General features: G+C 44.1%; 3 protein-coding genes and 1 long non-coding RNA gene across 6 annotated transcripts in view; 2 read left to right on the top strand and 2 right to left on the bottom strand.

Annotated features, from left to right (window-relative positions):
• The window catches only part of LOC137423917 (uncharacterized), a 216,932-nt gene extending 144,245 nt beyond the window's left edge, over positions 1–72,687 (bottom strand). Inside the window, exons 1-2 of the mRNA XM_068111451.2 lie at positions 72,132–72,687; positions 71,388–71,444 (exon numbers count right to left, since the gene is read on the bottom strand). The gene's annotated coding sequence lies outside the window, so the exon portion shown is untranslated. The remainder of the gene's footprint in view (positions 1–71,387; positions 71,445–72,131) is intronic.
• A 19,018-nt stretch (positions 72,688–91,705) lies between these two features.
• LOC137424108 (cell division cycle protein 20 homolog) lies at positions 91,706–92,816 on the top strand. Its single transcript, XM_078773536.1, is given in 6 exon segments — positions 91,706–92,095; positions 92,097–92,178; positions 92,180–92,523; positions 92,525–92,660; positions 92,662–92,696; positions 92,795–92,816. Coding segments are annotated over 6 exon segments (924 nt in total). The 5' UTR covers positions 91,706–91,790.
• A 26,493-nt stretch (positions 92,817–119,309) lies between these two features.
• LOC137423012 (E3 ubiquitin-protein ligase Mdm2) lies at positions 119,310–221,969 on the bottom strand. Of its 3 annotated transcripts, XM_078774775.1 has the most exons (12): positions 221,758–221,963; positions 183,860–183,933; positions 182,412–182,486; positions 181,902–182,035; positions 178,225–178,298; positions 177,704–177,771; positions 176,900–177,017; positions 176,644–176,810; positions 172,230–172,400; positions 155,166–155,243; positions 145,294–145,480; positions 119,310–120,847 (listed from the first exon to the last, which is right to left on the bottom strand). In XM_078774775.1, the coding sequence occupies exons 2-12, from the start codon at positions 183,920–183,922 to the stop codon at positions 120,660–120,662; spliced, it is 1,323 nt and encodes a 440-aa protein (XP_078630901.1). In that variant the 5' UTR covers positions 183,923–183,933; positions 221,758–221,963; the 3' UTR covers positions 119,310–120,659. The 3 variants fall into 3 exon arrangements, with proteins under 3 accessions (XP_078630901.1, XP_078630900.1, XP_078630902.1); XM_078774774.1 differs by lacking the exon at positions 119,310–120,847 and having other exon boundaries at positions 144,022–145,480; positions 221,758–221,969; XM_078774776.1 differs by lacking the exons at positions 119,310–120,847; positions 181,902–182,035 and having other exon boundaries at positions 144,022–145,480; positions 221,758–221,925.
• LOC144891386 (uncharacterized) lies at positions 161,091–171,267 on the top strand. The gene is made up of 3 exons (XR_013622902.1): positions 161,091–161,440; positions 161,687–161,791; positions 171,214–171,267. It is a non-coding gene; the product is annotated as an uncharacterized LOC144891386 (long non-coding RNA).
• Positions 221,970–288,358: the final 66,389 nt, after the last annotated feature.

Below are 288,358 nucleotides of genomic sequence, written 5' to 3'. Positions count from 1 at the left end.
CGGTGCAGCATTTTGCAAATTTATGATATCGTCCTTAGTTGGTGTGGCGGGTGGTCCCGCAGTCGGTATGTCAGCAATCTGTGCGGCTGTCTTCTGTGCTCGTGTCACCATCGGCATGTTGCGTTCTATCTGTTGGTTGGCGGCCTTTCCTGCCGCCTCGTCCGCCCTTGCGTTGCCCCGGGCAACGTCAGTGTCCGCCCTTTGGTGGCCACGACACTTAATTACCGCGATAGCGCGGGGAAGTAAAATGCTTCGGAGGAGCCCTTCTACCAGCGCGCCGTTCTTTATCACTGAACCGGCAGATGTGAGAAAACCTCTCATCTTCCAGATGGCTCCTTTATCGTGGACTACGCCGTGAGCGTAGGCCGAATCTGTGTAAATGTTGACGGCAAGGCCTTCCGCCAAGCTGCACGCTCTGGTCAAGGCGCACAGCTCCGCCTGCTGTGCGGAAAATGTAGGTGGAAGACGCCCGCTCTCTACCGTTTCGCTATCCGAGCACACGGCGTACCCGGACAACAGAGACCCGTCCCATGCGCGCCTAGCTGATCCATCGACATAATATATACAGTCGGGGTATTCTAAGGGATTGTCCTTTAAATCCGATCGCACCGTGGAGACTAGCTGCACAACGTCGGAGCACACATGAGGTTCGCCCTCCTCAGGAGTGGGCATCAGTGAGGCTGGGTTGAGCGTCGTGCAACGTTCGATCGTGATGTTGGCTGCAGTGATCAGTGCGGATTCGTATTGCATTAATCTAGTGTTAGACAAATGCTGTGTGCTTCGCTGTAACAACAGCGAAGTGACGCAATGCGGTACTCGTAGCGTTACTGGGTGTCCCATAACAATGTCCGCTGTTCTTTCTACTGCGTACCTGGCCGCTGCCACGGCTTGCAAGCACACCGGAAACCCTTGTTCGACCGGGTCTAACTTTTTACTAAAGTAGGCTACCGGCCGCTCCTTATCCCCATGGGTCTGTGTCAAAACTGACTGGGCGAAACCTCCCACGGCGTGAGTGTAAAGGGTAAATGGTTTCGCATAATCCGGGAGTCCTAATGACGGTGCCGTAACCAGCGCTTGTTTCAGCCCGTCAAAACATCGCCTCAATTCATCCGTCCATATCAATAGGTCCGGGGCATTTGATTTGGTCGCCTCGTACAGTGGTTTAGCCAGCAGCGCAAAATCAAGTATCCAAGTGCGGCAATATCCCGTCATACCTAGGAAGCGCAGCATTTGTCGTTGCCAGCGAGGGCGAGGCAGCTCCATGATAGCGGTCACCCGTCCAGCATCCAATTCTCGTTTTCCATGCGAAATGGCGTGTCCCAAGTAAGTTACAACCTGCCGCACAAACTGAAGTTTTGGTCTGCCTACTTTGTGGCCTTTGGCCGCCAAGGCCTTTAATAGGGCCAAAGAATCCATTTCGCACGCCTCCTTTGAAGGGGAGCAAATCAACAAATCGTCAACGTATTGCAGCAACACTGACCCTCCCTTCAATTCCACATCCGCCAGGTCGCGGTGCAGCGCCCGGGAAAACAGAGTGGGGCTATCTGAAAACCCCTGAGGTAGTACTGTCCAAGTATACTGGCGCCCCCTATGGGTGAAAGCGAATAAGTATTGTGACTCAGGCGCGATGGGCACAGAGAAAAACGCAGAACAAAGGTCGATGACCGTGAAGTATGTTGCGTCCGGTGGAATTGACATCATGAGGGTTTCTCCGTTTGGAACTAGTGGGTGTATGCCCTGTATCACCTTGTTCACCTCCCTTAAATCCTGTACAAACCTCCATTTGTCCTTTGACGGCTTTTTAACTGGCAAAATTGGTGTATTACATGGGCTGTTAGTTTCCACGATAATCTTCTGTTCCACTAGGGATTGAATCACTGGTGCTATGCCTACGTCGGCCTCAGGTCGTAGCTTATACTGTTTTACATTTGGCAAGCGCATCCCCGGCTGCACTGCTATCACTAGAGGTTCGGCGTCTCGCATCCGTCCAACCTCACCGTCGCTTTTGGGCCATAAATTGTCTGGCACCTCCGCTAGGAGGTAATCTGACTCACCCGGGTCCGTCAGCACTGCCCTCATGGCATAGGTGCCCTTAGGAGGCAACTCTGTTGCTTCGAACGTTCCATCCCTCCGTTGTGTCTTGAAGTCAATTGAGAACCCTTCGCCATTTTGGAGCCGTTTCAAAGTCCAACGGCCCTTCTTACTCCGATAACCTTGTAGGGGAACTTCACGTAACCTCCCTACCATCCAACCTACACTTTCCGGCGGCCACCCCTTGGCAGTAGTGAGGGTAACATGGGCGGCCGCTCCTTCGGGGTATCGGGTCAATGCACGCTGACTCGAGGTTAGGACTGCCTCGATTCCTATTCCCTCGCGGCCGATCCACATCCGTGACAAGTGTAGAGGCGTGCGCTCGCCCAGCTTTTCCTTAACCTTTTCTCGATAATTCTCGTCGTCGCCCGTTGCATCATAGTACGCAGTGCAATGGGGTGGACTATCCTTTAAGGTTTTTATCGAAATTTCGTGCAGTTGTAGCCAATCTCGCAGAACTGCGTTGTCCAAACACACATTATCTATGATATGCGTCCAGGTAGCCAGAGCCCCTTCATCCATGCGCCACCAATACACGGTGGGGCCGGGCCGAGACAATGCCGTCATTACCAAGTCGCGTTTAGATTTCGCGACGTCTACGAAAACTCCCTCCTCGGTACATGAGATCTGACAGCCCAAACGGCACAATAAATCCCGTCCCAGCAAATGCGTCGGGGCGGTAGTGGTCATCAAAAATGCATGTTTAGCCTCCAGCGGGCCGCATGTTACTCGCACTTCCTCCGAAATAGGAAGCGCTTGGGGTAAACCCGAAACACCCAGTATTTGAACGTTCCTGGCCGTAGGGCGCAAAGAGGGCAATTGCCCCTTGTTAATTGTGCTGCGAGTCGCGCCCGTATCTACGAGAAATTCTAATTGTCTTCCCTCCACGTCCAACATCATGGTTGGTTCCTCTGCCGGTGTCATGGTCAAGAGAGGACACTCCTTGGGCGACTCGCCAGCGTCCCGTCAATAGGCCCCTCTATTGTATTGGGGCTGAAACCCCTTACGAGCCTTTGGGCAATCACGTATCCAGTGTCCCATCTGCTTGCAATAATGGCACGGTTCCTGCGGAACCGGTGGTGCGGAGGGCATAGGTCGTCCCTCTACAGCGCCCCTTCCGCCCTGCCGGCGTTCTGGCGGCCCCCAATGTGACTGGTTCACTGGTTGCCACTGCGGCGGACCCCGAGGCGGGGCCCAGTTCCCCCTTGGTCCGTTCTGCATCCCACTATTGGGGGGTGGTCCGGGGTTTTGGAGAAGGGGTCTTGGTGGATACCAATTTTGGGGAGGGGGCCCTTGCACAGTCCAAGTTTGAGGGTTTTGAGGAGGAGGGGGAAGAGGGGGTGGTATTGTCCATTGTTGTTTCACCTCGTTCATATTAATTAGTCCAAAATCTTCCTCAGTACAACCGTCGCAGTTCTCATTTTCGTTGTGGATCCACTCTCCGTTGGGGAATTGGCCCTTATAGAAAAGAGGATAACAACTCCTCCTATGTTCCTCTGGACCTCGAACAGGTCCCCACTTCTGGCACTGTTCGTGTATGTAGTTCTGACTCTGATCCCCCTTTTTATTCTGATTAAATTGAGCCCGTTTCTCTTGGACAAACATTTGCAATATTTCCTCCTTAATATCCTTCTTCTCCTCTAGGGAGGAGCCCGGGCATTGTTCCAGTTTGTCGCATAATTCGTTGGTTGTCATTCCCTTCCAGCCGAAGAGGACGGTCTGTACCTGTTTCTTTAACACCGGCCGAAGCCCCTCGATTAGATATTGATTTACCAATGGTTGGGGTAGCCCTCCCAGCTGCATCGGATCCAGTCCTCCCCAGCGCGCAATGGCCTTTTCCAACCTTTCTCGGTACTCTCCAATTGGTTCTCCTGCCTTTTGTTTTATGGCCCCGATCTTTCCCCAATCCGGACCTCCTGCTGGCAACAGCGCCTGCTCAATAGAATCTAGCAGCAGGACCTTTAGAGCATCCCATTGCGCTTGTGTTAACGGGGGGTTTGCACCAGCCCTTGGGTCTGCCACCGGCCAGTGTGCTCTTTGTCTAGCCCTTTCCCATACCTTGGGTGGGAGCACGGACACTCCCATATGGGTTATGTCTCGATAGTCGCACTCGCCATCCAAAACCCAATTCGACATGGTCGGCACTATCTGCCGTGGATCCTCAATAAGCAAATGTTGAATCCTTGCCCGCATTACAGTTAAAGAGGATTCTTTCCATGGTACTCTTTCCCAAACCCCATGACCTGCTGCGTCAACCCCGATAACTTGTACAGGGCACAATGTTTTCCTTTCCTCTATTTCCTGACATTCCGATGGGGTAGTTTGTGAGGTCCTTTTCCCCTTACAACCTACCAGTGAGGGGTATAACCCATCCGGTCCTATCGGTGGCGGGAACCCTGCGATGTCGGTCCCGTCATCTATTCCGTTAGCCCCGAGTTGTGCAAACGGCCTTCCCTGGCTCGGGTGGTTCTGGGGTATCTGGGGCGCGATGGTAGCGGGGTTATAGGGAGGTGGTAGCGGGGGCGCAGAAAGGATAGGTGGTGCCTGAAACCCCGGGACAGAGCTTAGGACTGGGGCTGGGGAGGGTAGATTGGTCACTGCCTCCCCTCTCGCGGGGTCTGGGTTTTCAACGAGCGGCATCAGTCGCGCGTTGGCCTGCCTCTCTATTTCCTTAAGCGCTTCATCCTGCTCTTTATTCGCCTGTTTCCTCAGACCCTTGAGTTTTGTTACCTCACCGGCCAAGCTGGCCTGTTTCGACTTTGCGTGTCGCTTCATCGCTTCTTCCTTCCACCAGCCAAAGACTTTCCAATAGTCAGGCGGAAAGTGTTTCGTGGCCTGTTCGAACTTTTCTAATGTCTCATACAATACGTCCAATTTTTCCAGCGCAAAAGACCCTCCTTCGGGCCACGGTTCTCCTAAATCCTTCGTCAATGCAACCCATGACTTCCCTGGTCTCACAGCAGCATAGCCATACCTCTTAAACATAAAAAATGCTGGGGTATGTCTAAGCGGTTCACCTGCCTTTACTATCTTATTACCCATACTGTTACCCATCCTAGGAAAATTTAGTTTACCGACGTAGCCTTGTACTCGTGAGGATCGCCCGCCTCGCGTTTACAGCCGTCTACCTAACTCTGAGAGGCTCGCAGTCTTGTACTCGTGAGGTTCGCCCGCCTCGCGTGGTACGGCCGCGCTACCTACTCTCCTGAGAGGCTCGCCCGCCTACACAGCCGTCTATCCTACCCTTACTGCACTTTCCTGGCGTCCTACGCCCGTATAATAGTTCTGATCTTACTTAAAATCCCAACGTCTCCCGGGTAGGCCTCGGATCGGGACGCCGCCCTTATCCTTACCCTTACAACCCAGAGATCTATTACCCCTTAACCTCAGGCGCCCAACGTGGGGCACTTCTCCTTACGTAACGTTACCCTAACGAGTCCATAAACAATCAGTTGCTCCAGGACCCAAGCGGTCCGTAATTAAATTTAGGTTCGTGGAACAGGTATGAGCAGGGAACGGAACGTACGGCGACCGAGCAAGAGAGAGTGGGTTACAATTTGGACTGACCCCCGGGCTAAAAAGGAAAAAACAAAAGAAAACCACAGCTCACCTGACCCGGATCAATTGCCAGCTGGTCTCTCACCACTCCCTTGCCTGGGACCGCGTCCCGGACTGCCCAGACTGATCCCACCGCTGCCACCAGTTGTCGGATTGGGACTTAGGACTTGGGACTCAGAAGAACTCAGAAGAAAGGAGCAACGGATATATTTATTGGAACTCGAGTACTCAAGCTTGAGGACAGCAAAGTTGCATTGAAACTCACAAGGAATGACCAACAGTACAACAAGATGCTCTGAAATAATTCAATTAACATTGCTTTATATAAAGGAAAGTCAGGGGTGGAGTTAGCTCACAAGACACAGAGACAGAATGGGCTCATTGGGTCCCCCACCATAGTCCCATCCTGTTGTTCAGTTAATTAAAGGAAGTTCATCCAAGGCCAGTCATGGGTTAGCTTCTGATAAGGAGATGGTCAGCATTATGTGACAACATGTTTACAACTTTCTGTATAGCAGCTGGCTTGGGAAAGTACAAAGGGGAGTGGACACTCGTAAAACTGTCAACTTGCAAGATAATGGCAAAATCAGGAAAAAGGCAAAGAGAGATAAGAGTTGCCTCCAAGGCCTGGAAAGGGGAACTAGAGATTGTGCCCACGCAGGCCAGAGCACACAGGCAGAGGACTCCTTATTAGGATATTACACATCCTCAATGCAGTAGAAAGAACTCAGTATCATAAAAGAGTACAGTAGCAAGTCAAAACAAAACATATAATTGGTTATACTTGGTAATTGGTAAAGCAGCAAGGATATACAAAGGGGGAGGGGCATTACAGCTCCCTACATATATATATATATATATATATATATATATATATATATATATATATATATATATACATATATATACATACATATATGTATATACATATATATATATACATATATGTATATACATATATATATACACATATATATGTACATATATACATACACATATATATATATATATATACATATATATATACATATATATATATATATATATATACATATATATACATATATATATATACATATATATATACATATATACATATACATAAACACATATATATATACATATATATATACATATATATATATATATACATACATATATATATACATATATATATATACATACATATATATATACATATATATATATACATAAATACATATATATATATATACATATATATATATATATAAATACATATATATATATATACATATATATATATACATATACATATATATATATATATACATATATATATATATATACATATATATATATATATATATATATATATATATATATATATATATATATATATATATATATATATATATATATATATATATATATATACAGTATATATATACATATATATTATATTTATATATATATATAGATAGATAGATATATATATATATATATATATATATATATATAGATAGATATATATATATATATATATATATATACAGTGGTACCTCGGCTTACGAGTGCCCCAACGTACGAGTTTTTCGGGATACGAGCCGTCGCTCGGGCGGTTTGTTGCTTTGGGATACGAGCCGAGATCCGATGTACGAGCTCAAAAAATTTATTTTTTTGAATTTTCCGGTTGTGGCTTCCGGTTCCGGTCACGCGGTTATCTTGCCGTGAAAGCATCTCTGCTTGGATATAAAACACGCAATCGTCGAAATACATGAGCGAGGAATCTCCTTGCTCCAGCCGGTGACGTCATCGGCGGGGATCCCCGCCTCCAGAGTGGCTGGTCACGTGACCGCCAAAGCGTGTCGCGCGTGCGGGTATAATGAGCTACACCTGTGGATCACGTGACCACGGAAGCACGCCTCGCTTGAGAGGCATGTGGCTTTCGGTTTGCGTTTTGCTTTATAAGGCGCGATAAATGGGCTTTTGAGTGTTAGCGGTTCATGGCGTTGACGGTTCATGGCGGTTCATGGCGGTTGACGGTTCATGACGGTTCATGACGGTTCATGGCGTTGACGGTCAAAAACCCATTACATCAATTTTACCAGGCACTGTACAGTAAGTACAGTGGACACCAAATGCACGGTGGAAGGCTAGAAGTAGAAGATCGTCCAAGACAAGTGAGAATAAGCCATACTTTGGAGGAGATGACGTCATTCGCTGGTCCGATAACCAAAGATGTGGTATAAAAAACCAGGTGAGCTAACAATGCAGCAATGAAGGAATTCGGCCAAGGCACCGGCACACAACGACCTACCTACATCGAAAGACTCAATGCCAATGGTGACAGAAGCCAAGACGGCCGGCTTAAACACCGCCGAAAGACCACGGTGTACCAACTTACGATGCAGAACATCTTGCACTTAATATGATGACAACAGGTGCCATCCTCTGACGTACCATTACAGGTACAGGTACAGTACACGTGAGCACAGAGCAAAAGTTCACTGAAACCGAGATTAAGAAAAAAGAAAAAACACCTCGTGGTCCGTGCTCGATATCCGAGTTTCAATCTTTTCAAACACATGATGCTCTCGGTCACGGTATCTCCTGCGAGCTGCTTCTCCTTCAACCACACAAACAACAACTTCTCCATATCTTCATGGATAGAGGTCCGGAGCTTTGAAATAATCGTAACGCCCTTGGCTGGCGTTATAGCCTTTATGGACTCCTTCTGCTTCAAAATCGTACATATCGTAGAAGGAGTACGATCGTACTGCCTCGCCAAGTCGACAACACGCACACCTCACCTGGCATGCTCTTCTCCTCTGCTTAATAAAACCAGTTTATTTCTTTACATTCTCTTGTATTATGTACAGTATATACGAGGTCGTGCTTGTTTATACATTATTTGTTATTTATAAAGTACATTTTTGTTATTTAAAAGCACCTAACAAAAAAAATTGGTGTTTTTTTTTTGAGGCTGGAACGGATTAATAGCATTTCAATGCATTTGAATGGGAAAATTTGCTTTGACTTACGAGCGATTTGGCTTACGAGCTCCGTCACGGAACGGATTAAACTCGTAAGCCGAGGTACCACTGTATATATATATATATATATATATATATATATATATATATATATATATATATATATATATATATATATATATATAGATATATATATAGATATAGATATATATATATATATAGATATATATATATATAGATATATATATATATATATATAGATATATATATATATATATATATATATATGTATATATATATATATATATATATATATATTGTTACGGTCCGCGGATATGGATGTTGTTTGCCGAGCGAAGGCACCGCGGCCGAACAGTTGTTCCCCGACTCACCCGATTCACCCAGACGTTGGCCGTATCGCGCCACCGCTATTCAATCGGGAAAAGACTAAGACGACGAATGCAAAGAGGAAGAAGAAGCAGAAGACGCACAGAAGAGTAACGGGGTTTATTATTATTTACACACACATAAGCAAAAAGAGCAGTCACGGGTATTTACAGCGGACATGAAAAAAGCAGGTAACACAGTGCAAATTACTAGCTTATACTGACTTAGTTTACTACCCAGGACAGCACGAACAGAACAAACTCACGTACGCAAATGGATGGAAGGGTAGGAATCGTTTGGAGGGATGAGCAGGTGGAATCACAGGGCACAGCGAGCAGGTCCACTCCGGGCGGGAAGCGAGGAGCCGGCAGCTCCTTGTATTCGGCTTTACAGCGCACGCCGGCAGCTCCTTGTATTCGGCTTTACAGCGCACGCCAGCAGCTCCTTGCATTCAGCTTTACAGCGCACGCCGGCAGGGTCACTCGCTGGTTGAAACGGGGCTGGTTGAAGCGGCTCTTTGTCAAAGGCTTTTCGTATCTCTCACGCAACTCCGGTGCAACTCTGAACTCTCTCCCGGTGGACTGCCAACCCTCTTACGCACCTGGACTCATCTGCCGTATCCCTCGTGTAGCTTGTCCCAGCGATCGTCGTACCCTTCTGTCCAAACCTTCAGCGCGGGTCTGACACGCCCCCCTCGGTTTCGGTACCGCCCTCCCCCCCGTGCTCTGTTTCGTGACCTTGTATGGTAATCCCACGGGCTTGTCTCCTTATTTGGGCATGGCGCCGACGGCACGCCCCTCGTGGCGAGCCATGGGCTTGTTTCCTTATTTGGGCATGGGGCTGAACAGCCCCGCCCTTCGTGGCGCGCCCTGGGCTTGCCTCTCCCTGGCGACCCCGCCCCTCCTGTTCACACAGAGCACGGAGCACATATTCACTATAGCAGTGAAATGAGAGGGCGTGCACCCCACGCTTGTGAACTGCTTTACCCGCAGATGGAGAGTTTGGCTGGGAAATGGAATTATTGAAGGGGAGCTATTCTTAATTGATTCGGTGCAATGGAGTATTATTTTAATGGAAGACAAGGCCTTACCCTAAAACACATAATAAGATATAAGCTGCTGAACAAGGGTTTTATCGTGTCCTTCAATGTGGTGTTTCATGGAATAACTACCGGGACGCCCTTTTTACCTTTACACAACTCTGGAGGCAGGAGGGGCCATATTCAAACAATGTTCATCACCATTTCCAATATAATACAACACAATCAAAAAAATGCAATCCTCATATCCGCAACACTGCACCCTCCTCCTCTTAGGCACGGCCCGGGCCTACAACTTTTATTTAGTGTGACACGTAGGTGTAGTTCCCTCTACTTTTAACCTGACCCTGAGTGCGACAGTTTTAAAACATAGATAAATATGTCCCGCTGCTCCATTGCACCCTGCCTAACAGACTCACGCCCACAGCTAACCGAATTGCGGAATGGTCTTCAAACTACACACTGACGGTGGGGAGCATTATTTACAATTGACGCTACTTTTATTTACAAAATTAACCCAGGACCTGTAATTGTTCTTTCTGGGGGGGAGACAGTCTGCTCTGCATCAATGCACCATGAAAGCACCCAAAATGCACCAACACACCCTCAAGCACCAATCGGTGCCCAGTCATCATAGTTCATGAAAATAAAAACAACCCCTAACCCTGCAGGTGGTCTCTTGCTCTTCGGCTCCCTCTGCTGGCTATTTACTTTCTTCCAGATGTTGTCTTTTCCTTTGCTGGCGGCCTATTTGTGATAATAAAATGCACCCAACGTGTCCATTTTTATTTATTTTATTTATGGCCCACAGGGCCGACTAGTGTGGTTCACCTGTGGGGCATCGGTGCCCTGTGATCAAGGTCCGCCAGCAAGATTTCGGGCCCTCATGGCCGGTTCCAGCAGAGGGGCCATGCCCCAACCCATGGGGTCCATAAGTGGTGCTCGGCCACAGACATGTGGTCCATAATGTGGTGCATCGATGCAGACAGCTGGTTCTGGGAGTTCCGGGCGCACAATGGTGGACTCACGCACGCTCCCCTCGGCGCCCAATGGCGCACAGGTCATGTGGGAGACAAAAGGGGGGAGACAGATGAACGAGGGGTAAGGTCACAAGGGTACACATCAAACAAGGCAATGCAGAGCGAAATGCGTACGGAGGGCGAAATGAGAAAGCTCGTCCCTACCGTACGTCACCCCCCTGTCACCTACACTACCCTTGCCCTTACCCCATATGTACAAAATCTACACATTACAAATTCGTCGCTACTGTCACGTCTTCCCCATATTTCCCCAATACCAAATTCGTCTCCACAATCCCTCTACTTCAAAATTTGCCATCACCAATTCATCATCAATCCTCATAAGGAGGAAGAGATGGAACAACAAAGCACAATGTCACACCCATGTCATGATGTGTCTCACAATCCAAAACATTTGCACATAAAAAATAATCAAAACAACCTGGCATGGTGTGGAGTACCTGTCACCTCAGGTGAGTGGATGCAGATGGTGCAAGGAGATTTTCATCCTAACTACTTTCTAAATGACATTAACACACTTTACACTACCCGGGGTCTTTCCCTGCCAATCCATTGGCCAACTTACACTATGGGTTCTAAAAACCAATTCCCATTGACCAAACTGTGGTGCTCCTCAAATTTGGGGTCTCACTCCCCCGATTCATCTCCCGGTGCCCTTGCACAATTTCTGGGCTGTGACGTGTAGCTCTCCCAGCAGGTCTACCCACCTGCACACCTCCACCACTGCAGTTGCCACCCAAGCTTACCTAGCTCCTCACCCTAACCTAACTAACTGGGGAAGGCCCCTCCTGGCTCTGTCACCCCTTGGTGCCCTCTGGCACTGGGCTACCCGGGTCCATCCTCCGGATCCTCGGGCCCCATCCACAACAACTCTACCGGCTCCCAGAGCCCACCTGCGGCCTCACCTGGCCGACATCCTTACAGTGGTGGAGTGCCCAAACCAACTACACACACTAACAGGCTACACGCCCAGCCATTTCCACAACACTAATGCACCCATCCAATCACCATTCTTCCACCCGCACCACAGATGCCAATATCCAACCACAATTTACCTGTACCCTCTACCTAACCGTTACACTACCCGCCCCGGGTATTCGTGATGGGGGTCCACTCTTCCCCCATTCACACCTCCGCACCATCCACTCCACTCCATAGTTTCCACCATACTCACTCCACGACCATCCATTCCAATACTCCATTTATTCCACACTCCATGTCTTCCACACAACCATTTATTCCATACACCTGTTGGTGCACACCTGTGCACTCACACCTGGTGCCACCTGCACCCTCCTTCCTTCCTGGACCATTTGGTCAACACAACACACCTCACCATCACCATCACTCAAACATTGCTCCACTCACCTGTTCAGTTGAACACCTGTGCAATCACGCCTGTTCCTTACACACTTTTCAATCCTCAAACACACGGCATCATCTCATCTAACTACTCCCCTCTGAAACTCGCGCTTCGCAGTCGCCCCTTTAAACTATTGCGCTCCCACGTCATTATCATCCACACTAATCTACCTGCGTCCCCACTACAGGTATCTGTCACTACCTAACCTTAACGTTACCTAATGTCAATCTCTAGGGCCCTACACACGATATATCCTAACCCTCCCGGGCTAGTTTTCACTGCCATCAACCCCATAACTCTAGTGCTCCTTTGCCCCCCGCTGTGAGGGATGGTGGATTGGCCATCCCATCACATGGGGCATCTCTTACTATAAATTTTGCTCGTCAAATTTCCACAAATCAAACATTTGCCAATCACTCTACCAATCCTCTGCCAATCATCACTCTGCCAATCCTTTGCCAATCATCAAATTTTGTTTTTCTAATTTCGGGTCCAGACCACTATCCTCATCATTACAGTCTACTTACTAATGCCTCTCGGTGCGCCAATTCACTTCCACAGCACGGCTTCGTAAAGCCGAGCAATGAATGCGGGTTGTTTGGTGCCGGCGGCTGGATGCGTCCGGCACTCGGTGCAGGGAAGGAGGTTTACCCGGGCCGAGATCCCACGCACCACCTCGGCACGGAGCCATCCAATGGCCCGATCTCGACCTGCCGGCACGTCCCAACAAAAAGGGGTCGCCATGACGACCCTTCCTATTGGGCTGCCCGCTCCGCCTCGTGGAGCACGGACGCGGCCGTTCAAAGCGAGGCCCAGCGTGGATCGCGTCCGGCGGTCCTTTCAAACCCGCCGTGGTTCGGATCCCCGCTGGTCCTCGCGGCACGCGAAACCCGGCACGCACCAAGGGCCCGCTTCAGCTATAAGTCGCTCTAACCGCTAACCCGGTTACCGTCGATGCCTCACCTGCATGCCCACATGCATACGCTACCCCTTTCACCCTGACCGAGCTCGGTGCTCCAACGCCGCCCGTACACCCCGCGTACTTCGCTATTGCAGTCGTTCTTTCGCTCATACATCCAGCTGTCCCCATGTTCCTCGTCATTGCATTTGCACCTTCTCTTACACACCCAGGTACACTCATTCCGCTCACCGACTTGGTCACACACCTGACCACCGAACACCTTGGCACACATTCGTCGTTCGCACACCTCACCAACACACCTCTTCGCGCCCCCTTCTCGGTCACCTCCTCTGTGACAACCAAGGTGTGCTCTCACTCGCACACCCAACTACATGCCTCACCACCAACTCCAGCGTGCATTCCCATACGCGTTCTAACATTCCAGGTGTGCATCCCTCCATTCCAGGTGTACATCCTCTCTCACCTGCCACAACCAACTCACGCTCCGTGTCACTCTCACTACTTTCACCACTACTCTTGACAGCGCACTCACCCTTACTCTCGACAGCGCACTCTTTCCTCATGCACCTGTCCGTTACACACCTTTCTCGCGCACACTCTTCCATTACACCCTCTGTAACACTCACCACCGGCGTGCATTCTCCCTTACTGATACTCTTGACAGCGCTCTCTTTCCCCATGCACCCGTCCGTTACACACCTTTCTCACGCACACTCTCCCGTTACATCCTCTGTAACACTCACCACAGGCGTGCACTTTCTTGTTACATCCTCTGTAACACTCCTCACTACGTGCTTCCATGTGCTCCCTCGCACACGCGCAACAACCAACTCACTCTCGACGGCACACTCTCCTCGGTGCGCACTTTTTCCTCACACACCCCAGAGTCGGACATTCTCGCACACCTCCTCTTTCGCACACCAGACCTGTCGCACACTTCACCAACGGCCTCTCACGAACACCCGGATCCAAATCATCCCCCAAGCCGACTGAAGTTTTCCTCACATCATATGCATTTCCGAATATATCGCCACTCACCTTGGCACCTCGTCTCCGCACCTCCTTCACCACCTGCAAAGTCTTTATTTGGTTAGTGAGCACATCATTATGAGTTGAGCACAGACCTTGTACATATTCCATCACCTCCTCCTGTATTTCTCTCTTAGTTTCTGTCCGTCTCTTCTTAATTTCACTCACCTCTTCTTCCACTTCCTCTAATTTTTGCTTCACTTCTTTTATTTCCCGGTGCGTCTCCTCAAGTTCGTCCTCTAAGGCTATCTTGACCGTCTCTATGTGCGTCCTCACCTCTCGGTCCTTCGTCTCCATTACTTCTGTCACCTCTTCCAACCTTATTGTCAGTCCCTCACATACCATCTGACATTGCCTCTGTGTCGCTATCAAGTCATTTTTGATTTCTTTTTGTGTCGCTTTCAACCCTCCTAGTACCGCTGTATTCTTTTCTACTTGATCCACTAGTTCTTTTTGTCCCACCGTCAGCTGTTCCACCTCCTCCGTCAGGTCCTCCATGCCCCCTTGTAACCTTGCCGTCCCATTTCTCACCTCTTTCTCTATACGCTTTTCACCTCGCGTTACCTCCTCGCGTACCCCCGAGACCTCCTCACTTACACCTCGTCGTATCTCCTCTTTCATCTCCTCCATCTCTTTTGTAGATGCCACCCTCATCTGTCCCAATTCATCCCTCTGAGCATCCAATTTACTTTCTACCCCGATTTTCACCTCCTCTATCTGCTCTCCCATTTGTTTAATTTCTCGGGCGGATTGCTCCCCTATCTCCCGCAATTTGTCTTCCATCCTATTTTCTAACCCCATTAACCCGTTTTTCACCCCCTCTAACTGATTCTCCTGGGCAGCCATTCTATTTTCCACCCCCGTTAACCCATTCTTTACCTCTTTTATCCCATTGTCTAACCCCTCAAATTTTTTTTCTAATCCCTCACCGGTACCCCTCGCTTTGTCCCTCATTACCCCCAATTGCTCACTCTGAGCATCCATCCGGTTCCCCATTTGCTCACTCTGAGCATCCATCCGGTTCCCCATTTTGGCTTCCAATTGCTCACTATTCTTGTCCATAAGGGCCTTCATTTGTATCATAAAAAGGTTCAAATCCACCAGCGGTGCTGCTACGGTCGCGGGCGCCGCTAAATTTGGTGCCGCTACACCCACGTGCACGAGGACGCCATTTTGTGCGCCTGATACCCCCTCAACCACATCCTCCATATACATTTCCCCGAGGTCCTGGGTCGATTCCACCCCGTCTATCTCTCCCACCGGCATCCCGTCGCCTTGACCAGCCACGGCGCGATTTCAAAATTCGGGTTTTTCTTTAAAAACAAAACAATTTCCAGCAGCTTGTAATTTTGAGCGCGTTAAGCGCGCTTCGGGTCCGATCCCACACTTCTGACACCAATTGTTACGGTCCGCGGATATGGATGTTGTTTGCCGAGCGAAGGCACCGCGGCCGAACAGTTGTTCCCTGACTCACCCGATTCACCCAGACGTTGGCCGTATCGCGCCACCGCTATTCAATCGGGAAAAGACTAAGACGACGAATGCAAAGAGGAAGAAGAAGAAGAAGACGTACAGAAGAGTAACGGGGTTTATTATTATTTACACACACATAAGCAAAAAGAGCAGTCACGGGTATTTACAGCGGACATGAAAAAAGCAGGTAACACAGTGCAAATTACTAGCTTATACTGACTTAGTTTACTACCCAGGACAGCACGAACAGAACAAACTCACGTACGCAAATGGATGGAAGGGTAGGAATCGTTTGGAGGGATGAGCAGGTCCACTCCGGGCGGGAAGCGAGGAGCCGGCAGCTCCTTGTATTCGGCTTTACAGCGCACGCCGGCAGCTCCTTGTATTCGGCTTTACAGCGCACGCCGGCAGCTCCTTGTATTCGGCTTTACAGCGCGCGCCGGCAGGGTCACTCGCTGGTTGAAACGGGGCTGGTTGAAGCGGCTCTTTGTCAAAGGCTTTTCGTATCTCTCACGCAACTCCGGTGCAACTCTGAACTCTCTCCCGGTGGACTGCCAACCCTCTTACGCACCTGGACTCATCTGCCGTATCCCTCGTGTAGCTTGTCCCAGCGATCGTCGCACCCTTCTGTCCAAACCTTCAGCGCGGGTCTGACACGCCCCCCTCGGTTTCGGTACCGCCCTCCCCCCCGTGCTCTGTTTCGTGACCTTGTATGGTAATCCCACGGGCTTGTCTCCTTATTTGGGCATGGCGCCGACGGCACGCCCCTCGTGGCGAGCCACGGGCTTGTTTCCATATTTGGGCATGGGGCTGAACAGCCCCGCCCTTCATGGCGCGCCCTGGGGTTGCCTCTCCCTGGCGACCACGCCCCTCCTGTTCACACAGAGCACGGAGCACATATTCACTATAGCAGCGAAATGAGAGGGCGTGCACCCCACGCTTGTGAACTGCTTTACCCGCAGATGGAGAGTTTGGCTGGGAAATGGAATTATTGAAGGGGAGCTATTCTTAATTGATTCGGTGCAATGGAGTATTATTTTAATGGAAGACAAGGCCTTACCCTAAAACACATAATAAGATATAAGCTACTCAACAAGGGTTTTATCGTGTCCTTCAATGTGGTGTTTCATGGAATAACTACCGGGACGCCCTTTTTACCTTTACACAACTCTGGAGGCAGGAGGGGCCATATTCAAACAATGTTCATCACCATTTCCAATATAATACAACACAATCAAAAAAATGCAATCCTCATATCCGCAACAATATATATATATATATACTTAGTAACTGTCTTAGTAACAAACTGTGTGTAGTTTTGTGTTGAGTAGAATAATGAGAGTTAGGTCCTTTCAATGCTTATGCCGCCTCAATGCTTTGGTTTTTGGCGCAAACTACCACGAGGCCGGCCTGACAAGTCGAGGCAGAGGAAGGCGGAGGATGAGCCGACGGTAAGCGCGAGCCGCCAATCAGGGCTCGAGGGGAGTGTCCTACGACTGTGGCAAAGGCGTGGTTTGGAACATTCGATGCGGGCTAAGGGCATGGCAATATAACCCTTTGCGCAAAGCCCCCACCTCAGTTTTGAGGGGAGAGGCGCTTGAACAAGTTGAACGCTCGGTTGAGCTTGAGGCAGATCCTCTATTGAGTTACGCGAGTGAAAGCGCGCCGTTGATTAATCGCGCTGTGAGGAACCGCCGAGCCGGGCGAGAGACGCGCATATTCGCCTGCCTGCCTTTGTTCGAGATACGCGCTGCAAGGATCCCTCCCGCCTGCCTGCCTGCCTTCATTGAGGGACGTGCTGTGACCGCGGAGAGCCACGCCATGCGGAGCTGTTCCTGAACAACGGAGCCGGCGCTTTCAGCGCATGAACATTTCTTCTTTCATTCCCCCTGTGAGTGTGAACGGGCCCGTGTCTGGGATTTAAGCTTAGACTGTTTAAGTGCCTGCTCTGTGTCTCTTCGACTTGTATAAGCTGTAAATAAACCTGTGTTCTTCCTTCCATTTGATCGTTCCCGTCATTTCCATCTATTGACTAAGCGCGGTACGAATTATCGCTCTAATCGGGTTCTAATACAAGATAACTGCACGGACCACGTGGTACGCCATCCACTCGGACGTACTCAAATTACGCGTGGTTCGTGCGAGACTTGATCCCCGCTTCTGCGGTGGCGTAAGTATCTAGGTACGTGCGAGAATTGTCCCGAAACCCCGTCATGCGTCTGCCCGGGAGTGGCGACTCAAGGTCTCGCGGTTGCGACGACCCAAAAAGAACAAGGGGCTTAATCTCCCCTTGGTAAGGGCAGGAGGGTCGTGCGGAAACCGTAACATTTGGTGTCTGGGAGTGGGATTGGACCTGGAGTGCACTTCATGCACTCAAAATTACGAGCGGACGAAATATAGTATTAAAATCCAAAATTGTATTCGTACCATGGCTGGCCAAGGCGGTCGAATGCCGGTGGGGGTAGTAGAAAAAGAAAAATTGATGACCCAGGGCCAACAGGGAAAGTTGGTAGTGGAGGAAGCAGAAAAGTGTGCGGCAGCTGGTAAAGACAATGGCGGCGCCTCGCACGTGGCGGCGAGAGCCGAGCCCACGATGCCAGGGTACATGCAATTATTCATGACAATGCCTAGCGTACATGGCCGAGCTAAATGATGGCCTGAATAAAATTAATGAAAGAATGGATACCCAGGGGGACATATTCACCCGGGAATTGAAATAAATGGGGGACAAAACCACCAGGGAAAGGAACAAAGTGGGTGAACAAATGGTCACCATGATAAAAAAACGGGGGAGGACATTAGGCACGGGTTGAGCGAGGAGGTCGCAATGGGGCGCGACGAGGTGAAGCGATGTGGGGAACGCGTGGGGAGCGAGTTGAGGCAGAGCACAGCAAAGTTGACCGGGGATAATGAAATCGCGACGCGGGGTGTAGGAGAGCCGACGGTCGCCGAATTGGACGAAAAAGAAATTTTATGCGCGCCGGCGGTCGTCGAAGAAAAAGAAACAATTGGGGCCGAAGAGACGGTAGAACCAGAAAACAAATCGCGGGAGGTAGAAATTGAGCCCACACAAAGTCTGTATTCACACCGTGATGCCGTGCTTGCTAACCCCAATAAAGGTTTACAGGTGCTGGCGAAGAAGCTGGGGAAGGAGGACCCCGAGGTGAGAAATAATGGCGCGAATGTGTTTGGCGCGAACGGGGTTTTGGCACACTTGGGACAGAGATTAAACCCGGGCAGTCGCGGAAGGTCCATTGTGCGGTGTACGAGGGCGACTGGCATGAAGTACGAGAGAGTGTGTGCACCGGAGCGCGAGTGTGTGTGAGAAAAGTGTGCGCCAGGTTGTGCGATGATTGGGTGTGTAACAGGTGAGTGCACACCCGAAGGTGTTACGGAGGAGTGTGCGCCAGAGTGTGCCGGAGAAGAGTGTGTTACGGAGTGTGTAATGGGAGTGTGTTACAGAGTGTGTGCAGGAGTGCACACCAGAGCATGTTACAGAGTGTGTGCAGGAGAGCACACCCGAGTGTGTTACGGAATGCGTACGAGAAGAGTGCGTGGAGGAAAAGTGTGCACCAGAAGGTACACCGGACTGTGTGCGAGAGAAGTGTGCGCCAGGGTGTGCGATGAAGTGGTGCGTGAAAGGTGCGAGTGCACCAGAGTACGAGTACGGAGTACGGGGGAGAATGCACACCAGACTGTGTGCGGGAAAAGTGTGTGATGAAGTGTGTGAAAGGCATGAGTGCGCCTAGGTGTGCGGGTACGAGTACGGAGTGTGAGGGAGAATGCACACCAGAGGACGTGGAAGGTAAGTTTGCGGTAGAGGAGTGTATGGGAGGCGCGGGGACACCTGGGTGTGCGAGTGCGGAGTGGTGAGAACGCGGCTCAAGCATCGAAACAGACCGGGGTAGCGTTTAGCGGGACGGATAGCGAACGCGAGCCCTCGGTGAGTTGTGTGCAGCTGGGATCGATGCCGCGGCTGTTTCACAAGGACCGACGTGCACGATTCGTGCCGGCCCCCGCACTGTATGGTTGGTGCCGTGCCGTGGCGGCAAAGGCAATCGGCGAGGTTCAAGGGGAGGTAGGAGATTTCGGAGCCGCGCGCCTTGGCGGGTGCGGTGCTCCGACCGTGGGCGGTTGGGGTCACCGTGCGTGGGACCGCGAGGCCCCACGCAGGGATGGGGCCTTGCACCTTGGTCCATCCATAACTCCCCCTTTGGATCGAAAATGCCGGACGGACCCAACATACAGGAGACAAACCACCCGCATGGATCGCTCGGCCCATAGAGGCTGAGGCAGGACAATGTACATCCACTTGGTGAGGCTCGAGTGTAACGGACTGATAAGAGTAGTGGAGGAGGAATGGTAATTTCACCATTCCTCACATGGCCAGGGCCCATGAGCATTAGTTTAGGGGGATGGCAGTGACAGGCACATGGAGGTGCCAGCAATGGTTACCTCCATGGGGCACCGAAGCTAGCCGAGGGAGGGCTAGGATAATGTTAGGGAATTAGAAAACATTAGGGACATGAGATTTAAGTAATGACATCTGAACTATAGTGGGGACGTAGGTAGTTTAGATGGTTGTTAATGATGAAGGGAGTGCATAGTGTAACGGGACGACGGGGAAGCACGAGTTTAGGGGAAAACCAGTTCGATAGATGATGCTGTGTGTGTGAGGAATTGTATGGAAATAAAGGAATTGTGTTTGAGGTGTGTGAGGAAAGAGGTGTGTGAGCACAAAAGGTGTGCACGATATTTGGTGTGTGGAAGTAGTGGTGTGAGAACATAGTGGTGTGTGAGGATATTTGGTATGGAATGCTTGGTGTGGAATAAAAGGTGTGGAATGCATGGTGCGAAGGAGTGAATGGTGGGGGGGGGGGTGGAACCCATTCACGGACGCCAGGGGTGGGTAGTGTAAAGCCAGGTAGAGGGCTTAGGCAAAATTTGTATGGATATTGACACATGTGGTGCGGGTAGTGGAAAGTAGTGTTTTTGTTTGGTGCGTGAGACTGTGGAATGGCTGGGCGTGTGGTTTAATTGGTGCGTATGGTTATTGGGGCACTCCGCCACTGGTAGTTTGTCGGCCAGGTGAGGCCGCAGGTAGGCTCTGGAAGCCAGTTAGGGTAGTTGTGAGTTGTTGAGTGGGGCCCGAGGATCCTGGAGAGGACCAGGGTTGCCCAATGCCAAGGTGGGCATCATGGGTAAAGAGCCAGGAGGGGCCTTCCCCAGTTAGGGTCGTTGTGAGTTGTTGAGTGGGGCCCGAGGATCCTAGGAGAGGACCTGGGTTGCCCAATGCCAAGGTGGGCATCATGGGTAAAGAGCCAGGAGGGGCCTTCCCCTGTTTAGGTAGTCGCAGAAGCAGGTAAGCTCGGGTGGCGACTTCAGTGGCGGAGGTGCGCAGGTAGGTAGACCTGCAAGTGGAGCCACACGACCCAGCCCCGAAATTGTGCAAGGGCACAGAGAGAAAATTTGTGGGAGTGAGACCCAAATTTCAGGGGCACCGCAGAGTGGACAATGGGAATTCGGGTTTTTAGAACCACATAGTTTAAAGAGGCCGATTGGCAGGGTACGACCCCGGGTAGTTTAAATGAGTTAATGTCAGTAGTGTAGTTAGGAGATGAGAAATCCCTTCGCACCATCCACAGCCAGTCACCAAGGAGGACGAAGCTCTACACCAAGACCAAGTGAACTGTTTGAGTGGTAAGACGCATCAGGATGTGATGAGACATTGTGTTTGTTCCATTCCTTCCTAACGGGGAGGGATTGGGAGACGAATTTGGAATAGAGGGGGATATGGGAGACAAGACGTAGAGACGAATTGTAAATACAAGGGGGGCTAGGGTAGTGTAAGCCGATGGTGGGGGGTACGGACGGCTAGGGACGAGCCTGCTCTGCTGGCTCTTCCGCACCCCTCGCATTGCATTACCTTGTTTTTCTGTGTGCCGTTGCGCCCTTTCCGCTTTGCTCATCGTGCTTTGTCTCACCCCCCCCCACCCCAGGACCATTTTGGAGGTGGTATTTTAGTTCAAAACACACCAGTGACCAGGTGTGTTTTGAACTTATATACATAAAAATGTTGGACTGATTCAAATATATATAATCAGCCGAAGATGATACCAATGCCTATTATAAAGTGGTAAATAATGACGTCATTGTGCACACACCTAAGTGGATACCGTTTCGGATAGGTGCCTTGACCACGATTGACTGATAGACGTTACTGAGTGGCTGTGAATCCATACATTTAAAATCCCTTCTCGAATCGATTCATTCATCGAATATTCTGTCATTTTCAAATGAATTATGAGCTACCGTGCGCTCATTCAATATGCTGTGGACCGATATAAAATGGATTGTTTCATACTTGTCTCGTCATGTGAAAAGCAAGTTTTATACAAAGTATGAAAATACCGTCAAGTGCACGGAGTTCCCGGATTACAAAGGCCCTCCGTTCTTAACAATCGTTCATGCAATAAGTAAATTGATCAGCTGTTGACTGTGTTATAAAATGGTGTTATCAGAGCATGAGTGGGGGCTACTTACCCAGTAATTTCACAAGCTGATCAGGAGACAAACCAAAATAACGAAAATGACACGTTTCCAAATTTTTCTAATTAAAATTCACAAAGCTCAGATTCATTTTGAAAAAGATGATTTACTCGGCCTAATCATATCAAAGAGTTTCTTTTGCTATCATATCTCTCTCTGCTCACCTTCACTCCTTCATTCCTCTTTTCTCCCGCCTCTGGAACAAACTCCCTCACTCTCTTCAATCCCACTCCTCCCTCCAGGTCTTTAAAACGGCTGTTCACCACCATCTCTTATCTTCCCCAATCCAAAACCTTGATCTTTTCTACCCCTGCTAATTTCACCCCAAACCCACTTTTTTGAGGTGACTTTTGACTTCTTTCCTGGAAGTCCTTGGTGTCCTTGCGTTTTATACCTATCCTGCCTCCCCCCAGGCCCTCTCCCTCCAAAAACATCTCCCGATGTCCCTGCTCTCAAATGTTGTGTTTGTGTGCTTCCTCCCCTTCTCTCCCCATCTTGTCGACCGCTCCCCTTTTTATATACTTTGTTTGCTTGTTTGTTTGATTTGTTTGTTTGATAAATGTTAGCTCTTTCACGAGCCTCGACTCTGTATACAAAAAAAAAAAAAAAAAATGCTGCAGAGTGCAGAAGCAGCACTGAACAATCTTTTGCCCGGTATGCTGTTGGGAATGGGTGACAAGTCATTCCATGCGAGGCATGCGAGTTTCAGGAATGTTGTATTGTTACATTTCCATCAGTCAAGTGGATCATTTTGGTGATGGATCCTCGTTTCGATGAGGTATATTTGAAGCTCATTGTGATTTCCCGCCTTTGAAATGTGAAAAAAGAAATCCAACTGATGCTTTGATGCACTTGTGTATGCCGAGAACGTATGACGCGTCAAGACATACTTGACCAGGAAGTAAGGTACAGTACGAGTAACACATTTTCCTTTGTACTAGCGGCAGGTTCTAAAGCAATTGGTTCGTTTAGATGAATCGGGTGTGCATTACAAAGGTTATGTTGTTTCTCGTTGTGAGTTTCAAAGCAAAGTTAATTAAATAACACCTGATTTCAGAGCCATTTGCCATTTTGACATGTTTTCCAAATTACCGAGCCAAATTTTTTTCTACCTGTCATAGGATTGCCAGCTGTTTATAAAGAATAATGTTTGTGCACATCAACTTGGAACATCCATAATGCAACGTTGTTTTAAAAAAATTGTTCATTGAAATTCACCGTAAACAAGGGGGAAAGCTACTCAAGGGTTTTGGGTTGTGTACAGTACTGCATCGTAATCGGTAATCGGCACTCACACTGACCCCAATCGGCCGATACCAATTACTGAATAATTGCCGATATCGGCCTGTGCCAATTACCGGTTCTGATATCGGCCCAGCACTAATATATAATACAGTCAGTCCCCGATATTTGTGGGGGATATGTTCCTGGAAAATGTCACGAATGTCGAATCTGTGAATGTGGAGGCATTGTTTCAATGGGAAAAGGGGGGATAGGTTCCCAGCAGTTCGTGATTTGTGGAAAATCCCATGAATGTCGAGCAAAATCCATGAATGTCAAGGAAAATCCTGCAAATATCGAGGTAAATCCACAAATGTTGAGAAAAACCCCACATTTCAAAGGTTTCAAAGGGTAAAAAGTGGATAGCCAATTGCACTAATAGATGCGGTGGAGTGTTTTCATTCTATAGCTCGTAGGGCACAACATGTTACGCAGCAGGTGGTAGATGCGATGAAGCGTTTTCATTTTGTAATAGCTCGGATGGGCCATATGGAGCAGCTGCTAATTGCACAAATAGCTGTGGTAGAGTGTTTTCATTCTGGACAGTAAATCGCAGGGGATGACATGTTACGCAGCCGGTGGGACATGCTGCAAAGCTATATTTACAGTGGAAATGGTGGGACATCCCACAAAGCTATGTTCACAGTGCAAATGGTGGGACATCCCGCAAAGCGATGTTTACATTATGAGCAAAAGTAAAGAACATCCCGCAAAGCTATGTTTACAGTGCAAATGGTGGGACATCCCGCAAAAGCTATGTTTACAGTGTAAATGGTGGAACATCCCGCAAAGCTATGTTTACAGTGTGAATGGTGGGGCATCCTGCAAAGCATGTTTATAGCGCAGCTAAAATATTGTTACGTGGCCACAAAAATATAAAGCCCAGAGCCACGAATGAAGAAGCAGGCCATGCTCGCAGCTTGTGGAAGTCTATATGTTTTTTGTGTATGTCCAGTTACTTTATGTGTGGCTGGTGGAAAATCTATTTTAAAGCTGTTATGCTCACGGCTCATGGGAAAAAAATATTGTACCCATGAGAAACTGCAAATACACAGGACACAGGGCCACAAATGTCGAAGCAGGTTACAATTTATCACCCGCAAATAAGCGGGAACTGTGAATGTCAGGGTCTGACTGTATATATGCATACTAGCATAAAAGCCCTTCAAAAATGATGGGTTGGAACAGTTTATTTGATGTGACAGTCTCGTGAGCATGCCAAAGTCTGAAGCCTCAGCCTCATGTCAGGTGTGCTTATATCTTTTTATTTATTTATTAGATATCCTACGGACGTAAATGAACACTCGTTTTACTCTGCATGACTTCTACGTCATGTGTAGCGAATTTCACCTCCGTGTGCCTTGTATTTATTGTTATTTAAAAAAACGTTTCTGTACACCGCCCTTGACGCTCAGTTTGCAAGCCACCGGCTAGAATGCCAATAGAAGAGACATAATTACTCTTTTATGGAAAATGTTTTTCAAGTTTGTTTTATCCTCAAAATAGACAGTAGTGAACACACATTTGTGTTAAAAGATTGGCCTTTAAAACCTACCCTTATGAAGGGGGGCAGACATGTACAAACACAAAAACTGACTGTGTTATATCTATATTATAATAGCCGTAGATGATTCTGTCTGTCTGTCTGTTGGGCGTCTGTCCGGGGTGTGGCTTACTCGGTTTGCAGAGTAGCTCCACCCATTCTGGGAGAGGCTTCGCTTCATATAAACAAATATCCACCATTTTATTAACTCGCATAGCTTTGAGGCCTGTTTTGTAGGCCCGTGGTGTCTTGCTCTCTCTCCGTTTTATTTCAAATCAAATTCGATATATCATTTCATTTTTCACAGTCGCTAACATAGTTTTAGACTCGGTTGAAAAAAAACGGGAAGAAAATCCGATGAAAGTTGCCGTTTATAGAACGAAATGAATTCTCAAAGGCCTGTAACTTCAAGGCCATTGAGTCTCTCTCACGCCTTTATCTCCAATCTAACTCACCATCTGATTTCATTTTTATTGATGGTTTTGGACTCGGTGTCAGCAACGTGGGAAAATGCAGAGATATATTTTTTAAAATACACCATATCACCGCCCACCGCCCAACCGCCAACAACCGCCCAATATGTATCATACACCGCCCAACATGTATCATACACCGCCCAACATGACAGACGGCAACATGTCGACATTATCGCTTTTTCTTTAAACCGAGTGAACCGAGCCGAACCGAATAAACCGAGTGAATTCACCGTTTACTTTGGATGACAGTCGTCACAAAACGACATATATTTCTTCGTTTTTATTTCATTCAACATTATTAGCCGGAAGTAAAATATGGTTCAGGAAATTACCGAGAGATATTTCTTCGTTTCTTTATTTATTAGTTATTTGTGCATACACTTTAAATAGGTTTATTTGAAATCTTTAATTTTCACAATGTAATATATTTGTCATTTGATGATGACGAGACACTTCCTCTTGACTCGTGACAATTCATGCGTTGCGTGGAAACTTCCATTTCCAAAATGAATGACACAGTCGATGAAGAACGACTCGGTGTCAACGCGGGAAAATGCAGAGATATATTTTTAAAAATACACCATATCACCGCCCAACAGCCAACAAGTATCATACACCGCCCAACATGACACAGACAGCAACATGTCGACATTATCGCTTTTTCTTTAAACCGAGTGAACCGAGCCGAACCGAATACACCGAGTGAATTCACCGAGCGAATTTCATCCAATTCCACCGAGTTTCATGAAACCGAGAGATATTTCTTCGTTTTTATTTTATTAGTTACCAGCAGAAGTACCCAGCGTTGCCGGGCGGGGGAGGGGCGAAGGGCGCATACACTTTAAACATGTATATACATGTGGGATGTGGGATATATACATGTGGGACATGTGTACGTGTGTGTGTACGTACGTGTGTGTGTGTGTGTGTGTGTGTGTGTGTGTGTGTGTGTGTGTGTATATATATGTGTGTGTATGTGTATGTAGGCTAACCCCCGCTCCAGCAGGGAAAATGGCCTTAAAATGCATGTTGTTGTTTTATGTGTATATATATGTCTGTGTGTGTGTGTATATGTGTCTGTACGTGTGTGTGTGTGTGTGTGTGTGTGTGTGTGTGTGTGTGTGTGTGTGTGTGTGTGTGTGTGTGGAGATGTATATATGTGTATAATGTGCATATATGGATACATATGTGTATACATATTTGCATATGTGCATATGTGTATATGTGTCTGTACGTGTGTGTGTGTGTGCATCGATGTACGTGTGTGTGTATGTGTATATGTGTGTGGGTGTATATGAGTGTGTGTGTGTGTGTGTGTGTGTGTGTGTGTGTGTGTGTGTGTGTGTGTGTGTGTGTATGTAAACATGGGCCGGTGTGTGTGTAAAGTGTGAGGAGGTATTGGAGAGGAAAATGCAGAGATATATTTTTTAAAATCGCGCCATGATGATAAATGAAAATACACCGCCTAAAATAACAGTCGACATATATTTAAAATTCGTCACACACATCCATGCCCCTGGGATTCCCACGGGCATGGATATATTTAATATAATAACCACCTTTAGAGGCCATTTTTCCCCGCAAAGCGGGGGTTGGCCTTTTTCAGGAACCGTGGTTGTTGTTGTTTTTTGGTCCCCTTTTTGAAGCAATGTTTTACGGCCGGATGCCCTTCCTGACGCCAACCCTTTTTGCCGCCTTTAACGACAAACAGGGAATTACCAGTGAACTGGTATTCAATTAGCCGACCTCGGAAGGATGACAGGCAGAGTCAACCCCCCTGGCGTTAATTCAGCGATCGACCGGGATTCGAACCCAGGATCCTACGATCCTAAGCTGGCACCCTAGCCGCTAGCCCAACACCAACACCAGGCCCACGGGTGGGAATCCCACGGGCATGGATGTGTGTGACATTTCGACATATTGAGTTAGATGCTGCACCTGCACATTCAGTTATATAAAATGGTTACTGGCAATTGATCACATCCACTAATGATGTAATCCACACAATTTATGTGCTTTACATAACGTTAATAGGAATACATGCCCGTGTAGATGGGAATGACATATAATTCACCGAAAACGTTGAAGCAACCGCATAATATTACGGTGATGTTTAACTCTGAGTGAGAATAGTTCTAAATTTCAAAAACTTTCTTCTGATATTTGTGATTTATTTCAAACAAACTGTATTTCCCATCTACACGGGCATGTATTCCTATTAACGTTATGTAAAGCACATAAATTGTGTGGATTACATCATTTGTGGATGTGATCAATTGCCAGTAACCATTTTATATAACTGAATGTGCAGGTGCAGCATCTAACTCAATATGTCGAAATGTCACACACATCCATGCCGTGGGATTCCCACGGGTGACCCCGCTAGTATAATTATATCAAAAGAATCCAACTTGAGTTCTCCAGCCTTTAATGAGCAAACAATTACTTGACATTTTGATCAGCAACATGAACAACCGTGCATCCATTGACCTTTCTCAAAAGTAAAGAAATAACTCTAAATCCCACTTATATCAATGCGAAAAAGTGGGTGGGCACAGTCGGACCCACCAATCAATGCTCATCTGGAAACAGAGCCGTGCTCACCCCTTTTTACTTCCAACGTTTTTTAAATTTTACATTTGATTTTTCTTTTTTTTTGTATAGTTAGTCGAGGCTTGTGTAAGGGCTAACACAAAGAACATACAATAAAGGGAGTAGGAGACAAGAGGTGGAGAGAAAGGGAAGCACAGCAACAGTAGAGAACAGGGAGGAGTGGGATCGAAGAGTGTGTGGGAGTTTGTTCCAGAGGCAAGAAAAAAGAGGAATGAAAGAGTGGAGGTGAGCAGAGAGTCTTGATTTTGGTCGTTTCACAAGAAGAGGGTTGCTGGCAGATCTTGTGCATCCTGCAGGATTATTGGAGGGACAGAACACAAACAGAGAAGGGGCGGAAGGGCCAGAGAGTAGACGGTAGAAGACAGACTGCCAACCTGCTGCAGTGAGAGAGTGAAAGGCCCTCAGAATCAGCTTCATTGCAATAGATACCATTGAGTGGAAGGAAGGGGGGGTCAGGGGAGGGAAGCCTGGGACAGGGGAAGGGGGTGGATGGGGAGGGAAAGGGGGTTAGGTGAGGGTAAAGGGAGGGAGGGTAAGGGAAGGAAGGGAAAGGGTGAGAAGGGTGGGGAATGAGAGAAGGGAAGGGGCGGGAGAAGGGAAGGGAGGGGGAATGGAGAGAGGCAGAGGGGCGGGGGAAAGACAGAGTGGAAGGGGAGAGACAGAGAGGGGGGGGGGGGTGAGATGGAGGGGAAGGGGAGAGACAGAGGGTCAAGGAGAGACAGAGGGTGGGGGGGGGGGGGGGAGGGGGAAAGAGAGAAAGGAGGGGGGAGATTAGAAAAGACAATTATATTGTCGTATTCATCGGCCGGTTAACACTGTCTATGAACGGATGGACCAAAACAGGATTTACCTCTCTCCGAGGTTCTGTTCAATCATCGGCGATATATGCCCGCGTGGACCTGAGAATCATGAGAACATGAGATCATGAGAATGAGAAAGCTTTTTAAAAAACCAAACTGGTTTATTCCCAAACAAATAACCAGGGAAAATTAATTCAATAGAAACTATATACAGTCACGTGAAAAAGTAAGTACACCCCGTGTAAAGTTTTGACTTTTTCAGCATATTTCAACATACAGCTATTTGATCTTCATTTCAACAATATTGATAGATAAAGGTGATATAATATAACAAATATCATGAAACATTTACAGTTTGTATTCCAATCCTCTGTATCTCTTTGCTGATGACTCCACTCTCTGCCGCTCCATTCCTCTTCCCTCAGATCGGCAGTCTGCAGCCTCCTCACTCTCTGAAGACCTGGACAAAATCACAGACTGGTCAAACATGTGGAACATGTCTTTAAATCCTGACAAATCTCACACTCTTACTATGTCTCTCCGAAAAGATCGACTGGACAACCCTCCCATCTACTTTCTCAACAATCCTCTCCAAGAAGTTCTGTCGCTCAAGCTTTTGGGTCTCACCATCTGCCATGATCTTTCTTGGGAAAACCACATTTCCAAGCTGGCCTCCAAAGCCAGTCGCCGACTGGGCATCCTCCGTCGTGCGAAGTCCTTCCTAGGCACACCTGAGCTCCTCACCACATACAAGGCTTTCATCCGCAGCTCAATGGAATACTGTTCTCCCCTATGGGCTGGTGCTCCTGCCTCACACCTGGCTCGGCTTCAAGCTGTTGAATCCAAAGCTTTCAGAATCATTGGAATCTCCCGCGATGAAGCTATCTCTGAGGGCCTTTCACTCACTCACCGCAGGCAGGTAGGTGGTCTTTCTGTCTTCTACCGACTCCTCTCTGGCCTTGCTCCCCCAGCTCTCTCTGTGCTCTGTCCCCCAAATATTCCTACAGGTCGTACAAGATCTGCCAGCCACCCTCTGATGGTTAAACTGCCGAAATCTCGGCTCTCTGCTCACCTTCACTCTTTCATTCCTCTTTTCTCCCGCCTCTGGAACAAACTCCCACACTCACTTCAATCACACTCCTCCCTCCAGGTCTTCAAAACAGCTGTTCACCACCATCTCTTATCTTCCCCCATCCAAAACCTTGATCTTTTCTACCCCCACTAATTCACCCCAGATCCACCTTGTTTGAAATTCCAACTTCTTTCCTGGAAGTCTTGGCAGTGTCCATATGTTTTATACCTCTCCCACCCCCCCCCCCTCTTTCCATGCCTTCCCCCCAAAGCCCTCTCCCTCCCACAGTTCTCTCGATGTCTCCATGTCTCTCGGTCCCTGCTCTCAAATGTTGTGTTTGTGTCCTTCCCCCTCTCTCCCCATCTTGTCTACCGCTCCCGATGTTATTTGTTTTGTGTGTCTGTTTGTCTTTCTGTGTGATTAATGTTCGCTCTTTCACGAGACTCGATCTTGTATACAAAAAAAAAAAAAAAAAAAAAAAAAAATGTAAAATTTAAATAAACATAAATGCTAATTTTGCATGTGGAAAAAGTAAGTACACCACTACATTTATCACTACTTCAAATACCTAAAATTAGAATCAGGCGCACCAGCTCAGGTGCAAATGATTAGAACATCGTTAGAGAGGATCTTGGAGGAACCTGTCTTATTTAAACCTCAGACATTTAGTTTGGTTTGCTCTTTGTTGTTGAAGTGTGCGGCGTCACCATGCCTAGATCAAAAGAGCTCTCTGAGGCTTTCAGAAAGATGGTTATAGATGCCTACGAGTCTGGGAAGGGATTTAAAAAGATCTCCAAACAATTTAAAATCAATCGTTCGACTGTCCGGAAGATCATGTACAAGTGGAGAAGATTCCAAACAACTGCCAACTTGTTCAGGCCAGGCCGCCCCAGCAAGTTCAGCCCGAGAGCAGATGGCAAGATACTGAAAGAAGTCTCTAAGAACCCCAGAATGTCATCACGGGACCTACAGGTAGCTCTTGCCACTGTTGATGTCAAAGTGCACGAGTCTACCATTAGAAAGAGGCTGCACAAATTTGATCTACATGGGAGGTGTGCCAGGAGGAAACCTTTGCTGTCCAGAAAGAACATCAGGGCAAGACTAAAGTTTGCCAATGAACACCTAGGCAAAGACCAGCACTTCTGGAACAATGTGCTCTGGACAGATGAGTCAAAGGCAGAGCTATTTGGCCACGGTACCAGAAGACGTTTGGCGAAAACCAAAGACTGCATTTGACCACAATTACCTGATACCAACTGCAGAGCATGGTGGTGGAAATGTTATGGTTTGGGGCAGCTTTGCTGCATCAGGGCCTGGGCAGCTCACCATCATAGAATCCACTATAAATTCTTCATTGTACCAGAGGGTGCTTGAGGATAACGTGAGGCCATCTGTCGGAAAGTTGAAGCTCCACCGAAGGTGGACCTTGCAACATGACAATGACCCTAAACATACCAGTAAATCCTCCAAGGAATGGCTGAAAAGAAAGAAATGGAGGGTTCTGGAATGGCCAAGTCAAAGCCCGGATCTAAATCCCATCGAGATGTTGTGGGAGGATTTGAAACGAGCTGTGCATGCAAGAAACCCCTCAAACATCGCACAGCTGAAAGAATTCTGCATGGAGGAGTGGGCAAAAATTTCTCCCAGTCGATGTCAGAGACTGGTAGACAGTTATAAGAAACGCCTACTTGAGGTTGTTTCAGCCAAAGGGGGCAATACCACCTATTAGAGCCAAGGGTGTACTTACTTTTTCCACATGCGAAATTTGCATTTATGTTTATATAAATTATACAATGGACTACAAAATGTAAATGTTTCATGATATTTGTTATATTATATCACCTTTATCTTTCAATATTGTTGAAATGAAGACCAAATAGCTGTATGTTGAAATATGTTGAAAAAGTCAAAACTTTACATGGGGTGTACTTACTTTTTCACGTGACTGTACACTTATGGATGTAAACAATGAGGTAAAATAAATCCTCTCTCCAATCACAAGCACAGATGGGGTGAGGGACAAAACTGGGTGACTTATCTCGGGTGGCAGCGTGGAAGTGGAGGATGGGTGTGGAGCAGGCGAAAAGGTGATGGGCTGGACAATGGGCAGGGTGATGAGGAGACAATCAGGATGACGAAGAGGTGATGAGATGAGCAGGACAACGAACAGGCAGGGGGGGAGACGAGAACAGCACCAGGGCCAAGGCAGCTAGGCAGGATGACCTCCTTAAAGCTCTCTACCTTATTAACCCTTGGATGCAGTGACTGGGCCTCGAAGGCCCATAAGGTTTTTTTTGTTGCAAAAACTATGCTGTACAATCTTTTTTGGGAATGAGCCTCATTTTCACTGACTTTCATGTTGTTACACAAAATTCAGTGACATTAAAAAAAAATTAATTCAGGCTCGTGGGAAAATCTTCATTCTTCACTTATAACACGAAAATCCGACACGAATGCAGGCCTGGGGGCTTCGGGGCCCCGCATAAATGTTGTTGTACCACTATGTTATATCATTATTTTCTTGATATGAGCTTCATTATATGCTACTATAACCTGGTTACAAATAATTCAGTGACAAAAATATGAAAATTAAAAAAACTTTACACGAATACATTGGTGGGGCCTCCGAGACCCAATGGCTGCATAGGTGTAGGATTTTTGACAGTTGTGGACATATACATTCTAAATAAAAGGATTAGTGAATCATATTTTTTGAGCAAATACTCCTCCATGAGCCTCAGCCTTTTAGAGAAAAAAAAGTTGAAAACCAAGAACAAAAAAAAAATTTGCAAAAAAAAAGAAAAAAAAGATTCATTACTTTTTTTTTCTTTTTTTTTGTATACTGAATCGAGGCTCGTGAAAGAGCTAACATTTATTTCACAAACAAATCAACCAGACACACAAAATATACAAAAAGAGGGAGCAGAAGACAAGATGGGGAGAGAAGGGGGGGGGGAGGGGAGGTATAAAACACAAGGGGACCAAAATTAGCGGGGGTAGAAAAGATCAAGGTTTTGGATGGGGGAGGATAAGAGATGGTGGTGAACAGCTGTTTTAAAGACCTGGAGGGTGGAGTGGGATTGAAGAGAGTGAGGGAGTTTGTTCCAGAGGCGGGAGAAAAGAGGAATGAAGGAGTGAAGGTGAGCAGAAAGTCTTGATTTTGGCAGTTTAACCATAAGAGGGTTGCAGGCAGATCTTGTGCGACCTGTAGGAATATTTGGGGGACAGAGCCCAGAGAGGGCTGGGGGGGCAAGGCCAGAGAGGAGTCGGTAGAAGACGGAAAGACCACCAACCTGCCTGCGGTGAGTGAGTGAAAGGCCCTTGGAGTTGTATGGGATTCTTCCAACCAATAGGATAAATGATTCACATTTTCTGAGCAAATACACATCCCTGAGCATCGACTTGGATTGAAAAAGGATATGAAAGAAATAAAATCTATAAAATATAAAAAGAAAAAAAAAAAACATAACACGAATATATCCATTGGGCCTCCGAGGCCCAATGGCTGCGTTTATGTAGGATTTTTGACTCCTGCATCAAAGAGTTAACACACTCCACTCTCCTCAGACCTCCCTCAGCTCTCCTCACAACCCATGAGCTTCTCAGGGCACTGAACCTCAGTGTTCCCCCTTCTGCTCAGGACTCGACCAACACTCGTGCGTCACAAGCTCCACCCATTCTCCTCAGAAATCTGGCAATTCTCTCAGAACTGCAGCTATATTGATTTTAGGTCATCACATCTCGATTCCCAAAGAGATGAACTTATAAAATGGATTGTGAAGTTCGGATGTCTGCCCGCCCGTCTGTCCGTTAACTTTTTGCTATTTTTGCTACTCCTCCCTTATCATCCGGCTGATTGTTCTGAAACTTGACAAAGGAATATAAGTCAGTAGCCTGCACAAACGCTCATGCTTTGATTTTTGAATTTCGGATCATGGGTGCCCCGGAGGAGAGTTGCCAGGGTGAAGGAGGAGCGGGTCCCCCGAAACTTCGGATCACTGCAGTAATTACTGCAGTAAACAGTAATTGTCATACAGGGTGTTCCAAAAAGATCCGGACAATTTTAGTTTTTATGATACAATGATATCTTTTGGTTTACAAGATACAGAAACTCAGTTTTGGGCACACCATCAATACACTTCAATGTGAGCTCCGTTTGTTGCGTGCAGGACATGAAGGAGGTACAAGAGTTCTTGCCATGTTTGGCTCAGCATGTTTGTGTCTGCCAGTGCGCATGCAGCTGTGATCCGAGAACGAAGATCCTGCAGGTTTGCCACCTTGGTATTGTAAACAACATCTTTGACACACTCACAGAAAAAAATCAAGAGGTTGAAAAATCCTGTTGAAAAATGATATTGAGTTGCAGGTCTTCAATCTGTGGAAAGGTGAATCCTTCCAACATGTTCATGTAAATTGTTGAGGTCACTGCATCCTCCACAAAGAAAAACGGACCCACCAAGCGGTCATGGAGAAGGCTACACCACACATTGACCTTTGGACTGTGGTGTATGTGTTCATTGACAACGTGGGGGGTTTCAGAAATACGGATCCTCACATTGTACCGGTTGACCTTCCCCGATACATTAAAGGAAGACTCCAGACCCAATTTTTTAAAAATTATTTAAATCTTTCGAATTAGGTAATGTTTCATTTTTAAAAAGAAAAAAAAAATCGACGCTAAATTAGTCGTAAAATGCGTTTTTAAAAAGGCACGATAAAAAAAAAAGAAGCTAGTTCTGGAATCCTTGTGACGTCACTGTGACATCACACGAGGTATAGATCTCAGCTGATCGCGGTGCACACAGTGCATAAACATGGCAGAAGAAGAAGTTTCTGACTCCGAATCGCTCGATATTTCCTCCGATCTGTCGGTCTTTTCAGCCGATGAATACGTATCAGAGGCTGAGGAAAGTATTGTAGAAGAATTTGATATAGAACGGAGAGAATTTGGTGTTCAACCATATCAGTTTGAGCCGGAATACGCCGACAAAGAACCAGAGGCCAATATGGAGGTCGAAGTGGAAAACGACGAAGATGATGCTGAACGACTCGCAGATTTAGATTACTGGTACGTGTTGGGCGAGCCTAATTGTTGATAGTTTCGGTTAAATATGCGAGGAATATTTATATCAAGCGAGTGTTATTGCAGTAGTGACTTTGTTTGGTGGATAAAATGGTAAAAACCCGATCGCCTTGTGCCTGTATCATGGCGTAGCCACAGACACGCAGGCTGCAGCTACTGAGTGTAGTGTACAAATGCACTCGTCACTGTACGTCGGCGTTTCGTATAATTTTGGCCAATTTATTTATATTTACGGCAGGCATGTTCCGCTCGACCCCGAAATAAGTCGAACTATTATAATCCACAAGGCCTAAGCCTAGGTAGTAATAAAAAGACATTTCTTACCCTCATCAACTCTCGTTTAGTGACACCAGTTCGAGGTCTCTTCAAAGTCGGCGTGGAACATGAAGTCTGGGCCTGGGGCAAGACGGTAGGCATCGCAAATTCAGTGTCGGCGCCAGTGGCCTGAGTGGGCGACATCATCATCATCGACGTAGACGGCGTTATATTCTTCGACGTGGTGGCTGGCGAAGCAAGTGTCCTGCAGGTACCCTCTGGATATTTGGATGGGATTTGCAAAGGCTTCAAATCTAGTCTGGCAGCGTGTCCCATACTCCAAGCCAAAAAGTTGACATAGACTCTGGTTCAAAATGTTCACTGCAAAGCCTCGTCGACTTGGTAGGACCTTTCCATCGTGCTCGAGTTCGTCGGACAAACCTCTTCCAAGTGTTATTACTGGCAACATCCTTCGGGAATTCATGCAGTGTTCGCACAAAAGGCTCCGAGATTTTGCTGCACCCGTACAAAACACAACTATAAACCATTTAGAATCTGATATGCAGGACAATATAACTAGAATAGAAACTTTCCACACTATTGTATTGTATTGTAAACCATTTGTAAAGTATTTCCGGCTTCCCTGATCACCTCGTGTGACGTCATGCTGTGCATGGGCACGTGGTCTAGGATTTGCAGAACGTTTTCGTCGATGGTCTATTATTGGTGCATTTAAGGTCGGATTACAAGGAAACGATTGCACGGCTTGATTTTTTTTTTAGATTATGTTGTTATGAACTGATCAAAGATTATGTAGAAGCATTTAACCAAAAAAAAAATTTGGGGTCTGGAGTCTTCCTTTAAAGTAAGCTTTGTCTGTGAAAATGACATTTTTCAGGTAATCTTCGCCATTCTCTATGCGACCGAGCATATCCAATGCCTTGCGTTTGGGTCCGTCCTTTGGTTTGAGTTCCTGCAGAATCTGCACCTTATACAGTCACGTGAAAAAGTAAGTACACCCCATGTAAAGTTTTGACTTTTTCAACATATTTCAACATACAGCTATTTGATCTTCATTTCAACAATATTGATAGATAAAGGTGATATAATATAACAAATATCATGAAACATTTACATTTTGTAGTCCATTGTATAATTTAAATAAACATAAATGCAAATTTCGCATGTGGAAAAAGTAAGTACACCCCTACATTTATCACTACTTCAAATACCTAAAATTAGAATCAGGTGCACCAGCTCAGGTGCAAATGATTAGAACATCGTTGGAGAGGATCTTGGAGGAACCTGTCTTATTTAAACCTCAGACATTTAGTTTGGTTTGCTCTTTGTTGTTGAAGTGTGCAGCGTCACCATGCCTAGATCAAAAGAGCTCTCTGAGGCCTTCAGAAAGAAGGTTATAGATGCCTACGAGTCTGGGAAGGGATTTAAAAAGATCTCCAAACAATTTGAAATCAATCATTCGACTGTCCGGAAGATCATCTACAAGTGGAGAAGATTCCAAACAACTGCCAACTTGTTCAGGCCAGGCCGCCCCAGCAAGTTCAGCCCGAGAGCAGACCGCAAGATGCTGAAAGAAGTCTCTAACAACCCCAGAATGTCATCACGGGACCTACAGGTAGCTCTTGCCACTGTTGATGTCAAAGTGCACGAGTCTACCATTAGAAAGAGGCTACACAAATTTGATCTACATGGGAGGTGTGCCAGGAGGAAACCTTTGCTGTCCAGCAAGAACATCAGGGCAAGACTAAAGTTTGCCAATGAAAACCTAGGCAAAGACCAGCACTTCTGGAACAATGTGATCTGGACAGTTGAGTCAAAGGTAGAGCTATTTGGCCACAGTACCAGAAGACATGTTTGGCGAAAACCAAGGACAGCATTTGACCACAAGAACCTGTTACCAACTGCATGGTGGTGCATGGTGGTGGAAATATTATGGTTTGGGGCAGCTTTGCTGCATCAGCGCTTGGGCAGCTCACCATCATAGAATCCACTATGAATTCTTCATTGTACCAGAGGGTGCTTGAGGATAATGTGAGGCCATCTGACTGAAAGTTGAAGCTCAACCGAAGGTAGACTTTGCAACATGACAATGACCCTAAACATACCAGTAAATCCACCAAGGAATGGCTGAAAAGAAAGAAATGGAGGGTTCTGGAATGGCCAAGTCAAAGCCTGGATCTAAATCCCATCGAGATGTTGTGGGGGGATTTGAAACGAGCTGTGCATTCAAGAAACCCCTCAAACAACGCACAGCTGAAAGAATTCTGCATGGAGGAGTGGGCAAAAATTTCTCCCAGTCGATGTCAGAGACTGGTAGACAGTTATAAGAAACCCCTACTTGAGGTTGTTTCTGCCAAAGGGGGCAATACCACCTATTAGAGCTAAGGGTGGACTTACTTTTTTCACATGCGAAATTTGCATTTATGTTTATTTAAATTATACAATGGACTACAAAATATAAATGTTTCATGATATTTGTTATATTATATCACTTTATCTATCAATATTGTTGAAATGAAGATCAAATAGCTGTATGTTGAAATATGTTGAAAAAGTCAAAAGTTTACATGGGGTGTACTTACTTTTTCACGTGACTGTAGGTATAAAGCTTCAGTCTTTCATGCAAAATCCTGTGTACAGTGGTGGCTGGTAGTCACAGTTCTCTGGATGCGCATCGGATTGATTTTCTGGGACATTGTTGAAATGATTCACGCACTAGTTCAATGTTGGCTGCAGCTGTTCTTGGTCGTCCAATACTTTTCCGTTTCTGACAACTTCCAGTCTCCTTAAATCCCCTCTACCACTCTCTGATACCAGTCTGCGATGGCGGATTCCTTCCATACCTTGTATGGAAATTACGCTGAACTTGCGTGTCAGATCTCGTCTTGATGAACCATTTGATGCGCTGAGATTTCTCTTGCGGTGTCGCCATTTTCTTTTACATTAAACCACCAGACCTGAAAAAAAAACAGAAAACACTATGAGTTTCTGTATCACAAAAAACAAAGGGTATCATTGTAACATTTGTGGTACTAAATATATTGTTGCGGATATGGGACTTGGCCTCAATATCCGCTTGTAAATACTCCCCTATTTCCCCAATACTCCCCAACTATCCCCAATCCCCCCATTCCCTAGTCCCATTGCCTGTAAATAACACTCTGTAGAACCGACCTTCCCCTTTTTCCCCCATTAAATGTCGTGCCCAGGTTCACCGCATCTCACGTAGACAACTATAGGACATCTTGCTAGTTATTCTTAGTCTATGTCAGTTAAGGACTCGTTTCCATTAATTCTGACTCTTCGTTGCACCAGAATGTGATTGTATGGCACCAGTAGTGAGTTTAGGACCTCCCCTTACCTCCTCCCATCTTCCCCATGAAACAACAACAACAACAACTACAACAACAACAACAACTACAACAACTACAACAACAGAGGAGATTGGGGGCGGCGCGGCGCGGGGAGTGTGCGTCCTCGCTCTGGCTGGTTAGCCGCCATTGGCCATGCGCTCCACGGGGTTACCACGAAGGGGCTGGCTGTCAGCCCCTCGTCAAGGGCGGAGCCGGTAACCCCCCCCCCCCCCCCCGCACCCAATGAGAAGCAACGGGCCGATTCCATCTGGGGCGGAGCTAACGAGCCGAGGGCGTGTCACTCCCCGCCGGATATACGCAGCCACTTACCGGACGTGACGTGAGATGCGCCCCGAGCTTGAAGAGGAAAGAACCAGTCGCGACCTCCGAGCGCTGTGACCTCCCTGCATCTACTGGACCGTACTGTACCCTGTCCTTGAGCCATCGACTGCCCGCTTTCCTTGCCATCAATCCCCGTGTGAGTCAGTTTTGTCCTGTTTATCTGTCGTCTGTCGGGGCTAATATAAGACCGTGTTTAAGTGCCTATCTTCCTATGCTGTCCCTCTCATTCCTGTAATCTAACCTTCCGCCATAATATAACCTCCTCCGGAGGTCTTGAGAACCGTATCCCTGGTGTCGTGTCATTTTAATCCCAGCCGTTGTGTCCTTTTCCTTCATTGATCTAGCGTAGCGCGACTCGGCCAAGGTTCGAGTATAATCGGGTAAACGTGCAGACGCGGTCATACCAAACCGCTCGGTAAACCAACATCCACAACCGCGTCTGTAACAATTGGTGTCAGGAGTGTCGGATTCGGACCTGGGACTAAATTCATTTAGCCCAAATTTTGGAACACCAATTGTACCACTAGGGTAACAATTGGTGTTGGGGAGGTAGAATTCGATCCGGAGCGCGTTTCCCGCGCTCGAAATTATAACGGCGAAATTTGAATTTGTTTTACGGAAATAAAAACCCGAATTTTGAAAGTCGCGCTATGGCGGATCAAGACAGCTGGGGTCCGGTAGGGGAGAGTGAGGCAGGGTCGGTCCAGGACCAAATTGAGGGACGCGAGGAGAGCGAAGCAGCGAGGGTAGCAGACGCACAAAATAGCGTCGTTGCGCCCGACGTTGCGGGGGCGCAAAATGGCGCCTCGCTGGTCACCGCGCCCGCGACCGTGGCAGCGCCCCTGGTGGATTCGAACCTTTTCCTCCTGCAAATGGGGGCCCTTATGGAGAGGCTAGAAGCAAAAATGGGGGTAATGGGAAACCAAATGGGGGTAATGGGGAACCGGATGGAGGCTCAGAATGAGCAAATGAGGGTTGATAGTGAGCCATTAGAGGGCCAAATGGGGGTAATGAGGGACGAAGCGAGGGGTACCGGTGAGGGGTTAGACAATAATTTTAAGGGATTAGACAAGAAATTTGGGAAATTAGACAATAGATTAGGGGAAATACAGGAGGGGTTAATGGGGGTAGAAAACAGAATGGCCGCTCAAGAGAATCAAATGGAAGGGATGCAACATGGGTTAGAGGGGTTAGAAAACAGAATGGAAGGCAAATTGAGGGACATGAGGGACCAAGCGGAAAGGGAAGTTAAACAAATGGGGCAGCAGATAGAGGGGGTCAGAATGGGGGTAGAAACTAAACTGGATGCTCACAGGGAGGAAATGGAGCAGATGAGGGTGGCATCTGGGCAGGAGATGCAAGTGATGGGAGAGGAGATCAGAAGAGGTGTGAGTGAGGAGGTCGGAGGAGTGCGCGAGGAGGTGAGGCACTGTAAGGAGCACAAGGAGAAGGAGGTGAGAAAGGGGACTGTAAAGTTACAAGGGGGCATAGAGGACCTGACGCAGGAGGTGGAACAGCTGACGGAGGGACAAAAAGGACTAACGGAGCAGGTTCAAAGGAACACTGCGGTATTAGGAGGGTTGAAAGCGACACAGAAAGAACTAAAAGACGACTTGATAGCGACGAAGAGGGAATGTCAGATGGTACGTGAGGGACTGACAACGAGGTTGGACGAGGTGGTAGAGGTAATGGAGACGAAGGACCGGCAGGTGAGGACGCACATGGAAACGGTCAAGGTAGCCTTGGAGGACGAGCTTGAGGAGACGTACCGGGGAATAAAAGAGGTGAAGCAGAAATTAGAAGAAGTGGAAGAAGGGGTGAGCGAAATTAAGAAGCTACGGAGAGAGGATAAGAAAGAGGTAAAAGAGGAGATAAAAGAATTGGTCCAAAGTCTGTGTTTGGATCGTGATGATGTGCCCATTAACCGGATGAGGGATTCGCAGGTGATGGAGGAGAAGCGAAGAGGAAGAGGACCCGGTGTAAGTGGTGACCAATATGGTCGTGCGTATGATGCGCCAGGGGATTTAAGAAGCTTGGGGGTCGAGATGGACCCGGGTGTTCGTGAGAGGCCGTTGGTGAAGTGTGCGACAGGTCTGGTGTGCGAAAGAGGAGGTGTGCGAGAAAGTCCGACTCTGGGGTGTGTGAGGAAAAAGTGCGTGCCAAGGAGTGAGGGTGCTGGCGAGAGTGAGTCGGTCGTAGCGTGTGTGCGAGGGAGCACATGGAAGCGCGGTGTGGTAAGTGTTACAGAGGGTGTGACGGGAGAGTGTGCGCGAGAAAGGTGTGTGACGGACAGGTGCATGGGGAAAGAGTGCGCTGTCAAAGGCAAGGAAGAATGCACGCCTGTGGTGAGTGTTACAGAGGGTGTAACGGGAGAGTGTGTGCGAGAAAGGTGTGTAACGGACGGGTGCATGAGGAAAGAGTGCGCTGTCAAGAGTAAGGGTGAGTGCGCTGTCAAGAATGGAGGTGAGAGTAGTGAGAGTGACAAGGAGAGTGAGTTGGTTGTGACAGGTGAGCGAGGATGTACACCTGGGATGGAAGGATGCACACCTGGAATGGTAGAGCGTGTGTGGGAAGGCACATTTGAGTTGGTAGTGAGGCACGTGGTTGGGTGTGCGAATGAGAGCACACCTGTGATTGTCACAGAGGAGGTGACAGAGGAGGGGGCGCGAAGAGGTGTGTTGGTGAGGTGTGCGACCAACGAATGTGTGCCAAAGTGTTCGGTGGTCAGGTGTGTGACCAAGGCTGTGAGTGGAATGGGTGTACCTGGGTGTGTAAGGAACGGTACAAGGAGCATGGAAACGGCTGGATGTGTGAGCAAGGAACGGGCTGCGGGGTGTAAGCGTCCAGGTGAAGCATCGACGTTAGACGGGTTAGAGGTTAGAGCGACTTTTAGCCGAATCGGGCCCTCGGTGCGTGCTGGGCCTCGCTTTGAACGGCCGCGTCCGTGCTCCACTAGGCGGAGCGGGCGGCTGGATAGGAAGGGTCGTCATGGCGACCACTTTTTGTTGAGGCATTCCGGCAGGTCGAGATCGAGCCATGGGATGGCTCCGTGCCGAGATGGTGCGTGGGATCTCGGCCCGGGTAAACCTCCTGCCCTGCACCGAATGCGGGACGTATCCAGCCGCTGGCACCAAACAACCCGCATTCATGGCTTGGCTTTACGAAGCCGGGCTTTGGACAGGAATTGGCGCACCGAGAGGCATTAGTGAGTAGACTGGGTGATGAGGTTAGTGTTTTGGACCCAAAATTAGAGAAAAACAAAATTTGATGATTGGCAAGGGATTGGCAGTAGTGATTGGCAGATGATGGGTAGTGATTGGCAAATTTTTAATTTGTTGAAATTTGATGTGCAAAATTGGTAGTGAGCGATGGGCCCGGTGGGTAAGGGGGGCATCCCTGCCACCCTTCCCATAGTGGGGCAAAGGAGCAATAGCTTATGGGGTGTATGGCAGTGAAAACTAGCCCGGGTGGGTTAGGTTATATTGTAGGGATCTCGCGAAGATGACATTAGGTGACGTTAAGTTTAGTTAGTGACTGATACCTGTAGTGGGGACGCAGGTAGATTAGTATGGATGATAATGACGAGGGAGCGCAATAGGTTAAAGGGACGACTGGGAAGCGCAAGTTTCAGAAGGGAGTAGTTAGCTGAGATGATGCCGTGTGTGTGTGAGGATGGAACAGGTGTGATTGCACAGGTGTGCAACTGGACAGGTGTGATTGCACAGGTGTGCAACTGGACAGGTGTGTGGAACAGTGTGTGAGTAGTGAGTGTTGTGGATCAGCGCGAATGCGCTCGGGGAGAGAAGGGTGCAGGTGGCACCAGGTGTGAGAGCACAGGTGTGCAGGTACAGGTGTGTGGAGAGAGTTGGAGTAAGTGGTACGGAGTGGTGTGCATGGTGCGAAGGTGTGGATGGGGGAAGAGTGGACCCCTTTCACGAGTACCCGGGGCGGGTAGTGTAAGTGTTAGGTAGAGGGTATAGGTAAATTGTGGTTGGATATTGGCATTTGTGGTGCGGTTGCAGAATGGTGTTGTGGATGGGTGCATTAGTGTTGTGGAAATGGCTGGGCGTGTAGCCTGTTAGTGTGTGTAGTTGGTTAGGCACTCCACCACTGTGAGGATGTCGGCCAGGTGAGGCCGCAGGTGGGCTCTGGGAGCCGGTAGAGTTGTGGATGGGGCCCGAGGATCCGGAGGACGGACCCGGGTAGCCCAGTGCCAGAGAGGGCACCGAGTGGGGAGAGCGCCAGAGGGCCTTCCCCAGGTAGTTAGGTTAGGGTAAGGAGCAGGTAAGCTCGGAGGCAACTGCAGTGGTGGAGGTGTGCAGGTGGGTAGACCCGCTGGGAGAGGTACACGCCACAGCCCAGAAATTGTGCGAGGGCACCGGGAGATGAATCGGGGGAGGGAGACCCCAAATTGAAAAGCACCACAGTTGGCCAATGGGAATTGGTTTTTAGAACCCATAGTGTAAGAGGGCCAATGGTTTGGCCGGAGAAAGACCCCGGGTAATGTAAAGTTGTTAAAGTCATTTAGGAAATAGTTAGGATTGATGAACCTGTCGCACCATACGCAGCCACTTACCTGTGGTGATGATGATGACTCCACACCTGTGTTTTCTTTGTTTTGTTGCAGGAAATGAGATTGCTGTGGATTTGTGAGACGCATCACGACGTGGATGAGACATTGGGGTGATTCCATCTCTCCCTCCCTAGGAGGGACTGATGATGAATTGGTGATAGCAAATTATGATGTTCAGTTGGAGATGGCAAATTTTGATGAGAGTTGAAAATGGCAAATTTGATTGGTTAGGAGGGAGAGAAGACGAATTTGGTATATGGGAGGAACGGGGAAGACAGTAGGGATGTTTGTTGATTTGTAAAGTAGATGTTTATGGGTAGTGTTGTGTTTTGTGGATACAGTAAGGGGTAAGGGAGGGGCCATGTAGGTTACCTGGTGGGGGGGGGGAGCGTACGGTAGGAACGTACCTGTCTCACCTGGTTCCCATGTGCCCCCAGTGTGCATTACCTTGCATTGCGTGCACTTTTGCGCCCTTACCACCTTACTCACTTGTCTGCTTCTTTTGTCTCCCACCTCCGAGGATCTGGTTTTGGGGCAGAGAGAGAGGAGAGAGAGGTGCTGGATCCGCAGTTGTGGGCCTGCACTTTCGCTGCTTGCTGCCTGGATCGATACACCATATGGACCGCAATGTTGGTGGCCACCCACAATGGACCGCAGTTCTTTTGCGGCCAAGCACCACCCGTGGATGGACCTATGGGTCAACGTGGCACCTATGCCATACAGGTGAACCACTTTTAGTTGACACCACTGAAGGCCACAATACAGAAATGGACGCGGTTGGCGCCTTTCTTTATTTTTAAAGAAGCCAGAAGGCCAAGTGCACCACATGAAGAGCAAGAGACACCTGCAGGGTTAGGGGTTGTTGAATTTATTTTTTATTCATTGAACAATGGTGACTGCACCGGATGGTGCTGACTGGTGCTTGGGGTGGTGCTTTTGGTGCTTGGATGGGGTGCTCTGCACATTATTAAAGGCCATAAGGCCACAGAGCACTCGTGGGTTGGTGTATCGATGCTGGCATGCGTGCTCTCTCTATGCATAACATCTGCATGTGTTCCTCCAAAAACAGGTCCTGGATCGTAGTGTAAATAGCAGCGTAGTCTTGTAAATAATGCTCCCTACCGGCTGTATGTTTAGTTTGCGAATTCTTTCCGCAATTCGGTTATCCTGTGGGTGTGCTTCTGTGAGGAGAAGGGTGCAACGTCGCAGGGGGACATATTTACTCATTTGTGAATATCTGTAAAACTGTCGCACTCAGGGTAGAGTTAATAGTAGAGGGAACTACATCTGAGTGCCACACTAAAATAGGTAAAAATTTATCGGGTCGGGACGCCCCGAGGGTAGAGAAGGGTGCAATGTTGCGGATATGGGACTTGGCCTCAATATCCGCTTGTAAATACTCCCCTATTTCCCCAATACTCCCCAACTATCCCCAATCCCCCCATTCCCTAGTCCCATTGCCTGTAAATAACACTCTGTAGAACCGACCTTCCCCTTTTTCCCCCATTAAATGTCGTGCCCAGGTTCACCGCATCTCACGTAGACAACTATAGGACATCTTGCTAGTTATTCTTAGTCTATGTCAGTTAAGGACTCGTTTCCATTAATTCTGACTCTTCGTTGCACCAGAATGTGATTGTATGGCACCAGTAGTGAGTTTAGGACCTCCCCTTACCTCCTCCCATCTTCCCCATGAAACAACAACAACTACAACAACAACAACTACAACAACTACAACAACTACAACAACAGAGGAGATTGGGGGCGGCGCGGCGCGGGGAGTGTGCGTCCTCGCTCCGGCTGGTTAGCCGCCATTGGCCATGCGCACCACGGGGTTACCACGAAGGGGCTGGCTGTCAGCCCCTCGTCAAGGGCGGAGCCGGTAACCCCCCCCCCCCCCGCACCCAATGAGAAGCAACGGGCCGATTCCATCTGGGGCGGAGCTAACGAGCCGAGGGCGTGTCACTCCCCGCCGGATATACGCAGCCACTTACCGGACGTGACGTGAGATGCGCCCCGAGCTTGAAGAGGAAAGAACCAGTCGCGACCTCCGAGCGCTGTGACCTCCCTGCATCTACTGGACCGTACTGTACCCTGTCCTTGAGCCAAGAGTGCACCTTGAGCCATCGACTGCCCGCTTTCCTTGCCATCAATCCCCGTGTGAGTCAGTTTTGTCCTGTTTATCTGTCGTCTGTCGGGGCTAATATAAGACCGTGTTTAAGTGCCTATCTTCCTATGCTGTCCCTCACATTCCTGTAATCTAACCTTCCGCCATAATATAACCTCCTCCGGAGGTCTTGAGAACCGTATCCCTGGTGTCGTGTCATTTTAATCCCAGCCGTTGTGTCCTTTTCCTTCATTGATCTAGCGTAGCGCGACTCGGCCAAGGTTCGAGTATAATCGGGTAAACGTGCAGACGCGGTCATACCAAACCGCTCGGTAAACCAACATCCACAACCGCGTCTGTAACAATATTAACAACCAAAGTTGTCCAGGTCTTTTTGGAACAGCCCATTAATGTAGCTGTTCCCACTTTGCACATCCTTAATAACAAAGCCAATTCGAGTTATCAGCATGTTAAGTTTGCTGTAAGATGATTTAATTTAGATTCATAATGATTTAAGTAATAGCCTGCAAGAGATATTGATTATATGGTTCATCTGGGTTCAATTCCCGACCTGTCGATAAACGCAGTACAGTACAATATAACAATTATTTTGCATGCTTTAATGATGAAGGCATGCCTTACGGGGTAGAAGAAAATGCTCCGGTGAAGCCTAAATTTGGTTTAGAAAAAAACCCACCTAAATTCTGTCTCTCTGAGCCGCTTCCCTCGATTGTTCGAAGAGGGTGGGTCCAAGCAAGCTTCGTCCGCCCAGCTGAGTGTCTCCACCCCCCTTTCCTCGGTGGCATTCCGAGCGGTGTATTTCCGCACCAGGCTGATGTAAAAATGCAGGGACTAATCAAATGAATTTCTTTTGATGGTTTACATAATTAATTTTGGCAACCCCATGTCTGTATTTGGACAATTTTCAAAAATAGGGCGGTATGTCATGTGAAGTGTCATCGTCTTCGGTAGCATGACCCTTCATGGGCAAGAGAAAAGCTCCACAGGCAGGCTTTTGTTTTCGGATGGTTTCCTGATTTTTCCTGGTTATAGGCTTCGCGATTCACGGGTATAAAAAATTCCAACTTCATAGAACACCTAGAAAGTGCTAAACATGTATATATATGTTTGTTGACAGAGTGGCCAGGCTGAGGCCTCCGGGTGACTTCGGTCCACAGGAGATCGGGACAGCGCTCGTCACGCTGTTATGTCGTTGATTATATATATATATATATATATATATATATATATATATATATATATATATATATATATATATATATATATATATATATCAGTGTGAGAGTCAGTCAGTGTAAAGGGCCGTATATACTAATTTATAATAATAACTAGCAAGTCCATGGGCCCCAGTCCAACTTTTTGCTGTATTGTTCGTAGCTCTATTTTTCTATTTTGAAATTCTAATAATGGAAAAATTTAACACGAAACCACAGTGCACCTACCCTCACACAGCCATTCAGAAGCATCTCAGAAACTATTGTCAACCCCCGAAGCAAAGTTCACGCTTGCTCTGTCTGGGCATTTGTCAATGCGAATAATGAAAATGTTTTTGACCAAATCAAATTTGTTTTTGATATTGCATTGCCCGGGTCATTGGTGATTAATATAGTACCATTTTCAACTTTGTGCGATGCATGGTTTGGGAGGAGATGCAAAACTTATGGACAAAACTTTGGATTTAGTTTAATGTTGTGACAATGCAGCACATGTTTGGTGGGCCAAATGGCCTCCTCATGCGTCCAAGTTCCGTGTGAATCCATTTAATACATATGACGATGCTTAAACCCCAGAGAGCAAACACTTCAAGACAACCTCGGTGAATTATATCAGCAATCTTGGTGGACGTCTACATATTGCGTACTCATCTATAAATTGGGTGAGTGTGCTCTGTCTGAGCATTTACAGACTTGGCATTTAATATGGAATTTTTTTTTCTTTCTTGACTTGGGTTTACTTTCTGAACTCAGTGTATCAATCTGGTGAGTTTCTTTTATGCTTCGGTGATTTCTTTGTGAAAAGTACCATGTCACTGATTGTCTTTCACAGCAAGAAGTCAATAACAGGATGATATCACAGGTGGCGTGACAAAATGTAAGGACAGGTACATTTGACGATTGGCTACACAATCGGGTATATAAGGGTTGTTGCGTTCTGTATTAGTGGAAAACGACTTCTGCATGTCTACAAAAGTTATTGCTGCTTCCTCTGGAGATGGTCCGTCAACTCGACAATGCTATTTGTCATGGAGTGGTGGCTTTTCGAAATTCCGGCATGAAACAGCGTGCTATTGCTCGGAAGTATGGCATCACTCAAGGTCAGGTGTCAAAGATCCTGAAACGAAATGCTCAGAGGGGTGTCCCCACTCCAATACCGAGGCCAGGACGTCCCCGCAGAACCACAAGGAGAGATGATCGCCAGCTGCACCGGTTAGTCTGCAATGGCCGTACCAAGTCAGATAATCGGCTTAGGGCTGAGTGGCAGCAACTGACAAATGTGCCTGTATCCAGAAGGCTAGTCAACCAACGACTGGTTCAAGCAGGCTGTCGTGCCAGGCGTCCCCTGAGAAAGCCACGCCTGACCAGACAACACAGCCAGCGCCGATTGCAGTGGGCAAGAGAGCACCGTCAATGGCAGCCAGGACACTGGAATCACATGACCTTCAGTGACGAGTCTAGATTTCTGGTCTATCGTCAAGATGGCCACGTCCGAGTGCGCAGACAAGTGCATGAAGCCTACAACGAAGATTGTATAGTGCCAAGAGTCCAAGCTGGAGGTGGTGGGGTGACCGTTTGGGCTGCTTTTCATGCAGGGGGCAAAACTGACCTTGTTGTTCTGAATGGAAACCTGAACCAGTTCAAGTGCAGGGCCACTCTGGAAGAAACATTGCTTCCATTTGCTCGTGCAGCCTTTCGAGGAAACTTCGTCTTCCAAGATGACAATGCACGGCCTCATCATGCTTGCATGATCGAACACTTTCTTGATGACCATGGTGCAGAGCATATGGAGTGGCCTGCCATGTCCCCGGATATGAATCCGATAGAGAACTTGTGGGCAGAATTAACGCGTCAAATCGACAACTTGGACCAGCAGCCGGCCTCTGTGCGTGAATTGCAGCAGGCTATTGTCACTGCATGGCAAGCGATTCCTGTCCAAACCTTGGCAAATCTCGTGAACAGCATGCCTCGACGTGTACGTGCTCTCCTGAATGCTCGTGGGGGTTACACGAAGTACTGAACTGAATTTTACTGTCCGTAATCCCAGTCATAATTTAACTTTTGTTTTTGTTGAAAATTTTTTGGGCTAATGTGCAAAATAAAGAGATAGTCCTGGAAAACGTACAGAAGTTTCACACAGTACTGTCCGTGAATTCAGTTCAATATCAGTAAACATCACTTTCAAGGATCCATTTATTCGCTTTGAAATGTCAAATGTGGTTTTTGTTTCTTTTAAAGGCCACATTAACAAAATCTAGAATAATTTCAACATAATTCCAGTGAACTTTTGGTTCCAAGTCATCTTGAAAAGTAAGTTTACCCCCACAAAAAAAATATTCCATATTAAATGCCAAGTCTGTATATTTGTCAATATCGATGTGAATAATAAAAACATTTTTCTCAATATCAATGTTTTTTACTCTGCACTGTCCAGGTCCTTGGCAATCAATATGGTACCATTAATCTTTGTAAAAGCAGTGGATTTGGGAGGAGAGGTAAAACTCAGACATTGGATGTTATAATCATACAATAATTGAGTTAAAATAATAAATTATCACCATATAAAAATACATTTATAAATAGCATTTTTTTTTTAAACGAATACAAGTATACCTTATGGAACGATCTACTTCTTCGATGTCCCTCTTTATTGACACCATCCGGGTAGAGTCTTTGGCCCAAGTCTTTCACGAACCGGTTGACCAAACATGATGTTTGATTGAAGGTGGTGAGATTATGCAATTAATTCAGGGTGCCAGCAATACCTCGCCTACTGTCCGCAACTTTATGGAAGATAAGGAACTTTCTCATCATTGTACAAAAAAATTTTAAGCTCAGGAATCAATTAAATTTTTTCTTTAAGTTCAGAGTTAATTCCGATAAAATGTCTTTTTTTGTATACATAGTTGAGGCTTGTGGAAAAGCCAGTATGAGAACATTGAACGGATCAGGGAGCAACAGGAGAAAAGGAACAGGAGAGAGAGAGAGGGGAAAACAGCAACAGCAGAGCTGAAAGTTAAGATAGAGGAACCACCTTTCGAGGCCATTTTTCCCCGCAGTGCGGGGGGTTGGCCTTTTTCGGGCACCATGGTCCCCTTTTTGAAGCAATGTTTTATAACCGGATGCCCTTCCTGACACCAACCCTGTTAGTCGCTTCTTGCGACACACAGGGAATTACCAGTGAACTGATACTCAATTTGCCGACCTCGGAAGGATGACAGGCTGAGCCAACCCCCCTGGCGTTAATTCAGCAATCGACCGGGATTCGAACCCAGGGTCCCAAGCTGGCTCCCTAACCGCGAAGCCAACAAAGGTTAAGATAAAGGGAGGTGGACAAACTTGTTTTGGGGACAAATGGTGGGCAGGACAGGATGCAAGGGGTGGACAAGCTGAATACAGAAAGGAACTCTCAGGAGGGAAACTGGAAATTTGGAAGGAGGGATTGGGTGGGGTGGGATTAACGGGGTAGAAAAGATCATGGTTTTTGGATTGGGGATGATCTGAGAGGGTGGTCAACAGCTGTCTTGAAGACATTTCTTCTATTTAGGAAGCTATCACTTAATTGCATCCAACAATTGTTGGAACAAAATTTTTGAGTGTTTCTTAGAAGTATTAATGGTAATTATTGTATCCAACTATTATTGGAACAAAATTTTTTGAGTGTGTTGGAAGTATTTATGGGAATTGTGTCCAACTATAATTGGAACAATAACTTTTAAGTGTTTGTTAGAAGCATTAATGGGAGTTTTGTGTTGGCAACAACTGCGATGATGCATGCCGTTTCAACATGCACCACTCACTCCTCCACCCCATATATGTTCCTTCTGTGTCAAACTGCCCCCAACCCCATATGGGGTTCAGGGTTTATGCATTATTTTACATGAGGTATTCTAAACAACACAGGTTGATCATTTCAGGTGCCATTTCCTCTTTTTACATTTTGAAATGAATGACCATCAATCTGTCTAATTGACAATCTTAGTACTTTGCCATCAATGTTCAAAACCGCAAGAGGCGGGTAGTCGATGACAAGGCGCCATAGCTGTAGATCCTTAAGACCGCAATAATTGCTCCAACGAGACAGGGCCCAGTCACTCTTAAGCCTACAAATTTGAACTTTTATTTTGGGTTCCTTCATTTCTACAGACAGCTTCTGTAGCCTTACACCTTCTTCATTTCTTCTGTAGCCTTACCACTACAGATTATATCTCACTCAGCAAACTTTTGTTGTTGAAGGATAAATGCGTTCATAATTGATAGATATAGATTGTAAAGTTTGGCTGTCTGCATGAACAAGTCATTATGTCTAAATGCCCTAAGCATCTTTACCAGACTCTTAGCTGATGCAAACCCAACCACAAGACAAGTTGAAGATGCAATTTCAGATCATCTTTCATAAATGGAGTTACCACAGGTAAGATGAAATTACATCACCTTGTATTTCACATAGGATCTTCCGCGAACTTCTAAATATTTATAAGACACAAGGAATGCCAAATGGAAAATTGGACTTGCTGGAATGCAATTACAAGCACAACCTTAAGCATTTTTCACTGTAAGCCAGGTACAATATCAATCAATCAAATGTACTATATTCATGTCAGTGTCAGTGCTGCAAGTATCTCCTGGCAAGGGTTACATTGGGTGGTTTGCTGTTGCCTTCCGAGAATATAGGGCAGGGGAGGAATTTGTAATTAGTAGAGGAAAACGGCGATAACCCGCCTAATCTTTACAAAAGACAAAGTAGGATCTTTAAAATCCACCAATGACTGTTGAATGCAGATGGGTCCTCCATCTTAACCCTCATTTGATTGATGCGCTATCTGCTAGCCCTGAGGTATGACATAAAAATAAAAAAAGGATTTGATTGACTGAAATACATATTCTTTAATTATAAAATGTGCTTCAGTTGAAAAGTCAATCCAAATCTGTCTTCAAAACAGTCTTGTGCTTGAAGAATGTGAACTGGATTTGAAAAGTGAGACGACAGGATGGAACAGAGGAAGCGCAACCGGTTGTCATACCTGGGTTCAATTTCAGGCCACATACTTAAAACTATCATGCCAGCCAAACATAATTACGCTGCGCACGTGAAGCAAAATGTGGGGTTATCTTCTGCGAAGCAATCGGTTATCTTCTGTCTGTCTGCCTGTCTGTCCATCCGTCCATCTACAAATGTCAGTTTATGACCAAGAAACAACTTGATGTTTATGATGTATATGAGTTTATGACCACAACAACAACAGGCATTTTAAGGCCATTTACCCTGCTAGAGCGGGGGTTAGCCTTATATGAGTTTATGACCAATATCATATTTTGAACACGAATCGGAAATCGAACCTGTAGTTTAGCAGTAGTTTGGCTCTGAATTCGACCCGATCGCATATGCGTGGAGAGGAGTGAGATACATTTTTTTTTAGCCTGTCTAGCTTACTGTTAGACCACCTGTCTGGCTTAAATAATTCCAAACAGGAAACTTGCTGTTTTTAAAGACATCACAAAGGACAAAAACAACTGGCATGAATAATGAATGTAAAGTGTTAAATAAGGTGGCGTAAAAGACACTGCATCAATGGCGGCAAATTTTCGGAATTTTTTTTACATGACTTTAAAAATCATCATCTTATTTCAGTTGAAATATATATATATATATATATATATATAACATTAACACTGCATGGGGTACTGGGGTAGGGTGTTCTATGACTTCACCAGTTATCTATATGTAATGCAAAATGTGGCATCTGTCTGTGCACTTGTGCTTTCGGTTGTCTCCCGTTTGCACTAGCCGCTACTGCATTTAAAAAGCTCCGCATGCAGGCAAAGCATTCAACCAGAAAAATGCATGACAAGTACAGGTACATTCAAAGTACACCGCCTCAATGCCAAATAAATAAATAAAAAAGGAGCGGTGTACAATATATCCTCCAGCGCGCATGGCATTACCGGGGCGCCTTCGGCTGCATTTGCAGCCTTCGGTGCCCGGCAATGCCGCTGTGCAGCACATAGAGATGCTATTGGGAGGGAGAGGTGTATAATAATTGATGAATTGCATAACTAAAATCAATAAATAATAATCGTAAAATAATTAATTTCTTCATTAATTGGATACCAGCATACCCAAACAACCAGTGTTTCATCCAAAGCTGTAACTTAAAAAATTAATTAATTAATTAATCGAAAATATATAAATAATTGACTAATTAATAAATAAGTAATCAATTAATTGATTAATCAATAAAACAAAAATATCCTTTATAGCCAAATCACTTGGTCACTGTCGTGTCCAAATATCAGCATCCCAGCTCAAAAGGTGCATGAGACATTGCTGAGATGAGAAAGAAAATAAATAAGTGATTAATTATGAAAATAAATAAATAATAACGGTAAAATAATTAAATTATTAATCAATTGGCTAATTATTAGCAAATTGGCTAATTGGCTAATTATCATGCAGATTGTATACAAAGTCGGTGGTGGTTTCTGTATGCTATTAGCCGCTAATAGCATACAGAAACCACCACCGCTTCATCAGAATCTGTAACTTTTAAACATAGGGGCAATACCCATGGCGCTCACCTGGTAGAATAAACAGTATACTGCACTGACTAAAGGTATTTTAAACCAATTTCAATGGTTGCTAGAAGACAGGGCAGCTTGTAGAATCATACCAACATAATCATGACTTTAAACAAACAAACAAAAAAATACCTATTTTGGGGGGCAACACCTACCGCCACCCCCCCCCCCCCCCCTTCCACCTCATGTACCTCCTCAGACTCCAATTTTTCTAATGCCTTGAACAAACATTGGCACATCAAGGGTGATGAAGGTTGTGGTGAAGTTTCATTGAAATTGTGTATGTAGTTTCAGAAAAAACGGCAAACACCTATTTTGGGGAGGAACCCCCCCCCCCCCCCTCCCCCAGTAGACCCCTCACGGCCCGATTTTTAGCTCACCTGGAACGAAGTTCAGGGGAGCTTATACGGTGGCGCGTTGTCCGTCCATCAGTCCGTAAACACTTGCAACTTCTTCTCTGAAACAACTGAAGGGATTGTGACCAAACTTGGCACAAATTATATTTGTCGTGTTGGGACGAAAGTTTGTTTATAGCATTAAAAAAAATATTGGGGTCTAAGGGGGTTTACCGGGGTCAAAGTGGATCCACGTTTGACCCCCCAAAATAGGAATATATGCTTTTTCTCAGAAACTACACACACAATTTCGATTAAACTTGACCACATCCTTCATCACCCGTGATGTACCGAAGTTTGTTCACCGAAGATGTACCGAAGAGATATCACGCGAACAAACAAGATGTCATGCAGATCACGGTACTTGCAAAATCCACGCCCCCACCCCAAAGAAACGGTTGCCAAGGACACATCAAATTTCCATTTCATTATGATAATAATTGATGATCTTAATGAAAGCTCATGTAAATCAGATTAAAATTGATGATTTTCAGATGAAAAATGATGTTATTAGAAGTTTGACCTTGAGTTGACCTTTGACCTTAAAATAGTTGGTTTCCCAATTCAGTGATATGCAATTGCTGTTTAACCTTCAAGTCAATCACATGAAAATTGTTGATTTTTCAGATGAAAATTGATGATTTTAGAAGTTTAACCTTGAGTTTACCTTTGACCTTTTGACCTCAAAAATAGTTGGTTTTCCAATTCAGTGATGCACTATGTAATTGCTGTTTAATTTCAAGTTAATCAGAGTTAATCAGATGAAAAGTGATGATTTTAAAGATGAAAATTGATGATTTTAGAAGTTTGACCTAGAGATGACCTTTTACAGTTTGACCTCAAAAATAGTTGCCTTCCCAATTCAGTGAGGCACTATGCAAATGCTGTTAAATTTTCAAGCCAATCAGATGAAAATTTATGATTTTTCAGTTGAAAATAGATGATTTTGGAAGTTTGAACTTGAGTTTACCTTTGACTTTTTGACCTCAAAAATAGTTGGTTTTCCAATTTTGTAACTCAATTTACAAATGCTGTTCAATTTTCAAGTAAATCGGATGAAAATGGCGATTTTAGAAATCTGACCTTCAGATGACATTTGACCTCAAAAGCAATTGGCTTCTCAATGGTGACGACCTCTACAACTTGGTGAAGTTTCATGACTATCAATTTAGAATTGACTTGTAGGTGAGTGACAAACACACAAACAAACAAGAAGACGTCATGCAGAGCATGACACTTGCAAAATCCGCACCCCCCAAAAAAAGTTTCCATTGATACAGCAAATTGTCCATTTCATCAAGATTAAAATTGACGATCTCAACCAAAGCTCGGGTTAATAGGATGAAAAGTGACGATTTTTCAAATGAAAATTGATGATTTTAAAAGTTTCACCTTGAGTTGACCTTTAACCTTAAGACCTCAAAAATAGTTGGTTTCCCTATTTAGTGACTCGATATGCAAATGCTGTTCTCTTTTGAAGTCAATCGGATGAAAATTGATGGGTTTTCAGATGAAAATTCATGATTTCGGAGGTTTGACCTTGAGTTGACTTTTCACCTTTTGACCTCAAAATAGTTCATTTCCCAATTTAGTGACAATATACAAATGTGATTCAATTTTCATCAATCGGATTTAAAATGGCGATTTTAGAAATTTGACCTCCAAATGACCTTTGACCTCAAAATCAATAAGCTTCTCAATTGGGACGACCCATACAACCTGGTGAAGTTTCGTGATGATCGGTTTACAATTGTGGCCTGTAGGCCGGTGACAAACAGACAGACAGAACCACAAACGCAACCAACCAATATACTTGATAATCTTCGATTTTGCAAGTAACAAGAAAAAGTCATGCAGAGCACGATACTTGCAAAATCCGCCACCCATTAATACAGCAAATTGTCAATTTCATCAAGATTAAAATCGACGATATTGATCAAAGCTCGGGTCAATAGGATGAAAATTGATGGTTTTTCAGATGAAAATTGATGATTTTGGAAGTTTGACCTTCAATTCACCTTTGACCTTTTGACCTAAAAAAGTTGGTTTTCCTATTTAGTGACTCAATGTGCAAATGCGGTTCAATTTCCAAGTCAATCGGATGAAAATTCATGATTTCGGAAGTTTGACCTTGAGTTGACTTTTGACCTCAAAATAGTTCATTTCCCAAATTAGTGACAATATACAAATGTGATTCAATTTTCAAGTCAATCGGATTTAAAATGGCAATTTTAGAAATTTGACCTCCAGATGACCTATGACCTTTGAGCCATTGCTGGTTTTGGTGGATTTGGGGTGTTCTGAAAAAGTTTGTTTCCCAATTCATTTTATATACTGTACTCAAAGATAACTGATATTAAATTGACTTTCACAGAAATTTGATGTATCTATTTATTTATTTACCTTTTTGTATACAAAGTCGAGGCTCGTGTAAGCGCTAACACAAAACACAAACAGAGACACATAAGACATATAATAAAGGAAGCGGGAGGCAAGATGGGGAGAGAGAGGGAAGCACACAAGCACAACAACAGTAGAGAACAGGGACATCGAGAGATCTGTGGAAGGGAAAGAGCTGGGGGGGGGGGGGGGGGGGGGAGGGGGCGGATATACGGTATAAAACAAATGGACACCACCATGAATTTCAGGAAAGAAGTCAGAGATTGAAATAGGTGGATTTGTGGTGTTGTAACGGGGGTAGAAAAGATCAAGGTTTTGGATAAGAAACGGTGGTGAACAGCTGTTTTAAAGACCTGGAGGGAGGAGTGGGATTGAAGAGAATGTGGGAGTTTGTTCCAGAAGCGGGAGAAAAGAGGAATTGAAAGAGTGAAGGTGAGCAGAGAGTCTTGATTTTAGCAGTTTCAGCAGAAGAGGGTTGCTGGCAGATCTTGTGCGTCCTGAAGGAATACTTAGGGGACAGAGCACAGACAGAGCTGGGGGAGCAAGGCCGGAGAGGAGTCGGTAGAAGACAGAAAGACCACCTACCTGTCTGCGGTGAGCAAGTGAAAGGCCCTTAGAATGAACTTCATCATGGGAGATACCATTCATTCCAAAAGCTTTGGTTTCTATAACGTGAGGCCGAGCTAGGTGTGAGGCAGGAGCACCAGCCCAGAGGGCAGTATTCCATGAAATTGCAGATGAAAGCTTTGTATGTGGTGAGGAGCTCAGAAGTGCCCAGAGAGGACTTCACATGAAGCAGGATGCCAAGTCGACGAATGGCTTTGGAGGCCACCTTGGAAATGTGGTTTTCCCAGGAAAGTTCATGGCAGATAGAGGCTCAAAAGATTAGTGACAGAACTTCTTCAAGAGGATTGTTGAGAAAGTAGATGGGAGGGTTTTGCAGAAGGTCTTTTCGGGGAGACATAGTGAGTGTGAGTTTATGTCATGTACCCCTCCCCAACCCCAGCCCTCTTCCTTCTACAGATCTACCGAACGTCCCTGTTCTCTACTGTTGTGCTTGAATGTTTCCCTCTCTCCCCCCCCCCCCCCCCCCACCCCTCTTGTCTCCAGCTCCCTTTATTGTATGTTTTATGTGTCCGTGTTTTATGCATCTTTTCGTGTTTAATGTGTTCGCTCTTAGACGAGCCTCGACCCTATGTACAAAACACTATATACACTCTGTGTACAAAACACTTTATATATACTAGGGCATGCCCGTACTATATATAAGCTAGGACGTGCCCGTACGTGGGTGCCCGTTCCTTGCCAAAAAAAAAAAAAAATTTGTGTAGGGGTGTGTGTGTGTAAACATCCTAGGGCGTGCCCGTACGTGGGTGCAAAAAAACATGCGTGCAAACAACAACAACAAAAAAAAACTTTGAAACCACGTGGCAGTAACGACCACAGAACCCCCCCCCCCCTCTATTTACATGAATGGTTTGGTCCATTCGCAACGACCACAGAACCCCCCCCTCTATTTACATGCAATGGTTTGGTCCATTCGCAACGCCAAAGCGAACGGCGAACGGCTAAATCGCCATAGCTCGGTAAGTACTTGTCCGATTAATTTCAAACCTTGAAAAGGCACATCCTCGGGTCCCCAGCAATATACCTGGCAAGTTTAAAGTATATCGGACCCGTGGTTGTCGAGAAACAGCGGTCACAGACAAACAAACAAACGTACAAACGTACAAACAAACACACAGAGATTACTGGAATTATAGATAGATATATATATATATATATATACATATATATATATATATATATATATATATATATATATATATATATATATATATATATATATATATATATATATATATATATATATATATATATATATATATTGTTGCAGTTTTGAGAATAAAGGCAAGCCCCCCTCTTAGTTAGTTGCACCACAATGGTGAAGTCGGGCGTGAGGGGCGCGTCCACTAATGGAACGCCTCTCGCTTCCCAAATCGAGGGTCACGTGGTCAGGAGAACCTTGTCCCTTCTGGTTGCCTTGCCGTCCCACCGTGAGCGCTGGTCAGGGTGTACTTCAAGCTAAGCTTAAGTGTTAAGTTCCTCCTTGCCCTCGCAAGGGAAAGGCTAGGGTCAAGCTCTCCCAAATTTCCAAACACTAGAAATCGGACGTCTCAAATTAATTAATTAATTTGTTAATACATCTCAGTCGCCCGCGACCTCTCCAGCGCGGGCGTCGAACCAGTTCATTTCCGGTGCGACCGGGCCGACTATTGGCCCAGCCGTGGCCGAAGCCGTTGATTCCGCCGTAGCACGCTAACGCGTAGGCTCACGCGTCCCTGGTCCGCCGGGGCTCCGCGGGTGTCCTACTGTGCCTGACGCCGCTATTCTCTCAACTTTCGGGAGTAGGCGCCGGTGCCCGGGGACGGATTTCACTGTCTAAACATGGTAGCGCTAGGCCAGTGGGACCCACGTGCACTCACAAGTTGTTCTGCGCGTGGGCGGCAGTATCAGACCGGGGCGCCCAAACGCTCCCCGGCTAAAGTTCATCCTGAAAGCGCCCACATTGTGCGGACAAACTCCACCAATTGGCCGGTCACACTGTGCCTATCGGCCGGCCTCAAAGACCGAAATTGTGGCGGTTACCGATCCTTTGGATTTTCAGGGTGGCATAGTTACGAACCCGAAGGATCGGTAACCGCCACAATTTCGGTCTTCGAGGCCGGCCGATAGGCACAGTGTGACTGGCCAATTGGTGGAGTTTGTCCGCACAATGTGGGCGCTTTCAGGATGAACTTTAGCCGGGGAGCGTTTGGGCGCCCCGGTCTGATACTGCCGCCCACGCGCAGAACAACTTGTGAGTGCACGTGGGTCCCGGCGGTCCCACTGGCCTAGCGCTACCGTGTTTAGACAGCGAAATCCATCCCCGGGCACCGGCGCCTACTCCCAAAAGTTGAGAGAATAGCGGCATCAGGCACGGTAGGACACCCGCGGAGCCCCGGCGGACCAGGGACGCGCGAGCCTACGCGTTAGCGTGCTACGGCGGAATCAACGGCTTCGGCCACGGCCGGGCCGATCGGAAATGAACTGGTTCGACGCCCGTGCTGGAGAGGTCACGGGCGACTGAGATGTATTAACAAATTAATTAATTAATTTGAGACGTCCGATTTCTAGTGTTTGGAAATTTGGGAGAGCTTGACCCTAGCCTTTCCCTTGCGAGGGCAAGGAGGAACTTAACACTTAACACTTAAGCTTAGCTTGAAGTACACCCTAACCAGCTCTCATGGTGGGACGGCAAGGCAACCAGAAGGGACGAGGTTCTCCTGACCACGTGGCCCTCAATTTGGGAAGCGAGAGGCGTTCCATTAGTGGACGCGCCCCTCACGCCCGACTTTTGGGCGGCCCCGGTAGGCCGTTTGTTTTGACATTCCGTGACAAGTCCCGCACCCCCACCTCCGGGCCGACCGGAATGAATCCCGGTGTCCCGATCCGAGCCTTCAGAGCGGGCCGGCTAGCGAGAGTGATTGGCACCCCGAACCTGCACTTTCCGTCCCTGCGGTCCCAAATACCGGAACCACCCGAATACCACTTTATTTGACAAAATGAGGTGCGGCCTACATCTAGGCAAGACCACGGCCCGAACACGACCCCTTCACTCGACGATACCTATCACAATATAACTCGCATAAATTCGTAACATACCTTTTTCTTGTCGCGGTATACTTACGCTTCTCGACGCGGTGTGGAAACAACAATTAATGAAACAGATTCTAATTTGGAAGTAAAACGAAGGCGTGCACAATGAAACAAGATTTCCTCAGAATCGACCCTCGTGCCGGGGACGCGACGACGCCACTGCGCCCCAGCCTTACAAAACCAACCCTATATAAGTCAATACCTCCAACGACTCGGCCAATTCCCGCCCAATCCTCGCCAAACAAAGGCCCCCGCTACCCACAGATACCCCTCAATCCTCCTATAGGCGAACTCAGGATGAATTTCGCAACAAAAATAAAGTCCTTCGGCGACGGAAATTCAACATGGGGCTTTCCTATGTAACTTTACCCCGAGGTAATTCCACCAAAAATCCCCGAAATTTCGCGGGTCCAGTTTTATTGAGTGTTAAGCTAATCTGGCGACTGCAAAATCTGAAAACAGAATTAAGATCCGAGTCCCCGAACCACCCGAATACCACTTTATTCAACAAAATGAGGTGCGGCCTACATCTAGGCAAGACCACGGCCCGAACACGATAACTACGAGAATAGAACTCGCACAAATTAGTAATACCCCACGAAATAAAATGCAGGGACATCATTATCGCTGTAGGACTGGAAACGGGATTTGAATTTGTTGTAATGACGGTGTGCACAATGAAACAATATCTCCTCAGAATCGACATTCGTGCCGCGTGACGTGGTGACGTCATCGCGTTTTCACCTTAAAAGACCTATTTGATATAAGTTAATATTTTGAATAAGTCGGTCAATTTTTGTCCAATCTTCGCTAAATAAAGGTTGTCCTTACTTACCTAGTGGTGTTCCTATCCACCACAAGTAACCCGGTGTCATAATCGAAAACCGATTCAAAATGGCCCCTCGCTACGATTTTCCACGATCACATTTTATTTTCACCACTTCAAATCGACCGAATTTCACCAAATAAGATACCACACTCGATGCAGGGACCTCATTTTCGTGGCAAAACTGTACACAGAATTCAAATTCGTTGTGAAATTGAGCCGTGCACCATAAAACCAAAATTTCCTCGGAATCGAGTCGTGCCGGGGACGTGATGACGTCACTGCGTTTACAGCGTTAAGAAACTAATTTTTTATAAGTCCATATTTTGAATAACTCGGTCAATTTTTGCCCAATCTTCGCCAAATAAAGGTTCCCGTTACGTACAGATACCCCTCTATCCTCCTAGAGGCGAAGTCAGGTTCAATTTCGTAATAAAAAATAAAGTCCTTCGGCGACGAAAATTTAACATGCGGTTTTCCTATGTAACTTTACCCTGAGGTAATTTTACCAAAAATCGTCGAAATTTCGCGGGGCCAATTTCTGTCGAGTGTTAAGACATACTAGCGACTGCGAAATCCGGAATCAGAATTAAAATCCGAGTCTCCGTTCACTCACGGGGGCCCCCCAAGAACAAATCGCATATATTCCTAATGAAAAAACTCCCGAGTTCCTAAATCCCAAATCCCATACCATCCGATGTCAATCCATATATTTACACATCGCGACGAACGTTAGGCATCTAATGATAAGCATAAAAACCATCAAAAAATATTTTAAGACCACTTTATTGGACAAAATGAGGTGCGGCCTACATCTAGGCAAGACCACGGCCCGAACACGACCCCTTCACTCGACGATTCCTATCACAATATAACTCGCATAAATTCGTAACATACCTTTTTCTTGTCGCGGTATACTTACGTTTCTCGACGCAGTGTGGAAACAACAATTAATGAAACAGATTCTAATTTGGAAGTAAAACGAAGGCGTGCACAATGAAACAAGATTTCCTCAGAATCGACCCTCGTGCCGGGGACGCGACGACGCCACTGCCACTGCCACCACACCACACCACACCACAATATATATATATATAGCCTCGCTTAGTTCAGTTATGTCTTATTCAATGTTAAGTATAGTCTCCTTTCCTGTATTAGTATGCGTTGAAGCATGCAAGTAAGTGTAGGCTTCATTGTTCATTGGGCTGGAATGCCATGTGCTAGGGCCTGGAACAAGTCTGGGAGGCCCGAAGGAGGAGCTACAGGGGAGTGGCTGGAAGCGGCAAGCAGCCGGTGGGAGCTAAAGGGGAGTGGCCAGTGACGGTGGCCAGGGGCGGTGCTTGGAACATTCTAGGGGGACTCGGGGGGGGGGGGCTATAAGACCCTGCCCCTAGTGCCCCGGGCCCCCAAACTCAGTCAGTCTCTGTCCCAGCGCTCCTCTCCGTGGCCGAGCTCCCAGCTGAGTCTCTGTCCCAGCGAGCTCTCTGCCCCTGTATCAAGTGCTCTCTGCCCCCAGCTCTCTGTCCCGGGATTCTGAAGCGACTGTGTGTGATCGAGGCTCTCTGTGATCAGCTCTCTCTGCGCTCTGTGATCGAAAGCACGAACTCTCCCTTTAGGCTGCGTCCTGCCCCTGTTATAAGGCTTTCGAGGACGATCTCTCCCGGGGCCCGAGATCCTAACGATCTCCCTGCTTGGGCTCCCAGCACGTGCCACGAACATCTTGAGGGACACGCCCAACGAGCTGACCGGGGTGAACGGCACCAGCGGCCGCACTTTGAGCGCGTCCTTCTTCTTCCTTCCTTTCCCCGCGTGAGTGAGTGGGCCCTTGTCTGGGGATTAAGTTAAGGACTTTAAGTTTCTACCCTGTGTCTCTTTGCCCTGATCATTTGTACAAATTGTAATAATAAACCTGTGTTCTTTTGCTTCCATTTGGCCGTTCATGTCTTTTCCCACCATTGGCTTCGCATTGTACGAAATAAAACCACTCAAACGGGTTCAGTAAGAATTAACGGCACGAGTCACGTGACACGCAAACCGCTCGGGCGTATCAGACCAGCGTGACTCGTGCGAGGTCCAGCCCCCATTCTTATGGCGGCGTGTGTATAGAAGGTACTTGGGGATTCGACCAGATACCCTTCCGCACGCTCGCTATGGTGGTGGCGGCTGGAATTGCTCCGCAATCCGCCCAAGTGTAAAGTGGGTAGCGGCCTCGTGGACTCGAAGGCCCGAGGGGGAAAAGGGTTTAACCCCCCTCTGTACGTCGACGGGCTCAAGATCCGCAACAATATATATATATATATATATATATATATATATATATATATATATATATACACACAGACTTGGCATTTAATATGGAATATTTTTTTTGTGGGGGTGAACTTACTTTTCAAGATGACTTAGAACCAAAAGTTCATTGGAATTATGTTGAAATTATTTTAGATTTTGTTAATGTGACCTTTAAAAGAAACAAAAACGACATTTGACATTTCGAAGCAAATAAATTGATCCTTGAAAGTGATGAAAACTGATATCGAACTCAATTCACGGACAGTACTGTGTTAAACTTCTGTACGTTTTCCAGAAGTATCTCTTTATTTTGCACATAAGCCAAAAAAAATTTCAACAAAAACAAAAGCTAAATTATGACTGGGATTACGGACAGTAAAATTACAGTTCAGTACTTCGTGTAACCCCCACGAGCATTCAGGAGAGCACGGACACGTCGAGGCATGCTGTTCACGAGATTTGCCAAGGTTTGGACAGGAATCGCTTGCCATTCAGTTACAATAGCCTGCTGCAATTCACGCATAGAGGTCGGCTGCTGGTCCAAGTTGTCGATTTGACGCGTTAATTCTGCCCACAAGTTCTCTATCGGATTCATATCCGGGGACATGGCAGGCCACTCCATATGCTCTACACCACGGTCAGCAAGAAAGTGTTGGATCATGCGAGCACGATGAGGCCGTGCATTGTCATCTTGGAAGACAAAGTTTCCTCGAAAGGCTGCACGAGCAAATGGAAGCAATGTTTCTTCCAGAATGGCCCTGTGCTTGAACTGGTTCAGGTTTCCATTCAGAACAACCAGGTCAGTTTTGCCCCCTGCATGAAAAGCAGCCCAAACGGTCACCCCACCACCTCCAGCTTGGACTCTTGGCACTATACAATCTTCGTTGTGGGCTTCATGCACTTGTCTGCGCACTCGGACGCGGCCATCTTGACGATAGACCAGAAATCTAGACTCGTCACTGAAGGTCACGTGATTCCAGTGTCCTGGCTGCCATTGACGGTGCTCTCTGGCCCACTGCAATCGGCGCTGGCTGTGTTGTCTGGTCAGGCGTAGCTTTCTCAGGGGACGCCTGGCACGATAGCCTGCTTGAACCAGTCGTTGGTTGACTAGCCTTCTGGATACAGGCACATTTGTCAGTTGCTGCCACTCAGCCCTAAGCCGATTAGCTGACTTGGTACGGCCATTGCAGACTAACCGGTGCAGCTGGCGATCATCTCTCCTTGTGGTTCTGCGTGGATGTCCTGGCCTCGGTATTGGAGTGGGGACACCCCTCTGAGCATTTCGTTTCAGGATCTTTGACACCTGACCTTGAGTGATGCCATACTTCCAAGCAATAGCACGCTGTTTCATGCCGGAATTTCGAAAAGCCACCACTCCATGACAAACAGCATTGTCAAGTTGACGGGCCATCTCCAGAGGAAGCGGCAATAACTTTTGGAGATGTGCAGCAGTTGTTTTCCACTAATACAGAACGCAACAACCCTTATATACCCGATTGTGAAGCCAATCGTCAAATGTACCTGTCCTTACATTTTGTCACGCCACCTGTGGTATAATCCTGTTATTGACTTCTTGCTGCGAAAGACAATCAGTGACATGGTTCTTTCAACAAAGACATCACCGAAGGGTAAAAGAAACTCACCAGATTGATATACTGAGCTCAGAAAGTAAACCCAAGTCAAGAAAAAAAAAAATCCATATTAAATGCCAAGTCTGTATATACACACACGCATGCACGCACACACACACACACACACACACACACACACACACACACACACACACACACACACACACACACACACACACACACACACACACACACACACACACAATATTGGCACGCTTGCACTTTTTTCAAACAACGCACCATTTCTTCCAGAAAATTGTTGAAATTAAAACATCTTTTGGTATCCACATATGTCATTCTTTGGTTTGCAGTAGAACAAAACAAAAAAGCTGAAAAAAACACTAAATCTTAGCTAAAATTAGAATACTAAAATAAAGATTAATATAAATAAAAATTAGAATACTAAAATAAGTTTTAAAAAATACTAAAATAAAGTATATACAATTAGAATGCGAGTACGTCTTTAAAGTATATACAATTAGAGTGTGAGTACATCCATAAAGTATATATAATTAGAATGGGAGTACGTCCATAAAGTATGTACAATTAGATTGTGAGTACATCTATAAAGTATGTACAATTAGATTGTGAGTATGTCTATAAAGTATGTACAATTAGAATGCGAGTACGTCTATAAAGTATATACAATTAGAATGTGAGTACATCGATAAAGTATATACAATTAGAATGTGAGTACATCTATAAAGTATGTACAATTCGAATGTGAGTACCTCAATAAAGTATATACAATTAGAATGGGAGTACGTCTTTAAAGTATATTAGAATGTGAGTACGTCTATAAAGACCAACCAACTTCTATCTTCTATCTACTCATAGATAGAAGATCATAGATAGAAGACCAACTTCTATCTATTCATCCCAACTCTCTCTTCCTCATATGTGGTGATTTCAATTGTCACCATGCCAGTTGGCTGGGTGTGGGTACCTCTCTCACCAGCCATGGCTCCTCAGCAAAGGACTTCTGCGACTCACTGGGACTGACACAATCTGTCAATTTCCCGACCCGGATCTCAGTCAACGGAGCATCTTCTTTTCTGGACTTGGTTATGACTAACTTCCCTGAAAATGTCTGCTGCTCTTCTTCTGCTCCAATCGGCTCATCTGATCATGTGCTTGTTAAAGTGGACATCTCTCTGACCATTCTCAGGGAGCCTGCTCAGCGTCGACAAGTCTGGCATTTCACTCAGGCCAACTGGCACGGTCTTCAAGCAGCCATCAATCATCTGGACTTGTCTCCCATCTCTACCACCTCTGACATCAACCCATCCTGGGAATTCTTCCAAAGTAAATTGCTCTCTCTCATGCACAGATTTATCCTATCTCGTCTTCAATTGTCAGACCCTTCCTCCCGTCCATGGTACACGGAATCTTGTGGTGAGGCTGTTGCCCAGAAACAACTTGCCTTCGTCTCCTGGAAAGCAAATCCAACGGAAGGAAATCTCATTTCCTTTCACAAAGCCCGAAACAAGTGTGTGTCCACCCTCACGAGAGCCAGGAAACAATATCTCTCCGTTCTCAAGACCGAACTCTCTTATCTGTCTCCCTCTTCCAAATCCTGGTGGCGTCTGGTCAAATCTGTTTCTGGTGTTTGTTCCCCCTCCATCCCCTCCCTTACCTCAAACGGCTACACAGCTGACTCCGCACGTGAAAAAGCTGAATGCCTCAACTCTGTGTTTGCTTCTAAATCTTGTGTCCCAAACACACCCCTCTCTGTACCCACCGTACCCAGTCATACCCAGCTGCTCCTGGACTCTGTGTCCTTTCCTCCTAACAAGGTGGAAAAGTTTCTGTCAACCCTCGACTCTGATTCTGCAACTGGACCTGATGGCATCAGCCCACGGGTCCTAAAATCCTGTTCTTCCGCTCTTTCACTCCCTCGCTCTGTTCTCTTCACCCTCTCTTTTGCTCAAGGTCATCTGGCATCTGCTTGGAAATCAGCCAACATCACCGCTTTGCACAAAAAAGGTGCAAAAACAGATCCTAGCAACTACAGACCAATCAGCCTTCTCCCAATTATCAGCAAAGTCATGGAATCCATCATTGCTTCGGATATGAAATCTTTCCTCTTCTCCAATGGCTTGATCTCTGATCATCAATTTGGTTTCAGACAAGGTCACTCTACTCTGGGCATGCTGCTTCTGCTGTCTCAACAATGGATGGAGGTCCTCAATGCCAAACAGGAAATTAGAGCTGTCTCCCTCGACAAATCACGTGCCTTTGATACGGTCTGGCACCCCGCTCTGCTCACCAAACTCTCCTCTTTTGGTATCCATGGAAATCTCCACGCATGGCTGGCGGACTTCCTCTCCAGTTGTAGTCAACGTGTGGCCCTGAATGGGTTTCTCTCATCTCCTCTTCCTGTTCAGGCTGGAGTTCCCCAAGGCAGTGTTCTGGGCCCTGTGCTTTTTCTGGTCTTCATCAATTGGTGCAAAAGCCTGGAGCCTGGTGTTGGGCTAGCGGCTAGGGTGCCAGCTTAGGATCCAAGGATCCTGGGTTCGAATCCCGGTCGATCGCTGAATTAACGCCAGGGGGGTTGACTCAGCCTGTCATCCTTCTGAGGTCGGCTAATTGAGTACCAGTTCACTGGTAATTCCCTGCTTGTCGTAAAAAGGTGACAAACAGGGTTGGCGGCAGGAAGGGCATCCGGTCGTAAAACATTGCTTCAAAAAGGGGACCAAAAAACAACAACAACCACGGTCCCCGAAAAAGGCCAACCCACGCTTTGCGGGGAAAAATGGCCTCTAAAGGTGGTTATTTATTTATTATTTATCAATGATCTCTCTGACTCTCTTGAAAATCCTCTCTATCTCTTTGCTGATGACTCCACTCTCTGCCGCTCCATTCCTCATCCCTCAGATCGGCAGTCTGCAGCCTCCTCACTCTCTGCAGACCTGGACAAAATCACAGACTGGGCAAACAAGTGGAATATGTCTTTCAATCCTGACAAATCTCACACTCTTACGATGTCTCTCCGAAAAGACCGACTGGACAACCCTCCCATCTACTTCCTGAATAATCCTCTCCAAGAAGTTCTGTCACTCAAGCTTTTGGGTCTCACTATCTGCCATGATCTTTCCTGGGAAAACCACATTTCCAAGCTGGCCTCCAAAGCCAGTCGCCGACTGGGCATCCTCCGTCGTGCGAAGTCCTTCCTTGGCACACCTGAGCTCCTCACCACATACAAGGCTTTCATCCGCAGCTCAATGGAATACTGTTCTCCCCTCTGGGCTGCTGCTCCTACCTCACACATAGCTCGTCTTCACGCTGTTGAAACCAAAGCGTTCAGAATCATTGGAATCTCCCGCGATGACGCTATCTCCGAGGGCCTTTCACTTACTCACCGCAGGCAGGTTGGTGGTCTTTCCGTCTTCTACCGACTCCTCTCCGGCCTAGCCACTCCAGCCCTGTCTGTGCTCTGTCCCCCAAATATTCCTACAGGTCGCACAAGATCTGCCTGCAACCCTCTTATGGTTAAACTGCCAAAATCAAGACTCTCTGCTCACCTTCACTCGTTCATTCCTCTTTTCTCCCGCCTCTGGAACAAACTCCCTCACTCTCTTCAATCCCACTCCTCCCTCCAGGTCTTTAAAACAGCTGTTCACCACCATCTCTTATCTTCCCCAACCCAAAACCTTGATCTTTTCTACCCCTGCTAATTTCACCCCAAATCCACTTTTTTGAAATACCAACTTCTTTCCTGGAAGTCGTTGGTGTCCTTGCGTTTTATACCTATCCTGCCTCCCCCCAAGCCCTCTCCCTCCCACACATCTCCCGATGTCCCTGCTCTCAAAATGTTGTGTTTGTGTGCTTCCTCCCCTTCTCTCCCCATCTTGTCTACCGCTCCCCTTTTTATATACTTTGTTTGCTTGTTTGTTTGATTTGTTTGTTTGAAAAATGTTAACTCTTTCACGAGCCTCGATTCTGTATACAAAGCATGTACAATAAGAATGCGAGTACGTCTGTAAAGTATGTGCAATTAGAATGCGAGTACGTTTATAAAGTATATACAATTAGAATGTGAGTACGTCAATAAATTATGTGCAATTAATAATGCGAGTATGTTTATAAAGTATATACAATTAGAATGTGAGTATGTCTATAAAGTATGTACAATTTGAATGTGAGTACGTTTATAAAGTACATACAATTAGAATGTGAGTACGTCTTCAAAGTACATACAATTAGAATGTGAGTACGTTTATAAAGTATGTACAATTAGAATGCAAGTACGTCTATAAAGTATGTACAATTTGAATGTGAGTACGTTTATAAAGTACATACAATTAGAATGTGACTACATCTATAAAGTATGTACAATAAGAATGCCAGTACGTCTATAAAGTATGTACAATTAGAATGCGACTACATCTATAAAGTATGTACAATTAGAATGCAAGTACGTTTATAAAGTATATAGATTTAGAATGTGACTACATCTATAAAGTATGTACAATTAGAATGCGAGTACGTTTATAAAGTACATACAATTAGAATGTGAGTACGTTTATAAAGTATGTACAATTAGAATGCGAGTACGTCTATAAAGTATGTACAATTGGAATGTGAGTACGTCTATAAAGTATGTACAATTTGAATGTGAGTCCATCTATAAAGTATGTACAATTAGAATGTGAGTACATCTATAAAGTATGTACAATTAGAATTTGAGTACGTCTATAAAGTACATACAATTAAAATGTGAGTACGTCAATAAAGTATGTACAATTAGAATGTGAGTACGTCTGTAAAGTATGTACAATTAAAATGTGAGTACGTCAATAAAGTATGTACAATTAGAATGTGAGTACGTCAATAAAGTATGTACAATTAAAATGTGAGTACGTCAATAAAGTATGTACAATTAAAATGTGAGTACGTCAATAAAGTATGTACAATTAGAATGTGAGTACGTCTGTAAAGTATGTACAATTTGAATGCGAGTATGTCTCTAAAATAGGTACTATAAAACCACACAAAGCAAGTCTGGGCGATGTTATACAATCTTTGATTGCTTTTTCTCGTTAATAATATGAGTTCCCTTTCAAGGAACTTCAACACAGAAGGAGGCCATTGGACCCATCAAAGCTGGCACTATAATTACCAACTTGTGGTTGATTGTCCACTCTCTATCATTTTCAAACGCTGAGCATCAAGCAAGGAAGCAGCACGCCCTGTTTTCTAAGTCTTTGGAATGACTCGCCTCGGGTTCAAACCACCGACCTCCCAGCCTCAGAGTGGACGCCCTCACCATTACACCACCGACGTAAGGACTGTTCCAGCGTTCATTTCAAGGGCCTTTATGGCTTTAGGAATATGCAAGACACCTCGTTACCGCAAGTTTCCACGCAACATAATTCCCTCATGTAACAATCGTTCAGCATGTGCAACTCCTGCACCCTTCCTTTTTAGAGGTGGCATTAGGCATTCTGAGCAAATTCTAAAGTCTTTCAGAGACACCAGTGTGTGTATCATCCATATAAATACACGGATTACATTATTTAACTAGAGCGGCACTCAGTAGATAGCATACCTCCACCAGGGGAACAGTTTACGTTTTGTATCCCAGAGTAGACCAGAAAAATCACAATACAGAATCATATTTAATCAAAATCATCCGTCCACAACTTTTTGAAATATCCTGCTATATGTCGTTTTTGGCCCCATCTCCCAAAGGTGAAGAATCACTTAAAAATTCCACTAGCCAGATCCTAATCCGGATCTTCACCAAAATCGAAACATTTCATCCTCGTCACATACACTACCTCTCTGCAAAATTTCGTCCGAATCCGTCCACAACCTTTTGAGATATCTTGTTCACAAACAGACAGACAGACAGGGGTGAAAACATAACCTCCATCCACCTTTGGTGGCAGAGGTAATAATCAATGACAATGGCATGTCCATCAGAAAATGAGAGGAATTAAATAATTAGGCACCTTCCAGCAGTCTTCCATTTCACAATGATGCAAGGCTCTTCAACGTGAAGAGAGAACATGCTTAAGACCTGATCAGAAGACGTTATTAGGCCATATGATCAAAGAGATACGCTAACAAGTGGACGGACCAACATAACGACACCTGCTCGATCATGACCAATACATTCACATGACTCATTTACAGGCTCCGGGACTTTTAAAATGACATATGAATGTTAAAGAGGCCTTTCACACATGCGCTATGCGGTGCGTGCGTTTTCAGTGACTTGTTTCAACAAACAGGGGCACTTTTAACCTGCCGTCGCTGGCGTGAAATCTCTACATATGTCCAATAGGCTTTCAAACAGAATTTTCAGCATTTAAAAGAAAGAGTGGCAATTTCAGAATGGTTAGCCATCATTGTTGTGTTCCTGGATACAAACCAGACTCACGATAGAGGAAATACGAGAAATATCCGTGGATGAGAGGTGTCAGGTTCCTTTCACTTCCTGTAAATACAAGCGAGTGGCAGCAGTCTCCCTCACACATGTGCACACACATACGACACGCACGCATGCACAATATTTCCTTTTAGCAATAGACGCAAAAATCTAGTATAATTTCCCACACACTTTTTCCTTTTAGCAATAGACGGAAAAATCTAGTATAATTTCTCAGGAACCCGGAACCAAACAAACAACATATTTACAACAGCCCTCACAGATCCCACTCCCTTCTACCTATCACACCTCCCAACATGATGAATAGTAAATATCATTTTTAAGAGTTAATTTTAAACATACCCTGTACATACACAAGCCCCAACCATACATGTCCTTCCCATTGGTGATTAGAAGCACCCAAACATGATACTGCGTCTCCACCCAATTATTTTGTTCTGCGGAGGCCCACCCCATGCCCGCTTTCTCAGGTACTTTTCCAAATATTTTGGCCTTCTTTTAGAAGCTTTTTGAGCCATTTTGGGTAACAATCCTTGTCGCACACCACACTATTATACGTAAAGATGCCCCCGAAGAAAGCTATTCCTATCCCAGGGGGTTCTGTACATGCAAGCCGAGCATTCTGGGGCAGATTACATCACTTCAAAAGTCCCATATTTGTTTCAAACTGCCCAAAGCACTGGAAACACACTCCATGGACCTCGATGCAGTGATTGCTGCTGTAGATGAACATACCTGGTATTGAGATTGTTCCTTCCACATTGGATCACTACATGAAAACATTCCCTGTAACGCAGCATTACATGATTAGGTCACAATGAAATGGACATGGAATTATTCAGCTCTATACATTTATCTCTGTCACTCAGCTGCATCCCATGATGACACATAAATAAATTGCATCAACAACAATTCACACGTTCGGTTTTTTTATGGCAGGTAGGATACAATGAAGTGAGACAAGCGAAATGTGCCAGGTATATGCTATCTTAGGATGTAACTTAATAATGCAAGGTAATTCTGGGCCTAGTATGGAAAATATGATCACAATCTATCCAGTGGAGATGGCTTGGGAAGTTCCAAATCATCCCTCGTACAGGCCAGACTTACTGTATCTGACCTTGTTATTTTCATTTCTTTGGACCAGTCAGGATGCTTCTGGCAGCTCCAAATTTACGAAGGATAAAGAAATTTATGAAGGATGAGAATTACCAGAACTGAATATTATCTTTCGGTCCACATCTTAATTGAAAATATTTTACCATCAATCAACAAATGTGGAGGACATGTCTTCAGGCTTGCCTTTGTTGGTACCTGATTGGCTGTGAAAGGTCACAATGTATCTCTCCCATGTCCCATCCCTGGTTCAAGGTAATACGGCCCGTCATAAGGACAGGTGCAGCCCTCAGCTCTTCAACAAAAGTCACACGCATGCTATATTTATCTTGCTCTAGGCAGGACAGCATGTATTTGTCACCTTTGTTAAAACAATAATTAGAGCCACACTTTTGCATTTTTGCTTTATGTGTGAAAATAGAAAATTATTTTTCAAAGAGAGCATTATTGTTTATGTCAAACACTATTGGAATACACTCAAGTTACCTTAAACAGCAGGCATTGTTTAGATAAGATAAATGGCAACATGTTCACAAGTACCTTTTTAACTCAACTGGACTATGTCCAGCTGAGTTTTTGTCGTCACCGTCGTCCGTCGACTGAGTCCGTCGACTCTTTCTGATGGTCGACTCGTGCACTTTGACATTAACAGTGGCAAGAGCTACCTATAGGTCCCATGATGACATTCTGGGGTTCTTAGAGACTTATTTCAGCATCTTGCGGTCTGCTCTCGGGGTTAACTTGCTGGGGCGGCCTGGCCTGAACAAGTTGGCAGTTGTTAGGAATCCTCTCCACTTGTAGATGATCTTCCGGACAGTCGAATGATTGATTTCAAATTGTTTGGAGATCTTTTTAAATCCCTTCACAGACTCGGAGGCATCTATAACCTTCTTTCTGAAGTGCTCAGAGAGCTCTTTTGATCTAGGCATGGTGACGCCGCACACTTCAACAACAAAGAGCAAACCAAACAATGTCTGAGGTTTAAATAAGACAGGTTCCTCCAAGATCCTCTCCAACGATGTTCTAATCATTTGCACCTGAGCTGGTGCACCTGATTCTAATTTAAGGTATTTGAAGTAGTGATAAATGTAGGGGTGTACTTACTTTTTCCACATGCGAAATTTGCATTTATGTTTATTTAAATTATACAATGGACTACAAAATGTAAATGTTTCATGATATTTGTTATATTATATCACCTTTATCTATCAATATTGTTGAAATGAAGATCAAATAGCTGTATGTTGAAATATGTTGAAAAAGTCAAAACTTTACATGGGGTGTACTTACTTTTTCACGTGACTGTATATATACGTGTGTGTGTGTGTGTGTGTGTGTGTGTGTGTGTGTGTGTGTGTGTGTGTGTGTGTGTGTGTGTGTGTGTGTGTGTGTGTGTGTGTGTGTGTCATAAGAAAGGTTTCCAAGGTATTTGGTGACACAATTTCATTATTCGCGTGTTCTGGTGTGTATTCATTGTTGCGTACTCTGGGCCACTCATTGTATAGCCTACATCAATCAAGTGCTTTGCAAGATTAAACTGGAGGTTCCAGGGAACCTGTACTCAACTGGTCTATATCAATATGGTTAGAATATGCATAATAGAACCACAAACTATATAGTTTATATGTGCTAAAAATATATGACAAAAATGGATTTTTCAATATGGCCGCCCTGCCGCGCCCATTTTTGGGCATGCAATGCCCAAATGCACTCCCAAACTAGTTTATGTCTTAAAGATGCTGCATAACAAGTTTCATCAAACATTTATCAATGTTTTTGACTTTTAGAGCGTAGACGTCGAATTGTTTACAGACGACAGACAGACAGACAGGACGACAGACGGACGACGGACTCATCCGTCTGACGGACGACGGACGACTGAGTACCAGAAGACATGTTTGGCAAAAACCAAAGACAGCATTTGACCACAAGAACCTGATACCAACTGTAAAGCATGGTGGTGGAAATATTATGGTTTGGGGCAGCTTTGCTGCATCAGGGCCTGGGCAGCTCACCATCATAGAATCCACGATGAATTCTTCATTGTGCCAGAGGGTGCTTGAGGATAATGTGAGGCCCTCTGTCGGAAAGTTGAAGCTCAACGAAAGGTGGACCTTGCAACATGACAATGACCCTAAACATACCAGTAAATCCACCAAGGAATGGCTGAAAAGAAAGAAATGGAGGGTTCTGGAATGGCCAAGTCAACACCCGGATCTAAATCCCATCGAGATGTTGTGGGCGGATTTGAAACCCCTCAAACATCGCACAGCTGAAAGAATTCTGCATGGAGGAGTGTGCAAAAATTTCTCACAGTCGGTCAAAGACTGGTAGACAGTTATAAGAAACGCCTTTCACGTGACTGTATATTGTTCAACTAAAACATGTGATACCTGCAACCACTGCCAGGCCGCTCCACACACAATATAACACATCATGGAATGACTGCGCGTCCTGGCTTCACGAAGGCATCTTGGATGTGAGGGATCTCTGGGTCGCTGATCTGTTCAACCAGAACTGACTGGGGCAACATAACAACAACAACTAAGACATTATGTATTTCTTTTACAGTTGAAGGCATGTGACCGCTAAAACAAGTGAAGGAACCTGCAACAGTATGGCGTCTGTCTTTGATGTGGAGCTGGATATTTGGAGTGAATGTGGTTTCCCAGGATAAATGGCAAAAGGATCCAGTGAAGGCGATTTCAACTGAGTGTCAAGATGAACCTACAGTCAGAAGACCAGCTGATAAATGGAAGACATTACAAGTTACTGATGAATGTCACAAAGTAAGACCCAATTCCAATCATTCCAAATAATGGTTCGTTGTAGCAGCTCGACGCACTGAAGTATCGGTGAACGACTGATATCATTCAACTTGTTAAGTGCACTTCACTGCTGTGTCCGTGACACAAGTGTCGACTACAAACTCCCAAGACAATACAATTAATCCAGACGCCATTTCTGAGGAGTTCAACCACATCATTAATGGGCAGTAGAATATCAGGAGTCCTTGCCAAAGTTCAACCGTACCATTAACGGGCAGTGCATCAGGTGTTCACTTATCACAGGACACTTATACAACCAAGATATTCTAGTTACCCTCACCTGAGGAGAGGGTATTGCATTTGATTCCGATTGTTTGTCTACTTGTCTGTCTGTCTGTCTGTTTGTTTGTTTTTCCGCACAGAATAAATACGATTTTCTCTGCAACTGTTGGTCCGATTGACAGGAAATGTTCACCATAGGTGCAACTCCACCTGTATAATTTTTTAAATGATAATTATGACGTTATCGGTCGTGTGGTTCGGCCGCCATCTTGGAAGAACCAAAAACCTTTGCATCTCCATATCTCCGAAAGCGCTGAATAGAAAAAATTGAGACATGGCTCATTGTAAAGAACTCTCCATGGGAAATAAAATATGTTAATGATGTCATAGGTGCCTCCCTTATGACGTCATAATTCGACAAGTACAAAACTTCATCCGATCAAGATGAAATGTATTGAGCATCATCTAGGAATAAATTCGTTTAGAAAAAAAAATAATGACGTCCTCGGTCACATGGTTCGGCCGCCATATTTGTTTCAACACAAAAGCCTTAAAAACCACTGAAACTACATCCTGGCGAGGCTTTGCAATCTCTGCTCTTTTTCTTGTTTCGTATTTTTAATTAATTTTTTGAAATTTGTTTTTCACTTGGAAGTTGTGGGTTACAACGTGTAAATAGAGGTAGGAAAGTCTGATTTAATGCAATTCAATTCCAGGTTATAAGGCAACAAAAGGTGAAAATTTTGAAAGGGTGTAGACTTTCTGTCGGCACTGTATAATGTATGTATGTATGTATGTATGTATGTATGTATGTATATATATATATATATATATATATATATATATATATATATATATATATATATATATATATATATATATATATATATATATACAGACTTGGCATTTTATATGGAATATTTTTTTTGTGGGGGTGAACTTACTTTTAAAGATGACTTAGAACCAAAAGTTCATTGGAATTATGTTGAAATTATTCTAGATTTTGTTAATGTGACCTTTAGAAAAAAAACAAAACACATTTGACATTTCGAAACAAATAAATTGATCCTTGAAAGTGATGTAAACTGATATCAAACTCAATTCATGGATAGTACTGTGTTAAACTTCTGTACGTTTTCCAGAAGTATCTCTTTATTTTTTCACATTAGCCAAATTTTTTTTAACAAAAACAAAAGTTAAATTACGACTGGGATTACGGACAGTAAAATTTCAGTTCAGTACTTCGTGTAACCCCCACGAGCATTCAGGAGAGCACGTACACGTTGAGGCATGCTGTTCACGAGATTTGCCAAGATTTGGACAGGAATCGCTTGCCATGCAGTGACAATAGCCTGCTGCAATTCACTCACAGAGGTCGGCTGCTGGTCCAAGTGGTCGATTTGACGTGTTAATTCTGCCCACAAGTTCTCTATCGGATTCATATCCGGGGACATGGCAGGCCACTCCATATGCTCTACACCACGGTCAGCAAGAAAGTGTTGGATCATGCGAGCACGATGAGGCCGTGCATTGTCATCTTGGAAGACAAAGTTTCCTCGAAAGGCTGCACGAGCAAATGGAAGCAATGTTTCTTCCAGAATGGCCCTGTACTTGAACTGGTTCAGGTTTCCATTCAGAACAACCAAGTCAGTTTTGCCCCCTGCATGAAAAGCAGCCCAAACTGTCACCCCACCACCTCCAGCTTGGACTCTTGGCACTATACAATCTTTGTTGTAGGCTTCATGCACTTTTCTTCCCACTCGGACGCAGCCATCTTGACGATAGACCAGAAATCTAGACTCGTCACTGAAGATCACGTGATTCCAGTGTCCTGGCTGCCATTGACGGTGCTCTCTGGCCCACTGCAATCGGCGCTGGCGGTGTTGTCTGGTCAGGCATGGCTTTCTCAGGGGACGCCTGGCACGATAGCCTGCTTGAACCAGTCGTTGGTTGACTAGCCTTCTGGATACAGGCACATTTGTCAGTTGCTGCCATTCAGCCCTAAGCCGATTAGCTGACTTGGTATGGCCATTGCGGACTAACCGGTGCAGCTGGTGATCATCCCTCCTTGTGGTTCTGCGGGGACGTCCTGGCCTCGGTATTGGAGTAGGGACACCCCTCTGAGCATTTCGTTTCAGAATCTTTGACACCTGACCTTGAGTGATGCCATACTGCCGAGCAATAGCATGCTGTTTCATGCCAAATTTCGTAAAGCCACCACTCCATGACAAACAGCATTGTCGAGTTGACGGACCATCTCCAGAGGAAGTGGCAATAACCTTTGGAGACGTGCAGCAGTTGTTTTCCACTAATACAGAACGCAACAACCCTTGTATACTCGACTGTGAAGCCAATCATCAAATGCACCTGTCCGTACATTTTGCCACGCCACCTGTAGTCCTTGAGCCAGACCAAAAGTAATGCTCCGGCGGGGGGAGTAATTCTCATTATGATTTTCCATTAGACCAATGTCTCAAGTGTCAGAAAAGGTGTGATGGACATCTGAGAACGGTAGCTTAGTGCCCGGATGGACGCCATCTTTGAAACCACCCAGCTCGAAAATGCCCATTTGGTGGGGTACATTGTTGCACGTGTATCTGGACTTCTATACTAGCTATCGATGTGCGGTTGACGACTAAATATACGTCCGATGTGTACCGTCTAAATAAAAAATAATATGAAGCATTTTGTTTTAGATTAATTATTATAAAAATCAATTATCGAAAAAAAATCATATATTTTTCAATATTTTATTATTAGACTTGTACTTTTTTTAGTGAAACAACACTGGTATGATTTTCCAAATTATGCATTGTGCTACACCGTTTATCTGTCTATAAAAATAACTCAAAAACTAAAACATATCATCCACCACGAGTTTACAACAAATAAATGTAAAGAGGCATAAAATGACTTAGGCCGCCGCTGGCATTATCTATTCTGACGATAACGCAAGTTAGGAATGTCGTACGGAGAGGATTTTAACACCATACGATATCTAATAAGCAGGCGGAAATTGTTACATAGGAAATCTGCACTTTGGTGGCCATCTTGGATTTCAAAATGGCCGCCAATTATATTAATTATTCATTACTAGAGTTTGGAAAGACGTATGGAGCTGATTTTAACACCATACGATGTATATTCCTAATAAGCAAGCGGAGGTATCATTGAACATGTCATGTTTTAGTCAAATAACACCGGTATGATCTTCCAAATTATACATTTTGCTAAACCGTTTATCTGTCTATAAAGATTTTCAGGCAATTTGGCCTGCATTATAATAGAGAACAACATATGCTATACAATATACAGTGCACACAAAGTTAATCATCAGAGTCGCCATCAGAGTCATTGGCATCCTGAGCCACGATAGCATCATCCTGCACCATGTTGGAGCATCCCTGCAGCTTACACACAACAGTGCACTTCAACCCATTCAGTATGCAGGAGCAATCTGACGGTCGACACGTCCTTCTGCATGTGCATGAGATGAGATTCAAGACGACATCTGGAGCTGGTAGACCCGCCATCCATCGGATTGTGAGCGAACCGCCATCATCGAGTTCCCAACCATGTCCTGCTGATGGTGTTGGGACGTCTGGTAGGTTTTCAAGGCTGCGTCGCCAGATAGCCGCCTGATAGTTGGCCCTAAGCGTATGCTGCATCAAGGAGTCTTCACAAGGCGGCAATTGTCCAGATTCGATCTGGCCCTTCTTTGCACAGAACATGTGATAACGGAGCGAATTAACACCGACGATCTTCGTGTTCTTGGCGTACAGCTGACACGTGAAGGCCTGAATGCTATTGAAGACGTCTGTTGGTACATTCCACGAAGATCCCAGATCTGTGAATGCTTGAAGATACAGCTCATTCGCTTGCACAAGCTTCAAAGCCTTTATCTTTCCTTGGCTAGCCAGAGCACTCACAGTGTCACACCCGCTCCATGCATGAAGCCCTGGCCCTGGCCCATGAAGCCATGAAGCCCTTCTTCTGTTGTCTGATCAACAGCGATTCTGGCAAATGGATTCCCTGGTCTAAGCTGTACGGAGAAGTAGCCTTGATTGAAATGCCTGTACAACTCGGGGCATGTTTCGTGGAGTTGCGTCATCTGTGCATAGTACACTGGTAGATATCTAGCATAGTTCACCTTGTTCATTGCGAAACACCAAGGGATCACTCTTCTGACACAAGCCAAGTGAAGCATCCAGTCGCCTTCTCTATCCGCACGAATCAACCCCAGCAGGGTCTCTACCATATCAATATACATCATCCAGAAGCGAGCCAGGTCTCCATGTTTGGTTCGCAGAAAATGTAGGTATTTCGCGAACATGTCAAAGCTCTGTACACATGAATCATCATCGAGAGCAGCAGCGAGAGTCTCGTGGCAAACATCCTCCTTGATGCTGCGAATTTTGAGGTCAGTGCTTCGAATCTGGGGTTCCTTGTCAGGATGATTGCTTTCTATCCACACCTGGAAGCCCTTCCAAATGATGCGCATTAGTGCCTCGTACATCAACTTGTGGAGTCGCACAGCACGGTTGTATTGCTTGCCTTCCAGAACCCTGTTGATGGAACCTTCAGCGATTACTCCTGACTCAACAGCTACATCCCGAAGGCCTGCATCTCCAAACATTTTCCCAATGCTCGACATGAAGTTACAGATGGTATGGAAGTTCCCCATCATGAGCACGATTCTTCCATATCGATCGACATCTTTCCATGCTATTTCGGTCGCCTTAGCAAATAGTGCCTGGTCTAGCACCACCGGTATACGCTCAAGCTGAAGTGATGACATGATGTTCAGAGCTTCTCTGAGGATTTCTTGCACTGTTGCCATATCTGTGGCAGGCGCGTTTATAGTCGGCAGGTAGCCAACTACATCTTCCGTCACCTGAACACGATCTCTAGTCATGATGTTGAAACCAGTCCACGAACTGATTGTCTGGTCGCATGGTTCCAGCATGCGAGTCATAATCCATACGTGATTTCGGCGCTGCGCAAGGGATGTTGCGCCTGCAAGAGTGTCAGAAAGATCTGCAGGCTTGATTGCAGGTGGGCCCTCTCGTTTCCCACCGCTGTATATTGGAACTAAATCGCTGGATGACGGGATAGATCGCTTCTTATCTGCTTTGGATACTGCCGATGGAGGTTGGGGCGGCAAACACGACTGCGACTTCGGTTGGACGATGATACCGTTGACGCGATGCGATGTTCCGCCACCACTCAGCGATTCCTCTAGCCTGTCGATGTTATCGAATGCTAATACAGTCGGGACCGAAGGGTGCACATGTGACGGAAGTGGTACTGTATCTTTCTCCACACTTGCTAATTTGTCTATGCATAGCGCTGTCTCGATTTCTTCCAGAACTGTGTACGAACATCCGTGCCCGAGTCGATTCAATATTCTGATGACCTCTGTATTACCGGTGAGCGTTTTCATGACCCACGGAAGTAGGACATGCTTCGATGTTCTGATGGTACCCCGGTGTACAGCATTGATGATATCTTGAGCCATCGACCATACCAGTGTGTCGGCACGCGCAGAGCTACCCCCACTCCCGCAAATCAAAGTATGCAGAAATACACAAAGAGAATCTGGTATCTTCACGTAATCTGAAGTGAGTTCTGCTGGCTGAGGCGGCCAACGTTCATTGTAATGAGCATCTTTGATCTGGTGTCGCAGTGAAGTAGCTGCACGCACAATGTTACTTTCACCGTCCGTTCGTTCAAATGCTTTCACTTCTGCTTTCAGGTTTACGCACTCTGCAGCAATCTCTCGCTTTGTCAGATTATCGGGCATCAAGTATACACGGTGTTTCACATTGAAGAAGATGAGCGATTCTCCAAACTCTCTTTGTAATGTGCGCTGCAGATTCTTCTTGATGGAGTCACGAACATCAACTGAAAATGTATCTGAAGACAGGATATCTGAAGACAACATCAACTATTGGAACAATCCTCGGGTTCAAGAACAAGTCAGTGCGAATGAAATTGAATATACATCGTATCATTTCTTTTTTCTCGATATTATCTTCAATGTCAGTTTCTACTTGAGGTTTTTGGGGCCGTGTGTAGTTTCTATAGCAGGAGAAGTGGTAGTGAGCCTCAGCTGCAACCATATCTCGTGTAGTCAATGCCAAAACTCTCTCATCATTGCGAGCTGTCGCAGCATCTCTTATTGTCTTATCTGCTCGAAGTTCAACAGCCAAGACAACTGTTTCACGGGTACGACTGCCTTTTATGAATTTTGAAGCACGCTGGCAAAAAATGCATTTATCATCGTAGACCGTTGAAGTTGATCCTGTCTCTTCCCGTGATGATCGCCGTCGCACCGCATCGCCAGTATCAACTGAAGAACTTCTAGCTGCATTGGTCAAAGTAGCTAGGTGGTTTTTGTGAGTGAAGTCTGATCTACAAGCCCTATGGTATAATATTGGAATATTAGGAAGTTCAACTGCGCCTTCTTGGACTAGCTTTAGAATTGGATAAAAGTTTCTAACTGCGGCTGCGTCACACAATGTCTTCCAAGAACTGTTGCCCGCTGCCTTGCTTAGTTCAGAGAGTGGCGACTTCTTGCTGCACAGGATGCACGTTCCGGACTCAGGTTCAATCTTCGCCCGTTTCGCCTCGACACCGGCCATCTCAGCTGAAAGAACAAAAAGACTGACGTTAGATTACTCCGATATCCGAAAAGCTCGCCAGCTTACATAGACATATTCATCCAAGTCAGTGAACATGTTAGATGGCGCCATCTAACATGTTCACTTTTAGTTCTTAAGCCACCCACCCACCCCCCCCCCCCCCCCCCCTCAGAAATTAATCAGGTCACCGCAACAAATCTCAGACTGAGATATAGAATATAGAATATAGATATAGAATAGACTGACGTCACTTTCGGCACTGGGTTCTGTGGGTTGATTATCGACGGGAAATTCCAACTGACATAGTTTCGGTTTGTGGAAAGTGCATGCCTTTTCATATATTTTTTGTGTACACTCGTGGTGGATGATATGTTTTAGTTTTTGAGTTATTTTTATAGACAGATAAACGGTGTAGCACAATGCATAATTTGGAAAATCATACCAGTGTTGTTTCACTAAAAAAAGTACAAGTCTAATAATAAAATATTGAAAAATATATGATTTTTTTTCGATAATTGATTTTTATAATAATTAATCTAAAACAAAATGCTTCATATTATTTTTTATTTAGACGGTACACATCGGACGTATATTTAGTCGTCAACCGCACATCGATAGCTAGTATAGAAGTCCAGATACACGTGCAACAATGTACCCCACCAAATGGGCATTTTCGAGCTGGGTGGTTTCAAAGATGGCGTCCATCCGGGCACTAAGCTACCGTTCTCAGATGTCCATCACACCTTTTCTGACACTTGAGACATTGGTCTAATGGAAAATCATAATGAGAATTACTCCCCCCCCCCCCCCCCCCCCGGAGCATTCACTTCAAAAAATGGCCGGTTGGCTCAAGGACTACTGTGATATAATCCTGTTGTTGACTTCTTGCTGCGACAGACAATCAGTGACATGGTTATTTTAACAAATAAATCACCAAAGTGTAAAATAAACTCACCAGATTGATATACTGAGTTAAGAAAGTAAACCCAAGTCAAGGAAAAAAAATATTCCATATTAAATGCCAAGTCTGTATATGTATATATATATATATATATATATATATATATATATATATATATATATATATATATATATATATATATATATATATATATATTTATATATATATATAGTCACGTGAAAAAGTAAGTACACCCCATGTAAAGTTTTGACTTTTTCAACATATTTCAACATACAGCTATTTGATCTTCATTTCAACAATATTGATAGATAAAGGTGATATAATATAACAAATATCATGAAACATTTACATTTCGTAGTCCATTGTGTAATTTAAATAAACATAAATGCAAATTCGCATGTGGAAAAAGTAAGTACACCCTTGGCTCTAATAGGTGGTATTGCCCACTTTGCAGAAACAACCTCAAGTAGGCGTTTCTTCTAACTGTCTACCAATCTGACATCGATTGGGAGAAATTTTTGCCCACTCCTCCATGCAGAATTCTTTCAGCTGTGCGATGTTTGAGGGGTTTCTTGCATGCACAGCTCGTTTGAAATCCCCCGACAACATCTCGATGGGATTTAGATCCGGGCTTTGACTTGGCCATTCCAGAACCCTCCATTTCTTTCTTTTCAGCCATTCCTTGGTGGATTTGCTGGTATGTTTAGGGTCATTGTCATGTTGCAAGGTCCACCGTCGGTTGAGCTTCAACTTTCTGACAGATGGCCTCACAATATCCTCAAGCACCCTCTGGTACAATGAAGAATTCATAGTGGATTATATGATTGTTGAGCTGCCCAGGCCTTGATGCAGCAAAGCTGCCCCAAACCATAATATTTCCACCACCATGCTTTACAGTTGGTATCAGGTTCTTGTGGTCAAATGCTGTCGTTGGTTTTTGCCAAACATGTCTTCTGGTACTGTGGCCAAATAGCTCTACCTTTGACTCATCTGTCCAGAGCACATTGTTCCAGAAGTGCTGGTCTTTGCCTAGGTGTTCATTGGCAAACTTTAGTCTTGCCCTGATGTTCTTTCTGGACAGCAAAGGTTTCCTCCTGGCACACCTCCCATGTAAATCAAATTTGTGCAGCCTCTTTCTGATGGTGATAGCTTCCGGTCCCTCGAGCGACGGGGCTTGCTTCGATCTCTCCACGGCATCAAAGTTTGAGTGTTTTCCCGTTCGTTTCTTTGTCAAATTTCCGCTGCGTATTTTGTTGTGTATGTGTTATTGTGTGTTTCTATTTGGTTTTGGTTTTGTAGTTGTTGCAAATTTGTGTGTAATTAGTCGTTTCTTTGTTCGCGCCTCGTGCGCCTGGTGCGGCCTGGTGTCTCGTGCGGCCTCCTCGTCTCGACTTGTGCCCCGCCCCCTATATCTCGTTTTTCTTTCACCTCTGCTCCTGCTTTCTCAAATCCACGTTCTCACTTAGAGACTTTTCCCAGATTGTTTTCATGGTTTTGTTTAAATATTATTAAAATATGTTTAAACCGCAGCCGTGATGCTGACGCCGCTCCCCCCCCCCCCCACCCCCCAGAATTTCCATGTTTTAAACGTTTCCCAGTGTGTACCCTAGATAAAAATAGGTACGCCGTATCCCTGCGTGTCGTAAGAGGCGACTAAGAGGGTTGGCGTCAGGAAGGGCATCCGGCCATAAAAACATTGCCTCAAAAAGAGAACCATGACAATTACAACTACATGTGGGCAGGGTACAGCCCGAAGTGGAGATCGGTTTCTGAGGTTTGGGACATGGAATGTAGGGACAATGACAGGGAGATCAGGAGAAGTGGTGGAAGTATTGGTCAGAAGAAGAGTGGACATATGTTGTGTGCAAGCGACGAGATGGAAGGGAAGTGGTGTGAGAATGGTGAAGGGTCGGCAGGGATAGAAATACAAGTTTGTGTGGCAAGGGTGCCTGGAGGGCGTGAATGGTGTTGGTGTCCTGTTTTCTGAGGAGTTTGTAGACAGTGTGGTGAGTGTGACTAGAGTGAGTGATAGGTTGATGATGGTGAAAATGATGATTGGAAAGCTCTTGGTGAACGTCATCTCGGGATATGCTCCGCAGGTTGGTCGAAGCGATGAAGAGAAGGACAAGTTCTGGTGTGCGATAGAGAAGCTGATGGAAAACGTGAAAGATGAGGAAGTTGTTGTGGTAGGAGGAGACCTAAATGGACATGTGGGAAGGAGTATGGATGGTTTTGACGGAGTTCATGGGGGTTACGGATATGGTGTGAGAAATGGAGAAGGTGAAAGGATTTTGGAGTTTGCTGATAGAGCTGATTTGTTGATTTGTAATACTCAGTCCAGAAAGAGGATAATAAGCTTGTTACATACACGTCAGGTGGGTCGACGACAACCGTTGACTACCTGATGGTGCGTAGGCGAGATAGGGGGCACCTCCGAGACACAACGGTGATCCTGGGGGAGGAGGCTGTTTCACAGCACCACTTGGTTGTCTGCGACGTAAGGGTGAAAGGTGCGAGGAGAGCTCGGCGGGTGAAGTACCAACCGAGAATGAAGGTGTGGAGGTTGAAAGAGGTGACAGTGAGGGAGGCATTAAAAGAGAGGCTGAGTAGGGTAGAGGATGATGTGGTTGAGCTTGAAAGTGGTTGGATGTCAATGAAAGCTAGTCTGTTGGGAGCCGTTGGTGAGGTATGTGGATGGACAAAAGGACCACCGAGGCACTCGGAAACATGGTGGTGGGATGATGAAGTTGGAAAGAGGATTGACGAGAAGAGGAAGAAGTTCAAGGAGTGGCAGAAGGCGAAGGGTACGGGAGCAGAAACAGCAGAGCATGAAAGTTATAAGGCAGCCAGGAAGGCTGCAAAGAAAGAGGTAGCAAAGGCGCAGGAGGCATGTCGGAAAATGTTCGGAGAACGCTTGGATTCGGAAGAGGGTCAGAAAGCAGTATTCAGGATTGCAAAGCAGATAGCGAAAGAGAGGTGTGATGTGATGGGGGTGAGTTGCTTGAAGGATGAAGTGGGACAAATCGTTGTCGACCCAGATGGAATTAAAGGAAGATGGAAAAGATATATGGAAATGCTGTTGAATACAGAGAATGAATGGGATGGCAACATAGAGAGTAACCCAGTTTTAGGACCGGCAGAGAAGATAACTGAGAAGGAAGTTGAGGAAGCGATAAAAGCAATGAAGGGTAGAAAAACGGGAGGGCCGACGGGAGTTGTGGGAGATATGTTGAAGGCAGCAGGAAGTTGGGGTGTGAAGAGAATGACAGAGATCTGTAATCTGGTGGTGAAAGAAGGCCGCATTCCAGTGAATTGGGAACTGAGTACCCTCGTCCCTCTATACAAGGGGAAAGGTGACCCTCTGGAGTGTGGCTCGTACCGAGCGATAAAGTTATTGGAGCATGGAATGAAGGTATTGGAAAGGGTGTTGGAGAGGAGGATAAGGAAGAAAGTGAAGATCGACGAAATGCAGTTTGGATTTATGCCAGGAAGAGGAACGACAGACGCGCTTTTCATTGTGAGGCAGTTGCAGGAGAAGTACATGGAGAAGAGGAAGAAGTTGTTTCTTGGGTTTGTTGATCTGGAGAAAGCATTCGATCGGGTTCCACGCAAAGTATTGACATGGGCATTGAGGAAGTTAGGAGTGGAGGAATGGTTGATCAGAGTAGTGATGGCAATGTACAAAAGAGCGCGCACAGCTGTAAGGACGAAGGACGGGAACCGTGGTGAGTTTGAGGTGAAGGTGGGAGTGCATCAGGGGTCGGTACTACGTCCACTACTATTTGTAGCTGTGATGAAGGTCCTGGCTCAGAACGTAAAGGAGGGTTTACCGTGGGAGTTGTTGTATGCAGATGATCTGGTGTTGATTGCGGAAAGTATGGATGGACTGAAGGAAAAGATGAACACGTGGAAGGAATGTATGGAGACAAAAGGTCTGAAGGTGAATATCGGAAAGACGAAGGTGATGGCAAGTGGTAAAGCATGTGGTGAGGTGGAAAGAACTGGGAAGTGGCCCTGTGCTGTGTGTAGGAAGGGTGTCGGAGTGAACTCCATTCAGTGTACAATGTGCGCTGAGTGGGTTCATCAAAAATGTAGTGGTCTGAGAGGGTCATTAACCAGTGTGGCAGCTACATTCAAATGTAAGGTGTGCACAGAGGGAGCTGCAGATGGAGGAAATGTTGAGTTGGATCTTGGAGACGGCGTGAAGCTGGAAGGTGTGAAAACATTTTGCTACCTCGGAGACATGCTGAATGGAGAAGGTGGATCAGACTCGGCAACGGTTGCTCGAGTGAGATGTGCATGGAAGAAGTTTCGGGAATTGAGTGGCGTGCTGATGATGAGGGGAGTGTCGTTGAAGCTGAAGGGAAAGGTGTATGCTGCATGTGTGAGAAGTGTTATGATTTATGGGAGCGAGACATGGGTAATGAACGTAGAGCAGCAACGAAGGTTGGAAAGGGTGGAAATGCGAATGGTTCGACGGATGTGCGGAGTATCGTTGAGAGAGAGGAAGACAAATGATGAATTGCGAAAGATGATGGGAATAGAGCCTGTGATTGATGCTGTGAAGAGGAACAGGTTGAGATGGTTTGGTCATGTGTTGAGGAAGGATGAAAGTGACTGGTTGAGAAGAGTGATGGAAATGAATGTAGAAGGAAGTAGAAGACGGGGAAGACCGAGAAAGACTTGGCTAAAGATGGTGGAAGAAGAAATGCGGGCAAGGGGGTTAACAAGGAGAGATGCAGAAAATAGGGCAAAATGGAGAAGATCGTCATGGGGACCGCAAGGCTAACCCCCGCTCTAGCAGGGAAAATGGCCTTTAAAATGCATGTTGTTGTTTCTGATGGTAGACTCGTGCACTTTGACATCAACAGTGGCAAGAGCTACCTGTAGGTCCCGTGATGACATTCCGAGGTTCTTAGAGACTTCTTTCAGCCTCTTGCGGTCTGCTCTCGGGCGGAACTTGCTGGGGCCGCCTGGCCTGTTGGCAGTTGTTTGGAATTTTCTCCACTTGTAGATGATCTTCCGGACAGTCGAATGGTTGATTTCAAATTGTTTGGAGATCTTTTTAAATCCCTTTCCAGACTCGTAGGCATCTATAACCTTCTTTCTGAAGGCCTCAGACAGCTCTATTGATCTAGGCATGGTGACGCCGCACACTTCAACAACAAAGAGCAAACCAAACTAAATGTCTGAGGTTTAAATAAGACAGGTTCCTCCAAGATCCTCTCTAACAATGTTCTAATCATTTGCACCTGAGCTGGTGCACCTGATTCTAATTTTAGGTATTTGAAGTAGTGATAAATGTAGGGGTTTACTTACTTTTTCCACATGCGAAATTTGCATTTATGTTTATTTAAATTATACAATGGACTACAAAATGTAAATGTTTCATGATATTTGTTATATTATATCACCTTTATCTATCGATATTGTTGAAATGAAGATCAAATAGCTGTATGTTGAAATATGTTGAAAAAGTCAAAACTTTACATGGGGTGTACTTACTTTTTCACGTGACTGTACTTCACTTCTCACTAGCTATTTGTTCATGAAGTTACCATTTAAGTCACATGGCTTAATATAAATATATACTGGACGTACATGTTCAATGTGAATATAATTATTTCATTTTATGATGTAGTGGTGTCAAGTGCATTATTCAATAAATATGTGTTTGTCGCAAATATCATACCTGGCTGCCATTACTCATATGTTTACAGACCGCATTGCATTAAAACCACCATTAGAGGCCATTTTTTCTCCGCAAGCGGGGGTTGGCCTTTTTCGGGGGACCGTGGTTGTTGTTGTTTTTTGGTCCCCTTTTTGAAGCAATGTTTTACGGCCGGATGCCCTTCCTGCCGCCAACCCTTTTTGTCGCCTTTTTACGACAAACAGGGACTTACCAGTGAACTGGTACTCAATTTGCCGACCTCGGAAGGATGACAGGCTGAGTCAACCCCCCCCGGCGTTAATTCAGCGATCGACCGGGATTCGAACCCAGGATCCTAGGATCCTAAGCTGGCACCCTAGCCGCTAGCCCAACACCAGGCTATAGCCCAACGCTAGCCCAACACTCTAGCCGCTAGCCCAATATAAATTATTAACTGCACATCAAATCTTCATATCAAAAGGATATTATTACTTGGTGAAAAAAAAAACATTTGACAAGTATGTTGATCACTCCGGTTTGTGTGTTTTTTTGTGTGTTTGTGTGTTTGTGTGTGCGTGTGTGCTTGTCTGTCTGCTCACTTATACTTGCCTACCGGTCACAATTTTAAACCGATCTTCACAAAATGGTCGAGTTGTGGTCCGACAGAATCCTATTTATTTTGTAGGTCAAAAGGTCAACTTAGGCCAAAGGTCAACCACTTTTTCAAATTTTAAAATCCTCACTTTTCATCCAATTGACTTGAATTGTTTGTAGGATTTACATATCAGCTAAGTTAATTCAATCACCAACTATTTTTGAGATCAACACAGGCCAAAAGGTCAACATAGGCCAAAAGGTCAACATAGGCCAAAAGGTCAACAACCTTTTCAAACTTCTAAAATCCTCAATTTTCATCTGATTGACTTGAAATTTGAATAGGATTTACACATCAGCAAACTGAATTCAACCACCAACTACATTTGAGGTCAACATCGGCTAAAAGGTCAACATAGGCCAAATTTCAAAAATTGTCAATTTTCATCTGATTAACTTGCATCTGATTAACACTCGTCTTTTCGTTCTTGGCGTGCCGTTTGTGTGATGCAGGGTCACGCCCAGAGGGGAGAGCAGTATTCCATCAAGCTGCAGATGAAGGCCGCCGTGCTTGTGCCATGGCTCACTTTGGTTTGTGAAAATGACATCAAGAGCCTACTCATGCTGGATACCCCCATTGGCAATGGTCCCATGGCTCGATGGCAACGCAAGACGCACGAGGTAGCAACACCAGCTCAATGCAGTTTTCGCAATACTGGAGGTGTATCGCCTTCCCGATCCAATCGCTCATTAAGCTTAAACAAGACACCTTGTGCAACACCAGAAAAAGCACGAACACCTGGGAAAAGTACCAAAAGTACCAAGGAAATTAGAGCTGTCTCCCTTGACATATGACGTGTCTTCGATACGGTCTGGCACCCCGCTCTGCTCACAAAACTCTCCTCCTTTGTTATCCATGGAAATCTCCATGCATGGCTGGCGGACTTACTCTCTCGTCGTAGTCAACGTGTGGCCCTGAATGGGTTTCTCTCATCTCCTCTTCCTGTTCAGGCTGGAGTTCCCCAAGGCAGTGTTCTGGGCCCTGTGCTTTTTCTGGTCTTCATCAATGATCTCTCTGACCCTCTTGAAAATCCTCTCTACCTCTTTGCTGATGACTCCACTCTCTGCCGCTCCATTCCTCATCCATCAGATCGGCAGTCTGCAGCCTCCTCACTCTCTGCAGACATGGACAAAATAACAGACTGGTCAAACAAGTGGAACATGTCTTTCAATCCTGACAAATCTCACACTCTTACTATGTCTCTCCGAAAAGACCGACTGGACAACCCTCCCATCCACTTTCTGAATAATCCTCTCCAAGAAGTTCTGTCACTCAAGCTTTTGGGTCTCACTATCTGCCATGATCTTTCCTGGGAAAACCACATTTCAAATCTGGCCTCCAAAGCCAGTCGCCGACTGGGCATCCACCTTTGTGCGAAGTCCTTCCTTGGCACACCTGAGCTCCTCACCACATACAAGGCTTTTATCCGCAGCTCAATGGAATACTGCTCTCCCCTCTGGGCTGGTGCTCCTGCCTCACACCTAGCTCGTCTTCACGCTGTTGAAACCAAAGTGTTCAGAATCATTGGAATCTCCCGCGATGAAGCTATCTCCGAGGGACTTTCACTTACGCACTGCAGGCAGGTTGGTGGTCTTTCCGTCTTCTACAGACTCCTCTCCGGCCTTGCTCCCCCAGCTCTCTCTGGGCTCTGTCCCCCAAATATTCCTACAGGTCGCACAAGATCTGCCTGCAACCCTCTTATGGTTAAACTGCCAAAATCAAGACTCTCTGCTCTCCTTCACTCCTTCATTCCTCTTTTCTCCCACCTCTGGAACAAACTCCCTCACTCTCTTCAATCCCACTCCTCCCTCCAGGTCTTTAAAACAGCTGTTCACCAGCATCTCTTATCTTCCCCCATCCAAAACTTTGATCTTTTCTACCCCCGCTAATTTCACCCCAAATCCACTTTTTTGAAATACCAACTTATTTCCTGGAAGTCCTTGGTGTCCTTGTGTTTTATACTTCTCCTACCCCCCCCCCCCCCCTTCCCACGCCTCCTCCCCCCAAGCTCTCTCCCTCCCACACATCTTCCGATGTCTCTGCTCTCAAATGTTGTGTTTGTGTGCTTCCCCTTCTCTCCCCATCTTGTCTACCGCTCCCCTTTTGATATACTTTGTTTGTCTGTTTGATTTGTTTGTGTGATAAATGTTAGCTCTTTCACCAGCCTCGATTCTGTATACAAAAAAAAAAAAAAAAAAAAAGACTCCCAAAGGAGCCAAAACACCGAAGACTCCCAGCAGGGTCTTGGTGATGGATTCATTATCTTGCGCGGCAATGCGTCCAACCTGGAGATATCAAGTTTCCTTGTGACAAAATAAAATGAGGAGCAACCAGAAAATAATGTAGAGCAGAATGCGATGGCACTGAAGCTGAATGGATTTGATTTGGGAGACTACCGGATATTGCGGCACTCCACGAAAGCACCACAGGCACCGGAAGGCTACCAGAGCAACCTACGTGTGCTATACAGCCAGAGTACTCCAAGTACGAGTTCAAAACAACGCCGATACATCCCCTCGATGCCAGAGCGTGTGCTGGATGCTCCAGGCCTGATAGATGATTTCTATTTAAACCTTGTGGATTGGGGCGACAGTAACAGGCTGGTTGTTGCTTTGGCTCAGAGCGTGTACGTGTGGTATTCTACCACGATGTCTGTCAACATGCCAATTGCCTACTGAAAATGACTACTGTTCCTCTGTTGTGTGGATATGGGGCTCAAATGATTTGGCCTTGGGCACAAAAATGGGCGGAGGTGCAGATATGGGATGTGGAAACTGGAAAACGATTGAGGACAATGCCGGGACATGGAGCTCGAGTTGGTGCCCTCAGCTGGAATCCTCCAATGCTCTCCAGTGGTTCACGTTTTGGCACCATCAACCACCACGACGTTCGTGCTCCTGAGCATGTTCAGTTTTCAGCTCAAGCTCACCAACAGAAAGTTTGTGGCCTGGCCTGGTCGCCGAATGGCCAATATCTTGCTTCGGGTGGCAATGATAATGCAGTGTCAATATGGCCAACGACTGGATCAATGCCTATGCACACGTTTACGCACCACCATGCTGCTGTCAATGTCCTGTCATGGTGCCCTTGGTGGAACAATCGATCGTCACATCCGTGTCTGGAATGTGAGCAGTGGAAACTGCCTTTCAGCCACAGACACAGGATCTCAAGTGTCTGGAATCCAATGGTCTGCAGAGTACAAAGAGACGGTCTCTTCCCATGGATTTGTCAGACAATCAACTTGTCATCTGGAAGTATCCCACTTCTGACACCAAGATGAGAACGACTGATCTGGCTGCAACAGTTTATTGAGCATTGCAGGTGGAGATGGATGAAAAACCCCCGGTGACTGCTACACGGACATGGCAGAGATAACGGAGTAGTCCCAATGTCCACGACTCGTCGGCCATCGCCGGCATGGCTTGCATCAAGATGGCGGAACTTGTGATGACAAGGATCATGGGAGTTTAGAAGTTTTTTTTGCTATAAATGCATTATAAGTGTTTTACTTATCACAGTCATCTCAAAAGGATCATGTGAATATTATCAAGTAACAACTTTAAAAAAAAAAAAGGAAAACATGTTCAACCAATCAACTCCGTGCACCGATAATTCCCGGAAGTCGTCGACTGGCACAATAACTGAGAATCATCGAGAATGCACAGAAGAACAGTAATGAACGGCTACAGTCTGGTTACATCGATATCTACTTTACACAATTAACTGCACATCAAATCTTCATATCAAAAGGATACTAGTACCCGACTGCAAAGCGGCAATGAGCCGGCGAAGCCAAAGCCTCTTTTCACTATTTTACCCATCACGATGGCATCAGTAGGTTAGGTAGTTGATAGTAGGTCGGTGTAGGTACCGTACCTGGTAAGACTTGGTAAAAGAGAAGAGCAGACAGTCCTCCACAATACCTACATACAATAAATGTCACAAGAAGCTTAAGGAAGTAACTATACGATGTGCTAGCTTAAGGCCTATTTTAAGAAATTTTAACTGGGCTTAACATACGTTTTCACAGTATGTGTGTAGTCTTCTAACTTCAGTCGCTGTCCGGGCTGGTTCTCTCCGGGCACGGCAGCTTCCTCCACCAGAAGAAGTTAGCTTGCAGTAAGATCAGTGCCGACAGATCAGACGATAGCGCCGTTGCAACGGCAATGTGTGACTGTCGTTAATCAAACTGAGCTTTCTTTCTTTATGTAAACCGCTTATACCGTATTTCTGGCCGTGAAAAACTATCCCCTATGGCCGCGAGATTTCTAAAAAATAATTCTTCGTCAATTTTAGAATATTTGATGCCGTTTTCAGCGTCCAAAACGCGTAATAAGCTTTTTAAAAATATTTTTCAAATGCTCGAATCTCATTGGTTCCGGTGTTTTGTGACGATTTTCGTTGAAGATAACGAGGTTGGTCTTAACGTATTTTAATTACAAATTAGAGGTGCATTAGATTGTGAATCAAAGAAAGACGGGTGAAACAAACTCCTATTGAACTTTTTCGCAATTGTTTTATGCAAACTTCCGCATCCGGTCGATGGCGGCCTCCATTGCGTGATTTGGTTTTAGAAATATTTTTTCAAATGCTCGAATCTCATTGGTTCCGGTGTTTGGTGACGCTTTTCATTGAAGATAACCAGGCCCGTGCGGCCCGAGGTTGGTCTTAAAGTATTTTAATAATAAATTGGAGGTGCATAAGATGGTGAATCAAACAAAGATGGGTGAAAGAAACTCCTATTGAACGTTTTTCAATTTGTTATGCATACTTCCGCATCCGCAAGATGGCGGCCTCCATTGAGCTTCGGAATTCTCAAGCCAAGGCATAATCTGGTTTTCGACATAATACGTACTCGTTTATTGACAACACCGGCTTCGCCGGCTACTAGTACAGACTGCAAAGCCGCAATGAGCCGGCGAAGCCAAAACCTCTTGCCACTATTTTACCCATCACCATGGCATCAGTAGGTTAGGTAGTTGGTAGTAGGTAGGTAGGTAGTTGGTAGTAGGTAGGTAGGTAGTTGGTAGTAGGTAGGTAGGTAGTTGGTAGTAGGTAGGTGTAGTAGGTACCGTACCTGGAAAGACTTGGTAAAAGAGAAGAGCAGACAGTCCTCCCCAATGGCAATACCTGCATACAATAAATGTCACAAGAAGCTTAAGGAAGTAACTATACGATGTGCTAGCTTAAGGCCTATTTTTAACTGGGCTTAACATACGTTTTCACAGTAAGTGTGGAGTCTTCTAACTTCAGTCGCTGTCAGGCGCCAGGGCTGGTTCTCTGACTCTCCGGGCACGGCGGCTTCGTCCACCAGAAGAAGTTAGCTTGCAGTGATTAATTCGGTGAATTCCGTCTCAACTTCGGATATTTCCGGCCGTGAAAAACTATCCGTATTTCTAAACTAAATATGTAAACCGCTTATACCGTATTTCTGGCCGTGAAAAACTATCCCATACGGCCGCGAGATTTCTAAAAAATAATTCTTCGTCAATGTTAGAATATTTGACGCCGTTTTCAGCGGCCAAAACGCGTAATAAGCTTTAAAAAAATATTTTTCAAATGCTCGAATCTCATTGGTTCCGGTGTTTCGTGACGATTTTCGTTGAAGATAACGAGGTTGGTCTTAACGTATTTTAATTACAAATTAGAGGTGCATTAGATTGTGAATCAAAGAAAGACGGGTGAAACAAACTCCTATTGAACTTTTTCGCAATTGTTTTATGCAAACTTCCGCATCCGGTCGATGGCGGCCTCCATTGCGTGATTTGGTTTTAGAAATATTTTTTCAAATGCTCGAATCTCATTGGTTCCGGTGTTTGGTGACGCTTTTCATTGAAGATAACCAGGCCCGTGCGGCCCGAGGTTGGTCTTAAAGTATTTTAATAATAAATTGGAGGTGCATAAGATGGTGAATCAAACAAAGATGGGTGAAAGAAACTCCTATTGAACGTTTTTCAATTTGTTATGCATACTTCCGCATCCGCAAGATGGCGGCCTCCATTGAGCTTCGGAATTCTCAAGCCAAGGCATAATCTGGTTTTCGACATAATACGTACTCGTTTATTGACAACACCGGCTTCGCCGGCTACTAGTACAGACTGCAAAGCCGCAATGAGCCGGCGAAGCCAAAACCTCTTGCCACTATTTTACCCATCACCATGGCATCAGTAGGTTAGGTAGTTGGTAGTAGGTAGGTAGGTAGTTGGTAGTAGGTAGGTAGGTAGTTGGTAGTAGGTAGGTAGGTAGTTGGTAGTAGGTAGGTGTAGTAGGTACCGTACCTGGTAAGACTTGGTAAAAGAGAAGAGCAGACAGTCCTCCCCAATGGCAATACCTGCATACAATAAATGTCACAAGAAGCTTAAGGAAGTAACTATACGATGTGCTAGCTTAAGGCCTATTTTTAACTGGGCTTAACATACGTTTTCACAGTAAGTGTGTAGTCTTCTAACTTCAGTCGCTGTCAGGCGCCAGGGCTGGTTCTCTGACTCTCCGGGCACGGCGGCTTCGTCCACCAGAAGAAGTTAGCTTGCAGTGATTAATTCGGTGAATTCCGTCTCAACTTCGGATATTTCCGGCCGTGAAAAACTATCCGTATTTCTAAACTAAATATGTAAACCGCTTATACCGTATTTCTGGCCGTGAAAAACTATCCCATACGGCCGCGAGATTTCTAAAAAATAATTCATCGTCAATGTTAGAATATTTGACGCCGTTTTCAGCGTCCAAAACGCGTAATAAGCTTTTTAAAAATATTTTTCAAATGCTCGAATCTCATTGGTTCCGGTGTTTCGTGACGATTTTCGTTGAAGATAACGAGGTTGGTCTTAACGTATTTTAATTACAAATTAGAGGTGCATTAGATTGTGAATCAAAGAAAGACGGGTGAAACAAACTCCTATTGAACTTTTTCGCAATTGTTTTATGCAAACTTCCGCATCCGGTCGATGGCGGCCTCCATTGCGTGATTTGGTTTTAGAAATATTTTTTCAAATGCTCGAATCTCATTGGTTCTGGTGTTTGGTGACGCTTTTCATTGAAGATAACCAGGCCCGTGCGGCCCGAGGTTGGTCTTAAAGTATTTTAATAATAAATTGGAGGTGCATAAGATGGTGAATCAAACAAAGATGGTTGAAAGAAACTCCTATTGAACGTTTTTCAATTTGTTATGCATACTTCCGCATCCGCAAGATGGCGGCCTCCATTGAGCTTCGGAATTCTCAAGCCAAGGCATAATCTGGTTTTCGACATAATACGTACTCGTTTATTGACAACACCGGCTTCGCCGGCTACTAGTACAGACTGCAAAGCCGCAATGAGCCGGCGAAGCCAAAACCTCTTGCCACTATTTTACCCATCACCATGGCATCAGTAGCTTAGGTAGTTGGTAGGTAGGTAGTTGGTAGTAGGTAGGTAGGTAGTTGGTAGTAGGTAGGTAGGTAGTTGGTAGTAGGTAGGTGTAGTAGGTACCGTACCTGGTAAGACTTGGTAAAAGAGAAGAGCAGACAGTCCTCCCCAATGGCAATACCTGCATACAATAAATGTCACAAGAAGCTTAAGGAAGTAACTATACGATGTGCTAGCTTAAGGCCTATTTTTAACTGGGCTTAACATACGTTTTCACAGTAAGTGTGTAGTCTTCTAACTTCAGTCGCTGTCAGGCGCCAGGGCTGGTTCTCTCACTCTCCGGGCATGGCGGCTTCGTCCACCAGAAGAAGTTAGCTTGCAGTGATTAATTCGGTGAATTCCGTCTCAACTTCGGATATTTCCGGCCGTGAAAAACGATCCGTATTTCTAAACTAAATATGTAAACCGCTTATACCGTATTTCTGGCCGTGAAAAACTATCCCATATGGCCGCGAGATTTCTAAAAAATAATTCTTCGTCAATGTTAGAATATTTGACGCCGTTTTCACCGTCCGAAACGCGTAATAAGCTTTAAAAAAAATATTTTTCCAAATGCTCGAATCTCATTGGTTCTGGTGTTTGATGACGATTTTCATTGAAGAGAACGAGGTTGGTCTTAACGTATTTTAATTACTAATGAGAGGTTTCATTAGATTGTGAATCAAAGAACGACGGGTGAAACAAACTCCTATTGAACTTTTTCGCAATTGTTTTATGCAAACTTCCGCATCCGGTCGATGGCGCCCACCATTGAGCGCTTTCATTTTAGAAATATTTTTGCAAATGCTCGACTCTCATTGGGTCCGGTGTTTGGTGACGCGTTTTGTTGAAGATAACCAGGCCCGTGCGGGCCGATGTTGGTCTTAAATTATTTTATTAATACATCGGAGGCGCATAAGATTGTGAATCAAACGACGACGGGTGAAAGAAACTCCTAATGAACGTTTTAAATTTGTTATGCATACTTCCGCCTCCGCAAGATGGCTGCGCCCACTGCGCTTCGGATTCTCGAGCCAAGGCATAATCAGGTTTTCAACATAATACGTACTCGTTTATTGACAACACCGGCTTCGCCGGCTATTATTACTTGGCGAAAAAAAAATTTTGGACAAGTATGTTGATCACTCCGGTGTGTGTGTGCGTGTGTGTGTGTGTGTGTGTGTGTGTGTGTGTGTGTGTGTGTGTGTGTGTGTGTGTTCAGTTATACTTGCCGACAGGTCACAATTTTAAACCGATCTTCACAAAATGGTCGATTTGGTGGTCTGACAGAATCCTATTAATTTTTTTAGGTCAAAATAGGCCAAAGATCAACCACTTTTTTCAAATTTTAAAATCCTTACTTTTCATCCAATTGACTTGAAATTTTAATATGATTTACATATCAGCTAACTGAATTCAATCAACAACTATTTTTGAGATCAACATAGGCCAAAGGTCAACCACTTTTTTCAAATTTTAAAATCCTCACTTTTCATCCAATTGACTTGAAATTTCAATAGGATTTACATATCAGCTAAATTAATTCAATCACCATCTATTTTTGAGATCAACATACGCCAAAAGGTCAACAACCTTTTCAAACTTCTCAAATCCTCAATTTTCATCTGATTGACTTGAAATTTGAATAGGATTTACATATCAGCTAACTTAATTCAATCAACAACTATTTTTGAGATCAACATAGGCCAAAAGGTCAACATAGGCCAAAGGTCAACCACTTTTTCAAATTTTAAAATCCTCACTTTTCATCCAAATGACTTGAAATTTTAATAGGATTTACATATCAACTAACTGAAATCAATCACCAACTATTTTTGAGGGCAAAAGGACGCTCTACTGAGCACCATTCTACTTTATTCTCTTTTGTCAAGTTTCGCTCTATGAATGATTTTTCATTTTTTTTTTTTGTATACAAGATCGAGGCTCGTGAAAGAGCTAACATTAATCACACAAAAAGACAAACCGACACACAAAACACAAAAAACAAGGGGAGCGGCAGACAAGATGGGGAGAGAGGGGGAAGGACACAAAAGAGAGGGGGAAGAGGGGGAAGGACACAACACAACATTTGAGAGCAGGGACATCGGGAGGACTTTTGTTGTCCCTAACCCTAACCCTAACCAACCCTATAGAACCAGTCATTGTGATATTAGTCATTTTTTCCATATCACAATATGATATGCTGGTCCCACTATCTATCTGTGATTAATCATTTTGTCCAATTTCACCGATTTCCATGCACATTTCCACTTTAGGGGAAGTGTTTACTTGTGGGCCTGTAACTCACTCATTTTTTGCAGATCTGGACATCATAAACCACTCTTTTTGATCTTGTGGGCATGGTCCAGTTTTCTAAATCAATAATACCAAGTTTAAATTTGTGTCTTGTTTGTGTCACTCAATCATGAATGACGTGACCGTAGTGAAAGTCGTTTTTCCCATTTTCAGAAAATGAAATCCAGACGGTTTCAAAATTATGAGCTATCGATCCAATTTGGTTGCACCAGTGGATGCTGGTCCCACTACAGTAACTCAATACCAAATATTGTAAGATTTGAATGATATATTTTGTCAGGAGAGCATACACTGTGATTTTGAACTTCCTCAAAAACAGCACCACTGTAACTAACACAATTATGGACCTGATACATTAACCCACCACTCAGGAACCTTAAGAATACACTTTTCTATTGCCTATGGCCACCCTTTAATAAACAATCATGCAAGACAAATGGTCAATTCTGCAAATCAATGACCCCAGGCCACTGATCAAATAGTCGTTGTAAGGTTGAACGCAGTAAACTAGGAAACCGTTTCGAAATCCGTGGAGGTCTTATACTCCAGGCTCCGAGTAGTCTGTGTTAACAGGCAATAAGTATGAAATGTTGAACCTTTTATTCTACACCGCACCTTTCCTATGCCATCTCCAAGCGCTGTATGGGGCTCGGCAATGACGCACGCTGAAAGGGAGTACTCAGTTTTCACTCTGGTAGTTTGTTTGTTTTCTTGCTTTCTTGTTTGTTTGTTTGTCCAGGTGATATCTCAGCCATCCTTTGAGCTAGGAAGCTGAAATTTCGGCACAATAGTGAGCAAGTGCTTTGTCAAAAACGGTATTTTTGTTTTCTGATTAATCAATTAATTAATTAGTTATTTAATTATTAGCGATTAATTAAGTACTTATACATTTCCTTTCTATTCTGGCCATTATCTCAGGCACCTTTTGAGCTAGGAAGCTGATATTTGGACATGCCAATCACCAAGTGATTTGGCTGTAAAGGATATTTTTGATTTATTGATTAATCAATTAATTGATTAGTTATTTAATTATTAGAGATTCATCAAGTACTTATACATTTCCTTTCTCTTCTGGCCATTATCTCAGGCACCTTTTGAGTTAGGAAGCTGATATTTGGACATGCCAATGACAAAGTGATTTCGCTGCAAAGGCTATTTTTGATTTATTGATTAATCAATTAATCAATGAATCGATTATTTAATTATTCAATTAATGTCAAAAAAAAAAATCATTTACAGATTCGGATGAAATGGTGGTGGTTTATGTGTTATATTAGTCAATTGATTTAAAAAAAATTATGATTATTATATATTTCTTTTCATTATTAATCATTTATTTATTTTCTTTCTCATCTGGGCAATATCTCAGGCACCTTTTGAGATAGGAAGCTGATATTTGGACATGACAATGACCAAGTGATGTGGCTATAAATGGTATTTTGATTTATTGATTAATCACTTTATCAATTAATTATTTAATTATTCGATGAATGGCAATTAAAAAAAATTTTAAGTTACAGATTCAGATGAAATGATGGTTGTTTATGTATTATATTAGCCAACTGTTTAATTATTTATTTATTTTTGATTATTATTTATTTATTTTCATTATTAATCATGTATATATTTTCTCTCATCTGGGCAATGTATCAGGCACCTTTTGAGCTCGGAAGCTGATATTTGGACATGACAATGACCAAGTGATTTGGCTGTAAAGGCTATTTTTGATTTATTGATTAATCAATTCGTCGATTCATTATTTATTGAGTAATACATTAATTACATCTTCGGATGAAGCACTCGTGGTTTAGTTATGCCATTAGCCAAATGATAAAAAATATTTTATGACAATCTTTTATCTAACTATAATTCACCAAATGTCCGTCTCTCTGTTCGAAGGTACCGTAAAAACTGCTGAACCGATCACAAAGATATTTTGGGTGGGTAATCCTGGGACCCCTGGGAGTAAAATAGGCTATTTAGTTTTCCCAATTTCAGCTTTGGTCTCCAGCATTCTCAGGTTTGGACTCCCGCATAACATTCGCGTTCGCATAACGTTCATTGTGACAATGTTCTCATTGTGACGATGTATGTGTTCACGGTAGTGTTTGACGTGACGGTGTGAACGTAATTTCGTAATGTTTTTCGTTTCGTAATCCTTTCATGAACGTTTAATGTTCAATGAACGTTTAATGTTTAATGAACGTTTAATGCCCTTCAATGTCCGGGGCCGCACGCGCGCTACACTGGATGGGCCAGCGTGTACCTTGCCCTTCACCATCAGGCTCGGTTAAACCGCTGAGCCCCATCCGTGATGGGGACTGGGGCTTGAGACAGTGTCCCACGAACGAGGAATTCCCAGTAAGCGCGAGTCATCAGCTCGCATTGATTAAATCCCTGCCCTTTGTACACACCGCCCGTCGCTACTACCGATCGGACGGTTTGATGAGATCCTCGGATCAGCCCCTGCATGGGCCATTCTCGGCTCATGCCGGTGCACCGAAAAGATGAGCTAACTTGACTGTTTAGAGGAAGTAAATGTCGTAACAAGGTTTCAGTCGGTGAACCTGTGGAAGGATCATTATCGGGACAACATGAGAGCGAGCGAGACGCGAGACGCACGTGGTACGTGATCGTCCATGTACTGTTTAGCCATGTACTGTTTAGATTTTGATGATTTGCGTGTGATATAATTGAACGGATGTTTATATGAATCGTTTAAAATAAAAAAGCCTTCAATTTCTGATATTTTACCTTTTCATTTGGGCTTCCCAATTGAAGCCCCGCCCATAGGGCGGGTACTGTTGCTCGTTGATTTTAATTATGCAATTAATCAATCAATTATTGTGCCCCTCTCCCTCCCAATACCGTCTCTATGTGCTGCACTGTGGCATCGCCGGGCACCGTAAGCGCCCCGGCAATGCCGCGTGCTGGAGGATATGTTATTTATTTATTTGGCATGGGGGTGCACTCTTTTTATTAGCACAAAACTCACAAAAAGATTGATACTTCCATCCCAATTCCAGCTTTCTTGCAGAGGGCAGCAGGTTTTCCTCGAGGGTTTTTCTGTATTTTGCTCCATCCATTTTCCCTTCTATCCTGACAAGTGCCCCAGTTCCTTCTGGTCAGAAACATCCCCATAACATGATGCTGCCACCACCATGCTTCACAGTAGGGATGGTGTTCTTTGGATGATGTGCTGTGTTGGGTTTGCGCCAAACGTAACGTTTTGCATTAAGGCTAAAAAGTTCCATCTTTGTTTCTTCCAGGAACAGCTGATTTATTTCGGAAATAATCAGATTCACTATATTTTAACACAGGTGGAGGCCAATGAACTTGGTGTGTGATTTTGAAGGTGATTGGTTACACCTGAGCTAATTTACAATTGCTATAATAAGGGGGGTGGACACTTATCCAACCAAGATATTCTAGTTGTCCCCCGTCGCACCGCGGAGCGAAAGGGGGACTATGGTTTTGTATTTATAATTAATTTTCTGAAATTTGCAGAATTTGTTTTTCACTTGTAAGTTGTGGATTACGGTGTAAATAAAGGTGGAAAAAGTTTGATTTAATGCAATTTAATTCCAAGGTATAAGGCAACAAAAGGTGAAAATTTTGAAAGGGGGTGTAAACTTCGGATAGGCAGTGTAAATACAGTACTGTGCACAAGTCTTAGGCCATGTTAAAAAAATTTTTTTTTATTGTCACATTGGTACGTTTTGATAAATAAACGGTATTCTAATGATCATATTTTATTAAAGAAACAAAAATGAATTGTATTTTACAATAATAATGCATGAAATTTCAATATTTTAATTGACCAACTTTTTCATGCAAAACAGCAGATATCCATTTTGGAATAATTTGCTGCAATTTCTGGAGCAATTCCATTGGGAGGTTGTTCCATGTATGCTGAAATATTTCCCAAAATTACATCCACCACGAAAGGTGGACAGAGGTTACGTTTTCGCTCCTGCCCGTCTGTAAGCAGGATATCTCAAAAAGTAATGGACGGATTTGGACGAAATTTGCAGGACAGGTTGAGTGTATGACAAGGAGGAATTGATTCGATGTTGGTGAACATCCGGAACCGATCATTTTTTAAGGGATTCTTCACCATTGAATGACGGACGGACAACGCACACGCAGAAAATACTCAACGTTAACTTTTTACTGTCCCTTCTAGTCATCTTTAAAATCAACATGGATATCTGGATTAAAGTAGATTTAATACAGATCTTCATGGAGTAACAATTTAAAATAGCTATAATTTATGCTCTTTGACAAATACAATTTCCACAATCCGATGTTGCACTTAGCTCGAGCTTCGGCTCGGCATGAAACCGAAAGTGCAACACAATTAAATTTTTTAAAGTCCATGAAGTAATTTAAATTGATAGATTGATTTAAACTTTTCCCGTCACTGGGGACGGGCATTTTTGCTGGTATTATATACTGCATAACTGGATATACAGTGCATTCAGAAAGTATTCAGACCCCTTCACTTTTTTCACATTTTGTTATGTTGCAGCCTTATGCTGAAATCGTTTAAATTCATTTTTCCCCTCATCAATCTACACTCAATACCCCATAATGACAAAGAGAAAACAGGATTTTAGAAAGTTTTGCAAATTTATTAAAAAGAAAAAACTGAAATATCACATTGACATAAGTATTCAGACCCTTTGCTATGACACTTGAAATTTAGCTCAGGTGCCTCCCATTTCTCTTGATCATCTAAGAGATGTGTCTACACCTTGATTGGAGTCCACCTGTGGTAAATTCAATTGATTGGACATGATTTGGAAAGGCACACACCTGTCTATATAAGGTCTCACAGCTGACAATGCATACCAGAACAAAAACCAAGCCATGAGGTCGAAGGAACTGCCTGCAGAGCTCAGAGACAGGATTGTGTCGAGGCACAGATCACTGCACAGATCACAAGCCTCTCCTCAGTGAAAGACACATAAAAGCCCACTTGGAGTTTGCAAATAAATAGCACCGCAAAGAGGACGTAACCCCTCAGCCCATGCATGGTGGAAACCAATTTCAAGATGGCTGCCATGGCGGCCATATTGAAAATCGCAGCGCATCCATTTTCGAAAGGAACCTTCCTATACTCAGCCCCAACACACACTGCAAAAATGGATTTAATCGGACAAGCCGTTCTGCTCGAAATTTACGGAAAGCAAAAGTTGACGGACGCCCAGATGGCTGCCGTGGCGGCTATATTGAAAATCGCAGCACGCCCATTTTCGAAAGGAAGCTTCCTCTACTCAACCCCAACACACACTGCAAAAATGGATGTAATCGGACAAGCCGGTCTCCTTGAAATTGACGGAAACCAAAAGTTGACGGACGTCTGGACGCCCGCCCACCCGGACGACGCCAGTGACGACAATACCCCTTAGCCCAATCTGGGCTGAGGGGTGAAAAGCACCTAAAGGACTCTCAGATTGTGAGAAACAAGATTCTGTGGTCTGATGAAACCAAGATTGAACTGTTTGGCTTCCGTCTGGCCACTCTGCCATTAAGCCCAGATCGGTGGAGTGTTGCAGTGATGGTTGTCCTTCTGGAAGTTTCTCCCATCCCCACAAAGGATCCCTGGAGCTCAGCCAGAGTGACCATCGGGTTCTTGGTCACCTCTCTTACCAAGGCCCTTCTCCCCCGATTGCTCAGTTTGGCCGGGCGGCCAGCTCTCGGAGGAGTCCTGGTTGTTCCAAACTTCTTCCATTTAATAATTATGAAAGCCACTGTGCTCTTGGGAACCTTCAATGCAGCAGTATTATTTTTGAAGTTTTGGTTTTTGCTCTGATAAGCATTGTCAGCTGTGAGACCTTATATAGACAGGTGTGTGCCTTTCCAAGGGCATCCGGCCATAAAAACATTGCCTCAAAAATAGAACCATGACAATTACAACTACATATGGGCAGGGTACAGCCTGAAGTGGAGATCGGTTTCTGAGGTTTGGGACATGGGATGTAGGGACAATGACAGGGAGATCAGGAGAAGTGGTGGAAGTATTGGTCAGAAGAAGAGTGGACATATGTTGTGTGCAGGAGATGAGATGGAAGGGAAGTGGTGTGAGAATGGTGAAGGGTAGGCAGGGACAGAAATACAAGTTTGTGTGGCAAGGGTGCCCAGAATGCGTGCATGGTGTTGGTGTCCTGTTTTCTGAGGAGGTTGTAGACAGTGTGGTGAGTGTGACGAGTGAGTGATAGGTTGATGATGGTGAAAATGATGATTGGAAAGCTCTTGGTCAACATCATCTCGGGATATGCTCCGCAGGTTGGTCGGAGCGATGAAGAGAAGGACAAGTTCTGGTGTGCGATAGAGAAGCTGATGGAAAACGTGAAAGATGAGGAACTTGTTGTGGAAGGAGGAGACCTAAATGGACATGTGGGAAGGAGTATGGACGGTTTTGAGGGAGTTCATGGGGGTTACGGATATGGTGTGAGAAATGGAGAAGGTGAAAGGATTTTGGAGTTTGCTGATGGAGCTGATTTGTTGATTTGTAATACTCAGTTCCAGAAAGGGGATAATAAGCTTGTTATATACACGTCAGGTGGGTCGATGACAACCGTTGACTACCTGATGGTGCGTAGACGAGATAGGGCGCACCTCCGGGACACAAAGGTGATCCCGGGGGAGGAGGCTGTTTCACAGCCCCACTTGGTTGTCTGCGACATAAGGGTGAAAGGTGCGAGGAGAGCTCGGCGGGTGAAGTACCAACCGAGAATGAAGGTGTGGAGGTTGAAAGAGGTGACAGTAAGGAAGGCATTAAAAGAGAGGCTGAGTAGGGTAGAGGATGATGTGGTTGAGCTTGAACGTGGTTGGATGTCAATGAAAGATAGTCTGTTGGGAGCCGTTGGTGAGGTATGCGGATGGACAAAAGGACCACCGAGGCACTCGGAAACATGGTGGTGGGATGAAGAAGTTGGAAAGAAGATTGACAAGAAGAGGAAGAAGTTCAAGGAGTGGCAGAAGGCGAAGGGTACGGGAGCAGAAAAAGGAGAGCATGAAAGTTATAAGGCAGCCAAGAAGGCAGCAAAGAAGGCAGCAAAGAAAGAGGTAGCAAAGGCGCAGGAGGCATGTCGGAAAATGTTCAGAGAACGCTTGGATTCGGAAGAGGGTCAGAGAGCGGTATTCAGGATTGCAAAGCAGATAGCGAAAGAGAGGTGTGATGTGATGGGGTGAGTTGCTTGAAGGATGAAGTGGGACAAATCGATCTGGATTAAAGGAAGATGGAAAAGATATATGGAAATGCTGTTGAATACAGAGAATGAATGGGATGGCAACATAGAGAGTAACCCAGTTTTAGGACCAGCAGAGAAGATAACTGAGAAGGAAGTTGAGGAAGCGATAAAAGCAATGAAGAGTAGAAAAGCGGGAGGGCCGACGGGAGTTGTGGGAGATATGTTGAAGGCAGCAGGAAGTTGGGGTGTGAAGAGAATGACAGAGATCTGTAATCTGGTGGTGAAAGAAGGCCGCATTCCAGTGGATTGGGAACTGAGTACCCTCGTCCCTCTATACAAGGGGAAAGGTGACCCTCTGGAGTGTGGCTCATACCGAGCGATAAAGTTATTGGAGCATGGAATGAAGGTATTGGAAAGGGTGTTGGAGAGGAGGATGAGGAAGAAGGTGAAGATTGACGAAATGCAGTTTGGATTTATGCCAGGAAGAGGAACGACAGACGTGCTCTTTATTGTGAGGCAGTTGCAGGAGAAGTACATGGAGAAGAGGAAGAAGTTGTTTCTTGGGTTTGTTGATCTGGAGAAAGCATTCGATAGGGTTCCACGCGAAGTATTGACATGGGCATTGAGGAAATTAGAAGTGGAAGAATGGTTGATCAGAGTAGTGATGGCAATGTACAAAAGAGCGCGCACATCTGTAAGGACGGAGGACGGGAACAGTGGTGAGTTTGAGGTGAAGGTGGGAGTGCATCAGGGGTCGGTACTAAGTCCACTACTATTTGTAGCTGTGATGGAGGTGCTGGCTCAAAACGTAAAGGAGGGTTTACCGTGGGAGTTGTTGTCTGCAGATGATCTGGTGTTGATTGCGGAAAGTATGGATGGACTGAAGGAAAAGATGAACAAGTGGAAGGAATGTATGGAGACAAAAGGTCTGAAGGTGAATATAGGAAAGACGAAGGTGATGGCAAGTGGTAAAGGATGTGGTGAGGTGGAAGGAACTGGGAAGTGGCCATGTGCTGTGTGCAGGAAGGGTGTCAGAGTGAACTCCATTCAATGTACAATGTGCGCTGAGTGGGTTCATAAAAAATGCAGTGGTCTGAGAGGGCCATTAACCAGTGTGGCAGCTACATTCAAATGTAAGGTGTGCACAGAGGGAGCTGCAGATGGAGGAAATGTTGAGTTGGATCTTGGAGACGGTGTGAAGCTGGAAGGTGTGAAAACATTTTGCTACCTCAGAGACATGCTGAATGGAGAAGGTGGATCAGACTCGGCAACGGTTGCTGGAGTGAGATGTGCATGGAAGAAGTTTCGGGAACTGAGTGGCGTGCTGATGAGGAGGGGAGTGTCGTTGAAGCTGAAGGGAAAGGTGTATGCTGCATGTGTGAGAAGTGTTATGATTTATGGGAGCGAGACATGGGTCATGAATGTAGAGCAGCAGCGAAGGCTGGAAAGGGTGGAAATGCGAATGGTTCGGTGGATGTGCGGAGTATCGTTGAGAGAGAGGAAGACAAATGATGAATTGCGAAAGATGATGGGAATAGAGCCTGTGATTGATGCTGTGAAGAGGAACAGGTTGAGATGGTTTGGTCATGTGTTGAGGAAGGATGAAAGTGACTGGTTGAGAAGAGTGATGGAAATGAATGTAGAAGGAAGTAGAGGACAGGGAAGACTGAGAAAGACTTGGCTAAAGATGGTGGAAGAAGAAATGCGGGCAAGGGGGTTAACAAGGGGAGATGCAGAAAATTGGGCAAAATGGAGAAGATCGTCATGGGGATCGCAAGGCTAACCCCCACTCTAGCAGGGAAAATGGCCTTAAAATGCATGTTGTTGTTGTTGTTGTTGTGTGCCTTTCCAAATCATGTCCAATCAATGGAATTTACCACAGGTGGACTCCAATCAAGGTGTAAAAACATCTCAAAGATGATCAAGAGAAATGGGAGGCACCTGAGCTAAATTTCAAGTGTCATAGCAAAGGGTCTGAATACTTATGTAAATGTGATATTTCAGTCTTTTCTTTTTCATAAATTTGCAAAGCTTTCTAAAATCCTGTTTTCTCTTTGCCATTATGGGGCACACACACGTTGCCACGCACACACATAAAGTGTAGATTGATGAGGGAAAAAATGAATTTGAACGATTTCAGCATTAGGCTGCAACATAACAAAATGTGAAAAAAGTGAAGGGGTCTGAATACTTTCTGAATGCACTGTAAATCAATATTCATGTCCGAATTCTGAGTGCATACAAGAATTTAAGTTTGTTAGATGCAATTTGTGTAAAACTAGTTTAAGAGATGTGCCCCAGATGTAAAATGATGTGAAATATTTGATGTGATATTTATCGAATAGTCACAAACATCATCAAAAGTCAGAACTGGGTTATGACGATACAGACATCCAAAAAAATCGACTTTTCTTTTTTTTAATACAAGGTCTCGGCTTGTGGAAGACACAACATAAAGGAAACAGCAGGAGACAGGGGAAACACCTCCAGCAGGGCCGAAGGAGAAATTACACGGAGACAAACAAAAAAGTGATCCAAAGCGTATGGTGGAGCATGCACACTTATCATACATTGTTGTGTATTTTACATGACTCAAGGAAATTTTTAGACAATGTTCAAATCAATAGAGCATTATGGGATTTTAATCTGTGGTCTCAAAATTGTGAGCCAGGCATCAGATGGGAACACTAAATGAGTGTGGCATGTCAATATTTTTGAATCTGTTTGAAAGTTAACAGAAAACATAGGGGCAATACCCCTGGCACTCACTTGGTATAATAAACAAACAGTTTACTACACCGACTAAGGGTATTTTAAACCAATTTCAATGGTTGCTAGAAGACAGGGCAGCTTGTAGAATCAGACTAACATAATCATAAGACCTGAAACAAGGAAAAAATACCTATTTTGGGGGGCAACGCCCCCTCCCCCAACCCCATATACCTCCTAAGACCCAAATTTTTCTAATGCCTTGAACAAACATTGGTACATCATGGGTGATTAAGTTTGTGGTGAAGTTTCATCAAAATTGCATGTGTAGTTTCTGCGAAGAAAGAAAATACCCCCTCCCCCCCCACCCCCCTCCATAGACCCCTAAAGGGCAGATTTTTTTCTAATGTCTTGAACAAACATTGGTACATCATGGGTGATTAAGTTTGTGGTGAAGTTTCATCGAAATTGCGTGTGTAGTTTCTGAGAAGAAAGAAAATACCCCCTCCCCCCCCCACCCACCCCTCACCCCCCCCCCCCCCCCCCCCCCGTAGACCCTCAATGGGACAGATTTCTTTGAATTCCATCAACAAACTTTTGTCAAAACACAACAGATATAATTTGTGCCAAATTTGGTCGCAATCCCATCAGTGGTTTCGGAGAAGAAGTTTGAAGTGTTTACGGACGGACGGACTGACGGACGGACAATGCGCCATCGCATAAGCTCCCCTGAACTTCGTTCCAGGTGAGCTAAAAAGGAAGAAGGTATGGCAGCATAGGAATGTGTATGGGAAACGTATTAGACTAGCAGGGGCCCGGGGTGTGGGAGGAGGGGGAACTGCCCAGCTGGATGAGCTTTTCCCGACAGTGGTTTCTCGACATGTTGGACATTGAAAAGCGATGGAGTTGTTGGACTCATGGTGGTTACCTTTTGCTTGCGGGCCGGCGGCAGCACAGCCTGAACCCACATCCCAATATACACTTTCATAGCGGCCTTTGGTGGCCTCAAAATGGACATTTTTGTTACCTTAAAACCTTGCCCAGATTCTACAGTACCTACACCAAAACATTTGGAGCCTCTCAGTGCTGTGGTTCAGCTGTAAAAGAATAACGTACAAATGCACAAGCAAACACACAACTTGAAAATATCTGTCAGATTATGGACACTTTGAAGATATTTTGCCAATATAATCCCTAGGAATATGATGATGAAGAAAGGCAATCCAGCCCAGCGGATCAGAGTGAAAACAGCCTGAAGAATGATGTACTACTTTGCTTTGCCACGCACACACATAAAACTGCAAGAGGTTCCTGCATTAACCACTCACCACCGCTTCATGTAGATCAGTGCATGATCTGTCAGATGCAAATCAGGTAGAAAGGTTGTCATCATAAGTGCTGATGAGAAATACTACAGAAATAGTGCAACAACCCACAGACACAAGGATGGTCTTGAGAGTTATATGGTAACTAAAGATAAAAAAAATAAAAAATAAACCACCATTAATGTTTATCGACATTGACACTTCAGGCAGAAAATCCTACCTGTTGTCCCACCAGATACTTGGCACGGTGAAAGAATGCTTTGTAGGGAGTGAACGCAAGTTCATGGTAAATTAACATTTCGACTCATTGAAAACACGTCACAATCTGCACGCGAATTTAGCTTTGAAATATGAGGAGCCCTCAAAAAGTCCAAGCAGATGGCGTTGGCAAAGTAGTTCCAGGAAATGCATCGCTCGAGTAAATTTCTTATGGTTTGTTTTGAGCGTTTTACGACAATCAAAGTATTTTATTTTATTTTGCAAAATCAGCAGAAAAAAAATTAGGTAGGACTACAATTCTGATTAAAAACAAACAAAAAAAAACAGGGGATATTCAAGTTATATTCTACTGCAAGCCGATTTGCCCTTTGAATGCACCATTCGTCTCAGGTTTTTAAACTTTAGGTTCATTGAATAACTGAAAAGTTGGGTTCAGATGGCTTACATACTGATCAGAAGGGAAAATCAGGTGGGAATGGCATTCAGAAACTAGAATGGTACTCGGTAGAGCGCATCCCTCCGCTAAGCTGAACAGTTTATGTTTTGTATCCCACCAATAGGCCGGATCTGGATTCGGACCTGAACCAAAATCGAATCGGCTTGTTCTTGTCACCTAACCAACTCATTCACCGAGTTTAGTCGTAAGTCATCCATACCTTTTTAGCCGCGTCGCAGACGCTGCTAATAGAGTGCCCTCTGCTGTTGTTGTTGTTGTTCTTGTTCTTCTTCTTCTTCTTCTTGTTCTTGCAGAGAAGACAAAACCTCAAAGCTCCACCCATTCTGGGAACCATAGCTCCACCCATTTTGGGAGAGGCTTCATATAAACAAATATCCACCATTTTATTAACTCACATAGCTTTGAGGCCTGTTTTGTAGGCCCGTAGTGTCTTCCTCTCTCACACAGTTTTATTTCAAATCAAATTCGATATATCATTTCATTTTTCACAGTCGCTAACATAGTTTTAGACTCGGTTGAAAAAAAACGGGAAGCAAATCCGATGAAAGTTGCCCTTTATAGAACGAAATGAATTGTCAAGGGCCTGTAACTTCAAGTCCATTGAGATTTTTTTTTTTTTAAATTGCGGCATGGTCAGTCATACACCGCCCGAAATAACAGACGGGAAAATGCCGAGATATATATATTTTGTTTAAATCGCGGCATGGTCAGTCATACACCGCCTGAAATAATAGACGGGAAAATGCCGAGATATATTAAAAATTCGTCCATTTGATGACAATCGTCACGATGAAATATTTAATTTATACGTCGTCACAATAATGTGGAGAGAGGAGCATAGCTTCGTTCACGTGTCGCCACACACAGGAAATTGCCGAGATATATTTTTTTACAATCACGGCATGGTCAGTCATACACCGCCTGAAATAACAGACGGGAAAATGCCGAGATATATTAAAAATTCGTCGCCACACACGGGAAATTGCCGAGATATATTTTCACTTTGCACAAAAATAACATCAAGTAATCGAATCAATAGGAATGTCCTGTGCCTATAACATCAACGTTATAGGCACAGCTGCATCTAGGCATTGTGTAACATCGACGCGGCTTTTGTTTTAATTAAAACTTTTTGTACTTGTTAAAATATGTTATATATCGCTTTTCACCCAATCCCTCAATGGTGGAGAATCACTTGAAATTAAATAATTATTGGATCCGAATCCATATTCAGATCTTCACCAAATTCGTATCTATTAGTCCTTGTCACATACACAACCTCTCCACCAAGTTTCATCAGTTTCATTTTCATTTAAATCAGAGCTGTCTCCCTCGACATATCACATGCCTTCGATAAGATCTGGCACCCAGCTCTGCTCACCAAACTCTCCTCCTATGGTATCCATGGAAATCTCCGCGCTTGGCTTGCGGACTTCCTCTCTGGTCGTAGTCAACGTGTGGCCCTGAATGGATTTCTCTCATCGCCCCTTCCTGTTCTGGCTGGAGTTCCCCAAGGTAGTGTTCTGGGCCCTGTGCTTTTTCTGGTATTCATCAATGATCTCTCCGACTCTCTGGAAAATCCTCTCTATCTCTTTGCTGATGACTCCACTCTCTGCCGCTCCATTCCTCATCCCTCAGATTGGCAGCCTGCAGCCTCCTCACTCCCTGCAGACCTGGACAAAATCACAGACTGGTCAAACAAGTGGAACATGTCTTTCAATCCTGACAAATCTCACTCTCTTACGATGTCTCTCCGAAAAGCGACTGGAAAACCCTCCCATCTACTTTCTCAACAATCCTCTCCAAGAAGTTCCGTCGCTCAAGCTTTTGGGTCTCACTATCTGCATGATCTTTCTTGGGAAAACCACATTTCCAAGCTGGCCTCCAAAGCCAGTCGCCGACTGGGCATCCTCCATCGTGCGAAGTCCTTCCTTGGCACACCTGAGCTCCTCACCACATACAAGGCTTTCATCCGCAGCTCAATGGAATACTGTTCCCCCCTCTGGGCCGGTGCTCCTGCCTCACACCTAGCTTGGCTTCACGCTGTTGAAGCCAAAGCTTTCAGAATCATTGGAATCTCCTGCGATGAAGCTAACTCCGAGGGCCATTCACTCACTCACGCAGGCAGGTTGGTGGTCTTTCTGTCTTCTACTGACTCATCTCCGGCCTTGCTCCCCCAGCTCTCTCTGTGCTCTGTCCTCCAAATATTCCTACAGGTCGCACAAGATCTGCCAGCAACCCTCTTATGGTTAAACTGCCAAAATCTAGGCTCTCTGCTCACCTTCACTCTTTCATTCCCCTTTTCTCCCGCCTCTGGAACAAACTCCCCCACTCCCTTCAATCCCATTCCTCGCTCCAGGTCTTTATGGTAGCTGTTCTGTTATGGTAGCCAGGTAGCTGTTCTGTAGCTGTTCACTACCATCTCTTATCTTCCACCATCCAAAACCTTGATCTTTTCAACCCCGGCTAATTCACCCCAGATACATTTTTTCGAAATTGCAACTTCTTTCCTGTAAGTCCTTGCAGTGTCCATATGTTTTATACCTCTCCCACCTCCCCCCAAGCCCTCTCCCTCCCACAGTTCTCTCGATGTCCCTGCTCTCAAATGTTGTGTTTGTCCTTCCCCCTCTCTCCCCATCTTGTCAACCGCTCCCCTTATTTTGTGTTTTATGTGGCGGTTTGTCTTTTTGTGTGATTAATGTTAGCTCTTTCACGAGCCTCGATCTTGTATACCCCCCAAAAAAAAAACAAAAAAAAAACAGTGGTGCTCACTGAATCGAAGTCAATAGATTGGGCAGCTGGATATACCTCTCCAACCTCGATATCTTTTCTGCTGTATTCTCAGCTGGTCACTACTCTGAATAGGTTGTCTATACTCCATTATCCTCCAGCAGACACTCGACTTCAACCACGTCTACCAGGAAAGGGGTACCTCATACTTAATCATTGACATCTTCCATACCATGTTGTCAATCAACAGCATGTAGCTGAACTTCCCTCGATAGTAGTCTTCCTTCATAAAGTCATTCTTCACCACAACTCTGGTGCAATCTGTCCCACAAGACATGCATGCAAGAACCCCTGATCTTCCCCTTCTTCACTGGCTCCAGTAAGGAATCGGATAAAGGCAATGCTCACTACCAGAAGCTTATTGTCACATGCAAGCAACAAATGGTCCTCTCCAATATACGATTCCAACTCTATCTTGGGAACATGAGTTTTTCAACACGCAGCCGGCAATCACTTCATGGCTTTGGCAATTGCAAGAGTCATCTGTTGACACTTTCCTCCAGGCCCTTTCATGCACTGCTTCAGCAACCCTTGGCATCCACATCTTGGCACCTTTAGAAGATGACTCACAATTCCTTGCAACGTGCCCTAAATGATTAAATACATAACACCGCATCTCATAGCTTATCCTGCCCTTAACTCAGCTCTTGTAGTCCACAGGGTTCACATGTAAAACACACTAGCTTGGAATAACCCATGGTCTTCTCATCACCTTTCAGTGTCACCCAATCATTCTCCTCTCCCTGAGCATTGGCACACTGAGAAATGGCTGACAATCGTCTATTATATTAATGAGCAATCAGGAAAAGATCCACAACCCTGGCTAAATATTTAAGATCCGCCTGTTCTATCCCACACAGATGAACAGACACTAATAAATTGTTCCTACGTGAGCAAGTCATACTTTTCGTCAAACATCTGGTCAGTATTTAACAGTTCTTTTCTTCTTTGGATAATCTTGAAAGGGACATTCCAGCATATCACGAAGATGATCATTTTGTGTGCGCATGCATGTAGATGTACGTTAGTCCAAATTCATGTTGTTAATACATTTATTCAGCTGGTTCTGGAATTGTTCTTACGACACTAGCAGGAACGTCGTTCCAATCGGGTATGGAACATAGAACAAAGGAAAATTTGTCGACGTTACTCCTTGGTTGACAGTGTTGAAGTATCATATGACATTTCTCGGTTTGTGTTTTACTTCTGTAAAGAAGGCACTTGGTGAGATAGCCACCAATTCTCTCAAGATCTTATAAACCATTGTAGGTTTTCTGACAGTGCAACTCTGAGAAATACTTTGCCATTTAAAGTCGTGAATCACGCTGGAAACACTACTCGTCTTGCGGTAGTCATTGCAGGCATACATGGCCTCTCGACGTTAGATATTCTCCAATCTCTAGACGTCCGATTTGGAGCGGGGGTCCTACACACTTGAGCAGTATTCCACACGAGGTCTGACTAGGGATTTGTAGGTAGGACTTGTCGGACTTGTCGAGCTCTCTGGTGCTGCGGCGAACAAATCCCAGTTGCTGGTTTGCCTTCAAGATTTTGTCAAAATGAATCATCCATTTAAAGTCAACACTTATGAGCACCACATGGTATTTATATGAGCTGCACTGCTGGAGAGGGATGTTGTTTATGGAGTATTCAGTGACTATTGTATTACGGATTGGTTTGAACCTCAAGACGTTGCACTTGCCGGGGTTAGATTACATCAGCAAAGTCTGCTCCCACTTCTGTAAGGCTTCAACATCATCTTGGATCTTCATTCCATCAATTGGGTTGTTAATTTCTCTGTACAGGACACTGTCGTCTGCGAAGATTCTTACTGATGAAAAGACCTTCTCTGGGAGATCGTTCACATACAAGAGAAAAATTGTCCGTCCAAGAACAGTCCCCTGAAGGACACCTGATGCAACATGGGCTGCAAATGACTTTGCCCCTTCCAGTACAACTGGACACAGTTCGTCAGAAAGGCTCGAATCCAGGCAAGTTGTTGACCGCAGAATCCACAGTGATCGAGTGTGACACCTTATCAAAAGCTTTAGAAAAGTCCAACTCCACCAAGTCTATCTGTTTCTTTCTCTTGTATGCATCAATGACATCATATGTTGTCAGGAAAAGTTGTGTTTTGCATGAGTGACCTCGTCGAAACCCATGCTGATATGATGCCAATATGTGATTGTCATCAAGGTGTTGCACGAGACAGGAAACAAACACATTTTCCAATATCCTACAGGCTATACTGGTTAAAGACGTAGATCAGTAGTTCCCTGCTTTAGTTTTATCACCCTTCTTAAAGATAGGGGCGACATTAGCATCTTGCAAATCTTGGGGTAAATGACCTGACCTGAGGGATTGGTTATAGATTATATGTGAGCAACAACTGCACTCACTTCCGATGCAGTTTCTTTGAGCAATTCCACTTGCACATCATCTCGACCAGAGGCTTTCCATGGATAAAGCTTCCTCAAGAGCTTCTCGACACCCTGAATATGAACTGCGATATCTGGAATATCATTTTGGAAATCAACCATCATCACCGCTTTGCACAAAAAAGGTGCAAAAACAGATCCTAGCAACTACAGACCAATCAGCCTTCTCCCAATTATCAGCAAAGTCATGGAATCCATCATTGCTTCAGATATGAAATCTTTCCTCTTCTCCAATGGCTTGATCTCTGACCATCAATTTGGTTACAGACCTGGTCACTCTACTCTGGACATGCTGCTTCTGCTTTCTCAACAATGGATGGAGGTCCTCAACACCAAACAGGAACTTAGAGCTGTCTCCCTTGACATTTCACGTGCCTTCGATACGGTCTGGCACCCCGCTCTGCTCACCAAACTCTCCTCCTTTGGTATCCATGGAAATCTCCACGCATGGCTGGCGGACTTCCTCTCTAGTCGTAGTCAACGTGTGGCCCTGAATGGGTTTCTCTCATCTCCTCTTCCTGTTCAGGCTGGAGTTCCCCAAGGCAGTATTCTTGGCCCTGTGCTTTTTCTGGTCTTTATCAATGATCTCTCTGACTCTCTTGAAAATCCTCTCTATCTCTTTGCTGACGACTCTACTCTCTGTCGCTCCATTCCTCATCCCTCAGATCGGCAGTCTGCAGCCTCTACACTCTCTGCAGACCTGGACAAAATCACAGACTGGGCAAACAAGTGGAACATGTCTTTCAATCCTGACAAATCTCACACTCTTACGATGTCTCTCCGAAAAGACTGACTGGACAACCCTCCCATCCACTTTCTGAATAATCCTCTCCAAGAAGTTCTGTCACTCAAGCTTTTGGGTCTCACTATCTGCCATGATCTTTCCTGGGAAAACCACATTTCAAATCTGGCCTCCAAAGCCAGTCGCCGACTGGGCATCCTCCGTCGTGCGAAGTCCTTCCTTGGTACACCTGACCTCCTCACCACTTACAAGGCTTTCATCTGCAGCTCTATGGAATAGTGCTCTCCCCTCTGGTCTGGTGCTCCTGCCTCACACCTAGCTCGTCTTCACGCTGTTGAAACCAAAGCGTTCAGAATCATTGGAATCTCCCGCGATGAAGCTAACTAAAAGGGCCTCTCACTCACTCACCGCAGGCAGGTTGGTAGTCTTTCTGTCTTCTACCGACTCCTCTCTGGCCTTGCCCCCCCAGCTCTCTCTGGGCTCTGTCCCCCGAATATTCCTACAGGTCGCACAAGATCTGCCTGCAACCCTCTTATGGTTAAACTGCCAAAATCAAGACTTTCTGCTCACCTTCACTCCTTCATTCCTCTTTTCTCCCGCCTCTGGAACAAACTCCCTCACTCTCTTCAATCCCACTCCACCCTCTAGGTCTTTAAAACAGCTGTTCACCACCATCTCTTATCTTCCCCCATCCAAAACCTTGATCTTTTCTACCCCCGCTAATTTCACCCAAAATCCTACACTTTTTTTTTGAAATACCAACTTCTGTCCTGGAAGTCCTTGGTCTCCTTGTGTTTTATACCTCTCCCCCCCCCCCCCTTCCCACGCCTCCTCCCCCCAAGCCCTCTCCCTTCCACACTTCTCCCTGCTCTCAAAAGTTGTGTTTGTGTGCTTCCCCTTCTCTCCCCATCTTGTCTTCCACTCCCTCTTTTTATATATTTTGTTTGTCTGGTTGATTTGTTTGTGAAATAAATGTTAGCTCTTTCACGAGCCTCGATTCAGTATACACAAAAAAATATATATCTGGGTATGGGGAACGTGGAACATTTGGTTTATTGATATTCCCTTCCTTTGTGAAGACCGACTAAAACTGCCTCCCCAGACGTTAGCTTTCTCCTGACTCAGATTCAAGTGAGCTTCCCTCCCTGAGTTGATGAATACCGTTTAAATTTATTTCAGTAGTTGTAGAAGGCCATGGCTGTTTTAAAAACAGGGTTGGACCAACTATGTCATTCAAATAACTTTGTGGCAGAACGGAGTAATTTCTGGACTTCTGATTGAGGTGTTCTGAAGTTGTCCCTCTATCATTCTGGCTCTTCCGGGTGTTGTTTTTGTTTGATTTTACATTTAATCTCGCTTGTAATGTCGTGGAGATCATATCGGGTGCTGCTCGTTTTTGTTGGCATATACTCGTCTCTTACTTCGAGGAGACTGGTTTTGAGCACTTGCCCGTTCTGGTCTGCAGTACTCATGTTGGGGTTCTTCTTAAAATACTCTGTAGAAAAACAACGCAGTTCTGCTCTCATCTGGTCAAAATCTGCCTTTGTAAATCTGTAGCTCTTGCGAGCGGGGGACGGGTTTAGTAGGGAGGGTGGTGGGTCAGGTCGGATCGGTTTCCTGGGGTTTACCGATGTCACAAAGTCTACCTGAATTATTGAGTCGTGGTCAACAATTCCAGGGTTGGGTTTGGCTTCCTCAATCAAAGTTGAATTACTTATTTAGAACAAGAGAGTATATCCAAACTCTTCCCATCCAAACAGGACGACCAACCACGTCCCAGCTCGAGATGGCCCCACTGCAACCTCTGGGAGGATGCTCTTCTCACCCTCTCCTCCGCACACACACGTCTCCTATCACCCGAGGAACAACCATACAGAAGGCCCTCCCAGCCTTCCAGATGCATGTGCCGAACCACCGTGCCACCGAGGAGAGAGGAAAGGCTCCATGCCACCGCAGGCATTCTCACCCTGTCCATGTCACTGCTGGTGGAAAGATCGATCCTGGATGAGCTCCCAAATGCCAAAAATTCCCCAAGGTGATTTACTCGATCGATCCGTACTGGCAGGTGAGTGAAAACCAAACTTGAATATACTTAAAGTAACAAACTATACACATGGAAAGGTAGATAACAAAACAACTATCGACTAAAACAACAAACAAAAAACTTGCCGTTCTCCTTTTTTTCTCCAACAATCTTTCCATTTTCATATCCTTGGAGAGAGAGATAATTCATGAAAATCACTTCTACAAATTGCTCATACATGCTAGATAATTGTATATCAGGAAGTAACTGGAAATCTCTCAAACCCTGGCAATCTTTATTCACAGGTTAAAATATAACTGCATTATAACTTGTCCCCTTTTTACTTTACTCAACTTTTCTTGAAAACATCTCGCCTCAAAAAAGCATTACGCAGGACGCAATTTAACAAACTATTCATTCTGTATTACATCATAGACATGGAAGCCTTAACATTGCACCTTACCGAACATTGCACGTTCACTGCCCAACAGACACGAGCAAATAATTTGTGACATTGCATATAAAAGGAAAAGAAAAACTTCCACTCAGACGGGACAAATATCTACGATGCTGGAGAATAATTTGCAGTCATTATATCGGTTTTGTATTCTATATACGGCATTCGAATTTAGTTACCAGCACTGTAAAACTAGAACGTCACTCGGTAGAGCGCACAACTCCACCAGGCTGAACAGTTTACGTTTTGTATCCCACTGATAGGCCGGATCTGGATTCGGACCTGAACCAAAATCGAACCGACTTGTTCTTGTCACTTAACCAACTCGTCCACCAAGTTTAGTCACAACTCGTCCATAACTTTTTGAAATATGCTATTTATCGATTTTGGCGGTATCACTCATTGGTGAAGAATCACTTTGAAGATTTAAAAAAAAAATTCTCGTATCCAGATCCATGTTTGGATCTTCACCAAAATCGAATCGATTCATCCTTGTCACACACTCAACCTGTCCAACAAGTTTCATCCGAATCCATGCATAACTTTTTGAAATACGATGCTATACATCGATTTTAGTCCGATCGCTCGATGGTGAAGAATCACTTCTTTTTTTTTGTGTGTGTGTATGCAAGATCGAGGCTCGTGAAATTGCTAACATTAATCACACAAAAAGTCAAACCGACACATAAAACACAAAATAAGGGGAGCGGTAGACAAGATGGGGAGAGAGGGGGAAGGACAAACACAACATTTGAGAGCAGGGACATCGGGAGATCCGTGGGAGGGAGAGGGCTTGGGGGGAGGTGGAAGAGGTATAAAACACATAGACACTGCAAGGACTTCCAGGAAAGAAGTTGCAATTTCAAAAAAGTGTATCTGGGGTGAATTAGCGGGGGAAGAAAAGATCAAGGTTTTGGATTGGAGAAGATAAGTTTAAAAAAAACTGTCGGGTTCATATCTTCACCAAAATCTAATCATTTCATCCTTGTCACATACCCAAAGCCTGGTGTTGGCTTAGCGGTTAGGGTTCCAGCTTGGGATCCTAGGATCGAATCCCGGTTGATCGCTGAATTAACGCCAGAGGGCGTTGACCCAGCCTGTCATCCTTCAGAGGTCCGCAAATTGAGTACCAGTTCACTGGTAATTCCCTGTGTGTCGCAAGAGGTGACTAACAGGGTTGGCGGCAGGAAGGGCATCCGGCCATAAAACATTGCTTCAAAAAAGGGACCAAGGTGCCCGAAAAAGGCCAACCCCTGCTCTGCGGGGAAAAATGGCCTCTAAAGGTGGTTCGTGTCACATACCCAACCAACCTCTCCACCAAATTTCGTCCGAATCCATCCAGAACTCTGAGATATCCTGTTCACAGACAGACAGACAAACAGACAGGGTGAAAATATAACCTCCAGCCAACTTCAGTAACAATGGTCCAGCGAATGTGTAAATAAAGGTTGTCAGGCATGAACATTCCAACATATGTGTGCAGAGTTCAACACGTGAAGACATGCATATAACTAACCACAGTCACAGGGAGTGATTGATACATAAAATAGATCTTGAAGCAGGAGAAAAATTATATCATATTCGATGTACGATAATGAAGATTTATACTCTCAAATCTAAAGAAGTATCTTTCCTTTCCTGTGATTCTAACAATTACAGGTTTATTTATTTTTGTTACACAAAGAAATGTCCAAGAACTTCAGGGTGGAGGGTGCAAGGGATGAGAATAACAAAGCTGGCAACTTTGATACTTATTGGTGTGGAAATGTGATGATGTCAATGTCATGGCATTATTATGTTTCTCACACTTCCATGAGCCTAGATTTTGTATCCAAAACGTAGAGCTGCTTAGTAATAGGGGTTATGTTGGCTGGCTGACAAAATGATTGTCATAACCAGCCATTACTCACCACTGTCACGTGCTTGAGAGTTATTCCTCCAAGATGTGCATTAATGCAGCCATTTCCTTTCTGCAAGTTGACCAGAAATGTGTTCCAGATTCATGTGGCCTCACCAGACTTGCGTACAATTATGGCATACGGTTATGCACCTCTGAATGCACTCCAAAATTATATCTGCCTTATCAATTCCCGGCACCAAGCCGATTGGCTAGGTAACCTACATCGCAGTGCAAAAGTTTGGGTTATTCCAAAGATTTGGGTTATTCCATAATAACCCAAAAGTTTGGGTTATTCCAATGATATTGATACTTCAGGTTAAGTTCACAAAATTATCAGCGATAAATCGTATATGTGTTTATTATTGTAAACCAACAGCCTTATATAAATGCATGTTAAACAAACTGCACACCAAAATCTAATCACTCTGCCCCTAGTAACCCCCCCCCCCCCCAACTTGTACACCAAGTTTCGTCTGAATCTGGCTTCAACTTTTTGAGATATCCTGCTCACAAAGAAACAGGAGTGAATACATATACCTCTGTCCATCTTCCATGGTGGATGTAATAACAAGAACAGTGTGATTTTATAGTGTCAGTCAATACTTTGTGTCCGACCTTGAGTGCCATCACTCTTTTACCCGTGCTTCCCGTATACGACTGAAGCACTCCAACAGGAATATTGCGCCAAATACCCTGTAATACATTCCACAGTTCTGTAAAGTTAGTTGGGTTCCTCTTGTTCTTTGTTTCCAGGTAATCACATATGGCCTTGATGGAACTCATGCCCAAACTCTGGCATGGCCATTCAAACATTCTGAGCACATCAGCTGTAATCTTGTCACAAAATGAATCCTCTTCCAATTAAACGATTTCCACTAGGAACTGCATGGTGCTGCAGTATCTGCTTGTACTTCTCTTTGGTTAACGTCCCATTGATTTAAACACGTTCTCCAAAACACCAAAAGCTGAGATACAACTCCAGAGAGTCACAGAGCCTCCCCCATGCTTAAGAGTAGGCTGAATGCATTGCATGTGGTAACGTTCTCTAGGTCTTCGGAGTATGAATTAGCATCTATTCTTAGATCCCAAAAGCTCAAACTTTGATTCCTCAAGCCAGAGTACCCGATTCCATTGTTCAATCACCCAATATTGGTGTCGCCTTGCAAATTCCAGTCTTTTCTCCTTATTCTGTGGTCCCGGCAGTGATTTCTTTGTTGCAACTCCACCACGGAGACCTGTTGCAATCAGGCTTCGGCACACAGTGCTGGATGCGATGTTAATGTTCTGGTCTGCTCTCATGTCTCAATGTCTCATTTAATGTCAGCTGATGACTTGATTTTCTTCTATCATGTAACATGAGCAACTTTAAGTGCTTGTCTTGCCTTGGAGAGGTTCTTCTGGGTCTTCCTGGTATTTCCTTGTCTCATTTTCAGACTTGTTTTCACCCAGTTTATTTCAGACGATGCAAAGTGTACCTCACACCACTGTATAAGATCTTCAGCTTTTCTCCTATTTTCTTCGTAGTGTGCCCTGATTCGCGCAGAGTTTGGAGCGTCTCATACTGCTCTGTTGAAAGTTGCTTCCTTCGTGCCATTGCCAACCCACTCAGACTTTAAAGCAAGGGAACAAGCTGACGAAAAATAATTTCACATATTCACTCATTTGACACTTTTAATGTGGTTTCTTGCAATTCATATTAATGTACCTGGTATTGATTACTTCAATAATTATTTATTTTCTTTTTGGTAAGTGGATAGATATCACCAGCAAATGATAATATAATATGTAGAGCAAAAAAAAATACTTTTTCAATTTCCTAATTTGTTTTATGTACTTAAAGGTAACTGTGTTATTAAATTGACTTTCACAGAAATTTGAATCATTATCTACCCAAATTGAACACGGAAAACTTCCCCTAAATGTTTAATGGGGAATAGCACCACGAAAAGTGAAAATAACGCAAACTTTTGTGCACGGTATTCTTTTCACAATTATTCCAAAATATTATTCCTGACCAACCTTTTTGCAAAGCCCTCCATAAATAAAACACTCTGAACAGCAATCTGCTTCTCTCTAAAACTTACACGAACCAACATTAAAATCCTGTCGGCATATCCTTGCCCATTCCTCCAAAACATCTAAACTTTCCTGTATTTACTGCTTTCTAAAAACCTATTTACCTTATCCCCAGACTATGTGCAAGTTTAAAATACCCCATTTGCAAATGTATACCTTAACCACCACCACCCCTCAATATAGATTATTTATAACTACAACGACAGTCTTCGACATCGTGACGTCCACCTCTGCCCACATATGCCTCCGCCCACATTATTACATCATGAGACATATTTGTACTAAGTTTGATTCAAATCCCTTCAGCTGTTCTCAAGTATCACTTACCTGACATGACCTCTGACCTTTGATGCTGAATTCTAATCAGTTCATCTTCGCATCATAATATACACTCATACAAAGTTTGGTCAAAATCCCATCACTGGTTCACAAGTTACCTTGGTAACAGAATTTTTACCTAACGGGACCACTGCCTTTTGACCTCTTGACCCCAAAATCGAATCATTTATTATTTACCTCATTATACATACCTGCACCAAGTGTGACTAAGATCCCTTCAGCCGTTCTCAAGTTATCGCAGTAACTAAAACCCATCACAGACGGAGGGACGGACAGCCGGGCGGACAACCTGAAAACATAATGCCTGCGGCGACTTCGTCGTCGGGGCATAACAAAATAACTGAACCACCTTTAGAGGTCATTTTTCCCCGCAGAGCAGGGTTGGCCTTTTTCGGGCACCTTGGTCCCCTTTTTTGAAGCAATGTTTTATGGCCGGATGCCCTTCCTGCCACCAACCCTGTTTGTCGCCTCTTATGACACACAGGGAATTACCAGTGAACTGGTGCTGAATTTGCCGACCTCGGAAGGATGACAGGCTGAGTCAACCCCCCTGGTGTTAATTCAGCGATCGACCGGGATTCAAACCCAGGATCCTAGGACCCCAAGTCGGCACCCTAACCGCTAAGCCAACACCAGGCATGGGCATAACAAAATAACTGAAAGACATTATTTCCATCCTGATATATGTCCACTTTATACTACCATTTTATTTCTATCCAACCTTTAAAATTACTTACTCAAACCATTACAGGTGGAGGGCAATTAACTTTGGGTGTCATTTTGAAGGTGATTGGTTCCACCTGAGCTAATTTGCAATTGCTATTATAAGAGGGGTGGACACTTATCCAACCAAGATATTTTAGTTTTGTATTTATAATTAATTTTCTGAAATTTGTAGAATTTGTTTTTTCATTTGGAAATTGTGGCTTATGATGTCTAAACGAAGGTGGTAAAAGGCTGATTTAATGCATTTTAATTCCAGGCTATAAGGCAACAAAAGGTGAAAATTTTGAAAGGGGGTGTAGACTTTCTATAGGCTGAAGCTGAGTCGATGGGCCTGTCACTTTCACAACATACAGGTTGGTGGTCTCTCTGTCTTCTACCACCTCTGTTCTAGTCTTGCACCCACTACTCTTTGGGTAATTTGTCCCCTCCAGATCCTTGCAGGGCACACACCACCAACCCCCTTCTAGGGAAACTCCCAAAACCCAGGATGACTGTTCACCTCCATTCATTATCCCTTTTTTGTTCCCCACCTGTGGAACCAACTTCCACATTCTCTTCAATCTCACTCTTCCCTCCAGCTGTTCAAGACAGCTGTTCACCACCATCTCAGATCGCCCCCATCTAAAACCATGATCTTTTCCACCCTTGGACATCTTCTCCCCTCCCCACCCTCCAACTACTAAGCCGCCCGCCTTCCAAATTTCCAGTTGTTCCTTCCTGATTTTTTTTTCTGCATCCATCTTGTCCACTACATGCATCCTCTCCTATGCCTCATTCCTCCCCACTTCAATTGTTTGTCCAAGCGTTCCTCCATCTTGGCCTTCAACTCTGCTGTTGATGTTTCTCCCACTCTCTCTACTGTTCCTCTTGTCCCAAGGTGTCCTGATATATCCAGTGTGTTACGTGCTCCTCTCCGACCCCCTGGTCACGGGGTACCTCCGAGCCCCGAGAGGAGTCACGGCAGAAAAATGTGTTATTCTGTATGTCAAAGATCAATGGTGAAGCCATAACCAAATGTTACAAACCAACAAGTATTGTATTAAGATCACACAAGAATAACAATACAAAAACAATAGTAATCAATTGTACAACAAATAGTATATCATTCCTATGATGGTACCATCAGGTTCGTACAATATAACTCACTGTGCTCCAAGTGAGCGAAAAGAAGAAGATTCCCAATGTCTCTATTCCTCGGCTTCAAGCCAAAGTCGATCCGCTCCAGCGATTTACAGATCAATGTCCAATCGAGACCAGAATCCCGTTGGGTTGGCAGTTACAGTCCGGCTGCCAAAGCTGTGCAAAGGCGCCCTCCAGGCGACTGGGAAATCCAAGGGCACCCTCCAGGCGACTGGGAAGTCACACCCTCGGGTATGGACGTTCCAAGGCGCAGTCAGCGAACCTCAGATTTACCTTCAAAATCCACGTTGCACACACACACACACACACACCAGATACGTCTGAATGCGGTGAAAACGGCTGACGTGAAGCAAAGAAAAACCTTGCGCGACGCGCAAAAGCTGAAGCGAAGCAAAGAAACCTTGCTCGACGTGTAAAGCGCACGAGTCAAAATGGCCGACGGCCCGTACTCGAGACGTAACGGCAGTCCAACGATTCTCTTCGGAATCGACCGCAAAACCTGACACGCAGGTTGATCTGTCACAGCGATAACAACTCTGTCGCAGGAATCCCTTTCCTGGGAAACCCAAAGTTCACTCGTGACTTGCTCACCAACGTTCGCTCCAGACCGCAAAGCAACTATGCTTCTTGTCCGACTCCACTCGCTCCGCCTTCTTTTTCTCTTCTTCCTCTTCGTTGTCTGGTTCCCGATCTGGTTTCCGGTTTCTTTCAACTCTAACTTTTTCACCTTTTGAAAATAGTTCATAAACAATAAACCTTTTGAAAACAATAATCGTACATGGAATCAAAAATGTTTACAGTGGATGAAAACCACCACAACGGAAGTGACGAATCCGTAACAAGTGTTCTCGCTCTTCCACGAGTCTTGACTCTATACAAAAGTGTATTAAATCAGTATCTGTTTAGCATTTCTCAGGTATTACAAGATGTTCAGATTGTATCCCTAATCAAAATCACCAACGAGTAAACAGCTGCCTAGTAGGGAAGTCTGATGTTTCGATCATCAAGTGGTCTTCATCTCTTTGCAGGCATTATGTGCCAGGTGTTGATTATCCTGCTTGGGATGGGGGGATTTGGGGGAGAGAGGGGATTATGTGACTTGCAGAGCAGCTTGCTTTGTTCCAAATATTGTCTGTGTGTTGAATGTTTAACGCATTTCAGCATTTCACTCTGGACAGAAACTGTATGCATGAATGCTCAATTTAGATGCCATACTAAAACACCGTGCAAACGCAGGGTATGTGGGCAATGGCTGATTGCATACATAATATGTGATGTGTCAGCGAAATAGTGAGGTCGTGAATGTTTGTAAATTTCCATGTAGTGTATAATAAATGTTTATTTTTGCCATCCTGAACTTCCTCTAACTGGTGAATTGTATGTGTCAAAAGTTTGAGATGTTGATTGGTATGGAATAAAATTGGAACTAACCAACCGCAGAGACAAAATCTTCTTTCATTTTCTTTCCCATCTGCCCCATCTTCCCTCACTCTATCTACATCTCGTTTGATCACAGCCACCTCTTTAATTTAGGATTTGGACAAGGTTTCCCAGTGGGGCAAAATGTAATCAGGTTAAATTAAATGATGCTGAAACTCAATTTCTTCCCATCTCTCTAAAACTCCTCTCAACTCTCCAATCTCCTTCAAACACTCCACAATTACACCATGTGATACAATAAACCCACTAGGTATTACCCTAACATCAAATTTATCGTGGAATCCACACATTACACAAATAGCTAAGTCTGGCCTCGAAGAAACTATGGGTCCTGTTCAGATGTCGAAGATTTTTCTTGAAGACCGAGTTGCTTCTCCTATATAAAGGATTGATTCGTCCTTGTACAGAGTACTGCTCTCACATCTGGGAGATTCTAGCTTCACATATTTACTGGACAGAATTTAAACCAAAGTAATCCGACTTATGAACTCTCCCAATCTGACCTCAAAACTCGACCCACTCGAATTACATCGCAAAGTTGGCTCTCTTTCTCTTTTATACAGATATTAGCAGAAGTACCTGGCGTTGCTGGGCGGGGAGAGCAGGGAGGGCACGGGAGGGGAGGGGAGGGAGGGAAGGAGGGGAGGAGGAGGGAGGGAAGGGGAGGAGGGGAGGAGAAGGGAGGGAAGGGGAGGAGGGGAGGAGGAGGGAGGGAAGGGGAGGAGGGGAGGAGGAGGGGGTGGGGAGGTTGAGGGGAGGGGGTGGAGGAGGGGAGGAGTGGAGCGGGAGGGGAGGATGTGGAGGAGGGGGGGAAGGGGAGGGGAGGGGAGGAGGGGAAGGGGAGGGGAGGGGGGAGATGAGGGGAGAGGAGGGGGAGGAAGGGGAGGGGAGGGGAGGGGGGGAAGAGAAGGGGAAGGGAGGGGGAAGGGGAGGGGAAGGGGAGGGGGGAAGGGTGGAAGGGGAGGGGGAATGGGGGGAGCAGGGGAAGGGGGTAAGGGGAGGAGGGAAGGAGGGGGAAGGGGAGGGGAGGGGAAGGCAGGAGAGGAAGGGGAGTGGCTCACGTTTCTGAGTTAAGTGTGATGCCAATCAGGAAGAAGAAGCCGTACTACCAAATTCGTACACTTCCGGAATTGTTTGATTTATTTGTATTCAAATGTCTGGTAATTGTTTTGTATTTATTCATGCGAATGTGTACTTGTGTATAACTGTTATTAATTTAAAACGGCTTTGGCACTATAGAGCGATTTTTTTTTTTTAACTCCATAAAAACGAACTTTTTTTTTCAATTTTTTTTTCTTCTGCCTAAAATACTCCCAGTCACTCACTGATGAACCTCCAAAAGTTTGATGAAGATCCGTTCAGCCATCTCTGAATAAAACCCGGACACACACACACAGACAACGCGCGTTTATATATATATATATCTCCATATATATATATATATATAAATCGGGATGTAAATTTAATTAAAAAATTGATCCAGACGTCTATTCTCTTTCAAACATTCAAACCGACAGAGGTAGTTATTTATCACAGCATCTGTAGAATTGTCTCCCTTTTACTCAACTCCGTTTCGCTGTTATTTGGTGGAGCAAAAAGTCAACCGAGCTTTATAGATATTTAGATTACTTCAGTTTCTGCTCCCAATAATTTGCACGCATGATCACAGAGAAGGTCAACTGCACTTTGCAAGTCATTCGTGTTCTGTATGACCCTCTGGATCCACAACAAATCTCATGAGCAAGATAGATTTAAAAAAACTCATTTTCAACAATACATCAGATGCTGGATGAATGGCAGATTGAAAAAAAAATTCACAACTTATTGACGACCACCTCTCAAATCCCAAATGTAAAGATTCCTACTTGAAATGAATCTCTAAAGCAGTTTCAGTCCATCGTTCCCTTTCTCAATGGTTGAAAAACCATTCCACAATACATTTATTACCATCTGCAATTCCTTAGGAAATCTTCCCAATTCAAGTCATGACACATGCTCTTCACTTCCTAACTGCCCTTTTCAGCATTTGCACTCTTTAATGTTGAAAGAAATACAATCATTATGGTTTCCAAAAACGTGTCTGCTTTAGATTCCTTCACACACTTTACAGCAACTGCTTCCCATTCTTCCCCGATCGCTTAAAAATTCCAAACCTCTCCATCACCGACCCCATTCTCCCATCATCCTTGAAGACAACCATGACCATTCCTGTCTTAAGAAAGCAATCACTGGACATAACTGATATTATCATTGTTATCGACCCACTCTTTCGTTTATATATTCCCGGAGCATGTTTTAGTTTTAGGTAATCAAATGCAGGCATGTCAAATTCCTTTGGGGTGGAAGGTCGGGTATGAGGGTGAAGGAGGTGAAAGAGGAGAGGGAGCGGGGGTGGGGGGGGGAGAGGCGGTATAATCTTTCCATAGTTCCAAGAGGATGCGTACCACCAAGCGGCTTTGATAAATATCACAAACGTTATTCGCCTTCGAAACACCAATTGCTGACAACATAATCGTAAAATTGCTTGAGCCACTTTCGACACAAGATTATCTTCCATCATACATCATGTGGATTTGGTATTACTGACTCTTCAATGACTGCTTTAAATCCTGCGTTTCAATCGAAACATATTGTCTCAAGATTGGCAGCTACTATTATTCCCAATATTATCTGTCACCTGGCTCGCATCCAGGGCTCCATCGTTGGATCACTTCTTGTTTCCATTTATCGTTAGTCCCACAGGTATATGTTTCTTGCAGATGATGCAAATACACTCCTCTTTTGATCCAGGCAAATGATGTGCCATAATCCAGGCCATTCATGTAGCATTTCCTATTTCAAAGCAGAACAAAGATAAAACTGATACAATTCTCATTTGTTATCCCTATAAACTATAATAACATAGGGGCATACCCCTGGCGCTCATTTGGTAGAATAAACAGTATACTACACTAACTAAAGAATCTATATAATAATAGCGTAAGGACTCAACTTTGTTATCCCTTTTACGCCGCACCCAGTGACCCGATACCCACGGCACTAATGGATTTACGATCTACGAACCGCACTCTTTGTTTATCACGTACAGCCATACTCGAAAAATCTGAATTAGCCGACGTTGGGGCCCAAAAGCATCCGATTAACTGCCGATACGACGCCATCTTACGACGCCATCGTATTGGCGTCTGCTGGGCAAAGGCGAAGCAAGCCGTCCGCTGATTGGACAGGCGAAGGCGAAAGCAAGCCGTCCACTGAGTGGACAATCCAGAGCATGCATTTGTGCCGGTGTCGGCGATCGTTGTTCATATACGCACTCTTCATTCTCATCTTTCTTCCTAACTCTTACTCGGACAAGCAAATCCCCTATGCCATCCATAATGGTACACTCTATCCATACACCACATCCTCCCTTCCGTGGATGTTCCACGGGTTTCGGCTAGTTTCAATGGTTGCTAGAAGACAGGACAGCATGTAGAACCACACCAACATAATCATAAGACTTTAAACAAGCAAATAAAAAATACTCCCCTTTAGGGATCCCCCCCTTTGGAACATCATGGGTGTTGAAGTTTGTGGCCAAGTTTCCTCGAAATTGTGTGTGTAGTTTCTGCAAAAAAAACAAATACCTATTTTGGGGTTCACCCCCCTCATAGAACACCTTAGACCCCGATTTTTATGCCTCCGCCCACAAAGATGGCCGGAGGAATTATGCTTTTTGGTTGTCCGTCTGTCCATCCATCCATCTGTCCGTATGGGCTAAACCTCGTTTTTCTCAGCAACCACATGTCCAATTGAGACTAAACTTTCAGGGTAGCAGAATGTTTATATGATAATTGTGACGTCATATGTCACGTGGTATGGCAGCCATCTTGGATTAAATGCAAATAATAAAAAAATTATTTCTCAAAAACCGCTGAATGGAAAAATTTGAAGCCTGGCACATTGTCAAGGACTCCCAATGGGGAGCAAAAGCATGATAATGATGATATCATGGGTGAAGTGTTATACCAGTCAAAAATGTTTCAATTGAATACCTTATCATAAAAATCTGAAATTGCATGCACATGATCTGTGACACATTTGCATTGAAATATTACATTTATGACATCATAGGTCACATGGTTTGGCAGCCATATTGGATATAACCTAAAACCCGACAAAAGCATCTCCCAAACCACCAAATTGATTGGCTCGAAACTTGACGCGTCATTGACTAGGCATGGCGATTAAAAGATGACCACGAAAGCGTCATTGGTCACATGGTGTGGCAGCCATATAAGATTGAAGGAAAATATTAAATAACTACAACGGCACTCAGTAGATAGCATAACTCCGCCAGGTGAACAGTTTACGTTTTGGATACCTGAGTAGACCAGAAAATCATAATATAAAATCACATTTAATCAAAATCATCCGTCCACAACTTTTTGAGATACCCTGCTATGTATCGTTCTTGGTCCTATCTCCAAATGGTGAAGAATCACTTAAACAATTCTACTAGCTGGATCCGGATCCGGAACGTCACCAAAATTGAATCGATTCTTCTTTGTCACACACACAACTTGTCCAACAGGTTTCGTCCAAATCCATCCATAACTTGAGATATCCTGCCATGTATCGTTTTTGGCGATATCTCCCAATGGTGAAGACTCACTTACAAAATTTAATCATTCTCATATCCGAATCCATATTCAGATCTTCAAAGAAATCGAATCGAATCGTCGTTGTCAGACACCCAACCGGTCCACCAAGTTTTGGCCAAATCCGCAAACAACTTTGAGATATACTGCTATGTATCGTTTTGGCCCTATCTCCCAATGGTGAAGAATCACTTAAAAACTTATAGTAGCCGGATCCGAATCCGGATCATCACCAAAATCTAATAATTTCGTCCTCGTCACATACGCTACATCTCTGCCAAATTTCTTCGAAATCCGTCCACAACTTTTTGAGATATCTTGTTCACAAACGGACAGACAAGGGTGAAAAACTAACCTCCTGGTGTTGGAGGTAATTATACACATGACCAAAGCTATGTGGACAACCCGAACATCGAACATTTCATTCCAAAACCATGGGCATCAATATGGAGTTGGTCCCCCCCTTTGCTAGTATAACAGCCTCCACTCTTCTGGGAAGGCTTTCCACTAGATGTTGGAACATTGCTGTGGGAATTTGCTTTCATTCAGCCACAAGAGCATTAGTGAGGTCGGGCACTGATGTTGGGCGATTAGGCCTGGCTCGCAGTCAGCGTACCAATTCATCCCAAAGGTGTTCGATGGGGTTGAAGGTCACGGCTCTGTGCAGGCCAGTCAAGTTCTTCCACACTGATCTCGACAAACCATTTCTGTATGGACCTCGCTTTGTGCACACGGGCATTGTTATGCTGAAACAGGAAAGGGCCTTCCCCAAACTGTTGCCACAAAGTTGGAAGCACACAATCGTCTCGAATGTCATTGTATGCTGTTGCGTTAAGATTTCCCTTCACTGGAACTAAGGGGCCTCACGCAAACCATGAAGAACAGCCCCAGATAATTATTCTTCTTCCACCAAACTTTACAGTTGGCACTATGCATTAAGGTAGGTAGCGTTCCCCTGGCATCCGCCAAACCCAGATTAGTCCGCCGGACACCCAGATGGTGAAGTGTGATTCATCACTCCAGAGAACGCGTTTCCACTGCACCAGAGTCCAATGGTGACGAGCTTTACACCACTCCAGCCAACGCCTGGCATTGCGCATGGCGATCTTAGGCTTGTGTGCGGCTGCTCGGCCATGGAAACCCATTTTATGAAGCTTCGGACGAACAGTTGTTGTGCTGACGTTGCTTCCAGAGGCAGTTTGGAACTCGGTAGTGAGTGTTGCAACCAAGGACAGATGATTTTTACGCACGACGTGCTTCAGCACTCGGCAGTCCCGTTCTGTGAGCTTGTGTGGCCTACCACTTCACGACTGAGCTGTTGTTGCTCCTAGACGTTTCCACTTCACAAAAACAGCACTTACAGTTGACCGGGGCAGCTCGAGCAGGATATAAATTTGACGAACTGACTTGTTGGAAAAATGGCATCCTACGACGGTACCACATTGAAAGTCACTGAGCTCTTCGGTATGGCCCATTCTACTGCCAATGTTTGATTATATATACCTGCCAGCAATGGGTGTGGCTGAAACAGCTGAATCCATTTATTAGAATGGTTGTCCACATACTTTTGGTGATGCAGTGTATATCTGAAATCACTTAACCTATTGATGCAAAATTTTACAGATATCATCCAGCACCATTGTTGCATATAGTTTGAAAATGATGATGTTGTAGGTCATGTGGTTTGGCAGCCATCTTGGATAGAAAAATGAACCTTATCCGAACAGGAAACTTCACAAACATGATCCCCTACCCATACATATGCAGAGTGTACATTTTTTAAGGTCATATGTCAAGTGGTTTAGCAGCCAAATTAGCTTGAAAGCCGATAATTTTTAAAAATCCCTTCTTTGAAACCGCTTCACCGATCGATGTGAAACCTGTCATGGCTGGTGAAAATGTGATACTTGAAAACAGCTGAAGGGATTTAAATCAAACTTGTTTATTTTTAGGATAGCGAACGAGGGCATCTACCCGTTGTGGGACAATCAAAAGGTCAAAGGTCAGCATCACATAAAAGTCAATTTTGATCCTGATTTTTTAAGAATTTGCAAGTTGGGTCACTGAAATGGCTCACCAACCAAAAGCTACAAGCCAATTGTTTTTTTAGATCGAAAGGTCAAAGGTCAAGGTTGCATAAAATCACCAATTTTCACCAGATTGACCTTAACTTTAAAGAATTTGCATATCGGGTTACTGAATTGGTTCACTTACCAAAAGGTAGGCATCGATTGCTTTTTTTTTTTAGATCAATAGGTCAAGGGTCAAGGCTGCATCAAACCATCAATTTTAATTTTGTATTTTTTGGAAACTGTGTTTGTTATTTTGAGCATACGGAAGAAGCAGATGTCTGACAACAAACCGACACGGACGAGCTTTGCATTTTCAGATACTTTCTGGTTTATACATTTCAATCAACCTTTTTTTTTTCTTTTTTTTTCCAACTCATACTAATTGATCTCCTGTTAAAGGTATCTCCTGTAAACTCATGCTCCTAATTGGACATCCCAGATTCATAAGTGGACAATCTACCCACTACACCACCAAATCTGGTTCCCCCTTTTATAATTACAACATAGTTATATTCGAACCATCAACATCAGTATTCAGTAGGATGCAATGATTTATGTTTTTCCAGGCTTCTCCAACTCGCTTAATAAGTACTACGTAACAACCATGTTGCAACTATAAAATGCTCCTTTGGATTGCAAGTGGTCATGATTAACATGTTCTACCTGTGGAGAGAGAGAGAGAGAGAAAGAGAGAAAGAGAGAAAGAGGAAGGAGAATCAAATGGCAAGGTGTTTAGGTTAAAGCTAAAAAAAAATATTGAAACCATAATCATTAACCTGTTATCAATTGTGCCAAAAGTAATTTTAAAATTAATTCAGTCCTACCTGGGACACCCTGTATATCTACAATATTTGTGCTATTTTAAAGGTATCTCATACCATATTTCCTGTTTTTGTTGAAAGATAAAGAAAAATGATAAATTTGATTTTACACCAAAACGAGATGATAATTTAAAAACCGACTAAGTCCATAGACCCGTTTTAATTCCTCCTTAACTAAAACAAGATTTACCCTCACCTTGGACAATGTCTTGTTAACTTTATTAGAGGTTTCGGTATGCAGATACCTGGTACAGCATTGCACAGTGCCTTCAGTCACTGCCACGTCACTTCTCAAGGTCGTGCTTCATCGTGATTACTAATTATATATTTAAGCGTGTTGCATCATCCGACCTGCAAACGATTTTCTTGTCCTTATTTACCTAAACCTCTCTCTTCCCTTCAATAAATGCACAATAAAATTTGGGATTCTAAATTGCCAGGATAAATAAACACAAAATCATCGTTTATTTCGACATGTACAAAATATTCAGACAAGTAATTTTGTTGCACACTTTTGTTCTGACACAAATAACATAAGTTTATATATATTTGAAAATTCCTTGAACCCTGTTTAATCATAACAGTAATAATAATAATAAATATGAAGATTACAAATTCACTCTGCACACACAGCTTAGGGGCATTACTATTCATATAAATATTACCATCAAAACAACCACAAGCGCCAGCACATTAACCACCCTCAATTTTAATGTGGTGGTCGCATCAAGAAGTACTCTACTCATGAATAAAATATAAATGTTTTATTCTTTCGGCGCAATATTTCAGTTGCTGAAAATGGTCATAATCTAAAACAACCAACCCAATTTGTGTGCAATAATATATACAATGTATTATCTTCTTGCTATCACTAACAGCACAGAACATAGTCTCCTTATATAAATCTTTCATTCTTTACAATTTACAGAAATATACGACTGCAATGAGAATTTTCTACTTCTTTTAAAGAAAAATCTATCAAATCAAGACTTGCTTCATTATTTTCAGAACAGGAAGCATGCACAGACCTGGAAAACCGAATGAATGACAAAACAAAACAAACAGCTGCCAATAATTTATGTTCTGCTCCCAGAAAGTTGCTTCATAAAGCATTAACAAAATATTTAGATAACTACATATATTTTCTACACAGTAAATTATTCGTAATGATACAAAGGCACAGGTTTACAATATCACCATTCAGAACTCAAAGCCGAATGAACTTTGTCTACAACATGTGACAATCTACAACATTGAATACATGTGATGGCAATAAACAGATGACCATTTCTAGAATAGGTTTTGCAAACTAAATGGTCATTTAAAAAGAAATAAATATTTTCTGTACAATGTTTTTGGCGTATAAAATAGGAGCAACCGAAAAGTTTAAACATCACCTTCAAAACAAGTCCGTTAAGGATTTAACTCCTACAATGCAAAAAAATTGAAGGGTTGCTTAAAGGTAACCGGTGTGGTGAAAAGGCACATGTTGATAGTCTACAAGGTGGTCTATATGTCTTGTTACATCCATATTTTTTATTCTAATACAATATATTGCATTGAACATCAATGTGTGTGTGTGTGTGTGTGTGTGTGTGTGTGTGTGTGTGTGTGTGTGTGTGTGTGTGTGTGTGTGTGTGTGTGTGTGTGTATGTGTGTGTGTATATATATATATATATATATATATATATATATATACTGTATAATGACTGTTGGGGTGCAAAAGTATAAGTCCACTTAAATCAATGCTAAGCTTTCGAAAGCTATTTCGAAAGCCTATCGAAATCATGATTTCAAACCAAAAATTTAAATAAACAATTTTTTCAAACAATTTTTTTTACATGGTCTACGCTCGTGGGTGAGCGAAGACACAGAACAGATCAAGATACAACATAGCAAAGGGAACAGCAGGAAACAGGGAAAATGCCATAATATAGAATAATATAATAAATTTGTCATAATATTGAGGATTGTATCCATGTTCTTTAACTCATTATAGTTATTATTGAATGACACTTTGTCGTAACAGAATAAATGAAAGGTGAATACATTTGAGAGAAACATAAAAATTTATGTGAGCAGTCTGACAATGCTCTGGAGTTCATTACAACACCGTTGGGAAAATATGGACTCAAAAATTATCCATAAACCAATGAAATAAATCCCAAATGGAGTTTAGGCAGCGCTCAAGGCAAAAGGGGGTCACAATGATTAATTATTGCTTGTGCATAAAGATGGATTTTAATTTTTCTGATTATAATAAGACTTCATGGAAATCCCTTTAAAGTGCTTTTGGTTTCTTCATATAATAATTTATTTTGTTATCATGTCTCAATGAATACATTTCCTACTTGACACGTACTTCTGCACCCTGGTGTGTATGTGTGTGTGTCTGTGTTCTTATTCACACCACAAACCAAATTTCATGATCATACAAATGTTGACAAGAGAATGGTATTTGCTCACAGGCTGTGACAAGACATATCGACTACCCTGTACATTAAAAGCACCATTTCATGCTATCCCACTGAAGAAAGTTTTATCGTAACAATTTCTGACAAAACAACCACTTTAACTCCAGTCCTTCGAATCATAGTGTCAGTAAATACAAAAATAAAAATTGCAGCTCGACTACTTAACTTTGCATTAACCAATGTTAAAGCAAAACACCTGGCATGTCTGTTCAGATTGTTTTTCCCCATTTGTTAAGAGAATATGGACGACGATCTTTGTGTATTACACGCAAGAAGGCTAAACACAAGGAGAGGATCGTGCCGACGCCTGCTCAAGAATGCGGCACACCATATCAAATGGATCAGTAAAAATAAATAATTGCTGTAAATGTTATCAAGATTTCACCAATACAAATGAAACATTTCGAATCAAGTACTTTAGCTTGCAAAATATAAATTATTTTTACAATTTCAAACTCTAAACACTAATTTAAAAAACCTTTGCTAGGTCTAACAAAACCTGGACAACACTTTGAAAAAAAAAAAAATGACGAGAGACCCCAGTGCAAAAAGGGAAAAGGTCAAAATTTTATCAAAAGTGAAATAGTACCAGTATAAAGATCTCTTGAAGAGTTTCCAAATACTAGATATGTTTAGTCAACAAAATGTGCTGTTAAGTCCAAGAACTAACAGCAATGGTTTGTGTGTTTTACCATTTTCTCTTGCAAGAAGTCTAAATGTCCAAAAAATGCAATCGTTCAATATGGTTCAAAGCTTTCAAAATGCATCAGCCAATCAACATCTTGCACAATATGGCAGACATTTCTTTTTTCCAGTGGTGAGCACATTAATAGGGAATCAAATCAATCAAATTTTACAAGGAAAAACCATGAGATCTTCAGTTACCTTTAAAGGAGAAAGACTTGGTGCAAGGTGATAGGTTAAAAAAATCAAGGCTTAGTGGGAAGTTTCATGCAGTTGCCGTTATCAGGGATTCGTGTTGTATTGAGCTACGGCAATGACAAAGATTCACTTTGTGGCCTCTACTAATGCTCAAGGCTAAATAATGAAATAAGTGTACAAGATCCAAATTAATCTTTTTCTGTAAATAATAATAATAATAATAACAATAATAATAATAATAATAATAATAATAATAATAATAATAATAATAATACTACTAAATATGATGTCTTTTCAATCACACAGAAACCCTTCTTTTTCTTTTTTTGCAGGAGTGAGGCTCATGGAAGAACAAGGTAGAACTCAGTGGGACAAACATCGAGGATATGAAGGAACAGGATAAGAGGAAAAGGAGGAGGGAAGGAAACACAAACTAGCAAGGTGGTTGGGTTAGGAAAGGTTAATATACATATCCATATACATACATATATGTGTGTGTGTGTATATATCTACATATACATATATATATATATATATATATATATATATATATATATATATATATATATATATATACTGTATATACAGTCACGTGAAAAAGTAATTACACCCCATGTAAAGTTTTGACTTTTTCAACATATTTCAACATACAGCTATTTGATCTTCATTTCAACGATATTGAGAGATAAAGGTGATATAATATAACAAATATCATGAAACATTTACATTTTGTAGTCTATTGTATAATTTAAATAAACATAAATGCAAATTTAGCATGTGGAAAAAGTAAGTACACCCCTACATTTATCACTACTTCAAATACCTAAAATTAGAATCAGGTGCACCAGCTCAGGTGCAAATGATGAGAACATCGTTAGAGAGGATCTTGGAGGAACCTGTCTTATTTAAACCTCAGACATTTAGTTTGGTTTGCTCTTTGTTGTTGAAGTGTGCGGCATCACCATGCCTAGATCAAAAGAGCTCTCTGAGGCCTTCAGAAAGAAGGTTATAGATGCCTACGAGTCTGGGAAGGGATTTAAAAAGATCTCCAAACAATTTGAAATCAATCATTCGACTGTCCTGAAGATCATCTACAAGTAGAGAAGATTCCAAACAACTGCCAACTTGTACAGGCCAGGCCGCCCCAGCAAGTTCAGCCAAAGAGCAGACCGCAAGATGCTGAAAGACGTCTCTAAGAACCCCAGAATGTCATCACGGGACCTACAGGTAGCTCTTGCCACTGTTGATGTCAAAGTGCACGAGTCTAACATTAGAAAGAGGCTGCACAAATTTGATCTACATTGGAGGTGTGCCAGGAGGAAACCCTTGCTGTCCAGAAAGAACATCAGGGCAAGACTAAAGTTTGCCAATAAACACCGAGGCAAAGACCAGCACTTCTGGAACAATGTGCTCTGGACAGATGAGTCAAAGGTAGAGCTATTTGGCCACAGTACCAGAAGACATGTTTGGCGAAAACCAAAGACAGCATTTGACCACAAGAACCTGATACCAACTGTAAAGTATGGTGGTGGAAATATTATGGTTTGGGGCAGCTTTGCTGCATCAGGGCCTGGGCAGCTCACCATCATCGAATCCACTATGAATTCTTCATTGTACCAGAGGGTGCTTGAGGATAATGTAAGGCCATCTGTCGGAGAGTTGAAGCTCAACCGAAGGTGGACCTTGCAACATGACAATGACCCTAAACATACCAGTAAATCCACCAAGGAATGGCTGAAAACAAAGAAATGGAGGGTTCTCGAATGGCCAAGTCAACGGCCGGATCTAAATCCCATCGAGATGTTGTGAGGGGATTTGAAACGAGCTGTGCATGCAAGAAACCCCTCAAACATCGCACAGCTGAAAGAATTCTGCATGGAGGAGTGGGCAAAAAATTCTCCCAGTCGATGTCAGAGACTGGTAGACAGTTATAAGAAACGCCTACTTGAGGTTGTTTCTGCCAAAGGGGGCAATACCACCTATTAGAACCAAGGGTGTACTTACTTTTTCCACATGCGAAATTTGCATTGATGTTTATTTAAATTATACAATGGACGACAAAATGTATATGTTTCATGATATTTGTTATATTATATCACCTTTATCTGTCAATATTGTTGAAATATTTACATGTGGAAAAAGCTATCTCTGAGGCTATCTCCTATCTATCTCCCGCGATGAAAAAGCTATCTCCCGCGATGAAAAAGCTATCTCCCGCGATGAAGCTATCTCTGAGGGCCTTTCACTCACTCACCGCAGGCAGGTAGGTGGTCTTTCTGTCTTCTACCGACTCCTCTCCGGCCTTGCTCCCCCAGCTCTCTCTGTGCTCTGTCTCCCAAATATTCCTACAGGTCGCACAAGATCTGCCAGCCACCCTCTGATGGTTAAACTGCCGAAATCTCGGCTCTCTGCTCACCTTCACTCTTTCATTCCTCTTTTCTCCCGCCTCTGGAACAAACTCCCACACTCACTTCAATCACACTCCTCCCTCCAGGTCTTCAAAACAGCTGTTCACCACCATCTCTTATCTTCCCCCATCCAAAACCTTGATCTTTTCTACCCCCACTAATTCACCCCAGATCCACCTTGTTTGAAATTCCAACTTCTTTCCTGGAAGTCTTGGCAGTGTCCATATGTTTTATACCTCTCCCACCCCCCCCACCCCTTCCCATGCCTCCCCCCCAAAGCCCTCTCCCTCCCACAGTTCTCTCGATGTCTCCATGTCTCTCGGTCCCTGCTCTCAAATGTTGTGTTTGTGTCCTTCCCCCTCTCTCCCCATCTTGTCTACCGCTCCCGATGTTATTTGTTTTGTGTGTCTGTTTGTCTTTCTGTGTGATTAATGTTCGCTCTTTCACGAGCCTCGATCTTGTATACAAAAAAAAAAAAAAAAAAAAAAAAAAAAAATGAGGATCAAATAGCTGTATTTTGAAATACTAGGGCATGCCCGTACTATATATATATATCTAAAATTATATCCCCCCCCTCTATTTACATGAAATGGTTTGGTCCAAAGCGAACGGCTTGCGAGTGGTGACAATCCCCCCCCTCTATTTACATGCAATGGTTCGGTCCAAAGCGAACGGCTTCCGGAGTTTGGTAAAGAAATCGCCATCGCGTACACAAACGCGCAGGAAAGCGAATGAATCGCAAATTCGTTTTTATTAGTTGTAAAACATAGTTTAACGCCAACATAGTTTGCAAACGTGAAATAAATGAATACGCTCTCAAATGTGCCATCCGAGGCAGAGTGTGCCCGCCACGTTCGGCACACGCGATCGTTCGCTGCTCTCTGATTGGTTGAATCGTTTTTTGGACATAGCTCGGTAAGTAATTGTCCGATTAATATGAAACCTTGAAAAGGCACATCCTCGGGTCCCCAGCAATATACCTGGCAAGTGAAAAGTATATCGGACCCGTGGTTGTCGAGAAACAGCGGTCACAGACAGACAAACGTACAAACGTACAAACGTACAGACAGAGATTACTGGAATTATAGATAGATGTTGAAAAAGTCAAAACTTTACATGGGGTGTACTTACTTTTTCACGTGACTGTATATATGCAAATGCTGTCTGTCCCACAATGAAAGAAGGAAACGCTCCTTAGAGAGAAAAAAAATATTCTGAAAGACGAGAACATAAGGCCCGTCGCGGGCTGACAGTGAGAGAAGTGGAGAGGGGCAGGGAGGGAAGAGAGAGGGGAGGGGGTGAGACAGGATAAGTAAAAGTTGCTTCTAATTAATACAAACCTACGAGAAAATTATTTTAAAAATTCAATCAGCCAAAAAATTGTTCCCATGCGATTTATAGGCAAATTTTAAATTTATAGACAACAGACTACTGAAATTCTTCTTTTTTTTTTCCTTTAAGAATTGTATAACCTCCCATTTTTGAGCTCTCTCAACCAGCACAAGAATAAATGAAAAGGCTTCCTTTTTTCCATCCTTGTGGTATTTTTAACCACAGGCTTCTGCTAGTGGGGGTAATAAACATCATGGGACATCTATCATGGATTCATTTTGCTTTTGGGCATGTGTGGTTGGAATATCGAGCTTATTATCACAATTCTCTGAGCTAAAATACAAGATTGAAATCCACTACATTATACATGTAATTTCAAAATGCAATATCTTGACGATTTAAGTGCTGGTGTGACTGCTTTATCTATCAATCATTCTTGTTAATAATAAAACTATATCATATTCAATGAAATCACACAATCCCAAACTGATCAATCATTTGGAATATGTATTTTAACCAACACTGAGAAATCCCACACAATCACTCCCTCTCTCCCCGAAAGGACCGTACCTCAAACCTTCCGATCGACTTTGTTTCTTTTCTTCTTCTTTTTTTTTTTTCATCGACTTTTTTTTTTTCTTTTCTTTTTCGACAAAGAATTCCAGTCACTCAAACTCTCGGGGCATCACTCTCAGCCAGCATCTCTTCAGGCAACTCAGATTTCAAAGTTGGCCTCCACAGCCAGATTCCCTTGACTGGGCATCATCCATCATGAAAAGTCATTCCTTGGCACACCTGAACTCCTATCCACCGATGAGGCTTTCATTGGTAACTTGATGGAGTACTGCTCACTACTCAGTGCTGGCCCCCCTGCCTCACACCTTGATCAGCTTGACGCCGTGAAAACCAAAGTTATCTCGATCACTGGAATCTCTCGTGATGAGGCTGAGCAACTACCGACTGAGATAATTACATCCACACCCAAAAACATCCCAGCTATTCCTTTCATATGCAGCATATGGCTGCTATTCGCATCATTTACTGGAGGGGCAGCTGTGCTGCTGATGCAGTGCCCCACTAGGTTAGATCAGGAATTTGTAAGTTGCTCAGGATGCTGGCGATAGGTTGCCTGCTCTGTGCGAAGGCCAACTTAGGATCTTCAACATCCACAAACTAATGCAGACAAACGTGACGCCCAGTTTAACGTCCATCAGAGGGACGGCACACACATTAGATGCCTTGACCTACCTGTGAAACACCAGGATGACAGTTTATAGCTGCATCGACATTCAAACCCAGGCTAGAGAGCTCAGATGCAAGTGCACATACCTCTCAGGTATCCTGCCAGCCCCTTCATAAATTACAACAACAAAAATGAGAATATCCCAGGCCATTCCATGATGCCCAATGATCATTATTTAGCCAAAAACTGAGAAAAAGGTGCAAAAAGTAAGTTATTTGAACCAACCTGAGAATTGGGTGAAAGCAATAGAAACAAACAAAAAAGATCTCTAATGAAAAGTCCAACATCCTCTCACTAGGCGGCACGAGTCTTGATGGGGGTGATCGATGTATCAGGACAATAAAACGAGGACACAATAAAACTAAAGGTTCATCTTGCCCACTTACAAAATATTTGCAGTCAGATTTAACACAACATTAGTTCAATGTCATTGCTTAAAAGGTGCATAACAGGATATGAACACATTCAGGACACCTTTATTGGTGATGAAACTGCCTGCATAAATGGCAAGACAGCTGATGCTAGGCACGTGTTGGATTTCATCCCATCTGAGACTTACGATGTCCCTTTCACCAGTGTATTCATGGTTGAAGAGTTGATGGATATGATGAAGATATGCACTTATGGTTGCACCTGTTCCTTTTTCATGAAGAACGGAAGTTTTACCATACTCTTGACAGGTAATGCCAAAGCAGTAACTTGACCAGGGTTAAGCTGGGAGGTTTCCCATTGCCTGCCCAGCAGTGAGGAATTTTGGAATTTAGCCAGGGTGGATGGCAATAACTCGCCTACTTTTCAGGAAAAGACGGAACATGGCATCTTTAATGTCTACCAATGCCCAGTGTTGGTGGACAGATCTTCCGGCTTAGCGTCCTTCTGAGTGACGGCATACACATTGATGCCTCGGCCTACAAGCGAAACACCAGAATGACAGTTTTTAGGTGGAATGAACCCAGGTATGACAGCTTAAGGGTGAGGATGCAAACCTCTCGGCTATCAAGCCGGCCTAGTTATCATAGAAAGACAATGACAATCTGAAAAATACACCAATCTAGAATTTTAATAATTAATAATTGTGAAGAGCACTGACCAACCATTACAATATTTATTATTGAGTAAATTATTGCAGCTTGATGCCTCTAAATATCTTTCAGTGGGGGTGCTAGGGTGGAGGTTGGAGAGCGGGTAAAGGAGGGTGAACTTGATGACCCGTCGACATATTCTGATCTATTTAATGTCAGTAATAAAAAAATAAAACATATAATTTTTCACTTTGCACCAAGAAAAACACGAAATGAGACTTTAAATTATTGCACTGGGGTCTTCACGTCATACAAAGAAACGTGAAATACTGCAACTGGTAAAACTTGAGTATGCAAGATTTTTCAGTCGTAAAAAATAAACATACATTTCATCCCTCAATTGCAATTTACAAGTGAAAGTGAGACGCTTTAACCACCCATGCCTATTGAGACCCATTTCGGTCTTGTGAATTTCGCCGAATTCTCTCTCTCTCGCATTGAATAGCGGATAATGTTGTTCAAACTTGTTATGAAAAGTTAAACTGGAAACACAGCAATAACTTGAGTGAACCAAACAATTTCATCTGGACAGTGAAGATGGGGGAAAAAAGATTATCTAAAACAATAAAATAACTTCAAAATGCCAGGATGAAGTTCATGCCTATCCTTTTAGTGCGGAGTGCAGGAAGTGCAGCACAGTTAGGAATTGCCTAGTAGGATGCAAACAATTCAAGTTGACAAACAGGTTGTGGAAAAAAGATGCGGATGGGGGATGCTTCAACCCCCCCATACCCCCCCAAAAGCACTACTTGGTAAACCTGGGAAAAAAATTTTTAAATGGTGGGGGAGGTGGGGGCAAACAGTAAAAAGGTCCAATTCACATCTAAATAGGTAAGAGGGAATGACCGTTTGTCCATCAAAGGTACGTTTTGATGAGAGCTTGGATGGGACTGCGGCACACAGGGCACACATGGCCCAAACGCTTGAGCCTCTTGGCACAAGGATAACAGGTTACAAAGTGTCCTGTCCTGCCATGAACAATGGTGCAAGACTTGGGATTCAGCTGACAAATGACGCAGCTGTTCTGGCTGCCCCCCAAGTCCAGGGGGGTTCGTCCACTGTCTTTTACTAAGCCAACCGTAGCCGTCCCGTCCTGGCTCCCAAATGAAGATTGGCTCGACAGGCCCGATGTGCCCGCGTCATCACCTCTTCCTTCCTCATTACCATCAAACTTCTCCTCCTCCTCCTCCTTCACCACCTCTTCCGCCTTCAATCCCTTCACCTTACCAATCTTTGCCGGATCAGCTTCGGTGCAGGCTTGGTCCTTCCCACACGCCCCATCTGGCACGTCCACACCATGACTGTCATACTGCTTTGCGATGGGCATCCAGGCCTTATGAGGGTTCCAGCAGCGTAAGCAAAAACGATGCAGTGGCAGGTTGACTTCATGGCATTTCGAGCATCGCCAACGATCCTGTTTCAATCAAGCAACTCAGTTAGGAGAAAGTATCCAAACAGTGCCTTGCAAATATTAACAAGGATTCTCAGAGATTCTGAAAAATCAATCACCAGTAAAACAGGTATGTTTGCTTGAACCACCTGTTTTAAAATACATTGGTAAAGTTGTTAAATACAATATCCATATATACTCGTAGAATAGGCAAATGCCGACTGTCTGTTTGTCCCACACCCTGAAACAAACGTTTTCGAGAGAAAAAAAACTATTCTGCAAAAGTCACTTCAAATTAATCCAAACTTATGGGAAAATTAAAAGGAAATTCAATCAGACAGACAAAATTATAATAGTGCCTCTATTTAGCTTTCAACCAGCATAGGAATAAATGGCCTCCGTTTATTTTCCTATCGTGGAATTTTTACTAACGGGCATCCAGCTAGTAGGTATATATATATATATATATATATATATATATATATATATATATATATATATATATATATATATATATATATATACGTGCGTATCAAAAAAAAGGTAATCCGAATTCAAGGGCTTAATATGCAAAGGTTATTTAGTTTGACAATTTACATGTGGTTTACCAATTATGAGGAGATCCTCAGCTTTCCATTGATGCCTTTCATGCATCATTGCTGTCACACATGACCGAATACATGTTCATTGAAAATGACAAGTTCAAATCGCATTTTTACAAGTTTGGCTAATGGGTGCAAGGCAGTTTGAAATGGACGCATTACTTGTCGACTGCCAAGTTGATTATGTAAAATTGTTAAGCTGGTCTGGTAATCGTCGGTTGCGTCATCCTTTGTTTAAGATGAGTATTTAAGATGGGCCTACAGTGTATGGGTTTAGAGACAGTCTGAGTCATTGAAAAGATGGTTCAACTTACGACTGAACAGCGGACCTTCGTTGTTACAACCTTTCACCAAACTAAGTTTGCAGCGAACTCGTGATGCGTTCAGGGAACGTTTCCCAGAACGGGAGCCTCCAGCAGCCAAAACCATCTGGGCAAATGTTAGAAAATACCAAGAGCATGGCACTAGCCTCAACCACAACAAGGGGAATTCTGGTAGGAGGCGCACTGGGCGATCGGAAATGAACATTGCAGCAGTAATAGACAGGTCCATGCCAGGCAGAAATGGCGCCGTTTTCCAGTCAAGGTTTTCTCAGTGGATTTATATACTTTTGATCATACTCTGTCGAATAAGCTTGTGGGCCACCCTGAAATTTGCCTCAAATCCAAGATGGCCACCAGAATAGCTAAAATAGTATTTCTGAGAGTTGCTTTTACCCATAGATGATTTTTTTTCAACTGATTGTGGCCTATTATGATAAAGAAAGATAACTCAGTCATAACTCAGCCATAAAAATTAACAATCGGTACTTTATTAACAAAATGGCCGCCGGGCAACTTCCGTATTACGGAAACTGCTATAACTTCAGTTCCGAGTGTGATATGATTATAATTTTGGTGTCCAGTCATATGTTTTTGGGGTCAAGGAATCCATATTTGTACTTTTTATTTCAGTGAAATATATATTACAATACATTTTGATTCAATTTCTTGGTTTCCATTTCAGATTCCTTGAATCCGGATGCAAAGAAATGATTCCATGAATGCGGACGCAAAGAAATGATTCCATGAATCCTGGCTTAGCAGATACAGTGAATCCTCATAAAATTACTACATAAAGACAAAACTTTTTTGGCACAGGAGAAAAGGGTTGCACAATGGCATCCACGCCGATTTTGAGTTTAGCAAGGGGCGACAAACCGTTGTGCTGCCTCTGTAATGAAACTATTAAGGACGTTGAGTCAGCTTATAATATGACTGAGGAGGGATTGCAGTCTATTCAAGAATTAGCGGGAAGATGGGTTAAAGTTGACAAGAGTCTGTGTACTCAGGCACCATATGCTGAATTTCAATCAGCCGCTGTGAGACTATCTAGTGCAGGCCATGATGTCAAGATTCATGAGAACTGTAGAATCACATTTCGGAACAGAATTGCCCGAAAGGAAGCCCAGTCTCGCAAACTTCCCGTTTCCAGTTCAGAGAATATTCATGAGTCGAATGAACCAGTTGCTGCTCCCGCGTATAGGATACGCAGGGGGTCACTTGAGAAAAAGCAAATCTGTTTCGTGTGCAACGTGGATACGAAAGATGACAGTAAACCGTACAATAGTGGTGGTCTTGGTAGATGCTCCGAGAAGAATGCTGTCAGTAAAGTAGAACGTTCAAAGGACATGAAAATCAAAGATGAAGGAGATAAGTTCCATGATGCAGCGAAGCGACTCAATGTTATTCTGAGTGGAGCATCATATGACATGTTTGCAGTTGATGTGTACTATCATAAAAGTTGTTATGACAATTTTACCTATGCATATGATAGAAAGTTGCTGTCAGCGGATGCAGCAGAGAAGGATAGATTAGCTACCGAGGTTATGGACAGCTTTTTCAAACTGTTTCACCGCATGGTAGTCAAGGATCAAAAGGCGTATTTCCTGAGAGAATTGATTGAGGACATAAAGGAGATCAGTGAAGACAATGAACTTGAGGACCCTCCGATTTCAAAAACCTGCATGTTGAAAAAACGACTGACTGAGAAATTTGGTGACGCCATCGACTTCCACTTGTTTGGGAATCGACACATCGACACATGTCGACACATCGACACACCTGGCAGCAGAGAGAACGCTTCTTCCAAAGTGCTTTGCTTTCGGGCACATCAACTATGCTAGGTACCTGACATTCCAACACGTCAATCTCCAAAATCTGAAGGTGAATCACAAAGATGCCTGGGATGATCTGTTGCAAAATGGATTCGGAGGGTCGATGACTGGCGAGCCCTTTTCTACGATCCATGGGGACTTGATCACTGAGACCACAATCAACAGAGAGGTTAAAGTCCGGGGTGGTCCAATGCAAGGCGGTTACAGTACCAGCAAGCAGACAACAGATGCGTTCATAAAAACGAGTCACTTAATGGCAAAGCTCAGAGGAAGATTGAAAGAAAGGTTGCATATCCTGACCTCTTCAACTCACAAGGAAACAACAATAGGGGCACGGAGGCAGCATGACAACATGGTTCGCAACCTAGTCATCCAATTGGATAAGTACTTTGACCCTTTTCTGATTGGTTCTGCGCGTCACATGAAAACTGGAGTGGAAATTAACCAAGGTATTGTCAGTGGATTGTTGTCATCAACCGAAGCAGGAGAGAAACAATTCCAAGACTTTGTTAACCTTAGACTCAAGGCTACTGGAGAAGGCAGAATGAACATTTTTGACAGGATTGTGAATCTCAAGATCAAAACGGGCATGGAGAAGGTCAAGAAAAATCCAAAGGCAGTGAACGTTCTCAAGGAGGATCGACAAGCATTTGGTGTGTTGGTAGGAAAGGCAACTACCCCTGAAGAGGCACATTCACACCCCCTGACAACTATTCCACTTGCCCTTGCCACACCAGAACGAGACATTCGACAAGGTTCTAAAGCAGCGCTGAGGAACTACCTTATTGAGGAATCTTCATCAACTACAGAGGAACCGCCAAATAGAAGCAACTGGCTGATTGACGGAATGGCAGCTGTAAAGTCAATCCCGGCTCAACAGACTTGGGGAGAATACACTGATGCCCTATTGAAATTCTGCATGCCACCAAGCCAGTCAAACCCAAAACAGCTTGGGATCATATTTGATTCCTACTGTACGTCCACTACAAAGGAGTTAACCCAACGACGCCGAGGGATCTCTGGTAGAAGAACCCACATCACAAGCCCCGAGCAGAGTATGCCCAGAGGCAAAGATTGGGACGCATTTCTGCATAATGCTGAAAACAAGACTGAGCTGATTAAATTTATGGTCACTTACTTCAAAAGTGATTCAGTCAGATCGAAACTCAGAATTCCACTCACCGTGACAGAGGAACAGAATACATGGTTGATCACGCAAACTAAGTTTGAACAACTTGAATCCTGCAACCATCATGAGGCTGACACCAGGCTTGTTCTTCATGCAAGCAAGTGCGAAGGTCCGGTTGTGATTAAGGCTTCAGATACAGATGTACTGATCCTCTTGAGCTATGCCTATTCTGTCTGCAAACCACCACAAGACTGGTTCATGAAGATTGACCATCGGTAGGTCAGTGTCAAGAAACTAACGACTCATTTTGGAGATGAAGTGTGTCAAACTCTCCCAGCATATCATAGCATTACTGGATGTGACACGACATCATTCCCATTTCGCATCGGCAAAATCAAGCCATTGAAGAAGATGTTGAAACAAGAGAAATCCCATCTACTCTCTCAGCTGGGCAGATCAAATCAATCTTTTCAAGATGCTACCAGTGCTAAATGCTTCTTCAGAACCTGCATGTATTCTGGAAGTGAACAATAAAGCTTTGTTGAAACAAGGATCCGAACGTACAACACTCAAAAGGTGAAATCTAGTTCCAGCATCCTTCCAGACGAGAGTAGCACCAATGAACACCTCAAGAGGAGTGACCTTCAGGCATGGGTGTGGTACCAGTGTCTCAAGCAAAACATTGAGTATCCTTCTATCACTGACAGAGGATGGGAAAATACAGATGATGGTATCAGGCCAATATGGTTTACCTGCCCGCAACTCCCTCCAAGCCTCTCCAAGAAAAAGAGCAAGAAAAGACAAATTCAAAGTAAGTATACTAAAAATATATCATTACTTTGATCATTGCTTTTCGTTCCTGTCATAAAGTTCCTCCAATGTATTCCCACTGGCAGTGCATTCATCCAGATTAAATATGTGTAACCTTCCACTTACAGGTCTCGCGGAGTATGATGCAGATTTAGAAGATGCAGTAGAAGAGAGAAGTCAGCCTTCAAGGAAGAAGAGACACAGGAATACAAGCAGAAAACATGTACAAGACAGTGAAGTTCACTGTGGAGAAAGAGAAAAGCAAGGTAGATAAGTCCAAAATGCAATCGTAATTTTGTTATTTTTATATGATTTACTGTTTTGAATCCCGACTATATCCATTCACATTTTTTATAGGTATCGGTGGGGCAGAAGAAAGAGCAGAAGAATCTGAAGTTGATGAAGAGTACCAAGGAGATGGGGAAAATTCGGAGAGCACCATGGAACAACTTTCTTCGGATACCTGTGGACTTTATTCAGACTTTCAGAGTGAAGAGAGTGATCTTGATCTTGATCTTAGTAACTGAGGATTATGTGCCTTTTGAACAACATATTTTTCCCAAAGCATAACCAAAGCCGGGGATCATATTGAATGGGAATTCAGATACATTTTATAAACCTGTGTAGTTTGGTAGACGAAGCAAAACTGACTAGGAGCCGTTCAGCGGCAGCCATCTTGGATTTATTGTTCATCCATGATTTAGGGGATGATCTATTGAGCTAGTGTCATGATAAACCAACTAAATGGATAACCAGACTTTGGAAACCAAGAAATTGAATCAAAATGTATTGTAATATATATTATGGAGCACAAGACATGACTGAATCTGCCACATCGGTGGCCAGTATTGGCAGCCATCTTAGATTTCTTTATGAACCAATGATTTCACTGAAATAAAAAGTACAAATATGGATTCCTTGACCCCAAAAACATATGACTGGACACCAAAATTATAATCATATCACACTCGGAACTGATGTTATAGCAGTTTCCGTAATACGGAAGTTGCCCGGCGGCCATTTTGTTAATAAAGTACCGATTGTTAATTTTTATGGCTGAGTTATGACTGAGTTATCTTTCTTTATCATAATAGGCCACAATCAGTTGAAAAAAAATCATCTATGGGTAAAAGCAACTCTCAGAAATACTATTTTAGCTATTCTGGTGGCCATCTTGGATTTGAGGCAAATTTCAGGGTGGCCCACAAGCTTATTCGACAGAGTATGATCAAAAGTATATAAATCCACTGAGAAAACCTTGACTGGAAAACGGCGCCATTTCTGCCTGGCATGGACCTGTCTATAAGGCAGCAAGTTTTGGAGCATCCTAGGAATACCAGCGCAAGACGAAATGGGACGGGATTGCCTTTGGCAACATTCAACCGAATCACAAGACTGGACCCCCACCAAGTACCAACATCCATATCGGATTCACATCTGGCATCAACTTACGCCAGGGGATTTTGCCAGGAGGCTGGTGCTTGCCGGATGGTTGACAGCACGTTGCGAAGCAGATGTCAATTTCCTGCGGTATCTCGTTATCGGCGACAAAGCTGCTTTCTCCATGGACGGCAAGGCAATGCCCATAATGTTCTTGAATATGCACCGACAGGACAACCCCCGGAATTTAATTTAGACACCAACATGAATCGACAAAAATTGACTGTTTGGTTGGGACTTTGTGGAAGTAGTCAGGTGATCGGACAATTTTTCTTTCAAAGGAATATCAATGATAACAGGTATCTGCAGATGATCAATGATGCAGTTTTACTGCAGCTGGAGGAGAACTTTGAGCAACAGGTTCGTGGTGTCTTCAGATATCTCTGGTGGGCCCAAGACGGAGCCCCAGCACATCGTCTTATCGCTGTCCGAGATCGACTGAGGGAACTCTTTGGAGACCGAGTCATCACCCTCAACCATGCAGTAGAATTGCCGCCAAGATCACCTGACCTCACACCATGTGATTATTTCCTTTGGGGACATTTAAAGAACAAGGTGTTCGTAACTCCTCCCCGTGATCTTGACGAATTGCAGGGCCATATTCGACATGAAGTGGATGCTTTGTGCAATGACCCTGCTATGGTGAGATGAGCAGTTCAGGGCATGCTCCGCCGCTGTGAGCTTTGTGTTGAAAGGGGAGGTGGACATGTTGAAGGTGTGGGTGCATAAAGGCCAATCATTCCTGAGAAAAGTTAACATCTGACGTTCATTTTGCACCAATTATCCTGACTTACATCGATTAGCCAAACTTGTAAAAGTGCGATTTGAACTTGTCATTTTCAATGAACATGTACTCGGTCATGTATGACAGCAATGATGCATGGCAGGTATCAATGGGAAGCTGAAGATGTCCTCTTAATTAGTAAACCACATGTAAATTGTCAAAATAAACAACCTTTGCATATTAACCCCTTGAATTTGGATTACCTTTTTTTTGATACGCAGTGTATATATATATATATATATATATATATATATATATATATATATATATATATTATATATATATATATATATATATATATAGAGAGAGAGAGAGAGAGAGAGAGAGGGGGAGGGGGGTGGGAGAGGGGGAGAGAGGCAGAGAGAGACTGTACCACTTGTGGGGGACACAACACAACAACATGCATTTTAAGGCCATTTTCCCTGCCAGAGCGGGGGTTAGCCTGTGGGGGAGAGGACAATAATTCAATTACTTGTGGGGGAGAGGGAGACTTGTGGGAGAGAGGGAGACACAAAGACTTGTGGGGGAGAGGGCAATAATTCAATTAAGGCCTTAGATGCCATGTATAATTGGATGTAGTTTTCAAAATTCTTACCCGTTATAAAGTATGGTTAAGATAAGGGATAAATGTAAAACGTTTCCCTCGAGGTAAATGGGAGGTTGGGCTTTAAAAATAGCTAGGATAAGGTGGCCTGACTCTTTATTCTCCGCTGTACACCTGGGTGGTTCCCAGGAAGTGCTGCAGGAAAATATTATATCTCCCCGTAGCCATCAATATATCATGACATCGTATGTTTTAAAGATAGAATGTCTGAAGATAAAACGTTTTAAAATTTCTCAAAAACTTCTAAGGTTATAAATAAGCAACTGAAGAGATATCATTACTCAGGATGTAAAATTAGACAGGGATCTTACAAGAGATGTTTGGTACTAATGCAAAGCAAGCAAACATTACTTAAAAGCAGTAAATAAAAAACTGATAAATATTGCTGTATCAAAATGAAAACCAAAAACTAGCTCTATCTCTCCCCCATCACACCTTTAAAATGCATCAACATACAGTAGAAGCTCAATTCAATAAAGTGGAAAGCATTTCACAAAACAATTGTCCAACTGAACAAAGTCCACAATACGACGGGTATAGATATTGTCAAGTCCGTGGCTGATGAAAACCAGCTTTGGGCGGATAGCCGGTCGGTCTTTACCCCATGGCGATCAAGCCGAAAATTGGCGGTACTTTTTGGCACGCATGGAACAAAAGACAACGGGGTGCTTACCCACACGGACGAAAGTCACGGGGTTTTATCCTCAAAACCCACAAAACAAATAAACAACACAAAAATTGAAAATGCAACACAAATGGATTTAATGAAATAAATCAAAGGACCAAAAATGAACGGCGAGGTAAAAATTAATTCCTAACTTGAGACGTCTCAACTCAGACACGAAAACAGACAGGGGAATGATTAAAGAAAATAAAAGAACCCCCCCCCCCCCCCCCCCCCGCCCTCCTTTTTTCCACACTCAGCTCTGGTCTCGACGAGCACTTTGGTGGGGTCGGTCGACGAGAGGACCACGCATCGAAGCGCCCAAACAATGGCACCGGTCAATCGCGCCAGCACACCGAGCTGTGCAGCAGGCGGCCAAACGTCTCCTGCTCGATCCCGGGCCAGCCAGCACAACACGGTCCCCAGCTCTCCTGAAGAGTACCGAGCCAAACCACACCCCTGGCTCCAGCGCTGCAAGATTCTCTGGGCTCCAGCAGTTCTCCTCCCGATCGCACCCGGGACAAAAGTGTCCACCCGAGATGAAAGCCAGAACAAGGGAGAGAGAGAGCGAATCTTCTTCCTCCGTTCTCAAAATCTCTCGATTATGTCACCCCGACCAATCATGCACTTCGGGGGCGGGGCCTCATGGCATCTTGACCACCCACTGATTCTCCGCCTCTACTGGGCGGGGCCTTTTTCCTGAGTAGGTTGGTGGGTCGGGATTAATTGTCGATCATAATGGCCGGGTAATGTCGGCATTTATGCCGGTAGTTGTGGTTTAATGGAGTGCTCATTATTTTTGTTGTAATTGTAAGGATATGGGTTTTTATGGCCGGCTTGTTATAATTGTAAGAACATAGGGGAAATCACAGGAGGCAATCACATACTGGGAGAACTACCCTTAGACCCTACCTAATTAGCATGTCTTCACCCCCTGTGTGAAGAACCCATAACAATCTTAAGCCCACAGTTTTTCTACTAACATACATTAAGATTGACTTCCTACTCGCACATGGTCCATGCTAATACTACACAATCCTATCTCCACTATGGTATGTCATCAGTCATCACCTATCCCCACAAACGTAACAATATCTTGCGCAAAACAAACAGCCATACAAATATTGAGGTTTAACCTGTACTAAGCAATGAAGCTTTACCCACTTCAACACCAAACTGCTCAACCCACAGTGCATATATTAAATAATCTTGGAAAATGAAGCCTGCATAATTGCACTTAATAAGTGAATATGGAGCACTTTTAAGAGCACTTATAACTCTGCAAATCAAGATAAAAGCGTCAAAAAAATTCCTGAATTTATCAACACCTCCGGCCGAAGCCAAAAGTAGCCTCTCTACATTCAGGTCTTGTGAAATTGTTAAGAGCACTTGTTTGAATTAAGTTCAGAGCTAAAATGGGAGTTCTGCATTGACAAAGCATATGAGTCAAAAAAGCAGGTTGGTAACAAAAACAGGAAAGCAAGGAAAGGACCCACAGAAAAGAAAGATGTGTATGCTAACCTCTTTAGGAAACTCTATTTCTGAGTCACCTTCACAGGATGAATCTGTTTCTGAGTTGTACACTGTGACCTCATACACCTGCAGGGAAGGATGAAAAGGAAGACATAAACAGTGCATATCACGATTGTCGGGGGGAAATAGAGAAAAGGCAAAATCCTAACTTTTCCTACACCATAGAATATACCAACATGAGTTAGAGATACCAGCCTTTCATCAATTAATATATTAATTTCCATTTTTATCTTGTACAGAAGACTACAGCAGAAGACAATGCATTAGCATGGCAGCACAATTTGTTTGCAGAACGTGCGTTAACTGCTGTGATGGGACCTTGGGTACAGTTTGGAAATGCAATTTACTTACAGCACTAATTCTACTACCAACTGTAGCATAGCATTGTGAAGCAGGTGACTACTGGAACTACAGTGCCAACATGACACTTCCAAAATGAGGTATGAATGATAACGAGGCCTTTCACACATGTGATGTGTGTGCGTCATCAGCGACTCCGTTCCACTAACTGGGCCACAAAAACAAATATGGCAGACCGAACCACGTGACCGATGTGATCGTTATATATTTTTTTCTCCACCAATTTTTCCATAGATGACGCTCAACAAATTTCATTTTGATCGGATGAAGTTTTGTACTTGTCGAATTATGATGTCATAATGGAGGAACCTATGACATGATCATTAACATATGTTATTCCCCATGGAGAGTTCTTTACAATGAGCCATGTCTCATTTTTTTTCTATGCAGCGCTTTCGGAGATATAGGGGTGCAAAGTTTTTCGTTTTTTCCAACATGGCGCCCATACCACGTGACCTTTAACGTCATAATTATCATTTAAAAAATTATACAGGAGGATATGCACCTCAGGTGAAAGTTTCCTGTCAATCGGACCAACGGTTGCAGAGAAAATCATATTTATTCTGTGCGGACAGACAGACAAACAAAGACAGACAGACAGACAAACAGACAGACAGACAAACAGACAAACGGACCCAAATGCAATAAATACCTTCTCCTCTGATGAGGGTAAACATGGAGTGAGGATAAAAGTGGCAAACAGAAAAGCACAAACTCAAAATTAACAAGTAAGAGCAATCAGAGATTGCAGACCCTGGCCAGGACGTGTTTGTGTGGTTTTGTACTGTGGGTCCTCGTGGTCTTTTGTGCCCTCACGGTCTTATGGGTCTTTAGGGTTTTCGGGGTATTTTGGGACTTCAAGGTCTTTAAGGGTCCTCTGGGTCTTTTGGATCGTCATGGTCTTTAAGGGTGTTAGAGTTCTAAATAATATTGGAGGTGTTAAAGGGTCTTGGGTTTATAAAGGGTCGAAGGGGTTTCAAAGGGTCTTCGGGTTCTAAAGGCTCTGGAGGGCTTTAGGGGTCTTAACGTGTCTTAGGGGTTTTAGAGGTCTCCATGGTCATTAGGGTCTTTATAGTCTTAATGTGTCTCGGGGTTGTAAAGAGTCTAAGGGATTTAGTGTTCTATATACAACAACAACAACATGCATTTTAAAGGCCATTTTCCCTGCTAGAGCGGGGGTTAGCCTTGCGGTCCCCATTACAATCTTCTCCATTTTGCCCTATTTTCTGCATCTCTCCTTGTTAACCCTCTTGCCCGCATTTCTTCTTCCACCATCTTTAGCCAAGTCTTTCTCGGTCTTCCCCGTCTTCTACTTCCTTCTACATTCATTTCCATCACTCTTCTCAACCAGTCACTTTCATCCTTCCTCAACACATGACCAAACCATCTCAACCTGTTCCTCTTCACAGCATCAATCACAGGCTCTATTCCCATCATCTTTCGCAATTCATCATTTGTCTTCCTCTCTCTCAACGATACTCCGCACATCCGTCGAACCATTCGCATTTCCACCCTTTCCAACCTTCGTTGCTGCTCTACGTTCATTACCCATGTCTCGCTCCCATAAATCATAACACTTCTCACACATGCAGCATACACCTTTCCCTTCAGCTTCAACGACACTCCCCTCATCATCAGCACGCCACTCAATTCCCGAAACTTCTTCCATGCACATCTCACTCGAGCAACCGTTGCCGAGTCTGATCCACCTTCTCCATTCAGCATGTCTCCGAGGTAGCAAAATGTTTTCACACCTTCCAGCTTCACACCGTCTCCAATATCCAACTCAACATTTCCTCCATCTGCAGCTCCCTCTGTGCACACCTTACATTTGAATGTAGCTGCCACACTGGTTAATGACCCTCTCAGACCACTACATTTTTGATGAACCCACTCAGCGCACATTGTACACTGAATGGAGTTCACTCCGACACCCTTCCTACACACAGCACAGGGCCACTTCCCAGTTCTTTCCACCTCACCACATGCTTTACCACTTGCCATCACCTTCGTCTTTCCGATATTCACCTTCAGACCTTTTGTCTCCATACATTCCTTCCACGTGTTCATCTTTTCCTTCAGTCCATCCATACTTTCCGCAATCAACACCAGATCATCTGCATACAACAACTCCCACGGTAAACCCTCCTTTACGTTCTGAGCCAGCACCTCCATCACAGCTACAAATAGTAGTGGACTTAGTACCGACCCCTGATGCACTCCCACCTTCACCTCAAACTCACCACTGTTCCCGTCCTTCGTCCTTACAGCTGTGCGCGCTCTTTTGTACATTGCCATCACTACTCTGATCAACCATTCCTCCACTCCTAACTTCCTCAATGCCCATGTCAATATTTTGCGTGGAACCCGATCGAATGCTTTCTCCAGATCAACAAACCCAAGAAACAACTTCTTCCTCTTCTCCATGTACTTCTCCTGCAACTGCCTCACAATGAAAAGTGCGTCTGTCGTTCCTCTTCCTGGCATAAATCCAAACTGCATTTCGTCGATCTTCACTTTCTTCCTTATCCTCCTCTCCAACACCCTTTCCAATACCTTCATTCCATGCTCCAATAACTTTATCGCTCGGTACGAGCCACACTCCAGAGGGTCACCTTTCCCCTTGTATAGAGGGACGAGGGTACTCAGTTCCCAATCCACTGGAATGCGGCCTTCTTTCACCACCAGATTACAGATCTCTGTCATTCTCTTCACACCCCAACTTCCTGCTGCCTTCAACATATCTCCCACAACTCCCGTCGGCCCTCCCGCTTTTCTACCCTTCATTGCTTTTATCGCTTCCTCAACTTCCTTCTCAGTTATCTTCTCTGCCGGTCCGAAAACTGGATTACTCTCTATGTTGCCATCCCATTCATTCTCAGTATTCAACAGCATTTCCATATATCTTTTCCATCTTCCTTTAATTCCATCTGGGTCGACAACGATTTGTCCCACTTCATCCTTCAAGCAGCTCACCCCCATCACATCACACCTCTCTTTCGCTATCTGCTTTGCAATCCTGAATACCGCTCTCTGACCCTCTTCCGAATCCAAGCGTTCTCCGAACATTTTCCTACATGCCTCCTGCGCCTTTGCTACCTCTTTCTTTGCAGCCTTCCTGGCTGCCTTATAACTTTCATGCTCTGCTATTTCTGCGCCCGTACCCTTCGCCTTCTACCACTCCTTGAACTTCTTCCTCTTCTCGTCAATCCTCTTTCCAACTTCATCATCCCACCACCATGTTTCCGAGTGCCTCGGTTGTCCTTTTGTCCATCCACATACCTCACCAACGGCTCCCAACAGACTAGCTTTCATTGACATCCAACCACTTTCAAGCTCAACCACATCATCCTCGACCCTACTCAGCCTCTCTTTTAATGCCTCCCTTACTGTCACCTCTTTCAACCTCCACACCTTCATTCTCGGTTGGTACTTCACCCGCCGAGCTCTCCTCGCACCTTTCACCCTTACGTCGCAGACAACCAAGTGGTGCTGTGAAACAGCCTCCTCCCCCGAGATTACCTTTGTGTCTCGGAGGTGCCCCCTATCTCGCCTACGCACCATCAGGTAGTCAACGGTTGTCGTCGACCCACCTGACGTGTATGTAACAAGCTTATTATCCTCTTTCTGGAACTGAGTATTACAAATCAACAAATCAGCTCCATCAGCAAACTCCAAAATCCTTTCACCTTCTCCATTTCTCACACCATATCCGTAACCCCCATGAACTCCGTCAAAACCATCCATACTCCTTCCCACATGTCCATTTAGGTCTCCTCCTACCACAACAACTTCCTCATCTTTCACGTTTTCCATCAGCTGCTCTATCGCACACCAGAACTTGTCCTTCTCTTCATCGCTCCGACCAACCTGCGGAGCATATCCCGAGATGACGTTCACCAAGAGCTTTCCAATCATCATTTTCACCATCATCAACCTATCACTCACTCTAGTCACACTCACCACACTGTCTACAAACTCCTCAGAAAACAGGACACCAACACCATTCACGCCCTCCAGGCACCCTTGCCACACAAACTTGTATTTCTGTCCCTGCCTACCCTTCACCATTCTCACACCACTTCCCTTCCATCTCGCCTCTTGCACACAACATATGTCCACTCTTCTTCTGACCAATACTTCCACCACTTCTCCTGATCTCCCTGTCATTGTCCCTACATTCCATGTCCCAAACCTCAGAAACCGATCTCCACTTCGGGCTGTACCCTGCCCACATGTAGTTGTAATTGTCATGGTTCTCTTTTTGAGGCAATGTTTTTTATGGCCGGATGCCCTTCCTGACGCCAACCCTCTTAGTCGCCTCCTACGACACGCAGGGATACGGCGTACCTATTCTTATCCAGGGTACACACTGGGAAACGTTTAAAACATGGAAATCCTGGGGGGGGGGGGCGGGGGGAGGGAGGGGATCACCGCTGCGGTTTAAACATATTTAAATAAATATTTAAACAAAACCATGAAAACAATCTGGGAAAAGTCTCTAAGTGAGAACGTGGATTTGAGAAAGCAGGAGCAGAGGTGAAAGAACAAACGAGAATATAGGGGGCGGGGCACAAGTCGAGACGAGGAGGCCGCACGAGACACCAGGCCGCACGAGGCGCGGACAAAGAAACGACTAATTACACACAAATTTGCAACAACTACAAAACCAAAACCAAATAGAAACACACAATAACACATACACAACAAAATACGCAGCGGAAATTTGACAAAGAAACGAACGGGAAAACACTCAAACTTTGATGCCGTGGAGAGATCAAAGCAAGCCCCGTCGCTCGAGGGACCGGAAGTACCGGAAGTCGTGGTCTAATGTAATTATGGTCTAATGTAATTAATGTTCTATATGGTCTAATGTAATTAATAAACACACTCACTTTCTGAGCAGACAAACAAACAGACAAACAAATGGAGCCAAATGCAATACCCTCTCCTCTGGCAAGGGTAACTAGAACAGGACTCGATGGAGCTCATACCTCCACCAGGCTCTACTGTTTACATTTTGTATCCCACTGATAGGCCAGATCTGTATCCGGACCTTAGCCAAAATCTAATTTGCTTCTCATGACCTACCCAACTCATCCACCAAATTTTGTCATAATCCGTCCACAACTTTTTGATATATCATGATACAATATCGTTTTTGGACCCATCTCGCAATTATGAACAATCACTTAAGGTGACTTAAGTGATTGTTCATAAAGAGAAAATTCTCATAACCGAATTTGAATCTTCACCAAAATCGAAACAATTCGTCCTCGTAACATAACCAGCATGTCCACAAAGTTTCGTCCAAATACTTCAATAACCTTTTGAGATATCGTGCTATGCTGTATATAGTTTTTGGCCCCATGTCTCAATGGTGAAGAATCGCTTAATACGAGTATTCAGATCCGGATCTTCACCAAATTCAGAATTAATTTGTCCTTGTCAGACACCTAACATGTCCAACAATTTTCGTCCGAAAGCGTTCATAACTTTTTAGTGCAGGCATTTTACGCAAAAAAAAGGTCAACCTCACACTAATTGCAACAGAAGCAAACTCAACTGATTTGTGTATCCTCAATATGTCCTGAATGAGGAAAAAAAAGTGTTAAGGAATTGCATGGGTGGAAAGTTTTGAAAAATGCATAAATATGATCCTACCCAAAAACCGATTTTTAGCCCTTTCTGCTAGATTTGACTATGCTGTATTTTTTTCCTTGAAGCAAAAAAACATCTATATAATAATAGCGTCCGCTGATTGGACAGTCGAAGGCGACAGCAAGCCGTCCGCTGATTGGACATTCGAAGGCGACAGCAAGCCGTCCACTGAGTGGACAATCCTGAGCATGCATTTGTGCCGGTGTCATCGATCGCGGTGTACGCTATACTAACCTCATCAGGTGGGTTTTCCATAATTTCCTCCAGCTATAATAGTTAGCTAGCTATTTATTACATTATGTTACATTGTACATATTCTGCTAACTAGTTTAAACACGCCACGCACGCCACAACTACAGTGCTCTTTTCTGAGTTATGAACCTTCTAACATCCTCTGCACATCCCCGACTAGGATCCAGTTCCAAACATGCACGTTTTCAACCGTGCGTGCATATTTTTCAACGTGCATATTTTTTTTCCACTTTCAGGAAATGGAGGCATATGAACAGTGTGTCATTTGCAAGCAGTCTGTGGACGGAGGAGGGTCGTCAGTATCAACACTTGGAGAGAAGGGAAGTTCATCTATCAACCAGGCCAGTAAAAAAAAGGGGAGACAATATTCATGCTGTACCTGGTGATAAGATACACAAAGACTGTCGCTGGACATACATTAATCCACAACAGATAGCCAAGGACACCAGGCAACAAGAGTCAGAAACAAGTACAAGCAGTGAGAGTCCTACACTAAGATCGACTACAGGGAGGTTCTCTTACAGTACTGATTGCCTGTTTTGTGGCACACCAGCTCAGTTTGGAAAAAAGAGAAAGAAGCCAAGTGAAGTCAGTGTTTTCCAAGTCAGGACAATTGAATTCAAGGACACGCTTTTGGCAACATGTCGTGCACGAGGTGATGACTGGTCAGAGACTGTGAAGGCACGGATTCTGCATGTGCATGACCTACATGCAGCAGATGCAGTCTACCACCAGACTTGCAGTGTGAATTTTCGCACATACAAGCAGATACCAGTAGCGTATCAGACAAACACAGAAGACTCCAAGAGGAGGAAGGCTGGTCGGCCTGTCGTTGATGAGAGGACAGCAGCATTCTTGGAGGTTGTGAAGTATATAGAAGAAAATGATGACGAGCAGATCACCATAAATGATCCAATTGACCTCATGCAGCAGAAGCTTGCACACAGTGAACATGAACCATACGGTTACACCCATATGAAGAGGAGTCTGCAAAAACACTTCGGTGAGAAGATAATGTACACCGAGATCAATGGGAAACCAAACGTGGTTACCATCAGGACAACAAGTACAAGCAGTCTGCCTGCAACCCTCTTTTGGTTAAACTGCCAAAATCAAGACTCTCTGCTCACCTTCACTCCTTCATTCCTCTTTTCTCCCGCCTCTGGAACAAACTCCCTCACTCTCTTCAATCCCACTCCACCCTCCAAGTCTTTAAAACAGCTGTTCACCACCATCTCTTATCTTCCCCCATCCAAAACCTTGATCTTTTCTACCCCCGCTAATTTCACCCCAATTCCACTTTTTGAAATACCAACTTCTGTCCTGGAAGTCCTTGGTGTCCTTGTGCTTTATACTTCTCCCTCCGCCCCCCCCCCCCCCTTCCCATGCCTCCTCCCCCCGGGCCCTCTCCCTTCCACACATCTCCCTGCTCTCGGATGTTGTGTTTGTGTGCTTCCCCTTTTCTCCCCATCTTGTCTTCCGCTGCCTCTTTTTGTGCATTTTGTTTGTCTGGTCGATTTGTTTGTGAAGTAAATGTTAGCTCTTTCACGAGCCTCGATTCAGTATACAAAAAAAAAAAAAAAAAAAAACAGCCAGGGTGGTGCTGCAAGACTACTATGAGACACAGCAGAAACAAACAAACACAGAAGATCAAGAGAAGATCAAGCTTGTGCAGGCAGCTGCAAAGCTCATCAAACAAGATATCAAAGACATCGGGTTATCCTATGAGTCTTACCCAGCTCTTGATGACATAGAATCGCAAGAGGCTGGCGTCAGATTTCTTCCAGATACTCTTCGTGTGCTCCTGGAAGAACTATTTTCCGGGACCAAAACTCAAGCCAAAGTGGCGGCAATTGGACAAGCAATGATGCAGGCAACTAGACCAAGAGTCATGTTAGCACCACTTCAGTTTGGGGTGGGCGTGCAACTATATCACCACTTTGCATCGCGGTTCCTCATTGATACTCTTCATCACCTTGGGTTTTGTTGCGCATACCAGGAGGTGCACCAGTTTGAACGAAATGCAGCCAAATTCCATGGAACAAACATTCCTGACCTATCGACAGAGTTTGTCCAATATGTAGCTGACAATGTCGACCATAACATCCGCACGCTTGATGGCCTTGGTACATTCCATGGTATAGGAATGATTGCAGCCATAACCCCTGGAATTAGATCAAGGCAGCCAATCCCCAGGATCAAGGCTACTTCCTTGGATGTGGCAATGGTTGGAAGGGTACAAGTACGGTACCACAAAGACGAAAGGCACAATTTGACGGCACTGACCTACCAGAAGCTTGTCAACCTTCAGGTCCAGAACAGCTGTGAAAATCTTGATGTCCTGTGGAAAGCATCCGTCCTCTTTGGGTCTCCCAGACCTGCATGGTCAGGAATGATGCAGTTCGTGCATTATGGTGACCACCCTGGCAAAGCAACTGTTATGCTTCTGCCGATGATCGATCTGAATCCCAGTGATAGCACATGCATATTCTCGACCCTGACATTTGTTAGTGAGCATGCACGATGCCACAATGTCACCCCAATAATCACGTTTGATCAGCCACTCTGGTGGAAGGCTCTCATGATTATCAACTCTGAGCCAATGGAAAGTGATCTGAGACGAATAGTCTTGCGTTTGGGTGGCGTCCATGCAGAAATGAGCTTCCTCGGTTGCATCGGACACTTGATGGCCTCATCTGGGCTACAAGAACTGCTGGAGTTGATCTATGCCCCAAATGCAGTAATCCACATGATGTGTGGCAAAGCTGTTGCGCGAGCAGTTCGTGCACACTCAATTGTTGATGCAGCCCTCAATGCACTGATGCTATCAAACGTGTTCGATTTCCATCGACCACAGCAATCTGGAACTCCAGACAACAGTAAGGATGGAGAGTCAGAGTCAGCCGAAGCAGCTGCAGCTGCAAGGCCACCGGATCATCAGATAACAAATGGAAGCAGAGATGCGGACCTGGAGGGAGCTTATAAGATCTATGAGAAGCTGATAAATGGGGCTATATCTGCTGAAGAAGTTTGTCAGTCTGAAGTTCTAGTGAGAATCAAAGACCGCCTTCAAAAGCACATCGAGTCCACCAAGAAGTCCTCTAGAACTTCAGCTCTCTGGGTTCAGTGGACATGGACATGCTGGACATGCTACGAAAATACATCAGTGCAGAACGCACTGGAAACTGGGCCTTACATCTGCAGGCTACATGGACATGCTACCCTATCTGGCAGCATCAGGACACAATCTTTACACCAAATCTGCCAGGGTGTACCTTCAGCAGATGCACAACCTCAAGACTGAACACCCAGAAGTCCAACAACGTTTCGAGGAAGGGTCCCACGTGATTCGGCGAAGCGATCGCCTATGGGCAGGTCTCTCACCTGACCTGGTCATTGAGCAGGTTCTGATGAGAAGTTTAAAAACCAGTGGTGGGCTCACACGAGGGCGAGGGATGACGGAGCAACAGCGTCTGTTGTGGCTGCTATCGATGCCCGCCTGTGCAGAAATAAACCAGGCAATGGAGGGACTCACGGGGGTCAACTACAACACTGGAGAGCAGAACAAAGACATGACCAAAGCAAGGCAATCCCGTGACTGGAAGGACACACTGACAGTTCTCAGTTATCTACAGGAGCTGGGCCTTACATCTGGGCCTTATGATATGGGATGTGGAAAGACGGCGGCAGGGATTTTCGAAGCTCCACACGGTCTCCACGTTTTTCGAAGTTAAGTCTGTTCACAATTGTATTTTGTCGAAACTGTATTTATCTTTCGGGGTGTGAAGTTATTGTGTGCAACTTTGGTTGTTTCTCGGTGTTTATCTTTCATAAATTGATCGTCTGTTTGCCGTGTCGCGAGCAAGGCCTTGTACAGTGTGCACTGTACAACCTTGAGGCTTTGTTTTTCTCTCAGTGGTCCGTCGTTTGTGATCCAATAACTTTCGTTCTCTGCATTCCCAGTCTTTTCACCCATAGCCTACTTCCTTGTGTAAATCTCAACTCAAAAAAAAAAAAAAAAAAAAAAAAAACATTTCCTTCTCTGTTCTCATTCGTTTATTCATTCTTATTCGTTCGTTCGTTCTTCGACCACGTGTTTCTCCCCCATTTCCCCAGATAGTTTTCACTCATTAACCTTCAATGTTTACACTTTCCCCTCAAGTTATGTATTCCGTCATATTTTATAACACCTTTTTCTTCTTCTTCTTTAAAAGGCTGCTTTCGACTTGCTCACCAAATCAATTCATCCCAAAAAAAATATCCATCTCCTATAGTGCCTTTGTTCTACATTCCCTAAACTCTCCTGCAATCCATCCTCCATCCAGCGTCCTTAAACGTATTTTTAACTCGAAGGTCACAAGAAACTCATTTTGCAATAAATGTTCGTTTCCCATAAATCGTACACTTTCAAAAATCCAATCTCACCCCTCCCCTCCAAATCTTCCCCATAACCCCTCCCCTCCAAATCTTCCCCATCACCCCTCCCCTCCAAATCTTCCCCATCACCCATCCCTTTCAAATCTCCCCCCTTGCCCCCTCCCTCCTAAACTACTCCCTCACCCCTCCCCGCCAAGACGCCCCCTCGCCCCTCCCCTCCTAGACTCCTGCCTCACCCCTCCCCTCCAAATCTCCCCCATATCCCATCCCTTTCAAATCCCTCCCCTTGTCCCTTCCCTCCCAAACTCCCCCCTCACCCCTCCCCTTCAAATCTCCCCACCCTCATTGCTTCTCAATTTCCCCCCGCTCACTCCCCCTCCTCAAAGCGTCCTCCCCGCTTCTTCCCCCTTCAAACTCTCACCTCCATCTCCCCCAAACTTCTGCCTCGCTCTTCCCCCTCCTCAAATAACACCTCATTGTGGCTCACCCAATCACCATCAAACCTTTTGTCCGCCCCATCCTTCCCTTTCTCCGAGCTATTCTGAAATCTCTGACACACCTTCAACAGCTCTCCCTACCTCTTCCACCTCTTCCACATCTTACCCTACCCCTCCTCCCCCCTGTTCTGTATCTGATGCTCCCCCTTCCTCTTCATTAACGGTATGGACCTCAAACATCCGGGGCCTGCGTTCAAACTTAACTGATCTCTCCATACAGGTTGCTTCTGTCAAACCAGACGTGATCTGCTTAACAGAAACTTTCCTCCTTTATGATGTCTCTGATTCCATAGTATCTCTCCCGGGCTACTCCCTCCTCCGGTATGATAGACCTGAGCCTCGTCCTGGAGGCGGGGTTGCTATCTTTATCAAAAACTCTCTTCCTCACTCGCCCTGCACTGCACTCTCTCCACCTCACCCCCAGGAATACCTCTGGCTACGGCTTCCCCTTCGCTCCCACCTCTTGTTCATATGTGTGTTGTACCGTCCACCAAACAATGATGACTCCATCTACATCTCGCTGTCTGATGATATGGACCAACTTCTATCTACTCATCCCAACTCTCTCTTCCTCATATGTGGTGATTTCAACTGTCATCATGCCAGTTGGCTGGGTGTGGGTACCTCTCTCACCAGCCATGGCTCCTCAGCAAAGGACTTCTGCGACTCACTGGGACTGACACAATCTGTCAATTTCCCGACCCGGATCTCAGTCAACGGAACATCTTCTCTTCTGGACTTGGTTATGACTAACTTCCCTGAAAATGTCTGCTGCTCTTCTTCTGCTCCGATCGGATCATCTGATCATGTCCTTGTTAAAGTGGACATCTCTCTGACCATCCTCAGGGAGCCTGCTCAGCGTCGACGAGTCTGGCATTTCACTCAGGCCAACTGGCACGGTCTTCAAGCAGCCATCAATCATCTGGACTGGTCTCCCATCTCTACCACCTCTGACATCAACTCATCCTGGGAATTCTTCCAAAGTAAATTGCTCTCTCTCATGAACAGATTTATCCCATCTCGTCTTCAGTTGTCATACCCTTCCTCCCGTCCATGGTACACGGAATCTTGTGGTGAGGCTGTTGCCCAGAAACAACTTGCCTTCGTCTCCTGGAAAGCAAATCCAACGGAAGGAAATCTCATTTCCTTTCACAAAGCCCGAAACAAGTGTGTGTCCACCCTCAGGAGAGCCAGGAAACAATATCTCTCCGTTCTCAAGACCGAACTCTCTTATCTGTCTCCCTCTTCCAAATCCTGGTGGCGTCTGGTCAAATCCGTTTCTGGTGTTTGTTCCCCCTCCATCCCCTCCCTTACCTCAAACGGCTACACAGCTGACTCCGCACGTGAAAAAGCTGAATGCCTCAACTCTGTGTTTGCCTCTAAATCTTGTGTCCCAAACCCATCCCTCTCTGTACCCACCATACCCAGTCGTACCCTGCTGCTCCTGGACTCCGTGTCCTTTCCTCCTGACAAGGTGGAAAAGTTTGTCAACCCTCGACTCTGATTCTGCAACTGGACCCGACGGCATCAGCCCACGGGTCCTAAAATCCTGCTCTGCTGCTCTATCTCACCCTCTCTCTGTTCTCTTCACCCTCTCTTTTGCTCAAGGTCAACTGCCATCTGCTTGGAAATCAGCCAACATCACCGCTTTGCACAAAAAAGGTGCAAAAACAGATCCTAGCAACTACAGACCAATCAGCCTTCTCCCAATTATCAGCAAAGTCATGGAATCCATCATTGCTTCAGATATGAAATCTTTCCTCTTCTCCAATGGCTTGATCTCTGATCATCAATTTGGTTTCAGACCAGGTCACTCTACTCTGGACATGCTGCTTCTGCTGTCTCAACAATGGATGGAGGTCCTCAATGCCAAACAGGAAATTAGAGCTGTCTCCCTCGACATATCACGTGCCTTCGACACGGTCTGGCACCCCGCTCTGCTCACCAAACTCTCCTCCTTTGGTATCCATGGAAATCTCCACGCATGGCTGGCGGACTTCCTCTCCAGTCGTCGTCAACGTGTGGCCCTGAATGGGTTTCTCTCATCTCCTCTTCCTGTTCAGGCTGGAGTTCCCCAAGGCAGTGTTCTGGGCCCCGTGCTTTTTCTGGTCTTCATCAATGATCTCTCTGACTCTCTCGAAAATCCTCTCTATCTCTTTGCTGATGACTCCACTCTCTGCCGCTCCATTCCTCTTCCCTCAGATCGGCAGTCTGCTGCCTCCTCACTCTCTGAAGACCTGGACAAAATCACAGACTGGTCAAACAAGTGGAACATGTCTTTCAATCCTGACAAATCTCACACTCTTACTATGTCTCTCCGAAAAGATCGACTGGACAACCCTCCCATCTACTTTCTCAACAATCCTCTCCAAGAAGTTCTGTCGCTCAAGATTTTGGGTCTCACTATCTGCCATGATCTTTCTTGGGAAAACCACATTTCCAAGCTGGCCTCCAAAGCCAGTCGCCGACTGGGCATCCTCCGTCGTGCGATGTCCTTCCTCGGCACACCTGAGCTCCTCACCACATACAAGGCTTTCATCCGCAGCTCAATGGAATACTGTTCTCCCCTATGGGCCGGTGCTCCTGCCTCACACCTAGCTCGGCTTCACGCTGTTGAAACCAAAGCTTTCAGAATTATTGGAATCTCCCGCGATGAAGCTATCTCTGAGGGCCTTTCACTCACTCACCGCAGGCAGGTAGGTGGTCTTTCTGTCTTCTACCGACTCCTCTCCGGCCTTGCACCCCCAGCTCTCTGTGTGCTCTGTCCCCCAAATATTCCTACAGGTCGCACAAGATCTGCCAGCAACCCTCTGATGGTTAAACTGCCGAAATCTCGGCTCTCCGCTCACCTTCACTCTTTCATTCCTCTTTTCTCCCGCCTCTGGAACAAACTCCCTCACTCCCTTCAATCCCACTCCTCCCTCCAGGTCTTTAAAACAGCTGTTCACCACCATCTCTTATCTTCCCCCATCCAAAACCTTGATCTTTTCTACCCCCGCTAATTCACCCCAGATCCACCTTGTTTGAAATTCCAACTTCTTTCCTGGAAGTCCTGGCAGTGTCCATATGTTTTATACCTCTCCCACTGCCCCCTTCCCACGCCCCCCCCCCCCCCCCCAAAGCCCTCGCCCTCTCTCAGATCTCTCGATGTCTCCATGTCTCTCGGTCCCTGCTCTCAAATGTTGTGTTTGTGTCCTTCCCCCTCTCTCCCCATCTTGTCTACCGCTCCCTATGTTATATGTTTTATGTGTCGGTTTGTCTTTCTGTGTGATTAATGTTCGCTCTTTCACGAGCCTCGATATTGTATACAAAAAAAAAAAAAAAAAAAAAAAAAAAAAAAAAAGGAGCACAATCCATTCAGCAATGACCCTAGTTTCCGGAATATTGCCACTGGGGAGAATGCCCTTTCCACCGTCAACGTTGATACAGCACAGTCCGTTGGCACTGCGATACTGAAGTCCATGGATGGACTAACACCTGCTGAGTTCACCTTCAAGAGGAAGGATCAAGCTGTCACTCTCGGCATGAAGTCTTCTGTAAGGATCGATGGAGATCAAATTCAAGTTGATCCACAGCTTCTCTTCCAGAGACTGGTCATAGTGGCACAGAACAGTGATGAACTCGAGTCAGCCCTCAAATATGAGCTATGTAGCTATCCCCCAGCCCTATTTGATTCCTCTCTACTGCTTCGAGAAGCAAAGAAGCCAGCCCTCGCCGACGCCATCTGGGGTCTTATCGGGCCTCATGTTCCAGCAGATAATGTAGTTGATGGCTGCCAGTATGTCTTGGATGGTGGAGCACTTCTTCAACGCATCCCATGGTCCCATGGATCTACTTATAAAGACATATGCCACCAGTATACGGAGTATGTAACGAAGAAGTATGGCAAGGCTGTAGTGGTGTTTGATGGGTATGAAAGTAACAACACAAAGGACATGACACACCACAGACGGTCAAAAGGGAAGATTGGTGCCACTGTGACATTTACAGCCGACATGATTGTCACAATGCAGAAGGAACAGTTCCTGGCCAACAGGCAGAACAAGCAGCAATTTCTTTCCATGTTAAGTGAAGAACTGCAGAAGGCAAACTGTGAGACATACCATGCCTCAGGAGATGCTGACCTGCTGATTGTGCAGAAAGCTGTGCAGTGTGCTACCACCAACAATACTGTGCTAATGGGGGATGATACAGACCTCTTAGTCCTTCTCTGCTACCATGCAAGCCTGGACTCCCATGACCTGTTCTTTTGTTCTGAGTCAAGGAAGACAACAAAGAAGCCTCGCATTTGGAACATCAAGGCTACAAAACAACTACTTGGCCCAGACATATGTAAGCACATCTTGTTATTACATGCAGTTCTTGGATGTGACACTACATCTCGCCTCCACGGGATCGGGAAGGGAGCTTCCCTCAAGAAATTCAAAGAAAGCGACATATTCCGAGAGCAAGCCAAGGTGTTCTATGCACATTCAGCCTCTACAGATGATGTGGCAGAAGCAGGAGAGAAAGCGATGGTGATTCTCTGCAATGGAACATCAACTGACACCCTGGACTCCCTCCGATATCATCGGTTCTGTGAGAAGGTGGCATCTAGCTCTACTTACGTTCAGCCACAGGTCTTACCACCAACATCAGGAGCAGCAAAGTTTCACAGCCTGCGTGTCTACTTGCAAGTACAAGAATGGAAGGGATCTACATCTGGTACATTTACATTTTACTGTGTGCCCTGATTGCTGCTATGTTTATTCTTGTATTTTAGTATATTAATTTCAGTTAATATATTAAGTTCAATTACTGTGATGTTCTGTGTATCTTGTGTATTATTTTCACTACCTTCTGTATCATTGCTGCTGTGACAAAACCAAATTCCCTGTCTTATCTTACAGATGGACCTCGTCCTACAGAGTGGGGATGGCAGAAGTGTGTCGAGGGGTTTGTGCCCGTTCAGACAACCCTACCCCCTGCTCCTGAAAAGCTTCTGCGGGTCATCAAGTGCAACTGCCAGGCTGACTGCAGCACCCTGAGATGCACATGCAAAAAGAACAATATCGAGTGCACTCCGGCATGTGGAAACTGCAGGGGATCCAGCTGCACTAACTCAATACAGATGCCCTGTGACGACGATGATGACATTGTGTAGTGTTATATGTATTCTGTACACATATTTAATTGGTTCAATCGTTTGATCAACAGTTGATCAGTTATGTGATGATGTGATCATAATAAATTCTCATCACTGATACTCTGTATGTGTTTTTTTTGCTTCAAGGAAAAAAATACAGCATAGTCAAATCTAGCAGAAAGGGCTAAAAATCGGTTTTTGGGTAGGATCATATTTATGCATTTTTCAAAACTTTCCACCCATGCAATTCCTTAACACTTTTTTTTCCTCATTCAGGACATATTGAGGATACACAAATCAGTTGAGTTTGCTTCTGTTGCAATTAGTGTGAGGTCAAGTCACATTATTACTGGACTATTTTGACGTCCTCCTCACAGACAGACAGACAGGGTGTAAACATAACCTTCATCCACCCTCTATGGCACAGGTAATTAATGTTTGTTTAATTGTACAATAGCTAAATATTCCAAGCATGTGCATCAGTTTGTTAGAAAACACAGCACACCTAATTTTATAACAATAATTACCCATTTCAAATGATGCAGCTAAGGTAACCAAAGCCGAAACATTTGATACAACATTATGACGAAGAGTCAAAGCATCATTGGACACTGTGTAAATATTTCTTCTCAATCAGGATAAAAAACAATGACATTAGCAAACCCATTACTAATGATTTAAACAATATAATGTCAATTTTTTTTACAGCTGTGAAATTTCTTCACCAATCACTTTTCCCAAAAAGTTCAAACAGAAAAGAGAGGTGAGGAGGCGACTCACTGCCTCCGTTTCTGCATCGCTGGTAGTTTCATCGGTCTCTGCATTTCCAAACTCAGAACTCGACAAAGATGCTACTTCGTACTCCACGCTGAAGCGATCCGAATCCGAGTCAGATTTCTCCAGAAACCACAGATCATCACTCGAGTCCGTCACCATCACCGTTTCGTAGCCCTGTACATACCTTTCAGTCAGGTTCACTATATCGTTACAGAACACATGATATCATTTCCAACATCGCAAAAACATCTAAACAAAATGTCCCTGCTGATGCTTGTAAATACATTTGGTAAAGTCAAAATAAGCTGAAAAATAATTATTTTACAACTTCACAAACGTTTTTTTGGGTTGTTTTATTACATCTGGGCATTGGGTCTACGACCGGTGATCAATTGTACAATAAGGATTCAATTGATGACCTGAAATATAATTAATTGTCCGCTGTTCCGTATGCTGCTCCAACTCCTTCCTCATTTCAATTTTAATCTGCAAGTTAAAATCTTTATCATCAGAGTTCAAAAAACCACAATTATAGGGATGCCCATCTTTAAATTAAAAGGATAGGGTGAAAGTCAAATTCAGGAGGGGCACTTGTGAGCGGTATGATGGGACCTTCACTATGAATCGTCTGGGAAGAGAGAGAGAGGGGGAAGTAGAGATAGCCACTTTGGTGCAAATGGTACCAGATAAGCATAAATTATTTATATATTTCAAATACGAGTCAAACTCTCCCTCTGGACCCAGCGTCCGGATACATGTCACTGACAAATATTTTGAGGTTGCAGGGCAAAAATGGTGGATCACAATGGTAGTAACCTGCAGTTGGGGGAAGATAAAAACTTTACTTAGAGTATTTTACGTATTTTCAGTAGCACAATTTTGGAAGCGCAGTTTTTTTTTGTTTTTTTTTGTATACAGAATCGAGGCTCGTGAAAGAGCTAACATTTATCACACAAACAAATCAAACAGACAAACAAAATATATAAAAAGAGTTAGTTCTTTATCAAAGGGGCAGGGAGCATTCTAAGTGGCATGGAGCACCCCTCTGGTTTGTTCTTGTTTGGAGTACGCATGTATAAAGAGTATGTGCTCACTTCCAACTGTACATTTTCAAAACAAATGTTCCAGGAAAATTACATCCATCAATCAACACAGCACAGCACAGCAGATTTTTTTTTTTTTTTTTTTAAATCAACACAGCACACAGAGCACCTTGGGATACCATGAAATTCATATGCGATCCCTGTCAACACCTTTCTATTATACATGACATCATTAGATTTTAACATACCAGTACAACCTCAAATGCTCAAGGTATGGTGATAATAAAATAATACACTACAATATAAAGAGGAGGAAAAGAGATAGCGAGGCAATGAGGGAAAAAAAAATTTGGCCACAGCAGAATCTTCGGGCCGAATTTACGAAAGGCGTTTGCAAGTTAGACGAGTGTAGAATCACTAATTGTGCAATGATCACCCGTTAATCGACAATCACCGAAGAGTGATTATCTAATGCGGATCAAAACACAATCACAAACGCTTAAATAACAAAAACTTCTACATATCAGTGAGGGGAATGTGTCAAGAGTGTGTTTAAGGCCTTTAAGCAAGCACTGCATGGCTTATAATTGGTAGTTTACACGGAACGGGGAACATGGATGTGTTAGGGGTGCTTGAATTAGCTCAAGCAGAGGCAGAGAGGATAGGAATGGGGCAGTTCGACAACGTGGATCGAGAATCTTCAAGAACAGATGCAATACTTTGGAGAAGTATGACAATATCAAATTTGTCTGGCATTAGACTCCTGAAGGAATAATTTCGTTGGCAGCTGAATATAGTGCAAGATGACCTGGATCAACCTACGATGAGGAGCAATGTGATAAATACCCTCCAACAATTGTCAGTGGCGCTGAGATTCTATGCAATTGCATCATTTCAAATGGATGTTCGAGATATGTGCGGTGTTGCACAGGCTAATCGGCTGTTTAGACGCGCACAACTAATCGGCTGTTTAGACGAGCACAACTAATCGGCTGTTTAGACGAGCACAACTAATCGGCTGTTTAGACGAGCACAACAAATCGGCAGTTTAAACGCTCACAACAAATCGGCTGTTTAGACGCGCACAACAAATCGGCTGTTTAGACACGCACAACACATCGGCTGCTTAGACGCGCACAACAAATCGGCTGTTTAGACGCGCACAACAAATCGGCTGTTTAGACGCGCACAACAAATCGGCTGTTTAGACGCGCACAACAAATCGGCTGTTTAGAGGCGCACAACAAATCGGCTATTTAGATGCGCACAACAAATCGTCGGTTTAGACACACACAACAAATTGGCTATTTAGACACACACAACAAATCGGCTGTTTATAGGCGCACAACAAATCAGCTGTTTAGAGGTGCACAACAAATTATCTGCTTAGACGTGCACAACAAATCGGCTGTTTCGACACACAACAAATCGGCTGTTTAGATGCGCACAACAAATTGCTGTTTAGACACACACAACAAATCGACTATTTAAACACACACAACAAATCGGCTGTTTATCTCCCTTCGTAAATTGCTAACTAGACCGGTGATTATCTGTGCAAGTGCAAGTACAACGATGTTTTTGTCAGCGTTTGAGGGTTAGGCGTGTGTTAGCAAGGCGCTCTGTGTCTTTCGGAAAATCAGCCCTTCGAATATACATGTTATAAATTGCATTTAATTCATAAAGACTTTATTTATGAGAAATTGCAAATGTTTTCAAGCAAATAACCTTAACAATGATAGGATAAAATGAAAGAAAATCCCATGTCTGCTCAAGGTAGCTCTTGTAAATATGAAATATGAATACTGATCAGGTATTTCAAAATAAACAAGGTTGGTCTGTTTGACATTCCCATCCGAACATTGGTATCCTAGATACAATAATAATTTGGTCATTGTCACTTGTAATTCAAGTAAAAGTGCACTGATGTCTCCTAATTCGTCCTTGTCCTGCATGTGATTTACTCCATTATGACCACTAATAAAACCATTAACAACTTGGATGATTAATTATCAGAATTAGACAGAAACTAGTAACAATCATTAATATCTGAGGTCAGAACTCAAAATGGTCTACCGTCCCTGCAGCTCCAAAAATTCTGTTGATGAGGGTCTTTCTTCAAACAGGGATTCTCTGCTGTTCTTCCACACCAGTTCTCTTTTCCTCATCTGTGGAGACTTAAATTGCCACCAATGGAGTTAGCTGGGAGTCCATCCTCACAACACAGTCCATGATATTGCAGCTAAGGTATTTTCAGCTATATCAGGCCTTACTATGTTGCATTTCCAACTCACAACTATGTAAATGGGTATCGCTCCTGGTTCAACCTGGTGATGTTAAACTTTCAATCAAACTTATATTGCTTCTCCTCGGCTCCACTTGGCTCTTCTGATCATGCCCTTTTGAAACTGTTTGTCTGAATGGTGGTTCAGAGCCACCAAGGAACCATCATGTCTGGCTGTTCAGCAAAATAGATTGGTCTGCCTTTCAGTGGTTGCCTTTGAGACTGATCAGCTGCAGACACTGACACTTCTTCAAACTTCTTCCTCAACAAACTGCTTTTTCCCATTAACCAGTTTGGCCCTTTATCGACCTTCGTGGGTGGGAAAACTTGTATGCTGGATGGGAATTTTCAGTGTGGGAAAGTAGAATTTGTACAGGAAGAGAACGATTTGTGCCTTGGCCATTTCTGTAATGACAGAGTTAAGGCATTCACCATTTATATGAGCAGTGGCCACGATGACTCCATTCTTGAAGAGCAAAGGAACAGATGAGGTACATGGACTTGAACAACTGCCAGCACGTTTTGATAGATGCTGAGAGAAATGAAAATCCAATCTCGGATAAGCCTGATTTTGATCTTTGTCACATCTCCGAAGCGAAGTATGGAGTGAGAGCTTTACAGAGAGACTGCAACATCTCATCGATGTGGGTAACTTTGCAGAAGGAGAAGGCATGCTGGTTTCTGGCAATTGCCTCAACAGGTATTGTTGTAATAGAGATGGGATGTCGGACAGCAGAGCTGGACATGTGAAGGTAGGCACTGATTAAGGAGAGTATAATGTTGAGAAACATGTCCGAGGCATTACCTATGTCAACAGTTGGAGATGGTGGATCCGTCTGTGGAAAAGATGACAGACTGAAGGCCAGGCAAATATGTATGCTGGATTAAACTATCAAATGCAGCAGCACCAATGTGGTTCCCTGAAGACAGCCAGCAAAATATACTTTCAAGAGGAAATTATCTGAGGAGACATGGGGAGCTGAGCAAGAGCAGGAAAGGTTGGAGGGGGTTCATATTTTGTCAACCCATAACATAATGTTTATCTGAGATTAAACCAAACCAAACATGAGGTGCAAGAAGGGTTTCCCACCTGCCAACTAGCAGGCTCTGTCGATGCCGTGCTGTCACAGTCCGAATCGCGTGGCAGAGCACTCACGAACCACCCTGGCACTTCAGTCTCTGCCTCTGTTTCCGACAAGCTTCTGCGTGATCGCTTCTGGGAGGACTCCGAGGAAACCCAGCTTTCATCTTTGGATTCTGCAAACAGATATAGGATATCCTTTGCAATAAACAACATCACACTCTTAAACCTGCACCACTGCAATTACCACTGCACTACAAAATACCTTGCTCCACATCTCGACTACGTTTCTGCCTGGCCATCGTCGAGTCTGCTGGCGGTGAGGCCCTTGATCCACAAGCAGCACTTTCACTAACCTGGGACAATTCTGAGGTGATGGAATCCTGTGTGGAAAGCAAAGAAAAACAAACAACACGGGCATCATTCCAGAATTTGTACCAAGGTGTGATACCCAATGGAATGAGGAGCTCAATGCTGTCCCAGTGTCCCATATGTACCTCATTTCTATGCACCACTCAACTCGGATTCAAAGCACAGATTTAAGCTGATCTGCGTTCTCTCGCCAAGTTGAATGAAAAGCTTCTGTTTTGGTGAAACATCAATTTTCTACGCATATGGGCGGTTCTTCCCCAGAAAGCCTCGTGACAAAACTGATAGGAAGGATGCTATTGAATTTCTTCTGACAATCCCAACAATTACTTTGAGCCTTTGTTAGTAAAGATATTGAAGCACAGAAAAAGCAGAAGGAGAAAGAGAGATAACGCTAGATAGTCAAGGTTTAATCACACTCGTCAAATGATTGGTCAGTGCTGTGACGTACTTCCACCTATCCCACTTCAGCTCACTTTAAGAAAGGGTCTGAAAATAATTGGGGCCAACTAGGATTGCCAGCCAATGCGGGTTGGGTGAATTAACAAGGGACAGCCAGGTTTCCAACCCGAGTTGAATGGTGTACAGAGACGAGGCAAAAGGGAGTGAGTTTCCAGAAAAGGAGTCTCTGCCCCTGAGTACAGAGAAGGGACTCTGCACAGGACCACACAGGCACCACGGCTCACTCAGTCCCAATTACCTCCTGGCTGCGTTCTTCAGTTGAGGAACAATGACCTTGCTTCACAACTGTGGAAGCCTCTTCCGCATCTGTTATCATGAACAAAAACACGCACAAGGACCTTTTCCCCGAACAGCCAGTTGCACAAAAAAGGTGTGGCAATCTATGGGCCTTCTCAAAAAATTATGCGACGGCCAAGCATGTTGTGTTATAAATCAGAATAGTACTACTGATAGGTAAAATGTTTAAAAAAAAAAATTGACAGTAGGCTGAAAAACGCACGCACACACAAATATAATGTTTGCTGTTTTCATTTAACCAAGGTAGTGATTTAGAGTGCACTACCCACTTATAGGTAATAATTTAGTGCCAAGAGCCAATCAGAAATTTCCCTTTGGTTGGTAACAAGATTTGACCACAATATGTGGCCTGCCACCAGATGTAGACCAGATCCAGATCAAAATTGAAGCTCACTATTCTCCGACTGCAGAACAAGATGGAGTAAAAAAAAATGCTACAATAAACAAGTTTTGCCAACTCACCTTTCATTTGGGATTTTCTACAAACAGGGCTCAGATGCTTAGAAAGGAGAGCAGGAACAGAATTACTTGATGACCTGTTAAGCAAAATGTGAAGAAATGAATTACTTCACAGCACAATGCTTCGATACTTCACAGGTAATAATGACGTAGTAGTCTCGACATCATCCAGCCAATGCTCTCTCATTCTTACTTACAACACTGTAGCGTATGAACCTGCATCAGCACTGTGTTGGGCTGGTGGTCCGAGGTCACCAAGATGCAGAAATATGACAGAAAGACTCGATGGTTTTATGAGCCAACCCAGAAACCCTTTGGTTTCAACCATGTGGCAGAATTTTAAACACCCATCCCTCTACATCCCACCCTGCCCAAGGTTTTTAAAAGCCAATGTATTAAAGAAGAATTCATCACCCAGAATGTTTGTGTGAAATCCAAACTGCACGAGTTTCCTCCTTCCACCGCATTTGCGAGTTTTCTGTATGTGCGACGTGTTTTGTGCGTGGCATGTGGTTTACTAGTTACAAGTAGCTCTACGATGAGCAAAAAATAAATTAACTAGAAAACAGAATTTGATGTGCATGTGTCGCTTTAAGGACCTCCGCTCCCATTACATGCCAACCTACTGTAGTGTTTGATCTTATTTAAAGGCCACATGGAAAATTAAACATCACATGTTAGACAGCGTGAGAGAAAAAGAGCGATAAATAAAAGAGAGACAACATCAGATGCTTCTAACTCGAGTTATGGTCTGCAAAGTGATTTGCAAAGGGAAGATGACCTTCGACCTGTTAAACCCAGAATATAATCAGTTCCCCCATTGTATTACATTGTATACTTGTGCCAAGTTTGGTTGAAATTACTTTCAGTAGTTCACAAGGTATTGCGGTAAGAAAATGATTTTCAATTGAAGAGCACGTGACCTTTGACCTTTAATCTTTTGAACCGAAAATTGAATCAGTATATCTTTGTGTTATAGTCTCTACTTGTGCTAAATTTGGTTGAAATCCCATCAGTGGTTCACAAGGTAATGGGTAACAAAAAAACGATAATGGGCAGATGGACGCACGCACGCATGCATGGGTGGACAGACAGCGAACATGTCTTCGACCTTCGGTGTGGAGTCATAAAAAGTTAAATACAGACCGATTGCCTTTTAGGAATACACAATGTGGCATTATAAGCAAGCTTGCTTTATTTTTTTTATTTTTTTTGGGTACCATTCCCAAATTAACCCCTTTGGTTATTTTCTCCAGCTACACAGTATTAATTCTGCTCAAATGGCCAGACATCAATTACTATTGTTTTACATGCAACATGTGAAAACAATCCCACGCCAAAAAATCACAACAGGGAAATCTCAAAATGCACAATTCGCAGGGTGGTGTCCAAACTTGCAAAGCGTCTTCCACTCGACTACCACTCCACACCCAGCTCCAGGCCAAAATGGCAACATGCCTATAATGGATAAATTATAGCATGGAATTTGTTTTTCCCAAATGCTGCTGACTTAAAAATGGATGATTTGGACATAATCAGAGTTTAACCTGGGTCATGTAAAACACAAACATGAAATACATGTTTAATAAAAAATAGCGTAGTACTTACTTCACAAATCAAAAATAGCTTAGTACTTACTGCCAGTGGGTGCCCCGGTTGAGAATAGGTACACCGTATCCCTGCGTGTCATAAGAGGCGACTAAAGGGTTGGTGTGTCAGGTAAGGGCAACCGGCCATAAAAACATTACCTCAAAAACGGAACCATGACGATTGTCTCAAAAACGGAACCATGATGATTGTCATGGGGCTCGCAAGGCTAACCCCCGCTCTAGCAGGGAAAAATGGCGTTAAAAAGGGCTGTTGTTGTTGTTGTTGTTGTTGGACTTATTTCACAAATCAGAATACCATATGTCCAAACAACCATAACAAGTTGTAAAATATCAATCCCCAAATATTAATGGTTTTTCAAATATCTTTACTCAACATAATGCTGTTTGGCCTCGGAACACGTGCTGTCAATTTTCACAGCACATGATGTAAAGCTAATTGTAGTACATTTACCTTTCTCCCAATTGTACCAACTAACTTCTCCAAATTGTACCAATCGTCTTCCAGTTCCCGTTTTGTTTCTGTTCATACAAAGCTTTCCACTTTTTAAACGTTATCCTGTTTCGGTATTCTTTTGGTTTTTTTCACTTCCATGAATTCCTGATTAACCATCTTTCAATTTCATTATAAACTAAAGAGTTCATAGAACATGATACCCCCACACAGTGTTCAAGTATATACTTCAATTGTAATGAAATAATTATTTTGTTTTAACCTTTTGAATCCTGAGCTCCTTGAACTTTCAGCTCCCCCACCCTGGACTCCCTGGAGAAAAATTAATGAAAAGTTTAAATTGGTTTTATATCGGTTTTCTGCCTGTACTTGCAAACAATTCATATTCTTTTTTGAGTTTATCACCAATTGGCTAAAGATGGTGGAAGAAGAAATGCTTGCAAAGGGGTTAACAAGGAGAGATGCAGAAAATAGGGCAAAATGGAGAAGATTGTCATGGGGACCGCAAGGCTAACTCCCGCTCTAGCAGGGAAAATGGTCTTAAAATGCATGTTGTTGTTGTTGTTGTTATCAGCAATACTGCACTTTGTGGTGCCTGTCAAACCAGCGGTTTCGGTTGAAAAAAGACATCTGAAAACATGGGCAATCAAGAGATCGAGCAGAACTGCTCATTTTAACCGGTACAAGTGTATACCCTACTCAACGCAAATCCAGTCAATGAGAGGGTGCTCCGGGGGGGGGGGGCTGGGGGGGGGCTCGATTCACTTTAAGTAATTAAAGCTCGTTAAAGTAAACATTCCGGCAGTCGGAAGTTTAGCGCTATCGAAGCAGTGTTACACACCACCTCATTTAACAAGTCCAAGAACTGCTAAGCTGGAGGTTATTGGAAGTGACAATAAACCGATTTGTGTTGTACAGTGTTCAAGTATATAATTCAATTTAATTAACAAAGATTTTAAAAGTTGTATGAATAAATAAATAAATTCATCAATTTACTGCTGTTTTCGCAGTGGCTTTTCCACCACCCTATCTAACATGTTACATTAGTTATTTGTGCCTGGTTTTTTGTATCCTTTATGACGTCCTTAAAAACAATAAGCTTCCTGTTTAGAATGATTTTAGATTTTGTTTGACTGCCAGGCAGGCAGACAGAGTAAAAAGTTGCCAAACCCAGTTTTCACTTCGCGTGGTGAAAAATAAAAATCAGCTCGATGACAAGTTGATGAACAAGTTGAATTTTTTTCCATGTGTGTCAATAACATACCTACAAACACGCTGCATCCGTGCTTTCGGGAAACGAGGGTGTGGATACTTAAGTTTTCAAATTAGCTTTTGGGCGAATTTAGAATGAAAAAAAGGCCAAACTTTACCTTTATTAGTACGTATTTGGCAATTTGGCAAAATGACAGCTTAAACCCTGCATCTTTGATTTTTTTGGAATTCCAGGGGTTCCCATTAACTGCAACACCAAATTGTTTGCGCACAGTGGCAGCACCCTATCATAATAAAGTAAAGCTTCCAATAACATCCCTTTCACTGGGAATGGAAGCCACCTCATGTTTAACCAAATATAGTTCAGCAGAAACAAACAAACAATTACCAATACAGGTCAAGCATACCTGGGCTCTTTTATGGAAAAACTTTGTACCCCAAAGACTTCTTCAAGGAGATCACCCCTACAGTATACTATATGATGCTGCTTTTTATCAAAAAGGTGTTTGTTCTTGATGTATTGTCCAAGGAAATCAATTACCTTCAGGAAACAAAAAATAATTGTTAGAATCTTTGACATTTTGCATCGCTTGTAAACTATCAAAAACATGCATGTCAATTGCTTCCTGAAAAGTTTCATTTCTTGACAAATACACGATGCAGACAATACCTGTTTTCAATATCATACGCTATGGAAAGACTGTTTACAGCCAACCGATTTCAATGAAGATACAAACATTCCACTAATGTATTATAGGTTGTGACACAAGATGAACTGAACGGCAATATACAGCAATGAGGACAAGATACCAACTCATCACTACACAGAACACAACCATCTTACATTAATAGCAAAACATGATGCATACTGTAAAACTAGAATACCTTGCACGTGTCATTTTCAAAAAAGGTCTTACCTGTTGCATGGATAAAACATCACCCCGTGCTCCACCTAAATGCAGTACTCTTTGCAGTAGAGGGCTCGGTTTCACCTGCAGGCACAAGGTTTATATTCACAATGCAATGACTCATTAGTATCGCGCAACTCCTGTGAAACAGAAAGATGATTAAAATTAAACTGGACTTTTATTTATAAAAGGTAGAATAGCATATTTATATTAATATATAATATGTGAAAGAATTTTTCTTTGAAGTGTTGCCACCACAATACCTATAATCGCACATTTCCTGCTTTAATGCATGTGCCAACTCGAACGACACTCTTCGACGTCACGACGTCGACCGATATACTTGTATAAAGTCACGACATCGACCGATATACTTGTATAAAGTTTGATTAAAATCCATTCAGCTGTTCTCAAGTAATCACATTTTTACATGACATGACCTCTGACCTTTGATCTGTTGATGCTGCAATCCAATCAGTTAATCTTTGCATCACATATACTTATTCCAAGTATGTTTCAAATCCCAACTCTTGTTCATAACTTGGCACGGGAAAATAAATTTTACTTAACATGACCTCTGACCTTTAACCTCTTGACCCCAAAATTTAATCAGTTCATGTTTACATCATTATACATACCTGCACCAAGTTTGACTAAGATACCTTCAGCCGTTCTTAACCCTTTGAGTACGGGATTTTTTTTTTGATACAAATACCCCCGGTACGGGATTAATTTGGCATTACGGGAATGCAACCACGTATTGACGATCTATTTATCGGTATAGTCGATGACGTGTAGTAACGTCATACGTACACAAAACTTTTTCGCGGGTTGCGGCACTGGACGTCATCTGTACTCAAAGGGTTAAGTTATCAAGGTAACGAAGAAATTGTAACTTAACATGACCTCTGATCTTTGACCTCTTGACACCAAAATCGAATCAGTTTATCTTTGCATCATAATATAGAATTATACGAAATTTGGTGAAATTCCCATGACTGGTTCACAAGTTAGCTCGGTAACAGAATTTTACCTGACAGAACATCTGACATTTGAGCTTTTGATCCCAAAATCGAATCAGTTCCTCTTTACCTCATTATACATACCTGCATCATGTTTGACTAAGATCCCGTCAGACGTTCTCAAGTTATCATGGTAATAAAAACCTATCACGGACGGACGGACAGCCGGCCAGAAGGACGGACAACCTGAAAACATAATGCCCCCGGCAACTTCGTCGGCAGAGGCATAAAAACGAAAAGAGTGAGAACCAAAAAGGGTTTCACAGAGAATGATTATCAAATGTCTGGTCAATGAAAACATCAATCCTATTGAAGATTACAGATTATTGGCTGCTCAGTACAAGGATGTCAAGGGCAAGCTCACATAAACACAAGTTCAGGTGGCATTTGAATCACCCAAGTATGTTGCATGAAAATGTCTCCTGTCACACTCACCAAGTCTTGCCTTTGGAAGCAACGTTGCCCCACAGTTTTCGGTTCAAATGTGCTGTCAGCCATTGCAGTGAAACCTGTGATGAACAAGGTGCAAATCAGTATCACTGCATACACAAACTAGAGAGTTCATAGACTGCATTACCCCACACAGTGTTCAAGTATATAATTCAATTGAAATAAAATAATGATTTTAAAGGTTGTATAAAACAAAATTCCGGGAAGTTAAGCACAATTGATGCAATCTTATTTAACATGTCCAAGTACTGCAAAACTAGAGGTTTTGGAAGTGTTAAGAAGCCAATTTGTGTTCTCCAGTGTTCAAGTATATAGTTAGAATTTAAATGAAATCAAGATTGTAAAGGTCGTACAAACAAGAACAGCACTCTCCGATGTCACGTCGTCGACTGATGTGCCTCCACCCACATTATTACATCATTATACATACTTGTACAAAGTTTCATTGAAATCCTTTCAGCTGTTCTCATGTCAAAATTTTACCTGACATAACCTCTGACCTTTGTTGCCAAAATCTTATCAGTTCATCTTAATATATACTGTTATGTCTGGCGGGGTAGTGATATGTAGAGTAGATAGATCTGAATAGGTAACGTGCTTCGTCTGTCGCGGTAGGGAATCTGACCTTGTAATAAGTTCATGTGTAGGCGTTTTGTCGGGTAAGGCGTATACTTGTGAACCTACCAGGAGGTTCGTGTGTTAAGTAGAGTTAGGGATTAAAGAGCGCCCCTGTGTGTCCTCACATGGTTAGCCAAACCTTTGTCCCTTTTGGCACTGCAGACCAACATAGACATTCCGACAAGTCCTTAGCGCTACACTAAGTAATTCCCTTCTCTGACGAGACTCTGGAAGAGAACCGGCAAAAGGAAACCAGGCCGGGACACCGCCGATAATGGCCGCCGTCACCTACACCTCCGGCGGGCCTATCCACCTCAAATAGCACGCGCTATGACCACGGAGTAGGGAGCGAGGTTGGGAGGCGCGATGGGCGTGGTCCTGAGCGAAGCTGGGAGGTTCGGTGGAAGGGACCGATTGGTTGGCAGCGCACCAAGGCTGACGTCACCGGCTCGCAGATATTAGCGAGGGCCGAACGCCATTTTGGCAGTTACTTCTGGCAGTGAGTCTTGAGACGCAGTAGAGTGAGTGAGTTGGCCAGCAGTGGAGTTCGGACAGGGAGAGAATTGTGAGAGTTGCTTCGTTGGCTTGAACTTGGCTCGAAGCGGCACTTGGCGTGCAGTGGAATCGCGCTCTCTTCCCCTTTTTGCCGTTCTTCGTCGTTCTGTGTTTGTGCTCGAGTTGAGGGTCGACCTGGAGCTCGATGGCCTGTGTTGGACGCATGGTGCTGGTGCACGGACCTCGTGGGCAGCGAGTGGATCGGAGCTTGGAGCGAGGCCTGGTGGCGGCCGAGCGGGGCCATGTTACATGGAAGACGACCAGAGACAGATAAGACCGAACTACGCGTTCCCCCCTTACACGACGAGACGTGTTATTTTGGTATTCTTTTCCCTCGTCTGTGCTTTGAGATCTGTCGTGTGGGGACGTCCCAATTTAGGCCATTATTTGATTACCGTCGCGTTTTATTGTATCGGGTCCAGAATAAATCTTTATTTTTGTACATTGAATTTGGTGTCCGTGTTGAGTTAATTTCGGTTGCAGGATTGAAGCTGCGCCGGCACGCAGAAGGTAAGTGCTTCCGCAGCCTCCATTTTCCTTCTCCCTCCCGTGCGACACATAGTAAAATCCGTTTGGGTTGTGCCTCCGAATAAGACCGTTTAGGCTATCCACGACTCTAGTGTTAACCGGAGTTGCGCGACAATATTTATACCAACAACATGCATTTTAAGGCCATTTTCCCTGCTAGAGCAGGGGTACCAAGTTTGGTCAAAAATCCCATCACTAGTTCACAAGTTAGCACAGTAACAGAATTTTCACCGAATGGGACCTCTGACCTCTTGACCCCATAATCTAATCAGTTTATCTTTACATCATTATACACACTTGTACATAGTTTGACTTGGTTTCCTTCAGCCGTTCTTAAGTCGTCGCGGTAACAAAAACGTATTACAGACCTTGACTTTTGACCTTACACCTTTGACCTCTTTATGCCAAAATCTAATCAGCTCATCTTTGCATCATAATATACAAGTTACCTGTACCAAGTTTGGTCAAAATACCATCACAGGTTCAAAAATTAGCTCGGTAACAGAACTTTTACCTGACGGGACCTCTCACCTTTAACCTCTTGACCCCATCATCTAATCAGTTCATCTTTGCATCATTGTACATTCTTGTACCAACTTTGGTCAAAATCCCAACACTGGTTCACAAGTTATCGTGGTAACAGGATTTTTACTTAACATCACCTCTGACGTTAATTAATGCCAGGGTGGTTGACTCAACTTGCCATCCTTCCGAGGTCGACAAATTGAGTACCAGTTCACTGGTAATTCCCTGTGTGTCGTAAGAGGCGACTAACAGGGTTGGCGGCAGGAAGGGCATCCGGCTGTAAAACATTGCTTCAAAAAAAGGGGACCACAGTGCCTGAAAAAGACCAACCCCTGCTCTGCAGGGAAAAAATGGCCTCTAAAGGTGGTTCTTCTTCTTTATCACCTCTGACGTTTGACCCCAAAATCGAATCAGTTCATCTTTACATCATACTACATACTTGATCAAAGTTTGATTTAAATCCCTTCAGTCATTCTCAAGTTATCGCAGTAATGAAAACCTATCATGGATGGACAGGCGAACGGACAACCCAAAAACATAATGCCTCCGGCGACTTTGTCAAAGGAGGCATTTTTTTTAAAAAATGGAAATTTACGGCCGTTGACGCAGTGTCTGTTACACCACCGTATTTACAAGTTACACAAGTTATTTGTGCCTGTTGTTTGTGCTATTCATGACATCCTTAAAAACAGTAAGTTTCCTGTTTGGAATGATTTAAATTTTGTTTGACTGCCGGACAGACAGTGTACAAAAAAAAAGAAAAAAGTATCTCACTCCACTCTCCGCATGTGTGATCGGGAAAACTTTCGAGCCAAAGTACTGTAAAACTAGAGGTCCGTTTTCCGATTCATGTTCAAAATATAACATTAACTTGAAATGAAGTTGTTCCTCGATCACAAACGGTCGTTTTTCGATAGATGGCCAGACAGAAGTGAACCGATTGCTTAACCCGGCTTTTCACTTCACATGTGTGGGGTAATTACAAGAGCTGCACAAGTCCTGTTAGGCTGGCTGGAACCAGTGCAATGCCGGCACCCTCAAGCAGACAACTTATTCTGACTGCTCAGATATCCGATGAGAAAGCTTGTTTTATTAAAATTAAAAACCCCAAGGTCCAGGTAAGAGATAAACAGTGGTAAGATCGTAGTAACTTGACACTAACTGCAGTTAACTGTAGTAATTAATGCTTAATTAATTATAGTTAGAATGTGGTGTACAATTTTTGGCTCATTTATGACAGAGTCAAGACGAGCTTTTAAACCCATAACGATGTCCTTCAGTCAGGCACACAGTGGGTCCATTTTTCGTTTTTCCCATATTCCTCTGTGGCGTCTCAACGGATAGCTTTGAAACTCGGCATGAAATGCGCAAAAAGAATGCGGCCTTTTTTTCCCCCCATTTCCATCCAAGTGGTGATATAATTATCGACTCGACTCAAAATGTAATTTATGTTTGTATGTCCATCACATATCGTGAGATTCCATCACATCACGCGATTGTGAATTAAATAAAAAAGTGACGTTTCATCATCGTTTAATTTTAACCCATAATGCCTGTCAATTTAATTTGATCTTGATGATAATTTAATTACGCCTCTACATTAAATTTTAACTTCTTAATGTCATTAACACCCTCTTGCTTTGAAGAATGGGAAAGAAAGGACGACGTGAGGACAGAGTTGGAGGGGATGGGGAATTGGGGAGGAGGGTGGGAGGGTGGGCAGACATTGCACAGTCCTTTTAGACCTTTTAAAACGTTTTCAACACTTTTGACTCTTTAGACCCGTTCAACACTTTAGACCCGTTCAACACTTTATACCCTTTAGACCCGTTCAACACTTTAGACCCTTTCAACACTTTGGACTCTATAGACCCTTTCAATACTTTAGACTCTTTAGACCCTTTCAACTCTTTCGACCCTTTCAACACTTTCGACCCTTTCAACACTTTCGACCCTTTCAACACTTTCGACCCTGTCAACACTTTCGACCCTTTCAACACTTTCGACCCTTTCAACACTTTAGACTCTTTCAACACTTTAACCACTTTCAACACTTTGGACCCTTTCAACACTTTGGACCCTTTCAACACTTTAGACCCTTTCAACACTTTAGACCCTTTCAACACTTTAGACCCAATTAGACCCTTACATTCTTTCGACACTTTGAGGGTCCTTTCACGAGACATAACCTAATGGAATGTTTTTCATCAATTCAGGACTCGTTCATCTGACTTTCACTGCGTGGATACAATTTTTTTATCAGGCCTTTCAGCACCCGTGGGCCTCTAAATTTCCATAAAATCAAACTGAAAATCAACTTTATCACCAAATGCACCCCAACTATGACCACCCTCCATTGAGAGATGAACGTCTGTCCCACTTGGGACTGTTTGTTATAACTAACAGAAGGCCTTGGTAGAAATACCACAATAGAAAAAACAAGTCAGGAGACAGCGATGGTTCACGAGCGAGCGGTATTCAATGACAAAGGACGGACTATAACCGAAACAGGCCCGGACTGGGGGGTCGGGGGCCCACGTGACAGGTGTCGGCCCCCGACATGCGGTGTACATGCCTATTTACAAAGGGCCCCAAAGCACTGCGTGCGCAGGCCTTTAAGAGCCAGCTGTACGTAATTGTGTGTGGTGCTGGCCCTGAAATGTCAAAACGAAGATTACTGACTTTGAAATGAGATAGAAAATAATGTATAACCAATTATGAGGACAGTTAGCTACACAATACCGAAACTTCGGTTCGATTCCGACAACTTTGAAAATTTGATCTTTGTGACCTTCAAAGGTCAAAGGTCGAAGATTCTGAAATTTGTTGGAAAACTTGTATTTCATGATGTATGTGATAATATAAGATCATGTACGACATTTCACCCTACTAGGAAGTGAACAATGTAGTAAAACCATCAAAAATCGACTTTTCTAAATTTCCTGACCTTGACCTTGGGGCGAAAATGAAAAATCGAGCTCCGTGGGGCTAGACACATGACATTGGCCTAACCAAATACCGAAACCCCTGTCAGATTCCACCAAACCCCTCGGAGAAGATGTAGCTTGAACTTGATTGCCCCCCTAAAAAGACATCTTTATCGGGCGTCGCTCCGCCCACAATGGGCGCCATACGCCCACTCTAGGCAGGACACAACTAGATCATGATATCAACCTCCCACCCAAGTTTCATCAAGATCGGATGATATCATCGGGTAGTTATGCTGCGGACAGACAGACAGAGACACCCATGATGAATATAGTGGTCACTCTGTTTGATAACTCGTGAACCAAAAGGAGGCCTCTTATTCTTGCACTGGTTGAAAGCTCTCGAAAATGGGACATACAATAAGGAATGTATTGAAGTTGTATGCACTGTACCTGCCACTTATAGAAAAGAAGAGAGTAAAATGAGTTTAACAACTTGGTTCATTCAAAACACTTGATTGGGTAAAACTTACCATTAATTATGTATGGGGATAGTTTTAGGCTTATGAACGAACATAATACAGGCTGTCCACAAAGTCTTGTTGCAGTTTATTTTTATGCATCCGCCAACGAAGTTTTCAGGTTGTCCGCTGTCCATCCGTCTGTCCATCCATCCGTCCGTCCATCCGTGATAGGTTTTCGTTACGCGATAACTTGAGAACGGCTAAATGGATCTTAGTCAAACTTGGCACAGGTCTGAGGATGAGGTAAAGATGAACTGATTATATTTTGGGGTCACGAGGTCAAACGCCAAAGGTCAGAGGTCATGTAAGGTAAAAATCCTGTTACCGTGATAACTTGTGAACCAGTGATGGGATTCTGACCAAATTTGGTACACTTATGTGGAATGATGTAAAGATAAACCGATTAGATTTTGGGGTCAAGAGGTCAAAGATCAAAGTCTGTAATATGTCTATAACTTGAGAACGGCTAAAGTGATCTAATTCAAACTTGGTACAGGAATGTATAATGATGTGAAAATGAACTGATTATAATTTGGGGCCAAGAGGTCAAAGGTAAAAGTCTGTAATATGTCTATAACTTGAAAACGGCTGAAGTGATCTAATTCAAACTTGGTACAGATATAGACTACTCGCAATAAGTTAGGGATATTGTGGGAGTGAGTTTATTTTTTTTATAGGGGTTAGGGTTAGGGTATTGAAATCAACAATGCTGTGTTTTTTCACACTCATTAATAACCATAGAATTAGGACCAACAACTTTTTTTCAACATAATTAATACACAAAATCAACCACACCGAAGAACCTGCCAATATCCCGAACTTATTGTGAGTAGTGTATATATATATATATATATATATATATATATATATATATATATATATATATATATATATATATATATATATATGCATAATGATGTAAAGATTGACTGATTCGATTTTGGGGTCCTGAGGTCAAAGGTCAGAGGTCATGTCAGGTAAAAATTTGATAACTTGAGAACAGCTGAATGGATTTAAAGCAAACTTGGTACAAGTATTATAATGATGTAATAATGTGGGCAGAGGCATATCGGTCGACACTGTGACGTCGAAGAGTGTCTTCAAAGAGTGTCGTTATAGTTTTTATTACAACCAAACCAAAGTAGATACAATGATGCAGTTTTTATTTTTTTTACATTTTGTCACACAATTCATCAAGTTTGTGTTCTTCAATACTCAACATGTGCACCGTTAGGGACGCCTAACACGTTTTAACAGATAAAAAAAAAATAAGGAGGATTGAGGCATACCAGCCTTGCAGCACCTAAACTGTGGCGTATGCACCACCCGGATTCCATTTTTTGTCTAATTGAAAAAAATTAAAATTTCCCTCGAGGTTTGGATTAATTTTAAGCAACTTTTACTTAATATTTTCTTTCTCTCTGAAGGGCATTTCTGTGTTTCAGAGTGGGAAAGACAGACAGCATTAGCCTATTTTATATACTGTATATACGAGTAAAAAGCCCATCGAATATGACAGGTTGGAACAGTATATTCGACGGTGCAGCCTCAAGTCTGAAGCCTCAGCCTAGTGTCAGGTGTGCTTATATCCTCATTATTTATTAGACATCATACTAATGTAAATTAACACTTGTATTCTTCTGTGCGCATTGCACACCATGTGCAGTGAATTTCACCTCCATGTGCCTTGTATTTATTGTTATTTTTAAAAACGTTTCTGTACACCGCCCTTGAGGCTCGGTTTGCAAGCCACCGTCTACAATTCCAATATAAGAGACATATAAATTACTCTTTCATGAAAATGTTTTTCAAATTTGTGTTATCCCCAACAGATTGTTTATTCAATCTGTGTTAATTCGCAGCTTAGTGCGGTCACAAATAAACAATTTGCAGTATGTGGCCCTGATGAGCCCATAATGAGGGCGAAATGTAGGTATCGACATCTCTGCCTTTGTCTATTTGCGACCATAGAGCTTTAATCTCCGTCTGCAGAGACTTGAGTACCACACGGATGCCTCCTAGTTTGGAGGTGATGTGTTGGTATAATTGATGTACATGATGTCAGTGTCATGTCATATGGTTAGTGTGCTTCTTTAGTTAAACTATATGTATGTGTATATCTATATGTATGTGTATATCTATATGTATGTGTATATCTATATGTATGTGTATATCTATATGTATGTGTATATCTATATGTATGTGTATATCTATATGTACAGTCATGTGAAAAAGTAAGTACACCCCATGTAAAGTTTTGACTTTTTCAACATATTTCAACATACAGCTAGCTATTTGATCTTCATTTCAACAATATTGATAGATAAAGGTGATATAATATAACAAATATCGTGAAACATTTACATTTTGTAGTCCATTGTATAATTTAAATAAACATAAATGCAAATTTCGCATGTGGAAAAAGTAAGTACACCCCGACATTTATCACTACTTCAAATACCTAAAATTAGAATCAGGTGCACCAGCTCAGGTGCAAATGATTAGAACATCGTCAGAGAGGATCTTGGAGTAACCTGTCTTATTTAAACCTCAGACATTTAGTTTGGTTTGCTCTTTGTTGTTGAAGTGTGCGGCATCACCATGCCTAGATCAAAAGAGCTCTCTGAGGCCTTCACAAAGAAGGTTATAGATGCCTATGAGTCTGGGAAGGGATTTAAAAAGATCTTCAAACAATTTGAAATCAATCATTCGACTGTCTGGAAGATCATCTACAAGTGGAGAAGATTCCAAACAACTGCCAACTTGTTCAGGCCAGGCCGCCCCAGCAAGTTCAGCCCGAGAGCAGACCTCAAGATGCTGAAAGAAGTCTCTAAGAACCCCAGAATGTCATCACGGGACCTACAGGTAGCTCTTGCCACTGTTGATGTCAAAGTGCACGTGTCTACCATTAGAAAGAGGCTGCACAAATTTGATCTGCATGGGAGGTGTGCCAGGGGGAAACCTTTGCTGTCCCGAAAGAACATCAGGGCAAGACTAAAGTTTGCCAATGAACACCGAGGCAAAGACCAGCACTTCTGGAACAATGTGCTCTGGACAGATGAGTCAAAGGTAGAGCTATTTGGCCACAGTACCAGAAGACATGTTTGGCGAAAACCAAAAGCAGCATTTGACCACAAGAACCTGATACCAACTGCAAAGCATGGTGGTGGAAATATTTTGGTTTGGGGCAGCTTTGCTGCATCAGGGCCTGGGCAGTTCACCATCATAAAATCTACTATGAATTCTTCATTGTACCAGAGGGTGCTTCAGGATAATGTGAGGCCATCTGTCGGAAAGTTGAAGCTCAACCGAAGGTGGACCTTGCAACATGACAATGACCCTAAACATACCAGTAAATCCACCAAGGAATGGCTGGAAAGAAAGAAATGGAGGGTTCTGGAATGGCCAAGTCAAAGCCCGGATCTAAATCCCATCGAGATGTTGTGGGGGGACTTGAAACGAGCTGTGCATGCAAGAAACCCCTCAAACATCGCACAGCTGAAAGAATTCTGCATGGAGGAGTGGCCAAAAATTTCTCCCAGTCGATGTCAGACTGGTAGACAGTCAGAAGAAACGCCTACTTGAGGTTGTTTCTGCCAAAGGGGGCAATACCACCTATTAGAGCCAAGGGTGTACTTACTTTTTCCACATGCGAAATTTGCATTTATGTTTATTTACATTATACAATGGACAACAAAATGTAAATGTTTCATGATATTTGTTATATTATATCAGCTTTCCCTATCAATATTGTTGAAATGAAGATCAACTAGCTGTATGTTAAAAAGTCAAAACTTTACATGGGGTGTACTTACTTTTTCACGTGACTGTATGTGTATATCTATATGTATGTGTATATCTATATGTATGTGTATATCTATATGTATGTGTTTATCTATATGTATGTGTTTATCTATATGTATGTGTATATCTATATGTATGTGTATATCTATATGTATGTGTATATCTATATGTATGTGTATATCTATATGTATGTGTATATCTATATGTATGTGTATATCTTTATGTATGTGTATATCTATATGTATGTGTTTATCTATATGTATGTGTATATCTATATGTATGTATATTGTTACGGATCCAGGGGACGGCAGTCCCCTTACTGAGGGGGGTTAATCCCCTCGTCTTTTCAGCTGGCCGTCTCCGGTCCTGGAGCTATGACGTCACTTCCGGTCAGCGCTGAATAGGGTGGTAGGCCAATTGTTCATATTACCTAATTACCAGCACCTTCCGGTAAGCGAGGAAATGAGCCCCGCCCGAGCCGCGGCTGTAATGGACACGCCGAGCGAAGCGAGCCACGACTCAGGCCGTTAACAAAAGGACTAAACCGGACTATAGCGGTTGGCCAAATCGCGCCACAGGTACTCAATGGGGGAAGAAAAGTTGGAGGCGATCGAATGAGAGGAAACCAGAGTAAGGGAAGAACAAAGAGTGGGTTTATTAATTATATACAAAAAAAAAACCAAAAGAAGAGGAAATGAAAGCAATATACAGAGTAAAAGGACACAGGGCAAGCTTAACTATACAGTCTTACTTACAACCCCGGACAAACAAACAGACTTACATGGATAGGGAATGGCAGGAAGGAATGGCTGGAAGGGGGAGAAGGTCCAAGCAGATGGCAGGGCGGGAAGGTCCGGGCAGATGGCACAGCGTCGAGGTCCGCTCCAGGTCGCGCTCCGGTCCACGCTCCGGGCTGGAGGCGAAACCCGGCGGCAGCTGCACGTATCTGTTTCACACGGTTGGACAATGCGAATATATCGCGGTATTGTCGTCGTCAACGGACCCTCTCTCCTGCCTTACGATTCGTCGTGTTCTCATCTGGTATCTCGTACTTCGGACCTTCGCACTCATCTGGTGAAGCAGTCCCTCGCAGCCGCTTTTATTGGGCGTTCTTGTATCCAGCCGCCGGCTCCGAGGACACGCCTACCGGCCGGCTAACCTCGGCCCTGGTTGGCCGACGAGGGCTCGCTGGCTGCACCTCTTGAGGAGACATTGACAGGCCACGCCTCGTTCCTGGCGCTCGAACCCTCTCCTCCCATTTTTCCTCCAGATTACCGCGTGCATAATGGCAGCTTGGGGCCAGCAAACGAACCAAGACAAGGGGCAGCGAACGCTGCCCTACCGCTACTGCACTTTGAAGAGAGGGAGATGATTGGGGATAATTGAAGGGGCCTATCTTATTTGATTAATGCAACGCAGATTCAACTATTGGGAACAGATCCTTAACTAAAACACATAATAATGAGATAACTACAGAGAGGTCCTATGGTGTTCTACATGGACTAACTAGGGTGCGATCTTTAATATCAGCCAAATAATGGGGATATTTACAGGGGATTATTTATAAGGGAACATTTACCAAAAATTTACAAAGTGAAGGTTCTAAAAACCGTAAATATATATATATAGTTGCGGTTTTGGAATCAAGGATAATCCCCCCCGTAGGTAGCCACACCACAACATGAAGCCTCGCGAAAGTTCAGTTATTTCTTAGTGAATATAAGCGTAGTCCTTTCCTGTGTTAATTTTGCGTTGAGCAGGCCCGTGAGTAGGGCGGTCTTTTGGCGCTAGCATGCCACGTGGCAGGCCTGAACAAGTCTAGCGAGGCCGAAGGGAAGAGCTGCAGGAGGAGTGGCCGGTAAGCAACGAGCCGCCAATCAGGGCTCGAGGGGAGTGGCTAACCACGGCAACGGGAGGCAGAGCCTGGAACATTCGAGTAGGGCCGGGGCGGAGCCATAAAACCCTGCTCCGAGCCCCCACCTCAGTTCTCAGTTGAGTCGGAGCCCCTGCGAAGGAGTTGAGCTGGAGTGCGAGTCAGAGAGAGAGAACGCGCAAGAGAACGAGTGAATTGAATTGCCGGTTATACACGAACTTTCCCCATGCCCCATGCCCTGCGCTCTGCTGCGCTGTATTAATCGCGCTTGAGAAGGCGACCCGTGCCGGGCCACAGACGCGCGATCTCCTCCTGCCTGCCTTCTCCTGCATACGTGCCGTGACCGCCAGAGGGCCACGCCGGGCGAGCTGTCCCGGAGCGACCGACGGCAAAGCGCGTTTGGCGCGCGAACTTCCTTTCTTCTTCTCCCCGTGTGTGTGAGTGGGCCCTGTGTCTGGGAATAAGTTGACCTTGTTTAAGTGCCTGCTCTGTGTCTCTGCGAATCATTGTACATTGTGTAAATAAATCGTGTTCTTCCTCTTCAATTTGATCGTTCCCGTCCCTTACATCCATTGGCCTCGCATAGTACGAATAAAACCGCTCGAATCGGGTTCCATAAAAGTAACGGCACAAGTCACATGATATGCATACCGCTCGGGCGTACTCGATTAAGCATGGCTTGTGCGAGGTACAGTCCCCGCTTTCGTGGCAACGTGGGTGAAAGGTACGAGCGGCGTCGACCCGATACCATTTTTCATGCTTGCTGCGGAAGTGGCGATACGGCCTCGTGGACACGAAGACCCAAGGGGAAAAAGGGGTTTAATCCCCCCTCTGTAACGTGGAATGGGCTTCTGGAGATCCGCAACAAATTGATAGTCAGGAGTGGGATTTGAACCCTGGAAAAAAAATTTGGACACCAATTTGGACAAATTGGCCACAACAAATTGGTGTCTGGGAGTGGGATAATTGGACCTAGAGTGTGCTTCACATGCTCAAAAGTACGAGCGAACGAAATTTAGTGTTTAACAAACCAAATTATATTCGTACCAGGGCTGGCCAAGGCGGTCAAATCCCGGTGGGGGTAGTAGAGGTAGAATTAATGGCCCAGGACCAACAGGGACAGTTGGTAGTGGAGGAAGCAAATGAAGGTGCGGCAGGTGGTAAAGAAAATGGCGGCGCCTCGCATGTGGCGGCGGAAGCCGAGCCCGCGGTGTCAGGGGACTTGGGCCTATTTATGGCACAAATGAGGACATTTTTGATCAAGTGGGATGAAGAAATCAAAAAGGATACCCAGTGGGACAAACCCATAAGGGAAATGAACGAAATGTTTGATCAATTGAATAGGAGGGAGGAGGGGAGATGTGAGAAGAATAAAATGAGTACTCGGATGGACACCATGGGGGAGGACATTGGGCGCAAGACGAGCGGGGAGGCGGCAGTGGCACGCGACAAGGTGGCGTGGTGTGGAGAACGCGTGGGGAGCAAGGTAGAGCGAAGGACAGCCAAGTTGACCGGGGCTATGAGGGTCGCGACGCGAGAGGAAATGGTAGAGGAGCCGGCGATCGTCAAATTGAGAAAGAAAATTTCGGGGGCGCCGAAGAAGGTCGAAATTTTGGGGGCGCCGACGATCGTCGAGGAAAAAGAAACAATTGGGGCTGAAGAGACGGGAGAAACAGAAAATAAATCACAGGAGAAGGTAATGGAATGCGCACAAAGTTTGTATTTGCACCGTGATGCCGGGCTTGCTAATTCAATAAAAAGTTTGCAGGTGCTGGCGTGGAAGGAGAGCCCCGTGGTGAGTGGAGAAAATGGCGCGAATGTGTTTGGCGCGAACGGGTGTTCGGCGCGCTTGGGACAAAGGCGAGACCCGGGCGTTCGCGATGGGCCCATTGTGCGGTGTACAAGGGCGACTGGTACGATTTGCGAAAGGCCCATTGTGCGGTGTGAGAGGGAGTCCGTGCCGGAGGGCGTGGTGAGAGAGTGTGTTACAGAGTGTGTGCAGGAGTGCACACCAAAGCGTGTTACAGAGTGTGTGCAGGAATGCACACCAGAGTGTGTTACAGAGTGTGTGCAGGAGTGCACACCAGAGTGTGTAACGGAGGGTGAGCGAGAGTGCACACCTGAGTGTGTAAAAGAAGAGTGCACAAAGGAGTGTGTGAGGGGCGCCTGTGCGCCTGGTTGTGCGGTTAAGGAGTGTGTAACGGGAGAGTGCGCACCTGAGGGTGTGGAAAAAGTGTGCGATGGCCGAGTGTGTTAGTGTGAGGGGGAATGCACACCGACTGTGTGCAGAAAGAGTGTGTAACGGAGTGTGTGGGAGGCGCGTCTGCGCCTGGGTGTGCGAGTGCGGAGTGGGTCGCGAGTGGTGAGGACGCGGCTCAAGCATCGACACCGACCGGGGTAGCACCTAGCGGGACGGGTAGCACACGCGAGCCCCCGGTGAGTTGTGTGCTGCAGGGACCGGAGGGAATCCGTGCTGCGTCGGTCTCACAAGGACCGGCGTGCACGATTCGTACCGGCCCCCGCACTGTATGGTTGGTGCTGTGCTGTGGCGGCAAGGGCGATCGGCCGGGTTCAAGGGGAGGTAGGAGTTTTCGGAGCCACGCACCCCGTCGGGTGCGGTGCTCCGACCGTGGCCGGTTGCGTCACCGTGCGTGGGACCGCGAGGCCCCGCGCAGGGATGGAGCCCGGCACCTCGGCCCATCCATCCCTCCCCCCTTGGATCGAAAATGCCGGACGGACACCCCATACAGGCGACCAACCACTTGCATGGATCTCTCAGCCCTTCGAGGTCGAACTGTGACGATGTACTTCCACACGGAGAGGCTCATAGTGTAGCAGACTGATGAGAGTAGTGTCCCCCACGTGGGGGAATGGTCGTGTCACCATTCCTCACACGGGGGGGGGGCTGTTACGTGCTCCTCCCCGACCCCCTGGTCACGGTGTACCTCCGAGCCACGAGAGGAGTCACGGCAGAAAAATGTGTTATTCTGTGTGTCAAAGATCCATGGAGAAGCCACCCCAATTGTTACTCACAAACAAATATTGTATTGAGATCACACAAGAATGACGGTGCAACAACAATAATAAACAAAAGTACAATCAATATGTCCTATGATGGTACCATCAGTTTTGCAATATATAACTCACTGTGCTCCAAGTGAGTGTGACAATAACATTCCCCAATGTCTCTTATTCCCGGCTCCAAGACGAAGTTGTTTCGCTCCAGCGATCGCTAGAACGATGTCCAAACGACCAGAATCCCGTGCGGATGGCCAGGGCAGTCACACAGCCGAAGCTGTACAAAGGCGCCCTACAGGCGACCGAGAGATCACACCCTCGGGTATGGACGAATTACCCTTCAAAAATCCGCGTCACACACACGCCCCAGATCGACGTCTGAATGCAGTGAGAATTGTCGAAAAGAAACGAAACCGCGAGCGAAGCACAAATCCTGCGCGAGTCAAAATGGCCGACGACCCAGTCTCGTGGCGCACGGCACGGCGATGATTCTCTCCTGAATCGATCGCAAAACCTGACATGCAGGTTGACCGGTCACAGCGATGACAACTCCGTCGTAGGAATTCCTCTCCCGGAAACCCGAAAGTTCGCTAGTGACTGGCTCGCCAACGTTCGCTTCAGAACCCGGAGCAACTCGGCTTTCTTGTCCGACTCATTCGCTCCGCCCTTTTTCTCTCCTCCTCTTCTTCTTCTTCTTCTTCCGGCTCCCGATCCGGCTTCCTGTCTCTTTTTAACATTAACGCTTTTATCCTTTGCAAACAGTTCATGAACAATAAACATTTTGAAGACAATAATAGTACATAGAATCAGAAATATTTCAAGTGGAGGAAAACCACAACAACGGAAGTGACGAATCCATAACAGGGGCCCATGAGCATTAGTTTCGGGGGATGGCAGTGATAGGCACATGGGGGTGCCAGCAATGGTTGCCTCCATGGGGCACCGAAGCTAGCCGAGGGAGGGCTAGGATAATGTTAGGGCTTTAGCAGACAGTAGAGACTGAGATTTAAGTAGTGACTCCTGTACTGTAGAGGGGACGTAGGTAGCTTAGATGGTTGTTAAAGAAAAGGGAGTGCATACTGTAAAGGGACGACGAGGGAATGTAGGGGAAGTAGTCAGGTAGATGATGCTGTGTGTGTGAGGAATTGGGTGTGGAAAATAAAAGGAATTGAATAATGGTGTGAGAAAGTAGTGGTGAGTGGAAATAATTGGTGTGTGAGATAAGTGGTGTGGAATGCTTGGTGTGGAATAAAAGGTGTGGTATGTATGGTGCGAAGGAGTGAATGGGGGGAAGTGGAACCCATTCACGAAAGCCTGGGGGGGTAGTGTAAAGTCAGGTAGAGGGCATAGGTAAATTGTATGGATATTAACGCCTGTGGTGCGAGTAGTGGAAAAGAAGTGCTTTGTTGGGTGCATTAGTCTGTGGAATGGCTGGGCGTGTGGCTTAATTAGTGCGTGTGGTTATTGGGGCACTCCGCCACTGGTAGTTTGTCGGCCAGGTGAGGCCACAGGTAGGCTCTGGGAGCCAGTTAGTTGTAGTAGTGAGTGGGGCCCGAGGATCCCAGGCGAGGACCCGGGTTGCCCGATGCCAAGGTGGGCACAGAGGGGGTAAGTGCCAGGGAGGGCCTTCCCCAGTTAGGTAGTCACGAGGAGCAGGTAAGCTCCGGTGGTGGCTTCAGTGGCAGAGTGCGCAGGTAGTTAGACCTGCTGGTAGGGCCACACGACCCAGCCCCGAAATTGTGCGAGGGCACAGACTGAAAATTTGTTGGGGGTGAGACCCAAATTCGGAGGGCATCACGGTGTGGGTAATGGCAATTCGGGTTCTTAGAACCACATAGTTTAAGGAGGCCGATTGACAGGGTACGACCCTGGGTAGTTTAAATGAGTAATGTTACTAGAGTAGTTAGGATGAGAAAGCCCTTCGCACCATCCACAGCCAGGCACAGAAGAGGACGAGTTCCACACCAAGGCTCTGTAAGCTGTTTGAGTGGTGAGACGCATCACGACGTAAAGGTGACATTGTGTTTGTTCCATCCCTTCCTTCCTGGGAGGGATTGGGAGACGAATTTGGTATAGAGGGGGGATATGGGAGACAAGACGTAGTGACAGATTGTAAATACAAGGGGGGCTAGGGTAGTGTAGCCAACGGTGGGGGGTACGGACGGCGAGGGACGAGCCTGCTCTGCTCGCTCTTCCACGCCCCTTGTGCTGCATTACCTTGTTTTTCTGTGTGCCACTGCGTCTTTTCCGCTTGCTTGTTGTGCTTTGTCTCTCCCCCCGCCCCAGGACCATTCTGGAGGCCGAACTGTGCAGCATCCCTGTCTTTGCTCCATCTTTGCAGCCGACCTGTGCAGCACCTTGCTGCCATATCCTTTTGCTGCACCTTTGTTCCACCAGTGCAGCCGACCTGTGCAGTACTTTGCTGCCAAACACATTTTTGCTGCACCTTGTCACTCATTATGGACCACAAGCCTTGTGGCCTTGCACCTCTGCTGTGCAGCATCTTGCTGCAAAATCATCTTGCACTTCGGACCACTTGTTTCAGTGGCGCTGATGCCACGCAGTTGGACCACGTGAGAACGGCCCTGCTGGCCAAATAAAAGCATTTTCTATTATTGTGTGCTAGGGATAAAGAAGTTCTGCAAGTTTAGATGGCACTGATGCTTCAAATGGCCTGTATGCTGGTCAGGGGGCCAGCCGGTTTCTTCGACACACACGGAAGAAGCAAGAAGCAATATGCAAGAAGCAAGCAGCAAGCAGCAAGTGCCTCGATTATGAGTGTGTTTTGCGTGTTTTCTCTCCCCTCCAATCTTCTCTTCCAAAAAGAACAGGTCCTGGGTCATAGAATTGTAAATATACGTACTTGTAAATATAAGAATGCTGCCCACCGGCTATGTGTTTAGTTTGAAAATTCCGGAAATACTCGGGTAGTTGTGGGTGTGAAACTGTTAGGTAGCTGCTCAACGCAATAGGAGGGACATATTTAGTGCTAAAACTGTCGAACACATGGGTCAGAATAAATGGTAGGGGGAACCACACCTATGTGTCACATTTAAATGTAATATTAATTTTGCATGTCAGGCTCTACCGGTCGTTCCATTGGTGAGTTCGACTCGGGACGAGTCTGGTGAGAGAGGGGTGTAGTGTTGTGGTTTTGGAATAAAGGATAATCCCCCTCATAGATAGACGCACCACAACATGAAGCCTTGCGATAGTTCAGTTATTTCTTCGTGAATGTAAGCGTAGTCCTTTCCTGTGTTAGTTTTGCGTTGAGCAGGCCCTTGAGTAGGGCGGTCTTTTGGCGCTAGCATGCCATGTGGCAGGCCTGAACAAGTCTAGCGAGGCCGAAGGGAGGAGCTGCAGGAGGAGTGGCCGGTAAGCAACGAGCCGCCAATCAGGGCTCGAGGGGAGTGGCTAACCACGGCAAGGGGAGGCGGAGCCTGGAACATTCGGGTAGGGCCGGGGCGGAGCCATAAAACCCTGCTCCGAGCCCCCACCTCAGTTCTCAGTTGAGTCGGAGCCCCTGCGAAGGAGTCGAGCTGGAGTGCGAGTCAGAGAGAGAGAACGCGCAAGAGAACGAGTGAATTTAATTGCCGGTTATACACGAACTTTCCCTGTGCCCCGTGCCCTGCGCTCTGCTGCGCTGTATTAATCGCGCTTGAGAAGACGACCCGTGCCGGGCCACAGACGCGCAATCTCCTAATGCCTGCCTTCTCCTGCATACGTGCCGTGACCACCAGAGGGCCACGCCGGGTGAGCTGTCCCGGAGCGACCGACGGCAAAGCGCGTTTGGTGCGCAAACTTCCTTTCTTCTTCTCCCCGTGTGCGTGAGTGGGCCCTGTGTCTGGGATTTAGGTTAACCTTGTTTAAGTGCCTGCTCTGTGTCTCTGCGAATCATTGCACATTGTGTAAATAAATCGTGTTCTTCCTCTTCAATTTGATCGTTCCCGTCCCTTCCATCCATTGGCCTCGCATAGTACGAATAAAAGCGCTCGAATCGGGTTCCAGAAAAGTAACGGCACGAGTCATGTGATACGCATACCGCTCGGGCGTACTTGATTAAGCGTGGCTTGTGCGAGGTCCGGTCCCCGCTTTCGTGGCAGCGTGGGTGAAAGGTACGAGCGGCGTCGACCCGATACCCTTTTTCACGCTTGCTGCGGAGTGGCGATTCGGCCTCGTAGCCACGAAGACCCAAGGGGAAAAAAGGGTTTAATCCCCCCTTTATAACATGGAACGGGCGCTTCGGGAGATCCGCAACAATATATATATATATATATACAGTGGAACCTTGACTTACGAGTTTAATTCGTTCCGTGACCGAGCTCGTAACTCAAATTGCTCGTATCTCAAATCAAATTTCCCCATTGAAATGCATTGAAATGCTATTAATCCGTTCCAGCCCGCCAAAAACCACACCAATTTTTTTTTAAATATACAGTATATATAAAAATATCTCGCGCTTTATATTTCACCTGTATGCAGCATACAAGTTGGCAGGATGGCCTGGACTGGAGGTACGCACACTTGACTCTAAAGTCTAAACTGTCCAGCCTGGGTTTGAATCCCGACCCAGCTATAACCTGTCATGGGTGAATCACAGGCAGGGTGATTCATCAATGTGTGTACCGCTAAACTGGGCGCCCCGTTTGCGTCCCATTAGTTGTTGGATGTTAAGGATCTCACCGTGTTTTCCACAAAGAGAAGGCGAGCTATCGCCGGCACTCTGAACAAGTTGTGGCCTGGCATGGCATGAACATGAAAACATGAACATGAACATGAAATGTTCGACATGAACATGAAATTTTCCGAAATAACCAAAATGCGAAAACTAAAATGCATCGCTATACGACAGAGATACGTACTGTACTTGAACGGCAAGATAACCACGTGACCAGAACCTACCTGGCGGCGTAAACTCGAAATAACCAAAATGCGAAAACTAAAATGCATCGCTATACGACAGAGATACGTACTGTACTTGAACGGCAAGATAACCACGTGACCAGAACCTACCTGGCGGCGTAAACTCGAAATAACCAAAATGCGAAAACTAAAATGCATCGCTATACGACAGAGATACGTACTGTACTTGCACGGCAAGATAACCACGTGACCAGAACCCACCTGGCGGCGTAAACTCGAAATAACCAAAATGCGAAAACTAAAATGCATCGCTATACGACAGAGATACGTACTGTACTTGAACGGCAAGATAACCACGTGACCAGAACCCACCTGGCGGCGTGAACTCGAAATAACCAAAATGCGAAAAAAAAAATGCAGCGCTATACGACAGAGATACGTACTTGAACGGCAAGATAACCACGTGACCGGGTGGCGAAAGCTCGTAACTCGGATCTCGGCTCGCATCTCAAAGCAATAAACTGCCGGAGCGACGGCTCGTATCTCAAAAAACTCGTAAGTTGGGGCACTCGTAAGTCAAGGTTCCACTGTATATGTATATATATATATATATATATATATTGTAACGATTTTGAGAAGTGTGTAACGAATTTGAGAAGTGTAACGGTTTTTGAGAAGTGTAACAATTTTGGAGGAAGTGTAACGAAGTGGAAACGTTACAATGTGAACGTTACAATGTGAACGTTACAAAAGGTACGGTAACACCCTGTTAATGTAAATAATGGTCGCAGTCAGCGTCCTAGTTAATTGCATGAAATGTACACGCAGGCCACGATATATCTTTTAAATAGTGTATTTCCTTATTCCATGTAGGCTAAGTATGTGTTTTCCCACTAGATTGACTTTGCATTGTATCAAACAAAATAAGCGTAGGCCCTTCCAATTTCCCCAAAACCTCCCTTCCAATTGCCTTCCGCATTTTGGCCGGTTTTCTTCAAACCACCATTGGCCACGAGGTAAGGTTGGGGAAGAAAGGCGTGTCTCCACCTCGTCATAAGAGGGAAGGAGTGAACCAGCCCTACCAGCCAATCAACACCGCGGTGAGTGACCCGGTAGGCGTGCCCTCGGAGTCGGCGGCTTGATTTCGCTCGAGGTGATAAAAGCGACTGCAAGGGACTGCTTTAGGAGATGAGCTGGAGATGACCCTGGGAGAGGAGCAAAGAGGCTGCACCAAAGAGAGGCGGTGAGATGCGAAACGCTCCAAGCCAAAGAGGAGAGGTACTCGGCAAGGAGACCAGCTTTGGAGAGACGCGCTGAAAGGAGGGAGACGGCCCCACCCCAGAAGAGGAGCAGGTGTGCCGAACCAGCGCGTGCCGTCGACCACAGCGGATACACGACGAGGGTTTCCCGCCAAAACCGCGAGGAATTGCGAACGGCGGCCTCCCGACCTTGCCTCCATCTCAAGCCTTACCTGCCTGCATTATCCTCTGTGTAAGTGTGAACGTCCTGTCCTGCTCGTTTGTCTTGGGGCTAAGTAAAAATGAATAGTGTAAGTTAAGGATTCGCTGTGTTACTGCTTCTTCCATCCATTGCTTGTGTGTGTATAATAAAACCTGTTCTTCCTCCGTATTCTTCTTCTTCTTTTTCATTCTCTTTCGGTCGCTTTAGAGATTTCCCGATTGAATATCTGTGGGGCGATCGGGTCAACGTCGGGTGGAATCGGGTTTCAATCGGGGAGTAACTGTTCGGACGCGGTTAAATACACCACCGCTCGGTCAATATAACATCTAAAAGCCGCGTCTGTAACAATTGGTGTCGAGGAGTTGGATTCGGACCTGGGACTAAATTTGTTAGGCCCAAATTTTGGAACACCAATTGTACTATTAGAGTAACAATTGGTGTCGAGGAGGGAGATCGGACCCGAAATCGGACCCGAAGCGCGCTTAACGCGCTCAAAATTACAAGCTGCCGAAATTTATTTTGTTTTATAAAGCAAAACCCGAATTTTGAGATCGCGCCATGGACAATCAAGGCGATCGGATGTCGGTGGGAGAGATAGACAGGGTGGAATCGACCCAGGACCTCGGGGAAATGTATGTGGAGGAAAGGGTGGAGGAGAGTAAAGAAGGTGTGGTTGAGGGGGTATCAGGCGCACGAAATGGCGTCCTCGCGCACGTGGGTGTAGCGGCACCAAATTTAGCCGCGGCCGTGGTCGCGGTAGCCGAACCCGAGATGCCAATGAATTGGAACCTGTTTATGAAACAGATGATGGCCTTTATGGTAAAAACAGACGATAATTTCAAAGGGATGGAAAACAGGATGGGAAACCAAATGGGGGTAATGGGGAACCGGATGGATGCTCAGGGTGAGCGATTGGAGGGCCAAATGGGGGTAATGTGGGACGAAGCGAGGGGTACCGGTGAGGAGTTAGACAAGAAATTTGGGAAGTTCGACAATAATTTTGAGGGGTTAGACAACGGGATAAAAGAGGTAAAGAATGGGTTAACGGGGGTGGAAAACAGAATGGCTGCCCAGGAGAATCAGTTAGAGGGGGTGAAAAATGGGTTAATGGGGTTAGAAAATAGGATGGAGGACAAATTGCGGGAAATAGGGGAACAATCTGCCAGGGAAATCAAACAAATGGGAGAGCAAATAGAGGAGGTGAAAATCGGGGTAGAAACCAAAATGGATGCTCAGAGGGATGAATTGGGACAGATGAGGGTGGCATCTACAAAAGAGATGGAGGAAATACGACGAGGGGTAAGTGAGGAGGTTTCGGGGCTGCGCGAGGAGGTAAAGCGAGGCGAGAGGCGTATGGAGAAAGAGGTGAGAAATAATACGGCTAAGTTACAAGGGGGAATAGAAGATCTGACGGAGGAGGTGGAACAGCTGACAGAGGGACAAACTAAGTTAGTGGAGCAGGTTCAAAAGAACACTGCGGTACTAGGAGGGTTAAAGGCGACACAAAAAGAAATTAAAAACGAATTAATAGCGACGCAGAGGCAATGTCAGATGGTACGGGAGGAACTGACAATGAGGGTGGAGGAGGTGACAGAGATAATGGAGACAAAGGACCGGCAGGTGAGGATGCACATAGAGACGGTCACGGTAGCCCTAGAGGACGAACTTGAGGAGACGCACCGAGAAATAAAAGAGGTTAAACAAAAACTAGAGGAAGTGGAAGAAGAGGTGAGTGAAATTAAGAAGGGACGGACAGAAACTAAGAGAGAAATCCAGGAGGAGGTAATGGAATATGTACAAGGTCTGTGTTCAAATCATGATGTGATGCTCACTAACCAAATAAAGAGTTTGCAGGTGGCAAAGGAGGTGCGGAGACGAAGTACGGAGGTGAGTGGCAATGTATATGATGTGAGGAAAGCTTCAGTCGGCTTGGGGATTGGTTTGGATCCGGGTGTTCGTGAAAGGCCGTTGGTGAAGTGTGTGACAGGTCAGGTGTGCGAAAAAAGAGGTGTGCGAGAATGTCCGACCATGGGGTGTGTGAGGAAAAAGTGCACGCCGAGGAGTGAGTGTGCCATCAAGAGTGAGTTGGTCGAAGCGCGTGTGCGAGGGGGCACAGGGAAGCGCGGTGTGGGGAGTGTTACGGAGGAAGTAACGAAAAAGTGTGCGCGAGAGGATGCGCGAGAAAGGTGTGTAACGGACGGGTGCAGGAGGAAAGAGTGTGCCGTCAAGAGTGAGTTGGTCGAAGCGCGTGTGCGAGGGGGTACATGGAAGCGCGGTGTGGTGAGTGTTACAGAGGAAGTAACGAGAGAGTGCACACCTGTGGTGAGTGTTACAGAGGATGTAACGAGAAAGTGTACGTCTGTGGTGAGTGTTACAGAGGGTGTAACGGGAGAGTGTGCGCGAGAAAGGTGTGTAACGGACAGGTGCATGAGGAAAGAGTGCGTTGTCAAGAGTAGTGGTGAGAGTAGTGAGAGTGAAACGGAGCGTGAGTTGGTTATGACAGGTGAGCGAGGATGTACACCTGGAATGGAAGGATGCACACCTGGAATGGTAGAGCGTGTGTGGGAAGGCACATTTGAGTTGGTAGTGAGGCACGTGGTTGGGTGTGCGGATGAGAGCACACCTGTGATTGTCACAGAGGAAGTGACCGAGGAGGGGGCGCGAAGAGGTGTGTTGGTGAGGTGTGCGACCAACGAATGTGTGCCAAAGTGTTCGGTGGTCAGGTGTGTGACCAAGTCGGCGAGCGGAATGAGTGTACCGAGGTGTGTAAGGAAAGGTACGAGGAGAATGGGAACAGCTGCATGTATGAGCAAGAAAGGGGTAGCGTATGCATGTAAGCGTCCAGGTGAAGCGTCGACGGTAACCGGTTTAGCGGTTAGGGCGACTTATAGCCGAATCGGGCCCTCGGTGCGTGCCGGGCTTCGCGTGCCGCGAGAACCAGCGGGGATCCGAGCCACGGCAGGTTCGAAAGGACCGCCGTGCGCGATCCACGCTGGGCCTCGCGTGGAACGGCCGCGTCCGGGCTCCACTAGGCGGAGCGGGCAGGCCGATAGGAAGGGTCGTTATGGCGACCACGTTTTGTTGAGACGTGCCGGCAGGTCGAGATCGGGACATTGGATGGCTCCACGCCGAGGTGATGCGTGGGATCTCGGCCCGGGTAAGCCCCCGCCCCTGCCCCGAATGCGGGACGCATCCAGCCGCCAGCACAAAAGAATCCGCGTTCATGGCTCGGCTGTACGAAGCCGGGCTGTAGATGTGAATTGGCGCACCGAGAGGATGTAATAAGTAGACGGATGATGATGGTAGTGATTTGAAACGAAATTTAGAAAAGTGAATAGAATTGGCAGTAAATGGAAAATTTTTGAATTGGTTGGAATCTGGACGAACAAAATTGATAGTGAAAGACCCCCGATGTGGTGGGATGGCAAATCCACCATCCCACACAGACGTGGGGCAAAGGAGCAATAGCTTATGGGGTGTATGGCAGTGAAAACTAGCCCGGGTGGGTTAGGTTATATTGATAGGGATCTAGCGAAGATGACATTAGGTGACGTTAAGGTTAGTTAGTGACTGATACCTGTAGTGGGGACGCAGGTAGATTAGTGTGGATGATAATGACGTGGGAGCGCAATAGTTTAAAGGGACGACTGGGAAGCGCAAGTTTCAGAGGGGAGTAGTTAGCTGAGATGATGCCGTGTGTGTGAGGATTGAACAGGTGAGAATGGAACAGGTGTGATTGCACAGGTGTGCAACTGAACAGGTGTGTGGAGCAGTGTATGAGGGAGTAGTGGTGATTGCGTGTTGTGTTGACCAAATGGTCCAGGAATAAAGGAGGGTGCAGGTGGCACCAGGTATGATTGCACAGGTGTGCAACGACAGGTGAATGAAGAACAGGTGTATGTGGCTGTGTGGAATAAATGGTAGTGTGGAATATCTGGAGTATTGGACTGGATGGTCGTGGAGTGAGAATGGTGGAAATTGTGGAGTGGAGTGGATGGTGCGAAGGTGTGAATGGGGGAAGAGTGGACCCCCATCACGGATACCCGGGGCGGGTAGTGTAAGTGTTAGGTAGAGGGTACAGGTAAATTGTGGTTGGATATTGGCATCTGTGGTGCGGGTGACAGAATGGTATGTGGATGGGTGCGTTGGTGTTGTGGAAATGGCTGGGCGTGTAGCCTGTTAGTGTGTGTAGTTGGTTTGGGCACTCCACCACTGTAAGGATGTCGGCCAGGTGAGGCCGCAGGTGGGCTCTGGGAGCCGGTAGTAGTTGTTGTGGATGGGGCCCGAGGATCCGGAGGACGGACCCGGGTAGCCCAGTGCCAGAGGGCACCATGGGGTGACAGAGCCAGGAGAGGGGCTGTCCCCAGGTAGTTAGGTTAGGGTGAGGAGCTAGGTAAGCTCGGGTGGCAACTACAGTGGTGGAGGTGTGCAGGTGGGTAGACCTGTTGGGAGAGGTACACGTCGCAGCCCAGAAATTGTGCTAAAGCACCGGGAGATGAATCGGGGGAGTGAGACCCCAAATTGAGAAGCACCACAGTTAGTCAATGGGAATTGGTTATTAGAACCCATAGTGTAAGTTGGCCAATGGATTGGCAGGGAGAGACCCCGGGTAGTGTAAAGTGTGTTAAAGTCATTTAGAGGATAGTTAGGATGAAGGATCTCCTCGCACCATCTGCATCCACTCACCTGAGGTGACAGGTACTCCACACCATGCCATGTTTTGATTATTTTTTTATGATGCAAATGTTTGGATTGTGAGACGTGGGTGTGACATTGTGTGTAATTCCATCTCTCCCTCCTTATGAGGATTGATGATGAATTGGTGATGGCAAATTTTGAAGTAAAGGGATTGTGGAGACGAATTTGGTGTAGGGGAAATATGGGGAAGACGTGACAGTAGTGACGAATTTGTAAATGTGTAGATTTTTGTACATATGGGGTAAGGGTAGGATAGGTGGCAGGGGGGTGACGTACGGTAGGGACGAGCTTTCTCACTTCGCCCTCCGTACGCATTTCACCTTGCATTGCCTTATTGACGTGCACCCTTGTGACCTTACCCCTCGCTCAATTGTCTTTCTTTTGTCTCCCACATGACCTGTGCGCCATTGGGTGCCGAGGGGAGCGTGCGTGAGGTGGCCATTGTGCGCCCGAGATTCCCAGAACCAGCATGCATTGCGTTGATATACCACTGTATGGACCGCTGTTCTGCGGCCAAGTACCACTTGATGGACCCCAGGTTCTGGGGCAGGGCACCTCTGTTGGAGACCGGCCATAGTGGCCAGGGAATCTTGCTTGCGGACCTCGGTAAGGTGGCACCTATGCCAAACAGGTGGACCACCCTTAGTTGGCCCCTGAGGCCCTAAATAAAAATGGACACAAGTTGTGCTTTTTATTATTTCCAACTAGGCCGCATGAAGCCAGAAGACGTCGGGAAGAACATCGGCCCAGCAGAGAAAGAGAAGACCACCACCAGTTGTTTTGTTGTGTTTATTATGAGCCATGGTGACTGTGCACTGGATGGTGCTTTTGGGTGCTTTGTGGTGCTTTGTGGTGTTTGGTGCTTTTGGATGCTTTGATGGTATTAGTACTGGTGCATCGATGCAATGCGTGCTGTCTCCTCCCTCCCAACAGGAATTTATTTCTCTTGTTCCCTAAAAAGAAAAAAAAAGAAAAAAAACACAGGTCCTGGGTTGCGTTGTAAATAAGAAATCACGTCATTGTAAATAATGCTCCCCACCGTAAATGTATAGTTTGAGAATAATTCCGTAATTCGGTTAGCTGTGGGCTTGAGTCTGTTAGACAGGGTGCAATGCAATAGGGGGACATACTTATTTGTGTTTTAAAATTGTCACACTCAGGGTCAGGTTAATTGTAGAGGGAATTACACCTACGTGTCACACTAAGTTAAAGTTTAATAGGCCCGAGTACGGACCTGAAGAAAGGGGGGTGCAGTGTAACGATTTTGAGAAGTGTGTAACGAATTTGAGAAGTGTAACGGTTTTTGAGAAGTGTAACAATTTTGGAGGAAGTGTAACGAAGTGGAAACGTTACAATGTGAACGTTACAATGTGAACGTTACAAAAGGTACGGTAACACCCTGTTAATGTAAATAATGGTCGCAGTCAGCGTCCTAGTTAATTGCATGAAATGTACACGCAGGCCACGATATATCTTTTAAATAGTGTATTTCCTTATTCCATGTAGGCTAAGTATGTGTTTTCCCACTAGATTGACTTTGCATTGTATCAAACAAAATAAGCGTAGGCCCTTCCAATTTCCCCAAAACCTCCCTTCCAATTGCCTTCCGCATTTTGGCCGGTTTTCTTCAAACCACCATTGGCCACGAGGTAAGGTTGGGGAAGAAAGGCGTGTCTCCACCTCGTCATAAGAGGGAAGGAGTGAACCAGCCCTACCAGCCAATCAACACCGCGGTGAGTGACCCGGTAGGCGTGCCCTCGGAGTCGGCGGCTTGATTTCGCTCGAGGTGATAAAAGCGACTGCAAGGGACTGCTTTAGGAGATGAGCTGGAGATGACCCTGGGAGAGGAGCAAAGAGGCTGCACCAAAGAGAGGCGGTGAGATGCGAAACGCTCCAAGCCAAAGAGGAGAGGTACTCGGCAAGGAGACCAGCTTTGGAGAGACGCGCTGAAAGGAGGGAGACGGCCCCACCCCAGAAGAGGAGCAGGTGTGCCGAACCAGCGCGTGCCGTCGACCACAGCGGATACACGAGGGTTTCCCGCCAAAACCACGAGGAATTGCGAACGGCGGCCTCCCGACCTTGCCTCCATCTCAAGCCTTACCTGCCTGCATTATCCCCTGTGTAAGTGTGAACGTCCTGTCCTGCTCGTTTGTCTTGGGGCTAAGTAAAAATGAATAGTGTAAGTTAAGGATTCGCTGTGTTACTGCTTCTTCCATCCATTGCTTGTGTGTGTATAATAAAACCTGTTCTTCCTCCGTATTCTTCTTCTTCTTTTTCATTCTCTTTCGGTCGCTTTAGAGATTTCCCGATTGAATATCTGTGGGGCGATCGGGTCAACGTCGGGTGGAATCGGGTTTCAATCGGGGAGTAACTGTTCGGACGCGGTTAAATACACCACCGCTCGGTCAATATAACATCTCAAAGCCGCGTCTGTAACAATATATATGTATGTATATATATATATGTATATATATATATATATATATATATATATATATATATATATACATATACATATATATATATACATATATATATATATATATATATATATACATATACATATATATATATACATATATATATATACATATACATATATATATATACATATATATATATACATATATATATATATATATACATATACATATATATATATATATATACATATACATATATACATATATATATATATATACATATACATATATATATATATATATATATATACATATACATATATACATATATATATATATATACATATACATATATATATATATATATATACATATACATATATATATATACATATACATATACATATACATATATATATATATATATATATATATATATATATATATATATATACATATACATATATATATATATATATATATATATATATATATATATATATATATATACATATACATATATATATATATATATATATATATACATATACATATATATATATATATATATACATATATATATATATATATATATATATATATATATATATATATATATATATATATATATATATATATATATATATATATATATATATATATATATATTACTATAGTAGAGAGTTGATTGCAACAAAAATCCATTAACTATAGTATCATACAACATATTATATAATTTGACTTGTGAGTTTGTTTATTTATTTATTTGTGCTATGACTTGTATGCACTCCAAAAAACAGCTGGACAGAATGATTATAAATTTGCTGGTTGTACTCGGTGTGCGGCCAGGAAGGTTTTAGGGCTTAGGTGGAAAAAAAACATGTGGTAGGGTGAGTGAAACTCCAGTGAGGTGAAGTCGCACTATACTGGTACTGTGGTTAATAAAGTACAACTACAGTGGTACTGTCTTGATCTGTAGTTCTATTGTAGTGAAGTGTGTTGTCATTGATGTTACATAGAGTACATTATAGTAGAAAGGAAGTCAAACTAATTTTTTCCCCAATTGACCAGTGTATAACTTCCTGATTCTGATGTGTCGGCACTGCCAAAGCAGTTTCTTGGCAAGGGTTAAACTGGGTGGTTTGCCTTTGCCTTCCTAACTAGTCAGGCAGGACTTTGGATCATGATCGGGGTGGCGGCACACAATGGCATACTCTGGCAAAGACCGTGGGATATTTCATATCCATCAGCTAATGCTGGCACATGAGACGCCCAGCTTATTCGTTTTTCTAGGCCCATCATACCGGTACCACCTCCACGCTCCCCAACACTGACCCCAAACCATGAGGACACCCACCACAAACCCAATCCAACCACACATCCACTCAATGGGCAATGGTACATCACAGACAAGACAAACAACCATGACATGTAATGGAATTGGGAGGAGAGGAGAGGGTCATGTTCGCACTACCTCCTCCATCAATACTTTTTGATGCAAAATACCAATCAGTTTCAATGGAGAACCAACACATATGATCACTTTTACCACTTCCCCTTTACGGTCGTTTCATTCATCCCACCTGTGTGATACCCACATCCAAGCAACCATTGAAAGGAGGCTGGAGGTATTACACTACCAACACTACCTTATAATGCAGGTATTACATTACCAACACTACCTTATAATGCAGGTATTAAATTACCAACACAACCTTATAATGTAGGTATTACATTACCAACACCACCTTATAATGCAGGTATTAAATTACCAACACTACCTTAAAATGCAGGTATTAAATTACCAACACTACCTTATAATGTAGGTATTACATTACCGACACTACCTTATAATGCAGGTATTACATTACCAACACCACCTTATAATGGAGGTATTACATGACCAACACTACCTTATAATGTAGGTATTACATTACCGACACTAACTTATAATGCAGGTATTACATTACCAACACTACCTTCTAATGCAAGTATTACATTACCAGCACTACCTTATAATGTAGGTATTACATTACCGACACTACCTTATAATGCAGGTATTACATTACCAACACCACCTTATAATGGAGGTATTACATGACCAACACTACCTTATAATGGAGGTATTACATTACCAACACCACCTTATAATGGAGGTATTACATTACCGACACTAACTTATAATGTAGGTATTACATTACCAACACTACCTTCTAATGCAAGTATTACATTACCAGCACTACCTTCTAATGCAGGTATTACATTACCAGCACTACCTTCTAATGCAGGTATTACATTATCAGCACTACCTTCTAATGCAGGTATTACATTACCAGCACTACCTCCTAATGCAGGTATTACATGAGCAGCACTACCTTCTGATGCAGGTATTACATTACCAGCACTACCTTTCTGATGCAGCTATTACATTACCAGCACTACCTTCTAATGCAGGTATCACATTACCAGCACGACCTTACAATGCAGGGATTACATTACCAACACTACCTTACAATGCAGGTATTACATTACCAGCACTACCTTCTAATGCAAGTATTACAATACCAGCACTACCTTCTAATGCAAGTATTACATTACAAGCACAACCTTCTAATGCAAGTATTACATTACCAGCACTACCTTCTAATGTAAGTATTACATTACCAGCACTACCTTCTAATGCAGGTATTACATTACCAACACTACCTTACAATGCAGGTATTACATTACCAGCACTACCTTCTAATGCAAGTATTACATTACCAGCGCTACCTTCTAATGCAAGTATTACATTACCAGCACTACCTTCTAATGTAAGTATTACATTTCCAGCACTACCATCGACTGCAGGCATTACATTACCAACACTACCTTCTAATGCAGGTATTACATTACCAGCACTACCTTATAATGCAGGTATTACATTACCAGCACTACCTTCTAATGCAGGTATTACATCACCAGCACTACCTTCTAATGCAAGTATTACATTACCAGCACTACCTTCTAATGCAGGTATTACATTACCAGCACTACCTTCTAATGCAGGTATTACATTACCAGCACTACCTTCTGATGCAAGTATTACATTACCAACACTACCTTCGAATGCAAGTATTACATTACCAACACTACCTTCTCATGCAGGTATTACATGACCAGCACTACCTTCTAATGCAGGTATTACATTACCAGCACTACCTTCTGATGCAAGTATTACATTACCAGCACTACCTTCTGATGCAAGTATTACATTACCAACATTACCTTCTAATGCAAGTATTACATTACCAGCACTACCTTTTAATGCAGGTATTGCATTACCAGCACTAATTACCAGCACTACCTTCTAATGCAGATATTACATTACCAGCACTACCTTCTAATGCAGGTATTGCATTACCAGCACTACCTTCCAATGCAGGTATTACATTACCAGCACTACCTTCTAATGCAGGTATTACATGACCAGCACAACCTTCTAATGCAGGTATTACATTACCAGCACTACCTTCTAATGCAGGTATTACATTACCAGCACTACCTTCTAATGCAAGTATTACATTACCAGCACTACCTTCTAATGCAAGTATTACATTACCAGCACTACCTTCTAATGCAAGTATTACATTACCAGCACTACCTTCGAATGCAAGTATTACATTACCAGCACTACCTTCTCATGTAAGTATTACATGACCAGCACTACCTTCTAATGCAGGTATTACATTACCAACACTACCTTCTAATGCAGGTATTACATTACCAGCACTACCTTATAATGCAGGTATTACATTACCAGCACTACCTTCCAATGCAAGTATTACATTTCCAGTATTACCTTCTAATGCAGGTATTACATTACCAGCACTACCTTCTAATGCAAGTATTACATTACCAGCACTACCTTCTAATGCAAGTATTACATTACCAGCTCTACCTTCTGATGCAAGTATTACATTACCAACACTACCTTCTAATGCAAGTATTACATTACCAGCACTATCTTCTTATGCAGGTATTACATTACCAGCACTACCTTCTAATGCAAGTATTCCATTACCAGCACTACCTTCTAATGCAGGTATTACATTACCAGCACTACCTTCTGATGCAAGTATTACATTACCAACACTACCTTCTAATGCAAGTATTACATTACCAACACTACCTTCTCATGCAGGTATTACATGACCAGCACTACCTTCTAATGCAGGTATTACATTACCAGCACTACCTTCTGATGCAAGTATTACATTACCAGCACTACCTTCTGATGCAAGTATTACATTTCCAGCACTACCTTCTGATGCAAGTATTACATTACCAGCACTACCGTCTAATGCAAGTATTACATTACCAGCACTACCTTCTAATGCAGGTATTACATTACCAGCACTACCTTCCAATGCAGGTATTACATTACCAGCACTACCTTCTGATGCAAGTATTACATTACCAGCACTACCTTCTAATGCAAGTATTCCATTACCAGCACTACCTTCTAATGCAAGTATTACATTACCAGCACTACCTTCTAATGCAGGTATTACATTACCAGCACTACCTTCTAATGCAGGTATTACATTACCAGCACTACCTTCTGATGCAAGTATTCCATTACCAGCACTACCTTCTAATGCAAGTATTCCATTACCAGCACTACCTTCTAATGCAAGTATTACATGACCAACACTACCTTCTAATGCAGGTATTACATTACCAGCACTACCTTCCAATGCAAGTATTACATTTCCAGTATTACCTTCTAATGCAGGTATTACATTACCAACACTACCTTCTAATGCAGGTATTACATTACCAGCACTACCTTCTAATGCAAGTATTCCATTACCAGCACTACCTTCGAATGCAGGTATTACATTACCAGCACTATCTTCTAATGCAGGTATTACATTACCAGCACTACCTTCGAATGCAAGTATTACATTACCAGCACTACCTTCTAATGCAGGTATTACATTACCAGCACTACCTTCTAATGCAAGTATTACATTACCAGCACTACCTTCTAATGCAAGTATTACATTACCAGCACTATCTTCTAATGCAGGTATTACATTACCAGCACTACCTTCTAATGCAAGTATTCCATTACCAGCACTACCTTCGAATGCAGGTTTTACATTACCAGCACTATCTTCTAATGCAGGTATTACATTACCAGCACTACCTTCTGATGCAAGTATTACATTACCAGCACTACCGTCTAATGCAAGTATTACATTACCAGGACTACCTTCTAATGCAAGTATTACATTACCAACACTACCTTCTAATGCAGGTATTACATTACCAGCACTACCTTCCAATGCAGGTATTACATTACCAGCACTACCTTCCAATGCAAGTATTACATTACCAGCACTACCTTCTAATGCAGGTATTACATTACCAGCACTACATTCTAATGCAGGTATTACATTACCAGCACTACCTTCTGATGCAAGTATTCCATTACCAGCACTACCTTCTAATGCAAGTATTCCATCACCAGCACTACCTTCTAATGCAAGTATTACATTACCAGCACTACCTTCTAATGCAGGTATTACATTACCAGCACTACCTTCTGATGCAAGTATTCCATTACCAGCACTACCTTCTAATGCAAGTATTACATTACCAGCACTACCTTCTCATGCAAGTATTACATTACCAACACTACCTTCTAATGCAGGTATTACTTTACCAGTACTACCTTCTAATGCAAGTATTCCATTACCAGCACTACCTTCTAATGCAGGTATTACATTACCAGCACTACCATCTAATGCAAGTATTCCATTACCAGCACTACCTTCTAATGCAGGTATTACATTACCAGCACTACCTTCCAATGCAGGTATTACATTACCAGCACTACCTTCCAATGCAAGTATTACATTACCAGCACTACCTTCTAATGCAGGTATTACATTACCAGCACTACATTCTAATGCAGGTATTACATTACCAGCACTACCTTCTGATGCAAGTATTCCATTACCAGCACTACCTTCTAATGCAAGTATTCCATCACCAGCACTACCTTCTAATGCAAGTATTCCATTACCAGCACTACCTTCTGATGCAAGTATTACATTACCAGCACTACCTTCCAATGCAAGTATTACATTTCCAGTATTACCTTCTAATGCAGGTATTACATGACCAACATTACCTTCTAATGCAGGTATTACATTACCAGCACTAGATTCTAATGCAGGTATTGCATTACCAGCACTACCTTCTAATGCAAGTATTACATTACCAGCACTACCTTCTAATGCAAGTATTACATTACCAGCACTATCTTCTAATGCAGGTATTACATTACCAGCACTACCTTCTAATGCAAGTATTCCATTACCAGCACTACCTTCGAATGCAGGTTTTACATTACCAGCACTATCTTCTAATGCAGGTATTACATTACCAGCACTACCTTCTGATGCAAGTATTACATTACCAGCACTACCGTCTAATGCAAGTATTACATTACCAGGACTACCTTCTAATGCAAGTATTACATTACCAACACTACCTTCTAATGCAGGTATTACATTACCAGCACTACCTTCCAATGCAGGTATTACATTACCAGCACTACCTTCCAATGCAAGTATTACATTACCAGCACTACCTTCTAATGCAGGTATTACATTACCAGCACTACATTCTAATGCAGGTATTACATTACCAGCACTACCTTCTGATGCAAGTATTCCATTACCAGCACTACCTTCTAATGCAAGTATTCCATCACCAGCACTACCTTCTAATGCAAGTATTACATTACCAGCACTACCTTCTAATGCAGGTATTACATTACCAGCACTACCTTCTGATGCAAGTATTCCATTACCAGCACTACCTTCTAATGCAAGTATTACATTACCAGCACTACCTTCTCATGCAAGTATTACATTACCAACACTACCTTCTAATGCAGGTATTACTTTACCAGTACTACCTTCTAATGCAAGTATTCCATTACCAGCACTACCTTCTAATGCAGGTATTACATTACCAGCACTACCATCTAATGCAAGTATTCCATTACCAGCACTACCTTCTAATGCAGGTATTACATTACCAGCACTACCTTCTAATGCAAGTATTCCATTTCCAGCACTACCTTCTGATGCAAGTATTCCATTACCAGCACTACCTTCTAATGCAAGTATTACATTACCAGCACTACCTTCTAATGCAAGTATTACATTACCAGCACTACCTTCTAATGCAAGTATTACATTACCAACACTACCTTCTAATGCAGGTATTACATTACCAGCACTACCTTCTAATGCAAGTATTCCATTACCAGCACTACCTTCTGATGCAAGTATTCCATTACCAGCACTACCTTCTAATGCAAGTATTACATTACCAGCACTACCTTCTAATGCAAGTATTACATTACCAACACTACCTTCTAATGCAGGTATTACATTACCAGCACTATCTTCTAATGCAGGTATTACATTACTAGCACTACCTTCTAATGCAAGTATTCCATTACCAGCACTACCTTCTAATGCAAGTATTACATTACCAACACTACCTTCCAATGCAAGTATTACATTTCCAGTATTACCTTCTAATGCAGGTATTACATTACCAACACTACCTTCTAATGCAGGTATTACATTACCAGCACTACCTTCTAATGCAAGTATTACATTACCAGCACTACCTTCTAATGCAAGTATTACATTACCAGCACTATCTTCTAATGCAGGTATTACATTACCAGCACTACCTTCTAATGCAATTATTCCATTACCAGCACTACCTTCGAATGCAGGTATTACATTACCAGCACTATCTTCTAATGCAGGTATTACATTACCAGCACTACCTTCTAATGCAAGTATTACATTACCAGCACTACCTTCTAATGCAGGTATTACATTACCAGCACTACCTTCTAATGCAGGACTGCAGGTATTACATTTCCAGCACTACCTTCTGATGCAAGTATTACATTACCAGCACTACCGTCTAATGCAAGTATTACATTACCAGGACTACCTTCTAATGCAAGTATTACATTACCAACACTACCTTCTAATGCAGGTATTACATTACCAGCACTACCTTCCAATGCAGGTATTACATTACCAGCACTACCTTCCAATGCAAGTATTACATTACCAGCACTACCTTCTAATGCAGGTATTACATTACCAGCACTACATTCTAATGCAGGTATTACATTACCAGCACTACCTTCTGATGCAAGTATTCCATTACCAGCACTACCTTCTAATGCAAGCATTCCATTACCAGCACTACCTTCTAATGCAAGTATTACATTACCAGCTCTACCTTCTAATGCAGGTATTACATTACCAGCACTACCTTCTGATGCAAGTATTCCATTACCAGCACTACCTTCTGATGCAAGTATTCCATTACCAGCACTACCTTCTAATGCAAGTATTACATTACCAACACTACCTTCTAATGCAGGTATTACATTACCAGCACTACCTTCTAATGCAAGTATTCCATTACCAGCACTACCTTCTGATGCAAGTATTCCATTACCAGCACTACCTTCTAATGCAAGTATTACATTACCAGCACTACCTTCTAATGCAAGTATTACATTACCAGCACTACCTTCTAATGCAGGTATTACATTACCAGCACTATCTTCTAATGCAGGTATTACATTACCAGCACTACCTTCTAATGCAAGTATTACATTACCAGCACTACCTTCTAATGCAGGTATTACATTACCAACACTACCTTCTAATGTAAGTATTACATTACCAGCACTACCTTCTAATGCAAGTATTACATTGCCAGCACTACCTCCTAATGCAGGTATTACATTACCAGCACTACCTTCTGATGCAAGTATTACATTACCAACATTACCTTCTAATGCAGGTATTACATTACCAGCACTACCTTCTAATGCAGGTATTACATTACCAGCACTACCTTCTAATGCAGGTATTACATGACCAACATTACCTTCTAATGCAGGTATTACATTACCAGCACTAGATTCTAATGCAGGTATTGCATTACCAGCACTACCTTCTAATGCAGGTATTACATTACCAGCACTACCTTCTAATGCAAGTATTACATTACCAACATTACCTTCTAATGCAGGTATTACATTACCAGCACTACCTTCTAATGCAGGTATTACATTACCAGCACTACCTTCTAATGCAGGTATTACATGACCAACACTACCTTCCAATGGAGGTATTGCATTACCAGCACTACCTTCTAATGCAAGTATTACATTACCAGCACGACCTTCTAATGCAAGTATTACATGACCAGCACTATCTTCTAATGCAGTATTACATTACCAACACTACCTTCTAATGCAGGTATTACATTACCAGCACTACCTTCTAATGCAAGTATTACATTACCAGCACTACCTTCTAATGCAAGTATTACATTACCAGCACTACCTTCTAATGCAAGTATTACATTACCAGCACTACCTTCTAATGCAGGTATTACATAACCAACACTACCTTCTAATGCAGGTATTACATTACTAGCACTACCTTCTAAAGCAGGTATTACATTACCAGCACGACCTTCTAATGCAGGTATTACATCACCAACACTACCTTCTAATGCAGGTATTGCATTACAAGCACTATCTTATAATACAGGTATCACAATTCAAGTCCTACTTCACCGGGGACGGACCCAACAAAACTCAATGGTGGGTACGCTACCAACTGATCCAACTACCCCCAACGAGGGCCAGGTGTCGTGAATGAGAAACAAAGAAACATTCATGAACATGTGACACGTACGCGGATGAGAACCAGGAGCCGAAAAGCGACTTAAACAACCGTGAAAGAGTAAACAACCTGACTGGATCATAATTACGGGCAAAAGCGATTAAACGGACATTGAAAAACGACCATTGTTCACCCACGCGGGTCTCCCATAAAAATGGACCAAATCCACGTGACCAGTTCCTCGATTGCTCTTCGCCATCACCTCAGTCATAAGAGAAAATCTCTCACAAAGCGGTTTCCGACTTTCGCAGAATCATACTCACTTGCCAGTTTGGAGATTCAGCAAGCGTGCGCAAAACGTTGAGTGTATGGTTAAAAAAATGAGCGACGACGATCGAGAACGATGCAGAAGGAAAATAACTAAATAATTAGTGCAAGACACCAACTTTGGGCAAGCCTGAACAAGCCCGGATATCGTTCAGCACACACACAAGCGGCCGTTGAAACCGCACCACAACCCTCGCACTCCAACGTTAAATTTCTTAGTTACATATTATAACCATTCACGTATTTATTATCAGCCACATTTACCTTAAATATTTCAAATTCAGCTTCAGGACTGCAGTCAGTTAAAAACCAGAATTACGTTTACAATTTACACCGCCTTTGTAGTACCACCTACTACACCGCACATGTAGTTCTTTATCACGATTGCCAACGCTTATAATTATATACCGCCTGGATAGTGCTGTACCAGCTACTACACCGCACATGTCGTTCTTTATCACTATTAACAACACTTGCAGATAATAATGTGAGTTATCTTAAGATACTTGCTTTAAGGTAAGGATTTGAAGCTCGGTGCATTGTTTTTAACGTTACAAACGATTTTTTTTTAAATACAGGGTGGACACTCGTGGAAGAGCTTGAACATTGAACAGAAAGAATATAGGGCACAACAAGACGAGACGAACACGGGACAAAATGGAGGGAAACAGTATTTATGGATATGTTGACAATCTATTGAATGAAATATTTCCTTTCTGGTCGGGTATGTGTATGTGTAAAGGAAAAACTACAAAACGTCAAGAATGAAATCTCATTCTGTTGCATCATCATAAAAATCACATGAAGGCAACGCTCGAAATATATTTACCTGTTTCACATTTTTCTTTGCTGGTCTCAACGACTGTTTACCAAATTTGACCTTGGTTTTGATACATTTATCCTGGAAAGATTGAATAATGTACTAATAATGAATAATTAGGGTGGTCCCCAAATGAATGGGAAAAAATTAAATTCATAAAAACATTATGACCACCCTGCCATTTTTTTACATAGACTTAAAGAAGTTAACATACAAAATTTCAGCAAAATTGGTTAATATTTAGAGGTGCCACAAGTAGCCACTAGTAAGGTGAGGGTTGGTCCCGGGTAGACCAATGTGACGAACTTCTCGAAACCCCAAAACAGCTCGTTCCTGAGGGAACAAGCAAGTGACGTGAAAAACGACAGACAGGAGGGGAATAAAGGACAATAGAAGGTTCCCCAGATGGGTGAATCATAGCACACTATGGATTAAGGACAATAAGGTGACACATACGCACTATGCAGTGAGTAAACATAGTAAACACCATATACGCCATGCACATCTGCGCAGTGAGCACTGGCCATAATCATATTATTCCTGTGTTAGCAAACCTTCACTGGCTACCTGTGCATCAATGAGTTATCTTCAAACTACTGGTATTAGTGTACAAAGGACTAAATGCAGAGTCCGCCCCATTGTACATTCGTGACTGATTTTCTCGCCCCCAGCCTATATCCGATCTGGCGTTACCAGGTATAATCCTTACTGTAATACTGGTATAATCCTTACTGTATACCTACTTTTGCAGCCCCCTGTATATATATATACACTCCTGTTTAAAGTAGCAATTACAGAAATACATACACAAACTAGATGGTATTCATAGAATACTTACCCTGCGCAGTGAACTTGGTGTGAGCCAACTCTTGGTACGTTTTTGAACGGTTTTTTTTTTGATCCAATATCGTTGCCAGACCACGTGAGCGATTACATCATAAATTTACATTCTCTTATATAATTGTTATGTAGATCACGCTCAAGAAATTTCAAACTGATCAGACGAATCATTGTCCCTGTCGAATTATGACGTCATAATTAAGGCACCAATGACGTCATCGTTAACAGCACTTATTCCCCACATTGAGTTCTTTACAATGAGCCACGTTTCAATTTTTTCCATGGAGCTGTTTTGGAGATATAGAGGTGCAACGTTTTTAGGTTTTTTGCAAGATGGCGCCTGTACCATGTGACCTATAACAACATAATTATCATTGGAATATTCTACAGGAGGAGGCGCTCCTACGGTGAAAATTTCGTGTCCACCTGCCCAACAGTTGCAGAGAAAAAAAAATTCATACTGATTGGATGAAGCGTTGTAGTTGTCGAATTATGACATCATAACGAAGGCACTGATGACATCATCATTAACATATCTTATTCCCCATGAGGAGTTCTTGACAATGAGCCATGTTTCATTTTTTCCATTGAGCTGTTTCGGAGATATAGAGGTGTACGGTTTTCCGAAGATGTCCGTTCCATGTGACCTATGACGTCATAATTATGAATAAACTAGAACAATGCGACTGTGTCTCCAATATGCCTCCGCATAGTCCCACAACGGGTAGATGCCATCACTCTGCATATGTATGGGTAGGGGATCACGTTTGTGTAGTTTCGTGTTGATCGGATAAGGTTTGTTTTTCTATCCAAGATGGCTGCCAAACCACGTGACCTATGACATCATCATTTTCAAACTATATGCAACAATGCTGTTAGATGATATTTGTAAAAATTTCGCATCGATAGGGTGAGCGGTTTGAGAGATATAATTGTTTAATATTTTCTTTCAATCCAATATGGCTGCCAAACCATGTGACCTATGATGTCATAAATTTGATATTTCAATACAAATGGGTCATAGATCATGTGCATGCAATTTCAGATTTTTAGGATAAGGAATTCGATTAAAACATTTTTGCCTGGTATACCACTTCACCTATGATGTCATCATTTTCATGCTTTTGTTCCCCATTGGGAGTACTTGACAGTGTGCCAAGTTTAAAATTTTCCCATACAGCGGTTTCCGAGATATAATTTTATAATTATTTCCTTTTAATCCAAGATGGCTGCCATACCACGTAATCTATGACGTCACATTTATCATAAAAACATTCTGCATGGGTGTCACTCCTACACTGAAAGTCTCGTCTCAATCGGACATGTGGTTGCTGAGAAAAACGAGGTTTAGCTCATACTGACGGACAGACGGACGGACAACCCGAAAACATAATGCCTCCAGCAACCTTGTCGGCGGAGGCATAAAAAATTCTTCAGGTGGAGAAGCTCCTATGGTAAAATTCCGTGTCAATCGCACCAATGGTTGCCAAGAAAATGAATTTTAAAAATGCAGATACGCATGTACACCACAGGCAACACACGCCACACGTACGCCACACGTATGCATGTACGTACGCACCCGAATGCCTAACCGTGCTTTTGACTTCGCGAGCGCAGGGTAAATTTTCTGTTCAAAAATATTCACATATACACATTCTTATTATGGTTTACTAATTTTACATACCATACATGTCATTTTTATCTCCAAGAGCATGTTTATGCAAAATAATGTTTTTTCATTTTACAAAAGAGAATACTGTATTGTGATTTTGGTGTTTAATTTTGAGGTAACACCAGAGATCAGGTAAATCGAGTGTTTTAATTTGTGAATTTGGTAGAAATATTCGATAGTTATTGTATGTGTACTGTTTGGTGGTGGTGACCAAGTACTGGTAATTGTATCACTATCATGGATATGTGGAGAAAGATACACCATAATCATTGCTTCTGAACAATCACTTGTTATCAGAGGGCTGACATCATTGTCTTCAAATGTTTCTCTTCAAGTGCTTTTAGAGACCAACTCAGCTACACAGGTGAACCGAAGCTTCATGACAGCCAACCCATGGAAGGCAGCCACCATCGAGGAAAACAGTTCGTGAGTGGCAGAAAAAGTTTATGCAGACAGGTAGCACATCCTTCAGAGGAAGGGGCAGGCTGGCCAAGTGCAAGTGGTGAGGATGGGGGAACATGTTCCAAAACTATGTCCATTCAGATTCGGATGATGATCTTAACAAATATTGATAATAAAATGAGGATCTTGGTTCCGATGATTTGGGGATGTGGCAGGATGGAGTGTCTAAATTTAAAAAATAATAATAATAATTGTGTACAAGATCGAGGCTCGTGTAAGAGCGAACATCAATCACAAAAAAAAACAAAAAAAAAACGGAGCGGGAGACAAGACGGGGAGAGAGAGGGAGGCACACAAGCACAACAGCAGGGAACAGGGAAAACGGAAGATCTGTGGGAACGAGAGGGCTTGGGGTGAGGAGGCACGGGAAGGCGGGGGCGGGGGGGGGGGAGTATAAAACACATGGACACTGCTGGAACTTCCAGGAAAGAAAGAAGTCGGTATTTCTTTTTTTTTTTTTAGTGGATTTGGGGTGAATTAACGGGGGTAGAAAAGATCAAGGTTTTGGATGGGGGAAGATAAGAGATGGTGGTGAACAGCTGTTTTAAACCCCTGGAGGGTGGAGTGGGATTGAAGAGAGTGAGGGAGTTTGTTCCAGAGGCGGGAGAAAAGAGGAATGAAGGAGTGAAGGTGAGCAGAGAGTCTTGATTTTGGCAGTTTCACCATAAGACGGTTGCAGGCAGATCTTGTGCGACCTGTGGGAATATTTGGGGGACAGAGCCCAGAGAGAGCTGGAGGAGCTAGGCCGGAGAGGAGTCGGTCGAAGACAGTATGATGTATGATGGGAGAAAGGGGTGTAGGAAGTTGTGAGAATAGTAGGAAGAGATATGTAATTTATGGATCAACTCTTATAGGTATTTGAAAGATAAACGCTTGAGCAAGATCCTTCTCATTTTCCTGGCATATATCGCCCTCTGCTGCAAACGAGAAAACATCCAACATTCAAATGATGCCTTAAAATACTCTCTGAAATTGGTAAGTTCATCTAGTTTTGACTACCTTTTAGAAAATACTGCTCTCATTTAATTAGATAAAGCACTTCAAGCATCAATAGAGTCTTTTAACAAGGAAGTAAGGGCACAAGTAAAGGTCATTCTCCAAACCTCCATCACAGGACTTTCTCACATTACAGGTAGTGCCAATTATACAATGTAACTCCAAGCAGGTAATTTTCCCAGGGTACCTGCACAATGTAACTATATAATGTAACTCCAAGCAGGTAATTTTCCCAGGGTACCTGCACAATGTAACTATACAATGTAACTCCAAGCAGGCAATTTTCCCAGGGTACCTGCACAATGTAACTATACAATGTAACTCCAAGCAGGCAATTTTCCCAGGGTACCTGCACAATGTAACTATACAATGTAACTCCAAGCAGGCAATTTTCCCAGGGTACCTGCACAATGTAACTATACAATGTAACTCCAAGCAGGCAATTTTCCCAGGGTACCTGCACAATGTAACTATACAATGTAACTCCAAGCAGGCAATTTTCCCAGGGTACCTGTACAATGTAACTATACCGGTATACCATGCAACTCCAAGCAGGTAATTTTCCCAGGGTACCTGCACAATGTAACTATACAATGTAACTCGAAGCAGGCAATTTTCCCAGGGTACCTGCACAATGTAACTATACCATGTAACCAAGCAGGCCATTTTCCCAGGGTACCTGCACAATGTAACTATACAATGTAACTCGAAGCAGGCAATTTTCCCAGGGTACCTGTACAATGTAACTATACCGGTATACCATGCAACTCCAAGCAGGTAATTTTCCCAGGGTACCTGCACAATGTAACTATACAATGTAACTCCAAGCAGGCAATTTTCCCAGGGTACCTGCACAATGTAACTATACAATGTAACTCGAAGCAGGCAATTTTCCCAGGGTACCTGCACAATGTAACTATACCATGTAACCAAGCGGGCAATTTTGCTCGGATACCTGCACAATGTAACTATACCATGTAGCTCCAAGCAGGCAAGTTTTCCAGGGTACCTGCACAATGTAACTATACCATGTAACTCCAAGCAGGCAAGTTTGCCAGGGTACCTGCACAATGTAACTATACCATGTAACCAAGCGGGCAATTTTGCTCGGATACCTGCACAATGTAACTATACCATGTAACTCCAAGCAGGCAAGTTTGCCAGGGTACCTGCACACAATGGTCAAGTCAGTCGCAAAGTTCCCATGGCATCATTAATGTCAACAATGCAAATGCCCTTAGGACTGCAGGTGTGGAAGATCTTTTGTCCACACCCAAACAAATGATAAACTCTGCATTGAATCTCCCCCTGTTGCCACCATTTTGTTGTACGGTACATTGGTGTTTTTTGTTTTTGTTTTAACAAGCAGAAAACCTATCTTTATGAAATACTAGCAGGGATACCTGGCATTGCCTGATGCTGTTCTAATCCTGTTGGCAAATGGAAGAAATCAAAGTTTGATTTTTTCCAAGTTTTTTTTTTTTGTCCAGAGCACTCACTGATGAACCTCTAAAAGTTTGACGAAGATCCGTTTGGCCATCTCTGATAAAAATGGTGACACACAGACAGACAAACATCTCTCTTATATAGACTAGAAAAGGTACCCGGCGTTCCCGGCCAATGGGCGGTGCTTGTAACATTTGGGGAGAGGAGGAGGGTGTGGCCTGTAGAATGGGCGTGGCTATCACAGACACGAACTCAACTTTATACACTGTATAATCAAGGGAGTGTGATGCGCCCCTCACTTGATATGAAACGGTTTCTTTGTCTGAAACTTTAACACGGGGACGGAAAATACGTTTCTCCGCTTCTACTGGACGAGATTGGCTGGAAATTTCAGAAGTAAATGCTTTGTACCTCGAGGTAATATATTCCAAATTTCCACAACGTCTGTTTCCGCATTCTTGAGTTTTATTAAGAAAACCCTCGAATCCAGGCTGGTGTCTGTCAGTCCGTCCGTCCGTCCGCCCAAAATGTGTTTCTCCTCATATCTCAAGGACTGTACATTGAAACGAGCTGAAACTTGGAATATACATCGGCCAATAGGTCTAGTTAATGGCTTTCGAAACAAATTCCACCTAAATGCCATAGTTTTTCAAATTCCACCTAAATGTCATGATTGTTACAAATCCTTGCAACAATCAAGGCAATCCATATATACACACTTTATACGACTTCAATATAGGCCTATTATTACAGAAATCTGATGTGCTGGCCTAACGGATAAGGCCTCAGACTCTGTATCTGGGGTTTGTGGGGTTGAGGCCCATCTGGCTCTAATAATTTTTCCCCCTTACTTTTTCAAGTCTTTTAGATCGTTTTGAATAAAGTCTTGTACGATGAACGAATGCATTTTGTTCGTATTTAAAACGTAATTATTCGTAAACCTGATTTTCAGCGTCGTTATTGCAATTCGGCTTTTTCACGCGATCAATGGAGCTGAGTTTTGTATGATTCAACACCACCCATATCGAGCTGTAAAATGACGTTTTCCACAATTTGATATCGCGATTAAAAGTCTTGCGACACTTGTTCTGCATTAACCAAACGAGTTCGTAGTCCGAACGTCGGTTTAACTTCCTGTTTATTTTCTGCACTACAGACGCCATCTTGGAAAAACGTTACATCTCTATATCTCCAAAACCGCTCAATAGAAAAGAAATCAAACATGGCTCATTGTCAAGTACCCCCCCCCCTCCCCCATGGAGAATAAGATATGTCAATGATGATGTCATCGGTGCCTTCATTATGACGTCATAATTTGACAAGTATAACTTCAAATTCCGTTTCCGTGATGGGCGGAGTCAATCGCTCGATGATGGCCTTGCGCCTGGGGCCTGCGTGTTTGGTCATCGTGTTGTTTGAATAAACTCATACGTTTATTTCTGACTTCTAGAATTTTTAACAAGGCACAGTCATCAAAAGTAACATTCTGCGCATCTCTGGGTGTGATCATCTGTCCCAATTCAAGCTGAGAACGGTGGATGACAGTGGATCCATTTCACACGGATTCAGGTAGATGTTGATGACTTTGATGGTGATTATATTGGTACCCTAGAGCTAGAGGAGCTCCCAGACACTGGGGCTGAGGCAACTATCATCGGTCCTGCACACCTGCAACAACTTGGCATGCACCAGGATAACTTAAATGATGGTGACCATCTACGAGTAGGAACTACCTTTGGAGGCCATTTTTCCCCGCAAAGGAGGGGTTGGCCTTTTTTGGGCACCGTGGTCCCCTTTTTGAAGCAATGTTTATGGCCGGATGCCCTACCTGCCGCCAACCCTGTTAGTCGCCTCTTGCGACACACAGGTAATTACCAGTGAACTGGTACCGGTACTCAATTTGCGGACCTCGGAAGGATGACAGGCTGAGTCAACCCACCTGGCATCAATTCAGCAATCAACCTGGATTCAAACCCAGGATCCCAAGCTGGCACCCTAACCGCTAAGCCACCAACAGGCTAGTCATAGTAGTAATAGTAATAATAGTCGTAGTAGTAATAGTAGTAGTAGTAATAGTAGTAATAGTAGTAGTAATAGTAGTAGTAGTAGTAGTAGTAGTAGTAGTAGTAGTTGTTGTAGTAGTAGTAGTAGTAGTAGTAGTAGTAGTAGTAGTAGTAGTAGTAGTAGTAATAGTAGTAGTGCTTTTGTTGGAAAGGCTATAGGGATTTGCGTTCAGAGCTCATGAAAGCTCAGGCAAACATATGTTCCCAGTTTAATGTTGCTCAATTCCTCATCTCTGCAAGTCCATGGTTTGAACTACAGTAGACAAGGTAGAGCATTTTGAAGAGAAAGCACTACCAAGACAGATAAGGGGAAGGTAAAAGAAAGCCAAAGAACACCAAAAAAAAGAATGCCAAATAACACATTTATACAAATAAGAGCAAAGTATCTTATGGGGAGAGCCTACAAAGTGCATCATTTATGGTCCAGGTTTCCTTAAACTTTTGAACAGTGTTACTATATTCTGCCGCCTTGTACTCTGAAATAATGCGTGAGCGTATTAAGCCCTTCAGACCTACAGAACTGTGTTCCACCACATTTCTCTCAATTTTTGCCTTCCTGGTTTTATATATTGCCATTTTCCCACAAGCTAAAATAAAGTTAACAAGGAGATCACGTGACTTGCTTAGTTTCTTTACCGGGTGCCCGATGATAAAAAGTGTTGGAGAGAAGTGAAGCCAGAAGCGCAAGAGAGAATTTTTCATCAATAAGAACACTGGTTCAAGACGGTGGCATTGAAGGTATATGTGAAATATAGTTTCCCTTTCAGCACAAAAGCAGCAATCCTCTGGGAAGTTAGTGAAATGTCGCATCATAGATCCAGAGCTCAGTGCACCATGGAGCAACCTCCAACTTAAGTCTGCCATCATTTTTGGCGTTGGGTAGAGATAGAGTGAATCCCAACGTGGATGAACATTCGAAGGAAGTGGAAGAATCTCACGCCAGGGAGTATCCAGTCGGGTTACAAGAGCTATATAATGGAGCGAGTGGATCACTAGCAGGTATATATTTTTCCTTGATAGCCCACAGAACGACATTTCCACTGTGCCAGGGGTCTTACTCATATTGTTTGCAGGTATTGGCTGAGAGAGGTCGCAACATCGTGGTCGGATTTTAAAATCCATGGAGTTACTGATGGACATCTGTCCAGATCCATCACCCTCTTTGGGATTCTCTAGATATTCCAGACAATCGGGAGGCAAGGAGCTTTTGACCTCTTCAAGTATCCTGGAGGGGATCCTGATTGTCCTCAGGCCCATTTTCGCTGCGAGCTCCTTGGGTAAAATAAGCCTTCTCTTACCATCGTTCAGAAGGTCTCCCACTGTGGATATGCTACCAGCTAAGAGGCTCCTTCTTACTGAAAAGGAAGCCAGAGTTGGGCCCTGTAGAAGAGGGTTGAGAATGAGCGGTTCTTCTAACAGGTCCTTGCCTGGATAAGGAACTGTTCTTTGTACGTCGACTACATTCCAAGCCTTCAGTATTTCTTGATAAAAAAGAGGCAATGTAGCACTACACAAGCTCTGAGATGTAATGATGAAAAGATTCCTTTTGTACCCAAGATTGAGCACTTTGCTGAAGAAGTATGATGCCAGTGAGCACCATTGCGGTGCAGGGTTCACATGCAGGTAACGTTGTATGGTCTTTAGCCTGGATGCGTGGTAGTGGCTTCGAAGGCAGGGAAAAGACTGTCCACCTTCTGCAAAAGGCAAGCTCAGAATGCCCAGGGAAACCTAGTGTTTACCATTCCAAAAGTAGTCCAATAGCTTCCTCTGCATCTTAACCAGAAACTCATCTGGAGTGCTTATGCAAGAGAGCCTGAATACTATCTTCGGAATTATAAACTGTTTAATAAGGAGTGTTTTTCCCCTCAGAGACAGGACTTTTAGTAGTCCACTCCAGTCTCTCAACTTTGCTTCGATCTTGTCCCCTAAAGTGTTCCAGTTAATGAGTGGTGAGGACCCATGGGAAGTGGACAAGTGCACCCCCAAATATTTGAGCTCATTGCGACTCCAGGTCAATTTCTGAAAAAGTGTTGGTTACTCCTTTACCTGCATTTGTCCAATTAGAAGCCCCGAGCTTTTCCTCCAATTGATTGTAGCAGACGATGCTGCTGAATAGACCTGCTGACAATCATAAACTACTTGCATATCCCTTGCATTACTGGCAAACACGAGAACATCATCTGCATATGCAGAAAGTTTGAGGTTGACCCTGTTGTGTGGCACCACAATGCCAGTTAGCCTTCTTCTCATCAAACAAAGGAAGGGTTCGATACATAGGGAATATAATTGGCCAGACAGGGGAGATCCTTGTCTTATTCCTATCTCAAATGGAAAGGGCGCGAGCAAGAAACCGTTGACTTTAACTAGGCATTCTGCCGACATGTACAACGTCTGAATCATGCCTACAAATCTCCTCCCCAACCCAAAAGTTAGCAAGGTTTCAAACAGATACTCATGGTTCATCTGGTCAAAGGCTTTCTCCTGATCCAAGGAAAGAAATCCGACTTGAGTCCGCGTCATGTCCGCATACTGTATCAGGTCTCTGACAAGGGATATGTTGTCATGTATTGTCCTGCCTGGAATGGCATAAGATTGGTCCGGGCTGACTAATTTTGTCAGGACTGGTCCGAGACGGAGTGACAACATTTTAGCCATGACCTTATAATCCACACACAGCAGAGACACAGGGTGGAAATTCTTCAATTTTCTCAAGTCACCCTCCTTGGGAATCAAGACCAGAATCGCTCGACGCCAAGAACGGGGCATTATACCTGTATCACATGCTTCCTGAGATACGCTTAGGTAATCAGGTCCAACCAAGTCCCATACTTTTGTATAGAATTCACATAATAAGCCATCCATGCCAGGGGATTTATCTCTTGATAGGCTGTGCAGGGTGGTTTTCAATTCTTCCAGAGATAATGGAGTCTCCAGCTGCTCCCGGTCTTCTACAGAGGCTTCAGGAAGACTACTCCACAAAGTGCCACCTGCACCTGCATCTGTGCTCTTACCCGAATATAGCTGAGTGTAAAAGGCTCTAATTCGTTTTTGAACACCCTCCGAGCCATTGAGCAAGAGACCATCTTCTGCGAGAACACTCGATATAGTCCTGAATTGACCTTTGCGTTTTTCCACCCCTTTGAGATAATTCAGGACATATTCATCCTTAGAAATAAACTGCAAACAAGAGCGCACATACGCCCCTCGTGCCTTCACACGACTACATGCTTTAAGGGTGCTCTTCTTTTCTTCGTATGCCTGCAGTTCAGTAGAGGTAAGGGTGGTCAGGTGCTTCTCAAGGTGCAGCAGTTCCTCTTCCAGTCTTTTGATCCCTACCCCAAGTGTTTTGCTCGAACCATACGAGTATTCCTGCAATAGCAATTTCAATCGTACCTTGCCTACATCCCACCAGAATCCAAGTAAGCAAAAATCTCCTTTTTCATTCCTCCAGGCTTGCCAAAAATTCAAAAAGATTGACAAAAAGGCTTCATCCTGACTTAAGGCATTGTTCAGGTGCCACAAGCCAGGGCCTCGCCTTGTTTCCGCCAGGGAAAACTTGATCCAGACCAAGTTGTGATCTGTGAAATGGGCAACTTTTATGCCGGAGTCACTGACACTCTTACACCAACAGTGAGACACGTAAATTCTATCGAGCCGGGATTGTGATATATGACCACCTCTGATACTCGTATACATGAATGTTCTGTCTGTGGGGTGTTGTATGTGCCAAGTATCTCTCAAGTTTAACAGTGTTATGGTTTGTTGTAATATTCTAACAGAGGGATTATGCGGCTCCTGACCTATTCGATCAAGGGAGGGGTTTAGAGTGCAATTAAAGTCTCCTCCAAGAATTACACACTCTTCAGCAGGCAAGGTGAGCATGAATCTCTGCAACCGGTTGAAGAGAATCCCCCTTGCAACTCCTACACAAGGTGCATAAATGTTGACGAAATTGACAACAAATTCCTCAAACTTTGCTTTTATATGTAGCAACCGCCCCACACTGGCTTCCTTTATGACAAGTATTTCAGGTTTCCTCTTTGGTGAAAAGAGGGTAGCCACTCCACAAGATGTGTCCGTTAGGTGACTGAAAAAGGCCAAGCCTTCCCATTGGTTTTCCCATCGGGATGCAGCCTCTGGGGTCGTGTGGGTTTCCTGCAGAAAGGTTACTTCAAGTTTTTCCTTCACACAGAATGACAATACCTGGTGCACACGGAATGCATCCTTACAGCCATTGACATTCAATGATCCTATTCGTAAGTTTGATGTCATTATTGTATTGAGAGTTTTGTTTCTGTGAAATTCATCATCTTAAACCAATTTATATTCAGGCCCGTAACTCAACAGCTTTGCTAGAAACTTCCTGACTCGGGCTTGTTCGGCCGAGCCTGAAGTCCTTGTTGTATGTCCCTCTCTCCTTAGTACATACAAGGAATGCACTAGCAAGTCATAATCTTTCCACCGTTTCAGCGCATTTTCCACTTTCTTCCTGCTATGCAAGCTTTGTTCCAGGAACTCGAGTATCTCCTGGCTGGGAATGCAGGAATGGCGTCCTGCAGGTAGGTCTGTCTCTAAACCAGTCGGTGACCCTTGATAGTCTTCCCCATCACCAATACTTTCCTCATCATCGCTGTCTGGAGGTTCAAGATCCTTCTCCTTTGGTGTACTTGTGCAATGTGTCAAGTCTTCTGCCATGTCATCTCTCAAGGCTGACTTGGCATAATCTTCTGGTGCAGAGGAACGCTCCTTTGGCTCTGATGTGGTGGACGTTGCTTCACCTGTGGGAATGGATGCCTCTTCCTCAGTTGGTAAAGGAGATTCATCCTTTTGGGGTGGTAAAATAGAGATGTGCTCAAATATTCCCCTTTCTGCGCCAACAGTGAGTGAAGTGACATCACCTGAGATGTCGGTCAGTGCCAGCAACTTCATTGATGCTTGTGTCTGGTTCCCTCTCTCTGTCTGTCCCACCGATGAATGCTACTTCAGCATCCTTTGAAACTTCGGTGTTAATCCTTCGGTTCAGAACTGCTCTTGTAGATGTTTCAATCCCTGGTTTATTTTGAAGCTTCGTTGCAGTTGTTATTATTGGATGCATTTTCTCAGGAACCAACATCACAGTATCGTTTGGCCCTGTCATGTCAGATACCTCTAGGTTGTTTATCTTTACCATGCTGGGTTTACTACCTGACAGTCTCCCTTCTTGTTCATTCTTCAAACTGTCTTTGGGTGGATCTGAGAGAGAAGACTCTCCATATCCTGTCGTTTGATGAATAGTTTCCTCTTCTTCTTCTTCCATTTCTTCAGATTGGGTTACCACTCTTTTCTCCTTCAGAATACTCGGCCTTACAAATCCCTTTGACACATTACTTCCCGTGTCATCCTCAATTGTACCAGGGTGTGCCGTGGTCCCATCCTCTGCGGGTTCTGATTTCCTCTTTTGTGCTCTCTTTGCCTTCCCTGCTCCCACTGCCTGCCATTGATTTATGGCAGCGGAAGAAATGGGATGAGAAGCTGGTATCGAACTTTATTGAGGGGCCACTGCCCTCGAGCACAAAGGAGCAGCCGCCTCTCTTAGGATACCTTCAGTGACGCTGGGATCCTCTCGCGGCTGATCTGGGCATTGAGGAGCTGCAACCTCTTTAATGATAGTGGGGCAGTCTGCTCTCCTGTGATCCTTCGCTTTGCATACAAAACAACGGGGTTCGTTTGTCATATAAAACACCCTGTAATTCTTTCCGTCAAAAGAATTTAGAATTTCCTCCCTTCCTGCTCGCCAACTTGAAAGACTCCGCAATAAAACAGGTCTCACATTTCACTCCCAAGCCTACAAGGACCACCTACAGCACTACAAAGATGCCCTCTCCCACACCCGCTCCGCCTACTACTCTCAAATTATCCACTCTGGCTCTGGAAACCCAAAAGCACTCTTCTCTACAATAAACAAACTCCTCAGCCCCCTGAACACCACCACCCAGTCATTCACAGTAGACAACTGCATCTCCTTCCTTTCATTCTTCCAAAGCAAAATTGACAACATCTACAACAGCTTAACCACCACCGCACCCGCTCCCCCTCAAACCACCTGCCCCCCCTTATCCTGCCAACCCCTGTCTCAGTTCTCCCCAGTCTCCCCTACTGACCTCTCTGAACTCCTCATAGGAATGAAAACTGCCACCTGCACTCTTGACCCCATCCCCTCCAGCTTTGTCAAGGCCTCCCTTCCTGCTCTCTCTCCACTTATCACTGCAACATTAAACTCCTCCCTGTCTACAGGCATCGTCCCACCATCCCTCAAAATTGCTGCTGTTAACCCCATTCTGAAAAAACCTGGACTAAACCTTGACACCCTAAACAACTTCAGACCCATCTCCAACCTACCCTTTCTGTCAAAAGTTTTGGAACGCGCTGTAGCCACTCAACTCAAACATCACCTCTCTGCCAATAACCTGTATGAAACATTCCAATCTGGATTCCGCTCCAACCACAGTACTAAAACTGCTCTCCTCAAAATCACCAATGACCTTCTCCTCTCCTCTGACGCCGGCAACCTCAACATTCTCATCCTCCTCGACCTCAGCACCGCCTTTGACACCATCAATCACACCATCCTCCTCACCCGACTTGAAACCATCTTTAACATTACCGGCACTGCCCTCTCTTGGATCAAATCATACCTCTCTGACAGACGCCAGTTCATCTCCATCAATAACTGCAAATCCCCCACTGCTCCCCTCCCCCAAGGTGTCCCCCAAGGTTCAGTTCTTGGCCCTCTCCTCTTCATCCTGTACCTGTCCCCCCTTGGTCACTTAATCCGCCGTCATGGTCTCCAATTCCACTGCTTCGCCGATGACATCCAGCTTTTCATCTCCACCAAGTCCATCTCCACCGCCACCCACTCTATCCTGACAAACTGCATCACTGAAATAAAATCCTGGCTTCAAATCAACTTCCTCAAACTTAACTATGATAAATCTGAAATAATCATCATTGGCCCAAAAACGCTCACCAAATCCACCCATAACTTTGCCCTCAACATCGACGGTTTCCCAGTATCCACCTCCCCTCACATCCGGAATCTTGGCATCATCTTTGACCAAACCCTCTCCTTGGACAAATACACTAAACAGATCACAAAGACAGCCTTCTTTCACTGAAAAACATCGCCCGTCTCCGTCCATCCCTCTCCTCCACGGCTGCAGAAACCCTCATCCACGCCTTCATCACCTCCCGTCTGGACTACTGCAACAGCCTCCTCTATGGTTCACCCTCAATAATCACCAATAAACTCCAATACATTCAGAACTCCGCTGCCCGTCTACTCACCCATTCCCGGACCCGTGACCACATCACCCCCGTCCTTTATAAGCTTCACTGGCTCCCCATCCCCCAGAGAATCCAGTACAAAATCCTCCTCTTGACCTACAAAGCCCTCCATAACCTGGGCCCATCCTATCTGACTGACCTCCTCTCCAGACACACTCCCACCCGCAACCTCCGCTCTGCTGGTACCAACCTCCTGACCCCCCCCCCCCCCCCCCCATCCGGACCAAATTCAGATCCTGGGGGGACAGGGCCTTCTCTATCGCTGCTCCCACCCTCTGGAACTCACTACCTCACACCATCAGAGACTCCTCCTCACTCACCACATTCAAAACATCACTCAAGACCCACCTGTTCAACATTGCATTCAACATTTAACCCACAGCATTTAACCCCTGACTATCTCTTCTCCTTCTCCTTCCTTTTGCTTTGATTATTTACCTATTGATTTTTGTCTTTTTGCACTTGTTTTTTTGTACTCTGTCAAAGCGCCTTTGGGCTTCTTGAAAAGCGCTATATAAAATTAATGTATTATTATTATTTATTATTAAAAGGAATAACAAACGACCCCTCACATTCAGCATCCTTTCCCAATTCAATGGAGACTTGTCTTTTAAAAGACCAGACATGTTTTGGGATGGCTCATGACAGCCCAAAGACACAGGCTTGATGGGTGATCTCAACACTCCCAGTCGTTCCAGGAAAGGCACCACGACATTGTCAGGCACGTAAGGGGGTATATTAATTATATTTATCCTTGTACCAAGACTTGAGAGCGGCTCGACTTGTACAAAGAGTCCTCCCACACTAATCCCTTTCTCAATGGCCTTATTTGCTGCAGCCTCCGAGTTAAGACAATGGAGGAGGACACAGCTTGTCCATACATTTTCGAGGCTGCAACTATCGTTGCTGGATCAACCACACTAGCGAGTGCTTTTACATAGGCCTCTATTTGGGTGATTGTCCCAACTCGCATCTCACCCCGTGCTTCCTTGTTAACACCTTAAACGGGTGGGCAGGGCGGTTCCCACCTGCACCAGAGGTAGTCGCAGCCATTTTTGCCCATGTACCATCCAGAGGCATGATTACTGTTAACGGTATATTCCCCGTCAAATGAAAATGAAAAAAAAAATACCGATTATCTCATTCGCGAGCTATTGCTTATTATAGCACCACCGTACCGGTATGCTGATGATTAACTCAAAAGGATAATCAAACGCGACGCGCGTTGAGCAAATAACTTATCGGCTTAATCGCCAAAACTATGCAAATTTAGCACAGAAAGTCAAGGGTCATTAAGCAAAAACAAGGAAGTCAAACAGTTTTGTGATAAGCCACAAATCGGGCTCGGCAAAACTAGTCCCACAAGGGCGCGGCCACATGCCGCGGCTAGGCCCGAACACAAAAGGACTAATAACTCAAACGGGACGTCAAAATAAAATAACAAAATGAACCAACTCGGTTCAGATAACCCAAATAAACCAAAAATACAAACGACAATGGAGGAGGATGAGGAGGAAATGTCGAAAATAGCACGGCTCGAGGAGCAGCAAAATGGCATGGCGTAGTAGTAGTAGTAGTAGTAGTAGTAGTAGTAGTAGTAGTAGTAGTAGTAGTAGTAGTAGTAGTAGTAGTAGTAGTAGTCGTAGACGATCTACGAGTGGTGAATGCTAATGGTGCTTCGATGAAGTGCATGGGCACTCTCTTCACACTTTTATCTGCCATATAGTCAGGGCCCTTAGGGATATTTTGGTTAAAATTCTTCCAAAAGCATCAAATTTGGCGCAGATGTTGCCCATGCCATACTCTTTCGATTTTTGACGGGCGCCAAGGGCGGTATGATCCGGGGACCATACCGGTCCATCCCGCCATGTCACCTGACCTATGACGTCATAATTAGGATATGCATCCAATCACATGGCGTACTATAAGTGGTCAAAGTTCAAAATGAATCGATCAAAAAATGAAGGCAGTGATCCATTTTTAAGGTTTTCATAAAATCCAATATGGCCGCCAGGTCACATGACCTATGACGTCATATTTATGACATGTATACAATCATGTATACATGAACCCGGATCATGATCGCACAAAAATTAAACACAAGGATATGGCATACAGTTCATAAAACATCAAAATCCGTACCTTTGTAATTAGACTGATGAACTGCATATGCCTGAAAATGAGGAAATAGACATGTAAATATTTCCTCTAATTGTCAAAAATAAGGTCAGAGTTCGATTACCCAACCCAGAAACATAAAATGGTGAACCTCGCGTAAATCTTGACAAAAAACTCAAAAACCGACATGTTTGACTCAAAAATGACCTTTAAGATGACCTTGAGGGTTGACCTTGACCTCAAATCATCAAAATAACATCATAATTGGATTCCTCGACCTCGAAAACCCCTGAAAAGTGGTATCATACATGATTCCAACCCTTTTGGTTATTTAACTGATTTTCCTCTAATCCGGGTGGCGGCCATTTAGTATTTCGCCAATATGGGGCCCCCGGGGAGGGGGGGGGCGCCCGTCTTGGCGCCCGTCAAAAATCGAAAGAGTATGGCATGGGCAACATCTGGGCCAAATTTGGTGCTTTTGGAAGAATTTGAACCAAACGGCCCCAAAATATCCCTAAGGGCCCTGACTAATAGAGGTAAAACTGTTGGTGAAACTGTGTACGTGTGCGATGGGGTCTGAACACCCTGTCTGGTTTTCTATTTGTTGAATGACTTGGCGTGGTGCAATTGTGGTAGATTATTTGATGAATCGGGTGATACGAGTTCAATGTGAGCATTAGTTTGAAGAAGCTCTCAGCCACTCCTGTTTATCATGATGATGGAGCTGGTAAGCAGGAAGGAAAACATGAAAGATATTCTGGGGAAGATATTGTATGTGGACGATCTGGTTGGTGTGGTGGAGAGTTGGCCGGAGATGCAGGAAGTACTGGGGGAGTGAAAGGAGGCATTTGAGAAATGTGGGCTGAAAATGAGCATGGAGAAGATGGAGGTGATGTGGGTTGGGCAGCAGAGAAAATAAATGAATATCAGGTTAGAGAGGAAGGAGATCAGACAAGGAAATAGGTTTGAGTACCTGGGGGTACAGTGACCAGAGATGGTAAGTCAGAGGCAGAGGTGCGGAGGAGGATTCAGGTGGGTGCGAATGCATATAGGAGGGTGGAGGGTGTAATAGCAGACAGAAAGATGTGAAAGTGATTAAAGGGAAATGTCCTGATGTCATGCGTAATGCTGGCCTACCTTTACGGTCTGGAGACGGTGGCACTGACTGAGAGACAACAACAGAGACTGCAGGTTTTTTGAGAATAACTGGGTCAGGAGGATTGCAGGAGTGAAGAGGGTGGATAGAAAGAGAATGGATCAACTGAGGGAGGAGATTTATGGGGAGATTAGTGAATTGACAGCTGAGATGGGCTGGACATTCGGTGCAGATTGGGGAAGAGAAAATGGCAAAGTGAGCGGATAGGTTTTGAGAAAACAAGGTAGGAGGTAAAGAGGTCGACAATGGTTGAGATGGGAGGATTGTGGGGTTTTGGGGGGTTTTTTTTGTATACAAGATCAGGGCTCATGTAAGAGCTAGCATTAATCCCAAAAAAAAAACGGACACATAAAAAAACGTATTATAAAGGGAGCGGGAGACAAGATGGGGAGAGAGAGGGAAGCACACAAGTACAGCAGTAGAAAACATGGACATCGGGAGATCTGTGGGAGGGAGAGGACTTGGGGGGAGGAGGCATTGGAAGGGGGGGGGGGGGGGTTGGAGAGGTATAAAACACATGGACACTGCTAGGACTTCAAGGAAAGAAGTCTGTATTTCAAAAAAGTGGATCTGGGGTGAAATTAACAGGGGTAGAAAAGATCAAGGTTTTGGATGGGGGAAGATAAGAGATGGTGGTGAACAGCTGTTTTAAAGACCTGGAGGGAGGAGTGGAATTGAAGAGAGTGAGGGAGTTTGTTCCAGAGGTGGGAGAAAAGAGATATGAAAGAGTTAAGGTGAGCAGAGTTAAGCAGAGTCTTGATTTTGGCAGTTTCACCAGAAGAGGGTTGCCTGCAGATCTTGTGCCACCTGTAGGAATATTTGGGGGAATGAGCACAGATAGAGCTGGGAGAGCAGGGCCGGAGAGGAGTCTATAGAAGACAGAAAGACCACCTACCTGTCTGCGGTGAGTGAGTGAAAGGCCCTCACAATCAGCTGCATCGCGGGAGATTCCAATGATTCTGAAAGCTTTGGTTTCAACAGCGTGAAGCCGAGCTAGGTGTGAGGCAGGAGCACAGGCCAGAGGGGAGAACAGTATTCCATTAAGCTGTGGATGAAAGCCTTGTATGTGGTGAGCTCAGGTGTGCCAAGGAAGGACTTCGCATGACGGAGGATGCCCACTGCCCAGTCAGCGACTGGCTTTGGAGGCCAGCTTGGAAATGTGGTTTTCCCAGGAAAGATCATGGCAGATTGTAAGATCCAAAAGCTTGAGTGACAGAACTTCTTGGAGAGGATTGTTGAGAAAGTAGATCGGAGGGTTGTCCAGTTGGTCTTTCCGGAGAGACATAGTAAGAGTGTGAGATTTGTCAGGATTTTAAGACATGTTCAACTTGTTTGACCAGTCTGTGATTTTGTCAAGATCTGCAGGGAGTGAGGAGGCTGCAGAATGAAAGGATATTGTTTGCGGATCTCCCGAAGCTCGTGGAACGACCGGTAGAGTCGGACATGCAAAATTAACCTTACTTTTAATTGTGACACATAGGTGTGGTTCCTCCTACCATTTACTCTGACCCGTGTGTGCGACAGTTTTGAGCACTAGATATGTCCCTCCTATTGCATTGAGCAGCTATCTAACAGTTTCACGCCCACAACTACCCGAGTATTTCCGGAATTTTAAACTAAACACATAGCCGGTGGGCAGCATTCTTATATTTACAAGAACAAAACTTAACTATATTTACAATGCTATGACCCAGGACCTGTTCCTTTTGGGAAGAGAAGATTGGAGGGGAGAGAAAACACAGCAAAAACACACTCAAAAATGGCACTTGCTGCTTGCTTCTTGCATCTTGCTTCTTGCTTCTTCTGTGTGCATATATCAGACCGGATGGCCCCCTGACCGGCATACAGGCCATTTTAAACTTCAGGGCCATCTAAACTTGCACATCTTCTTGTCCCTAGCACACATTAATAAAATGCACAAAAATGCCTTTATTATTTGTTTTCCTTGTCAGGCAGGGCCACTCCCATGTGGTCCAACTGCGTGGCATTAATGCCACTGAAACAAGTTGTCCGAAGTGCAAGATGGTTTTGCAGCAAAATGCTGCACAGCAGAGGTGCAAGGCCACAAGGCTTGTGGTCCATAAGGGTGATGAGGTGCAGCAAAAGGGTTGGCAGCAAAATGCTGCACAGGTAGGCTGCACTGGTGCAACAAATGTGCAGCAAAAGGATATGTCAGCAAGGTGCTGCACAGTTCGGCTGCACAGATGTAGCAAAGACAGGGCAGCCAGGTGCAGAAAGGATGCTGCACATGTCGATGGTGCTGCACAGTACGGCCTCCAAAATGGTCCTGGGGTGGGGGAAGAGACAAGGCACAACAAGCAAAGCGGAAAGCACACAGTGGCACATAGAAAAACAAGGCGCTGCAGCGCGAGGGATGCGGAAGAGCAAGCAGAGCAGGCTCGTCCCTAGCTGTCCGTACCCTCCCACCGTTGTCTACACTACCCTAGCCCCCCTTGTATTTACAATCCGTCTCTACATCTTGTCTCCCATATCCCCCTCTATCTCCGAATCCGTCTCCCAATCCCTCCCAAGAAGGAAGGGATGGAACAGACACAATGTCTCATTACATCGTGATGCGTCTCACTACTCAAACAGTTCACAGAGTCTTACGGCGTGGAGCTCGTCCTCCTTGGTGACTGGCTGTGGATGGTGTGAAGGGATTTATTTCATCCTAACTACACCACTGACATTTACTTTTAAACTACCCGGTGTCGTACCCTACCAATCAGCCTATTTAAACTATGTGGTTCTAAGAACCCAAATTCCCATTGCCCACTCTGTGGTGCCCTACAAATTTGGGTCTCACTCCCGCAAATTTTCACTCGTGCCCTCGCACAATTTCGGGGCTGGGTCATGTGGCCCTACCAGTGGTCTACCTACCTGCGCACCTCCGCCACTGAAGCCGCCACCCGAGCTTACCTGCTCCTCACGACTACCTAATTGGGGAAGGCCCTCCCTGGCTCCTACCCCCTGATGCCCACCTTGGCATTGGGCAACCCGGGTCCTCTCCTGGGATCCTCGGACCCCACTCAACAAACTTCACTATAACTAACCGGCTACCAGAGCCTACCTGCGGCCTCACCTGGCCGACAACCTACCAGTGGCGGAGTGCCCCAATAACCATATGCGCCAAATTTTTTTTTTTTTTTTGGTATACAAGATCGAGGCTCGTGAAAGAGCGAACATTAATCACACAGAAAGACAAACCGACACATAAAACATATAACATCGTGAGCGGTAGACAAGATGGGGAGAGAGGGGGAAGGACACAAACACAACATTTGAGAGCAGGGACCGAGAGACATGGAGACATCGAGAGATCTGAGAGAGGGCGAGGGCTTTGGGGGGGGGGGCATGGGAAGGGGGCGGTGGGAGAGGTATAAAACATATGGACACTGCCAGGACTTCCAGGAAAGAAGTTGGAATTTCAAACAAGGTGGATCTGGGGTGAATTAGCGGGGGTAGAAAAGATCAAGGTTTTGGATGGGGGAAGATAAGAGATGGTGGTGAACAGCTGTTTTAAAGACCTGGAGGGAGGAGTGGGATTGAAGGGAGTGAGGGAGTTTGTTCCAGAGGCGGGAGAAAAGAGGAATGAAAGAGTGAAGGTGAGCAGAGAGCCGAGATTTCGGCAGTTTAACCATCAGAGGGTTGCTGGCAGATCTTGTGCGACCTGTAGGAATATTTGGGGGACAGAGCACAGAGAGAGCTGGGGGTGCAAGGCCGGAGAGGAGTCGGTAGAAGACAGAAAGACCACCTACATGCCTGCGATGAGTGAGTGAAAGGCCCTCAGAGACAGCTTCATCACGGGAGATTCCAATAATTCTGAAAGCTTTGGTTTCAACAGCGTGAAGCCGAGCTAGGTGTGAGGCAGGAGCACCGGCCCATAGGGGAGAACAGTATTCCATTGAGCTGCAGATGAAAGCCTTGTATGTGGTGAGGAGCTCAGGTGTGCCGAGGAAGGACTTCGCACGACGGAGGATGCCCAGTCGGCGACTGGCTTTGGAGGCCAGCTTGGAAATGTGGTTTTCCCAAGAAAGATCATGGCAGATAGTGAGACCCAAAAGCTTGAGCGGCAGAACTTCTTGGAGAGGATTGTTGAGAAAGTAGATGGGAGGGTTGTCCAGTCGATCTTTTCGGAGAGACATAGTAAGAGTGTGAGATTTGTCAGGATTGAAAGACATGTTCCACTTGTTTGACCAGTCTGTGATTTTGTCCAAGTCTTCAGAGAGTGAGGAGGCTGCAGACTGCCGATCTGAGGGAAGAGGAATGGAGCGGCAGAGAGTGGAGTCATCAGCAAAGAGATAGAGAGGATTTTCAAGAGAGTCAGAGAGATCATTGATGAAGACCAGAAAAAGCACGGGGCCCAGAACACTGCCTTTGGGAACTCCAGCCTGAACAGGAAGAGGAGATGAGAGAAACCCATTCAGGGCCACACGTTGACGACGACTAGAGAGGAAGTCCGCCAGCCATGCGTGGAGATTTCCATGGATACCAAAGGAGGAGAGTTTGGTGAGCAGAGCGGGGTGCCAGACCGTGTCGAAGGCACGTGATATGTCGAGGGAGACAGCTCTAATTTCCTGTTTGGCATTGAGGACCTCCATCCATTGTTGAGACAGCAGAAGCAGCATGTCCAGAGTAGAGTGACCTGGTCTGAAACCAAATTGATGATCAGAGATCAAGCCATTGGAGAAGAGGAAAGATTTCATATCCGAAGCAATGATGGATTCCATGACTTTGCTGATAATTGGGAGAAGGCTGATTGGTCTGTAGTTGCTAGGATCTGTTTTTGCACCTTTTTTGTGCAAAGCGGTGATGTTGGCTGATTTCCAAGCAGATGGCAGTTGACCTTGAGCAAAAGAGAGGGTGAAGAGAACAGAGAGAGGGTGAGATAGAGCGGCAGAGCAGGATTTTAGGACCCGTGGGCTGATGCCGTCGGGTCCAGTTGCAGAATCAGAGTCGAGGGTTGACAGAAACTTTTCCACCTTGTCAGGAGGAAAGGACACGGAGTCCAGGAGCAGCAGGGTACGACTGGGTATGGTGGGTTACAGAGAGGGATGGGTTTGGGACACAAGATTTAGAGGCAAACACAGAGTTGAGGCATTCAGCTTTTTCACGTGTGGAGTCAGCTGTGTAGCCCTTTGAGGAAAGGGAGGGGATGGAGGGGGAACAAACACCAGAAACGGATTTGACCAGACGCCACCAGGATTTGGAAGAGGGAGACAGATAAGAGAGTTCGGTCTTGAGAACGGAGAGATATTGTTTCCTGGCTCTCCTGAGGGTGGACAGTGGACACACTCTTGTTTCGGGCTTTGTGAAAGGAAATGAGATTTCCTTCCATTGGATTTGCTTTCCAGGAGACGAAGGCAAGTTGTTTCTGGGCAACAGCCTCACCACAAGATTCCGTGTACCATGGACGGGAGGAAGGGTATGACAACTGAAGACGAGATGGGATAAATCTGTGCATGAGAGAGAGCAATTTACTTTGGAAGAATTCCCAGGATGAGTTGATGTCAGAGGTGGTAGAGATGATTAAGCCACACGCCCAGCCATTCACTGACTCATGCACCCTCCAAAGCACTTATTTCTGCTACCCGCACCACACGTGTCAATATCCATGCAAATTTACCTCTGCCCTCTACCTGGCTTTACACTACCCCCCCCCCCCCCCCCACCCTGGGCTTCTGTGAATGGGTTCCACTCTCCCCCCATTCACTCCTTCGCACCATGCACTCCTCACCAATCATTCCACACCAACCACTTTCACACACCAAATATCTTGCACACATCTTGTGCTCACACACCTCAAACACAATTCCATTTATTTTCAACACACAACTCCGGTTATTCTCCACACACAATTCCTCACACACACAGCATCATCTAGCTGACTACTCTCCTCTACTCTCGTGCTTCCCTGCCGTCCCTTTAAACTAAGCACATCCTTTTCTTTAACATCCATCTAAGCTACCTACGTCCCCGCTACAGTACAGGTGTCACTACTTAAATCTCTGTCCCTAAAGTCTTCTAATTCCCTAACATTATCCTCGCCCTCCCTCGGCTAGCTTCGGTGCCCCATGGAGGCAACCATTGCTGGCACCCCCATGTGCCTATCACTGCCATCCCCCTAAACTAGTGCACAGGGGCCCACCGTGAGGAATGGTCATACTACCATTCCTCCACGTGGGGGTACACTACTTCCAGTCCTCTTCGCTACGAGCCTCTCCAAGTGGATGTATCTTGTCACGGCCCGACCTCGAAGGGTCGAGCGATCCATGCGGGTGGTTGGTCTCCTGTATGGGGTGTCTGTCCAGGATTTTCGATCCAAGGGGGGAGGTATGGATGGGCCCAGTTTCAGGGCTCCATCCCTGCACAGGGCCTTGCGGTCCCACACAACCGGCCATAGTCGGAGCACCGCACCCGACAGGGTGCGCAGCTCCGAAAACTCCTACCTCCCCTTGAACCTCGCCGATTGCTTTGCCGCCACGGCATGGCACCAACCATACAGGGCGGGGGCCGGTACGAATCATGCACGCCGGTCCTTGTAAGACCGACGCAGCATGGATCCCCTCCGGACCCTGCAGCACACAACTCACCGGGGGCTCACGTTCGCTACTCATCCCGCTAAGCTCTACCCCGGTCGTTGTCAATGCTTGAGCCGCGTCCTCACCACTCGCGACCCACTCCGCACACGCACACCCAAGCACCCACGCGCCTCTCACACTCTCCGCTATCGCACACCCAGGCGCACCCGCACCTCTCACACATCCCATTATTGCACACTTCTGTGCAAACCCTTCTCTTACACACTCAGGTGCATACCACCCAGGTGCACTCACACCTTCCACGCACCCCATCATCGCACACCCTGGCGCACACTTTTCTCGCACACAGTCCGGTGTGCCTTCTGGTGCACACTTTTCCTCCACACACGCTTCTCGTACACATTCCGTAACACACTCCTTTCCTGCACACTCCCGCGCACACTTTTCCGTTACACACTCAGTAACACACTCGCTCTCCACACACTCCGGTACAGACTCTCTCTCTCACACTCCATACCAGTCGCCCTCGTACACCGCACAATGGGCCCTTCGCAAATTGTGCCACCCTCACTCGTACACCGCACAATGGGCCCACCGTGAACGCCCGGGTCTCGCCTCTGTCCCAAACTCGCCAAAAACCCATTCGCGCCAAACACATTCGTGCCATTTTCGCAACTCACCTTGGGGGCCTCCTTCCCCGGCTGCACCTGCAAACTTTTATTGGGGTCAGCAAGCACGGCATCACGGTGTAAATACAAACTTTGTGCGCATTCCATCTCTTTCTCCCGCGACTTATTCTCTGGCTCTCCCATCTCTTCAGCCCCAATTGTTTCTTTTTCCTCGGCGATCGCCGGCGCCCATGAAATTTTATTTTCCAACTCAACCCACGCCGGTGCCCCCGAAATGTATTTGTCCAATTCGCTGATCGTCGGCTCTTCTACACCTCGTGTTGCGACTCCCATAGCCCCGGTCAACTTGGTTGTCCTTTGCTCAAGCTCGCTCCCCACGCATTCCTCCTATCGCTTCACCCCGTCGCGTACCACTGCTACTTCCTCACTCAACCTGCGCCCAATGTCCTCCCCCATTTTTTCCATTTGACCACTCATTTTGTTTTCCAATCCTACCATGTTACACCTTGCCTCGTCTCTCATTTCTTTCATGTCCCTGGTGGATTTGTCCCCCATTTCTTTCAATTTATTCTCTTGGGTGTCCATTTTGTTTTCCAACCCCTCCATGTTTCACCTTGCTTCGTCCTTCATGTCTTTCAATTCCCGGGTGGTTTTGTCACTTTGGGCGTCCATACGCTTAGCCATCCTTTCCTCATTACTTCTTAACTCTGCACTCTGCACCTCCAGGGATGCTTTTATTTGAGCTATTTGTAGCTCGATGTTAAGCCCAGCTTGCACAGCGGGCCCGGCTTCCCCTGCCATGTGCGAGGCGCCGCCATTTTCTTTGCCAGGTACCGCCCCCTCTTCGGCTTCCTCCACTACCAACTGTCCCTCTTGGTCCTGGGTCATCAATTCTACCTCTGCTTCATCTTCCATTATGGCCACCAGCATTTGACCGCCTTGGCCAGCCATGGTACGAATATTAATTTGGCTTTTAAAACTAAATTTCGTTCGCTCGTAATTTGGAGCACGTGACGCGTGCTAATTTAGGGTTCTAATCCCACTCCACTGACACCAAATTGTTGCGGATTTCCCGAAGCCCGTTCCCGTTACAAAGGGAAGATTAAACCCCTTTTTCCCCCTGGGACTTCGGGTCCACGAGACCGAGTCGCCACTTCCGAGCAAACGTGGAAAGGGGTTTCCGGACAAATTCGCACGTACCTTTGGTTCCCACGCCGCAACGGAAGCGGGGATCGAGCCTCGCATGAGCCACACTTAATTGAGTATGCCCGAGCGGTATGCGTATCACATGACACGTGCTGTTACTTTTCTATTGAAACCCGATTGAGCGGTTTTATTCGTACCATGCGAAGCCAATGATGGAAGAGACAGGACAGTCAAATCAGAAGAAAGAACAGGATTTATTTGCACTATGCACAATGATTAGAATGAAAGGAAAGGAAAGGGACACAGAGCAGAGCTTAGTCAGTCTTACTTATTTCCAGACAATGGGCCCACTCACATACACGGGGAGATGGAGGAAGAGCAGGTTCGCATGCCAAACGCGCCTGCTTCGGTCGCTCCGGGACAGCTCACTCGTAGTGTAGCCCTCTGGCGTTCACGGCACGTATCCAGGCGAAGGCAGGCAGGGGGAAATCGTGCGTCTGTGGCCCGGCGTGGGTCGTCCTTTACAGCGCGCGATTAATACTGCACAGAGTGCGGGGAACAGGGCAAAGTTCGTGTACAACGAGGCAATTCAATTCGTTCTGCCTTCTCGTGCCGTTCGTTCTCTTGATATCATGCGCTCCTGATCCGCCGTCTCCTCTCATCTCCGTCTCATCTGAGGTGGGGGGACTCAGAGCCGGGTTATATGGCCCTGCCCCAGAGTCTCACTCGAATGTTCCAAACCCCGCCTCTGCCGCAGTGGTAAGCCACTCCCCTCGAGCCCTGATTGGCGGCTCGTGCTTACCGGCCCCTCCCACTCCTCCTGCCCCGCCTTCCTTCAGCCTTGGTCGACTTGTTCAGGCCTGCCGTGTGGTATTTCAGCGCTAAACCAAAAGCATCGAAGCAAAGTGCCAAAAGGACACCTACTCTCACTGGCCTACTCAACACAAAACTAAACACAGGAAAGGACTGCGCTTACATTTACTAAGAAATAACTGAACTATCGCGAGGCTACATGTTGTGGTGTAACTAACTAAGAGGGGAAATTAACCTTGATTCAAAACCGCAACAATATCAAGAGATAAAGAAAGGATATGATGTGTGAAGAGGGATATCAGTAACATGGAGGTGGTTGTAGAATGGAAAGAGTTGGCTGAGGACAAAGGGGAGTGGAGGAGGATCGTGGTCAATGCAGGACAGGAGGATGATGCCCTCGGACCTCACCCTCTTATAAAGGGAAGAGGAGAAGATCAACAACAACAAGTGCACAAAATTAATCCTACTTCCCACATATGTGTCTAATGGGGAATAGCACCACAAACTTTAAAATAACCCAACCTCTTGCACAGAACTGTATATACACATACAGTACATACACAAACACATGTACATTCCGAACATACTGTAGCAACATGTATTTATCAAGCCCAAAAAAAATCTTCTCTTTTTACTTTCGAATTTGAAAAATCAATAGCACAGCATTGTCAAACCGAGTTGTATTGCAATGTTTCAAAGTAAACATGTAACAGAGGAATATCATGGATTGCTCATATAATTTCAAGAGAATGCCAATATACAATCACTGCAGTGTATTCAGGCCTGCAGTGCAGCAACATCTCAGAAATGTCCTCTTTCCTTATGTATTGTACAAACAGTGCATTCCACTGGGAGCGCTCCAGATCATCAAGAATTTTAGCTTGGCTCATTGTCAAATAGCAGTTGATAACATGAACTTTGCTCTACTTTTGTTTTTAGCAATATTTCTTTGCTTTTATTTTGCTAATCACTAACCTCTGTCAATATTAAGACTATCCTGACCACAAGAATGATGTTATGGTTCCCAATGTACTATTTTAACCCCTTCTTGTCAAGAATGAGAATTCCTAAAAACAATGTCTTTGGATAAAGTTGTGGACACAAGAATTCGGGAGCAATCCTGTCTCATTCAGAAGTTAACTCCCATTAGTTAAATGCGTTGTAAAAATGCATTGCAGTGATATTTTCTGGCATCTCTCAATTGTTTTTTGGGGTTTTAAGTGGTGTTAAATGAAAAATCAACCTTAAAATTTTATGAAAAACAAAATTGTCACAAAGTTATGTTAATCAATGATCGTCATCATGAAAATTTTGCAAACAGCATCAAAGACATTGCGTTTATGGATGGTTAACAATATTGAGATGAATAGCGAAGATACTGTGGAGTAATGAAGAAGCTCTGGTGGGTAATTTAACGTTGTGGTTAGTAATAAAGATGTTAAGTAATGAAGATGTGATAGTGGAAGATGTTAAGGTTAGTGATGAAGATGTCGTGCTCACGAAGGCTGGTAGATACGACCGACCCGTGAATGATGGCCGATCGCCAGATGAAGTTTCCTGAAATATCCTGATAATTTCCTCAAGTCAGGCTTTTCACCAACATTCACAAACATCTGGCCATGTCGAAGGTCTCTTCTTGAGGGTTCGCAAAACTTTGCTTCTTGAACTGCTCATTAAAGATCCAGCATACTTTATCACTCATCTGCTCACTAGTACAAAGTGTGGCTTCATCCCTGGGATCTTGAAACAAAATTGGGATCCATGCAATGGAAGCATAAGGGATGAACTTCATCCAATAAATTCCGCAACCATTCATCAGCCTGCAGGATCAGGGAATCGATTGTCTGGGATAACAAGATAATCTTACTGATCCATCTTACTTATTTTTACAACCACCATTTTCCAACATGATGAATGTGCACACTTGATGCACAGTTGTGCACACTTGTGCACATCAAGCATCAAGCAACACTTGATGTGTCAAGAACTATTGCATCTAGGGACTAAAATGGCTCTCAGTCGAGAGCATACCTTCGCCAGGCTGAACAGGGCACGTTTTGTCTCCCACTGATAGGCCGGATCTGGATTCGGACCTGAACCAAAACCTAATCGGCTTGTTCTTGTAACTAACCCAACTCATCAATTGTCTGAACGCAAACGGGCTTAACGGCTAGAATGGCCCAACGGCCAAAATGGCTTAACGGCCAAAATGGCTTAATGGCCAAAATGGCTTAACGACCAGAATGGTGCAACGGCCAAAATGGCTTAACGGCCAAAATGGCTTAACGGCCAAAATGGCTCAACGGCCAAAATGGCTTAACGGCCAAAATGGCTTAATGGCCAAAATGGCTCAATGGCCAAAATGGCTTAATGTCCAAAATGGCTCAACGGCAAAAATGGCTTAACGGCCAAAATGGCTTAACGGCCAAAATGGCTTAATGGCCAAAATGGCTCAATGGCCAAAATGGCTTAATGTCCAAAATGGCTCAACGGCAAAAATGGCTCAACGGCCAAAATGGCTTAACGGCCAAAATGGCTTAATGGCCAAAATGGCTCAATGGCCAAAATGGCTTAATGTCCAAAATGGCTCAACGGCAAAAATGGCTTAACGGCCAAAATGGCTTAACGGCCAAAATGGCTTAACGGCCAAAATGGCTTAATGGCCAAAATGGCTTAACGGCCAAAATGGCCTAACGGCCAAAATGGCTCAACGGCCAAAATGGCTTAACGGCCAAAATGGCTTAATGGCCAAAATGGCTTAACGACCAGAATGGCTCAACGGCCAAAATGGCTTAACGGCCAAAATGGCTTAACGACCAGAATGGCTCAACGGCCAAAATGGCTTAACGGCCAAACGCAAGCTTAACGGCCAAAATGGCTTAACGGCCAAACGCAAGCTTAACGGCCAAAATGGCTTAACGGCCAAATGCCAGCTTAACGGCCAAAATGGCTTAACGGCCAAACGCAAACTTAACGGTCAAAATGGCTTAACGGCCAAACGCTAGCTTAACGGCCAAAATGGCTTAACGGCCAAACGCAAGCTTAACGGCCAAAATGGCTTAACGGCCAAACGCCAGCTTAACGGCCAAACGCAAACTTAACGGTCAAAATGGCTTAACGGCCAAACGCCAGCTTAACGGCCAAAATGGCTTAACGGCCAAACGCCAGCTTAACGGCCAAACGCCAGCTTAACGGCCAAAATGGCTTAACGGCCAAACACCAGCTTAACGGCCAAACGGCCAAAGCTGTAACTTTTTGAAAACTCAGTAGAGATCATACCTCCACCTGGTTGGCCATATCACTCAATGGTGAAGAATCACTTTAAAAATTCTAGTAGCCGGATCCGAATCTGGATCTTCACCAAAATGTAAACATTTCGTCCTTGTCACAGACGCTACCTCCCTGCCGAATTTCGTCCAAATCCGTCCACAATTTTTTGAGATATTTTGTTCACAAACAAACGGAGAGACAGGGGTGAAAACATAACCTCCATCCACCTTTGGTGGCGCAGGTAACCAGTGCATTTGCTCTTTTCGATTCCACTGCTGAATACGCCTGCCCTGTATGGGAAAGATCTACGCATGCTAACAAGATGGATGCCGTTCTGAATGCAAGCTGCCGATCTATCACAGGTTGTTTAAAACCAACAAACACCAACAGCCTATATATCTTGGCGGGTATAGCTCCCCCTGATATAAGAGGAACGGTAACCAGCAAGAAAGAGCGACTCCGTCAAACATCAGATGAGAGGCACTCTCTGCATGGTCATACACCTACACTCAGCCACCTGAATTCAAGGAGGAGCTTCATGAACAGTGTCGTTTCAATCCAATCAACCCCATCTGAAGCACTCATCGCTTTGTGGAAAGACTGGCTTGCCTGTCTCGATCAATCCCCAGCGATGGAAATTCTACCTGATGAAAGCCCCCTCCCCCCCCCCCCCCCCCCCCCCCCCAGGAGGTCATTGCAACTGGGTAACATGGAAGTGCCTTAACAGACTTAGGACTGGTGTAGATCGTTCAAAGGTGTCACGAAACAAATGGGGATATATAACAAGCCGGACAACTTGCGAATGTGGAACTGAGCCACAGACCATGCAACATCTCCTGCAATGTCCATCGCTAGAGGAACCCTGCACTGTTGCAGATCTTGCCGAATTGAACAATAAGGCGCAAAAATGTGTCCAGTTTTGGCTGGGCCATGTATAGACTGTCCGTGGACACGATAAGAAGACCCAACTCATCCACCAAATTTTGTCATAAGTCCTCCATAACTTTGAAATATCATGCTATATATCGTTTTTGGTCCCATCTCTCAATGGTGACGAATCGGTTTTAAAAAAAAAAAAAAAATTCAGATCTTCACCAAAATCTAATTAATTCTTCCATGTCACACACCCAACCTGTCCACCAAATTTCGACTGAATCCGTCTACAACTTTTTTAGATATCCTGTCCACATACAGACAGACATACAGAAAAACAGACCTCCGGCAATTTTTGGTGGTGGCGGATGTAATTAAAATTTTGGTGTCAAAATATAGATTTTCATGACTAAGAAGCTCAAATTTAGCCTCAGAATCTATTTGGTTGGAGCAGTCATTGAACTATTTTTTAATAATGCAGACCAAATAGTACAGATTGGCGTATCTGTGCACAACTTGTTCTGTGCTTATGCTGTGTAGACAGGTGAAACTAACAAGACACCTATTCCAAGTCACTCAGACATCACGGGTTCCATCATTGGAGCTCTTCGAGACTTTGAAGACTTTGAAGACTGCTGGCTGGCAAACACTAGACGGCGATGGTTCTGTTTCAGGATTGCTCTGGTGAAGCTCCCCTGGGAAAATCAAATACCTCAGCCACAGAATTGAAAAATAAATAAATTGTAAGCTGATGTCTAATCTGGCATGCCAACTTGCGGGCAATCATTGTGAGCCTATCAATCCATCAGAACTGCCCCAGAACCTCACAAGTAGCTGAAGATCTTGGGCTACAATTGTCTGATACCGCATCAGAGTCTGAAGATCTGAAGATCTGAAGATATAGATAGAAGATCTGAAGATACTGATGCTGAAGATCTGAAGATCTGATAAGATCTGAAGATCTGAAGATACTGATCTGAAGATACTGATACTGAAGATCTGAAGATCTGATAAGGTCTGAAGATCTGAAGATCTGAAGATACTGAAGATCTGAAGATACTGATACTGAAGATCTGAAGATCTGATAAGATCTGAAGATCTGAAGATACTGATCTGAAGATACTGATACTGAAGATCTGAAGATCTGATAAGATCTGAAGATCTGAAGATCTGAAGATACTGATCTGAAGATCTGAAGATAGAGATAGAAGATCTGAAGATAGAAGATAGATAGAAGATAGATAGAAGATACATCTAGATAGAAGATAGATAGAAGATAGATAGAAGATACATCTAGATAGAAGATAGATAGAAGATAGAAGATTGATAGAAGATAGATAGAAGATAGATAGAAGATAGAAGATAGATAGAAGATAGATAGAAGATAGATAGAAGATAGATAGAAGATAGAAGATAGATAGAAGATAGAAGATAGATAGAAGATAGAAGATAGATAGAAGATAGATAGAAGATAGATAGATAGAAGATATGAAGATCTGAAGATCTGAAGATACTGATACTGAAGATCTGAAGATCTGAAGATACTGATACTGAAGATCTGAAGATCTGATAAGATCTGAAGATCTGAAGATCTGAAGATACTGATCTGAAGATCTGAAGATCTGAAGATACTGATCTGAAGATCTGAAGATAGAGATAGAAGATCTGAAGATAGAAGATAGATAGAAGATAGATAGAAGATACATCTAGATAGAAGATAGATAGAAGATACATCTAGATAGAAGATAGATAGAAGATAGATCGAAGATACATCTAGATAGAAGATAGATAGAAGATAGATAGAAGATACATCTAGATAGAAGATAGATAGAAGATAGAAGATTGATAGAAGATAGATAGAAGATAGATAGATATAAGATAGAAGATAGATAGAAGATAGATAGATAGAAGATAGAAGATAGATAGAAGATAGATAGAAGATAGATAGAAGATAGAAGATAGATAGAAGATAGATAGAAGATAGATAGATAGAAGATATGAAGATCTGAAGATCTGAAGATACTGATACTGAAGATCTGAAGATCTGAAGATACTGATACTGAAGATCTGAAGATCTGATAAGATCTGAAGATCTGAAGATCTGAAGATACTGATCTGAAGATCTGAAGATAGAGATAGAAGATCTGAAGATAGAAGATAGATAGAAGATAGATAGAAGATAGATCTAGATAGAAGATAGATAGAAGATAGATAGATAGAAGATAGATAGATAGAAGATAGATAGATAGAAGATCTGAAGATCTGAAGATCTGAAGATACTGATCTGAAGATCTGAAGATCTGAAGATACTGATACTGAAGATCTGAAGATACTGAAGATCTGAAGTTCTGAAGATACTGAAGATCTTGGGCTATAATTGTCTGATACTGCATCAGAGTCTCCAATTCATTGGTTAGATGTGGGGTGCCACCAGGAGAAATAGGTCAAGTACCTCCTTACCTCTGCCACCAAAGGTAGATGGATGTTATGTTTTCACCCCTGTCTGTCTGTTTTTTGTTTGTGAACAAGATATCTCAAAAAGTTATGGACGGATCTGGACGAAACTCGGTGGGCAGGTTGTGTATGTAACAAGAAAGAATCGATTCAATTTGGGTGAAGGTCTGAATATGGATTCGGATATGATAATTATTTAATTTCTAAGTGATTCGTCACCATTGAATGATAGGGCGAAACCAACATATAGCGGGATATCTCAAAAAGTTAAGGATGGATCTGGACGAAACTTGGTGGGCAGGTTGTGTGTGTAACAAGGAAGAATCGATTCGATTTTGGTGAAGATCCGGATCCGGATCCAGCTAGTAGAATTATTTAAGTGATTCATCACCATTGAGTGATAGGGCTAAAACCAACATATAGCAGGATATCTCAAAAGGTTGTGGACGGATGATTTTGATTAAATGTGATTCTGTATTGTAATTTTCTGGTCTACTCTGGGATACAAAACGTAAACTGTTCACCTGGTAGAGGTATGCTCTCTACTGAGTGCCGTTCTAGTTTTGGGAATGTTTCCTTGCCTTAACCTCTCCAAGCACCGTTCCACTCAAGTTAGCAGGATTTCTTTGAGGAACTCCATCCCCAGTTACTGACCATGCATCAGTGTACTCAGCCATGAAAAGTTTCCTAAATGTGCACACTCAAGTGTCTCAACCTTCAATGCCAATATTTTGTGATGACGCCATTTTCCACACTGTTGCTGATATTGTCCTGAGAAGCCCCGAGGAATTTGAATACGTTTACCCAAATGTTGGGAATATTTCATTTTCAACAAAATGGTTATTTACTGTATATAGGCAAATACATTAGTGGGAGTGGAGAGGAAGATGCCCAAGTTTAGTCTGAAATATTTTGTATGAAACACTTTGCATCCTGTTTTAAACAGATCACATTCTGTCCACTCACTGCAAGGAATGTTGATTGTTTGAGAAGTAGTCAAAACTATGATGTGGAAGTCATTCTGGGAGCTTAACCATCGTGATGATATCCATGCGCTGATTGCAGATATCACTGAACTAAGGAAAGCACTCCAGTCTAAAAATTAAAAATATAACATATCGATAATTTTATTGAAGAATGTTGTGATAAATCAGAACTGTGCAAGTAATGGAGTAGAAAAATCTCATGGCATCTCACCGTGCAACAAATTGCGAACTTCACGTACAAACTCTTGAATAACTTATGAGCGTATTTCGAGATTTTTCTGCACTGCACTTTTTCTGCACTTTCTGCACTATTTTTTGACTGCAACTAGGTTACAATCATGGATGGGTCGCCGTTCCAACACAGGAAGTCAGGGCAGGAATTTGTAGTTTGCTCAGGGTACCGGCGATAGTTCACCCACACTTCGCAAAGAGCACAGTAGGATCTTTAACGTACACCAACTAATGCCCACCGACGGGTCGCCCAGTTTAGCACATTGATGAATCCCCCTGCCTATGAAACACTGAGATAACAATTTATTGCTGGGTTGAGATTCAAATCCAGGCTGGACTGCTTAGAGGTTACAGTGTGTACTGCTAGGCCATCCTCTAGACCTAGAGTGTCCAGACCATCTTGCTATTATTAATCTTAACATTATTATTATTATGCTTTTATATTTATTGGGGTTGGTATTACTTTTGTTATTGGAAGCAGCTTTGGAAATACGCCACGATAAGTTGATACCTATCGCTGTCAAAGAGACAAATGCTAAATTGCACATTTTGGAATGTTTCAATACCTGAGGTATGGTTCTTGGTATCCTGAGAGAATAAAAAAGCTCAAAGTTGAAAACCCCTTCCCTTACTGGAAGTTCATCCAAGGCTAATTTGTGGTACGTGATAGAGAAGGAAAATTCAATACAGTTACTCCTGACATGAATCTGCAGGAGACAAATCCAAAGATTTCTGAAAAGCTCAAAAGGCAGAGATTGTCAAACAAGAAAATGTGTGCGCATGGCTGAATGGAAACTAGTCTACCAAGAAGTCCATGCCATCAATGGTTTTTCGAGATCACAGGAAGACATCTCGTCATTAACCTGCAGAAAACAAAGGAAAGATGGGTGCTGCCAAGGTCACCGGCTTCTCAATTTCATTCGGGAAAATGAAAACCATACCAAGTGACTGAGCATTTTTGGGTCGATATTTTGTTACCAAACAGGACGTAGATGAAAGCGTAAAACTCCTGCTGCTAAACGTCATTGAGCATGTACAGAGGCATACAAACAATCTGGTGAAGGTTCAAGATGAAGGAAAAAGACCTCACTCATACCATATCAAAGTGAAAATTACCAAGCTTCTGTGACTCCAAAACATCTCTAATAGACTGACATTTACGAAAACAGGTACAGATACATTCAAAGTACACCGCCTCCATGCCAAATAAATAAATATCGTCCGGCGCGGCATTGCCGGGGTACCTTCGGCACCCTACAATGCCGCTGTGCAGCTCATAGAGACTATTGGGAGGGAGAGGCATACAATAATTGATTAATTGCACAATTAATAAATAAATAATAATCGTAAAATAATTTCTTAATCAATTGGCTAATGGCTTACCTAAACCACCAGTGCTTCATCCGAAGCTGTACCTTTTTGAAAATAAATTAAATAAGTCATTAATCGGAAAAATTAATTTATTGATTAATTTAAAAAAAAAAATCGATGAATTGATTAATCAATAAATCAAAAAATATCCTTTATAGCCACATCACCTGGTCGCTGTCTTGACCAAATATCAGCTTCCTAGCTCAAAAGGTGCCTGGGATATTGCCCAGATGAGAAAGAAAATCAAATAAATCAATGATTAATAATGAAAATAAAGAAATAATAATCATTAAAAAAAATTAATTAATTGGCTAATGGAATACATAAACCACCACCGTTTCATCGGCATCTGCAACTTAAATTTTTTAAAATTTATCACGTCCTTGATCGAACAATTAAATAATTAATTCATTAATTGATTAATCAATAAATCAAAAATACAATTTAAAGCCAAATCACTTGGTCATTATCGTGTCCAAATATCAGCTTCCTGGCTCAAAAGGTGCCTGAGATATTGCCCAGATGAAAGAAAATAAATAAGTACTTAATTAATAGATAATAATGAAGTAGTTAATCAATTAATTGATTAATCAAAAAATACAAAATACTGTTTATGCCAAAGCATGTGCTCACTATTGTGCCCAAATATCAGCTTCCAAGCTCAAAGTATGGCTGAGATATCGCCCGGACAAACAAACAAACAAGAAAACAAACAAGCAAAAAATGGAGTGAAAACTGAGTACTCCCTTTCAGCATGCGTCATTGCCGGTTCCCCTTCGGTGTGCGGCGATGACGTCATGGAGCGCCTGGAGATGGAATAGTAAAGGAGGGGTGTACAATAGTGAAACCAAAGCAGATATTCCGTGTACAAAAACAAATTGATATTGCCTAAGCGAGAGAGAAAGTTTAGTCAGACATGTTTGCTTATGGTCTGCTGCCAATAAACTCGTTGTTCGAAGAGGATGCTTCTACCAAACCAATTAAACACACACGAATTGCTGGAATTGATAGAAACCCCAGTGCTGATCAATGTATCTTTGAGCCAGTTTCACAGTCAAAAATATCAGTTCTCGGAGGTTTCATGTCACAAATTTAAACAGAGTGGCACTCAGTAGAGAGCATACCTGCGCTTGCTTGGGCATATCACTCAATGGTGAAGAATCACTCAAAAATTAAATAATTCTCATATCCCAATCCATATTCAGATCTTCACCAAAATCGAATAGATTCTTCCTCGTCACACACACAACCTGTCCACCAAGTTTCGTCCAAATCCATCCACAACATTTTGAGATATCGTGCTATGTATCGTTTTTGGCCCTATCTCCCAATGGTGAAGAATCACTAAAAAAAATCCAGTAGCCGGACCCGAATCCGGATCTTCACCAAAATCGAATCATTTCGTCGATGTGACATACGCTACAACTCTACCAAATTTCGTCCTAATCCGTCCTCAACTGTTTGAGATATTTTGTTCACAAACAAACAAACAGACAGGGGTGACAACATAACCTCCATCCACCTTTGGTGGCGGAGGTAATAACTTTGGTGAAGTTATCAGAAGTGTGTTCACAAGTGGCCCATACCGTCCAAAAACAACACATGTTTGCATTATCTATTGAGGAATTAGAAATGCTTTGAAGAGCTTCCAACATGGGAAGTGTCCATTTAGCATTCATTTATCTTGACGATACCCATCCCTATTGAAACAGATAAGTTCTGAATTTGACCCAAACATGCAACACAGAGGACAACCTGAAAGTTTCCTTGCCGAAGTTGGGGGAGAAAGTATCTTACCAGAGCAGGACGTATACAGTCACGTGAAAAAGTAAGTACACCCCATGTAAAGTTTTGACTTTTTCAACATATTTCAACATACAGCTATTTGATCTTAATTTCAACAATATTGATAGATAACGGTGATATAATATAACAAATATCATGAAACATTTACATTTTGTAGTCCATTGTATAATTTAAATACACATAAATGCAAATTTCACATGTGGAAAAAGTAAGTACACCCTTGGCTCTAATCGGTGGTATTGCCCCCTTTGGCAGAAACAACCTCAAGTAGGTGTTTCTTATAACTGTCTACCAGTCTGACATCGACTGGGAGAAATTTTTACCCACTCTTCCATGCAGAATTCTTTCAGCTGTGCGATTTTTGAGGGGTTTCTTGCATGCACAACTCGTTTCAAATCCCCCCACAACATCTCGATGGGATTTAGATCCGGGCTTTGACTTGGCCATTCCAGAACCCTCCATTTCTTTCTTTTCAGACATTCCTTGGTGGATTTACTGGTATGTTTAGGGTCATTGTCACGTTGCAAGGTCGACCTTCGGTTGAGCTTCAACTTTCCGACAGATGGCCTCACATTATCCTCAAGCCCCCACTGTTACAATGAAGAATTCATAATGGATTCTATGATGGTGAGCTGCCGAGGCCCTGATGCAGCAAAGCTGCCCCAAACCATAATATTTCCACCACCTTGCTTTACAGTTGATATCAGGTTCTTGTGGTCAAATGCTGTCTTTGGTTTTTGCCAAACATTTCTTCTGGTACTGTGGCCAAATAGCTCTACCTTTGACTCATCTGTCCAGAGCACATTGTTCCAGAAGTGCTGGTCTTTGCCTAGGTGTTCATTGGCAAACTTAAGTCTTGCCCTGATGTTCTTTCTGGACAGCAACGCTTTCCTCCTGGCACACCTCCCATGTATATCAAATTTATGCAGCCTCTTTCTAATGGTAGACTCATGCACTTTGACATCAACAGTGGCAAGAGCTACCTGTAGGTCCGGTGATGACATTCTGGGGTTCTTAGAGACTTTTTTCAGCATCTTGCGGTCTGCTCTTGGGCTGAACTTGCTGGGGCGGCCTGGCCTCAACAAGTTGGCAGTTGTTTGGAATCTTCTCCACTTGTAGATGATCTTCCGGACAGTCGAATGATTGATTTCAAATTGTTTGGAGATCTTTTTAAATCCCTTCCCAGACTCGTAGGCATCTATAACCTTCTTTCTGAAGACCTCAGAGAGCTCTTTTGATCGAGGCATGGTGACGCTGCACACTTCAACAACAAAGAGCAAACCAAACTAAATGTCTGAGGTTTAAATAAGACAGGTTCCTCCAAGATCCTCTGCAACGATGTTCTAATCATTTGCACCTGACCTGATTCTAATTTTAGGTATTTGAAGTAGTGATAAATGTAGGGGTGTACTTACTTTTTCCACATGCGAAATTTGCATTTATGTTAATTTAAATTATACAATGGACTACAAAATGTAAATGTTTCATGATACTTGTTATATTATATCACCTCTATCTATCAATATTGTTGAAATGAAGATCAAATATAGTCTCGGACCTGGCTTAGATATGTATGCACATAATTTAGGAGAGGATAACTCAACTGTTATAGGCTAATATGACCCCAAGGAACAACTTGGATTGTGTGCCAAAATCTCTATCCGGGACAAAAAGCCCGAAAATAGCCACGCCCTTTTAAAAATGACCACGCCCTTTTTCATCAGAAGTGCTACTTCCGACATAGCTGTATCTTCGAAACCGTTGGAGCTACAGATTTTCTGAGGTGCTCAAAATTTTCAGAATGGCCATGTTTAGGGGGATCATAGAAGAGTGTAAAATTTCTAATTTGATATTTTACGAGAAAATGGCTAAAAACCATTAGGTCAACTTATTACCATACAACTACCTACAGTCACGTGAAAAAGTAAGTACACCCCATGTAAAGTTTTGACTTTTTCAACATATTTCAACATACAGCTAGTTGATCTTCATTTCAACAATATTGATAGATAAAGGTGATATAATATAACAAATGTCATGAAACATTTACATTTTGTAGTCCATTGTATAATTTAAATAAACATAAATGAAAATTTTGCATGTGGAAAAAGTAAGTACACCCCTACATTTGTCACTACTTCAAATACCTAAAATTAGAATCAGGTGCACCAGCTCAGGTGCAAATGATTAGAACACCGTCAGAGAGGATCTTGGAGGAACCTGTCTTATTTAAACCTCAGACATTTAGTTTGGTTTGCTCTTTGTTGTTGAATTGTGCGGCGTCACCATGCCTAGATCAAAAGAGCTCTCTGAGGCCTTCAGAAAGGTTACAGATGCCTACGAGCCTGGCAAGGGATTTAAAAAGATCTCCAAACAATTTGAAATCAACCATTCGACTGTCCGGAAGATCATCTACAAGTGGAGAAATTCCAAACAGCTGCCAACTTGTTCAGGCCAGGCCACCCCAGCAAGTTCAGCCCGAGAGCAGACCGCAAGATGCTGAAAGAAGTCTCAAAGAACCCCAGAATGTCATCACGGGACCTACAGGTAGCTCTTGCCACTGTTGATGTCAAAGTGCATGAGTCTACCATTAGAAAGAGACTGCACAAATTTTATCTACAGGGGAGGTGTGCCAGGAGGAAACATTTGCTGTCCAGAAAGAACATCAGGGCAAGACTAAAGTTTGCCAATGAACACCTAGGCAGAGACCAGCACTTCTGGAAGAATGTGCTCTGGACAGATGAGTCAATGGTAGAACTATTTGGCCACAGTACCAGAAGACATGTTTGGCAAAAACCAAAGACAGCATTTGACCACAAGAACCTGATACCAACTGCAAAGCATGCTGGTGGAAATATTATGGTTTGGGGCAGCTTTGCTGCATCAGGGCCTGGGCAGCTCACCATCATAGAATCCACGATGAATTCTTAATTGTACCAGAGGGTGCTTGAGGATAATATGAGGCCATCTGTCGGCAAGTTGAAGCTCAACCGAAGGTGGACCTTGCAACATGACAATGACCCTAAACATACCAGTAAATCTAACAAGAAATGGCTGAAAAGAAAGAAATGGAGGGTTCTGGAATGGCCAAGTCAAAGCCCGGATCTAAAGCCCATCGACAAGTTGTGGGAGGATTTGAAACCAGCTGTGCATTCAAGAAACCCCTCAAACATCGCACAGCTGAAAGAATTCTGCATGGAAGAGTGGGCAAAAATTTCTCCCAGTCGATGTCAGAGACTGGTAAACAGTTATAAGAAACGCCTACTTGAGGTTGTTTCTGCCAAAGGGGGCAATACCACCTATTAGAGCCAAGGGTGTACTTACTTTTTCCACATGCGAAACTTGCATTTATGTTTCATTAAATTATACAATGGACTACAAAATGTAAATGTTTCATGACATTTGTTATATTATATCACCTTTATCTATCAATATTGTTGAAATGAAGATCAAATAGCTGTATGTTGAAATATGTTGAAAATGTCAAAACTTTACATGGGGTGTACTTACTTTTTCACGTAACTGTACATACTGGAATTGCCATATATTTATTAACTTAAACTTTCCGGACTTAGAGCAAAGTTAGAACATTTGTGTCATCTACTAGAGTTGAACTGACAATTTGGAATTTGAACAATACAAGGGATTTTTTTTATAAAAGAAAGAAAGCGACCATTTGGTTAATATAAAGAAATACTATTTTCAATCATTACATACTATTTATCAATGGAATGTGAACTTAAAATAAAAAACAAAACATTACTTTAGTAGGCAGCAGTATCTAGAGAGCTTAAATGTTTCAAAGATCAGCAGGGAAATTGTCCAACAGCGAACAATACAACTTTTAACACCACATTAGTACTGTTTATGTGTCATGTAAACCAGGGTCAGGAACATGAAGAGTAACGCAACAGAGTCCAGGTATGAGGATGATGAGCAGCGTTCATTCAGTGATAGGGTTTTTACAACAATCACCTCCCTTGCATTTGCAGTACTTGCAACACTTGATCCCAGCTACCCTGCAGGGACACCCATTCTTGCGAGCACATTTGCCACACGTGCAGGGATCTGGCAGGCCTTCGGGTTTTGAGATCACAATCTCAGGGACTAATAAACTGCCCCTTCTTTCAAAACCATAAGACTCGGCATTCATAATCAAGGTGGCGTCTCTAAATGGGGCTTGGACCCACAGCTGCTGTTGGTGATAGCCTCTATGGATATGTTTCCTTGCATTAGTTGAGGTGCAAGTGGCTCTCTCAAAGTCCATCTTGAGGGCATTGCTATCAAATGCAGCGGCACGCAGGTCGTCAAATGTCTTCAGGTCTGTTGATGGTTTGAGGCACTTGACCAAGAATGTCTCCGCCATCTGTATTGCGCTTTCTGTTAGCTGTGGACAGTCGAAATTCAGGATCAGAGAGGAATTTCCTGGTTGGCGGACAGCGTTCAGGGCTGCAAGTTTAATTGATATCTTGCTGGTTGTATCGCACCCAGTCAGCGCATGGAGTGCAGGGAGACACTTTGATATACCCCCTGCCGATTTCACCACTAGAGAGGTACTCAGATCGCTTCTTCTTCTGGCACAGGATGCACTCCTCGAGATTGATCGGCTTAGGTGTAGCACAAGGAGCAGCGAGAGGTACCTCATCCTGAATATAAAATAAACATGTTTCAAATTCTCGATCGGCATGGGATATCACTATCACCAATACAATTATACTACTATTAGATTGCTAGGCAAAGCTAAGACTAAAGTTTGCACTACCATCAAATATTTTCCACCTCAAACAAAAGACCCCTCTTGGCCTCTAATCCGCGGTAGAGGTGGAACCACAACTGGACGGTACTGGGTGTACTGTAACATGCGCAAACTGCAAAATGCGTCTCCTTTACCTGCATCCTCCCTTTACCGTGGCGTGGTGCCTTTCTACTTTTCTAACCCACAGAAGCCACAGATATAAGACCAGGTAAATAAATTAAAGCTTGTCTTACCATTTCGCTGTGCTTCACTGAGATATTATCTCTATGACACTGGATGGATAAGTCGTTCTCTCACTGTTTCACTCTCTCCGGATCTTGTAGCACTGGTGCTATGAAGCAGTCTTGTTAGTTTATAATCGAATGATTATATTAATTAGTAGAGGACGTGGCTTAGACATGTATGCACATAATTAGGAGAGGATAACTCAACTGTTATAAATATATGGCAATTCCAGTATGTAGGTAGTTGTATGGTAATAAGTTGACCTAGCGGTTTTTAGCCATTTTCTCGTAAAATATAAAATTATAAATTTTACACTCTTCTATGATCCCCCTAAACATGGCCATTCTGAACATTTTGAGCACCTCAGAAAATCTGTAGCTCCAACGGTTTCGAAGATACAGCTATGTCGGAAGTAGCACATCTGATGAAAAAGGGCGTGGTCATTTTTAAAAGGGCGTGGTCATTGTCGGGCTTTTCGTCCCGGATAGAGATTTTGGCACACATCCCAAGTTGTTCCTTGGGGTCATATTAGCCTATAACAGTTGAGTTATCCTCTCCTAAATTATGTGCATACATGTCTAAGCCAGGTCCTCTACTAATAGCTGTATGTTGAAATATGTTGAAAACAGTCAAAACTTTACATGGGGTGTATTTACTTTTTCATGTGACTGTACATTGACACGTTCAATGAGTTGAGATACATTTATTGCAGAAAGTATAACAAATGTCTTTCTGAACTGCCACCGACGTTACGCTCGGCCAGAGGACACATACCGTGAAATGGGGTGAATAGGGACAGCAAGGTGAATAGGGACACAAACTGAAAAAAAGTTCGGAAACTTTTTTCGCTGAAAATTGATAACCATACTGATTTGTTGATATTTGGGTTGAAAGTGTTCTCTTGTTTTTTTCAAAAGCAACTTATAGTCCCTATTAACCCCATATATGGGTTAAATAGGAATAAATGGGATTTTTATGGCAACGGGTGAATAGGGACAGTCACTAATACAAAAAAAAAAAAAAAAAAGAAATAGGGAAAGTTTGAAGAAACTTTTTATCCCATATTTTTTTCATTGGCACCGTGGTTTATATTATGTGTGCATATTATGTGCATCCATCTGAGCTATCAATTTAGCAATAAGTTGGAAACTCAGGATTGTTTCGTGATTATTATTATTTTTCAAGGTTATCAGTGAATCAATGACTCTCTTAAATAATTACCATGACAAACCAAGACCAAAAGGCTACGGATGGGATGAAGTGGACGGACTCTTCCTACCATTGAAATGCCTTAGACCTCTACCGGATGAATCGACTGTGGGTGCCACACTTGCAAATCAAAAACAAGGTGGAACTGCAATATGTCAGGAGTGGCATGCTCTGTTTTCCACAAGAATGAAAAACATTGCGATGATTCTTCTTGGAATACTGTATTAGTGCAATGTAACAATGCAGAAGAAATTTATTTGTTATCATACATAATTCTTAGACATTCAAGTGGGATTCTTTGTAATATATAATTTTTGTTCATAGTATTTGGAAATATTTCAAAACAAAAAGGTTTTTTTTTTTTTGCTAAAAGTGCTGCAATCAAGTTTAAAATCTTGTGTATTTTTACTTCCCAATAGTGTAAATATTATTTTTATTTTGTATCCATCCTGTGGCTGTGGCACAACAGAGGCTCAAACTCAGAACCCTATGATCTTAAGTGAGCCACCTAAACAGTTAAGCCAATATGAGGCTTTAAAAAATAAATAAATAACGGCTCTAATCAAATAGATAAGGCTATATTTGAGGTTGCTGACCCCAAAAACATATTTTCACACCAGAATGTACTTTCTAGATCTAATGGTTCCTGTGATATATCAAGTGTGAATGTCGAGATATTCACTATTTTGGAAAATGGTGGCGGCAAATATAATGCCCTACAGTTTAAATGTCTACCCAAGTTTTTTCGATGTATACAAACAATCAAATTCTCTGTACATCAAAGTTTTGTGGCTTTATAGAATAGAGTGGCTTCAAGCATTTGGATCACCCTCGGTACAGCCATGACCCGGCCTGTAGTGACATATCTTCTGCCACATGTGAAGTGCCACTTGCTTAGCCACAGATTTGCCAATGATGAAGTGACCGAAGCAACCGAGATATGGCTGAATAACACCGCAGGCATCATCTGAAAATTTCTGTTTTACTGGCACAGACAGTTTGGAGGACAAAATAATGGGGAAATTGCATTAAAGTTTGTCTTTACTGGGAAAACCACATTTCCAAACTGACCTCCAAAGCCAGTCGCCGACTGGGCATCCTCCGTCGTGCGAAATCCTTCCTTGGCACACCTGAGCTCCTCACCACATACAAGGCCATACCCAACATACCCAACCTCACCACATACCCAGCCTGTCCACAAAGTTTTGTCTAAATCCATCCATAACTACTTGAGATATCCTGCTCACAGACAAACAGCCTGGGGTGAAAACATAACCTCCGTCCACCTCACCACATACAAGGCTTTCATCCGCAACTCAATGGAATACTGTTCCCCACTCTGGGCCAGTGCTCCTGCCTCACACCGAGCTCGTATTCACGCTGTTGAAACCAAAGCTTTCAGAATCATTGGAATCTCTGGTGATGAAGTTACCTCCGAGGGCCTTTCACTCACTCACCGCAGGCAGGTTGGTGGTCTTTCTGTCTTCTACCGACACCTCTGCGGCCTTACTCCCCCAGCTCTATCTGTGCTCTGTGCCTCAAATATTCCTACAGGTCGCACAAGATCTGCCAGCAACCCTATTATGGTGAAACTGCCAAAATCAAGACTCTCTGCTCACCTTCACTCTTTCATTCCCCTTTTCTCCCACCTCTGGAACAAACTCCCTCACTCTCTTCAATCCCACTCCTCCCTCCAGGTCTTTAAAACAGCTGTTCACCACCATCTCTTATATTTCCCCATCCAAAACCTTGATCTTTTCTACCCCCGTTAATCCACCACAAACCCACCTCTTCAAATGCCGTTTTCTTTCTGAAAGTCCTTGTAGAGTCCATCTTGTTTATCCCATGTACCTCGCCCCAGCCCTCTCCCTTCCATAAATCTTCCGATGTTCCTGTTCTCTGCTGTTGTTGTGCTTCCCTCTCTCCCCCCTATTGTCTCCCTTACCTTATATGATATGTTCTACGCGTTAGCTCTTTGACGAGCCTCGACTTATTACACAAAAAAGTCAATTGACACTCCATTTAAAACTGAAACGGTACTCTGTAGAACACATACCTCCACAAGGCTGAACAGTTTGCATTTTGCATCCACTGATAGGCCGGATCTGGATCCAGGCCTGAACCAAAATCGAATTAGCTTGTTCTTGTGACCTACCAAACTCTTCCACCAAGTTTTGTCATAATCCGTCTACAACTTTTTGAAATATCATGCTATATATTGTTTTTGGGCCCATCTCTCAATTCTGAAGAATCAGTTTTTTTTAAATGAAATTCTCAGATCCGGATCTTCACCAAAATTGAATCAAATTGGCCTTGTCAAACACCCAACCTGTCCACAAAGATTTGTCCGAATCCGTCCATAACTTTTTGAGATATCCTTCTCACAGACAAACAGCCAGGGGTCAAAACATAACCTCCGTCCACCTTCGGTAGCGGAAGTAATAACACTTGGATAGTTATGGTATATTGTTAGTATCTCAATCCTATAATTTTTGAGTACCATTTGTGCTTTGCGTTCATGTATAATTCTAAATTTTTTGACAAATGTGAGATGCTCCCAATGCCAGATTAATTTTGAGACTGAATTGTGAAAGTTGCAAGGCATAAGTTCTGTGCTGGCTGGGTGTTCTTTCTTCCCACCTCTTTCATTCATTCCTCCACCCTTCCTCCTACTCTCAGTCCTCCCCCATGCCCTCACAATCCTTCCAATCATTAATCCGCCTTCGGTTCTAATTGTTTTATGCTCTAACGTCAGAGGTCTGACATCTAACATCACATATCTGTCCTTCAAGGTTTTTGTTGCTTCTTATTGGTGTCGTCGGTTGATAAGACCCTGTGTACCGCAATAGGAAATGAGGTGCAGCGTGATTAACATTCCAGAATTCTGCTGTAGACCTCGACTACTGTATTTGTCCTGGATGTGATTTATGTACAAATTCCTCCAAATTATCTACATTCCAAAAAAAATCCTACCTTCTTGAATATCTTTTCAGGTTTGGTGTCCTTGCACCTTCATCTCCACAACAACCAGCATATTATGTATACTCGTTTGTTGACTTGGCATTACATTCACCCAAGGGCATTGCCATTTTTGAAGCAAAGGTCTCACCCAATTGGTGAGTTCACAACCAAGGTCTTCACCAATGGTGAAGATCTTTAATAATGTACCTGGTTATGAACGATTAACATTCTTTACTTCTTTTGTAGCTCCCCTGTCCCTATTTGGCTCCTCCGACAATGTCGTCATCAACTTGTCTATTTCATTGGCCATATTGAGTTGTTTACGTGCCGTGGAGTCTGGCACTTTACCTAGGTTGGTGTACCTGCTCTGTGATGTACCTTTTCAGTCAAGGTCGAGTAGTGCCAGGTATAGGATGAAGAACCTGTCTTGCTGGTGAAGGCTAGTGTCAATCTGCATTAGCTGACAAGTATAACAATGGATGAAAACACCAGGATGATGGTTGAGATATGCTAACCACCATGGGAAGGCAGGAGAAGCTGACGTTTCAGGTGTTAACCCTTCGGCGGAGCAATATTTTTTGTCTTACAATCACCCCCTTCTTTGGTGAAACAGAGAAGAGATTCTATCTAAGTCTGTCTTCTCTATTTTACCCAAGGAGCAATTGCTATGCCCAACTGAATCAACTGAAGCAAGCATAGAAGTATTGAAGAACTGTAGAGAACCACACCATTATCACTAAACTTTGGCATTATACGTCAGGCAAACAGGTGGCACTTGCCTTCTGATGTGACCACCAACCGGATGCCATATAACAGGGTTTGGCCACGACTACACAAGCTAAACTGCAGCAGCAACACACTTGGAGATATTAAATACCAGGATGGAAATGGGTCCACAGAGAAGTCTTATTTGGCACAAGAATTTCTCTGCTAGCATCAGTAGTAAGGAGAAAATACCCAGCCCACGAAAGACTAATATCCTAGAATCTCTTCCTTCTTCCAGTTCTGGCTTTGCCTCAATCTGGAGAGCAGAAGTCCATAAAGCCCCAACAAGTCTTCGTAACAGAACAAGGCCAAGCCTGGTGTTGGCTTAATGGTCCAGGTGGTTGGCTCGAGATGTTAGGGTCCTGAGTTTGAACCCCTTCCATTTGGTTAAATTAACACTGGGTGGGGTTGACGAGGCTGAGTCGTCCTTCCGAGGTCTACAAAATGAGTACCAATTTACTGGGATTAATGAGCCATTTGGGTATCCTGCATTGGAGTGGCGACCCATCACACAGCCGTGACCACAGAAAGTGGTGCAGTGAAGCAGCCACGGGCAAACCACGAAGCCCATCAATTGAGGTATGCCTGCTCTGTCAACAATGTTCGAAAGAAAAGTTGATTTCATTTTCAACATTTACCAAGCGCGAACAGATACTGGAAGATGCAAAATTTGACAAGAACTTGAAGGTATGTGTTGCAGATGTAAACTAGATGGTATTCATAGAATACTTACCCCATGCAGTGAACTTAGTGCGAGCCAACTCTTCTGTTTTTGAAGGGTTTTTTATTTGATCCAATATCGCTTCCAGACCACATGAAAGAAACAAGGAAGAGCAATCAGAGATTGCATACCCTCGCCAGGATGTATTTTCCATGGTTTTTAAGGCTTTTGAGTTAAAACAAATATGGCGGCCGAACCACGTGACAGATGACGTCATCATTATTAATTTTTCTCCACCAATGTAGCCCGAGATTATGCTCAAGAAATTTCTTCTTTATCGAATGAAGTTTTGTACTTGTCAAATTATGACGTCATAATGGAGGCACCTATGACATCATAATTAACAGGTGTTATTCCACATTGAGAGTTCTTTACAATGAGCCATGTCTCAATTTTTTCTATGCAGCGCTTTTAGAGATATAGAGGTGCAAATTTTTTCGGTTTTTCCAAGATGGCGGCCGAACCACGTGACCTATGATATCATCATTAAAAAAATTTATACAGGTGGAGTTGCACCTATGGTGAACATTTCATGCCAATCGGACCAACGGTTGCCGAGAAAATGAATTTTTAAAATGCACACACGGCACACGTACCCAACTGAATGCTGAACCCCGTTTTCGCTTCGCGAGTGCAGGGTAATAATTGGTCACACTGGTATTGCTGGACACATATCAAGGTTTTGACACGGTATGCAATCCGCTTTGCTTCTTAGCTCTCTGTTTTGTACTATTCAATGGTTCTTGCAAAACTTACAAACCTTCTCCATCCCCACAAACAGCCTGTTGATTCTGTGTGTACAGATTTTCACTCTATAGAATTTTCATCATATGTTTGGTGTTTGAGATTGTATCATTTGTTTGCCTTTACTTACTATACCATCTCATAAAAATACAAGTAAATGCAACATGCAGGGAATTAGAGTCTGTTGTTGATATAGTGGCCTGGGCAGTTCTTTGTGAGATTCTAAATGAAAAGGATTACCTGGAACTATTAAAGCATGGGTAGATGTCTCATTTATATTAATGGCTTCCTTCTCGTAACTACAGTGCAGTAACTGGTCTATATTGTCCCCCGTCTCACCGCGGAGCGAAAGGGAGACAATGGTTTCCCCCTCCGTCCGTGCGTGCGTCCGTCCGTCCGTCCGTGCGTGCATGCGTACGTGCGTGCGTGCGTCCGTGCGTCCGTCCGTCCGTGTGTGCGTCCGTCCGTGCGTGCGTCCGTCCGTCCGTCCGTCCGTGCGTGCATGCGTACGTGCGTGCGTGCATAAGCGAAGGACCGAATTCTAATTTGGTGTGTGGGTGCAACCCACGTCAAAATCCAAGATGGCCGCCGCCATGTATGTCTGAACCTTGTGAGCAGAATATCTTGAAAAATAAACGAAGTACCAACTTCTAATTTGGTGTGTGCGTGTATCTCGGGATAAGGAAGAACGCTATTGAAAATTGGGTCGCCACGTCAAAATCCAAGATGGCCGCCGCCATGTATGTCTGAACATTGTGAGCGAAATATCTTGCAAAATAAACGAACTACTAACTTCTAATCTGGTGTGTGGGTGTATCTACGCATAAGGAAGAATGCTATTGAAAATTGGGTCGCCACGTCAAAATCCAAGATGGCCGCCTTGCGTCTTCCACTTTGTCAACTCACATCACTTCACCGACGGGGGACCTAGGCGTAACGCTTGTTTTGATTACAAATGGCGGAGGGGTCTCATGGCAGCCAGCGGGGGTGGAGTAAGCACCCGCAAGGTCAAAATGTTTACTCCTTCGAGAGCACAGATTGACAGCACTCGTACTCTACCGGAGATGGCGAAGATGGTGGAGTCACAGGACCAGTGGATGGGATATGGAAGGTTCTGGCCATGCTCTCATTTCTGATTGGCTGATTTACTATAGAAGAGAGATGTTGGTCGGTGTCGCCATTTTTCTCAGAGATGGCTGAACGGATCTTCATCAAACTTTCAGAGGTTCATCAGTGGGTGCCTGGGAGTGTTTAGGCAAAAAAAAAACATTTATGAAAAAAAAAGTTCGTTTTTTTTGGAATAAAAAAAATCGCTCGATAGTGCCTAAACCTTTTTGATTAATGACAGTTATATGCAAGTACACATTCGCATAAATAAATACAAAACAAGTACCAGACATTTGAACACAAATAATCAAACAATACTGGAAGCGGTCGAAGTTGGCGATAAGGCTTTTTCTGGTCTTCATCAATGATCTCTCTGACTCTCTTGAAAATCCTCTCTATCTCTTTGCTGATGACTCCACTCTCTGCTGCTCCATTCCTCTTCCCTCAGATCGGCAGTCTGCAGCCTCCTCACTCTCTGAAGACTTGGACAAAATCACAGACTGGTCAAACAAGTGGAACATGTCTTTCAATCCTGACAAATCTCACACTCTTACTATGTCTCTCCGAAAAGATCGACTGGACAACCCTCCCATCTACTTTCTCAACAATCCTCTCCAAGAAGTTCTGTCGCTCAAGCTTTTGGGTCTCACTATCTGCCATGATCTTTCTTGGGAAAACCACATTTCCAAGCTGGCCTCCAAAGCCAGTCGCCGACTGGGCATCCTCCATCGTGCGAAGTCCTTCCTCGGCACACCTGAGCTCCTCACCACATACAAGGCTTTCATCCGCAGCTCAATGGAATACTGTTCTCCCCTATGGGCCGGTGCTCCTGCCTCACACCTAGCTCGGCTTCACGCTGTTGAAACCAAAGCTTTCAGAATTATTGGAATCTCCCACGATGAAGCTATCTCTGAGGGCTTTTCACTCACTCACCGCAGGCAGGTAGGTGGTCTTTCTGTCTTCTACCGACTCCTCTCCGGCCTTGCACCCCCAGCTCTCTCTGTGCTCTGTCCCCAAAATATTCCTACAGGTCGCACAAGATCTGCCAGCAACCCTCTGATGGTTAAACTGCCGAAATCTCGGCTCTCTGCTCACCTTCACTCTTTCATGCCTCTTTTCTCCCGCCTCTGGAACAAACTCCCTCACTCCCTTCAATCCCACCCCTCCCTCCAGGTCTTTAAAACAGCTGTTCACCACCATCTCTTATCTTCCCCCATCCAAAACCTTGATCTTTTCTACCCCGCTAATTCACCCCAGATCCACCTTGTTTGAAATTCCAACTTCTTTCCTGGAAGTTCTGGCAGTGTCCATATGTTTTATACCTCTCCCACCGCCCCCTTCCCATGCCCCCCCCCCCCCCAAAGCCCTCGCCCTCTCTCAGATCTCTCGATGTCTCCATGTCTCTCGGTCCCTGCTCTCAAATGTTGTGTTTGTGTCCTTCCCCCTCTCTCCCCATCGTGTCTACCGCTCCCGATGTTATATGTTTTATGTGTCGGTTTGTCTTTCTGTGTGATTAATGTTCGCTCTTTCACGAGCCTCGATCTTGTATACAAAAAAAACAAAAAAAACAAAAAGGCTTCTTCTTCTTCATGACCGTCATCAAACTTAACTCAGAAATGTGATCAACGGTACATTCAGGAGCAAATATTCAACGCAAAGGTAAAATGATGATTTGACATTTGTGATGGATTCTGATTTGGATGTAATTGCTTTCTAAATTTATTTGTCCTCGTTTCAAATATGTTAATGTTTCTTTTTCTCTTGAGCAAAGCCGGGGACTCCAGCTATAAACACTTATATACTTTACTCGGGGTCCAAATATAAATACAACTTTGTCTCGGGGGTAACATAGGCTATGTGGCCGCGGAGGTGTGGGGAACCAGGAGAGGAGCGAAAATTCTCTATGTAAATGTTTACCGTGTAGCGCCACCTGGTGATGGTGGCAGAGGGTATTACAATTTCCGTTTTTACCTGTGCAACACTGAGGTTATGAAGCACTCTTTGCACAGGTAAATCTTTCCTCCTTCCTTACCCCAAGACGGAGGGGCCTGTCAAAGCCCCCCACCCCCAAATATATGAAGCATATCTTTCCCCTCCCTCTCCGCCCACCTCCTCCTTCCACTCCCCCCACACCCTTCCTCACTCCTCCCGCTCCTGCTGCCTTACCCCCCAACACCCCACCACAACGCCAGGTACTCCTGCTAGTTATCCTATAAAAGAGGAACATCCTAGATGAGTCAGTGTTTCAGGAAGGTCAGTGATTCGGCAAACAACGGTGTAGCAGCATTTCCCCATGTATCGATGGTTCAAGAGCTGCTAAGGTCTGGCACTTGGCTCCTTGGCTCTCTACTTCTACGGTAGTTCACCATAGTATTCAGCTGTTGGAGAGATCAGCTGTGGAGATGTATCGAGATCTGCCGGAAATGTTGCCCCAGTACTGGGCCCCAGTAATTGAGATTGAACTTTTTGCTCTCTCTCTCACATCATCTGTCTTTTATTGTATTGTCTATACATGTAGTTTTTTTTTTTTTGTTTTTTTTTGTATACTGAATCGAGGCTCGTGAAAGAGCTAACATTTATTTCACAAACAAATCAACCAGACAAACAAAATATACAAAAAGAGGGAGCGGAAGACAAGATGGGGAGAGAAGGGGAAGCACACAACCACAACATTTGAGAGCAGGGAGAAGTGTGGGAGGGAGAGGGCTTGGGGGCAGGAGGCATGGGAAGGGGAGGGGGGGGGGGGGAGAGGTATAAAACACAAGGGGACCGAAATTAGCGGGGGTAGAAAAGATCAAGGTTTTGGATGGGGGAGGATAAGAGATGGTGGTGAACAGCTGTTTTAAAGACCTGGAGGGAAGAGTGGGATTGAAGAGAGTGAGGGAGTTTGTTCCAGAGGCAGGAGAAAAGAGGAATGAAGGAGTGAAGGTGAGCAGAAAGTCTTGATTTTGGCAGTTTAACTATAAGAGGGTTGCAGGCAGATCTTGTGCGACCTGTAGGAATATTTGTGGGACAGAGCCCAGAGAGGGCTGGGGGGGCAAGGCCAGAGAGGAGTCGGTAGAAGACGGAAAGACCACCAACCTGCCTGCGGTGAGTGAGTGAAAGGCCCTCGGAGGTAGCTTCATCGCGGGAGATTCCAATGATTCTGAAGGCTTTGGTTTCAACAGCGTGAAGGCGGGCTAGGTGTGAGGCAGGAGCACCAGCCCAGAGGGGAGAGCAGTAATCCATAGAGCTGCGGATGAAAGCCTTGTATGTGGTGAGGAGCTCAGGTGTGCCAAGGAAGGACTTCGCACGACGGAAGATGCCCAGTCGGCGACTGGCTTTGGAGGCCAGATTTGAAATGTGGTTTTCCCAGGAAAGATCATGGCAGATAGTGAGACCCAAAAGCTTGAGTGACAGAACTTCTTGGAGAGGATTATTCAGAAAGTGGATGGGAGGGTTTTCCAGTCGGTCTTTTCGGAGAGACATCGTAAGAGTGTGAGATTTATCAGGATTGAAAGACATAGTGTGACATGTTATGACTATGAGTGTGAGGTGATTCCTCACCACATGACATGTGACATGTAGTAACATGTTATGTGCATTACCACAGGATTTAAGGCTGTGGTTAATTCTGTGTATACATATTATCCTTGAAGCGTTGTCCCTTAATGCCAAAAGCAGCATTTCCCAATCTGGGGGAAATTTCCCCTTGGGGGGAAATTTTAGGATTCCAGGGAGGAAACTTATTCCAAGGGAATACATTATTAGGATTCGTGTAATATTGTGCTTCAGTGAATAAATCTCAAATCTTTAATTAGTTGTTAATAGAATTTTTACTTAACATAATCATTTATAACATCATCGGTAAATAAGAATTTATATCCAAATATTTTTTTTAAATAAAATTTATATGTGTGAGTGTGTGTGTCTCTGTGTGTGTGTAGGTTGTCATGATTTCCACCAATCAAAATACAAACAATTATTTTGCACAAATGTATTTGTTGTGTTTGTGATATTACATTTTTATAGGCAATTTAGGTTGAAGATTTAGGTTGAATGTTTTTTTTTCAAGAAAGAACCCCTCAGCACATACCTAGGGGAGGGGTAGGTGCAGACTGGAAGTTTGGGACGATAACACCTCACCACCACGTAATTTAAAACACCTCACCACCACGTAATTAAAAACACCTCACCACCAAGTAATTCAAAACATCTCACCACCAAGTAATTCAAAACACCTCACCACCACGTCGTTCAAAACACCACACAGCCATAAAACACTTCATAAAAACACCTCACCAACACGAAATTAAAAACACCACCACGAAATTGAAAACACTTCACAGCCATCAAACATTAAAAACACCTCACAGCCATAAAACACATAATAAAAACACCTCACCACCACCAAATTAAAAACACCTCACAGCCATAAAACACATAATAAAAACACCTCACCACCACCAAATTAAAAACACCTCACAGCCATAAAACACATAATAAAAACACCTCACCACCACCAAATTAAAAACACCTCACAGCCATAAAACACATAATAAAAACACGTCACAGCCATAAAACACATAATAAAAACACCTCACCACCACCAAATTAAAAACACCTCACAGCCATAAAACACATAATAAAAACACGTCACAGCCATAAAACACATAATAAAAACACCTCACCACCACCAAATTAAAAACACCTCACAGCCATAAAACACATAATAAAAACACGTCACAGCCATAAAACACATAATAAAAACACCTCACCACCACCAAATTAAAAACACCTCACAGCCATAAAACACATAATAAAAACACCTCACAGCCATAAAACACATAATAAAAACACGTCACAGCCATAAAACACATAATAAAAACACCTCACCACCACCAAATTAAAAACACCTCACAGCCATAAAACACATAATAAAAACACCTCACCACCACCAAATTAAAAACACCTCACAGCCATAAAACACATAATAAAAACACCTCACCACCACGTCATTTAAAAACACCTCACCACCACGTCATTTAAAAACACCTCACCACCACGTCATTTAAAAACACCTCACCACGTCATTTAAAAACACCTCACCACCAAGTAATTCAAAACACCTCACCACCACGTAATCCAAAACACCTCACCACCACGTAATTATAAACACCTCACCACCACGTCATTTAAAAACACCTCACCACCACGTCATTTAAAAACACCTCACCACCACGTCCTTTAAAAACACCTCACCACCAAGTAATTAAAAACACCTCACCACCACGTCATTTAAAAACACCTCACCACCAAGTAATTCAAAACACCTCACCACCACGTCATTTAAAAACACCTCACCACCACGTCATTTAAAAACACCTCACCACCACGTCATTTAAAAACACCTCACCACCAAGTAATTCAAAACACCTCACCACCACGTCATTTAAAAACACCTCACCACCACGTCATTTAAAAACACCTCACCACCAAGTAATTCAAAAGACCTCACCACCACGTCATTTAAAAACACCTCACCACCACGTCATTTAAAAACACCTCACCACCAAGTAATTAAAAACACCTCACCACCACGTCATTTAAAAACACCTCACCACGTCATTTAAAAACACCTCACCACCAAGTAATTCAAAACACCTCATCACCAACTAATTCAAAACACCTCACCACCACATAATTAAAAACACCTCACCACCACGTAATTATAAATACCTCACCACCACATAATTCAAAACACCTCACCACTACGTCATTTAAAAACACCTCACCACCATGTGATTTAAAAACACCTCACCACTACGTCATTTAAAAACACCTCACCACCACATAATTCAAAATACCTCACCACCACGTGATTCAAAACCACCACAACGTTATTAAAAACACTTCACAACCACGGAAACAAAAGTTTGAGGGAGTCGTTAAGTGAGAACACAGACACTGCCCAGATGTGTCGATATATAGATAAATGACTGTACGCGAGTTGCCGTTTTGTCATGGTTTAAACCAATCATAATTCAAACAATTATTTTGCACGAATGTATTTGTAATATACGTGATATCACATTTTATAAACGATTGAAGTTGAAAAAAAAAATTCCCCCAAAAAAAAAAAAAAAAAAAATAGGAAATTAAAAAAAGAAATACCCTTAGGACATACCGACGGGAGAGATATGTACATACCAGAAGTTTGGTACGATTTCACAAAAGTTTGAGAAAGTAGTTCAGTGACAACACAACACAGGACAGGACAGACACTGCACAGATATATATATATAAGGGGGGGAGGGGTGGGGGGAAATCCGGACGGTTGAACTGGTTGAAGGGGGAAACGACAGAAAAAAGGTTTGGAACCACTGCTCAAAAGGATCTGCAGTTAAGTTAAATTGATGGACATAATAATTAATCTAGTCGATCTGTTGCATAACCAGTTTTTCTTGTGGTTCGTTTCTGGCCTGTTTTATTTAATCCCTGCATGGATTATTGAGTCAATCACCACCGTGGGATTAATCGGTTTGTAAAATTGAAATTAATACCTGTAATAGATCTCGCTGGTTGATAAATTATTACAACAGTGTTGCAATGGGCCAGGTGTTAAGAAACCTGCTCCATGACAATCCTTATTAAAATTATTCATAAAAAATATTAGAGCGAAGTCGATGGAGCCCCATCGCAAATTCCCACGTTTCTCACCTAAAGCAAAGTTGAAAGATGGAAAAAAGTTCCACTAGGAATGATCTAATGTCAAATTTAGAGTTAAAATATTTTTTCCCCCATTTTGACCCCCATCACCTCAAGTCCACACCCCCCTGGTGCATGAACTGGGGGTCAAATAAAAAAATTACATATTTAATACCCCTCCCCTATGTTGTTTGCACATAAAAAGTTGCATTAAAAAAATATTTTTAATGTTCTCAAAATTTCATTTTTCGGTATTCGACCTTTTGACCCCACCCCAAGGGGCAGAGCCAAAAATGATCCTGCTCTTGCACCTTCATGACATGTGATGATCATAACTACCAAATTTGGTGAATTTCTGCCCAACCGTTTAGGATGAGAGGGTGTAGCGGACGGACAGACAGACAGACAGACAGATAGATAGGCGGAGCCTGTTACATCACTTCCCCTCCGCCCCCAATTTTTCAAAAAGTGTGGGGAATAGTCCTATCAATAAATATTGTCCAAGCTGAAGTTTGAACACAAAGATGTGAAAAGATGAAAAGCATCTTCCACCAGGGGAATAGTGACATTGGTATGGCATATGGGGGGTGATGGGAGTTTTGGGTGCAACTGTTGGACACGTGGTGCACAGAGCACTGATGGTGTGAAGCTCAATTCCACAACAGGTGCAAACATCCTACTCACACATGAGAAAGCGTTCCTCTGTGTGTTTCGGCTCAATGCATTGAAAATTTTCCTCCACCTGTATTTCAAGGTACGCGTATCGAGAGACGATCTTCATGTATGTTAAAAAACAACACCTCTTTATTCCTATCCAGGGTAAACTTCTGCGTCACTGCAATCCCTGTTATCACTTTTCCCACGCTTGCTTGTGTCTCACCCTTTCCTGTGTGCTTGTCATAACATGTGATAGAAGAACACAAAGCTTCACTGAAACGTCCCTGCTAGTGTTTGGGGCAAGGCCACAGACAAGGCTGCTCTGTCATGTATACCCTGCAGACAAGGTAGATATTCCGTGGGAGGTGAAGCCTTTTGGTTTCCTTATTATCCACTTCTGCCCTTCTATAAGGCTATCTATTAATTAGGTACTCAAATATGGCATAATCTTGCGACCTTGAACCCAAAGCATATACATACTAGAACTTTGTCTCTGGGATTCAATTCTGCCACAGAGGGCCTTTGCGAATGTTAAAGTTTTGCCAAAAAGAAAAGTATAAATTTCTGATAACAGAGTATAAGCCTTAACATTAGTGGGGTGGGAATTTTATTTTATTTGAATGATTTAATGAGAAACAAGATATCGACACGAGCTCTGTACAAATTAGATCGAGTCATGTTCCGTCATGCTTGGGGAAGTTAATTCAATGGATATTTGATGAAGTTAACCCGACGATGTGATCGTGTCCTGTCCGCACAGGACATGCGTATGCCTGAAGTGCAGACGTCGGTGAAGTCAGCACCATTTACCCTTTATCCGCTTCAATGTATTGATTGTACCATTACAAACTAGAACGGCATTCAGAAGAGAGCATACCTGCACCAGGTGAACGGTTTACGTTTTGTATCCCAGAGTAGACCAGAAAATCACAATACAGAATCACATTTAATCAAAATCATCCGTCTACAATTTTTTGAGATATCCTGCAATGTATCGTCTTTGGCCCCATCTCCCAATGGTGAAGAATCACTTAAAAGATTATACGAGCTGGATCCGGATCTTCACCAAAATCGAATCAATTCTTCGTTGTCACACACACAACCTGTCCATCAAGTTTCGTCCAAATCCGTCCATAACTTTTTGAGATATCCTGCTATACAGTGCATTCAGAAAGTATTCAGACCCCTTCACTTTTTTCACATTTTGTTATGTTGCAGCCTTTTGCTGAAATCGTTTAAATTCATTTTTTCCCTCCTCAATCTACACTCAATACCCCATAATGTCAAAGAGAAAACAGGATTTTAAAACGTTTTGCAAATTTATTAAAAAGAAAAAACTGGAATTTCACATTGACATAAGTATTCATACCCTTTGCTATGACACTTGAAATTTAGCTCAGGTGCCTCCCATTTCTCTTGATCATCTTTGAGATGTTTCTACACCTTGATTGGAGTCCACCTGTGGTAAATTCAATTGATTGGACATGATTTGGAAAGGCACACACATGTCTATATAAGGTCTCACAGCTGACAATGCATATCAGAGCAAAAACCAAGCCATGAGGTCGAAGGAACTACCTGCAGAGCTCAGAGACAGGATTGTGTCGAGGCACAGATCTGGGGAAGCCTACAAAAAAAATCTCTGCTGCATTGAAAGTTCCAAGAGCACAGCGGCCTCCATAATTCTTAAATGGAAGAAGTTTGGAACAACCTGGACTCTTCCTAGAGCTGGCCGCCCGGCCAAACTGAGCAATCGGGGGAGGAGGGCCTTGGTAAGAGAGGTGACCAAGAACCCGATGGTCACTCTGGCTGAGCTCCAGAGATCCTGTGTGGAGATGGGAGAAACTTCCAGAAGGACAACCATCACTGCAACACTCCACCGATCTGGGCTTTATGGCAGAGTGGCCACACGGAAGCCAAACAGTTCAATCTTGGTTTCATCAGACCACATAATCCTGTTTCTCACAGTCTGAGAGTCCTTTAGGTGCTTTTTTGCAAACTCCAAGCGGGCTTTCATGTGTCTTTCACTGAGGAGAGGCTTCCGTCTGGCCACTCTGCCATCAAGCCCAGATCGGGGGAGCGTTGTAGTGATGGTTGTCCTTCTGGAAGTTTCTCCCATCTCCACACAGGATCTCTGGAGCTCAGCCAGAGTGACCATCGGGTTCTTGGTCACCTCTCTTACCAAGGCCCTTCTCCCCCGATTGCTCAGTTTGGCAGGGCGGCCAGCTCTAGGAAGAGTCCTGGTTGTTCCAAACTTCTTCCATTTAAGAATTATGGAGGCCGCTGTGCTCTTGGAACTTTCAATGCAGCAGAGATTTTTTTTGTAGGCTTCCCCAGATCTGTACCTCGACACAATCCTGTCTCTGAGCTCTGCAGGTAGTTCCTTCGACCTCATGGCTTGGTTTTAGCTCTGGTATGCATTGTCAGCTGTGAGACCTTGTATAGACAGGTGTGTGCCTTTCCAAATCATGTCCAATCAATTGAATTTACCACAGGTGGACTCCAATCAAGGTGTAGAAACATCTCAAAGATGATCAAGAGAAATGGGAGGCACCTGAGCTAAATTTAAAGTGTCATAGCAAAGGGTATGAATACTTAGGTAAATGTGATATTTCGGTTTTTTTTTTAAAATAAATTTGCAAAACTTTCTAAAATCCTGTTTTCTCTTTGTCATTATGGGGTATCGAGTGTAGATTGATGAGGGAAAAAATGAATTTAAACGATTTCATCATAAGGCTGCAACATAACAAAATGTGAAAAAAGTGAACGGGTCTCAATACTTTCTGAATGCACTGTATGGATTGTATCATAACATAAGAGGTTAATTGGGTTAGGGTTCATACCTGTTTGAACCTGCTATCTTATTTACCCCCTTTTTTGTAATGGTACAATCCACAACTCCCCCTTTTTTGTAATGGTACAATCCATACATTGATTCCGGTAAAGGGTGCTAACTTCACGGATGTGAAGTGCATGGGAACCTGAGTGGGGTCATCAAAAAGCTTCTCCGTTGGCCCTGGTCATCCCATCGCTCCACTCTATAGCCTGCTCTCCTCGATCTCATGATGGAAAAGGAGGAAGATACTAGAAACGTGGTGCTGTATAATGTAGAGCTGCTGAAGCTGAGAACGATGGTGAAGCTGCTGCTACTGTTTTAGGATGCTTCCTTGCCGGATGGACTGTGCTCGCTTCCTGAATGGGCCAACTGATCATACATGTTGCAACGGCACATTGCAGACAGCTTCGCCTTTCTCTGAGGGCACGCTGCGGATACATCAACTGCAGTGACCGGGCATTGGTGAAACCATGAGATAAAGCACCAAACCGCTACTCTGGTTCCTCCTTGGCCTTGGCCTGAACGAGTGGCTTCGGACCTCGTCTTACTATAATTCACCAAATGTCTGTCCGTCTGTCCGTCCGCAAAAACGGCTGAACCGATCGCAACGAAATTTTGGCTGGGTAATCCTGGGACCCCCTGGAGTAACATAGGCTATATTGTTTTCCAAATTTTCCAATTTTTCCACTTTTCCAGTTTTTCCAAACACGATGGAATAATATTTACCGATATGAACAGTGATGTGGCTTTTTTTGAAATTCTACAAACACTGTTTAGATTTTGATGATTTGCATGTGATATGATTTAACGGATGTTATATAAATCGTTTAAAATAAAAAATTTCAATTTCTGATATTTTGCCTTTTCATTTTGGCCTCCCAATTGAAGCCCCGCCCATAGTGCGGGTACCGTTGCTAGTTTGGTCAAAGTAGGAAAGACAGGAGCTCTGACAATTTTACAATTTCCTGTTTGCTTCCTACGTCTATAAATGTGTTTGTGTTCTGTTTATTGTGTGATATAAGGTATACGTCACAGAGCAGTGCTGTTATTCAGATGTTCTATTCTGTGAGCAAATAGTTACAACCTGTCCACTTCTGAGTTGAATGAGCACCTGCATAAACCTAAAGCAAACTGACCCGGAAATAGGTAGTGATTTTTTTTACGAGTCAGTGGTGTTTTTATGTATATAAAGTTCTTGTTCTTTCGTATGCAGCACAAGGCTCTGGCTGTGGGATAGCATCATTGGCTGAGGGCCTGGCAATGCCCTCTACGGGTTAGGGCAGGAATTTAGTAATTTGTTCATGGTGATGGAGATATCTCCCCTACTCTTGGACTTGGTGAAGTACACCATGGGGTCTTCAACGTCGACCGACTAACGCTGGCAGACGGGTTGCCCTGTTATGATGTCTGGCAGACCGGATGCCCAGGATGCCCGGTCTGTGAATCGCCCGGTCTGTGAAACACCAGGAAGACCGTTTAAAGATGGGTCGAGATTATTTTCACCATAGGTGCAACTCCACCTGTATAATTTTTTTAAATGAAAATTATGACGTCATAGGTCACGTGGTTCGGTCGCCATCTTGGAAAACCGAAAAACTTTGCACCTCTATATCTCCGAAAGTGCTGAATAGAAAACAATGAGACATGGCTCATTGGAAAGAACTCTACATGGGGAATAACATCTGTGAATGATGATGTCATAGGTGCCTCCATTATGACGTCATAATTTGACAAGTACAAAACGTCATCCGATCAAGATGAAATTTCTTGAGCATAATCTAGGAATAAATTCGTGGAGAAAAAAAATAATGATGACGTCATCTGTCACGTGGTTCGGCCGTCATATTTGTTTTGACACAAAAGCCTTTAAAACCACGGAAAATACATCCTGGCGAGGGTTTGCAATCTCCGATTGCTCTTTTTCTTGTTTATGTATGTATACTGGCCTGGCTCAGAATCCTTGATGTGTACACCTCAAAAAAAAGTTATTGGATCAATAAAAGTGATCGGATGACAGAGTTTCAGCCCCAGCCCACAACAACAGAGTAAAACCAAATCTCAATGAACATGAACAGCAGTCTCACACTAGGTGATCGGAGATAAACTCACCCGATGTTACATGTCAGGCAGCACTCGATCACTGTACAATGAACTACAGTTGAGTGTGATAAGTATTTTTTGACCCTGAACCTCCACTTCACTGTTTATTCTACCAGGTGAGCGCCAGAGTTTGTTTTTCCCCTTTGTTTTTCTTTGTGCAAGCATGCAACCTTATGTGCACCTTTGATTGATATTTTCAGAGTATGTAGGATCTATCATTTGCTATATACAAGCACAACACACACACACACACACACACACACACACACACACACACACACACACACACACACACACACACACACACACACACCACTTCACACATCAGTGCAAACACCTACCATTTCTACAACTTCAACATCTTATCATTTACTTGCTGATAAGCACTCGTTAAAGTTGTGCAAAGGTGAACATAACATATGTAGAGGGTTTATAAAATAATAACAGTGCGCATACTTGTATTTTTTGTGTAAGTGTAATCATTATAAAACCGTTTTATGCACAAATACATCTGCTAAACCAGTAGGAGTGGCCAAACACAACGACAACCTGGTTGGGCTGGGACCAAGGACACATTGTTTAAGATTGGTGTGAGGTTTGTGGAATGTACCAATTCACAGATCAGGGTTCGCTTTGCTAAGGCCTAGCCGTTTACTACAATGGTGGCTGAGAACAGTTTGAAGATGTGAGGCTTGTTCGAAAAAGCCAAATAATTTCACTAAGCTTCGAATTTCCAGAAAGTCACAACTGATGGTACAGGGTGCCAATTAGGACACACAGGTGCACTCAACCGTTAAAATACCAACCCGAACATGACTGAACTTCAGAGGAAACGTTTAATATCCCATTTTCAGCTTTATGAATGGAATAAAGGTCCTGGTGATCCCAAGAGGATCGTGTTTCATCATGATTATCAACAACGATGGTCTGGAAGTGATGTTGCTGTTGTTTCGTATGCAGCCTGTGGCTGCTGGTTGCATCATTTTCTGGAAGTGCGGCTGTGGTGCTGATGCAGACCCCTGTTACCAGGAAGCCGGTACTCATTTTGCCGACCTCGGAAGGATGACAGGCTGAGTCAACCCATTTAGTGTTCATTCCTGTTCTGTTTAATTCTTTCCTGAAGGTTCTAGCAGTGTCCATGTGGTTTTTACCTCTCCCCCCCCCCCGGCCTTCCCGTTCCTCCTCCCCCCCAAGCCCTCCCCCTCCCACAGATCTCCCGATGTCCCTGCTCTCGACTGTTGTACTCGTGTGCCTCCCTCTCTCCCCCGATCTTGTCTCCCGCTCCCTTTATTGTATGTTTTGTTTGTCCGATTGTTTTCTTTGTGATTAATGTTGGCTCTTACACGAGCCTCGATCTTGTATACAAAAAAAAAGAAAAAGAATAATTCAATGCACCTGGAAGTGATCACGTACTTTCTTTCTTTTTAGCTCACCTGGAATGAAGTTCAGGGGAGCTTATGCGATGGCGCGTCGTCCGTCCGTCCATCCGTAAACACTTGCAACCTCTTCTCTGAAACCGCTGAAGGGATTTTGACCAAACTTGGCACAAATTATATTTGTTGTGTTGCGACTAAAGTTTGTTCACGGCATTTTAAAAAATCGGGATCAAAGGGGGTTTACTGGGGGGTCAAAATGGATCCAGGTTTGATGGTAGTCAAAATGATGGTCAAAATGGATCCAAAATGGAACCAAATACCCCAAAATAGGCATTTGCTTTCTTCTTAGAAACTACACACACAATTTCGATGGAACTTGACCACAACCTTCATCATCCGTGATGTACAATGTTTGTTCACGCCATTAGAAAAATTGGGATCTTAGGAGGTGTAGGAGGTGTAGGGGGGGGGGGGCGGTAGGGGTTGCCCCCCAAAATAGGTATTTTTTTGTTTGTTTGTTTAAAGTCTTATGATTATGTTGGTATGATTCTACATGCTGCCCTGTCTTCTAGCAACCATTGAAATTGGTTTAAAATACCTTCAGTCAGTGCAGTATACGGTTTATTCCACCAGGTGAGCACTAGAGGTATTGCCCCTATGTTTTTCTTCGTGCAAGCATGCAACCTTATGTGCACCTTTGATTGGTATTTTCAGAGTATGTAGGATCTATCATTTGCTATATACAAGCACAACTGCCATAAAATCTGGAAACACGAAGAAATGCATTATGGGAGGAATGGTGGAGACTCTTACCTGGAACCGATGAAAGACTGGCAGCAAATGTTAGAGTAAGGGAGCAAGCTTGGCTTACATGTGCAAGGGATGCCCTACAATAACCTAAATGGCCACGCAAGACTTGTTACCCATATACCATATAAAACACAGTGTGTGTGTGTGTGTCTGTGTGTGTGTGTGTGTGTGTGTGTGTGTGTGTGTGTGTGTGTGTGTGTGTGTGTGTGTGCACATCCGGTATATCCAAGTTGTCAGGGCTGATATCAGGAGATTTTACAGCATTTATCACTTAACAAACATCGTGCATGTTCTCCACTGAAATATACTTTTTGTCAAACAATTTAAATACAGTATTTAAAATCCCACAAGCTTATGTTTGAAATCGGCTTCTTGGACACACAAAGTCTCGTTCTTTACAATCAAAGAGAGTTCGAGAAAACGTTTCACTCGTTTTGAGACAGCTGCAGCATTGTGGGAAGGCTTGGGCTCCCTCAGTGACTCACGGCTATGACGAGTCTGATGTTAACCAATCAGCGTCGGTCTTGTGAGCCAATCAGCATCCACGTGTGAGTGCAAGTTGCTTTGATCCTCGATATCCGGCATTCTTACTGTTTTTACCGCAATTTATTGTTTCATTTAATATT

This window comes from Myxine glutinosa, chromosome 3 (assembly GCF_964187855.1).
Source record: "Myxine glutinosa chromosome 3, kmMyxGlut1.1, whole genome shotgun sequence".
In the NCBI taxonomy this organism is placed as follows: Eukaryota; Metazoa; Chordata; class Myxini; order Myxiniformes; family Myxinidae; genus Myxine; species Myxine glutinosa.
This window is presented reverse-complemented; position numbering and strand designations above follow the sequence as displayed.

What these genes read in the sequence shown, in the direction of transcription:
- LOC137423012 (XM_078774774.1), bottom strand. Translation starts at nt 183,922, where the DNA reads ATGGCTGACAGCACATTTGAACCGAAAACTGTGGGGCAACGTTGCTTC. An exon ending in GCTTCCAAAGGCAAGACTTG is followed by an intron (nt 182,487 to 183,859) that starts GTGAGTGTGACA and finishes TTGTGCCTGCAG; the next exon opens with GTGAAACCGAGCCCTCTACT. An exon ending in ATGTTTTATCCATGCAACAG is followed by an intron (nt 182,036 to 182,411) that starts GTAAGACCTTTT and finishes TGTTTCCTGAAG; the next exon opens with GTAATTGATTTCCTTGGACA.